The sequence below is a fragment of the Mustela lutreola genome, chromosome 12, assembly GCF_030435805.1.
Source record: "Mustela lutreola isolate mMusLut2 chromosome 12, mMusLut2.pri, whole genome shotgun sequence".
Lineage (NCBI taxonomy): Eukaryota > Metazoa > Chordata > Mammalia > Carnivora > Mustelidae > Mustela > Mustela lutreola.
The window spans coordinates 73423713-73712070 of record NC_081301.1 but is presented as its reverse complement, the minus strand read 5'-3'; the positions used below and the strand labels follow the sequence as shown (position 1 = coordinate 73712070).

Below are 288358 nucleotides of genomic sequence, written 5' to 3'. Positions count from 1 at the left end.
GGGCAATTTTTAATAAATGCTGTGTTCACACCACTGTGGAAGAATTGGATCTAAACAAACAAATAATTGAGCAAGTCCCTTTTCACTGTGTCCCATCCCTTTGCTTTTGTTTCACACCAAGGACCTGGATGACCAGTTCTGATTTCCAAGATGAAGAAGCTCCTGCTTCAGGTTTTTGCACAATCGTGTAAGATTACCATCTTGAGCAGAATCACAAACTCTGTAAAATATTTTCATTCATCTCTTAGGCAGTGTTAGCTAGCATTCATGGCTGATGTGAAAGAAAAAAAGCTTAGCATTACTGCCTACTCCAAAATATCTCTAACTGCAGGTACATGGAGGGACCTGAAATTCCTAGGCTAGGAGTCACCAATTTCAGGTCAATTACAATTCTCCAAAGGAACTCATAGCTAGGGTATATTTAACCTACGAGGAAGATGCCTTAGCAGTTAGAAACACAATTTTCAAGGAATTATTAATTTAATAGAAAGGAAATAGACAACCAAAGAGATTATCATGAATGAAAGGGAGGTAGGTGCTGAGCTTGGCAGAATGCCATGTGCAGGCTCTGTGCAGAACAAGTCACAGTGAGCTTTTAAATTGAGTATAGGGGCGCCTGGGTGGCTCAGTGGGTTAAGGCCTCTGCTTTCGGCTCGGGTCATGATCCCAGGGTCCTGGGATCGAGCCCCACATCGGGCTCTCTGCTTGGCGGGGAGCCTGCTTCCCCTTCTCTCTCTGCCTGCCTCTCTGCCTACTTTCTTTCTCTCTGTCAAATAAATACATAAAAAATATTTTTTAAAAAAATTGAGTATAAACTCACAGTAATAAAATGCAAGGGAATGGAAGACAGACTGCTTCTGTGATTTTTCTCTGTTTCTCTTTCTGGCTGTGATTCCAGCTCATGCATGCTTTGGAAAACAAAACACTTCTAACTGAAGTGCTTCAATTTCCTTTGGCATTGCCCCTGAAACTGACAAGGGGCTGAGGACCCTATGAAGACATACCAGCCCCGGAAAGAGCCATCTTCCCTAGGAATCAGCAGTAATTGTATTAGTCAACAGATGACACCTGGTAGGCCGTCAGCATGTCATGTAATCAGGTATTGCTAACCGTTACAGGAAGATGAAAGGATACAGCAGCCGAGGCATGCGGCCTGAAAGCAACCAGAAAGCTGAATCATACTACATACAGAATCAATCCTTCCGGTCAGTCTTTGGGAGACTCCCTTCTTGCCAAGAAGGGTTTAATTCAATTAGCAGAGAGCTGTGGGGAAAGGTCTGTGCAACCTTGAGCCTGGCTGGATATCCTTAGCTCTAAAGCAAAGTTATTTTGGGAGAATCATCATAATTCACTTGCTTCAGCATCTAAGCCCATTCTGGACATGCTCCCTGAAACAAAAAAAGCTCTGTCCTACATCCTGTGTTTGTTTGTTTGTTTCTTTCTTTCCTTTTTTTTTTTTTTTTTTAAGATTTTATTTATTTATTTGACACAGAGAGAGAGAGAGTGAGAGAGGGAACACAAGCAGCAAGCAGGGGGAGCGAGAGAGGGAGAAGCAGGCTTCCCACTGAGCAGAGAGCCAGATGCAGGGCCTGATCTCAGGACCCTGGGAGCATGACCTGAGTCAAAGGCAGGCACATAATGACTGAGCCACCCAGGCGCCCCCACCGCATAATGACTGAGCCACCCAGGCGCCCCCACCGTGTGTTTCTGAATGTAAGTTTCCATGAACTTTGTTACTTCTCCCTATGCCCATGCCTCTCCTAGTTTCCACTGCCTCTCTACCGAGTACCTTCACTTCATGGGCACAATCTAATTTGTCTTCTGCATCCTTTGTACACACCCCTCTCCCTGAATTGGCTGGATCTGTCTCCCCACCAACAAGTCCCAAGTTACACCCTCCAGTCTTAGCCACAGGGAAGGCATCACCCACCAATACCGTGCATGATGGCTGGATACCCCTCACAGAGCATTGCGCACAAGACCCTGGAAATTTTCCATTTACATATGAAGAAACTGAGACCCAGATAGGTTAAGTAACCTACTCACGGTCACACACCTAAACGGAACAACAGCCCTAATAACTATTATTTATTAAGCATTTACTATGCGCTGAGCAATTTTTATACATTATCTTAGAATCAGAAACCTAGGGTTTGGCTCTGACTTTAGTGCTCTTTCCACTATACCCGATCTATAATTACAGTTAATAAAGAAAGTGCTATATCATGAATCAATGTGGGGGTGCACACCAGCTTTATTCACAATAGTCAATTTACTTGAAACAGCTAAAATACCCATCAACAGGTGAACAGTTAAACAAATGTCGGTCTATCAGTATGAGGGATACACAGCCACTTCTCATCAGGCTCCCTGCTCAGCGGGGGTCTGCTTCTCCCTCTGTCCCTCACCCTGCCCATGCTCTCTTACTCTCACTCAAATAAATAAAAATAAAATATTTTTTAAAAGTTTACTGAGCTGTCCACTAAGAATGGATTCATTTCATTGTGTGTAAATGATATCTTATTGAAGCTGACTTTTTAAAATTTCATTAACATATAACATATCATTTGCTTCAGGAGTACAGGTCTGTGAATCATCAGGCTTACACAATTCACAGCACCCACCATAGCACATACCCTCCCCAATGTTGATAACTCAGCCACCCTATCCCTCCCTCCCGACCCCCCAGCAACCCTTAGTTTTTTTCCTGAGATTAAGAGTCTCTTACAGTTTGTATCCCTCTTGATCTCATCTTGTTTCATTTTTTCCCTCCCTGCCCCTCACAACCACCCACCCTGCCTCTCAAAGTCCTTATATCAGAGAGATCATATGATAATTGTCTTTCTCTGATTGACTTATTTTGCTTAGCATAATAATGCCCTCTAGTTCAATCTACATCATTGCAAATGGCAAGATTTTATTTTTTGATGGTTGCATAGTATTCCATTGTGTGTGTGTGTGTGTGTTTATGTATATTTCACAGCTTCTTTATCCATCCAACTGTTGATGGACATCTAGATTCTTTCCATATTTGGCTATTGTGGACATTGCTGCTATAAACATTCAGGTGCACATGCCTCTTTGGATCACTACGTTTGTATCTTTAGGGTAAATACCCAGTAGTGCAATTGCTGGGTCATAGGGTAGCTCTATTTTCAACTTTTGAGGAACCTCCCTACTGTTTTCCAGAGTGTCTGCATAGCTTGCATTCCCATCAACAGCGCAGGAGGGTTCCCCTTTCTCCACACCCTTGCCAGTATCTGTCATTTCGTGACTTGTTAATTTTAGCCATTCTGACTTGTGTAAGGTGGTAGCTCCCTGGGGTTTTGATTTGTATTTCCCTGATGCTGAGCGATGTTGGCACTTTTTCATGTGCCTGTCTTCCATTTGGATGTTTTCTTTGCAGAAATGTACATTCATGTCTTCTGCCCATTTCTTGATTGGATTATTTGTTGTTTGGATGTTGAGTTTGCTAAGCTCTTTATAGATTTTGGACACTAGCCCTTTATCTGATATGTCTTTTGCAAATATCTTCTCCCATTCTGTCAGTTTTTTGGTTTTGTTGACTATTTTCTTTGCTGTGAAAAAGCTTTTGATCTTGATGAAGTCCCAATAGTTCATTTTTGCCCTTGCTTCCCTTGTCTTTGGTGACGTTTCTAAGAAAAAGTTGCTACGGTTGAGGTCGAAGAGGTTGCTGCCTGTGCTCTTCTCAAGAATTTTGATGAATTCCTGTCTCACATTGGGGTCTTTCATCCATGTAGAGTCTTTTTGTGTGTGTGGTGTGAGGAAATGGTCCAGTTTCATTCTTTTGCACATGGCTGTCCAATTTTCCCAACACCATTTGTTGAAGAGACTGTCTTTTTTCCATTGGACATGCTTTCCTGCTTTGTCAAAGATTAGTTGGCCATAGAGTTGAGGGTCCATTTCTGGACTCTCTATTCTGTTCCATTCATCTATGTGTCTGTTTTTGTGCCAGTACCATACTCTCTTGATGATAACAGCTTTGTAATAGAGCTTGAAGTCTGGAATTGTAATGCCACCAACTTTGGCTTTCTATTTCAACATTCCTCTGGCTGTTGTGGGTCTTTCCTGATTCCACATAAATTTTAGGATTATTTGTTCCATTTCTGTGGGAAAAATTGATGGTATTTTTATCGGATTGCTTTAAGTAACATAGACATTTTCACAATATTTATTTTTCCAATCCATGAGCAGGAACGTTTTTCCATTTCTTGTGTCTTTTTTAATTTCTTTCATGAACTTTTACTTTTCTGAGTATAGACTCTGCCTTTTTGGTTAGGTTTATTCCTAGGTATCCTAGGGTTTTGGTTGCAATCGTAAATGGGATTGACTCCTTAATTTCTCTTTCTTCTGTCTTGTTGTTGGTGTAGAGAAATGCAACTGATTTCTATGCATTGATTTTATATCCTGACACTTTAATGAATTCCTGTATGAGTTCTAGCAGTTTTGGAGAGGAGTCTTTTGGGTTTTCCACATAAAGTATCATGTCATCTGCAAAGAGAGAGTTTGACTTCTTCTTTGCCAATTCGGATGTCTTTAATTTCTTTTTGTTGTCTGATTGCTGAGGCTAGGACTTCTAGTACTATGTTGAATAGTAGTGGTGATAGTGGACAGTGCTGTTGTGTTCCTGAAAGTAGGGGAAAGCTCTCAGTTTTTCCCCATTGAGAATGATAGTCACTGTGGGTTTTTCATAGATGGCTTTGATGATTTTGAAGTATGTACCCTCTATCCTACACTGTGAAGAGTTTTTGTCAAGAAAGATGCTGTATGTTATCAAATGCTTTTTCAGCATCTATCGAAAATGTCATATGGTACTTGTTCTTTCTTTTATCAATGCATTGTATCACATTGATTGATTTGCAGATGTTGAACCAACCTTGCATCCCAGGAATTAATCCCACTTGGTCATGGTGAATAATCCTTTTAATGTAGTGTTGGATCCCATTGGTTAGTATTTTGGTGATAATTTTTGCATCCCTTTTCATCAAGGATATTGGTCTATAATTCTCCTTTTTGATGGGGTCTTTTACTGGTTTGGGGATCAAGGTAATGCTGGCCTCATAAAATGAGTTTGGAAATTTTCCTTCTTGTTCTATTTTTTGGAACAGTTTCAGGAGAATAGTTATTAATTCCTCTTTAAATGTTTGGTAGAATTTGCCTGGGAAGCCATCTGGCCCTGGGCTCTTGTTTTTTGGGAGATTTTTTTTTTTTTTAAGATTTTATTTATTTGTCAGAGAGAGAGAGGGAGAGAGCGAGCACAGGCAGACGGAATGGCAGCAGAGGCAGAGGGAGAAGCAGGCTCCCTGCTGAGCAAGGAGCCCGATGTGGGACTCGATCCCAGGACGCTGGGATCATGACCTGAGCCGAAGGCAGCTGCTTAACCAACTGAGCCACCCAGGCGTCCCTTTTGGGAGATTCTTGATGACCGCCTCAATCTCCTTACTGGCTATGGGTCTGTTCAGGTTTTCTATCTTTTCCTGGTTCAGTTTTGGTAGTTTATATGTCTCTAGGAATGCATCCATTTCTTCCAGATTATCAAATTTGCTGGCATATAGTTGCTCATAATATGTTCTTATAATTATTTGTATTCCTTTGGTGTTGGCTATGATCTCTCCGCTTTCATTCATGATTTTGTCAATTTGGGTCCTTTCTCTTTTCTTTTTGATAAGTCTGGCCAGGGGTTTATCAATCTTATTAATTCTTTCAAAGAACCAGCTCCTAGTTTTGTTGATTTTTTCTACTCTTCTTTTGGTTTCTATTTCATTGATTTCTGCTCTGATCTTTATTATTTCTCTTCTTCTCCTGGGTTTAAGCTTTCTTTGTTGTTCTTTCTCCAGCTGCTTTAGGTGTAGGGTTAGGTTGTGTGCTTGGGACCCTTCTTGTTTCTTGAGAAAGGCTTGTATTGCTATATACTTTCCTCTTAGGACCGCCTCTGCTGTGTCCCAAAGACTTTGAATATTTGTGTTTTCATTTTCCATTGTTTCCAATAATCTTTAAAATTCTTCTTTAATTTCCTGGTTGACCCATTCATTCTTTAGTAGGATGTTTTTCAGCCTCCATGTATTGGAATTCTTTCCAACTTTCCTCTTGTGGTTGAGTTCTAGTTTCAAAGCATTGTGGTCTGAAAATATGCAGGGAATTGATCCTAATGTTTTGGTACTGGTTGGGACCCGATTTATGACCCAGGATGTGATCTATTCTGGAGAATGTTTCGTGTGCACTCGAGAAGAATGTATAGTCCGTTGCTTTGGGATGGAATGTTCTGAATATATCTGTGATGTCTGTCTGGTCCAGTGTGTCATTTAAAGTCTTTATTTCCTTGTTGGTCTTTTGCTTGGATGATCTGTCCATTTCAGTGAGGGGGTGTTAAAGTCCCCTACTATTATTGTATTATTGTCAATGTGTTTCTTTGATTTTTTTATTAATTGGTTTATATAGTTGGCTGCTCCCATGTTAGGGGCATAGATATTTAAAATTGTTAGATCTTCTTGTTGGACAGACAATTTGAGTATGATATAGTGTCCCTTCTCATCTCTTATTATAGCCTTGGCTTAAATTTTGGCTCAAAATTTATCTGTGATGTCTGTCTGGTCCAGTGTGTCATTTAAAGTCTTTATTTCCTTGTTGATCTTTTGCTTGGATGATCTGTCCATTTCAGTGAGGAAGGTGTTAAAGTCCCCTACTATTATTTTATTATTGTTGATGTGTTTCCTTGACTTTGTTATTAATTTTTTTATATAATTGACTGCTCCCATGTTGGGGCATAGATATTTAATTGTTAGATCTTCTTTTTGGACAGACCATTTAAGTATGATTTAGTGTCCTTCCTCATCTCTTATTATAGTCTTTGGCTTAAAACCTAATTTATTTGATATAAGGATTGCCATCCCTGTTTTCTTTTGATGTCCATTAGCATGGTAAATTTGTTTTCCACACCCTCATGTTAAATCTGGAGGTGTTTTGGGGTCTAAAATGAGTTTCTTACAGACAGCATATTGACAGGTATAGTTTTTTTTTTTTTATCCATTCTAATACCTTGTGACTTTTTTAAAAAAATTTTTATTTTTTATAAACATATATTTTTATCCCCAGGGGTACAGGTCTGTGAATCACCAGGTTTATACACTTCACAGCACTCACCAAAGCACATACCCTCCCCAATGTTCATAACCCCACCCCCCTTCTCCCAACCCTCCTCCCCCTAGCAACCCTCTGTTTTGTGAGATTAAGGGTCACTTATGGTTTGTCTCCCTCCCAATCCCATCTTGTTTCATTTATTCTTCTGTATATATATGTGTGTGTGTATGTATGAATAGACTGATTAATAGAACAAAGCCACAGACTTAATTTAGAATGTATTTTGGTCTGTTAGAAGAAACTGTCTCACAAAATTTTAAAGAAAGAAAAATATATATACAAAAATAAGGGTAAAAATGATGAAGGGATGGAATATGAATATAAAGATGAAAATTTTAAAATTCTAAAAAAGGAATTGATAAGAAGTTGGTTGAAAAAATAAGAAAAAAGGAGAGAATGTGATCAGGCTGGAGACTAGAACAAAACCATATGCTAGATTTAGGGTATATTTTGATCTGTTAGAAGATACTGTATCCCAAAATTTTAAGGAAAGAAAAACTTATATGTATATAAAAAATAAGATTAAATACAATGAAGGTATAGAATATGACTATAACAATGAATAAGAAAAAAGATTTTTAAAAAGGTATTGATGAAATAGCTTAAAAAGGTTAAAATAAGAAAGAGGACAAATTTTTAAAAATAGAGTAAGAAAAAAATTAAATTAAAAAATTTTGACTTTGAAAGACTAAAGAATCCTGGGGGGAAAAGCCATGAATCCTATGTGCTGCATTCCCCTATGTCTGGAGTTCCGCAGTTCTCATTGATCAGTGAACTTGGTCTTGGCTTGATGTTCTTGGGGATCTTCTGGGGGAGGGGCCTGTTGCTGTGATTCTTAAATGTCTTTGCCTGATGCAGAATTGCACTGCCCTTGCCAGGGGCCAAGGTAAGCAATCTGCTCAGGTTCACTCTCAGTAGCTTTTGTTCCCTGAACACTTTCCATACAGCTTTGGAGGACAGGAATGAAAATAGTGGCTCCTAATCTCCAGCCCTGTAGGAGCTGAGAGCTTAGGCCCTACTCCTCAGTGTACCCTCAGAGAAAAACAGTCAATTCCTCCTGTCTCCCTGGTCTCTGGCTGCACTCCAAGTTCACCTGGACTGTGACTGATGGTTTCTATCTCTGGTGCAAGGCACCCTTTGGAGTCTTCAAACCCAGTGGATTCCTGCAGCATGCTCCCTCACTGCTCCCTCTGGGGGAGGAAGGTGAGTCTCCGCAGAACTGCCACTTGTGGGGTCCCTGAGCAGTGGCCCGACTGTACCTCAGACCTCAATTTAAGCTAACCCTGAGCTGAGAGCTCACTCCTTGGCTCCATCTCTATAGCTGGCTTCCCTACTCTGATACCTGGGATCTCTACCACACTCAGACACCCCTGGTCCTTTGTGACCCCATGGGTCCTGAGACCACACTGTCCCCGCTAGGGCTCCACCACCTGCTTAGCCTCTGGAGCAACATCCCTCAGTGGAGCAGACTTCTAAAAGTTCCCATTTTGTGCTCTGCTGTCCCACTGCTTGCGGGGAGCTGGCCCCTCCCACCCCGTCTCTCTTCCCGTATATTGCTTTGGATTGACTTCTCTGCATGTCCTACCTTCCAGAAAGGGGTTGATTTTCTGTTCCTAGAATTGTTGCTCTTCCTCTGTTCGATCTCCTGTTGAGTTTGTAGGTGTTCAGAATGGTTTGATAATTATGTAGCTGAACTCTGGGGACATGATGATATTTAGGTCTCCTGCTCTTCTGCCATCTTGCCCTTCCTCCCTAAAGCTGATTTTTTTAAAAAATAAATCATTGGTAAAAGACAAGGGAATGAGTAAAAGAGGAGAAAGTGACTAATAGTCCAGAGTGGCTAAGGAAGATTAGACAAAGGAGGTGAAAAATCTAGCTGGGTTTTGAAGGTTGAATAGGAGGTTACCAAGAGGGAAGAAATTGGAACAGGATAATGGAATGGTATTTTTATGTTTATCTATTGCCTCCACTAGACATAAACAAAGGAACAGGAAGGTGGGGAGCCTGGACTAACAGCATCCTGAGAGGACCTGGCAGCAGTAAAGAGTAATCATCTCTAAATAGAGCTATTGGGAGAAACTCTAATTCAGTATGTGCCCTCGGGTAAGCCACACCAATTCTCTGGGCCTTGGTTCTTTTTTTCCAAAAATTGAAAGGCTGGAAAATAATCAAACTAACAAATAAGGGGCAGAACTAAACCTGGGAGAAGGTAGTATTTCCAAGCATGTATGCTAAGTAATATTAACGTAATGGGGACAGTTTTATGGGTGAGCAGTCATGTTGGTGTCCAGTGTGCACTCTGATTGGTCAATGCCCGGGCAGTAAAAGTTGTTAAAAGTGTGAGGCCCACCCCTGGTTATGGGTCTGCTGGAACCCCAAGGTCTACTACTTTGAGCCACAAACCTCCTGATTCATTTTCTTGGTGTACAGTCTATACACCAATGTCTATGAAAAACACTAGAAAATATAAAAATCCCTTTCAGAATTAACATTCTGTGAATCTGTGAGATAAGCATTTGCATTTTCCAGAGGGAGAGATTCCAAACTCCCGGGATTATGCATGGGAAGCGATGAAAAAGACCAAATTTATTTTCTTTTGGAAATCTCAGAAAGGCAGGAAAGATGTTCATGGCAAAGGTAGAGAATTTGCAGGTAGGTGTAAGAAACTTTGGCCTTTGAAGCCACATTAATGTTTTTCAAAACTGGATAATAATGATAAACATTAGAAGTGCCTCATCAAATTTGGCATAAAAATATGCTCAAGGAAAGGTGAATGAATATGACCTTTACTAAGTGGCCACAGGGTACTAGGATTATACCCATAAACCTATAATTCCGTTGGTAAGTCTTATGCAAGCCATTTATGTATATCTGTTGCCTCCATTAGACTCTGAGGGCTTCTTGAGCAAATACAATTTGTTTTACAGCACTTGGCAAAGTGCTCTGGATATACTTTCCACTCAATGCAAATTTGCTGAGTTTAATTTAATTTAGAGATAACAGTATGGATGGAGCACTTCCTGCTTTAAAAAATTTGCAGTGCATTGGATGTGTGAATAAGGCTAATCAACTTTAATAACTATACACATTACATTTATTAACATGATAAATTATGTTTATTAATATGTAAATTATAAGGATGTTTATTAATGAACTGTACACACAATTCAGTCTTACCTTCATTAAATGCGCTTTCTTGTTTACCTTTCATAGGTCTCCCCTGTGACCTGAAATTGATGTAATTTATTTTTCCTATTTGATGAAAGAGCTCTATTCTCCTTTTCAAAACCCTGGTCTTCTTCTTGCCCTCTCCATAGCTAGCACCTTTGCAGGATTCTGGGCTCAACTGGGTTTTAGGAGGACACCTCCAGGGCAGAGACTAAGATAAGCACTTTGGAAGGGATTCTTGGTAGCAGTAGTGATGGGAGAGAGGAATGAGACAAGAAAGAAGGAAAACCAATCACAGGACCCACAAAGTGGCTGGTTATGACTAGGGGCAACTGAGACTTCCACCCACCCCCATCCCAGGAACCCTCTAATGAACCACATAGATACAGAATTGTCCTCCTAGAAGGATCAGAGGCTGGGACTTTTATCCACCAACTTTTCTCCTTTCTTGTCTAAGGGTTGCTCATGGTGCACACTTCCACTTTGCCCTGTATGTGGAAAACCTTGGTACCCAAAACTACCAAGAAAGAGGCAGAATCAGAAGTGGAGGTCTGTCCATCCAAAAACAGGAGAACTGACCCCTGGAGGTATAGTTAAAGTCAGAAGTGAGTTAAGCCTTACAGAGACTCTGCTAAAGTAGGTAGTCCTTCCATCATCTTGCATAACGATATAGATTATCTTTTATTTACTGATCAAGTTACATTATTGTTGATCTTTGTTCATGAACAGCTAATGTTTGGGGAGAGTCTGAGAAAGTCTCCTTTGTTATTCTCAGTCCAGGGGCTCCACGTGTAGACACCATCGGGTCTAATAATGTCTGGGAGGGCCAGGCAGGTCAATCGCAGCATCACGTTCCCAATCAGCCAATGAGAAATAATGAGAGGTATTCTGGGACTTTCTCCTCCCCAAACTGTTTCCACACCTTTGTGCATCAGGGGCAAGCTTGTTAAAGTGCGCAGCCCACAAACAGAAAGCAAAACCAGAAGCCCTAGACAAAGAGAACTTGGGTTCCGTTACTTAAATTGAGGTCCTAGATAAAACTTCATAGGAAGCAAGCTCTATTTATGGATTTAATTTTTTTAAAGATTTTATTTATTTATTTGACACACACACAGAGAGTGCACAAGTAGGCAGAGAGGCAGGCAGAGAGAGAGAGGAGGAAGCAGGCTCCCCGCCAAGCAGAGAGCCCAATGTGGGGCTCGATCCCAAAACCCTGAGATCATGACCTGAGCTGAAGGCAGAGGCTTTAACCTGCCGAGCCACCTAGGCACCACTGGATTTATTTTTTAAATTACCCTTTTCCCATAAATCACTTTGGGTTTAGATTTTCCATTACTTGCAACTCAAAGGATCTTGTTATATTGCCTTACTAACCCCCCACCCCTACCAGTAGACAGTGTGTCCCATGAGGACAGAGACCTTATCTTTCTCATTCCCATTGTATATGCAGGATATTTGCACAGTGCCCAGCACATAGGTGCTTAATAAATGGTTGTTGACTTAAATCAACTTCACCTTTGAGCAGGGTAAAATACAATAAGGAAGAGAATTCTAATGTTGAAAACAGAATGTAAGAGAAGTGGAGGAAATTAGGGTATTTCCTGGTAGGAAATTAGGCTTAGGTGTCTTAACTGAGGAGGCTTTAATGAATAGACTTTTTAATGAAGGGACTATTGGTCCTTCACACAAGGACCCAGCAAGAGATGTTGGGGCATCTAGAGCCTGCAGCAGTTGGAATCCAGAACTATGCTAGGGCTAAAAGAACAAGGGGAGGAAATCATGTCATCAGAGCTTGGGAAGAGCAGAGCTGGGGAGAAGGAACCATCCTGGGAGAGCTGGAGCTATGGAAGGAAGCTACCAGTGTCAAAACCACATTGCCCCAGGAGGTAGGAAATGGTGGAATTAATACCCTGTCCACTATCTCCTCCACACAACTCTGGCAAAACCCAACCAGAAATCAGTCTATAAGTGAGCCTGGATAACACAATCCCTAGAGGTAGCACCCAGGAACAAGTCAAAGAAAGGCAAGAGAATGGATCATGATTGTTCAAATGGAGAACAACTACCACAAGTACAAAAGATGTTTTTTTTCAAATAGTAAAGAAAATGGCCACAGATATGAGGAAGAAAGTCAAATATGACAGAAACCTTCAAATCAAGAGTCAATGCTGCTGTGGTTCACTTTCATATTTTTCCCCTTGTAGTAGGTATATTTGTCTTCATTTTTTCCAGTTGGACCTAATTATTGGCCTCATTACTATAAATGTTGTCTTTGTGTATAAAAAATATAACTGTTACAGAAATTCTCAAGCATTTATAAAAGGAGACAGAATAATATATCATTATACCAACCAGCTTCAACAGTTAAAAACTCATGGGCAGAGGTATTTGGCTGGCTCAGTCAAAATTGCATGCAACTCTTGGTCTTGGGGTTGTGAGTTCAAGTCCCATATTGGGTGTAGAGATTGCTTAAATAAATAAATAAAATTTTTAAAACCCTCATGGGCAATCTTTCCACCTCTATAATCCCAACCATTACCCATCCCAGATTATTTTAAAGCTAATCCCAGACAACATACACACATATTTCAGTATGTATCACTAAAAACAAAGATTCTTTGAAATGTAAGTACAGTATCATTACTACACAGATTTCACAGTTCCTGATTGCCTCACAAAAATTGTTATGCTTTGTTTTTTTAATCAGGATCCCAATAAGATCTGTCTTAGTTCATTTGGACTGACACAATACCATAGACTGGGTAGCCTAAACAAAAAGCTTGTACTGTTCACAGTGCTGGGGGCTGGGAAGTCCATGGTCAAAGCAGATTCAGTGTCTGTTGAGAATCCACTTCCTGATCATAGACAGCCATCTTCTTCTTATATCCTTACATGGAGGAAAGGGAAAGGATCTCTCTGGTATGTTTTTTATAAGGACACTAATGCCATTGATGAGTGCCCTATCCCCAAGACCTAATTACATCCTAAAAGTCCTATTCTCCAAATACCATCACATTGAGAGTTAAGGTTCAACATATGAATTTTTAGAGGATACATTCAGTTTATTTATTGCAATTGTTCGATATGTCTTAGGTCCCTTAATCTATAGGTTTCTCCTTTTTTTCTTTTTTTTTAAATACTTTGTGACTTTTTGTTAAAGATAAAAACTTTAGTTGTTTCTCACAAGGCTAGATTTTTTGGTTTTGTCCCTAGGGTGTCATTTAACACACTCCTTTGACCTCGACACTGATGCTTCAATTTAGAGTGTTGATCAGATTCAGGTTTGATATTGGGGGGGTGGGGAGAGTAAGATAATTTCCCAGGTGGTGCCATATTCTTCCCTCAGGAAGCCCATGCTGACTAATAGTCTTTGCATGTATGTATGTGTTAGCAATTGAGGATAACTGGCTAGATTGATTAATTTACCAGGAATTGAAAAACGGAGATACTCTACTTCTGTCATTATTCTTCATTTGTTAGCTGGTATACTTCTTCTTCTTCTTCTTTTTTTCTTCAATATTTTATTTATTTATTCGAGAGAGAGAGCGCGCACCAGCAGGGGAAGGGGTAGAGCAAGAGGGAGAAGCAGGCTCCCCGCTGAGCACAAAGCCTAACGCTGGGCTCAACCCCAGGACCCTGGGATCATGACCCAAACTGAAGGCAGATACTTAACCAAATAAGCCATCCAGGCACCCCTAGCTGGTATACTTTTAGAAAGAGAAACTTTCCATCATCAATTATTGGATTACTTTTGTGGTACAGCTAATATAAGAAAGACTAAATAAATGCTTGATTCTTTGTCCTTTACCAGTTTTTAAAATAATGAGTTCATTCCCTGGCATCCTCCAAAGATGACCAATGTTATTTTTTTCTTTAGTGTCATTGTGAGCTCATGGATTTTCAACACACTTGAAGTATTTTAATATCTTGCAGTTATTATCCTTATTAATGTTCAAATGTCTCCATTTTTGGCCAGTGAAAGTCTATGTAAGTTCATTCCAAGCCCTTCCCCTCTTTTTTAACTAAGTGCAGTGTCTCATAATAATAGTGTATATCCTCATGTGTGTTATGAGGCATTTTTTATTGAGGTAAAATAGACCTACAACATTATATTACTTGCAGGTGTACAACATAATGATTTGATATTTTTATATCTTGCAAAATAGTCACCAGGTAAGACTAGTTAATATCCATCACTATACATAATTATAGATATTTTTTCTTGTGGTAAGTTATAAGATTTACTCTCATGGCAACTTTCAAATATACAATACAATATTATTAACTATAGTAAATATACTGCACACTATATCTCCATGACTTATTTATTTTATAGCTAGAAGTTTGTACATTTGACAGCCTTCATCCTTTTTGGCCACCCCCCAACCCTGCCTCTGGCAACCATCAATCTGTTCTCTGCATCTACGAGCTTGTTTTTTGTTGTTGTTGTTTAGATTTCCCACATGAGTGAAATCATATGGTATTTGTCTCCCTCTGACTTATTTCACTTAGCATAATGCCCTGAACATCCATACATGGTTTTGCAAATGGAACACTTTTCTTCTTTTTTCTGGCTGAATGATATTCCATTACATATGTCTCACATCTTCTTTGTTCATTCATCTGTCAATGACACTTAGGTTGTTATCATATTCCAAGTCCCTTTGATACACACTGTTAGTCCTGGTAGCTTTCTTATTATCTTGTATTATAAAGTATCCCAGCCTTATCCTTTACTTTGCTTGCCCCAGACCTGAAATCAGCCATTTCTCCAAAGGTTTCTGGTGCACATTCCAACTCATTTGAAAATACCTAGAAACAATGGCCAACCAGGTGACAATGAGGACCTGTAATGTCCAGATTATGATCTCAAAATAACATTTTATCAGTAGATAATTGTTTCCAGGTCTTTTAAATATTGCCGTGCTTAATATGGTAAATACTAAATTTTGGTAAATTGTAAAAAGGGGCCCAAGCCCCTACTCTTCCTGTATATGACATGTCTCTTTGCACTGTGAATTTGACACTCCTCCCATCAAGAGGTGGAATCTATTTCTCTAACCTTAGAATCTGGGCACAGCTGTGTGATTTGCCTTGGCTAATGGACCACAGTGAAGGCAAAAAAGCAGGGACTTAAAACAGCACGTGTGCAATACGGGCTTACTCACCATAATGCTGGGAACTAGCCTGAGTTGGCTTCCTTGAGGATCAAAAACCACATAGAGAGGCACCCACCATCTAGCCTGTCCTGGCTGAGGCCAAAGATATGTGAATTATTCTAACCTACACAATCCCTCCCCAAACTAGCCATCCCAAACCAGAAAACCCACCCAGCTAATCCACAGAATCATGAGAAATAAAAATGTTTGTTATTTGAAGCCATTATACTCTGGGGTGGTTTGTTAAGCTGTAAAAGCTTACTGATACAAAAATATGTATTTTAAATATCATGGGTTCACATTAATACCTTAAGTTAAATTCCAAATCTACAGAGTTTTTAATGTAAGCCTTGATCTTCTACTGAAATGTCTTTCTCCTGCCTCAAAAATTCAGATTTAAAACAAACTGGACATGATTACACATTTGTTTTATGTCAAACTACAAATATAAAGGTCTTAGAATAAAACAAATACTACCTCTGTCACCGGCTGACTTTTCGGGAAGCCGACACTGAGAAAGAGTTAGGATAGAACATAAGAAAGGTGGGGGCCAAGAGCAGAATTCGGCAAACTCTACCCATGTTTACCATGACCTCCAACAATATGATTCCTGAAAACAGTTGAGGATTAATTTAATTTAATTTAATTGAGAGAGAGAGAGAGAGAGAGGGAGAAGGAGTGGTGGGGAAGAGCACAGGGAGAAAGAGAAGCAGACTTTCCACTGAGTAGGGAGCCCAATGGGGGGCTCGATCCCAGGACTCTGAGAACATGACCTGAGCCAATGGCAGATGCTTAACCAACTGAGTCACCCAGGTGCCAGTCGAGGATTATTTTTACAGTTCTTAGTCTTTTGGGTTATATACCTCTAGGTATATGCAATCAAATTACTATATTTTAGAGACATTTAGACTAACGTTTCTCTCTGTAGTTATGCCATTGACTGGATCTATTTTTAAGTTCATTTGATTATATTTTAATTTTACATCTAATTTTATATTATGATTATGTGAAACATGTACATGGCTCCAAAATCAAATATATGAGCAAAACACATTTGAAGAAATCTCTCTTTCCCCTCTACTCTCTCCCTCCTTATAGGCAACCTACTTTTTAAATGTAACGGTTTGTCCTTCCATTATAAATATATTTTTAAAGATTTGTTTATTTATTAGAGACAGAAAGAAAGAAAGAAGAGGGTAGGGACAGAGGGAGAAAGAAACTTTAGCAGACTCCTTGCCGAGCTTGGAGCCCAACATGGGGATCAATCTCACAACCCTGAGACCATGACTTCAGCTGAAGCCAAGAGTCAGATGCTCAACTGACTGAGCCACCCACGGGCCGCCTTCCATTAATTGTAATCACTTTGTTAAGTAGTTTTAAATAAAATAGATTATTTTTTTGGTAATTAGAGTAATTTGATTAAGCCTTACATTTATCTAGAACATCACAGTTTACAGAAGTCTTCTTTGATCCAGAAAGCTTCAAAGCTCCTCACTTGAGAGGTCTGATTTTAAAGACACACATTCTCCTCTGCTTTAATTTGAAAAGACAAGGGAATCTGTGCTTTTTACATCCAAGTCATCACATGCAGTATGCACTCCAGAGTACAGGAGAGTCTTTCTGAAGAATTAAGGAGGTGCCATAGGTTAACTAATGCTTTCTTCCAATGGTTGGCTCAGTCTCCTCTATTCTAACTTGGTTCCACTCCAACAGCTAAATTAAATGAATAGGAATTTGTAATCCACTTCCACAGCGCAGCACATATGATTTGGAAAACGGTTGCTAGGTACTGTGGAGGATAGAACAAAAGGCACGATCAGTGCTTGAGTTGAAAAGCTAGGCATCAAGCGGATTTCTGAGACCATTTCAACAACCTCCCAGCATTTTTGTCCTTGAAAACAGTCCTACTTCACCTAGAAATTATATTGTCTAGGAAGCGTTACCAAGCATAAGACTTTGAACCTAGAGTTTGGAAATAAGCAGCTTCTGCTTTTCTATTTTTCTTCAGATTTATTGTGGAAAAATTGCCTTCTGGCTTTAGGGTTATACCTATGATTCTCTAAAACCATACCTTTGGTTCTTCAACATTTCCATATACTGTGCTAGCAGTCAGGGAATGCACAGCAGCTCCCCCAACACAGAATGTTCCTGAACAGCGCCTAGAGAAAAACAAGCTAACATGCTGTCAGAAACACTTAATTGTTCCACATAATGGTACTTATTTTCTCTCTGAGGCTTGGAACTAGAATCTCCAGAGCTGATTGAAATAGTTTGGCAAAGGATCTATAAAGTAAATGAACAGACTGATTTTTTTTTTTTTACTCCATATCTTATTTCTAAAAACCTCATATTTATGAAAGAAGGTGAAGAAAATGCAAAATTACTTTAATTTTTTCCAATGTTGTCAATCCTTTAGGAAGTTAAGAGTGCCAAGGTCTGTGATTGTAAAACTTGAGGTCTGTGGATAGGAAGGTATTGTTTTGGTGTTTTTCAACGAGAACATTGCAAAGATACAATTGAAATTATAAAGTCAAATCTCAGGATCTGTAAGCATTCACTTTCTAGCTATAGTTATAAAGGAAATAAGCGATAATACGAATATTACTCTACTATCAAATACCTTTTGCATTTAGTGAATACTATCTAGATTTAGACCAGGGTCGGCAAACTATGGTCAGTGGCTAACTCCAACCCACTGTCTGGATTTAAGATCCTAAAAAAAATCCTATCCTCATATCTATTTAAGGTTTTTCTTAGTTTGCTAATTTCTTTTTCTTTTTCTTTCTTCCTTTCTTCTTTAACAATTAAAAGAGCTTTACTTTCCCGCTAGCTAACTTTGATGCACGAGCTCCAAAGTGAGCTTTAGTTCCTGCCTAAGAATGGTTTTACATTTTGAAATGGTTAAGGGAAAGAAAATCAAAGAAAGAGTATGTTTCTTGGCACATGAAAATTATATATGTAATTTAAATGTCAGCATCCATAAATAAAGTTTCAATGGCATCTTACCATACCCATTCACTTACATATTGTCTAAGTCTGCTTTTGTGCTCCCAAAGCAGAGTTGGTGTAATAGAGACCATGTAGTTCCTAAGGCTTTAGATATTTTCTATCTGCATTTTTATACATAAAGTTTACTGACCAATGTACCAGGCAGACCAGGGGTAAAGGGTACACTGATCACCAATAAGTCATAAAAGACGAGATTCCTTGACCCATGGAACTTACCACCAAGATACTAATTCATTTAAATCTCACAAATCTAGGAGAGGAGGTATAACATTATTATTTCCATGAAGTAGCTGAGACATGTTATTCTGCCCACAAGGCCACTGATGTAGAGAGAGGCTAAGAACTTTGTCAAAGCCCACATGGATCCCTGAAGGATGTGGGCTGTGCAGCTCACTCTAGAATCCACAACCGTCTGCACATCCAAGTGGGCTGGCTATTAAGTTTTATTCCTTACACTGAAAAAAAAAAAAAAAGAAAGAAAGAAAAAGAACTGACTATGAAGACAGTGGAATAATAATGAAGATATTATTCCATTAATGGACTGATTCAAGAATTGTTCTAGACTTACAGAAAATTTGAAGAAATAGTACAGAGTATCAAAATACAGCCCCACCTCTGCATATAATTGCATATAATTTAGTGTGCTAAATTTTTATGATTAATGAGTGATATTGAAATATTATTAACTATAGTCCACACTTTATTCACATTACCTTGCTTTTTCCAGCATGTTCCTGTTTTGTCCCAGGATCCCATCCAGAATATCACATTACATCCTGTTGTCATGTCACCTTAGAGTCCTTTTGGTTGTGACAGTTTCTCAGACTTCCCTCATTTTTGATGATCATTACCATTTGGAGGAGTATTAGTGAAGTGTTCTGTAGAGTCTGCCTCAGTTTAAATTTGCCTGTATTTTTATCATGTAACTAGGATTATGGATTTGAGGGAGGAAAACCATGGAGGTGTCATTTCCATCACATCACCATAATTTTTAACTGTTGATGTTTACTTCCATCACCTGGCTGAAGTAGTATCTATAATGTTTCTCCACTGTAAAGTCATTCTCCCCACCAACCCACCCACACACACCCCTTTCCAGGCTTTGGAGGGAAGTCACTATGCACAGCCCACACTTAAGGGACAAGGAGTCATACTTTCCTCCTTTACAATGGAGTTTCTACATAAAGTGTTTGGAAATCTTCTTTATAGAAGATTTGCCTCTTCTCCTCTGTTTATGGATTTACTTAATCACTTAATTATATTAGTATGGACTTTTATATATTTATTTTAAACTTTGGGTCATAATCCAATACTAATTTAATTATTTTGTTGCTCAAATTTTTCCAACTTTGGCCATTGAGAGCTCTCTCAGTTGACTTCTCTGTCCCTTTAAAAAGCTCCCATAAATTTGTTCTGTTGTTGCTGCTGAAAACCTCCTTACTTTCCGGTTCTACAAAATGTTCCAGACTCATTTTGTATAGCTCCTGTCCCAATCCTAGAATCAGCCATTGCTCCAGGAACCCTGGTTTCTTCTACTGGGTAATGGTATTAGAAATCAACATCTGGGCAATGGATATACTTGTTGTTACTGGGGTGTTCTTTTCTAAGTTGCCAGGGTGAAGAAATGTGTATGTGTATGTTAATCTGTATGTGGTAAGCCAAAAATTCTCTCTCTCTCTCACACACACACACACACACACACACACCCCTGTCAAGTTCCCTACATCAAATCCCTGGAGCCTATGAATGTACATTATCTGGAAAAATTGTCTTTGCAATTGTGACTAAGAATCTTGAGATGAGAAGATAATCTTGGAATATCTGGGTGGACCCCAAGTGCCATCACATGTATCCTTATAAAAGAGACACAAAGAGGAAAGACAGACAAAGAGGAGGAAGCAGAGTGATCACAGAGACAAAGACTGGAGTGATGCAGTCATAAACCAGGGAATGCCTGAAGCCACCAGAATCTGAAAGAAGCAAGGAATGGTCTCTCCCCTAAAGTCTCTAGAGAGGGTACAGCCCTGCTGACACATTGATTTCAGACTCTTGGCTTCCAGAACTGTGAGAGGATAGATTTCACTTGTTTTAGGCAATCCAGTTATGGTAATTTCCTACAGCAGCTGCAGCAAACTAAAACACCCTATATATACACACATAAAAATATTTCTCTATATGATCTTCAGTATTTACATCATGCTAAACCTGAGTTCTTCCTGATGTCTCCAGCTCTAATTGATTACCATAGGGGCCATTCTAGCCTCCTCCCTGATCTGTTGTTTCCTATTTCAACAGTGAGAAGCCTGGCTCCCACATCTGTCATCAATTACTTAACTGCTCAAGCACAATATACATGTATAATATCAGCATTCCTATCCTGCCAAAGGAAACATTGTTATCAACTAGAATATGGGACTGCATGCAGTTCCTTTTGCCCTTGGTCACACAGACTCCATTCGTTGCCAAAGTTATTTAGGTCAGCACCTTTTCCTTGGTGCCTTCCGAGAGTTTGTTTCATTTACTCATAATGCAATTAGATTCTCTCAGCAGAGCTTGGATGCTTTCCTGGTATCCCCTAACCTCCCAAATGGATTTTTAAATGTGTGTACATTACAATTCACTCTTTGTGTTGTAAGGATCTGTACATTTGGACCCATACATGATGTTGTGTGAACACCATTACAATATCATGAGAACAGCTTTGCTTCTCTAAAAGTCCCCACCACCTCCCTGAACTCCTGGCAACCACTGGCCTCCTTACTACGGTTTCTATACTTTTGCCTCTTTCAGAATGTCATATTGTTGGAATCACAGTATGCAGCCTTTTCAGACTAGCTTCTTTGATTTAGCAATAGGCATGCAAGTGTCCTCCATGTTTTGTGGCTTAATAGCTCATTTCTTTTTATTGCTCAGTAGCATTCCATTATATGGATGGGACACAGTTATTTTGTGCTCTCATAAATTTACAACACAGATAGGTAAATACCTACCAGTACAATTGCTGAATTGTTTAACAAGACTATATTTAGTTTGAGAAAGGCAAGGGTATCTATGAATACTATTATTCTAGAAAACAAAAGTATTTCAGTGATATCTTTACTTTTTAAAAAAGATTTTATTTATTTACTTATTTGAGAGAGAGAAAATGTGAACAGGGGGAGGAACAGAGGGAGAGGGAAAAGCAGACTCCACACTGAGTGCAGAGCCTGATGCTGGGTTTGACCTCACCACCCTGAGATCAGGACGTAAACTGAAATCAATAGTCAGATGCCCTAGAGGTGCCTGGGTGGCTCAGTGGGTTAAGCCTCTGCCTTTGGCCCAGGTCATGATCTCAGGATCCTGGGATCGAGCCCCACATTAGGCTCTCTGCTCAGCAGGGCGCCTGCTCCCCCCACTCGCCTGCCTCTGTGCCTACTTGTGACCTCTGTCTCTCTGTGTCAAATAAATAAATAAAATCTTGGGATGCCTGGGTGGCTCAGTTGGTTAAGCAGCTGCCTTCGGCTCAGGTCATGATCCCGGCATTCTGGGATCGAGTGCCACATCAGGCTCTTTGCTCAGCAGGGAGCCTGCCTCTTCCTTTGCCTCTGCCTGCCATTCTGTCTGCCTGTGCTCGCTCTCTCTCCCTCTCTCTCTCTGATAAATAAATAAAATCTTTAAAAAAAATTAAAAAATAAATAAAATCTTTAAAAAAGAGAGAGAGTCAGATGCCCAACCAACAACTGAGCCACCAAAGTGCCCCAGCCTTACCCTTTTAGGCAAGAGAATTCCCTATGTTTTAGCATCTGATTATCTTCTCTATGTCTTTTTATTCTCCATGCCATTTATTACCATTTATTTAAAAACTCTGAATTAGGTAGTTTTTAAAAATAATTTTACTACTGGGGTGCCTGGGTTGCTCAGTCTGTTTAGTGTCCGACTTTTGGTTTCAGCTCAGGTTGTGATCTCAAAGTCATAAGATCAAGCCTCACTTTGGGCTCTGCACTCAGCTCAGAGTCTTCCCTGCACCCCCTAAAGTAAATAGATAAATCTTTAAATAAAAAATCATAATAATTTTACTACCTTCATATGTGTAGAGTTAGGAAACATTTGGCCACATTTGCACTGACTAATAAAGTTCTCATTTATTAATAAAGAAAATGCTTCTCATTAACAGATAAGAATTATATAGTACAATATATGTAGTTGGATTTGAAACTATGAATGCCATTTGTTTATTAAAATATGACTGACGTTCTTTATACTTTATTTGGATTATAAGCTTTCCTCTTCTCTTCCCTACAACCAGTAAGGTAACTTGTGTGCCTATAGTCTGCTTCCATTATTTTCCTTACACATAACTAACGTTAAATATCTCTCTGACCTCCTTGAAGCAGAGACTATACTCATTTCAAAGCTAATTTTTAGCTCAAAGTCTGATATATATTGGCCACTCAGTAAATGTTCATTAGGAGGAGGGATGGATGATCTTGAAGCTAGAAAGAACTTAGGCTGTGAGTTAGACACAGCCAAACAACCATCACCCCAGACCTCGTCTGGACTATCACATATTCTAAATCAGTGGAGTCTGAATTAGTAAGTTAACTATTGAAGATTTGTGCCTCCATACTCAGCACCTTTTACATTTTACTTCCACTCAGTATTTATTGTTTATTATGAACTCAGCAATGTGCAGCCAAACACAGCTTGTACATCTTGTTCCCTAAACCAAGGTCAGTGCTGCATCTGTGGTAATTAACTACCATTAGGTGTCTGGACTCATGAGATCTCATAAAGACCAAGCAAGCCAGAAAATTTCTAGAAAGATGGAGGAAATTTCAAAACACCAGAGAAATGTGAAATTAGTAAAAAGGGAGAGATGTAAAAGGTCGTTAAAGGTCTTGCTGCCAGGGGGCGCCTGGGTGGCTTAGTCATTAAGAATCTGCCTTCAGCTCAGGCCATGATCCCAGGGTCCTGGGAATGAACTCCGCCAGTGGGGAGCCTGCTTCTCCCTTCTCCCACTCCCCCTGTTTGTGTTCCCTCTCTCACTTTCTCCCTCTCTCTGTCAAATAAATAAATAAAAAGTCTTTAACGACAGCAACAAAAAGGTCTTGCAGCCAGGACAAAAGAAATCACAGTACCAGAGGAAAGGTAAGACCAGAGATCAGATGGACACAAGCCTTCATTATGGGTGAAGCTAGCCACAGGGGAGGGCTCAGCCCTCTGAGAGGCAGACTGGTTGGCAACCTAGAGCAGATTAACCTTGACAGTGTACTAAGAAGAAAGGAGAAATATGTATTATTTCAAGATTTCTCAAATTGTAATGTGCACACTAATCACCTGGGAATCATGTTAAACTGCTGATTCTGACTCAGGGAATATTGATGAGATCTGAATTCTGACTCAGCAGATCCAGGGTGCGGGACAAGAGTCTGCATTTCTAGCACACAGTCAGATGATGCTACGCAGCTGGTTCAAGACTACACCTTGACTAGCGAAGCTGGGTTTGACTGAATTTCAGTAGAAATTTATAGGAGCTCTCTGCATTTGGCTGAGTTTATCTGGAAGTGTGTAGATTCAATTTTCTGACATGAGGCAGAAATGAGGAACTGAAATAGAAACGAAGTTTGGTTTTAGGAAAATTAAAATTTACATTTTTATACAATCGATGCTATGAGAAATCTTGGGTCACCACCACTATTATCCTTCAGTGTCCAGTTCAAATACACCCTCCTCCCTGAAGTATTTCCAGATTATTCTTCTGGTTGAAATTATTCTTTAGAACCTATATCTCAGGGGTTATGGGCTGAATATTTATGTCCCCTCAAAAAATCTATATGCTGAAATGTGATGGCTTGGGAGGGGGGCCTCTTGGAGGTAACTTACTTATGAAGGTGGAGCCTTCATGAATGGGATTAGTGCCCTGACAATAAAAGAGCCAGCTCACCCTCTTTTCAGCCATAAAAAGACACAATGAGAATTCAGTTACATGCAACACAGAAGAGGATCCTCACCAGAGCTCGACCATGTTGGGATCCTAATCTGGGGCTTTCAACTTCCAGAACTATAAAGAAATAAATTCCTCTTGTTGAAAAACCACTCAGTTTATGATATTTGTGATAACAACCCAAGCTAAGACATCACTTTGCTGGTAAAACTCATTTTAGCATACATTCCACATACTTCATGCATCACAGTTATTTACTATAAAGACGAAGATGTCATTGTCTCCTCTTTTTTCTCCCACATACAGTGATTCATAGGAAAGTACGTGGCGATTACTTCTTGAATTGAAAATATTAGCTTGGCAATAGAATGAGAATAGTATCTCAAGAATTAAAGACACCGTAAAATCAAGCAGTTAATTAAAAAGCATTTGAGGGTGCCTGGATACCCCAGCTTAACTAGCGTCTGACTCTTGAGTTCAGCTTAGGTCATGATCTCATGGGTCGTGGGATCGAGCCCCACAACAGGCTCCCCCAACAGCTGGGAGTCTCCTTGAGAGACTCCCCTTCTGTCTCTCTCCATGCTCACACTTTCTCTAAAATTATTAACTGAATCTTTTCAAAAAGGATTTGAAGAAACGAAAGCGAGAACAGAGACAGTTGGATGGGAACTTCTCGAAGCAATAAAAGTTGGGAAAATAAGGATAATTTAGGTGAAACCAGCCCAGGGCATTTTAGGTGACTAAGTGTTTAATCTTTAAGACAGCTAAAAGACTTGAACAATGTAATTTTAGATTTACTGAAGATAAAGGGTCGGCAAGGATATGAGTAAAAGGAACACTCATGCACTGTGGTGAGAATGTAAATAGAGGCAGCCACCAGAAAAACAGCATGGAAGGTCCTCAAAAATTTAAAAAAGGAACTACATATTATCCAGCAATTCTACTGGGTATTTATCCAATGAAAATGAAAATATTAACTAAAAAAGATATAAGCAACCCCTTGTTCATTGCAGCTTTATTTGCAATAGTCAGGATACAGAAACAATTCAAGTGTCCGTCAACAAACAAATGGATGAAGAAAATGTGGTATATATATATTTATATATGTGTGTGTGTGTGTGTTTATATATCCTTATAAATAAATGTATATATCCTTATAAATACATATATATACACATATATGTGTGTGTGTATATATATGTATATATATATATATATATATATATATATATGTGCAATAGAATATTATTAGGTTGGGATGCCTGGGTGGTTCAGTTGGCAAAAAGGCCAACTCTTGATTTGGGCTCAGGTAATGATCTCAGGGTCATGAGATCAAGCCCTGTGTTGGGCTCTTGTGCTCAGTGGAAGAGTCTCCTTCTCTCCCTCTCCATCTCCCTCTGCCCTTCCCACCAGTTGTACACTCTTTCTTTCTCAGATAAATAAGTAAGTAAATAAATAAATATTTTTAAAGTAATATTATTTGGACATAAAAGGGAACAAAATCTTGCCATGTGCAACAAAATGGGTGAAACTTGAGGACATTATGCTAAGTGAAATAGAAGAGAAGGACAAATATCATACAATCTCACTTATATGTGGAAACTGGAACAAACCAAAAACCAAAAATCCCAAGGTCATAGATGTAGAGGACAGACTGGTGGTCGCCAATGGTATGGGGTGAAGAGTGAGCAAAATGGATCGAAGGTGTCAAAGGGTACAAACTTTCAGTTATAAAATAAATCAGTCAAGGTATTTTAATGTATAGCATGGCGACTCTAGTTAATAATGCTGTATTCTATATGTGAAAGTTGCTAAGAGGGTAAACCTTAAAAATTCTCAGCACAAGTAAAGAAGTTGTAATGATGTACAATGACAGGTGTTAACTAGACTTATTGTGGTGATTATTTCACAATATATACAAATATAGAATCATGTGTTGTACACCTGAAACAAACAAAATATTATGTCAATTGTACCTCAATAAAATTTTTAAAAAATAAAATCAAATTACATTGTAAAGGCCCCAAAATTAATAATTGTTATCACATGCAAACTTTTAAAAAATATGAGCAAAGTTAGATTATACCTTACAGAAAGTCTTCAAGATTCCTCTTCTTAATGGTAATGATATTTCTAAAAAAACAGATGCAGTAAGGGGAGGCTGGGTGGCTCAGTCAATTAAGTGTCTGCCTTTGGCTCAGGTCATGTTCCTAGGGTCCTGGAATATAGGCTCCCTGCTCAGGGGGAGCCTGCTTCTTTCTGTTTCCCCTGCTCATGCTCTCTCTCACTATCTCTCTCTCAAATAAATGAATCTTTAAAAAAAAAAAAAGATGCTGTAGAATTATTTCATACATGGATATTAGGTTCTAATCTAAAAGACAAAAATCGAGATAGTTAAAATTCCTCCTTAAAATCCCTCAAGACCCAGAAAAAAAATACTATACCTATATTTGTAATCAATTTTCTTTTTTTTCAAGTACCTGAAGCTGAATTCATATCATTTAAATTCATGAGGTATGCTGGACCCCCAATATATAGCACTGGGAACATAGGCATGCTAAAAATATATTTCATTAATATCTACTCATAATTTGTTCTGGTTTTGTTCAATAAGCAAATAGCTGTTACTAGTTTGGTAAGTCAGTCTAGTATATACAACAAAGGAGAAAAGGTCCAGTGGGTTAGAAAAACATCCCTCCATTCCCTGAAATTAAGATCACAGGCATTGGGGTACACAGTAGGAAGTCCTCCAGGGATCTTAGTTAGCAATAAGATTGTACATATACACATGCGCTCACATAGGAGGAGGGAACATAAGCTATGTAAAGATCATAGAAATTCCGGAACCTATTTTGTTGGCCATGAAATCCTGCTGTAATTATCACATTCCTCATAAAAAGATGAAATATGCATTTCATGGTTTATTAGCCTTACCAAAGTCAAGAGCGAAATTCTTTTTTGACCTTAGGATTTCATGGTGTCCACCCGCAAGCTTTTGGAAATGTTACACAGCCTGCATTTGTTACTGAACAGCTGCATCTACTAGACCACAGTCTAGAACCTGGGTAGAGTGACCTGATTTTGAATGTGTAGGAAAACCAGTTTTATTTGGCTTTAGAGAACACGCAGGAGTATGGCTGCCATACTGTGGTTAAACGCATGCCTCTGAGAACCTGAGTCCACTGAAAGAAGGAATGGACGTTTTCACACTACCATGATGTCAGCTCCAACTCTTTGATCATACTCTCGGAGTCTTTCTAAAATATCCCTGATTACTCTCATGACTGGTGGTTTTGTCTTGTTTCTTTTTCCCACAGGTCTCAAAATAGCTATTCATTTTAGTAGTACTTGAAGTCTTTGAGCACTGGAAACATCTGCACATTTTATGTTTTAATTTCTGTCTTTCCATCCCCAAAATTAAAAGTAGAAATGACTTCATTTTTGTTCTATAGTAAATGCTTTATTATAGTTATTAGCTTTGGCATTTCTGAGATAATTCTGAGTCCTTCAGAAACGTACACACCTTTTGGTATTGACTGTTTTCATGTTTAAGAATGTCCAAACCGGGGTGCCTGGGTGGCTCAGTGGGTTAAACCACTGCCTTTGGCTCGGGTCATGATCTCAGGGTCCGGGATCGAGCCCCGCATAGGACTCTCTGCTCAGCGGGGAGCCTGCTTCCTCCTCTCTCTGCCTGCCTATCTGCCTGCTTGTGATCTCCATCTGTAAAATAAATAAATAAAATCTTAAAAAAAAAAAAAAAGAATGTCCAAACCAATTTTTAGAACCTATCACCAATTAATGTGCTAAAGTTATTTGTTCATAACTTATTTATTTTGTGTTAAATTATAAGCAAACTGAGAGGTAGGGTCCTATACTATGCCTTACCAAAAAAAAAAAAAAAAAAAAAAAAAAAAAGCATAGATGTTCTTTTTTTCTTATAAAAAACATACATTCTAGAATATTCTTTGACAATATTTGGGAACCACCCTTATAAAAGTGAGAGCATACGATGCAAAAAACGTAAGTTTTACAATTTTTGGGGAACAACTATTAATATATTACTTGGAAACAAGTATTAATTAATTACTTCTTACCAGTATTACTCTATAAGAAAGATTTAAGTCAGTATCTGAATTTACTCAAGATTTAAAATATCCGAGGGGTGCCTGGTGGCCCAAGTCATGATATTGGGATCCTGGGATCAAGGTTCCCCCTACATCCGGCTCTGCCTCTGGGTTCCCGCTCAGTCTGCTTCTCCCTCTCCCTCTGCCCCTCCCCTGCTCATGCTCTCTCTCTCTGTCTCTCTCAAATAAATAAACAAAATCTATAAGGAAAAAAATATTAGAAATATCTAATAGGTATCCTTATTGATTACGTTTATAAATGCAGACAAAAAATTCAGAAATGTCAATTTTAACATGATCTGCTGAGTAGTATTTTATCAAGTGTAGTGTTAGAGTAGGCTAAACTGCTAGAACAAAGAAACCAAGACGGGCGCCTGAGTGGCTCAGTAGGCTGAACCGTAGATTCTTGACTTGGGCTCAGGTTATGGCCTCAGGCAGGGCTCTGGGATGGTGCCCAGCTTGGGGCTCTGCACTCAGCAGGGAGCCTACTTCAGGATTCTCTCTCTCCCTGTCCCTCTGCCCCACCCCATGCTCACTCTCTTTTTCTCTCTCTCAAATAGATAAATCTAAAAAAAAAGAAAAAAGAAACCAAGAAATGCAATTGTTCAAACACAAAAGAACTAGGCTTCTCACTTGGTCAGTGGGATCCAGCCTCTGTTCTCCAATAGGTGACTCAGAAACCCAGACCCCTCTAGTGGGTTTAGTTGAGGATCTTGTGGCTCTAGTTAAGGATCTCCTTGTCTGCAACCTGAAACAGGGAAAAGGGGACAGAAGGCATACACTTGTCTCTATAATGTCACCTCCGCTTGTGAGCCATCAGCTAAATTCAGTCAGGTAATCACATCTAAATGGCAGGAGAGCTGGGAAATGTATACAGTTTGTGCCTTTGGGAAGCAGAAACGCATTATCTGTGAACAGCTAGCCATTCCTGCCCCGTCAGGTCAGGCAGCCACGTGACTACGTCTACTGGGAAAGCTATCTCCTAGGTTTGCGAGTTGTTGCGGTTAGAATTTAGGCGAGTCTTTCTTTCTGGGAGTTTTGTCTGGAAGAGTCCGTTGCTTCCGGTCTTGGTGACTCGGGGCATCTACCACAGAGAGACCCGTAGACACGGAACTGGAGCTGACCAGATGACCTTTTCTCAGGAACAGGGACTGCTGCCACCTGGAGGATAGACACCAGAGAGAAACCCCGTTGGTGGGAAGCTCTGAGCATCCGTGGGAATACATGCTCTCTCCCTTCTTACAATCTCATCTGCAGGAGGCACATTGGCACGAAGACTTTTTCTTCCTAAACTCTCCCCAAGCATCTCTCTGCTTTTCAGCCTCGGAAAAAATAGATACATTTCATAGAAATACAAAGATGAGTCAAGTCAAACTGTGGGGAAAAGTTCTGAGTGCTAGCAGCATGGATTTGCCCTGGGGTTTTCAAATGTTTGCAGGAAGACCTAGCTCTCTCGCGATCTGATTGGTTAAATTTGTTTTCTTTCTTTCTTTTTTTTTTTTTTTTAGGTGTATAATGGAATAGGAAGAAACAACGTGTGCTATTCAAGAATTCCCAGAGTCAGAGATCTTTAACTGGACAAGGATCCAGCTCTGATGTGCAGCTCTCATATGCTGTCTGGCCATCTATCTCTGCCACATCCACAGTCCAACATTTTTTTTTAATTTTTATTTTTTATAAACATATATTTTTATCCCCAGGGGTACAGGTCTGTGAATCACCAGGTTTACACACTTCACAGCACTCACCAAAGCACATACCCTCCCCAATGTCCATAATCCCACCCCCTTCTCCCAACCTCCCTCCCCCCAGCAACCCTCAGTTTGTTTTGTGAGATTAAGAGTCACTTATGGTTTGTCTCCCTCCCAATCCCATCTTGTTTCATTGATTCTTCTAATGTCACCCTGCTAAGTAAGGTCTCCATCCAAGAGTCGTTCTGCTAGACTAGAGGTAGGGACTCCTGACCTCAAAAGAGGGCCTCCTTCAAGTTATATTTTGATAGGATGCCTCTACTTTGTGAATACATATTTTCCCCCACTTGGATAAAGACTCTTTTGCTCCCAAGCTGCTATGGGGACACCACTTCTGGTAAAGGACATGTGCTTCCCTTGGAAACTATCCTTGAAAAAGAGAGGTGGCCCGCCTCCATAGAGAATTAACAGATAAAATTCCTGAGTCCCAAATTCAATGGCTCTTCTCTTTTGATTGATTTTTAGACACTCTCAAGAACTTATACAGATCTAAAATAAGAAGTGTCAAAGTTTGCCAGGAAAAAAAGAAAGAAAGAAAGAGAGAGAGAAAATAAAATCTTTAATGCTTTATATGAGCTATGCTTCTTGAGAAAATCTTTCCAGGATGGAAGAAATAAAAGTGTGAACGTCATGAAAATGCCAAGCAGTAGAATATATTCTGTAACTTGCACAACTACTTTAAAATAGATTAAAGAGATCAGTCTTTAGGGAGCTAAATATTTTTTTTTTTTTTTAAGATTTCATTTATTTATTTGACAGACAGAGATCACAAGTAGGCAGAGAGGCAGGCAGAGAGAGAGAGGAGGAAGCAGGCTCCCCACAGAGCAGAGAGCCCGATGTGGGGCTCGATCCCAGGACCCTGGGATCATGACCTGAGCCGAAGGCAGAGGCTTTAACCCACTGAGTCACCCAGGCGCCCCAATTTTGTGGTTTTTAGATACTGACTAGGATATTGACATTGATAGAGTCAAGATATAGGACAGCTCCATCACCACGTGGCTCCTTTTAGTCACATCAACTTCCCCCAAGCCCCACTTTGTCCAAGTGACCACTACTCTGTTCTCCCTTTCGATAATTTTGTCATTTCAGGAATGTTACAAAAATGGAGCCATATAGCATGTAACCTTTTTGGATTGGCTTTCTTCATTCAGCACAATTCTCTAGAGGTTCATCTGGGTTAATATATGTATCAATATTTCATTCATTTGTATTGCTGAGTAGTAACCCCTGATATGGAGGTACCATAACTTGCTTAACCATTCACCTGTTGAAGGGTCGCTGGGTTGTGCTTAGTTCAGGGCTATTATGAATAAAACTACTTTAAGTATTCCCATGCAAGTTTATGTGTGAACATAAGTTTTCACTTCTATGGAACAAATGCCCAGGAGTGCAAATGCTAAGTTGTAGGTGAGTTGCATGTTGCATTTTAAGAAACTACCAGTTTCCCAGAGTGGCTGTACCATTTTACATTCCCACTAGTAATGCATGAATGATCCAGTTTTTCTGCATCCTCAACAGCATTTGGTATTGTCACTGTTTTTTATTTTAGCCATTCTCATAGATATGTGGTGATATCTCATTGTGGTTTTAATTTTCATTTCCCCAATAGGTAATGATATTGAATTTCTCTTCAAGTACTTATTTGCCATCTGCATATCTTCTTCAGTATGATGTCTCTTTATACCTTTTTTCCATATTTTATTTGGACTGCTTGCTCTTTTACTGTTGAGTTCTGGGAGTTGTTTTATACTCATATATTTCTTATATGTTATATTATATATTATGAAAATATATTAAAAACACATTAAATGTGTGTCATAAACATAAATATATGTATTTTGTCAGTTATGTGTTTCACAAGTGTTTTCTTCCAATGTACAGCTTGTTTTTCATCTTCTTATCAGACTCTTTCACAGAGCAAAGTTTATAATTTTGGTGAAGGGCAATTTATTGGTTTTTCATTTTTTTGGATCCTGGTTTTAGCATTGTCTAAGAATTCTCAACCTAGCCATTGATCCCAAAGATCTTGTGCCATGCTTTTTTTCTAAAAGCTTTATAATTTTACCTTTCATATTTAAGTCTGTAATCCATTTAAGTTCATTTTTATATAAGGTGTGAGACTGAAGTCAAAGTTCATCTTCTTGCGGATGTGTGTCCAGCTGCTCCAGAACAATTTACCAAAAAAGTTATTGTTCATCCATTAGATTGCTTTTGTACTTTTGTCAAAAATCATTTGAGTATATTTTTGTGGGTCTATTACCAAGTTCTCTGCTCTCTTCCATGGATGTATGTGTCTACCCCTTCCCAATATCACAGTCTTTATTACTGTATCTATACATAAGGTTTAAAACCATGTAGACGGATTCTTCCCATTTTATTCCTCTTTTTCCAAAATCGTTTTAGCTAGTCTACTTCATTTGCCTTTCTATATACGTTTTAGAATAATTTATCTATATCCTCAAACAGTTCTTGCTGGGGTCTTGGTAGAAATCATATTAAACCTATGTATTAGTTTGGATAGAATTAAAACATTTACTATGCTGACTCTTCCAAGCCATGCCCGAAGTATGTGTGTCAATTTGTCTATATCTTCTTTGATTTATTTCATTAGTATTACATCATTTTCAGCATCCAAGTCTTGCACATTTTTGTTAGATTGATACCTAAACATTTCTCCCTTTTTTGAGCATTTGTAAATGATACCACATTTTAAATTTTGGTGTCTACATGTCTACAGCTAGTATATAGAAATACAATTGATTTTTGTATGTTTATCTTGTATCCTATGACCTTGCTCAACTTAACAGTTTTAGTATTTCTGTATATCCTTTAGGATTTTCTTTTTTTTTTTTTAAGGCACAAGACCACTTTTTTTTTTTTTTTTTTTAATCAGAGAGAGAGAGGGAGAGAGAGCGAGCACAGGCAGACAGAATGGCAGGTAGAGGCAGAGGAAGAAGCAGGCTCCCTGCTGAGCAAGGAGCCCCATGTGGGACTCTATCCCAGGACGCTGGGATCATGACCTGAGCCAAAGGCAGCTGCTTAACCAACTGAACCACCCAGGCGTCCCTCCTTTAGGATTTTCTATGTATACAATCATGGAATCTACATATAAGGACTTCATACTGGATAAATCATAACTCTGGACTTAATGTTGACTTGGAGATACAATGTGACCTCTTTTTTTTAGGAATATCTCTGTACTTCTAAAGTATAAATACTTGTCAGATTTCTTTAGCAACACAGAAGAAGATCATTGCAAGCTTGACTCTGCTGGCACATGATTTGAGAATCTATCTTAATTTAGCACAAGAGTGGTAATTTAGACAGACTTTCATTGGAAACCTACATGAATTTTATTCAATAATAAGTCTTATATTTAGATTTTCTACTCTCTTTTAAATACCACTGTAGAAAATAAGCTAAATAATATAAAGCAATTGCTCCAAAGTACTAGTCTGACACTTCTCTTTCCAGATAATCAAATTTTCATTGATCCATGATGAAGGGAGAAAAATAAAAAGATAATGAGCTTTACATAACCCTAATTTATCCAGTTTTGAAGATGATCTTTCATGAGATTATATCCTAACTGATATTTTGGCATTAAAATTTTCTTTCTTTTGTGGAATAATAATGGTGGTTGATGTTAATTTTTATTATTTTGAATGTACTTGAGAAAACCAGAATCTCCAACTTTATGTCTACACTGAAAATTTAAATTAAAATGGAATATTTTAAAGTCTTAGAAATTAAGAAGTCTAAATACCCTATTATCATCATAAGCACACATTACCATTTTATTAATGAAGTCTTAAATGTATCATATATATATTATATAGATAGATCAATAGGCTGCTGTTCTATCAACCAAAATACCTCCAAGTTATAAAAACTAAATAAAAGTACTGATTTTAGTCCTGAGTGAAGAGGCTCAGTGCATCTCCAGGCCAGACATAGAGTTCTTCTGCTGCTTGACTGATAACTCTCAATGGTGATGATCAGAGAAACTGGACAAAATATAGGAAGCATCTACTTAAAGGCATCAGAAAGCTAACAAGGTAAGGAAGAATTGCTAAAATCCAAGAGAAGACAGGGATCTTAGCATCTGAGATTATTTGCCTTTGGGGCGTTTGTCAGCTGAAAGACCGAGTGATGTTTTTTGACAGCTTTGATTTAAGATGGGAACAAAAGTTGGAGTTCAGGGCCCACTAAGGGAAAGTTACTGATAAAGCCCCACTTTGGAACAGTACACTTAAAGGTGGTACTCTAGGCCTAAGAGGAAACCAAGGCATAACAGCCCTCAATCAAACTGCAACCCAGCTCCCAGTTATCTAGGTGGCTCATAAAAACTTCGGTCTCTGAAATTGAAGAATGTAATCCAAGTTGGTAGTACTTACAGACACTTGATCAAAATAAATGCAACTCTTTTTCTGGAGAAAGATAATATCCTAGGACTTGCTCAAATTCAATAACTAGCACATACTTATAGATAACCAGGCACATCACAAGGTAAGACAACATGAATGAAGTCTAGTTAGAAATCATAAGCAGGAAAATTAGATCTATAGAAGTTCTGGATATTGGAACTGACATATAGATATAAACAAATAAATAAATTTTTACATAGAAAATTCAGCAGAGGGGTATCTGTGTGGTTCAGTTGGTTGAGGGTCTGCCTTCAGGTTGGGTCATGATTCCAGGGTCCTGGGATCAAGCCCTGTGTCGGGCTTCCTGCTGAGTGGGAAGTCGGCTTCTCCCTAAACCTCTGCCCCTCTCCCCAACTTATGCACTTGCACTTTCTCCCTCTCTCTCTATCAAATAAATAAATTTAAAAAAAAAAATGAACAGAAAATTGAAAATTACATAGAAATGACATAGAAGATTGTTTTCAAAGGAAGTATCCAGAAATTTTAGAACTGAAAAATTATAGTAACTGAAATTAAGAATTTGGTGAGTAAGGCTTGGTGGTGGGTATTAAGGAGGGCATGTATTGCATGGAACACTGGGTGTGGTGCATAAACAATGAATCTTGGAACCCTAAAAAAATAAAACTAAATTGAAAAAATAAATAAAATAAGTAATGAATGAAGTTATCCATGCAGCATTATGCTTTTGAAAACAAAATCTATTACACCCCCCCAAAAAAAGAATTCAGTGAGTGGGTTTAACATCCAATTTGACACAGATGAAGAGTTAATTACTATAAGATAGGACAGAAGAAAATATCCAAGGTGAAGCACGGAGAGACAAACAGGTAAATATTACAGAAGAGAGGATAAGAACCAGAGGACTTGGTGGAAAAAAATCTAACTTGCATTTCACTGAAGTTCCAGAAGAAAAAGAAAAAGGAAGTAGATCAGAAGAAATATATAGGGATTATAGCTGAGGATTTTCTAAACTAATTGAAGACCTTGCCTTAGTCCAGATCACTTAGAAAACAGAGCCTGAAGCAAATGCTTATTTGTCATAACATTTTCTTAATCCCATAGGAGCAGGAGGTAAAAATGGAGCGAGACAAAGAAAGAGATTATATAAATATAAAGAATGTGTTTTGTCAACCTGGCCATAAACTTGTGCCAAGTTCATCATTTGGTCTTACAAGGACTCTTCATATATATGCAACTGTTATTCCAACAGTTTGGTTAGGAGGAGAAAGAGAGAGAAAATTATCCACCAGTTCTCCTCTTGAATTGGATAGAGTCCCCTGAACTTCAGGATTGTGTATGTGTGAGTGCTAAGTGAGTGCCTTGGTATGTCATACCTCAGCCGCACTGGGAAGCCCCAGGGCAAGAGATGAAAGGACATAGGGAGTGTATGCAGTAAGATGCTGGCAGACTGAGCTCAAGTGTGTCAAGGGACTGGGAACGGTCACCCAGAGGGAAGGGGGGGATAGGACTCAGGACTGTGACCTGAATCTGTGGAAACATTAGCATATGGGTCATAGTGACACACAAAATAACTCTTGTACAGATATCAGCCAACCAGTTTCAGAACCTCTGAGAAAACGAACCAAGATTGGGAAAAGAAAGACTACCTAAGCACACTGGAGTAAAACTGCCAAACCCCGAGAAAAAGAGAAAGTCTTAAATGCAATCAGAAAAAGAAGTCAGATCATCTTAGAAATGAACAACTGAAATGATAGTTTGCTTTTCCACAGCCATAATGGCAGACAGAAGGCTATGAAATGACACCCTCGATTTGCTAAAAGAAAATAACTGCCATACCCAGCAATTATAATCCTGGGTATTTACCCAAAGGATACAAAAATACTAATTCAAAGGGATACATGCACCCCAATGTTTATAGCAGCATTATCAACAATAGCCAAATTATGGAAGCAGACCAAGTGTCCATCAACTGATGAATGGATAAAGAAGATGTGGTATATACGATGGAATATTACTCAGCCATAAAAAATAGTGTAATCATGGGGCGCCTGGGTGGCTCAGTGTGTTAAAGCCTCTGCCTTCAGCTCAGGTCATGATCTCAGGGTCCTAGGATCGAGCCCCACATTGGGCTCTCTGCTCAGTGGGGAGCCTGCTTTCTCCCTCTCTCTCTGCCTGCCTCTCTGCCTACTTGTGATCTCTGTCTGTCAAATAAATAAATAAATAAAATCTTTAAAAAAAATAGTGTAATCATGCCATTTGCAATGACAGGGATGGAGCTAGCATGCATGGCGTTAAGGGAAATAAGTCAGTCAGAGAAAGACAAATACTATGTGATTTCACTCATACGTGGAAGTTAAGAAATGAATGAGCAAAGGGAAAAAGAGAGGCAAACCAAGAAACAGACTGGGGGTATCTGGGTGGCTCAGCTGGTTAAATGTCTGACTCTTGATCATGACTTGGGTCATGATCTCAGTGCTGTGAGATCAAGCCCCGCCTTTGGCTCCATGCTTAGCGTAGAGTTCCCCCTGCCACTCGTGTGTGCTAAATAAATAAATAAGATCTTTTTAAAAAGAAAGAAAGAGGGGCGCCTGGGTGGCTCAGTGGGTTAAAGCCTCTGCCTTCGGCTCAGGTCATGATCCCAGGGTCCTGGGATCGAGCCCCACATCGGGCTCTCTGCTCTGCGGGGAGCCTGCTTCCTCCTCTCTCTCTCTGCCTGCCTCTCTGCCTACTTGTGATCTCTGTCTGTCAAATAAATAAATTTCAAAAAAATATTTAAAAAAAGAAAGAAAGAAAGAATGATACAGACTGTTAATTGTAGAGAACAAACTGATAGTTACCAGGGGAGTGGATGGTGGGGGATGGGGGGAAATCAGTGATGGGGATTAAGGAGGACACTTGTCATCATTAGCACTGGGTGTTGTATGGAAGTGTTGAATCACTCAATTCTACACTGGCAACTAATATTATACTGTATGTTAGCCAACTGAACTTGAAGTAAAAACTTTTAAAAGAAGAAGATTTTAACTGTCGGAGCTACTTGGTAAAATCTATCAATCGTGAAAATGCCCTTTAGAAATGAAATAGAAATGAAGACATTTTCAAGAAAAAAAATTAAGTGAGCGGTCATCACCAGCAAGGCCATAGTATGAATATTAAAGGGTGCACTTCAGGCAAAAAGAAAATGCATCAGTGTAGAAGGTCAGGGATACAGAAGGAATGAGGAATAATAAAAACAATGGTATTTATGTATTTAAAATGTATTTATGATATACAACAAAAATAATAATCTCTTACGCAGTTTAAAATATTTATAGAGTTAAATATAAGACCACAATGGTACATAATTTGAGAGGGAGGTATATGGGTTTCCCCCGTTCCAGAAACCTCCCATTTTACTGGGAATGAGTAAAAGTGCTGTTATTATTAAAATTTGGCCACGTAAAAGGGCGCCTGGGTGGCTCAGTGGGTTAAGCCGCTGCCTTCGGCTCAGGTCATGATCTCGGGGTCCTGGGATTGAGTCCCGCATCAGGCTCTCTGCTCAGCGGGGAGCCTGCTTCCTCCTCTCTCTCTCTCTGTCTGTCTCTCTGCCTACTTGTGATCTCTCTCTGTCAAATAAATAAATAAAATCTTTAAAAAAAATTTGGCCAGGTAAAAATGTTGTAATGCATGTTGTAATCTCTAAGGCAACCCCCAAAAGAGGAGTAAAATATGTAACCTCTCAGTGAATAGAGATTAAAAGTAGAATTAAAAAAAAAAATCAGTCAATTTAAAAGACATCAAAAGGGAGAGAAAAAGGAACAGAGAACAAAGCAAACATAAATCATGTAGTAATCACAAATAGAGAGTGACGTAATCAAATATTTAAATGATTACAGTCAATATAAAGCAATGAAATGCTCCAACTCAAACACTAAAAATGACAGGTTAATTTAAAAATAAACCCCAGGGAACAGAGTTTCGAGTTCCTCTTCTTCAAGTTATCTGTAACGTGAAACTCACTGCATACAGCCATTCAGCTTTGGTTTGAACTTGTAAACAGTAGGCATCTCACCACATCGCTATGTCCCACTCCAAATCATTTTCTTTCTTTCCTTCTTTTTTATTTTTTTTTTAAGATTTTATTTATTTATTTGACAGAGAGAGATCACAAGCAGGCAGAGAGGCAGGCAGAGAGAGAGAGGAGGAAGCAGGCTCCCTGCTGAGCAGAGAGTCCGATGCGGGACTCGATCCCAGGACCCTGAGATCATGACCTGAGCCGAAGGCAGCAGCTTAACCCACTGAGCCACCCAGGCGCCCCTTTCCTTCTTTTTTAAATATTTTATTTATTTATTTATTTGACAGAGAGAGAGAGAAAGAGAACAAGTGCGGGAAGCGTCAGGCAGAGGGGGAGGGAGAAGTAGGCTCCCCACTGAACAGGGAGCTGGATGCAGGGCTCCATCCCAGGATGCTGGGATCATGACCTGAACCAAAGGCAGATGCTTAACCGACTGAGCCACCCAGCTGCCCCAAGGTTATTCTTTTCTTACATTATTAGAGTCCCTTCCTTATTAAGCCAAAAAGTTCATCCTAGGTGTATTTATGGAGTTACAGATAATACGTCTGTTTCTAATTCCAGATGATAGTCCTGCAAAAAAATGAATATGGCTACCTCCTTTTTCCTCTTCCTATTCCAAGTTCTTTTTAGCAGTGTTTTACATGATCTTCACCATCTTTCTATATTATTTATGAAAACAGCATACTTTAGATTTGACTCATTGATCCAGCTTGCCGAATTATTTTTGGATTCTCCCGCAGCTATCCATCATATTGATGCTTTCTTCAATGTTGTATCATTGGGAAATGATCCAAAAACATGCTTTTGTGCTTTCATTTTGTTCACTGAGAAAAATATTGGGAAAAAAAAAAGAAAAATACCGAATAGAGCACAGTGGATCACAGTGTTTCAAAGCAGACACTGGAGAACTTTCTTTGAGTTGACCTAAGTTGACCTGACTGATTGATCAAAGCCAACTTGATCCATTAAACAGCATTCTGAAAACCTGAGCATTTAAACAGTAACGACAAGTATAAATTAATAATAACAATAACTAGTATAAATCAATAGCCAGCTCACATTTGTCCAATTCGTGAACAAAACATGAGAGGCTTTGTTGGAACATCTTGCTGAAATTCAGACACCCTGGGTCTACTTATCAAACTAGACCTAAGAGTCTCGGTGGTAATAGTAGATCTCATTTCCATTTGTTTTTAGGGAGAGAGAGGCAGCTATAAAATACAAACCTACAGATTTAGGTTATTTTAATGCAATAATCAAGCCCCTCCTCTATCTATAAGCACTGAAACTGCTGGGCATTACTTTTCTAAAAAGATGCCACATTGGAATGTACAGGGGCTTTGAGCCCTAGAGAATGCCAAGTACTCCCAAAAGCATGCATAATAAATGGGTAAAACTAGTGATAGTTTTCAGAGAGCTCAGGGGTCATTATAAAAAATGTCAAGTTAGACAAGATTCTCCTAGCCTCCAAAAAGTTAAAAAGAGGTCCATTCGAGGCTCCAAGGGCCCTGGTCTCCGAATCTAGGAGAAGAAGTTGTCTGGAGCATTTGATTTATAGTGATACCCAAACTCTGAGGTCCTTCTTAGTGAATTGGAATCACAGCAATGGACTCCTTTCTTGGGGATCTGTTCTCTGCTGTACACAACAAAAATCCTGACTCAAGCTGGCTTAAACAATAAAGGAATTCATAATTTCACGAAATCCAACTATGAGAAGAATAGCACCCTTCAGAGTTGGTGCATTCCTTAGTAGAAGTCTGTCACTGGTGACCCAAGAATAGTTGGAAGAGAAATAGAATTACTACAATGGATTAGACTACTACTTTTCTGGGGTTACATATATGTGGGTGAATCAGCCAGTGTCCATCACAGGGTTTTTGAATCTTTTTTTTTTTTTTAATTTTTTTTAATTTATTTTTCTATATTCCCTATGCTGTACCTTTCTTTTTAAAGTTTTTATTTATTTATTTATTTATTTATTTATTTATTTATTTATTTGAGAGAGAGAGCACACACGAGTGAGGGCGAGGGGCAGAGGGAAAGGGACAAGTAGGGAGCTCAATGTAGAGCTCAATCCCAGGACCTGAGATCATGACCCGAACCAAAGTCAAATGCTCAACTGACTGAGCCACCCAGGTGCCCCACTGCTACAATTTTCATCCCTGTGACTTACTCATTTTTTAACTGGAAGCCCGTATCTCCCACTCCCCTTCGCCCATTTTGCCCACCTCCATCCCACTGACTTGTGAATGTAGAATTGAACTCCTCGTTCTAAGTCAAAGTTTCCTGACTTTTAAACTATAACAATAAAATTTAAATTAAGGTTGTAAACTGGCTGACCTGAGGACATCCAGCAGGATATTGTTTTATCCACAACTGCATACCAATATACAACCCTACAGAGACTCCCCAACATGAAAATAACACAGTTCTTGAATCCTAACACAGGCCTAAGATAAGCACTAGTGTCACTGGTATGATGTTTGAGAAGAAGCTTTTCTTTTGGAAGCTTGTGGTGGAGAATCTACCCAAGGAGGAGTATACCTAGCCTAATTTTAACAAATGGTAAAGCATAAGCTTTTGATTCTATGTTTCATTATTCATTCAGTAATGGATTTAGTGAGGAGAAGCTGGAACTAATGAATAAACTGAGGAATGAGGTGTTGATTTCATTCATGTCTGTTATCCTCATCTTTGATCATAAATACATAAGAGCTAACTACATAATATGGGCAATAATATTTTCCTTATTTCTTTATTATTGAGATGTTTTTGAAAACGGAAATATTTTTTGATAGTCCAATTTATCATGCATACTAAAATTTACAATGTATGCAAGAAAAAGAAATTATTAGATGAATTACTAAAAATGAAACACTGACTTCACCACACGATGATTTCAACATTCTTAGGCACGTGCATTTGTCTTGGTCATGTGGATTGCTCTTTCAAAGAGAAGAGGATGGAAAGAAAAGAATTTCATTTCTAGAGTAAGATAAGTGTGTAACTTCTGTCAACTAAGAATAAAAATTGCCTTGAATTAAAGCAAAACTTATTCAAGCTGCATATTTTCTGTCTAGTTCTACCTTTGGGTAGCATATAAATTTCTAAGAAGTAGACAGAGAGAGTGCCAGATTTGCATACAAATTTAGATATCCAATGCAGGAAAGCTATCTTAGGAGCTGACACAACATATTTGAATAATGGAAGCCTGAAAAGCTTCAATGCTTGAAAAGACCATGTATCTGATGCTTGCATTGTGTTCTATAGATAATTGCAAGTTAATTTTTTGCATATTAACATTTTAATGCAAATATTTCAATGAAACTTTTAGACTCACTCAGCCTCCTGTGTATTAATGTAACTGACTAACCCTTGCAACTTCATAATTCATTAATTTGTTCAACATATTTCATATGTGCCAACCAACCACAGCTCTAGGCATTAGGGATATAGTTTAATAAGATGAGTACACTCTTTATGATTGAACAGATTACATTCTTGGGGGGAGGGAGGAAATAACTAAGCAGATGAATGAACGAGATAATTTCAAATAGTAATGAGAAAATAGGACAGGATGATTAAGATAGAGAGTGATGTACGAATACAAAATGAGGTGGTCAAAGATGCCTTGACAGAGGTGATCTTTGAACTGAGACAGAAATGATTCCAGGGGGTGCCTTGGTAGCTCAGTGGGTTAAGCCTCTGCCTTCAGCCCAAGTCATGATCTCAGGGTCCTGGATTGAGCCCCACATGGGCTGTCTGCTCAGCAGGGAGCCTGCTTCCCCCCCCCCCACCCCCGCTGTTCTGCCTTCTTGTGATCTCTCTCCCTCTGTCAAATAAATAAAATCTTCAAAAAAGAAGAAAAGAAATGATGCAAGAGAGGCATCCACAGGCACAAAATCTTCTTTTATCCAATATGAACAAGATATAGAAAAGACTACTGCTGCATTCGTACAAAACCTTATTCTTTATTGCTGGTAGGATGAGTTTTTCATTGAAATACTGTCACATTTCTAATAAGTGCTTATAACTGTGAATGTTAATTTGTCAAGCAAAACATGAATGACTTTAGCACCTGCCTCAAGATGCTATAGTCTGTCTAATGTCTGGACTGGGGAGGGGGGTCACTGAGGAACAAAGGAGGAAGTGTAACCTGCTAACTTCTATTTCTAGGTTTACTGGTCATTTTCAATTACAATAGCCTCATGAAATGCTCTCAGTCCAAACGTGAGTGTCTTTGGCTGCTTTCTTATTGTTTGATTTTAAGTTGGGATATAAATTATTTGACAACACAAAAAAGGGGACAGTCCCTTTCACAGGCCTGAAGCACATCTTCTTTAAACATGTCCATGTTCTCACTGTAACTGTGAAATGGTGGAGAAAGTCAAGCACAGAAGTGCACCATGCTGTTGTACAAAATATGCCAGTTGGTAAACTTTCACAAAAACGTGTATACCAAGGGGTGCCTGGATGGCTCAGTTGGTTCAGCATCCAGCTCTTGATTTCAGCTCAGGTCATGATCTCCGGGTTCTGGGACTGAGCCCTGTGACTGGCTCCCTGTTCAGTGGGGAGTCGGCTTGAGATTCTCTCCATTTCCCTCTCCCTCTGCCCCTTCCTCAGCTCATACTCTCTCTCTCAAAAAATAAATAAATATTTAAAAAATATGGATTACCAAGGGGTATTCCTGCCCCTAAGTCTTTCTCTAACATTACCTTAAAACCTTAAAGCAATTGCAGGAAATATGTTTTTATAAATGTTTAAAATAGTTCAAAAAGTATGAAAGGGCTCATTTTGAACACAATGTTATTTATACCACCTCAAAAGATGGGAATTATTCTAAGACGATTGTGTTTTCTGAAAATTCATGACTAACTCCTGTAGTTACAAGACTGTAAAGGGAAGCAAAATTCACATAAAAGAGAGGAGATGCGGGACGCTTTGTGGGTCAGTCCATTAAGGGTCTGCTTTCGTTTGGGTCAAGTCATGATCTCAGGGCCTTGGGATCAAGCCCTGAGTTGGGGTTTGCTTTCCTCTCTCCCTCTGCCCCTCTCCCTGTTGTGGTCTCTCTCAAATAAATAAATGAAATCTAAAAAACAGAGAGAGAGAGGAGATGCCACGTGACCTGACCCTGGGATCATGACCTGAGCTGAAGGCAGAGGCTTAACTCATTGAGCCACCCAGGCGCCCCTCCAAGGAAACCTTCTTAACAAATTCTCTTTTGACCTTTTGCAGCCTCAATTAGTTTTGACACTTACTTAGAAATTTCCACATATTGGATGGAATAAAATCTTTTATACTTTGTAACTAAGCATAGAAGAGTCACAAAGACTTTGAGAGTAGTTCTCAATCTTGGCTGGATGTTGGAGTCATTAGAGAAGACTTTAAAATGTCCTTATGTCCTGGCTAAACCCTTACTACTTAAGTCAGAGTCTCTGGGGATAAGATCCAACCATCAGTAGTTTTTCAAGCTCTCTAGGTGATTCCAATGTGCTATCAAGGCTGAGAACCCCTGCTTCTATAGAAACAATGGCTTTGAAAGAGGAAACAGAATCACCTGAATTGATTCCTGTGATTCAACATAATTTCCAGCTGCTTCCTATTGATCAAGAAATCAAGGATTTATTTGGTTCACCTGGTGCATGCCTTCTAAATGCAGGCAATCTAGCTCCATTCCATGTTGTAGTTGGTACGGAAAGGAGAGATGAGTTGTCTGCAGTCAGTCGTGTTTCTGGAAGTTTCCCAGCGTACGATTTTTGCTTTCTTCCAGTTATTTCTGTTTCCTTCCGTCTGCTGAATTCTGTTGCTGGACTTTCAAGAAGTGCTCCCTGCCACTTGGTTTGAAGAAGCTTTTATGTTGTATCTGAAAAAGAGCTTTGGTTTCATATCAGTTGCCTGCTGTGGCCATCAGTGTGTGCACCCACAATCACAGGTGAGTGACTCCAGCTCCCCTTTGCTTGGCTGACTCTTCAGAATCCCACTATTGGCTATGGCTTCTCACTTCCCCTTTCCTGTGCCAGTCACTGCTGAAAAATTCTTTATGGTCTGTGCTTTTCATGTTTGATCTTTTATAATCTTTTCAATCATGCTATGAAGGGAATACTATCATTATCCCTATGTTAGGAGAACTTTCTCTTCAATAAATTTAAATTTGATGAAACAAAAAATTTTATATCTGTTTGCTCCTACAAGACTAAGAGCCTATTGAAAACAGGTGTGTTCTTTCTTTTCTAAGTAGCTCATGTAGGGTTGTGAACATATGGGGCACTTGTTAAATGCTTGAGGCACAGATTCTGTCCTCTAGTGCGATGCTAGGGTGTGGTTGAAAGACCAATACAAGGTCTTACCTGGGAACTTGCTGGAAATGCAGTCATGGTTCCCACCCCAGACCTATCGGGATTCTGGGGAGACGGACAGGACTCCTCCTTCGGAAAAGCTTCCTTTCCCTGACCCTCACCCCAGGGAGTTCCGATAGAGTCTTGGGTTTGAAAATCTCTGCTTCAGTGACTTTAAGTCTGGTATACTAATGTGAAAATCACTTAAAAACAAATATTCAGAATGGAAACCTGCCAAAAGTCATAGTAATGTTTCCCTGTTAGAATAAAAGAGGTGTGAGTTCACCTCACAACTTTGATTTTTCGTCTTTTGTTTCGTGTTGCTTCATCCCTTCCCTTCTTTGCACTGCTGTGCTGTTCAGAAATTCAGCTAGGACCACCAGGGAGATTCAAATTAAAACCACATTGAGATACCACCTTACACCAGTTAGAATGGCCAAAATTAGCAAGAGAGGATGTGGAGAAGAGGAGGGTGTGTTGGAGGGGATGTGGAGAAAGGGGAACCCTCTTACACTGTGGGTGGGAATGCAAGTTGGTGCAGCCACTTTGGAGAACAGTGTGGAGATTCCTTAAGAAATTAAAAACAGAGCTTCCCTATGACCTTGCAATTGCACTACTGGGTATTTACCCCAAAGATACAGATGTAGTGAAAAGAAGGGTCATCTGTACCCTAATGTTTATAGCAGCAATGGCCATGGTCTAAGGAACTAAGGAAGGAACTAAGATGCCCTTCAACAGACGAATGGATAAGGAAGATGTGGTCCATATGCACTATGGAGTATTATGCCTCCATCAGAAAGGACGAATACCCAACTTTTGTAGCAACATGGACGGGACTGGAAGAGATTATGCTGAGTGAAATAAGTCAAGCAGAGAGAGTCAATTATCATATGGTTTCACTTATTTGTGGAGCATAACAAATAACATGGAGGACATGGGGAGATGGAGAGGAGAAGGGAGTTGAGGGGAAATTGGAAGGGGAGGTGAACCATGAGAGACTATGGACTGAAAAACAACCTGAGGGTTTTGAAGGGGGGAGGGGAGGTTGGGGGAGCCAGGTGGTGGGTATTATGGAGGGCACGTATTGCATGGAGCACTGGGTGTGGTGCAAAAACAATGAATTCTGTTACGCTGAAAAGAAGTGAAAAAAGAAAAAGAAATCCAGCTAGGAGCCAGGTGATGTTCCGCTTGTTTGCGTAAAACACTAAGAGCCTTAGCCCGCAGACGGGGATAGGAAACCATCTTTCCCACCTAATGTGCTGGAAGAGAGAGGAATATTCGTTTGTAGAGGTGTACAGCACTGAGGAAGCAGAGTGTGGTTTCAGTAGTGTGAAACTTCACAAAGATAAACATCGGCCTCACGTGGAAGACTTGTTAAAGCAGATTGCTGGGCTCCACTCCCAGAGTTTTCAATTGTGTAGGTCTAGGGTGGTGTCTGAGAATTTATGTTTGGAACAGGTTCATAGGTGAGCTCAGGCCTCAGCTCTGGGAAGCACACTTTGAGAACTACCAATGATACTCAAAGCTAACAGAGGCAGGAGTTGGGTGGAGGAGTTGGAGAGCGCCTCCTAAAGGAGAAATGCATGAATTTACGGCTACTTAGGGCAATTGCTTTCCTCCCTGGTTTGGGTGTTATTTTGCAACCGGGTTTTATCCCCCCTCCCAGGATAGTGCCCCCACCCTCACCGTCACCTTCTGCCTCCCATAAGCCTATTTCTGGTTCCTGCTTTAGTAAGTAATCAGGCTTCAGCTGACTTTGGCTTGCTCCTAGAAGAATTGAGCTTCTAAGAGGACCGGTTTCATTTGCAGGTGGTAGGAGTTTGAGAAAAGTGAGAGTGCAGAGAGAAGCTCCTATTTCACAAATAGAGCTTACCATGTAGTCAGAGAAGTTCCAGTGACACAGGTGAAGTATGTAGGGAGGAAAAAAACTAATGCAAAACTTAAAGAACCCAAGTGAAGTGTGTGTGTGTGTGTGTGTGTGTGTGTCTATATATAGAATTATCTAGTGGTGAAGATTCTTAAGTGGCCATAATGCTTTTGGTAAAATAGAATATTTGAGACTGCCGTATCTCAGTAATATTAAAGTAAGAATGCTGAGTGAACTTCTCTAGGGCAAGAGAGAGAACTCCTTCGTGTCCTGCCTATGACATTTTCTGCTTTCAATGACCCAAATGCTTGTGACAGAAACAGAATTGGTTGTAGCAGTTCCTGAAGACACTACTATTAAATAATCCAGAAACACATAGATCTGGAAGTCCATAATACAGCAATTTGTGAATTTCTCATTCTTTCCCCTCAATTGCCAAGAAACTATGCTGTAGACAAACCAGACAGCTGTCTCCAAGTCTCCTTACTCCTGCTCCTGGGTGCCTTTTTGTGCTTCCTTCAAGAGCAACAGACAGGCTTAAGGACCAAATGCCACTAGGATGGTTAATTTTATGTGTCAAGTTGGCCACAGGGTGCCCAGACATTAGGTTAAATATTATGCTTGTGTATCCTGTCTTATTTCTGGATAAGATTAACCTTTGAATCCCTAGACTGAATAAAGAAGACTCCCTTCCCAAATGTGGGTGGACCTCATTCTATCACTTGAAAGAACAGAACAAAAAAGGCTGACCCTCCTGCACACAAGGGAAAACTCTTCCTGCCTGACTCTCTTCTAGCTGGAATATGTTTGTTTCACTGCCTTGAGATACTAACTAAAATATTGGTGTGCACGCGCACACACACACACACACACACACACACCATACATCCTATTGGTTCTGTTTTTTAGAGAACCCTGACTTATACAACCATAGATGGTCCCAACCACAACCAAGCCTGGCCATAAGCAACATTTCTTGGGGCACTTAGTGAGGAAGACTGCAAGAAGGTGTTTTGAGCTCCGTGATTTCTGCTAATGAACTGGTCTTGAAACAAAAAGCTGAGCCTTCACTGTATTCATGCTCATCCAGGCTAATCTAATCTCTGCTTTAGGTTAGACCCAGGTTAGATTAGCTAAATTTAAAGTAGAATTCTTGGGTTGGTTCCCCCAACTTGTATTTGACAATTTTCTCCAGGGCAGTGGGTCTCAAGCTTGGCTGCACACAGAATCACCTGGAGAGTTTGTAGAAGTCTTATTACTCTAAAGATACTGTAGAGTAAGTAAAACCATCTCTGATGGGGAGGCTTGGGTTTTCATATTTAAAGCCCTCTGGGTGATTCTAATGTGCAGCTAAGTTTGAACCTCTGAGTCTAGAACATCCTACACTTTGCTAGAAACCAATATTATCTAAATTATGGTTATGAGCCCCAGTGTTCTTTTGATCATAGTATATATACCTACCGGACAAATTGGGTTCAGAAAAACAACACATATTTAACAACTGATTGTTCTTCACGACAGAGTGCTATGTCCTTTTGTAGAATAAAGTTTACAAACCCCTTGATGATACCTCATTAACCTGAACCTAAAAGATGGGTAGTATTACGACCACTTCTAAGATGGTAACACCAAAGATTGGAGGTATTGTAACTTGAAGTTCATGGAGCTAGTAAATGCTGAAGCCAGAATTAGAACTCAGGTGTTGGTGGATACAAATTCAGAGTCCTGTCTACCCACTGACCCACCTATCAATGTAGAAAAATAATCTGTTCCTCTGTGACCTGCCTGAGAAATCTGTTTTCACTTTGCAGTGAGCTCTGGATGCCTACCGGAAGTCACATAATAGATAACATAATTTATGACAATTCTCAGAATTAATGGGTTATTGGCAAGTTAGTAACCTAAAGCTCAATTTAAAGTAACTTAAAATTCTTAAAATAGGCATGTTCAAAATACTCACTGAAATACTACATTCGTAAAACATTCAATTGCTGTTGACTTTTTCTTAAGAGTTTGTCATATATATATATATATATATATATATATATATATATATATATATGGGTTTTATTCATTTTACAGTGGGAGTGCGCATGTGCATGTACAAGCGTGGGGTGGCGGGCGGGGGTTGTGGAGAGGAAGAGGGAGAAGCAGCCTCTCCATTGAGCAGGGAATGTGACCAGGACTGGATCCCAGGATCCTGGGAGCCTGACCTGAGCTGAAGGCAGATGCTTAACTGAGTCACCCAGGCACCCTGTCACATTTTATATTTAAACAGAAATTGTTTTCCCTATCTTGGTAACCTATATTTTCATCCTGCTTCATTCTTGATTATCAGCAGATAGGAAACCTGTCCCCACATATTTGCCATTTTTGTTATCATTAGTCCTTTCTGCTCTTTCCCTCTTATTCTGAGCCTTTGCTGGGAGGGGGAGAGGGTGTCTCACTTCATACTGTGGCTTCAGAGACACAGAAAAAAATTTTCCTACTTCATATTTGACCTACCTAAAAAGCAGATAGTTTTACAGAGAATGAAAAGAAACTTTTCTACTTAGGTATTTAGCTAGCAAGTGGCTGAGTAAGAACTCAAGTCCAGGTTCATGTAGTCAGTCCTAAGGATCATGCCATCACTACCTCCTACCCTTCGAGATGACTCCCAGATCTACCTTTTCAACTCTCCTGACTTTTCTGTGGAGATCCTACTTTCTTAAGGACTTGCCCTAATTCAGCCTGAGGACTTCAACCCACACAGATTAGACAGGCTGTACTAATATGTAATCCCTTGACTTAATTTCTCTGTCAATATTTTGTTTTGTTTCCCCCTATTGCCAGCTGTGATACTAATCTTGGATAAGATACCAGGTGGTGGGCCACATTAGCTTGGTTCCCAGGGGTTGGTAGCTGTTAGCCTAAGACCAAGGCTGATACACACTATAGCATTTTATCCAGGTACTACCTGAAGGGTTTCATGGGACCCTTCTGGAGTTGTTGTCATTATCACAGTAGATAGCTACGCTCTAGTGAGTGACCAGTGTTACATACTTGACCAGACACTAAGGTACCTGTTTTTACCCATTCCATGGTCTTGCTCTGTGGTCTCAGTGGAATCCTAACAGGCCTGACTGGCAGAGAAAACAGGTAATCAGATAGTTCCTTCACTGCTGTTCAAGGTCAGACTTGCCAGTCTCTGGATCATAGATCCAGTTCTGCCTGCATCGATGGCTAGTCATATGGGCCTATCTATGCCAGGCATAGGAGAGAGAAGGGGTACCAGCTAGCTACAACTCTGCTTCATTTTCCCCCTTGTATGAAAACTCAACTCTGACTTCTGGCATTGTATAGATGAACACCTCCCTCTGTCCCCCAACTCTCTGATTCCTTGGCATTCTCTGGAGGTATTAGGACATTTCATCTTCCAGGAAACCATCCTCTCCAGAAAGCTCCGATAACTGTTGTCCCAAGAAGGACTCCAGTGTAAGAAGATCCTCTGGATGACAATGCTGTACTGGGAAGCCTACTATAGTCATGTGTTCTGGAGGTTCACCTGGGGGCACGAAGAAGTGCTTAGCTGTGCAAGTTACCTTTCTTTACCACCTAACCAGTTGAAAATCAACATATGACTGGTTACCTGGAATTTGTGAAATACAGTTGCTAACAGCAACACCTCTGGGCCTTGTGGCTGGCCACAAATTATGCTGCCCTACAGAATTTCTGCTTCAGGGAACTCTGGGTTCTGACCAAGAATGTTTCTAGTCTCTTAACTGGAATCTTAGATCCTCTGAGAGCTTACTTAAATTATGTCGGATTTTTATTTACCATAAACCGTATTCATTTTGAAGGTATACTTCGATGATTGTTAATAAATTTTGAGTTGTGAAACCATTGCCAGAATCCAACATTTTCACCAGCCATGAAAGAATCCTCATGACCACCTGCACTCAGTCTTCATTCCCATCCTGTGACCCCAATTTTTTTTAAAGCAGCTTTATAGAGCAATAAACCACAAATCATATAATTCATCCACTTAAAGTATATACATCCCTGGCTTTTAGTATAATTGCAGTTGTGCAATGAACACCATAATCAATTTTAAAACATTTTAATTACCTCAGAGAAACCCGGTACCTCTTAGCAATCACCGGCAACCCTCCATCTTGCCCAGCTTCAGGCAACCACTAATCTACTTTCTAGCTCTTTCCGGTTTGTCTACTCTGGGTATTCTGCGTGGATGGAATCCTCTGGGCTAATCTTTTCAAGGTCCATCCATCTTGTAGCGCATGTTAGTACCTCATTTTGTGTTCTAATACTCCATTGTATGAATATACTACATTTTATCCATTCTTCAGTTGGAGGGCATGTGGGTGATTTTTTACTCTTTGGCTATTATGAGTAATGCTGCTTTGAGCATTCATGTCTATGTTTTTGTGTAGAAAGAAGTTTTCATTTCTTTTTTTTTTTATTAAGATTTTTTGTTTATTTGACAGACAGAGATCACAAGTAGACAGAGAGGCAGGCAGAGAGAGAGGAGGAAGCAGGCTCCCTGCTGAGCAGAGAGCCCGATGCGGGACTCGATCCCAGGACTCTGGGATCATGACCTGAGCCGAAGGCAGCGGCTTAACCCACTGAGCCACCCGGGCGCCCCGAAGTTTTCATTTCTTTGGATAGGGGCCATTCTAGGAGTAGAAGAGTGTCCGTAAGTTTAGCCTTTGAGGAATTTCCAGACTGTTTCCAAAGCTGCTGTACCATTTTACATTCCTATCAGCAATATAGGAGGGTTCCAGTTTCTCCACATCCTTGCCAACATTTGTTATTATTGGTCTCTTTTATTAGTGTGAAGTGGTACCTCATTTGAATCTCATTTGACTTGCATTTTCCTGATGACTAAAGATGTTGAGTATCTTTTGGTGTGCTAATTGGCCATTTCTGTATCTTACTTGAATCTTTTGTCCATTTTTAAATTTTTGAGTTGTTATAGTTCCTTATATACTCTATATACAAATTCTGTGTCAGATAAAGGACTTAAAAAATCTTTTTTAAAAAAATATTTTATTTATTTATTTGACACACAGAGAGATCACAAGTAGGCAGAGAGGCAGGCAGAGAGAGGGGAAACACACTTTCCACTGAGCAGAGAGCCCGACACGGGGATCGATCCCAAGACCCTGGGGTCATGACCTGAGCTGAAGGCAGAGGCTTTAACCCACTGAGCCACCCAAGTGCCCTCTTCTTCTGTTCTTTGGGTTGTCTTTTTATTTTCTTCAAATCTACTACCACTACCGTGGCACTTTACTTCACTGCTCCTGCTGTGGTTGTCAGCCTATAACTCTCTTCCTTGACATTAGAAGCCAGTTGATAGTCATATCTTTTAGCATACCAGAAACCTAGATTGTTCTCTGTACATACATACACAAAGTATCTTTGGGAATTGAGGTGTAAATTATAGGTTTTATTATCTGAAGAATTTCAAATAACATCACTAAAGCCAGAGATTTTCTTTTCCAAGTAGAGGCAACCCACTCATTTTATATCTTGATAAAATAAATGGGTGAGCACAGCTCATTCTTTCTACCGACAATTGTTTTCTTTAACAAGGAAAAGTAGCATTGCTACAACAGACAAAAGTTTATAAATAAGTTGTATTCTAAAAATTCATTGGTATGGTAGCCCTTCATAATGCCAAACATATTCTGGCACCAACATGATAGTAGTTGTTCACAATTCTGGGATTGAAAGCCATTTGAATTTTTGAAGAAGCTTAATGGTAAGGCTACACTAAGTATATCATAGGCCAACAAAGCCCTTCACTATCTGGCCTGGCCTGGGAATTGAAGTGCTATTCATCATGTTATTTCTATGAGAAAGCATATGTCATATCATTGGGCAGCAGCATCAACAGGACCCTGTCTGTGTAAACCCATTATAGACCCAGAGATCCCTGATCAGCAAGACTGAAGTTAAAGGATTTGGATTATAAAGAACATTTCTCACAAACCCCAGTAGAGATTAGTTTTTCCTAAGGATGGAATAAGAGCTGGAGTTCAGGATTCCATCCAAATACCAGTCTCAAGAAACTGTGAATATTTGAAAAGTATTAACTATAAAAATGACTATCTCTTGGGGTGCCTGAGTGGCTCAGTTGGTTAAGCGTCTGCCTTCGGCTCAGGTCATGATCCCAGGGTCCTGGGATTGAGCCCCATATCTGCCTCCCTGCTCAACTGGGAATCTGTTTCTCCTTGTCCCTCTGCCTGCCACTGCCCCCTTGCTTGTGCATGCTCACTTTCTGTCAAAAAAATAAAATCTTTTTTTAAAAAAATGATCCTGGGCGCCTGGGTGGCTCAGTGGATTAAGCCTCTGCCTTTGGCTCAGGTCATGATCTTAGAGTCCTGGGATTGAATCCCACATTGGGCTCTCTGCTCAGCGGGGAGCCTGCTTTTCTGCCTACCTATGATCTCTGTGTGTGTGTCAAATAAGTAAATAAAATCTTTATTTAAAATATGATCCTTTTGAAAATTATGCAGTTACATGGGCACATGTTTAAAAGGAGCAAAATGTAGGATATGGTATGTTAACACTCTGTCGTACACAGCCCCCCAACAAAGGAAATCAACAACAAATTCTGACAGGGGGGTAAAAAAAACTAGAAGCAAAGAAACTGAAATGCTAATAATAATTGTGTTGGGGTAGAATTCATTTTTCCTGCCTTTCTTTCTTCTGAATAACCTTGGATTTGATTTATTTTTATAATAAAACCAGCATAATTAATCTTCTCAAGTTGTAATTTCTGGAGAACAAGAATCTTGTTGGCTTCTTATTCTGAGATGTTGCCACTGCATAGCACATGGCAAAAAGGGGCACGTAATAAATATTTGTTGAGTTATAGAAGTAATCAGTAAAAGTTTCAGAGCTGAAAAGTAGTGTTGGAAATGAAGAACTTGGTAACAAGATAATTTCTCTTCATATTATTCTCATGTGGAATAGAGAGGCCATCACCACATGAAGACTCAAGGAATCCTACACTTTTCATGGGTCTGTGTTGTGTGGAAAGATTCCATGATGTGAATGTACGCTGTGATTAGCAGAACAAAAAGGGTGTGCAGAAATGAAAGTTCTATACAAAAAACCTATGAAATAGGCATTTTGTGTCTTGCCCCACCTACCTTAATTTCCAAAAGAGCAAATAAGGAAAGAATAGTGTTCCAAAGACCTTCCAGATATCATGGTCAATTTCATTGATCTATGTGTATGTGGAAGGATTGATCTTCTAGCTTAGACTCTTCTAGAATCTTGAAGTTATGCTGCATCAGATTCTTTAGTAGAACTCTAGATTTTTTTTTAATACTCATGTGCTGCCATTACATAATAATGTGAATTCTACATTTCATATGTTGGTATATCTACAGAAACCCTATTTCTTGAATGTCACTAAAGAGAAAAAGGCTAGAGTGATATTAGAAAACTTACTAATCCTAGCTTATACCAGGTGAACATTTTCTTCCCCCATACACTTGCCAGTATATTTTATCTGCATTATTTAAAAATTATTTTGGTAATCATTTGGTAAGAAAGATTGTTAGAGTAGATTTCATTTTGCATTCTTATTGCATTCAGTTTTGAATAAATCTTATTCTTAGTTTTAACTTCACGTTATATATTTTCACTTAATACAACACATGTTATATTCCTTTATCTCAAGCATATTTTAAGAATAACTGGCACAGAAAGATGGAAATATACCATTCTATAAATAACCGTTTTCTCGTGATTTTGTATATTTGAGTTGCCCAGACTTTTTAAACTTTGGCAGAGTTCTCTGAGGACTTCAAATACTTAGGGACTGCGCAGATTAAAGTAGCATTTCATATTTTTGGAAAGGTAAACATGAACATTTATAGCTTTCTAAAAGTCATGTCCGAAGGATAAAGAGAAATTTACAAGATCATGTCTCACACAAGCATATATATTTCGGTTCAGTTTAGCTTAGAATAAAAATCGTTTTATATTTTATTTTGGACTGACCATCATAAGAGGCTTACTATAATCTTTGAGCACCTGAAAGCTGTTCTTTAGGCAACTGAAATGATTTTTTTTTCAGCTACACTGAGTACTTGTAAAGTACAAAAGCTGAAGCATGAGCGCCTCAATAGTTTTATAAACTCATGTCGCTGAAATGGATTTTTGAAGAGATGGAGTATACAATAAAGGTTCTTTTCCTCAAAGATGTTCAAAAATGAGATAAGCAACCATGCATCTGAGTGTGACAAAGTGAAGTATTGAAACTTAACTTTCAGTATAAGATAGTCTTCTAGAAAAATCTAGTCAACTGGTACCAAATAGCCAAAATACCAGAGAAGGGAGGAAAATTTACATTATGTCACTTTACAGTTCACTAGAATGGATTCTCTCAACCTTGTAAGTGATGTAAAATCATTATCTCATGTGTAAGTCTGGAATTTACATGTTTGGAAGATTTGCTTGAGATCCCTTCGCCATACTTCCTGTTAAATATGGAGGACTGGACAAAGGTATTAACTTCGTAAAAGTGAAAAGGCACAAACACAGTCACAAGCACAAAAGGGATGGTTAAAGAAAAAGCCATGTCTTTGAAGATACGAAGCACATGGATGGGGGCACTGACTTGGCTGACCCAAGAAAGTCAGATCATGAGCTAGTAGGAGGGAAGCCAAGAATCCACTTTGTTACACAGAAACTCTGAGAAGACCCAGAAATTGAGCTACTGGTAAGGGAAGGCAAGAAGCCACCCATTTTGTACCACAGAAACACCCAGAAGACCCAGATGCTTCCAGAGATAGAGGCTAGGGTGAAGCTAAAGACAGGGGATTGTGTTTCAGAAGCACCAGGACCTAACATCTCTTCAATTCAATATGGCTCTGCTTCCCTTCAATCCCTGCAGACAATTAAAAGGATAAGGAAGTAAGGGCATGGGGTAGAGAAAGGATCCTGGAAAAGATGGGGCGGGGTGGGTAACTTAGGAAAAAGATTAAATGAAAATATCATAATGGTTGTTGAGATTCTCCTTCCTTTACCTCCTTCCTCCACTCCAAGGGGCTGTTCAGTCAGCAGATCTTTGAAGAAAAATTACTAGATTGCACAGCTCTGGGGAAGCCTTTCCTGCACCATTTATGTGAATGATACCCATGGAGATATACATGAAGACCCTGGATCCAAAGCACCTTTGCAGAGAAATCGGACCAGTCCAAGACACAAGAACCAAAAGATAATGATGTCAGAAATTCACCAACAGAAGGCCCAGCCAGGTCTCCTAATAGTGAAGGCAACCCTTTTCAAGCCCCTACTGGGAGAACAGAACCTTAGATCTGCTCTTGAAGATCCCATGCTTCAATATGAACCTCTAGCCAAGAATCACCAGATTGTGGAAGTCTCTAATATGGAAAGCAGAGACTGAAATACTTAGGAAGAAATCTTAGAAAAAATAATGCATGCAGGAAGAAGAGAATTACCATCAATTGCATCAGATATGAGAAAATAATACATATATGGAAAACAGTGTTCTATCATGGTAAGAAACATTCAGGGAGCAAAATGACCTCTTGGAAATTAAGAAATGTGCTAGCAGAAGGGTGCTTGAGTGCCTTGGTCAGTTAAGCATCTGACTCTTGGTTTTGGCTCAGGTCATGATCTTGGGGTCAGGAGATGGAGTTTCCTATTGGGCTCCTCCCTGGGGAGTATACTGAGAGTCATTCTTCCTCTCCCCTACTCCCCAAATAAATCTTTAAAAAAATGATAACAAAAATGAAAACTTGATAGAAAGTTTGAGATAAAACTGAATATTTATTCAGGTAATTCAGTAAATAAAGTACAAACAAATTTTAAGTACAATTTTTCCATATCCATTTAAATAGAATTTTTAAAAAATTAACCAGTTCCAGAAATCTGACACCTGAAGAATATTTCTAGAAGTTGAGGTCAGAAGGAAAAGGGCAGGATATAATAAAACACAATTTAAGGAAACTCCCTAGAACTGAAAGATATGTGTTTTTACATTCAAAGGGCCCACTTAATGCCTGGAAAAGAAATGAAAGTGAAATAAACTTATGCCTTAGTACATCATCATGAAATTTCAGTGCTTTAGGATCCTATCTGATTGTTAGCCAATAGAGTTAAATACATAATACGTTATATATTTAAACACTCTGGAATAACCTTGGATCAAGGAGGAATTTAAAAGAGATAGAATTGAGGAATCAATGGAAATAGGAATATGTAATAAAACCTACAGGAGGAAATGGTATTATCTCAAATATCCTTAGTATTAAATACAAACAATGGAAAGCGAAGGAATCAAATGCTCATGAAATTAAGAAAGGACTACCAAAATAGCCTGAGAAAGCATTACTAAGAATAAAATAAGACATTAATTAGAAAGAACACAAAAAAGATAAAATTAAAAACTGGTTTTTGGGGGGGCGAAGTGTAAGAAGTTTGACTCCTACTATTTTTTCCAAGCATGATGAGGAAAAAAAATCACCAAGATCAGAAATCACAAAGGAGAAGTAATCACAGATATGAGTGAGAGTTAAAAGACTGCTGAGTGGAAAAATACTTAGGTGTCTGAGTGTTCTACTACAATTTTTATTAAAGTGAAAGATATTCACAGTCAAAGTTAAAAGCAGTAGAATACAAAACAATATGTACAGCGAGAACTCACTTTTAATAGACAAAATAAAACCATATATATGCATGGACAAAATGAATAAACAGTATGAACAAAGGCCATGTCTCATTCAGCCTAGGATTATGAGTGATTTTTATGTTTTGGCTTACATGGCATCTGGAATTTTTTGTTTTATAAGAAATATACTTGGTGGTTATTGGGCAAAAATTTTAATAAACATTTTTTAAAATTTAGGTTACTGACAGTAACTGTTTTTTTTTTTTAAATTAACATATAATGTATTTGTTTCAGGGGTACAGGTCTGTGAATCATCAGTCTTATGCACTTCATAGCACATACCCTCCCCAATGTCCATCACCCAGCCATCCTATCCCTCCCACCTCCCCCCTCTCCAGCAACCCTCAGTTTGCTTCTTGAGATTAAGAATCTCTATGGTTTGTCTCCCTCTCTGGTTTCATCTTGTTTCATTTTTCCCTCCTTTCCCCTGTGATCCTCTCTCTTTTTCTCAAATTCCTCATATCAGTGAAATCATATGACAATTGTCTTTCTCTGATTGACTAGTTTTGCTTAGCATAATACCCTCTAGTTCCATCCATGTCATTGCAAATGGCAAGATTTCATTTTCTGATGGCTGCATAACATCCCATTGTGTTTGTGTGTGTGTGTGTATACACATACAGAATATATATATACACAGATGTCATATATATTCTATACATATATATATATTCTGTATATTTGTATGTGTAGATATGTGTGTATATACATATATGTGTGTATGTGTGTGTGTGTATATATATATATATGACATCTTCTTCCATTCTTCTGTTGATGGACATCTAGGCTCTTTCCATAGTTTAGCTATTGTGGACATTGCTGCTATAAACATGCCGGTGCACATGCCCCTTCAGATTGTTACATTTGCATCTTTAAGGTATGATTGCTGGGTCATAGGGTAGCTCTATTTTCCATTTTTTGAGAAACCTCCATCCTGTTTTCCAGAGTGGCTGCACTAGTTTGCATTCCCACCAACAGTGTAGGAGGGTTTCCCTTTCTCTGCATCCTTGCCAACACCTGCGGTTTCCTGACTTGTTAATTTTAGCCATTCTGACTGGTGTGAGGTGGTATCTCACTGTGGTTTTGATTTGTATTTCCCTGATGCCGAGTGATGTTGAGCACTTTTTCATGTGTCTGTTGGCCATCTGGATGTCTTCTTTGCAGAAATGTCTTGGACAGTAACTGTTTAGTATAACATTTAAGGGAAAACAATTTTAAATTTCCCAATTTGACTTTGCTGGTTCTATGCCCACGTGTGTTATTTTGTAGCAACTTACTTGTTGTGGTGTGTCATGTTATTTAAATGGCTGGGTGTTAGAAGGTGGGGGAGGGACAGTGAAGTATCCCCCAAACTGAGGAGGACCTTTGAGATCGGAAAACGAAGCAGGTGACTCCATTCAGTTTACAGGAGTTCTATTCAGGGTAACTTACTAAGGGGCTTCTTGGGGAGATGGATGATGCTTGGTAAAGGCACAGTTATTCTCCAAGAAGTCCAGACTTTAGTCCACAGATTTTATAGAGGGAGGGGACCCACAGAAGGGCATTATAGTGAGATCAAAGTGTTCACGAGTACTTAACTGACAGCAAACCTTTAATCATTTGGCAGCACCTGTGGATCAAGAAGGGGAAAGACTGTTCTGTCAAACAGAGTCCTAGGAAGCCAAAGCAAGCCTCCCCACATTCCTCGCTTTAGTGGGCATTTCTAAGGAATGTGTATTAATCTCCAAGGGGCCTGGGACGTAATCCTGAGAGAAGGGACAATGAACATGAATAAGATGGAGTGTCAAAGATGGAGTCAGGATGGTCAGCACTCACACGCTGGGACTATGGTAGTACAGCAGAGTAAAGATCATTTTCTTCTTGGATGAGCTAAGGAAAGCCATTAAGGACAAACATTTGGCTCTTAATTTCTTTATTAAAGGAAATTTTTATTATTAAGAAATGAACCATCCAAAAATAGATAATACAATGAACTCTCACATCCATCACCATCTGCCACAATTATCAATGCATCTTATTCTCTCTATTTACCCCCACCCTGTTGATGATTTTGAAACAAACACTAGGTACCATATATTTTTGCTTATAAACGTTTCAGTTAGGATCTCTTAAAAAATAGATTGGTTTTTTCAAAAGATTACTACAATGTCATTATACTACTTAAAAATATTTATTTCTGGATATCAAAAATCCAGGCAGTGTTCAAGTTTGCTTAATAGTTTCAAATTCTTTACAGTGTATTTCATTAGGATCTAAAGTTTATCTAATTCTTAAGGGTTTTTTTCAGTATTTGATTCTTTGAATTTCTCTTCCAATTAATTTCATATTTTGACTGTAATTGATTGATGTCTGCTGTGCTCACTTCCCTTCTGATAGGAGTTTAAGAGTTTTAATTTCTCTGGATCAGACAACTCAAAGGGAATTACATATGTAGTTAATTTTTTTGGTTAATTATTTCAAGAAAATTCACTTGAAAAAGTGTGAAGGAGGGGCGCCTGGGTGGCTCAGTGGGTTAAGCCTCTGCCTTCGGCTCAGGTCATGATCTCAGGGTCCTGGGATCAAGCCCCGCATCGGACTCTCTGCTCAGCAGTGAGCCTGCTTCCCTCTCTCTCTCTATCTCTCGCTTTCTCTGCCTCTCTGCCTACTTGTGATCTTTGTCAAGTAAATAAATAAAATCTTAAAAAAAAAAGTGTGAAGGAACTGCATGAAAATCATTCATAAAAGGGAATTGTGAAAAGATTTTTTACAAAGAAAACAATACTATAATTTGTTATATATGCGTTTTTAAAGGGATAATTGATAGTTGACATCTCTCTTAGATTCAGTTAAACACTCTCTCCTGGTTTTTTTTTCTAGCTTTGGTCTTTATTCTCAGAGCTCTTCGCTAGGTCCCCTTCCTCTACCTTATCTCTGTATGTTCGACTTCCTCGGGACTCAAATTTGAGCCTGCTTCCTTCTTGATGCCATCTTCTTATGGGATCTCAGTAATACCCATGGTACTAAATGACATCTTTGTTGGTAAATTTGACTAGAAAATACCTTCATGTAACAAGTATAAAAAGCAACCAAAAACAAAGTAAAAAGACAAATGCTGCATTGGCTAAACAATTGCAATTTAAATCATAAACAGAGATATAGAGAGCTTCTTAGAAGCAGAAAAGAAAATAACCAGTAATCCTACAGAAAAATAAGTTAGAGATGAGAGCAGACAGATCACAGAAAAAGATGTAAAATTCACTTAAAAAGATAAAAAAAACTCTACCACACTCATGATAAGAGAACGCAGATTAAAACTATACCGAGATACCATTTTTATTATGTAGCAGTCCAGCAAAATTCTCAAAGTTTGACCACATACTGTATTGATGAGGCAACGGGAACATGAGAACTCTAGCACTCGCTGGTGGACATTAAAAAAGGAAAAAAACAAACACAAAAAAACACTCAGTAGAGGGGAATTTGGCAGTGTCAGGATTATATATGTATGTATACCTAGCCCCCAAAACCTGTTTATAGGAATTTAGCCCTAATATACACTCGCAAAACTGAAAAGGCATAGACACAGAGCCATTCCCAGTGGCACTATTTATAATGTCAAACCATGGAAACAACTTAAATGTCCATCAGTAGAGAACTGGTTGAATAAATTATGGTACATTTACTCAGTAAAGTAAGACTATCTTTTTGAACTATCAGTCTAGGACACAGCCATATCAGGAAAAAAGTGATATTCAATATATACACATGTGTTGTTACTTTAACATGGAGTTATGAAAAATGGATGTTTATTTGAAACTGTTCTATATTTAATTTTCTGTTACTTTTTAAAAAATATTTTATTTACTTACTTGAGGGGGGGGAGAGTGTGTGTGTTTGCACACACACACACACGCACACACACAGGGAGAGGGAGAAAGCAGACTCCCCACTGAGCAGGGAGCGGATGCAGGATTCAGTTCCAGGACCCTGAGATCATGACCTCCGCTGAAACCAAAAGTTGGGTGCCTAATCGACTAAGCCACCCAGGTGCCCCTAATTTTGTTACTTAAATGCTGTTATTTAAATGAAACTATAGGACTTGCTAACAGTGGTAATTATTGGTGATTGATAGGAACAACTGATGAAAAATGTGTGAGAAAAATATATTTATAATACTCACACATTATAAACATATGGAGGATAATTATACATTATCCCCTAATGCAGAAGTTTAACTTTTTTATAGCTTTTTATTGGATTACTATGTACTCTTTTTTTTCTTTTTATTGAGGTATAATTGACACACAATGTTAATTTCAGGTGTATAGCAGAGTGATTTGACAAGTCTATATATTATACTCTGTTCACCGCAAGTGTAGCTACCATCTGTCACCCTACAATGTTATTACAGTACCATTGATTGTATTCCCTATGCTATACATTTTATTGCCATGACTTATTCATTCCATAACTGGAAGCCTGTATCTCCCACTGCCCTTCACCTATTTTGCCCATCCCCCCACCTTTTCCTCTCTGGTAATCGTCAGTTTGTTCTCTGTATTTATGGGGTCTGTTTCTGGTTTTGTTGGTTTATTGGTTTGTTTTTTAGGTGCCACATGTAAGTGAAAAACGGCATTTGTCTTTCTGACTTATTTCTCTTAGCATAATACTCTCTAGATCCGTCCATGTTGTTGCAAATGATAAGCTCTCATTCTTGTTTATGCCTTAGTAATATTCCATTGTGTATATGCATATACACACATGTGTGTGTATCCCATCTTCTTTATCCATTCATCTGTGGATGGATACTTGAGTTGCTTTCATATCTTGGTTTTCTGTGTATTAAGATGCATAAATGTAAGACTTTTGAAAAACAATAATTAAATACAATAGAACTGCCTAACTGATATTGCCAATACTTAATTTAAAAAATGCCATTTTCTTGGGACGCCTGGGTGGCTCAGTTGGTTGGACAACTGCCTTTGGCTCCGGTCATGATCCCGAAGTCTCGGGATCGAGTCCCGCATGGGACTCCCAGCTCCACAGGGAGTCTGCTTCTCTCTCTGATCTTCTCCTCACGCAGCTCTCTCTGTCTTTCTCTCAAATAAGTAAATAAAATCTTTTTAAAAAATGCCATTTTCTTTCTGTCATATGGTACAGTGGGATACCTTTACTCTATTTGCTTTTTTGAAAGCATTTCTCTGAACTGTCTGCAGGTTTTCAATTTCTTTTATGTAGCACTGAAACAACACAATCAGACATAAAGTTCACTTTGGTTGCTTTGCTTTTGTCAAACCCATGCTACACTGGTTCCTGGTATTAGTACAAAATGATGACAGCAAGCTGAATTTCCTCTCAACATTAGTGTTTAGGCATGGAATACTTAGGATTTTATGAGTCAAGACTCAGTCTTATAGGAATTCTTTTCCAGGTGCCAAATGCCCATCTCCTCTGTATATGTAGGCATGTTTAGGTAGACCAACTATTTGTCAATGAATTCCTTTGCATTCATTTATTCATCATGTAGCCTATCTGATATCTAAAATACCCATCATTTTTTAACACTATGGAGCATACTGGATGTCATCATAAATTAAATCTCTTTCAAAGAAAATGGTTTTTAATGTGGAGAGGTCATTAGAATTTGTAAAAAATAAAACTGGATATCAGATAAGTTAAAATTTTAGTAAAGAAATTAAGCAAATCCTGTTTCACTTGGTTGCCTTGTTCTAGTGTTTTTTATTTGTATTGTTTTGTTTTTGTTTTCTTGCTATATCTAAGTTTTTGTCACAATCTACACACTATACTGAATAATTCAGACGCAATCAGTTCATCCTTTTCTAAGTTTCTTATGACTTCTGCAAAGCTCATCAAATTCAGTTTTGGAGAAACAATAAAGATTTGTTTTATTTTAATTCTTCCCTACACTTTCATCCTCATTGCATTTAGTGAGAACGTATCATATGCCAACAACCACCCTAAGTGAGGTAGATACAGCTTTGACCAAAATTGGCAAAGTTCCTGCCCTTATAAAACCTATTATTCTGTAAGAAGCATAAAGATGTGTATTTTATTTTTTAAAAAGCAACTATCCCTATAGTTGGCTGGATAGGTTAAGTGTTTCCCTTTTGCTCAGGTCATGATCCCAGAGTCCTGGGACCAACCCTCCCCCTCCACCCCTCAGCAGGCAGTCTGCTTGTCCCTCACCCTCTGCACCCCCCCTCCAGCTCATGCTCTTTTTCTTGGGCACTCTTTCTAATAACTAACTAAATAAGCAACTAGATTGAGGTTTGATTTGCAGGTAATAAAATGCATATAAGTGTATATTTCAATGAAGTTTTACAAATGTATGCACCCATATAATTGCTACCATAATCAAGATACAGAATATTTCTATCATCTCAGATCTTTTATCCCTATTCTAGTTAGTCCTTCCTTGACATGTGTTTTGTCACTATAGATTACATTTTTCTTTTTTAGAGTTTCGTATAAATGGAATCCTATTCTTTTGTGTATACTCTTAATTTCCTTTGCTCAATATAATGTTTTTGGAGATTCATGTTTCTGTGAGTCAAGCGGTTTACCCCCTTTTGTTGGTAATTATTATTACATTGTACAGATATGCTACAAAATGTTTAACCATTCACCAGTTGATGAACATTTAGGTTGTTTCCAGCTTTGGGTTATTGAAATTTTAAAAAATTTCTTTATTTGAGAGAGAGACAGAGCATGAGCATTGAGGCGGGTGCTTAAGAGAAGCAGTTAGTGGGGCTTTGTGCCTGATCTCAGACCCTGCAATCATGACCTAAGCATAAGGCAAATGCTTAACCAACTGAGCCAGCCACGTGTCCCTCCAGTTTTGGATTATTAAAAATGCAGCTATGAAAAGTAATGTACTATTGGACACATTTTCATATTCCTAAGAAAATACCTGGGAGTGGACTTTCAAGTGGTAAATGCATGATTAATTTTCTGGTAAAAGACAAACTGTTAAAGTGATTGTACCGTTTTGCATTCTCATCAGAATCCTATGAGAGGTCCAGTTGCTCCAAGTCCTTGTCAACGTTTGGTGTCGTCTTTTAAATTTTGGCCATTTTAATGGGAATATAGTGATAAAGGTGGCTTTTTACTCCTGTCAGTCTACTTACATAATCCCAATTTAAAATCGATCATTTTTTAAATAAATTTTAAGAAAAACTTAAAAAACATTTACAAGTCTGAAAGAAAATGGCTTGCTTGATTCTGCAGATATTTTGTTTCTATTTTCCCTCAAGAACCCTCCAGGCTCTCTAGAAAAACACAAATCCTGTGTCAGGCAGCACTAGCTCCATGAAGCTCGCAGCTAGGCTCTCCTTGCACGGTCACAACTGCTAAGTTTTATAATTACTTTCCTCTTTTTATTTTTCGCCTCAGCATCACCTTTTGAAGAATTTCCCTGGGAGGCGCGCGGGGCGGGGCAGGCTCTGAGACTCTCTCCGCTGGCTCCACCCTTTACCGGGACCCGCCCCCTACCCGGGACTAGGCTTGAGACCGGAGAAGGAAGGTAGCTTCCGGTCTCGCGATTGGCTCTAATCCCGCGAGAAGAGAAGAGGGCTGCCGTCGGTGGCGGTGGTGAGGGAGGGGGTGTGGCCGGGGCGCGCGAAGTCCCCAGGAGTGAGGGAGAGGGGGGCGGGGTCCCGCGCACCCGGCGTACGCATGCGCGCACGCGGCCAGTCGGGCTGGGCTGAGAGGGGAGGGGGCGGCGGCGGCTGGGGCGGCGTCGTTATTTCCGCGGTCTGGACGGTTCGTGGCGGCGCGGGTGGCTACGGGAGAAGTAGGTAGGGACCGCCGGTGCAGAGGCATTGAGACTCCCTCCCTCCCGTGTCCTAGAGCCGCAGCCCCCCGCGCGTGTTGCGGACCCTGGGGACGCCAGGTCACCCTGCGGCCCCGGCCCTCCCGCCGCGCTTCAGGTAGGAGCTGCAGGCTCCCCCGTGTCCGCTGCCCGCCGAGGCCCCGGCCTTGCCCGGTGTTGCCCGGGCGACCACCCGGTACCGGGCGTGCCCGCCCTCCCGCGCGACGACAGCTCTGTCCTTGCTTCCGCACGGTGTGGGGCCAGGGCCGGGCCAGGCTGACCCGCGTAGGGCGGACGTGGGGCGGGTCCCCGCCTCAGGTGCGCTGCCACCCCTGGCCGGGCGGCTAGGTCCCCTGCCCGGTGCTCCCGCACTCCGTCCCCACTGTGCGAGGCTGTGCGGGGGTCCTGCCGGGCGGGGGAAGAGGTCGGCCCAGAGAGCTGGGGCAAGGTGAGGGACCACCCCGACTTGAATATAGTTGCCTCGTGGGCCCCCGGGCTGCGAGAGGGGACTCTGAAGAGTGCCTTGGTCATTTGTGGCCAGTGTGGAAAGTTGGAAGCTCGAGTTGATTTTGTTTAGATCAGTGGTGGGGTGGCTTCTGATTTTTTTCCTTGGATGGTGGGAAGGCAAACTCTTAAAGCCTTGGTAGGTGCTGGGCTGTTAGTAAATAAGCAACAGTAGTGTTAATATATTAAGATTTAATTGCATTAAGATCCCCCCCCCTCCCGTGTCATCCTCAAACTCAGATGAGGTCTGGTAGTTTAGTAAGACTTCTGTCCAGTACTTGAACTCATGGCTTGCAAATACTCTTGCCCTGAAAGCCACAGTCTCTTTTTACACCAGTGTTAATTTTATAGGCATTATGGTCATGAAAGCTTCTGTAGAAGATGATGATTCGGGATGGGAGCTCAGTATACCAGAAAAGATGGAAAAAAGCAATACAAGCTGGGTGGACATAACCCAAGATTTTGAAGAAGCTTGTCGAGGTAAGTTTGAATTTTTAGACTAGAAATTCAGAATCTGGAAAAAGGTAAAATAAAATCTTGCTATTTGTAGACTAACTCAGTAAATGAAATCAACAGGTAAGTGTGGCGTATCAAGTTTGTTCACCACACTTACTCATTCTCTACCCTCTAATTTTAACTTTCTTTTTTTTTTTTTTTTTAAAGATTTTATTTATTTATTTGACAGAGAGAAATCACAAGTAGACAGAGAGGCAGGTAAAGAGAGAGGAAGGGAAGCAGGCTCCCTGCTGAGCAGAGAGCCCGATGTGGGACTCGATCCCAGGACGCTGAGATCATGACCTGAGCCGAAGGCAGCGGCTTAACCCACTGAGCCACCCAGGCGCCCCTAATTTTAACTTTCATTTAAAGCCAGTCGGTATTCTGGGCGCCTGGGCGGCTCAGTGGCTTGAGCCTCTGCCTTCTGCTTGGATCATGGTCTCAGGGTCCTGGGGTCAAGCCTTTGCTCAGCAGGGAGCTTGCTTCCCCTTTCTCTCTGCCTGTTCCTCTGCCTACTTGTGATCTCTCTCTCTCTCTGTCAAATAAATATATAAAATCTTAAAAAAAAAAAAAGCCAGTCAGTATTTGATAGTGCATGAAATACTAGTGTTGAAGCAGTTGCTTCAATTTTTCTAGCTTTAAGTAACAGAAAGTGCATGGCTATAATTACAAATTGTGGAAATATAAGTTGTATTGACCTAAAGATGGTAGTAGTATTGTATAGTTGAGGTTTTTAAATAATAAAGTCACATTATTCACTGCTCAAGAGGGTCCAGTGACTTCCTGTTGCAGGTAGAATAAAATCTTTATTCCATCCCCATAGCTTGTATGGTCTGGTACCTGCCTACCACTGATTTCATTTTTGTACCACTGTGCCACTAGGTTCATTATGTTAGTCACACCAACCTTTTTATGTCATTAAGCACACCAGGGCAGTTTCCCCTCGGGCCTCTGCATATTTCTCTTTCTGTGTCTTAAACTGCTTTGCCTTTAGGTCTTCACATAGCTGGCTCCTTCCTGGCAGGTTGCAAGGATATCTCAAAACAACTAATCTAATTAGATTTAACTCTGTTCTTTCCAGCTCCACCTCTGTTTTATTTTTATCATAATATTTATCTACTGTCAGAAACTGTCACTTTCAGTTATTTCTTATTTATTGTCGGCCTTACCCAATGGAACATAAGCTCTGTGAGTGCAGATATCTTGTCTGTAACCCTACTACACAGAACGTTGCCTGGTACATAGTAATAGTTTAATAAATGCATAGGCGTAAGTGATTAGAGAAATGAGCGTGTTTGTTGTTGCAGGGGAATGAGCCTTAGGGAGAGACTGGAAAGAGAAAGGAACAAATGATGGAGTGAGAGGGGTGCCTGGGTGGCTTAGTTGGTTAAGCATCTGCCTTCCACTCAGGTCATGATCCTGGGGTCCCAGGATTTAGCCCCACTTCTATGCTGAGCAGAACGCCTGCTTTTTCCGCTCCGTTCTGTGCGCTCCCCCTCCCCCCACTTGTGTTTTCTTGCATGTTGCACAGGGATTCTGCCTTTCCCTCAAATAAATAAAATCTTTAAAAAAAAATGGTAGAATGAGAGCTTGAATTTGAAGAGAGGGTGGGATCAAGAACATGCTAGAGAAATTAACTTGTTGGGGGGCAGGGACACCTGGGTGGCTCAGTCGGTTGAACGTCTTCCTTCAGCCCAGGTCATGATCTCAGAGTCCTGGGATTGAGCCCCACATTGGGCTTCCTGCTCAGTGGAGAGCCTCCTTTTCCCACTGCCTGCTGCTAACCCTGCTTGTGTGCATGCGCGCTCTTTCTCTCTCACTCTCGCTAATCTCGAATAAATACAATCTTAAAAAAATTAATTTAGGGGAAAAGAATGAGGAATTACTGAGACAGGAGGAACTGAGGTTAGGATTGGTGAAGAAACATACACACACACACACACACACGCATGTTTTTAAGATTTTATTTGAGAGAGAATGAGGATGAGTGAGGGCAGAGGCAGAGGGAGAAGCAGACTTCCTGTAGAGTAGGGAGCCTGATGTGAGATTAGATCCCAGGTCCTGAGATCTTGATCTGAGCAGTAGGCAGATGCCTAATGGACTGAGCCACCCAGGTGCCTGAAACAGGTATATTTCTCAGCAGATTGGGAGGAATGCATGCCTCGATGAGTTCTTTTTTTTTTTTTTTTCCACTGAATCAGGTTAAGTCTTTGGTGCTGGTGAGACGGAGTGTTTAGAATAGTGCTCTTGAGAGGAGAAGTAGAGACTTGGAGCAGCTGCAGGTGGAAAGGGAGCCAGCTGAGTATAAGCAAAATGTTAAATCATATGCCTGTCCTTTTATTGTTTTGAAATACATGTCCAGTTAAAGTATGCCTACGTGAAATTGTGGAAAGAACATTAGACTGGAAATTGGGGGACTGCCCATATCTGTCTATCCAAGGAAGAGAGAAAGAAGTGTAAGTTACAGTGTAATTTTTGTTCCCAGAGATTTTTTTTTTTAAGATTTTATTTATTTTTTTGACAGAAACACAGTGAGAGAGGGAACAGAACCAGGGGGAGTGGGAGAGGGAGAAGCAGAGAGCCCGATGCGGGGCTCGATTCCAGGACCCCAGGATCATGACCTGAGCTGAAGGTAGCTGCTTAACAACTGAGCAACCCAGGCGCCCCTGTTCCCAGAGATCTTAAACTGTTCGTGGATTATACCCATCATCTTGCACTGATGTTTAAGTGATCTGTATTAGAGAGCTCTCATTCTAAACCTAAATGGAAAAGGTTTTATGAAGTTCATATGACTTCAGTTGGGCCTTAAGGGAGTGGTCGAATTTTTATGTGAATGTGAGAGAATTGTTCTAGACTGAGATGAACTATTACAGCCAGAGTTCAGTGAGAGTTTGATGTTTGAGGAAGAGTGAATAATTTTGCTTCTTCATGGAGGGAACCTTGAATTGGCATTATGGTTTAATACCTGCTTCAGTGGGGGAGGAGTGGGGGAGGAAGAGGGGACTAGCATGTCATTTTGTTGCCAACCTCAAACCATCCTATTAATTCTCCCATAATTATCTCTTGCATTGTCTAAAGTGGCATGGATATGAGGTATACTTGAAACTAAAAAGTTAATATAGAAGTGATTTTCCTTTACATATAGATACAGGTCTAAAGGCTATTGGCAGCTCTTGAGCTGTGATATTTGTTTTCTCTTCTTGAAATAATCAAATTCATAGCATCAATTTAGTTTAGACTTCTGTTCTAGCAACTTTCCGAGAACTAAATTTAAAACAAATATTGTTATACCCTTTAACTATTACAGTGGTCTTTCCTCTTTAGTAATAGTGTGATGGCATTTGGCTAGACTTTGGTGATTGTTTTTTTGGTACCAGAATGAATGAATGAATAAATAAACAAACAAGCACACAAGCAGGTGTAGCGACGACAGTGTTTTTAATGTACATTTCTGCTTGTTCTTTTAGTGACTCTTCAGAGTCTTCTGGACCAAATTCTAATTTCATCACTTCTTTTATTTCCTGTTAGGCATATGGCACACAGTCCCTTCATGTTTCCTATATCTGACATTAAGACACTTGGTTTCTGTTTTTTTCCCCCTGAAATTATTTTGAATATATGGTGTCATTACTGTATGTACTATATGTGCCTGATACATGACATGTCATTTTTCTAAACAACACCTCTGAGCTTTGCTTCTTTAGGAAACTTTGCCTAATTCAAACCATCTCATTGACTCCTGTAAAAAGCCTTTTATCTTCGTATTGAAACAACATATTTCGTTGTTTAAAGTTAGGTGCTTTCTGAACTATAAACCCACAACTTAGAAATTTTACTTAAACACAAATGATCATAAAATACACATTGCTCTTTCTTCTACCTACCAGATTCCCTTCTTCCACACACTCTGTGGATAACCAACAATCTCTCTTAGGATGATAACATCATTAAGTGTCTAGAACCCAGAGGTAATCCAAGTTTGGCTATCATTATTTCCATTCTTTTTGAGCTTTAGTCTAGAACGACATGTGTCTGTCCTGTTAGCCCATGTCCTTCTGTCTTTGATGGCTTCACTCATTCATTCTTAGTCTGTCTTTCTCACAGGCCCTCTGGTTTAAAGCCTCCTCACCTACCGGTTTCTTCAACTCTTGCCCAGTACTTTTAGGAAACCCCTTTTATTAATTTCTCTTCCCTCTTTTAAAATCCAGGATTTTTAAGCTTCTTGTTTCTTTTCCTTTCTGTATTGTCTTCTCTCATTTAGAACATTTGTAGGTGCCTAATATATACTTGTTTAAAGAATGAATTAATATTTTAAGGCCATATTTCTTCAAATTAGGGAGTATCTGGATCTTGTACTTCAGAGTTTTGAGAACCACTGCATTACATTAAATGCTGTCATTTTGGGTGATTGCCTGAAACCAACATAATTATGAACACGAGACTGGGCTCTGAAATTATAGCAGTACTTGGTTATAATGTTATTACCCATTTGGTAATCTATAATCTTTTAAAAAAAATTATCAAACTGATTGCATAACATTTAATAGCTACCTTAGAAAAAACGTAGATTCTTAATAAAACTTTCATGGACTCCTCTTCCTCTGAATTCATAAACACCAGTTTGAGAATCATTGTTCTAGGAATTTGCTGTTAGCACTTTATTCCAAGAAGAAAAAGATGAGTAGAAATTGCCTTGGTGAAAGATCTGGGCAACCTGTAAAATACTTTTTTTTTTTCCAGTGATTTTGATTTTGGTGATGAAAATTATGTTTTTCTTGTTACATCTTATCAAGAATGTTTTCAATGGAAGAGTGTAGGTGGGCTGGGCAGCACTGGTAATTATGGGTCACTGTAGATCAGCGATTATCTGCCAGGATTGATTTTGCCCTGCAAGGAACATTTCCCAGTGTCTTTTGAAATTTTTGGTTGTCACAGTAGGAGGCGGGCTGCTACTGATGTCTGGTGGTACACACCAAGGATGCTGCACAGGATAGCCCCCACAAAGAAGTAATTATTTTAAAATTAAATTTAAATTATTTTAAAATGTCAGTAGTGCTATGTAGTTCACTCTGTTTAGATTATTTTCAATAATATTCAACTACCATTTAATCTTTCTGACTCTGGATTTTTCAGGAAAGGAACATATGGATGGATGTCTTAACACCTCTAACAACTAGCTTTGACATACAGCAGGCTATGGGAAGAGAATGATACCTTTGATGCACTTTGAGTTCTCTTCTGCATTGTTGAATGCGTCTTATCAGATTTTCTCTTTAGTCAGGCAGGTATTGTGAATTCTCCTTTATGTTGGTCATTTTTGGTAAACAGAAAAGGTGTCTTCAGAAGTCATCACTTTCCCTATTTTGGCTGGTTATTTCACTATCCATAATTCTAGATAGTATGCTTTTACTGCTATTTCTTAATTCCTTGCATTCACAGTTTGGCATCATCTATGGACTTCTATCCATATGGTGCCAACATCTATCCATGTAGTTGGAGCTACATTATGAATATGCAGATATTATCCATGGCTGAGCCAAAGAGTAAAGTTTTTATTACTTTTTCCTTCCTGCACAGTTCTGTGTTACACAAAACTTTTTTTTACCCAAAACCTATGTAGTTATCATTAATTCTACTTTAGTCTCCTTACCCCTTTTCTAAATCTCCTTGAGACATTCACATACCTCAGACAAACTGTCATTTTCATCTCTTTGAAGAAATTTCTCCTCAAGCCTCTTACTTATTGCTCCAGTGTGGACTTCTTGCCTTTGTACATCGTGTAATCCTGAGGTCATCAGGGTCATCAGCCTGGGTTTCTTACTTTATCAAGATTAGACATTTTTGGGGCCATGGATGGCTCAGTCGTTAAGCATTTGCCTTAGGCTCGGGTCATGATCTCAGGGTCCTGGGATTGAGCCCCACCCCCCTCCCCGGTCAGGCTCCCTGCTTGGTGGAGAGCCTCCTTCTCCCTCACCCACTCCCAGGGCTGGTGTTCCCTCTTTCGCTGTGTCTCTCTGTCAAATAAATAAATCTTTAAAAAAAAAAAAAAAAGATTAGACATCTTTATTCTCCTCCTGAGTAGAGAGCATGGGAGATAGTTTTTTGAGGCTCTGAATGTCTGAAAATGTCTTTATTCTGTCCTCCCACTTTATTGATAATATAATATTTCTGGATACCTTTGATAATTTTGAGGGCATGACCCATTGATGCTTTTGCACTGATGTTGCTGTTAGGAAGTTTGATGATATTCTGATAACTTTCATATATAACCTTTTAAGATTTCTGTTTGATCCTATATACACACCTTTCATTGAGGTTTGCCTGGTTGACAGCTCTGAGGTCCTCTCATCTTATCCTTCATTTCTAGGAAACTTTAATTATTCTATTTCCTCATTGGGTTTTTTTGTTATTTTTGTTTTTGTTTTTGTATTCTCTTTAGGGAGTGTCTATTTTTTGGATTCTGAACCTTTGGGAGGTGCTTAGATCATGAGAGTGGAGCCCACATGAATGGGATTAGTCCCTTTTGCTGTTTGAGGTTACTGCAGAAAGATGGCCATCTAGCAAGTGGGCCCTCACCAAATATCTGCTGGTGCCTTGATCTTGGACTTCCCAGATTCTAGAACTGTGAGAAATAAACGTTTATTGTTTATAGGCTGCCCAGGTATTTTGTTGTTGTTGTAGCAACCTGAATGGAATAAGACTCTTCCAAACTTACTGTATTTTTCTTTTCTGCTGTAATGTTCTTTATTTTTAAGATTTCTTTTTTCTTAATATTCTTTCTCCCTTTTTTAAAAAAGTCAAAAGTCCTGTTTTTGTCTCAGGGTTGCACTTTTTTATCTCTCTAAGGATAATAGTTCTTTTAAATGTTTGTTCTTCTACATACTTTCCTCCAACTAGTGTTTTCTTTTTTTAGTTTGTTTCCTTTAGTTTGTATCTTTTGGGCATTACTTCAGATATCTAAGAATTCTTTGTTGCATGTCTAAAGGTGGGAGACCAAAAAGCCAATTGGAAGTTCTGAATTATTGAGTGGGACTTATTGACAGACCATCGCTATCAAGTGATCTGACTTGGCTTTGTTTTTTGTTTGTTTTTTGTTTTTCTTTTTTTTCTGGCTTGGCTTTGTGGTAAAGTACATCTGATATAGAGGGAGACAAACCATAAGAGACTCTTTTTTTTAAAAAATTTATTTAACAGACAGAGATCACAAGTAGGCAGAGAGGCAGGCAGAGAGAGAGGGGGAAGCAGGCTCCCTGCTCAGCAGAGAGCCCGATGTGGGGCTTGAGCCCAGGACCCCAGGACCATGACCTGAGCCGAAGGCAGAGGCTTAACCCACTGAACCACCCAGGCGCCCCCCATAAGAGACTCTCACAAAACAAATTGAGGGTTGCCAGGGGAAGAGGGGAGGGAGAGGGTGGTTTGGTTATGGACATTGGGGAAGGTATGTGCTATGGTGAGTGCTGTGAAGTGTGTAAACCTGCCAATTCACAGACCTGTACCCCTAGGGCTAATAATTCATTATATGTTAATAAAAATTTTTTAAAAATTAAAAAATAAATATGAATAAAATTAAATTTAAAAAAATCTGATATAAGTTATTTAGCTCTTTCTACTTGGAAAGATTGTATTTATAAATTTTGTTGCTATTATAGAAATAGATAAATGAATATTTTTCATATATGAAAAATAAATAAATGCATAAATATAAATAAATGAAATTTCTATCCATATTTCTATAAAAATATTTCTAAAGATTGTACTTAGAAATTGTATTTGGCAAATTTATCTAATCTCTTGCCTTGAAGTTGAAGCTCTGACTTGATTGCCTACCATTTAACAGTTAAGTGGGGAAGAGATCTGGGGTTCTTACATATTCGCTTAATGCTCCCTCTTCCCATACTGTACCTGGCCTTCCAATAACCTTATGTCTCGGAGGTGGTTTTGCCCTCTTCAAAAAAAGTCTTCAGTATGTGGGGTTAGGGAGGGCCAGTTATCCTCTGTAAATAGGACAGGGTTCTGTGTTGTCTGACAGTTTAGTCCTTCATGTTTTAGCCTTCCTTTAGCTGCACTTTTAGTTGTAAGCGGTAAGTCGGGTTGGTTTTTGCTTTCTTCACTCCTGGTTTTAGGATTGTGCTTTCTCGACTTTGCTAAATAACTACTTAATTTGTCTTTTTATTTACAACTTTCCCCAATTTTATTGTACCTGTTTTTCTTCTTTGGAGTGTATACCTTTCTTAAATACACACACACACACACACACACACACACACTCTTCCTCTGGTTGTTTTAATGAGATTTCAGGAGGGAATTAAAAGTAGTTGCAGTTTGCCACCTTTACTGCCTGGTAAACCTCAATTGGTTCGTTTAAATATCACAATTACAATGATACTGATTTCAACTGTATCATTCAACCTATTGATTCAGTAGGGGTTCATAGGGTCCCTAGCTGGGAACTTAACCATCCTTTATAATGTTATGGGTGGAAATCTGTTCAATGATCTATAACTTCAGTTTACACATGATCTGTTCACTTATAAGATGATAAAATTTATTTGCCTTGTCATATAGGGGCGCCTGGGTGGCTCAGTGGGTTAAGCCGCTGCCTTCAGCTCAGGTCATGATCTCAGGGTCCTGGGATCGAACCCCGCATCGGGCTCTCTGCTCAGCAGAGAGCCTGCTTCCTCCTCTCTCTGTGCCTGCCTCTCTGCCTGCTTGTCATCTCTTTCTGTCAAATAAATAAATAAAATCTTTAAAAAAAAAAATTTTCTCTCACAACAAATCTGTTCATGAGTGAGAATATGAATGAGAGTAAGGATATGAATGAGAGTGAGGATAAAAGAAAAAGGCAGTTTATTGTCAAGGTAGTCAAAAAAAACCCTTGAATCATCAGCTTTTCCTTATATTTAATTTTTTCCTTTGCTGTGAGTGTTTTAAATTATGTACTGCTACACCTACTTAAGGCTTTACATAAAAGTAGAAGTAACTATTTTTAATGTATTTTTTTAAATTTTATTTATTTTTAAAGATTTTTATTTATTTATTTGACAGACAGAGATCACAAGCAGGCAGAGAGGCAGGCAGAGAGAGAGAGAGAGAGAGAGAGAGAGGGAGGAGGAATCAGGCTCCCTGTTGGCAGAACGCCCAATGCGGGGCTCGATCCCAGGACCCTGAGATCATGACCTGAGCCGAAGGCAGAGGCTTTAACCCACTGAGCCACCCAGGCGCTCCAGAAGTAACTATTTTTTTTATCACTGTGTTAATTTAGTTCAACAGTTAGGTATATCTGTGATCCCTGGGATCCTCGAGACCATTTTAAAGGTTATGGAAGGTCAAAATAATTTCCATGGTAAAACTATTTCCATATAATACTGAGATGTTAACTTGCTTTTTTGACTCATATTCTCTTTATTAGTACTGTGGAATTTTCCAAGGACTGTAAGATGTGTGATGATTTCATTGCTCTAACTGTTAATGATAAATGTAAAACATTCTTCTCATTAAATTTTTTGAGACTTGCAGCCTAGTTGGATAAGACCCAAACTACTCAGGTCTGTAGTGCTGTAGAATATCATGATTCTGTGTTCATTTGTTGATCATGCAGTGAGAGGGCTTGCACTCTGCTTAGTTGAGTAAATTTTAAAGTTTCCTGCCTACAGTTTACTGTGATCTGATTGCTGTTCTTTTCTTTTTTTCCTTTTAAGATTTAGTTATTTATTTATTTGAGAGAGTGGGAGAGAGCACACACACATGCATGTGTGAGGAGGAGCAGAGGGAGAGGGATAAATGGACTGCACTGAGTGTGAAGCCAAGGTGGGGCTCAGTCCCAGGAATCTGAGATCATGATCTGAGCCAAAATCAAGAATTGGTTGCTTAATTAACTGAGCATCCAGACCTCTCTGATTACTGGTATTTTGAGGGACCTAATGAGAGTCAGCTAGTTCAGCCCTTCATTTTACAGATAGGAGACCAAGGCCCAGAGTGATTGGCTTGTTTTTAGGTCTGTGGAGTGTTTTATGTTTAATGAAGCTATTTGGTACCCAAATCTACCTTAAGTATTTGATAAATTATTACAGCAATTCTCCAAGTTTTTGGTCTCAGGATCCCATTATACTTTTTTTTTTTTTTTAAAGATTTTATTTATTTATTTGACAGAGGTCACAAGTAGGCAGAGAGACAGGCAGAGACAGAGACGGCGGAAGCAGGCCTCCTGCCAAGCAGAGAGCAGTACTTGGGGCTTGATCCCAGGACCATGGGATCATGACCTGAGCCAGTGTCACCCAGAAGCCCCTAGGATCCCATTATACTCTTAAAAATTACACTTTTAAACTCTTAAAAATTGTTTGTGTTAACATATATATAGTTTACTGTATTAAAATTTAAAGCAAAATTTAAAAATAGGAATTCATTTAAAAACAAATATAAATCCATTGCATGTTGTTTTTTAATGAAAATCAATATTTTTCAAAGCAGAATGACTTACAAGAGTGGAGTTTTATATTTTTGAAAATCTCTTTAATGTCAGCATAACAGAGGGTGCCTGAATTCGCTATCTGTGTGTGTGCTTGAAGTATATGAGGTAAATTTGGCCTCACCCAATATGTAGTTGAAAAATGGAGGAACCGTTAAAGATAATTGTGGATCCTCTTCTTTGATATGGCAGTGCAACAAAACTTGACAGGTAGTAGTTTCTTAAAGATTAGTTGTGATGTGGAATCTGAAGACATATGAGTGGACTTTCTTTGTTACATTAAAATCCACTGGTCTGCCTTGAACTTTGAATGGATCTTTTATCCATGTCTGATTTTGGAACATTTGTTGCCATTTGGAAAATAATGGTTCACCGAGTTAAGCAGATCTTCCAAATGCTGATGAAATTACACAATACTGAAAAGCACATTTGTTAATATCACCACCAGTATCATCAGAAAAGTCTTTTTTAAGTATTGGGAATCTATCAGTTTCACAGTGTCAGATATGTCTCTCCAAATTCTAATTTTTGCTTAAAAGCTCAAATTTTATTATTGGTAACACAAATGTCAATTGTTTTTCTTAAAGCAACAAACTAATTTATTTTCAAGAAAATGACATATTCTAATATCTGAATAAGTACATTTTGGCCGTTCAAGTAAAAATGGTGTTCCATAATTGTGCAAGTGCTTCTCCTTAAGACAACGTCTTACATTGGTATGTAGCAAAAGTGTTTGATTGTAACTTTCCATTTTGTCAAATAGAATATTTAAAAGATGTACTCAGAGATAGGGATTTAATCAGATAAGTCAGGGCCACACGAGAAGGAAGTGATTGAGGCACCTAGGGTGTAAAATTTAAGAATTTGCTACCTGAAAATGAGTCACTCTTTAAAATTTCGCATGGGAGGTGCTTCACTTGCTGTACCCTGGTCCCAGTCCTGAGGTTAATAATTTTACTGCTTCATCAAGGACCTCTTAAGTGAAATTTAAAAAAAAAAAAAATGTCTTTTTTAACTACAAGTGCATGGAGGTAAAGAATACACTGTTGAGCTTGGGGCCACTGTGAATTTGTGCTGAAACTAAAGTAGTGTAGCCCCACCCCCCATTTAAAAATTTTTCCTCTTTATGCATTGCTTTTGCATCCTCAGTGCAAACGTCAACACAATGAAAAAGACAACGTTTTAGTATTACTATAAAAGTAATTTTTATTTATTCGAGAGAGAGAGAGAGCGAGTGAGTGGGAGCACACCAGTATGTGCACAATATACTGATACAGAGCAGGGCTGGAGGGGCAGAGGAAGGAGAGAAAGAATCATACGCGTGCTCACCGTGGAGCCCAACACGGAGCTCAGTCTTACAACCCTGAGATCATGACCTAAGCCGAAATCCAGGGTTGGATGCTTAACTGACTGAGCCACCCCTGTGCCCTGATATTTCTATGAAAGTAATTTTAATATTACAGACACCACCTGGGTTCCCAGACCATCTTTGAGAACTGCTGAAAACTAGTGCTTTGCTCGACAAGATTTGACCATCAATACTTAAGCTACTTAAAATGTTGTGGTAGTGGTTCTCACCTTCCCTGCACATTGAAATCACCTGTAGGGCTTTAAAACGACTGCAGAGGCCCCACCCCTAGAATTTAATTGGTTTAGGGTGCTGCTTGGATGCTAGGATTTTCCCGAGTTCTAGAGTTGATACCAGTATGCACCTAAGGTTGGGACTTGTTTTATAGGGTTTGAATACTGTTTTGATTAGCTGTTTACTCATGTTTTCTACATTAAAATAAAATGTAATTTTAAACAACTTTGGTACTGTTCCTGGGACAAATAGAGGTTAGATTTTGATACCAAGTAGTTTAAAAACAACTTGTGAAATAGCAATCAGTTCTGTGAAAAAGTATACTTAGGGGGAAATATACTAGTAATACTTTAAAATGAGGTTGGTAATTCTGATTAGATTGTTTTGGCCCATGGTGGGTTGTTTGCTAATTCTAAAAAGTTCAACTTAAAGAGTTTATTCATTCTGTGGAAGGCATTATATTAGTAATTGAGTACAAATAATCATTTCTTCGAAAATGAAGTTTAGGGGCACCTTAGTGGCTCAGGGGGTTGAGCCTCTGCCTTAGGGCTCAGGTCATGGTCTCAGTGTCCTGAGATTGAGCCCCGCATCAGGCTCTCTCCTCAGCGGGGAGCCTGCTTCCCTCTGTTTGCCTGCCTCTCTGCCTACTTGTGATCTCTCTCTGTCAAATAAATAAAGTCTTTCAAAAAAAAGAAAATTAAGTTTAATGCAAGCTCATTTTCAAACAAAACTTTTTTTCTTAGAATTAAAATTTAAATACTAAGATTGTATTATTCAAAGGATTTTTCTTTTTTTTTTTCTTTTAGAATTAAAATTGGGAGAACTGCTTCATGATAAGCTGTAAGTATTTATGTCATTTGAAATAGTGTAATGTAATATTTCCATGTTTTTTCCTTGTGTGCAGTGGTGTTCCTTGGGACCTGGGTAATATTACATTTCAAAGCTGTAAAAAGAAAATGATTTATGAATATATTTTTAACATTGGTGAGTTATTTTGGGGTATCTGGCCCTGGTTGTGATAAAAATGGTTATAGTTAGTGGAAACTGCCTCATGGTTCTTTCCTTGAGAGTTAGATATATAGGATGTGAAATTTCTTGAAGAAAGCTTACAGGCTGTATGTTATCTGTAATAGGCTGGCTGATAACCAGAGAGATAAGTGAGATAATGGCTGGATGAAAGTAGATCCAGAATCCCTGGAAAGGTGAAAAAGGAGAGGTGCTTGATTCTATTTATACTACCATAGATATATCCTCAGTTCCCATACTGATCTGGCCAGGCTCAATTTCAAGGTTAGAAATATAAAATGTTTAATTAGTGGCCCAGATTGGATATTTAGGAAGCAAGGGTAGACCCTGAAATTTAGTTCTTCTCAGACTCTAGTGTGAATCAAACATCCCACACATTGAAAACACATGTTGCTGGGCCCCACCCCCAGAGATCCTTCTTTAGGTCTGGCGTGGGACCGCTGTAGTTGCATTTCTACCAAGTTCCCTGATGAGGTTGATGCTGTTGATCCAGGGACTAACCACACTAAGAACCATTCTAGGGCATCATTTTGGTGCTGCAGGCAATTCTAGGAAAGATAAAATGAAACCTTATCCCAAGCTAATGCAGAAGAGTGTGGCTCCTGACATGGAACAAGATGTGTAAGAAGATAGCTAGAGGGACCAGGCTGTCTTCATTTCCCACAAGGTATTAGGCTTAGCCCAGAAAACATGATTACCAGCAGCCTCTCCTGACCATCTATCTATTAAAGTTACACTCTTGTGATTCGTATCTTTCTTAGCTGTCTTGTATTTTCTGCCTAGCATACAGTCTTCTAACATGCTGTTATCTTTATTGTTTGTTGTCCGTTTCCTTCCACTGGATGTGAGCTTCCTTAAGGCAGGCAAATTTGTTCACTCACTTATGTATTCTAAGTACCTGGAACCATGCTTAGCACATATTAGGTGCTTGTGGTATTTGTTGGGTGAATGAAATAGCTAACTTAATGCTACTACAGTTTCTGTAGAGGTTTGCTAATTAAGCAGATACCTCACTAGGGTTTTAATTGTGCCATTAAAAACTTAGTTTAGTTGTTCTCTTATAAGTAATAAATGGATACTTTTAAGCTAATTCAGACCTCAGGGATGAAACAAAAACTTCCCATGACACTGCCACCACTCCCCCACATGTCTGTTCCTTGCCTGGAGATAATCACTGTTATCAGATTGTTGCATGTTTTTCTAGACTTACAAAGGAATATATTTACATGAGTAAAAATCTATAAAATATTAGTTAATTGTAAATGCGAATCTGCAGTATGTATTATTTTGAAAATTCCTTCCCAATTCAGTATATCTTGGAGATCTATCTTGGAGATCTTTCCATGTTAGTATATAAGCTCTACCTTGTTCATTTTAACGTTGGTTTGTATTTTATAAAACGGCTATACTGTAATTTATTCTGTGGTATCCCTATTGATGGACATTTAGATTGCGATATTTTTGGTAACATGGGAAAATTCAAGACACTTAATTTCTGCAAGCCTTTTGGTATACATGTACAAAAGATTTTTAGGATGGAAGCCTAGAAATCAAATGACTGGATTTTAATGGGTTGAGTCAGGCTTTTCTAAAGAAAAGTCTGTATCAGTTTACACTCCCACCAATGAAAAAAAAAATAAATATGTTTTTAAAGCTTTCTGAATGGCCAAAGAAATTTATCTTTTTTTTTTTTTTTTTGTATTACCTGATTACATTTAAATTTGAGCAGCTTTGCACTTTATTATTATTAATATGCATTTTTTCTTTTTCATGTTTGCCTCTTTTTTTTTTTTTTTTTTGAGTACTTGCCTTATTTATTTATACCAGGTGGTTGTACTCTATATAATATCCATCCTAGATAATTATGGAGTTCCAGCTATGGCTTATTATTGGCGCATATAAATTTTAAAATATTTACACAGTTGTATATATCAACTCGTTTTATAAATTATTAGAAAGTCTTTTGTTTGCATGTTTTAGGTTTAGAACTTAAATCTGCGTGAAGTTTACCTTTTGAAATTGTGTAAATCAAAGATTTCACTTTTTTCCAGATGGTTAGCCACTTGTCTCAACAGTATTTATTGATTAACCCATTGTTTTTCACTACTTTGAAGTTCTACTTTTATCACATATAATTTTTTCAGCAATGGTGTTTAGGCTGTTTTTTTATTGACCTGTGTGTTCTAGGATGCTTTCAATTATTATATCTTATAGTGTCTTTGATACTTGATGAATCTCTGTTGTTTTTGCTAAAAAAATTCTCTTCCATTTTTGCATATTTTCTCTTCTGGCTTGACAACCTCTTTGAAAAATACCATTTGGGTTTTGATTAGCATATACTAGAGTTGCCTTCAATAATACCATGTTCATATTGTCAGATTATCTTGAAGCATTAAGAGATTTGAGGGATTGCAGGAAAGAGTCTGTTTCCTAAAAGCTGCTGCTTTCTCGTTGCTGCTGCCTTTCTGAGAGAAATGATTTAGTGTACCAAGGTAGATGTCTTTATTTTCCTGGTAATCTAATAGCTTAGACTAAGCAAAATATGAAGTCAGTAGCTTCATCACCTGTCAGACTTTCTTTTAAGCTTCTTTTGTTCCTGTCCCATTTTTTTGAGGCATATCTCAGTTAATGATACACTTCCTAACCAGTCCACAGTGCATCACAGCTGTCTGCTCTTATGGCTAATAACTCATAAATACCAGACACAAATAAGAGGATTCCTGGATTATTTTTCATTATGTTATTGCCAGAACTTGGGTCATTACAGACAGTAATGTGCCAGATTATTACTATCATTTAATATGTAAAGAAAATGTTTGATGATTATTCCAAACACAGCTTTCTAAATATTAAATGGAGAAATATTATTTAAAGGCAAAGTGAAATCCATTATAGATCAGTTGATCTTTTTTCCAAAATTTCTGATGTGCGACCTTTTTGAAAGAAATACAAAAAAATTTTTTGTTTTCTTTTTTCTCCCACAGTGCTTATAAAATAATTTGAATGACAAATACATGGAATAATTTTTATGTTATGTTTCTATTTAGTTGAAATAGAAGTGGTAGCAAATTGGGAAGATTAAATACATAGAATACTATACTATATACTATAACTATAACTATATACTATAGTTAATTTAAAGCACTGTAATAATTTTTATATCATTGTGAGAATCTGGGTAAACTTAACTGGTTCAAGAACAATTTGTGTGGTCATGTTTTTTATTTGCAGATTTGGTCTTTTTGAAGCCATGTCTGCCATTGAAATGATGGATCCCAAGATGGATGCTGGCATGATTGGAAACCAAGTTAATCGAAAAGTTCTCAATTTTGAACAAGCTATCAAGGTAATTACCATTGTGCTTTTGTGTTTTATCATTTGTTATTTCATATGTTAAAACAATGAAAATCAAACTTGGCATATTAAAGTATAATTTTTAAAGGCATTTCAGGTATAAAAATAAAAATTAGTTATAACCTTTATTTATTGATCTCCTTTGAAATCTGTTAAATCTAAAAATTGTTTAGGGTGTTCATTACAAGCTTGCTCTAAATTTGTATGTGTTTATTAATTTTTTTTAAAAGATTTTATTTATTTGTTTCAGAGAGAGAGCACAAGTAGGGAAAGGGGCAGGGGGAGAGGGAGAAGCAGATTCCTCACTGAGCAAGGAACCTGACAGGGGGCTCAGTCCCAGGACCCCAGGGTCGTGACCTGAGCCGAAGGCAGATGCTTAACCCACTGAGCCACCCAGGTGCCCTGTTCTTTAATTTTTGAAAGCATTTCAGTATATATTTAAATACCAGGGTAGTTGATTAAGGGATTAAAATTGGATATTAATATATTAAGCAAAGTGCTTATGGTTGTGAATTTGAAATTAACTCTGTGAGGATTGACTTATAAATTCATTCATCGTTGACAGAGAGTTAGTTTTGCATATTTTATGAGAAAAGAGTTGCTAAACAAAATTTACAAGTAATATAGTTAACTTAAAAACGTTTACTTTTCTTGGGGCATCTGGCTGGCTCAGTTGGTTAAGCATCTGCTTCTTGATTTCCATTCAGGTTATGATCTCAGGGTTATGAGATTGAACCCCACCTTCGTCTCCATGCTCAGTGGGGAGTCTGCTTGAGGTTCTCTCTGCTTCTACCCTGTACCCTGTGCACACCCTGTGTCTCAGTTTTTTATCCGATGATACAGTTCTAGAATTTTTATTTTTAAAATCTTCAATTTTTGGAAGGCAAAATATTATTGGACATAGAAACCATAAATTTATAAAAAAACTTCTGCTCATATGTCCTATTTCTCTTCCTTTTTAGGATGGCACCATTAAAATTAAAGACCTCACCTTGCCTGAATTGATAGGGATAATGGATACTTGTTTTTGCTGTTTGGTAAGAGTTAAAATAACACTTGGTTAAATCTAAAAACTGTGACTTCCCAGAAAGTTCCTCTGGTTGGGGGTTATTAAATTGGAGATGGAAGGCCCGAAAACTTGTGCAGATTCTTGCAGTAATCTAGGTGGGATGTGAAGCTCTCAACTAGTTAGTAGTAGTGAATATGAAAAAGAAAAGTTAAATGAGTGGCTAAGGACTGCTTAGTTCTAAAATTGTGAATTCCTTACATAATGGATTTCTATTGACTTCATTGTGGAATTAATTGCTTTTGAATGGTCTGTAAGGCAGCATTGTAATTTCATTAGTCTTCAAATATATTGCAGACTGTTCTATATAAGAATACTTTCATTAGATAGCTAATCATATTTATGGTATATGATTCTTGAAAAACTAAAGTCAGTGAAAGTGAATTATAATTCTTTTGTTTCCTCTGACCTTCCTTTTAATTATCTTTGAAATGCCATGATTAATACTATATTTATTTGGGTCTGTGGCAGTCAAGCCTGGGTCAGTTTAGACTTTGCAGACTGTGTGTTGTCTTAAACATACACATACTTTTTATCTCTTTATAGATAACATGGTTAGAAGGCCATTCCTTGGCACAGACAGTATTTACGTGCCTTTACATTCACAATCCAGACTTTATAGAAGATCCTGCCATGAAAGCTTTTGCTCTGGGAATCCTGAAAATCTGTGACATTGCACGGGAAAAAGTAAATAAAGCTGCTGTTTTTGAAGAGGTAAGATTTTGTAATATGAGAATTCCTGAAGCTCCTTTGACCACCTTATTTATTGTGATGTATTTAAATGATATGTGATACTTATTTTTATCAACAAATATAGGTAAAAACTGTTTTTAAAAGTGATGGTATGTTGTTTACAAATATATTGGCTGAAGTAATCCAGTTTGAAGAAAGAACATTAATTTCACTCTATATTCTTGCCATTGCTACCATGCATTGAGTATCCATTATGTGCAGATTATTCTGGGTGTTGTGGGAATTCACAAAGAAAATAACAGACATAGCTTCTTTCCTCAAGTCTCTTGTAAGATATTACACAGAAGTGCTGTACTTTCAGTCATTGGATAAGAGGGAGCTAAGGAAAACAGAGTTTTGAGGAATATTTTAGGGCATAAACATACTTCCAGTTTGTACGAAGTACCTTGCCTTGAGGAAGTATTTTGAGTTTTAAACTTGGAAAGATGTTTTTCTCCTTATGAGAAAAATAAGGTTTTAGGTTCTGATAATTTTAAGGGGAAATGTAATAACATTTAAAATTATTGATAAGGGGGCGCCTGGGTGGCTCAGTGGGTTCTGCCTTTGGCTCGGGTCATGATTCCAGGGTCCTGGGATCGAGCCCTGCATCAGGCTCTCTGCTCAGCAGGGAGCCTGCTTCCTCCTCTTTATTTGCCTGCTTCCCTGCCTACTTGTGATCTCTGTCTGTCAAATAAATAAATAAAATCTTTTAAAAAAAATTATTGATAAGTATTTTTAATTCTTCCTTTTGTTGAAACATGTTTCTTTTTAACACTGTTACTAATCCAAAATAAATATCTTAGTCTCCTTCAGTGGTTCAGTCTATAGTATGTATAGTTTTTCTAAATTTATATTAATAATATGAGAATATTATGAGCTAATATGACTTCACATTTGAATATATGGCTTGTGAGTTGTGTATGAAATACTGTCTACTTTTTACACACTCATTGGTTATTTAGCTACTTATTTTAATTGCTATCGGTATCATGGAAAATCTTTTCCACTTGCTTGAAAATTTTAAAAAGATTAGCATTAACAAGTGAGAAGAGATATACATATGAATACTTGCATTCTCACAGTACACCCAAAAGGACGTTAAAAATCCTGATCTTAGGCAGAGAAAGGTTTCATATAGCAAACAGTGCTACAGTAGTTGGTTAGCACCCTTAAAAATTAACTTATCATCATTTTACATCTGCCTTAATCTGTTGAGTTATTGTAGCAGAATACCATAGATGGAGTGGCTTGTAAACAACAGAAGTTTATTTCTTATAGTTCCAGAGACCAAGAAGTCCCAAGATCAAGGCACCAGCAGCTTCAGTGTCTGGTGAGGGCTTGCCTTCTAGTTCAGGATGGTCATCTTTGCACCATGTCCTCACTTGGGAGAAAGTGCAAGGGAACTCCCTTGGTCTCTTTTATAAGATCACTGATCCCATTCATGGGGGCAGACCTAATCACCTTCCAAAGGCGGACCTCCAGATACTATCACATTGGGTGTTAGGACTTAACATATGAATTGTGGAGGGACACAAACACTCAGTCTATGACAACATCAAAATAAATTGAATATAGTTGAAGTATTTTAAGTGTAAAAAAGTTAAGAAGATTGTAGAAAATGAAATGACCTTTAAACACGAGAAAAGGTGCATAACTTAAGAGACATGCAGATTAAAACAGAGATACCATTTTTTACCCATTATTGGCAAAGATGAGCAATTTTGTATAATGTACATATTGATGAAGGTGAGAAACGGGCATTCACATGGGCTATGTGTGTGAGAGATGAATAGTCATTGCCTCGCTCTTTTTAATCTTTAATTTCAAATTAACAAGTTATAGTGAGCACAAAGAACAGCATATATTCCTTACCTTGATTCAGCTCTATTAATCCATTGTCCCATTTACTTTCTCAATTTCTCTCTCATGTATGTTTTTTTCTTGAACCAGCAGAGGGTAAGTTGCATACATTATTACCTTCTCCCCACAAACACTTCTCAGTGTGCATCTCCTAAGAAAAAGGGTACTTAAAATACACAACTGCAGTACAGTTCTCAACCTCAGTGAATCTGTAGTAACAGTCCACTCTCCATATTCTGTTCCTGTTAGGTGACCTACCAATATCCTTTTTAGTGTTTTTTTCCCCCTACGGTTTGGGATCCAGTCTAGGATCATGTCCTGCATTTAGTTGCTTGTCTCTTTAGTATCCTTTAATCTATAACAGTTCCTCAGCCTTTCTTTGTCTCCAGGTCATGGATGTTTTTGGAGAATGTAGGCCTTTCCTAGTTTGTCTTTTTAAGAGTATTCCTCACTGAAGCTTGTGTGTTTTTCCTCGTGGCTAAATTAGATTATGCGGTCCTGCTAGGAGTATGATATAAGTGATATTGTGTCCTCCTTCTGGTGTCACAGGTAAGGCATACACCCACTCAGTGGTGATATTATATTGTTCCAAGATGTTTTCTGATTACTCTATGGTTATTGTTTTCTCCCCTGGTGTGTAGTAAGCCTGCCATAGGGAAACTCTTTAAGATCATACAAATATCCTGCTCATTAAAATCTTTCCCTATATTTAGCATCCATGGATTCTTGGTTGGACTAATCTTCACTGTGATGGCTGCAAAATGATGATTTTCTCACATTAGCATGCCCTCCATGTTTATTAGGGCTCCGGTTTCCACTGTAAGCAAGACTCAGACATTTTTATGGCATTACAAACTCACTTAACTGTTTCAAAGAGCAGTTGGTAATAACGTAAGTTAAAGTGTATGTGACTTAACTCAGCAGATTCACTTTTAGGGATTTATTCTACAAATAGATCTGTGCTGTGTACAAAGACTTATGTACAAGGACATTAATTGTAGTTTTGTTTGTAGTAATGAAAGTCTAGAAACTACCTTAACGTCCAACATAGACTTGTTAAATGAAGCTACCTTCATACAGTGGAGTATTACGCACCCTTTACAAAGAAGGAGGTAGTCTTATGTGTACAAGTAAGATTAGACCTCCAAAATAAAGTAAAATAAGTTAGGTATAGAAATGTATAGGTTTCGGGGCGCCTGGGTGGCTCAGTGGGTTAAGCTGCTGCCTTCGGCTCGGGTCATGATCTCAGGGTCCTGGGATCGAGTCCCGCATCGGGCTCTCTGCTCAGCAGGGAGCCTGCTTCCTCCTCTCTCTCTCTGCTTGCCTCTCTGCCCACTTGTGATCTCTCTCTGTCAGATAAATAAATAAAAGAAATGTATAGGTTTCTTTTTAAAAATGGGGAGTAGCTAAATCTTCATACATAAGATAACTGGAATCTTGAAACTTGGGATAGATTTGTGTGTGCTGTTAGAGTTTTTATTATGTGCCTTGATGAGTTTGTTTTAAAAGGGAATGAAAATAAACTTTTTGTAATGTAAATAATTACAATTGAAATTCTGCATATTCTCTGGATGAAGGACATAACAAATGGGAGAGCTCATAAAGGAAAAGACCAATAGGAAAAAGCTGATAGAAAAATTTTTGGAGAAATCTAGATAACAAAAATTATATGTATTAAGATCTCATTCAAATAAAGCATAACACTGAAGTCCAAGTGAGTAACTGGGCAGTAAAATAAGCAGCTTACTCTTGGAGGAGGGTAATAAATAACAGTAGCATTTAAAACTTTAGTCTCCGTGTCATCCAAGAAATACAGTTAAAATCACTTCTCATCTACCAAATATATTTTTAAGTGAGAATATTCAGTATTGGTAAGAATGCAGTAAGTTATCATTTGGTTTTTATTAGTGGCAGTATGCATTAGCACAGCTGGAACTAATTAATTCATCTTTAGAATTCAGCCTTAAATGTGGATACTTTATGCAAAAACACTTTAATCAGTTTTTAATAGTGAAAGTTGGCATCAACCAAAATGCCACCATTAGGGTTTGCTTGAATTAAATTATGGATAATTTATTACACATAATTTATTATATAGAATGATAGTGAAAACATGCCTAAAATCATGGGAGAGTGGAGGCACCTGAGTGGCTTAATTAAGTGTCTGCCTTTGGCTCACTAATGATCTTAGGTAGGGTCCTGGGATCGAGCCCCAAGAAGGTCTCCTTGCTTATTGGGGAGCCTGTTTCTCCCTCTCTCTCTGTCACTCCTCCATGCTTCTGTGCACGTCTCTCAAGTAAAATCTTCTAAAAAAAAAAATCATGAGAGACTGTATACTTCGGAGGGTTAGGAAAGCAGCACACAGTATAACCAACTATGTGATAATAAAGAAGACTGGAAAGAAATATAAAGTTCTTGGGCTGGAAAAATTGTGCTTTCTTGTTTCTGTAAACTTTTCAGGTTTTTCCTGGTGAGTTTGTCTTGGTCTTATAATTAGAAAAAGAATTGGTTGCCTATTGAATAGTCCTTAAGAGACCTGGTAATGAATAAGTAAGAATGAAGTGTAATAAACAGATCATTTCTTTGAAATGGCTGCTTCTGGAAGTAACCGAAGTTCCTAGGTGCTGGTTTATTTTGCCCTCAAATGTGTCTTTGCTCGATTTTACTCCTGAACTGGAGACATGTGTCTGTCTTAATATAATATCCTGTAGACCTGTACAAAATGGGAACCACTGTTCCCCCATTAAACCACTGGTCGTCTTGCATTCTACATCTTGCAATGGTATCTACAGGGTTATCTAAAGATTTTTATTTATTTATTTGACAGATGGAGATCACAGGTAGGCAGAGAGACAGGCAGAGAGAGAAGAAGGGAAGCAGGCTCCCAGCCAAGCAGACAGCCTGATGCGGGCCTCGATCCCAGGACCCTGGGATCATGACCTGAGCCGAAGGCAGAGGCTTTAACCCACTGAGCCACTCAGGCGCCCCTTCCTTCCTTCCTATCACCTAACAGGAAGAAAGGGAACAGCAGCAGGGGTAATGGGAGAGGGAGAAGCAGGCTCCCTGCTTAGCTCCATCCCAGGACCCTGGGATCATGACCTGAGCCGAAGACACTTAATGACTGAGCCACCCAGGCACCGCTCCATATTTCTGGATAATAGACTTCTATTCTAATTTCTAGATGTAAGCAATTCTATACAGTTAATTTTAACAATATTATACAGTTTTAACAATTTTAACTGGGATATATCAGCACATTTTTAGCATATAACTGACATTCACATATTAACCCCTCTTACTTACCAATAGTAATCAGTGTTGATGTTATAGTGATTGTATAAATACTAATGACAAATGAGCCCTAGTGGTATAAGCATACATTTCTTTTCTCGTACAGACTTTTATTTTTCTTGGAGGTGATAACTGCTTCTTTTTGGTTTGCTTAGTTTTCTGTGTACTTCTCCTTGATTCTTCCCTTCCCATTATTATAAAACACCATCAGATAGTCTATCAGTTTATGTATTTTTTTAAAGATTTATTTATTTATTTATTTTACTGAGAGAGATCACAAGTAGACAGAAAGGCAGGCAGAGAGAGAGAGAGAGGAGGAAGCAGGCTCCCCGCTGAGCAGAGAGCCCGATGCGGGACTCGATCCCAGGACCCTGAGATCATGACCTGAGCCGAAGGCAGCAGTTCAACCCACTGAGCCACCCAGGCGCCCCTATGTATTTTTTTAAATTCTTCTTAGCTCCTTTGTTCTCTAGTGTCAGGCTGGATCAGTTCTCTTCTAGGTGTTACACTGTACAGCTGTGATCCTTGGTTCTATTCTCCTGGGAATTCCATTTCCCTTTCAAAAAATTTTTTTGTTGTCTAGTTATCTGGATTTCATGCCTATTTTCTTAGTTTATTACATTGTGTGGTATAGTATTTCCAGTTCCATGGGGAGAGACAGGGTTGGAATTGCAATTGTTTTTTTGAGAACTTAGATGTCTGAAAATGTCTTTCCTATCCTCACACTTGATTAAAAGTTTCGTTGTAATAGATTCTTAGGTTGGAAAATCATTTTTCTCAGAATTACATAGGCATTACTCCACTGACTCTTATTTTTAGTGTTGCCATCCTGCTCCTTTATATGTGACCCATGTTTTCTCTTTGGAAACTTTTAGGATTTTTCTTTCTAATGATTACACTTTAGATTTGGTCATTACAACCCTTTTCTGATCTCAGTTTGAAGTATCCTATTCTCAGACCACCATCTGTTTATATATTGCCTATGTTCTGATTTCTGCAGTTCACCCCTACTTGGAACTCCAGTTTATTATATCACTTTTTTACTGTCAGTATCCTTTTGACTATCTTTGACCTAAAATCCATCTTCCTTCATGACAGTTACTTCCTTTCCTGTACTTGCAGCTGTCTTACTCTCATGCCTTATTGTACATCAATTCTAGTTGAGTCTAGCCCTCTATCTACCATGTCTTTATACTTACACATCTCAGTGTAACTAGAGAAAAATACATTTACACTGATTGGTCCTACTTTCAGTTCATCACCACTAACTTCAGATTGGCCATGAATGCTTCTTCCTAGGTCATTCTCCCTCTTAGACTTCTAACACTTGTACCATCCTCACTGGAAGCAAACCTACCTTCCTACTGCACTAAATAAGTGGAAGTAATCTCACCTACCTGCACAGGTGCCCTATGTTCTTTGGCCCTTTTATCTGTCTAGATGAATCTTTCATCCAAGGGTGATCTCTTCTGCTTGTGCATTGGATTCCGTACCCTGTCTTATTAAAAAATATTCCTCTAGCAATCCTCTGCTCTGTCCCTTGCATCATGAATATGTCCCTCTACTGGATCATTCCCATCAGCATGTTAACATGGCTTTTCTTCCTCAATCTTAAAAATACTGTTTCCTGGCATAACAGAACTTTAGCTTCTGCCCCCATATTATGCAGTTCTTTTCAGCAATAATTAAAAGGTTTCCATTCTCTCCTAAATCCACTCCAGTCAGGCTTTGAATGGTGTTCCGCCAAAACTTTATTGTCATGGTCATCTTAGACCTTAGTGTTGCTAAACCCATTGGTTAATATTTGGTCTTAAACTTTATTGGTCATCAGATTTTTGACATGGAGTCCATACTTGAAACAGATTATTTTCTTGACTTTTAAGGTGTTCTTTTTCCCTGTTTTCCTGCCCCACTGGTGGTTCTTGTTTGTCATCTCATTCACTATTGTATTTCATTCTCTATTTTATCTCTATTGTCATCTCAATCTCTATTCTTAATCAGTTGGATAGCCAACACTATCCAATGGATATAGAATGCAAGCCATATACATCATTTAAAATGTTCTAGTAGCCTATGACTGAATATTTATATATAATAAATATAAATAATATTTCAATATATAATCTTTTATAAAATATTAATGAGAATTGCCAAAAAATGCAAAGAGCTCAGATGTCCACTGATGGATGAATGGATAAAGAAGATGTGATAGGGGCACCTGGGTGGCTCAGTGGATTAAGCTGCTGCCTTCGGCTCAGGTCATGATCTCAGTGTCCTGGGATCGAGCCCCACATTGGGCTCTCTGCTCAGCGGGGAGCCTGCTTCTCCTTCTCTCTCTGCCTGAATCTCTGCCTACTTGTGATCTCTCTCTCTGTGTCAAATAAATAAATAAAATCTTAAAAAAAAAAAAGATTAAAAATTAACTAAAAAAAAAAAAAGAGGACGTGATACACACACACACACACACACACATACATACATGTGGAATATTACTCAGCCATCTAAAAGAAGGAAATCTTGCCGTTTGCAACGATGTGAATGCAACTGGAGTATATTATGCTGAGAGAAAGACAGAGAAAGACAAATAGCATATTTCACTCATATGTTGAACTTAAACAAAATAGATGAACAAAGGAAGAGGAAAGGAAAAATAAAATAAGATAAAAACAGGCAAACCATAAGAGACTCTTTTTTTTTTTTTTAAGATTTATTCATTTAGAGAGTGCATGCAAGCAGGGGGGAGGGGAAGAGAGAGGGCAAGAAGCAGATGCCACACTGAGCACAGAACCCAATGTGGGGCGTGATCTCAGGATCCCAAGATCGTGACCTGAGCTGAAATCAAGAGTCAGATGCTTAATTCACTGAGCCACTAGGTGCCCCAAGAGATTCTTAACTATAGGCAACAAAGGGTTGCTGGAGAGAAAGTGGGTGGGGGCCTGAGGTATTTGGGTGCCTTAAGTAGGGCACTTAATGTCATGAGCACTGGGTGTTATATGCAACTGATGAATCACTGAACTCTACCCTGAAACTAATAATACACTATATGTTAAGTAACTTGAATTTAAATAAAAATTAATGAGATGTAAAACTATGGGGGTCTTTTTGTAGCAAGTATTCTAAGCATGTTATATATGTTATAGCACATCTCAGTTTGAACTATCCACATTTCAGGTGCTCACTATTTAATTGGCTGTGCGATGGCCAAATGGGTCAGCATAGTTCTAAGCACTGGTGTGGCTCAGGCCCCATCTTTACACCTCTTCTCTGTTTCATTCCCCTGATGAGCTCATGCAGTTCCATAGACTTAAATTCTGTCTCTGCTAGTGAATCCCAAGTTAGTATCTTCAGCTTAAACTTTATAGACTTCCCTAAATCTCAGACTCACATGAGCTACTGCCTATTCTACATTTCCACCTGCCTATCTCAGACTTCACATGCTGGTTTTCCCCTTCCCTCCCAACTTCCTCCTTCTGTAGTCTTCTCAAATCTCAGCAAATGGAGCTCTGTTCTTCTTGTTGGGCAGAACAGAAACTTTGGAGTCATCCTTGATTCTTCTCTTTGTCTCATACCTCACATCTAAACCCTCAGGAAGTCCTGTGGACCAAAGTTTGGCAGTCAACAACTTGCTGGCCTACCCAGCCTGTTGTCTATGTTTTTTATAGCCCTGGTGCTAAGAATGTTTTTTGTGTTTTTAAAATTTTTTTTCAAGTTTTTTATTTAAGATTATTTATTCATTTCAGAGAGAGCACGAGCACAAGGCGGGGGAATGGGGGCAGAGGGAGAGGGAGAAGCACACTCCCCACTGAGCAGGGAGCCTGACCCCGGGATCATGACCTGAGCTAAAGGTAGACACTTAACTGCCTGAGCCACCCAGAAACCCCTGTTTTTTGTGTTATAAATAGTTACATTTAATATATAAGTACCTACATAGTATCTCTATTTTACCTCTTGGCTTGCAAAATGTAAAATATATATATCCTTGACTGATAATCTCTGTTTATTTGTTTAATTAATTTATTTCTTTAATTAGTACCAAGCATTGGCCCAAGTGCTACTGGGTGGATTCTGCACCTGTAATGACAGGATATATAGCTTTGCTGTGCAGGGTGAGGGTGGAGGGACACTGAGGGTGTGCTTCCTGGCTCTTATGCCATCTCTCCTTTTTAGGGAAAAGTCCTACTTATCTTTAGACTTGGATCCCAGTCTCCTGACTTGTCCATACAGACTTCAGTTTTCTTCTTTGCCTTTCTTAACATATTCTTCTGTTATAACTGATGCCTACACACTGGTTTGTGTGAAACAGTACTTCTTGGCACCATTTATCCTGGAATAGTTATTAATAGCATCCCCTTTTACTCGCAGTGGTATGCCAGTTTGAGTAATAATGGTATGGTCCACCCCTTCTGTCGTTTTTTGAACGTGGATGTGATGTTTGGAGGTAGATCCTGCTTCATTTTGTAAACATGTAAATCTAAGAACAGCCTCAGAGCTTAGGATGTTGAAGCAGAAAGATTACTTCTGATATTGTGTTACTTGGCATGATAGAAGTAAGTATGCATCACTTAAGTCACTGTAGTTGGATTTTCCTCGTATTTGCAACCAAACATAGTTTTAATACAAAAATAAGTAAATTATAAAAGTCTGGTTTGCCTGGTGAAGAGTAAACATGTTTATACATTTGGTGTGTATTTCACCAAATATTTTCTGTAATATATATACACACATGTATTTTACTTAACATGGAATTATGTAAACTATTTGCAACTTTTTTCCACAGACAATAGGAAATAGATTTCTTTATATACCAATATGTTGTGGGTAGAGAACTACCTCATTGTTTTTTATTGGCTGCATAGCATCATGTTAAGAGTACAGGTTTTGAGTATTTCTGGCAAGAATTATTAAAGGATGCTAAAACTATTAAACAGAAGTATAACAAGCACAGGATTTGTACCTAGCCTCCAAGTATCTTCCCACAAAATATTAATTAAGGAAAATGATCCATTTACAGTGAAGAAACATGACAGATACCACCTTAGCTAAATGGTCAGACTTACTATCACCAATAACGGGACGGTTCACGTTGTGCTTCCAGACACAGTGCTCCATGAAAGAACAAAACATCACTTCTGTGGTATTCCTGTTAAATACAACAGAAAGTGGATTTAATCTTAGAGAAACATAAGGCAATCCCATATTGAGGGATGTAGTTGTTAAAAAATAATTTCGGCCTGTACTATTCCAAAATGTCAGGACATGGAAGATAAGGACCAAGGAAGTGCTCCACATTAAAGAGACACAAATTCCCAGATTTGATCACTGAACTATGGTTACGTAAGAGAGTGATTTATGGTTTTGGGAAATCACACTGAAGTATTTAGAGGTAAGGTGGCATCACAGTCTATAACTTAGTCTCAAATGTTTAAGTTATAGACTAAGTCTATAACTTAGTCTCAAATGTTTAAGAAAAAGTATAGAGAATGATAATGCAAATGTGGTAAAATATTATCATTTGAAGAATATTGGGAAGAATATGGAACTTCTCTGTACTATTTTTGTATTCTGAAATTTCTTCAAAATAAAAATTTTAAAAACAGCCTCTGGGGATTGATAACGCCTAAGTGTGTGTTCTTTCTCTGTCACTTATATGCTTTGTAGTGTTTGGGAATTTAAGTTTCTGTGCCTCAGTGTCCTCATTTATAAAATATAGTTTGTAATAGTTCCCACCTCAGAGCATTATTTTGAGAGTTAATGAAGTTATTCAAGTAAAATGTTTAGAACAGTGCCTGGCACATAGTACTTAATAATGTTAGCTGTTATTATCATTTGTATTCCATTGTATATTTACAGTAAATTAGTGGACATTTAATTTGCTTGAAGTCTTAATCTGAATCATTGTGGGCATGTTTTACTCTTACTTGTAGCTTTACTGTGTTACTCAGTATCTAGTCTACAGAAGGTACTCAGGTTTGATTGAAAATCTGGTCATTTCAGGAGCACCGGAAATCTTTATGCAAAGTACTTTATCTGTGAAATTAGTTTTTAAAGCAGTGATAAGTTGTAGCCAATATACATTGGTAATTGTTGTTTTAGAAGGGGTTCAAAAAATTTTACTTTATTAGAATATTACATTATTAGTACAGTTAAGATCCGTGGTTTGGTTGGAATCACATTTAGTACTGGTATTGGGTATTCTACTACAGTTATGATTGTAAATGTTTTATTATTCCAGATTTCTTTGTGGGCTACATGTTTTAAATGTTGTGTTTTATAAAATACCCCTGATAACTTTCTGCAGTTATATCTTGGCAGTAGTGTAAAGACATTATAAAATATAATAAAGAACATGGGGCTTTTTCTCTCAGGATGTCTTCATCACCCTAATGGCTGTGATTGTATTTTGCCATTGTAGCCCTGGGTATCTAGCCTATACCAGCCCACATTGTGTGGTCTGAAAGAAAATGGTTCAGAAATGAATAAGTGAGGAGAAAATTTTCCTTACTAGTCTATACCTCCGAATTCTTGATTTCAAAAACAAAACAAAACAAAAACAAAAACCCTTTGATGGCTACCACATACTTTTTGGCTTCCTTACTCTGATTTACCAACTCCAGCGCTCCTCAGTTCCATAGGGACTTCCAGTTCCCAGATGCTTTTCCTTTAGTTTTCTCTGTTACTTCTGTTGTGTCCTCATTTCCATGGTCCACTGGTGAAATCATTCTTTCTCAAACACCCTTAATTCCCTTGCCCCTCTCATCTCATCATAATGTGTCACTTATATGGCAAAACCCCAACCATCTGTCTACTTGCTGCTTGCACCCAAACAGCAGACGGCTGCTAGAGAAAACCCACATCTGTGTGTCTATTCTCACTTTAATTTTAGGACTGCAAATCTCAGATGGGCATTTAGCACTAGAGACAGCCCTATCCTTCTGTGGTAAGCTTTCTTTAACAGCCTCTCAGTGACTTCTCCACATCTTTTACTTCTCAAAACCTCCATTGCCAATGCTCCTCTCTATCAGCTTACATTGTACCTTAATGAAATTTTATATGGAATCAGATGTGGGCCGAAGTACCCTATCTTCTCATAATCACATGTGTTAAACCGTGTTGGTACTCACATCATCTGCCTTCTGTCTTATGACAATGCAAGTACCCTGACAATCTAAGATCAGCCTCTTGTGTTCTAAATTCTCTCCCCTCTTGCCTGCTGCAATCATTAACCCTTCTTTGTATTGCATTATTAGTGTCTCCTTCCCTACTACATTATTCTTTTGGCTCCTTACACTAGTGTCGTTTCTCTGCTATCCTATGCAAAAAACGCCTTGAATTAATATTTATTTTTCTTATCTCTTCTCACTCTCTTATTAGACATTCTTCTGTACAGCTGCACAGAAGCTGGTCTTAACAAGGTCCTTAATAATACCCATCTTGCTAAATCCTTTGTTCTTACCTCTTGCTCTCTAACTACTTGTGTCATTAGACCCAAGTGACCTCTCTTTGAAAGAGTTCCTTTTCCTCATTTTCCTGGTACAGCTGTCTCCTGGTTTTCTTCCTCACTGGTTAGCCCATTTCTTGGGCTTGCTTCTCTAGATAGCTGGGACTACTCTGGGGTCTTCTGTACCTTCTGCTTCAGTGGATGTCCTCTAGTTTTGCACCTTTTAATACCAACTCTGTGCTTATGAAGCCCAAATTTATATCTCTAGTCCTGATTTCTACCCTGGAAGGAACTTTCAGAGTCACAGAAGTACCTTCCTGAAATCTTCACTTGGATAACTAAAGAAATCATAAACTTAACTAAAATTGTACTCCATTTCTGCCCTATCTCAATAAATTGTACCATTATATACCAGTTCCTCAGACCAGACATCTAAAAATGATCCTTGATTGCACAACTTGCCTTATACCCCACATTCACTTCATTGGCACATCATGTTGGTGTTGCTTTTTTTTTTTTTTTTTTTTTTAAATTTTATTTATTTATTTGAGAGAGAGACAGAGAGAGCACATGAGAGGGGAGAAGGTCAGAGGGAGAAGCAGACTCCCCATGGAGCTGGGAGCCCGATGTGGGACTCGATCCCGGGACTCCAGGATCATGACCTGAGCCGAAGGCAGTCGTCCAACCAACTGAGCCACCCAGGCGCCCGTGTTGCTTTTTCAATATATCTTGATTTCAACAACTTCTCATCATTTCCAGTTATAATCTCAATCCAGTTGCTTGCATTATTGGATGGTGTCCAGTAGCTGGTCTCCCTTGGTTTGACTTTGACTTTTGTCCTTGTTAAATCTACAGGGTTTTAAGAATGATCTTTTAATGGTAGCATCTGTTTATATAACTTCTCTGCTTCAGTCCTCCAATGATTGAGATTAAGTTCTTGTTACTGAGGTGACTATTTATAACACAGATCTGTGATATTCTATCGCATAAATGTATTTCCTTAGATGCCTTATGAAAAGCAACGCATAGATAGGACTTAACTGAAGTGTTTTGTCTTCATAGTGTTGTCTTACTTAATTTTTAAAAAATTAGTAACATTTAAAAATTGGAGGATTTTACATTAGATTTTTTTTTGTACTGAATAACACTAGCCTTGCGTTCATTACTCAACAGGATAAGTAGTGGCTGGCTTCCTTTACATGAAGTGTGTGTTTTTCAGCTTGCCATAGTCTGTCTCCTCCACCATTCCCCCAGGTATCTTGTAGTCAACTGATCTACTTAGGAAGATGACAAGGCATGGCTGTGCCATACAGTAGGTCATCATTCACTTGACATATTTTTATTTTTATTTTTTAAATCATTTTACTTTTTATTTTTTAACATGGGGCTTAAATTCAGGAGCTGGAGAGCAAGGGTCGGTCACCCAACATACCAAACCCCGACAAATATTTTTTTAACAGTACTTTGTGCCGAGTATAATTCTAAACCCTGGAGATAAAGCAGTGAATACAACAGAACCTTGATGTCATTGATTTTGCATCCTTGGGAGAGAGGGTCAGTGTGTCAGTAAACACATAATGTCAGGTGTTGTGTGAAGAAGAATGAAGCAGGGAGAGGGCATATAGGTTGGTGAAGGGTGCTGTTTTAGAATGTACAGGGGAAACCTCCATATGAGAAATTGACATCAGAACAGAGGTTAGAATATAGGGAGGGATGAGACTCTGGAAATTTTAGGACGAAACTTTGTGGGGAGGGGTCAGCAAGTACAGAGGTCCTGAGAGGAGAATGTTTTGATGTGTCCGAAGGATGACAAGAATCCTTGCGTAACAGCAGTGCAGTGAATGTGGAGAAGAATGGCAGGTGCAAGGAACTGAGGTGGAAGAGGGAGGCCAGATCTGCATGGTAACGGGTGGTGGGGCTCTCAGTTCATGTGGGGTTTTGGATTTTCCTGTGAGCAGGGAACTCAAGGTTTTAAGTGGGAAGTGATGTGAAATGAGTTACTGTAAAACAACCTCTTTGGCTTCTGGCAGTGAAAAATTGTAGCAGGGACAAGTGTGGAAGGTGGGGTGACCTGTGTGGAAGCAGCTGTGGAAGTGAAGGGGGGTGGTGACTTCACTGGATAGAGATAATTGTGAAAGGTGGGACTTAATGGGTTTTCTGATGATTTGATACAAGGCGGGAGAAAATGAGAGGAGGGTGGGTCACTTGGTTAAGTGTCCAACTCGATTTGGGGTGAGGTCATGATCTCAGGGTTTTAAGATTAAGCCCTGCATCGGGCTTAATCCACACTAGGCATGGAGTCTGCTTGAAATTCTCTTTCCCTTCTCCCCTGCTCACTTGCTTGCTCTCTTAAAAAAAAAAAAAAAAGAAGAAGAAGAAGAAAGAAAAACTAGAGGAATTGAAGTGTAGGTTATCAGCCAGAGTTACTGTGGATGAATGGAGGTGCCATTTAGCAACACTGTAAACACTGGGAGAGTTCCTTTTTAGACATGTAAAACCTGAGAATCCTGTTTGGCATCCGAGTAGGGATAGAGTATAAACTCTACCTAGAGATAAGCTTATAGCTCTGTAATACAATCTGAGATTTTTAAAAGACCCAATCCTGTTAGTCCTATACCACTAACAACAGTTCTTTGAACCCAGAGACGTTGTTTTTTTTTTTTTTTTCCCCTCTGTTCATAACATATAGTTCATGATATGGATTGTGTACTCAGTTATGTTTTTGTTAAGAATCCACAGAAATGTTGCCATAGCTCTGGCTACTGCTGCAAATGCCTATTATTCCAGTATATTAGGCTTCTATGTACATTTTTTAAAAGATTTTATTTGTTTATTTGACAGGTAGAGATCACAAGTGGGCAGAGAAGTAGGCAGAGAGAGAGGGGGAAGCAGGCTCCCTGCTGAGCATAGAGCCCGATGCAGAGCTTGATGCCAGGACCCTGAAATCATTACCTGAGGTGAAGGCAGAGGCTTAACACACTGAGCCCCTTCTGTGCACATTTTTATAAGAATTATAATTCATCAGAAACATTCTTTTAGTAGAGCTGGTAACTTAATTGAATCAGCCAAATGATATTAAATTCAGTTTTTAAAATGAATCTAGTGAACTACTTAATTTGTTAATGACTTTGAGGGTGGGAATCCTTATATTTATGAATAATTTTTTCTTTACATTGAGGCTGAAGTGGAAATATGCTTTTGCTATCTCTTTGAGTAATTCTGTTGGAGAAGGCTTCAGTTTTGTGGCCTAACAGTGTATAAACAAGCTTTTGATAATTTTTGAAGTAAAAGTCTTCTATAAATCTTGCAAACTTATCATCATGTGGTAATTACTGTGTATTTACTGTTCACTTGTGAATACTAGAATACTTTGTAAGTGTGAATTACTACTTTCCGATATTAACATTACCTTATTTTGCATATGAACATACTAAATGCAAGTGTATTTAAATAGTCTAAGGGCAAACAATTAAAGGTGGAGGTAGCATTAGAATATGGTGTTTTAAAGATACACAGTAGGGAAAGTATGGCTGTATGATAGCAATATTTAGACAAGCAGGATGACATTTCATTACTGTGTTCAGACTAGCAAATAGTGATTTTGCAAGAGGAATGTAATGAAAGGTTTTGCTTCTACTCAAGGGCCTAATTATTCCTTTCCCATACAGGAAGATTTTCAATCAATGACTTATGGATTTAAAATGGCTAACAGTGTGACAGACCTTCGAGTTACAGGTAAAACATTTATAAGATGATATACAAGTTTTGTATTTGTATTTGTTTCTTGTTTAAACTCATTGTCTCTCTTTCTAGGCATGCTAAAAGATGTGGAGGATGACATGCAAAGAAGAGTAAAGGTAGATTTCTTTTCTCTTTGCTTTGGTATAGGATTTTCGCATTCCTCTAAATGTCATTAACTTTAGCTAATTACAAACAGCTAGTGTAGGGACGGCCACCAGCTTCCTTTATATATATGCTCTGCCTTTTTTGCAATTAACTTGAAAACAGCTATAGTAGTTATTTCTGGTGAATTAATGTCCCTTTACTGAAAATTTAACCTTGAAGATTTTTCAATATTTTTGCCAATGTTTTAGAATTATAGTATGCTCCTTTAAGAAAAGCAATAATCTAGAATTTTAAGTTCCTCAAAGGTAAGGATGATCTTCTTCAACAGCTGTTACAAAGTCTGCAACACAGTAGAGGACCTCAGTATCCCAGATCTGGTCAAAGACTTCTATGAATGATGTCCTTCAGCCAGATGGCGCTAACAGTTTGGTTCTCACAGAGATTTTTTAAAAAGGGGAAAAGTTCTATTTCTGCCCGTTCTTCTGTGCTTGGATAACACAACATGGTTGTCACAGCAGTTTTATATTATTGCCTTAGCTGATATTTATAATTAAGCAGTGAATTAGGCAATAAAATGCACTCAGTGCCCTAGTTTTAGGTGAGGAAAATACAGCTTAAAAGAGTTAAATAAACTGAGTGTACTGAAGGGCATGCCACTAGGAATGGCAGCGCAGGGCTCGAACCCAGGTCTTCTGCTGTATCTTGTTGTTGTAACTGCCCTACAGTTGTCAGAATAGTCAGTCATATTGTTACTCATATAAGAAGTTTTGCATATTAGTACAGAACAATCAGTATTTACAGTGTGACTTTATGATGTGATTTGTATAAAGGTTACTATTTTTTTCTAACAGGGTTAGTTTTGAGAGCTTCGAGACTTTCAATTAATACATCCTTTTTAAAAAAGAAAGCAGTACCATGTGCCATGTACTTATCTTATTACATTGTTTTGCTTTTGCTGTTTTTAATCCCTTATTCTTCTGTTTGATCCTAATAATTTCTATCAAAATGGACTTTTTATATATAGTATTAATAGGAAAATAAAACTAGATACAACTTTCTTCTTCCAAATATTTTTCTTAAAAATGGATTCCTATGTACTCAAAAAATTGATTTAGCACTTTGTATATTTATAAGCTAATATTTCTACAAGTTTGTGTTTATTTTAATTCACGTTTTTTAAAATTTTAGAGTACTCGAAGTCGACAAGGAGAAGAAAGAGATCCAGAAGTTGAACTAGAAGTAATTGAACTTATTTTCTGGTAGATAATAACAGAGAAGTCTACCTCTTAATGTTGTAGTTTTATGAACTGCGTTATAATTTATGGAAGCCCTTTTTAAGGTATTTCTTTAAAAGTTGGACATTGCAAGGGATTTTATTTCCCTTGTATTTGTTTTGATAGAATAATAATACTTGATTTCAAAGCTCTTCAATATTCCTGTGAGGTAGGAAGAAAAATTATTTTTTACAGATGGTGCATCAAAACATGGCAAAACTCAAGAGCTTGGACAGTATGAAAAGTACTAATCCTTTGTCGAGAGCCTTAATTCTCTGACTCTGCTTAAAGCATCTTTTCATCAATTCTGTTTAAAATGCTAATTAAATTAGTTTTTGAGATGATAGTCTAACTTCTTACTTAAAAGAAAATCCATCCCATTGATATAGGAGCTTTACTTTATATTTCTATTTTGGTAGAACAAGCTTTGTTTTATTTTCTGCAGCTCATTTTCAGGCATTTAAAAGACTGTAAGTGAAGGTGTTTGTAGTATAGTAAGTTATTAACATTAAAATATAGGACTTAAAATACTATATTTTAAAATGAAATTCCTTTGACAGACTTTGCATCTTTTAACTTTTAGTCCTTTCTTATTTTTTAGCACCAACAGTGTTTAGCCGTATTCAGCAGAGTGAAATTCACTCGAGTGTTACTGACAGTGCTTATAGCCTTTACTAAGAAAGAGGTAAGAGCATTTAATCTATTTCAGTGGGCTTTTGGTGGGGGGCAGGATATAGTGTGTTATTGAACTAGTTCTGAGACTTTTCCATTGAAATGCCTCTGATCACACATATACAGCATTCAGCATTTGGTATATTTTATGTGTATTATATTAGAGATATTTAGAGTTATTAGAGATATTTACGTATATTAGAAATACTAGATAATTTCTCAAAAAGTCACATGAATTTACATTCTGCTCCATAACATATCTGTGTCTGTTGTTGATATAGAAAAATATTTTATATTACTTACTAGTGGTATAATAATAGAAACTGAATTTGCTTGTATGTAGTCCTGTTTTGTGGATTAAAAAGGAGAAAGCAAAAATGGGAATTTTAGGTAGACCTCTTCTTTCATTCAGTTCAATAATTAACTGTTGGATTTGTGTAGAACCAAAAAGTCCTAGATGGTAAATATTTTCTCTTCATGTGTATTTGCATTAATTTAAGTCAATTACAGACTAATTTGTGGATAATTAGAAAGTGGTGAGTAGAAATCCAACCTTTTCCATTGATCTAACTTCTAAGTCTCTTTTTTCCTGTTTTTATTTTTATTTTCACATTTATGAATGGCACAGTGCAAATGTTGAAATTTTCAATTGACTGAAACTCAGCTTTTTTTCTTTTTTCTTTTTTTAATCTGTAAGATGAACAGAACAAGCTAGAAATGTTTCCTATTATTTTTTAATGGCTCTTACAAGAATAGAAATGGATTAAAAAAAATTTTCTATCCTAACAGGATCTGAGCATCTTATATTAAGTGAATAGGTTGTGAAAACCGATGTCATTATGATATTTAATTTCATTATTGTTTATAGGATTTTCCTATTTAATGTATATCTTTCAGTGAAAGAATATGTAAGAATGTTTTTGGTGATTTGTTTGCTAGACCAGTGCTGTTGCAGAAGCTCAAAAATTGATGGTTCAAGCAGCAGATCTTCTTTCTGCCATTCATAATTCATTGCATCATGGCATCCAGGCTCAGAATGATACGACAAAAGGAGGTAATTGTTTTACTCCTACTCTTTTTCCTTACCCATCCAGATTATATAGAGTCTCCTTTGTTCTAAATTCATGTGTCGATCCATCTGTTTGGACCTTGGAATGTTTTACTCCATAAACTTATATAGTGTTTATGCTTTCTTTTAAAGATGTTATAGACCAAAAATTGTACTATAAAACTTGACCATTTCCTGTATGTGTCTTACTGTTTAGGCTCTGAATATTTACTGTCAGGTGATCATTCTGTGATGTCATCAGTACATTCTTTTTTAATCACCTCTCTCCTTTACTCCTTTGAGAGATCATCACCTCAATTACACAGTATTCTCTGAATACTGGGGCTATACCCTCTGTGGTCTCCTTGCACTCATACCTCTTATTACAGAATTTTTTAGTACATCATATTGTAGTTGTTTACCTGTTTGTTTTTCCATGACAATATTTTAGGCCAGAAACTGCCTTATTTGTGTATCTCTATGGTGCTTAGCACATTGCTGATGGTAGATCTTATTCATGAAATATTTTTTTTTTAAGATTTTATTTATTTGACAGAGAGAGAGAGAGAGTGATCACAAGTAGGCATAGAGGCTGGCAGAGAGAGAGGAGGAAGCAGGCTCCCTGCTGAGCAGAGAGCCTGATGTGGGGCTTGATCCCAGGACCCTGAGATCATGACCTGAGCTGAAGGCAGAGGCTTAACCCACTGAGCCACCCAGGTGCCCCTCATGAAATATTTCTTAAAACGAAAGGAATAATTTATGTTTGTTGTATAAGTTGTTGAGTTAACATACTATTTTATTTTTCTTTTTAAAGATTTTATTTGAGATAGAGCACAAATTGGGGGAGGGGCAGAGAGAGAGGGAGAAGCAGGCTTTCCACTGATCAGGGCACCTGACGCAGGGCTCTGGGATCATGACCTGAGCCAAAGGCAGACATTTAACCGACTAAGCCACCCAGGCATCCCCTGAGTTAACATTTTAACTCATATGTAACAATTGTGATTCTTAAAACCCATTATAATGAGGTATTTATATTCTCTAAATTGTACACTTTTAATAGATGAATTTTATATTAATTATATCTCAGAGTTGTGATTAAAAGAAGATGGAACAGTGTTTTCAGAATTTGGGTCGGGGGATGGTTTGCAATCTTGAATCCTAGTTTCAAACTGTCATTTAATTGTGAAGAAAGATAATTGTAGGTAAAGTCTCAAAATTAATCTCCCAAAGCTTTTGAAGATATTACCGGTATATATGCTCCGTTAAAACAAGGTACTAAGGGGATTCTGGGGGAAGATGGCAGAGTAGGAGGATCCTAGGCTCACCTCATTTCACAGATAACTTTATAACACCCACATCAGTGTAAATAACCAAGAAAATTACCTGAAGACTGGCAGAACAGACTCTCCACAGCTAAATATAGAGAAGAGACCACATGGAAGAGGGTAGGAAGGTCAGAGACATGGTCAGAAGCTAAACAGACTCTTGGAGCTATCTGCAGGGTTGAGGAACACCAAGGATACAGAGAGGGGAGAGAAGCAGACCCCACATGGAGGCCTGAGGGACCTAGGCAAGAAAGATGAATCCCCATAACATTTGGCTTTAAAAACCAGAGGGGTTTAGCTTATTGCATTCTTAAAATCAGTGGGTCTTAACACCCAGAACTTTAAAAGTCATTAGGTTTAGCGCTGAGCTAGAGGGCAATAGGAAACTGAGTCCCTGTCCTTCAAGAGGCAATATAACAGCCCTGCTCGGATATAGCATAGAAGCAGCAGTTGTAAAATTTATTTGCTGGGGGCGGGGGAATGATTTCTAATCTTGAATTAGAAGCAGAACAAAATTTATTTGCTGGACTCAGAAGTGTGCTGCAAGGGCAGGGATCTGTAGGAGACTTTTCTAAAAACAAAAGAGCTACTAGGTGCCATTTTCCCGGCCTACCCAGCTGGAAACAGACACCTGTGAGAACCAGTGCTGCACACCTCTTCATCTAGCTTACTAACAGCATATCCCAACCCCATGCTCTTCAGACCTGCCCCCTCCAACACAATCACTGCAGGAGTTTTCCCAAAGCCTCTCTATTACCATACCACAGCAGAGTGTCACAAACCATGCTAACTCTGTGTGCCCCTCCTTGTATTCACTTGCAGACCCACCCCTGCTAACACATCCTCAACTGGAATCCATCCAAAGTGGCACTGTAAGCATGGCAGTGTGCAGTCATCCCCCACAAGGATCAGGGCCCCTCAAAGTGACTCTTATCCTGGGGAGAGGGCAAGAAACCACAACCCTGATCCAACTGCAGCCCCATAATGGGTTGGGAGCACACATAGGGTCTGATTACAGGTGCTGCCCACCAAAAAAAATGCTCAAGGGATGACACAGGGAAAGTAGCCTGCAGTATTGTGTGACCATGGCTCTGGCAAATGCCTAGTCTGACCCAGCTCAAGCCCAGGGCGGCACCAGACTGTCCCACAAATAACAAAGGACCAAACTTTGTCCACAGAAGGCAAAGAGAGCCATTGCAGATGACTGCACTAAAGACAAACATGGCTCAATCACAACAGGTAGGGTGCACATAACACACATAGGAGATACCCTAAAGCACCAGGTTCTGTTGAATGGGAGACATTGTACTATAGGTCGCCACAGAGCCTCTTCTTAATGAGGCCACTACTTTTTTAAAGATTTATTATTTATTTTAGGGGATGGACTGGGGAGAGAGAGCCTTTACAGACTCTGCACTGAGGTGGAGCCCACTTAGGGCTCATTCTCACGTCTCTGAGATTACAGCTTGAGATGAAACCGAGAGTTGGATACCCAACTGACTGTGCCCCTCAGGCATCTCTTATAAGGCACAGAAGCTGTAAAATCAGTATATCTTTAGATATTAGTCAAGGATTTCAACAACTAAAAGGATGTAAAGTAGGACACTACATACCTAAAATGGGGAGAGGAGTTAAAAGTTTAGTGCTTTTAGAATGGCTTCAAACTTAAGTAACCATCAAATTAACATGGACTGCTACATATAGAAGTTGTTATATGTAAACCTAATGGTAGCCACAAATCAAAAACCAGTAATAGATATGCAAAAAATAAAGAGAAAGGAATCCAAATATATCAAACTGTTCTAAGAAATAATAGAGGAAAGAAAGCTTCACCAAAGAAAGCCAACAACCGTCAGAGATGAAAGCAAGATAATAGAATTACAAAACGAACCATAAAGCAAGTAACAAAATGGGAGTAAGTACATACCTATCAATAATTACTTTGAATGTAAGTTGACTAAATGGACTGATCAGAAGACATAGGATGGTGGAATGGATTTAAAAAAAAAACAAGATCCAGCTATATGCTGTCTACAAGAGACTCGTTTCAGACCTAAAGGGGCTGAACACATGAAGACTGAAAGTGAAGAGATAGAACAATACTTACCATGCAAATGGAAGTGAAAAGAAAGCCAGTATATAGCGGTACTTAAATGAAACAAAAGCAACTTTTTTAAAAAAATGTTGCAACAAGAGCCAAAGAGGGATACTACATAATCATGTAAGGAACAATCCTACAAGAAGAGACAACGATTGTAAATATTTATGCACCCAGTGGGAGCACCTGAAAACATAAAGCAGCTATTAACAAACACACAGGAAGCGATCGATAGTACTGTAATAATAGGGGACTTTAATACCTCACCTATATCAATGATAGATCATCCAAACAGAAAATCAACAAGAAAACAGTAGTTTTGAATGACACTTTGGATCACATGGATCTAACAGATATATTTGGAACATTCCTAAATAAGCAGAATGTACATCCTTTCCCCCCTTTTTTTTCTTTTTTAAAAGATTTTATTTATTTGAGAGAGAGAGAGAATGAGTAAGCAGGGAGGAGATGGATGGGGAGAGGGAGAAGCAGGCTACTGGATGAGCAGGGAATCTGACATGGGACTGGATCCCAGGACCCTGAGATCATGACCTGAGCCAAAGGTAGATGCTTAGCGTACTGAGCCACTGAGGCGCCCCAGAATGCACATTCTCTTCAAGTGCAATGGAACATTCTCCAGAATAGATCACGTTAGGCCATGAAAAAAATTCAACAAATTCAGAAAGATCAAAGTCACATACCATGCATCTTTTCCAACCACAATGCTATGAAGCTAGAAATCAACCACAAGAAAAAAAATCTGGAAAGAACACAAATACAAAAAGTTAAATAACAGCCTACTAAACAATGACTAGATCAACCAAGAAATCAAAGAGAAATTAAAAAACACGTGTAGAAAAGTGAAAGTGAAAAAAAATAGTCCAGAATCTTTTGGATGCTACAGAAGTGGTTTTTTAAGAGAGAAGTTTATAGCAATATAGCACTACCTCAAGAAGCAAGAAAAATCTCAACCCAACCTTACCCCTACAGGAGTTGGAACAAACAAAACCCCAAAATAGTAGAAGAAAGGAAATAATAAAGATTAAAACAGAAATACATGAAATAGAAACTTTTAAAAAATGATAGATTAAAGAATGCAGGAGCTGGATCTTAGAAATGGTCAACAAAATTGATATACCATTAGCCAGACTCATCAAAAAAGAGAATGGACTCTAGAAATCAGAAATGAAAGAGGAGAAATAACATCACAGAAATAGAAAGGATTATAAGAGAATTATATAAAATTATATGCCAAAATATTGGGACAGTCTAGAAGAACTGGATACATTCTAGAAACATACAAGCTACCAAAACTGAAGCAGGAAGAAATAGAATATTTGAACAGATCAGTTACCAGCAGTGAAACTGAATCAGTAATCAAAAAGTTCCCAACAGGGGCGCCTGGATGGCTCAGTGGGTTAAGCTGCTGCCTTCGGCTCAGGTCATGATCTCAGGGTCCTGGGATCGAGTCCCGCATCGGGCTCTCTGCTCAGCAGGGAGCCTGCTTCCCTCTCTCTCTCTCTCTCTGCCTGCCTCTCCATCTACTTGTGATTTCTCTCTGTCAAATAAATAAATAAAATCTTAAAAAAAAAAAAAGTTCCCAACAAAGAAAAGTCCAGGACCAGACGGCTTCACTGGTGAATTCTATCAAATATTTAAATAAGAATTAATACCTGTCTTTTCAAATTATTCTAAAAAACAAAAGAGGAAGGAAAACTTCTGAACTCATTCTATGAGGTCAGCATTACCCTGATACCAAAACCAGATAAACATACTACAAAAAAAGAGAATTATAGGCCAACATCCCTGATGCAGCATAGATGGAGAAATCCTCAACAAAGTATTAGCAAACTGCATTCAACAATACATCCAAAAAAAAGAAAAAATTCACCATGATTGAATGGAATTTATTCCTGTGCTGAAAGAATGATTCAGGATTCCCAAATCAGTCAGTCTGCTGTATTATATCAATAAGAGAATGGAAAAAAACTATAGGATCATTTTAGTAGATGCAGAAAAAGCATTTGACAAAGTACAACATCCATTCCATTATAGAAACCCTCAAAAAAGTAGGTATAAAGGGAACATATCTCAATATAATGAAGGCCAGGTCTGAAAAATGTGCAGCCAACATACTCAACGGTGAAAAATTAAGAGTTTTCCCTTAAGATCAAGAGCAAAACAATGATGTCCACTCTCATCACTTTTATTCAACATAGTACTTGAAGTCATAGGCACAAGCAATCAGACAGGGAAAAAAAAGATTTATTTCTTCCTTGATAAGGAAAGTATCCTTATCCTTCCTTATCAAGGAAGAAATAAATCTTTCACTACTTGTAGATGACATGATAGTATATGTAGAAAACCCTGAAGACTCCATCAAAAAACTGCTAGAACTGATATATGAATTCAGTAAGGTGAAGGGTACAAAATCAATATACAGAAATCTGTTGCATTTCCATACACTAATAATGAATAGCAGTAAAAGAAATTAAAACTATTCCATTTACAGTTGCACCAAAAATAATACCTAGGGATAAACTTAACCAAGGAGGGGACAGACATATATCCTGAAAACTATATAAAACATTGATAAAAGAAATTGAAGATGACACAAAGTGAAAAGATATTCCATGCTCAGGGGTTAGGAGAACAAATATTAAAATGGAGCCATAATACCCATATCAATCTGTTGATTTAACACAATCCCTATCAAAATACTAACAGCATTTTTCACAGAGCAAGAAAAGAAATCATAAAATTAATTAATTCGGTATTAACTCTTCTTTAAAAATCCTAAAATTTGGTTGGAACCACAGAAGTCCCTGAATAACCAAAGCAGTCTTAAAAAAGAAAAAAATTGGAGGTATCAAAATGCTAGATTTCAAGGTATCCTACAAAGCTATAGCGATCAAAGCAGTATGATACTGACACAAAAATAGACACATAGATTAGTGGGACAAAATGGAGAGCCCAGAAATAAACTCACAATTATGTGGCAAATTAATCCTTGAGCAAGGAAGCAATAATATGCAGTGGGAAAAGTCTCTTCAATAGATGGTGTTGGGAAAAGTGGATAGTTACATATAAAAGAATGATTCTAGACCACTTTGTCACATCATAAACAAAAATAAATTCAGAATGGATTAATGAATTAGCTATGAGACCTGAAACCATAAAAATCCTAGAAGAGAATTCAGGTAGTAATCTCTTTGACATCAACTGTAGCAACATTTTTGTGATTAGGTCCCCTGAGGCAAGGGAAACAAAAGCAAAAATAAACTATTGAAGACTATATCAAAATTAAAAGTTTCTGCACAGGAAGGGAAACAATTATCAAAATAAAAAAGACAACTTAATGGGAGAAGGTATTTGCAAATGATGTATCTGATAAGGAGTTAGTATCCAAAATATATGAAGAACATACCTAGTTCATCTAAAATAATAATCCAATTAAAAATGGGCAGGAAACACGAACAGACATTTCTCCAAAGAAGACATCCGTATGGCCAGCACACACTTGGAAAGATGCTCAGTGTCACTCATCATCAGGGAAATGCAAATCAAAACCCCAGTGAGATGTCACCTCACACCTGTCAGAATGGCTAACATCAAAAACACATGAGACAGCAAGTGTTGGTGAGGATGTGGAGAAAAAGGAACTCTTACACGCTACTTGTTGGAATGCAGACTGCTACAGGCACTGTGGAAAGCAGTGTGGCAGTTCTTCAAAAAAATTAAAGAATAAGAGTTATCTTATGACGTAGTAATTCCACTACTGGGTATTTATCTAAAGAAGAGGAACACTAATTCAAAAAGATATGCATCCCTGTGTTTATTGCGACATTATTTACAGTAGCCAAAGTAGGGAAGCAGCCCGTGCCTATTGATTGATGGAGTGGCTAAAGAAGATGCAGTTTTATACACACACACAGATACACACTGGAATGTTACTTAGCAATAGAAAGGAATGGGCCCTTGCTATTTGCAGTGACATGGATGGATCAAGGGTATAATGCTAAGTGAAGTCAGTTGGTTGGGATAGACAAATACCATATGATTTCACTCAAGTGTGGAATTGCTTTTTAAAGATTTTATTTATTAGGGAGAGCGAGAGAGTGAGTAACAGGAAGAGCAGAGAGAGAGGGACAAGCAGACTCTGTGCTGAGCAGAGATGACATGGGACTTGATCTCACCACTCTGAGATCATGACCTAAGTTGAAATCAGGAGTTGGACACTTAACCAACTGAACCACGCAGATACCCCTCTAATGTGGAGTTTAAAAAGAAATAAAGGAAAAAAGAGGCAAACGAAAATCAGACTTTTTTTAGGTATAAAGAACAAACCTGTGGTTACCAGGTTACCACCTGTGGTGGGGGGAAATGGGTGAAATAGAGGAACGGGTTTAAGAATACATTTGTCATTAGCACTGAGTAATGTATCAAATTGTTGAATCCCTATTGTACATCTGAAACTAATACAGCACTGCATGTTAATTTTACTGGAATAAAAAAAAAAAGAAGCTTAATCAAGAAAAAGGAAAGCAAGGAATTTGGGGAATATGGGAATCCGGCATGAAAGAATAATGAAGAAAATTCCCAAGGTAATTATGCACTGAGGTTACCAGGTAGTAACTCAGCACTGTACTTGAAGGGCAAGCCCAGCTTGGAGAAGGTCACAGGCTTTAGGGAAAAGTCTTGAAGTAGATATAAGACCTGTTGTCACCAATAAAATTAATACGGATTAATACGGTAGCTATTGTGTTTTATGTAGGAAGAGGTTTAGAGGATTGGCAGTGGATTTGGGGTTGAATTGTAAGACAGTGATTAATTTCAGAATAAATCAAGAAATTATTTCCATGTTTGCAAACTTTTCCATGGTCCAGATATGAATATCATTTATGTAATGGTGCACATGCCTGAATATTGATCATAATAAAATTGTGATTTAGCTGTATTAGAGACTAGGGGACAGAAGTGTATATATGCATATGATTTATACATACTTGTAGTATACATACATATCTCTGGCGTCTTGAAGACGTAAATCAGATTTACTCTTAAAGGAGTAAATCAGAGATAATGTGTAAAACTGAAAAAGTTTGAAGTAGCACTGTAAGCTTGTTATTTGTTGACAGGGTGGCAAATTCCAAAAGAAGTAGTTAAGAGGAAATGGAAGAGGTACCTCATTTGGTAATATGGTAGCTTGAACCTCCTGAGGACTGAGCTTGCTACTGAAACAGAAATTTTGCTTCTTCAGTCCGGTTGATTTTCTTTGTCAGTGGGCAGTATACAAGAGAAGTAGGAGCTGACTTTATTTTAAAATCACAACCCATTAGAGAGGCCTATCCTGTGAGGTACCTGTGCCAGAAACTTGAGTTGTTTATTCTTTTTTAAATTGAGATGCAGTTGTTCTATAACATTAGTTCTAGTGGTATATCATCATGATTCCAAAATTTATATTACTCTTTTATTTAAAGGTTTTTTTTTTTTTTTCCCCTTAAATCCATGTGTGAGGGGTTTTTTTTTCCTTAAAAAAATCCAGAAGGTTTGTGGTCTTCTTTAGGTAGTAAAGATGTCTTCACTGCTTTTCCTCTATATAACCAACTGAAAACTATAAAGAACATGAGAAACAGAATCCTCCCAACTTTTAAAAAGAAATAGAAAACCCTATATACAAACGAAAGTAGAATGGCCAAAAAACAGAAGAGCTGCTAAACACAGTAGGAGTTTCCCAGATGACGGAGACATTAAGAATGGATTCTAAGATTTCTTGGCATAAACATAAATGGACCAGCAAAGCACGTTTTTCAAAGTAGTTGGTGTAATCTGAAGGACAAAACCAAGGATTCTTTTGGAATAAGTAAAAGTGGGGTATTCAAGTTGTGTCTGTCAAATAAATAAATAAAATCTTTAAAAAAAAATTAAGCAAAGTGGAAGTGAATAAAAATATTTGAAGTATTAGAAAATAGTAGCCAGAGAGGACTCAGCATACTTAAAATTGGTGTCCCTTATGAGGATAACCAAATAACAGAACAAGAAAGAAAATGATAAACATTTCTAGAAAGAAGCAGATAGAATTAAGTCTACAGGTTTAATTGGAAGGTGAGAATGTGTCCTAGGCAAAAATTGATAAAGAAGTATGTCCTAGTAAAATTACATTAGGTAAAAAGCCACAGTTATGTGTGCAGCCTGACTTCGGAGTCCTTCGCATGAGCATTGAACACAGAAACTAGAACAGTACCTTAAAGTTTTTGGGTAAGGAACTGTGATCTAAGAATTTTCTCTCTTAAGTGATACTTAAGTGGTATCTTAAGTAAGTTGGCAGGTTTTTAAATTTATAAGGACTCTGGACACATTTTTTTCTGTGACTTTCCTGGAGGAAAAAGATTGTAATAATGAATGAAATTCAGCTTACCGAATCATCAATGGAAAAGCTATGGTACAAAGGGTAGGCAGTAAGCATTAAATCCATTTCATTGTAGAACTGCAGTAAAAACAGCTATGGAAATTGATTTTACTAAATATAACTTAAGTGTCATGAACCTTGACAATATAGAAGTAATCATTTACAAATCAGGAGGTAAAGGGGAGAAAGAAGACTTTTCATATCTTTTGTCCCAAGATAGTTTGAGAGTCAACAAATCTATTATTTAAATATATATTTCAATATACAAAGGTAATTGATAATGATGGAGGTAATTTAAATCTGGTGGATAAAGGCAGTGGAAAATCATTAATTTTTATAGGTGAGATTAATAGATACCTGCCCGAAGATAATAGAACCTTAGAGATATTCAGAAACTTAACAGCTATAAAATTAAGAAAACTTCTCAGTTATCAGAAGGAAAATGTACCAAAGTAAACTGTAGTGAAAGAAAATGTCAAAAGCATTTCAGAAGAAAGCATCTATTTCCTGTGCAGTAGGAACAGAAATAAGATCTGCTTCTTGCACTTCTTTCTTTCTGCTCTTAAAAAATTCACTCCTGAAGCCATGAGGACTTGGTCTGAGCGAGCTGGGCCTCAGTACTAGAGCAGCATGTTAGAACATGACCCAGTTTTAGAATGGTGTCCACAAAAGGAGTAGGGGTGGCTTAACACAGTATGTTGCAGCCAGGTGGGTAGAAAGGATGTCATCGTAGCAGGATATTTCTCAGGGCCATCAAAGCCTGTGTGAGCATATGTCTGTGTTAGAATGGTAGTTGAGTGGGGAGAGGATCTGCAAAGAGGTGGGCCTGGAACAAGATTCTGCACGTAAAGTGGCTTGAGGAGGGCATCATCATAAGGGGCTTCCTGGCTAGATTCACTGCTTCTCAGGTGAGGTGAGAAGTGTATCTGCACAGGAGGACAACTGACCTTGGTTCCCTGAGCCTAAGCAATATCAGGAGGGCAACCATCTGGGAGCAAGTTGGTGCTATGTATCAAAAGCCCCAATAGGAGGGGCGCCTGGGTGGCTCAGTGGGTTAAAGCCTCTGCCTTTGGCTCAGGTCATGGTCCCAGGATCCTGGGATCGAGCCCTACATCAGGCTTTCTGCTCAGCAGGGAGCCTGCTTCCCCTCTTCTCTGTCTGCCTCTCTGCCTACTTGTGATCTCTGTCAAATAAATAAATAAAATATTAAAAAAAAAAAAAAGGCCAAATAGGATGAGGAGAGTGTGTCTATGGGAAAGCAGCCTAGGGCAGGGTTTTATAGCCTAAGGCATGTGGGAGCCCAGACAGGGCAAGGAGGGCATGTGAGTGTCACCTGGCCTGTGGTGCTAGAACCCGAGGCAGGTAAAGGTACGTCCCTGTAGTGGTAGCTGTGTGCCTAGCTGTTGGAGACTGTGCAGGGGGAGAAGGGCATCTTGTGTGGAGGTGGCTTGCTGTGGGGTTTCAGAGCCTATGCATATTGAAGAAGCTGTTTCTGTGGAAAGGTGCCCAAGGGCAGGATGTCAGATTAGAAGTGGGGTGTAGTGAGCCATCTGCCTAGGAGGATAGCCGAGCATTGAATATCAGCCTAAGCAGCAAGATGAGGGTGTCAGAATGGAAAGATGGCTCTGTGAAGTGTTGCAGCTGAAGCCGGTCGAGGAAGGTTATCTGTATGTACATGAAGGTGGCCCGGCATGGAGTTTCAAAGCTCAAAAGAGATAAGGAGGCATCTCTGGAGGAGTGGCCTGGCATAATGTATAGGAGCCCAAACAGGGTAGGCATTGTGATGGCTTGGCATATCAGAGCCTAAATAATACAAGAGCCCATGTATGAGAGGAGGTGGATGTCACTGTGAGGAGGTAGTAGTGGGCTGAGTGATAGCCGGAAGCATCAGAGTCCTAATTCTCAGAACCTTATATGTGAGCAGGTAGGGATCTGTTGATGAGATAATCTTGGGTTATCTGGTTGGGCCCTAAGTGCTATTAAGTGTCCTTCTTAAAAGAGAGGCGGAGGGAGATGGAGTGATACACACAAGGGGAGAAGACGATGTGAAGACCAAGGTAGAGATTGGCATGAGCAGGCCAAGGAATTCTAGTGGCCACAGAAACTGGAAGAAGCAATGAACAGACTTTCCCTTAGAGCCTTTGGATGGAGTGCTGCCCTGCAAACACCTTGATTTTAGCCCATGAAAGTGATACTGAACTTACGACTTTCAAAACTGTGAGATAATAAATGTTGTGTGATAATTTGTTACAACAGCTTTAGAAACTAACACAAAGATTGATTACATAGAATGGAATTGATCATATTTAAAAATGTGTTGAGAATTGTGCTCTGCCCCATTTCTCAGAGTTAGGGACTTATGCTAATTTCTAGAAAGGTAGAAAACTATCTTGAGCTCTGTAGTATTGACTTGACATTAAAGGTGTGGGAATAAATTCATAATTTTTAATATATATAGATTGATACAGAAATGTAGATCTAAGTGTGGATATCCATGAATATGTGTGTGTGTGTAGGGAAACACACGTACATATATATCCTTATACATACATACATTTTCTGGCTCTATCATCTAGAGAACCTGGGAGCAGTGACCCTAATAGCAGTGAAAACACCCAACACCCAGATCTTGCTTCCTAAGACCATTGTCCACTAAAATGAACTGGGGGGTGGGAGTTGACCAAGATGATGATATAGGAGGGCTCCCTTCCCATGGACACACTACTAAATAAATGTGCAGCTACACATGGAACATCTCTCTGAACAAGATCTGAAAACAGCTGAGCAAGTACTACACATCAGACAGATGAAAAAATACATTAAAATGGGTAGGAAGGGGGATACCTCGGTGGCTCAGTCAGTTGAGTGCTGACTCTTGGTCTTGGCATGGGTCATGATCTCATGGGTGGTGAGATCAAGCTCTGTGTGGTGCTCTGTGCTTGGTGGGGAGTCTGCTTGAAGATTCCCTCCTTCTGTCCCTCTCCCCTAAGCACATACATGTGCACTCTTTCTTTCTCAAGTAAGTAAATAAATCTGGGAAGGGAAAAAAAAGGTAGTAAATACTGAGACACAGCCTCACCATAAATCCCATTCCTAAAACACCATAATATAGTTGGGAGAGCATTCCCAACTCTCAGCCTCTACCTGAGGAATAAAAGATTTGGCCCTCACATCTAGCACCCCAATTTCTAAGACTTCCTCTGTAGGTACAACCACCTAAAATACCTAGCTTTGAAAGCTAGCAGGTCTTATGTCCATGAGACGCACAAGGCTATAATGAACAGAGAAGCAGTTCTTGATAGGTGTGTGAAATTTATTTGTACTCTTAAAAGTTGGCACCTAAAAAAACTTCTAAAACTGTCTCAAATGAAAAAATAATGGCTAGTGGAAGTGTGATCCACAAAGTTCATCTTCTTCATGATACCACTGTCAAGACTGGGAAAGGTGACATTTTATCTAATGCTCTGAAACCAAATAGTCAAGGAAAATGAAGAAAATAGAGGAATATGTTCTAAACAAAAGACCAAGATAAATATCCAGAAACAGATTTTAAACAGAAATTAGTGATTTGCCTAATTGAGAGTTCAAAATAACAGTCATAAAGACTCTCACCAAAGTTGGGAAGCAGTGCATGACTAAAATAAGAATTACAGCAAGGACAAAGAAAATATATAAAGTACCAAAGAGAAATCACAGATCTGAAGAATACAATTACTGAAATGAAAAATTGAGTAGAGGCATTCCAAACAAACTAAATTAAGTGGAAGAAAAGATCAGCAAACTTGGTAGGTCAGTGGAATTCATCCAAAGAGCAGAAAGAAAAAATTCAAGAAGTAAAGATAGCTTATAGGATTATGGGACACCATAATAAAAGCAGACCAGTTTATACATTATAGGGATTCCAGAAGGAGAAGAGAGCAGAAAGCTTATTCACAGAAATAGCAGCCGAAAACTCCTAAACCTGGGAAAGTAACTTCCAGATCCAGGAAGTCTAGGTAGTACTAAGAAGAAATCCAAGGAGACCCATACCAAGACACATAATGGTTAAATTGTCAAAAGTTAAATATGAGTAACAAATCTTGAAAGCAATAACAAAAAAAGCAACTTGTTATGTTAAAGGGAACCCCCATAAGACTGTCAGTAGATTGTTGAGCAGAGATCTTCCTTACCAAAAGAGATAAAGATTGTATATTTAGAGTGATGAGCAAAAAACCTTCTGACCGAGTGTACTTTACCCATCAAAGTTATCATTCAGAATTGAATGAGAGAGTTTTCTAGATAAGCAAAACCTGGGGGAGTTCATCATCCCCAGACCCACCCTTAAAAGAAATGTTAAAAGGAGTTCTTGAAGATGAAATAAAAGGTTACTAATTAGTATCAGGAAAATGTATGAAAGTTTAATACTGGTAAAAGTAAATACAGTTACATTCAGGATACTCTAATGTTGTAGTGGTGGTGAGTAAATCACTTATAACTCTCGTATGAAGGTTAAAAGACAAATGTATTGGGTGCTTGGGTGGCTCAGTTGGTTAAGCAACTGCCTTCAGCTCAGGTCATGATCCTGGAGTCCCGGGATCGAGTCCCGCATCAGGCTCCCAGCTCCACAGGGAGTCTGCTTCTCCCTCTGACCTTCTTCTCGCTCATATTCTCCCTCACTGTCTCTCAAAAAAAAAAAAAAAGACAAATGTATTAAAAAATATCTGTAACTACAGCAATTTAATGGATACACAATGTTAAAAGATGCAGATTGTGATAACCAGAGCAAAATAAGGGGAGAGGAAGCTTTTGTATGTGTTTGATGTTATTACCTGCTTAAAATAGACTTATAAATGTGTTCTCGTGCAAGCCTTAGGATAACCACAAAACAAAAACCTGTAGTAGAAATGCAAAATGTAAAGAGAAAGGAATTCAAAGCATACTGCTACAGAAAATCGCCAAATACCAATGAAGGAGAGCAAGAGAAGGAAAAAAGGAACACAGAATTAGAAAACAACCAGAACACAGTTAACAAAATAACAAATGGGAAGAGGTGCCTGGGTGGCTTAGTCCATTATGATTTTGGCTCAGTTCATAATCTCAGGGTCATGAACTCAAGCTCTGCATGGGGCTCAAGAAACTCTCCCTCTCCCACTGCCCCTCCCTCTTCTCTTAAAAAAACAAAACAAGACAAAGAAAAACCAAAATAAATGGTAAACCCATACCTATCAGTTATTCTTTAAATGCAAATGGATTAAAATCTCCAATAAAAAATGGATTACAATCCATTAAAGATTTGTCCATTTTATTTATCTTTTCTAAAACCCAATTCTTAATTTCATTCATCTTTCCTATATGGGTGGGAGCAGAGTCTCCATTTCTGCTCTGATCTTTATTTCCTTCCTCTGCTGATTTTGGACTTAGTTTGTTCTCTAATTCCTTGAGGTGTAAAGTTAGGTTCTGTATCTGAGATCTTTTTAATTACTTAATATATGCATCTCAGAAATGCTTTAGCAGTATCCTGTAGGTTTTGGTATGTTGAGTTTCCATTTTCATTTGTTTCCAGTTATTTTTTGATTTCCCTTTGATTTCTTTGACTCATTGGTGGTTTAGTTTCCACATACTTGTAAATTTTCCAGCCTTCCTCCTGTTGATTTTTAGTTCATACTGTTGTGGTTAGAAAAGTTACTTGGCATGATTTTGTTTTTTCTAATTTGCTAAATGATTTGTTTTGTGACCTATTATTTGATCTGTCATGGAGAATGTTCCATGTTCACTTAAGAAGAATGTGTATTCTGCTACTGTTGGTTGGAATGTTCTATATATTTCTTGTTAAGGTCTATTTGGACTGAAGTACAGCTCAAGTACTCAGTTTCTTTATTGATTTTTCTTCTTTTTTTTTTTTTTTGGTCTGGATGATCTATCCATTGTTGAAGGTAGATATTGAAGTCCCCTGCTCTTAATCTGTTATCTGTTTTTCTGTTCAGATCTGTTAATATTTGTTTTATATATTTAGGTGTTCTTCTGTCAGGTGCATAATTGTAATTATTTTCTTGATGAATTAATCCCGTTATTATATATTGACAATCTTTGTTTTTTATTATAGTCTTTCGCTTAAAGTCTGTTTTATGTTAAAATAAGTATAGCTAGCCCTGCTTTCTCTTGGTTTCCATTAAACCTTTCTTCAGCATTGCTTACAATAGTCAGTGTATAGGAACAATCTAAGTGTCTGTTCATAGATGAATAGGTATAGAAAATATGGTGTACATATTTATACACACACACAGTAGAATTCAGCCCAAAAAAGGGGGAGATATTATAATTTGTTCAAAGTGAATAAATCTGGAGGGCATTATACAAAGTCAAATAAGCCAAAGACAAGTGCTGTGTGGTATAACTTATATGTGCAATCCAAGCAAAAACAAACTTGAATTCATAGGAACAGTAAAAAGATGGTTGTGGGAGGCCTGGGGAAATATGAAGAGGTTGGTAAAAGGGTCTAAACTTTCATTTGTAAGGTTTGAACCTTACAGTGTATGAACAGGGTGACTATAGGTTATATATAACAGTGCATTGTGGCTCAGGTGGTTAATGTCTGCCTTCAACTTGCATCATGATCTCAGGGTCCTGTGATCCAGCCCCACACTGGGCTCTCTGCTCAATGGGGAGGCTTCTTCCTTTCCCTCTTTCCTCCTTGTGCTTGTGCTCTCTCTCAAATAAATAAAATCTTTTAAAACAAAAAGAAAAAAAAACCCAAATCCAACTGCATTGTGTATTTGAAATTTGCTAAGAAAATAGAACTTAAATGTTCTCATCAGAGGAAATGAATAGTAAATATGTGGGGTGATAAATGTATTAATTAACTTGATAGGGGGTGTATCCTTTCACAGCTTATACATAAATCAAACTGTCACATTGTATTATCTCAGTAAAGCAGGAAACAAAACAAAATAATAAAAGAAATTAGCATATCTTGGAGGATTGGTGGTTCCACGGTTAGGGTAGGGAAAGAAGATGATGAGCCTGGAGTATTTTACCTGCTAAAAGTGCATAAAGTGTTGAAAGAGTGATAGGGACATGTCAGTTAAGTTGAAGGACAGTACACAAAATTACTACCATCTTATCGTCCCTGATCTTATCCAATAGCCACTGCCTGGCCTCAGTTCCAGGCTGTGAGGGCTCATGTGTGTGCGCCCCTCAGCTACTGCAAGCCCTAGAACCTACAGAAGGCCACTTCTCAACTTACAGAACTTTTCCTGAGTTTAGAAGAATTGTAATTGCTTCTTTCCTACTTTGTATTTTGGCTTAAATTTTATCTTTGAGTTTGAATATTTGGCCTTAGGAAAGAGGCACAGGAGGCACAGGTTCCTGGTCTTTCCAGCTTGGAAGGAGACTAAAAATCAAAATTAAATGCATCTTTTGGTTCTGACATAGATGTGAAGAACATTTTGGAACAGTTTGCGAAACTTGAATGAATTCTAAGGATTACATGATGATAACTGGTCCATGCTATTTTACTAATTCTGGTTAGTGTATTGTGAATATATAAGAGTATATATTTGTAAGAATAACACAGCATATTCGAGGGTTATTCAGTATTGACTGTACTCGCAACTTTGAGAGTGTTTCAAAGAAAACACTCAGAGCTTGGGTGGCTCAGTGGGTTAAAGCCTCTGCCTTTGGCGTAGTTCATGACCTCAGGGTCCTGGGACTGAGCCTGGCATCAGGCCCTCTGCTCAGCAGGAAGCCTGCTTCCCCTTCTCTTTCTCTGCCTGTCTCTCTGCCTACTTGTGATTTCTCTCTGTCAAATAAGTAAATAAAATCTTTAAAAAAAAAAAAACAGTTGAAAAAAGATCAGCATGTATAATATTTTGGTGTTTTTGTTAAAGAAAGGAATATATGTGAATGGACAGATAATGGTATATCCATATAATGAAATACTTCTTAATAATAGGAATGAAGTACTGATATACTCAACATAGTGGATAAATCTTGGAAACATGCTAAAAGAAGCCAGATATAAAAGTGCTCAAATCACATGATTCTCTTTGTACAAAAGTAGGAAAGACTAGTTAACCATAGAGTTGAGGGTCCATTTCTGGGCTCTCTATTCTGTTCCATTGATCTGTGTATCTATTTTTGTGCCAGTACCATACAGTCTTGATAATTACAGCTTTGAATAGAGCTTGAAGTCTGGAATTGTGATGCTGCCAACTTTGGTTTTCTTTTTCACTATTCCTCTGGCTATTCAGGGTCTTTTCTGGTTCCATATAAATTTTAGGATTAGTTGTTCCATTTCTTTGGAAAAAATTGATGGTATTTTGATGGGGATTGCATTAAATATGTAGATTGCTTTAGGTAGCATGAACATTTTCACAATATTTGTTCTTCCAATTCATGAGCATGGAATGTTTTTCCATTTCTTTGTGTCTTTTTCAATTTCTTTCATGAACTTTATAGTTTTCTGAGTACATATTCTTTGCCTCTTTGGTTAGATTTATTCCTAGGTTTCTTATGGAATACTAAGCAGCCATCAAAAAAAAAAAAAAAAAGAAATCTTGCCATTTGCAATGACATGGATGGAAATAGAGGGTATTACACTAAGCGAAATAAGTCAATCAGCGAAAGACAATTATCATATGATCTCACTGATACGTAGAATTTGAGAAACGAGAGAGGATCATAGGGGAAGGGAGGGGAAAAATGAAACAAGATGAAACCAGACAGGGAGACAAGCCATGAGATTCTTAATCTCAGGAAACAAACTGAGGGTTGCTGGAGGGGAGTAGGGGAGGGATGAGGTGGCTGGGTGATGGACATTGGGGAGACTATGTGCTATGAGGAGTGCTATGAATTGTTTAAGACTGATGATTCACAGACATGTACCCCTGAAACAAATACTACATTATATGTTAATTTTTTAAAAAGTAGGAAAGACTAATCTTTATTGAGAGAAGGAGTTCCATAATTTTGGGGCATGGGAGGGAGTAATTGCCTGGGAGTAGGCACTGGGAATATTTTGGGGAGATGGAAATGTTGTATACACATGGATTGGTAGTGAATTCATGGTTATATATATTTTTCAAAATAGTGAATTGTAGGTAAATAGTTAAATTCAATTGTATGTACATTATATCTCAGTAAAGTTTTTTTTTTTAATCGATATGTATATGAATACCCACACATTAAAGAAACTTATGGTTAGTTCTCAAGAGATTAACACACGTGGACAGGAGACTTGCTTTTCATTGTATACCCTTTTGTTTCATTTGAAACTTTTTTTTATCATTTGCATGTATACCTATTCAGAAATACACACCAAAAAATTCAAAATATGTAGACATGCACATAATATTGCACAGTAAGTTATTCTGATCAGTGATTATGATAGAATATTCATTGAGGCCATGCCTTTTGAATTGAACACTTTTGGTTTAATGCCTTTTTGTAGGTATTTTTATTGTGAAATATACATGACATAAAATTTGCTGTTTTAACCATTTTTAAGTGTGTAGTTCAGTGGCATCAAGTACACTATCCTGTAACTATCAATATTATTCATAGAACCTTTAATTTTCCTGTAATTATCACAGGAATCCTGTAACTATCACATTATCCTGTAACTGTCAGTATTATTCATCTCCAGAACCTTTCATTTTCCCAAATTGAAACTCCATACTGATTAAACAGTAACTCCTTCCCGATTTCCCCTTAATCCCCAGTAACCAATGACGTACTTTTTGCTTCTGAATTGGGCTATGCCTTTTTTCTCTGTCTTATTTCACATACCATAATTTAAACATTTTTATTTTATTTTACTTTTTTAAATATTTCATTTATTTATTTGATAGAGAGCTCAAGTAGGGGGAGCAGCAGGCAGAGGGAGAGGGGAAACAGACTCCCTGCTGAGCAGAGAGCCCAACTCAGGGCTCCATCCCAGGACCTTGGGATCATGTCCCGAGCCGAAGGCAGCCACTTAACAGACAGACACCCAGGCGCCCCTGTTAAACATTTTATAAAAGGAAATAATGTAGCCAAGAAGTGTGGAATCACTAACAAATCCTTAGCAGCTTCTGCATTGGTTTCCAGAATTCCTTCTAACTTCAGAGCATCCCAAACTTGTTATTTCAATAAATATAACTGTAAATTGCCTATGTAACCTTGGGGAGAGATGTTGTATGAAAATAATATGTCCTCTTTATCTCTTGATAGATTTTTGGATCTTTAATTTTGGCATCTAATCAATTTTAATAACTTAGTTTGCTAAGTTAAATCAAAGTACATTGTTACTGTAAATCTTATATCCAAGAGCCTTGTACTATTTTGTAGGACTTTCCTGTTGTTAATAATGTTAAATATAAATAATGTTAAAAATAAACCAGTTGTCTAACAAGAATTTTAGTAACCAAAACACTCAACCTGTTTGCTATATAAAATGTTTTAGAGAATAATAATTATCATTTATATTTATTTTTATGTGTTTTTTTAAAAGATTTTATTTGAGAGCGAGCACAAGCAGGGTGAAGAGCAGAAGGAGAAGCAGACTCCCCACTGAGCACAGAGCCCAATGTGGTACTTCATCCCAGGACTCTGGGATCATGACCTGAGCTGAGGGCAGAATCTTAATCAACTGAGCCACCCAGGCACCCCAATTGTTTTATTTTTAAAAGAATGCTAGTGGGAGGGGGATATCCTCTTATTTGACATTCTTGTACTAAGAAGTATATTTGAAGTATTTTAACTCGAAAACCAAGATAATACCTCTACAGACTTGGAACATGGGAAGAAAGTCTAGAAGTTAATCTTGTTTGAGCTGTGTGTCCAATTCAGGAAAACTCAATTAAGCACAGCCCACACTGGGTAGAAAATAATGGGAATTCTCAACTTTTTCAGACTCATTTCATAAGGGCTCTTAAGGTTATTTTAACAGCAGACAGTGTGTAGTAAATTGTGTGGTAGAGAAGATAACATGAAGTATAGGGGAAAAAACCATTAGAGCAGTTTATTCCCAGAGGGATCTGGGTGTGATAAAACTTCTTATAAGGTTTCATACTTTATGTTGCCATGAAACCATGCAAACTCCTGCCTTGCTTTTAGCCCCTTTCCTGCTCAATTACTCTGTATTCTGAGCAACTTCTTCAATCTCTCTTATCTCAGCTCTTCCCTCATCTCTGCTCAGAAGGGTTATGATGTCTTGTTCAGAACAGTTACAGAGTTCTTATGTATGAGATTCAGCAACAGCTGAGACTTAAAAATAGTTACTAGGAATAACTTTAACCATTAACGAGGATTAGGTTCAGAGAAATGCTGGGAGGGGGTTGCAATTTAAGTATATTTGGGGAATGGAGAGAAGCATACAGATACCTTCTAACTTTATGCCTAGGGACTTTGTCCCCATTCTATTTATATGCATATATTTTTACTTCCTGAGTTTGGAGAAATTATGATTTGGAAAATTGGAGCTCTTTATGAAAGAAAAGGAATCATATTCTCTATCCTCTAGGCCATTGATAATGCCTGGAATACTTTTTCCTGACCCAATATATTACAAACTTCTTATCATTTGAGTCTTTCCTTACATTTCACTTGTCTTTCACCTAATTTTTCCATAGTTTAGATGTTCTTGTTACATCCTGAGGTTATCCACACTGAATTAAAGTTGCTTATTGTATTTGTCTAGACTGGTGTTTCTCAGCTGGGGACTCCCAGGGACATTTGGCAATGTCTAGACTCATTTTTGGTTTTCACAATTAAGGGGATGCTGCTGGCATCTAGTGGGTAGAGGTCAGGGATGCTGCTATAAACCCCTGTGGTCTGCAGGACAGCTGAATTAGTTGCAGAAGGTAATACTGTTTTATGTTGCACCTTTTAAAAAGATTTATTCTTTTATTTCACAGAGAGCCTGTGAGAGTGGGGGGGAGGGGTGGAGGCAGAAGGAGAGAGAATCTCAGTGGATTCCATGCTGAGTTCATGACCAGAGTCGAAATCCAGTCGGAGCTTAACCTTTTGTGTTGCATTTTTAAATTTGTATAAAAATATAATGTAGATGGGGCACATGGGTGGCTCAGATGGTTAAGCATCTGCCTTAGGCTCAGTTTGTGATCTTCTGGTCCTGGGATTGAGCCCCCAGCTCAGCGGGGAGTCTGCTTCTCCCTCTTCCTCTGCCTCTTCCAGTGCTTGTGCACTCATGAGCTTTCTCTCTCTCAAATGAATAAATAAAATCTTTTTTAAAATGTAATGTAGAATATATTGTATTTTATATGCACTTCCCATTAATATATACTTCTTTTCATGGTAATACAGATTTTCATGGGTGGCCATATCTCCTACTTGTGGTTTGAAGCCTTAAAATATGTGTATTAAGAATAAGAGAATATTTCTGGGTAATACTTTTAAATGAAAATTAGAATGCTTTCAGGGAAAATAAGGATAATGTACTATGTAAGTACTTAGGTTCTGTGCATTTATCATTAAAGGCCAAAATGTATTTATGTTGGTATGGTACAGTGTCCTCTCTACTACATTTACCTTAAATGCAGTGTTATAAATCAGAAATTAAAACTTTTATTATACTGGTAACAGTCTTTCATTTTATTTTGAATATATCATTCACAAAACATGTATCCAATGCTTGTAATGAGCCGGGCATTTAGGTGTTTGGGACACCTGAGGGAAGAATGACGTAATCCCACATGGACAGTGTAGCCGTGAATATACATAATACCTGGGGGAGGGCCAAGCATGAGAGGGAACCCAAGCTGTAGCAGGTCTCAGGCTAAGAATAAGATGTAGACTTTATAGGCAGAAAGAATAGTCAGTGTAGTCTACGGCCATACCACCCTGAACGCGCCCGATCTCGTCTGATCTCGGAAGCTAAGCAGGGTCGGGCCTGGTTAGTACCTGGATGGGAGAAAGAATAGTCAGTGTATAAGTATAAAGAGGCATAAGAGAACATGATATTTTTTTTAAGTCTGTGCTTGCTTATAGCTTATGGTGCTTAGAGAATAAGATGACTTTCAGAAAAAAGTAAAAACTGACTCCTCATATGGATGTAAAAATGAGCATGTGTTAAGGATTTTGTTAAACTCATTTAGTGAAATAACTAGACATAAGAAGTTTTAAAACATTCAGATTTAGGGGTACCTGGGTGGCTCAGTCAGTTAAGTATCTGCCTTTGGCTCAGGTCATGATCCCACGGTCCTGGGATTGAGCTCTGCATTGGGCTCTCTGGTCACTGGGGAGCCTGCTTCTTGCTCTGCCCCCCCCTCACTTGTGCATTCTCTTTCAAATAAATAAAATCTTTTTTTTTTCCCCAAGATTTTATTTATTTGACAGACAGAGGTCACAGGTAGGCAGAGAGGGGGTGGGGAAGCAGGCTCCTGGCTGAGCAGAGAGCCTGATGCAGGGCTTGATCCTGAGATCATGACCCAAGCTGAAGGCAGAGACTTTAACCCACTGAGCCACCCAGGTACCCCTCAAATAAGTAAAATCTTGAAAAAATTTTAAATGTATATGGAGCATTGGAATGTTGAAATAAATGGAGGCAAAACTCTTCTGTAGAGTTGGGTGGAAGTCAGGTGAATCTCTGCCAGGACAGAATTTGCATGTCTTCTATCAGTTATCTACTATTGTAGGTTTTTTCAAATAGCCACCTTGAATCAATCTGAGAGTATATTATATAGTTTTCCATCGGAATACAGATTTTTTTTTTTTTTTTCCTAAAAGAGTGGCAGGAAATTCACAGTACCTTCTGGTGCCCTACCAAAGACTTTGTATTTTATGTAATAGAGAGCCGATGGAATTTTTCGATTAAGGAAGGAAATCGAGGTTGTCATTTAGATAAAACAGTTGAGGTGGCAGTGTACAGGATTAATTAATGAAGGAGTATTCAGTGTAGGGAAATGAGTTAGGCTTTTGCAGTGGCAGTAAGAGTGAAGGGGGAGGGGGACAGTCAGTGGATGTTAGGATATAGGAATACTTAGCATTGATTACAGTGGACAAGAAGGTTTCTGGTGTGAGCAATTATAAAAGCAGTGGATCATTTTATTGAGAAAGGGAATATCAAAAGAAGCAGTGTTTGGGGCAACATAATGGTAGTTTTTGGATATGTTCCTTATGAGATGATATGGGGTACCAAGGTAGAAATGTCCATTATGCAGTTAGAAATCTGGTTTGGAGCTCAGAAGAAAGGTGGTGGGCTAATGATTTTAGCCTGGAAAACATTAGTTAAATTGGAGTTTTTATATGAATAAATAACTTCATCCAGGGAGCACTTAAGTATGGAGAAGAGGAAGAAAGCCAGGAACCTTAGGGGACATCTTTATTTGCTTGTTCTTTAGGAATAATTACTTATATCATAGGAGTATTGTTATAATTTTATTAAATATCAGTCTTTTAATTCTTAATAATGACACCTGCTTAATTTGGGGGGGCTCGGGAGGTGGACAGGGAGAGGATCTTAAGCAGGCCCTTGCCTAGTGTGGAGCCCGAGGCAGGGCTCAGTCTCACGACCCTAAGACCATGACCTGAGCTGAAATCAAGAATCGAACACTTAACAGATTAAGCTGCAGAGGGTCCTAGCCTCCCATACTTAGCTTGATTTTATCTTTCATTAACATCTGAAGCTGTTCTATTTATTCTTGATTTATAGCCTGTTTGTAGTACCGCAAGAGAATCTGATTCCCAAATTCTTAATCACTTCTCATTTCTTATACTTCCTCATTTTAGATTTCAGGTTGAGAGAAACTTAGGTGGGGCCTTGCACTAGTGTGAAAAGTGAGGTCACAGTGGGCAGAGAATGGAAAAGAGGAAGTCACCCTTAGGTCTCTTGTAAAAGGTTATTTATATTTTAAAGCACTCTGAATTTCTATAATTAATGTCAGTATGAAATGTATTCTAGACTCGGAGGGGGTAGGGTGTTGGGCGGGCACTGTTCTGTTTTGCATTATTAGGTAACTGAATTTGAGTTGATGCTACTGTTCAGTAATTGAAGGGAAGACAGCTTCAATTTGTGTTCCCATTTTACACCCCCACAATCTTATGGTTAATACAGCATTGCTTTCCTTTTTTTTTTTTTTTAAGGGACTCTATTAACCCTGTTTTATCCCATTCTTGGCTAATGGGTAATTGGGAGGTAGCAACCCCTTTCTGTCACTACTTCCAGTTCCATGTAGTAGGAAGTACTATTTTTTGGGTTATTAAATCTGCTTATCTCCTTCAAAAATATATAGAGATGTTTGTAAATTATAAAATTTGTTTAGAGAATATTGTGACGAATTTGGAGATGCTTTTTGAAATTGGCCTTTCTCTTTTTATATTTACTAGTATTTGAGGTTTAAGATTCAGCAAAACATTGAAAATCTTAACTTTTTTTCCTTTTTAGATCATCCAATTATGATGGGTTTTGAGCCCCTTGTTAACCAGAGGCTACTTCCACCTACCTTCCCTCGATATGCAAAAATAATTAAAAGGGAAGAAATGGTCAACTATTTTGCAAGATTAATAGATAGAATAAAAACTGTTTGTGAGGTGGTCAATTTAACAAATTTACATTGTATCCTGGTAAGTACAAATGTCTGTTCTGGAATATGGTTTTGATTGAACAACAGAATAGTTTATCACTTTTTAGAGGCTGTCCCAAGGGTAAATAAAATTGCTTACTTGTTTTCCTTGATAGCTGGAGAATTAAGGGGTGTGTGTGTGTGTGTGTGTCTGTATGTTGTATGTGTATTTGTTTCTGTTTATAAGGATTATATACTATCCATTTTGGAGATTAAGAAACTAAAGTTTAGATAATTCCTCCAAGTTTTAAGAATGAGGATTTAAACCCTGGATTCTGTCTTCAAAACTTCTTATATGTAAATGTGTGTGTGCATATACACATAGATATGAGTATGCATAAATACATACATGTATATTTTTATACAAAAAATTAGATCATGGTATTTGTAGCCTGCTTTTGTCACTAATCTCTTTATCATGAACATCTTTCTTTTCATGTAACAAATACACATTTTTCTACATTATTTAAATAGCTACATAGTATTCCATTGTAAGCATATATCACAGTTTTTTCCAGTCCATTCGTATTGAATTGTATTTAGGTCATTTTCAGTGTTTTACTAAAATGAGAATTTCTGTAGGAACCTTCAAATCATCTGCTTCCTTCTTCCTTAAGATAAATTCCTAAACCTTGATGAAGTTGCTGGGTCAAAGAGTATGTACATTTTTACATATTTTGGATTAATCTTCTGTATGGGTTAAAATGTAGAAAAGCAATGTTTACATACGGTTAGGAAGGTAGAAAATATGCAAAATAACAGTCATTATTTAGACGTAAGTACACTATTATACGTAACTCTGTGTAGACTACATAATTCCCAGCTCATGTCATTTTCTCTGTGAGGTCTTCCTTGTTGGTTCCAGGCTGCTTCTGTACCTGGATTCCTTGAAGTGATGAATTACCTTGCTTACATTCCTAGAATTTGAGTAGCAGTCTCTGGGGTATAGTTGATGGTCAACAAAGATTTGGCTTTTGTTTATGCTCTTTCTTGTAATAACTTTATTTTCCCTTCTAATTCTTTGTCATTAATGCCCAGCTTAAGTCTTCATTCCTTAGTGAAACTTTCACTGATTGTGTGTTTGTTACCTCTTTTCTATTTGCTTTCGTTTTAGTAGTTTTGTCCATATTCTGTCTCAAGAATCATAGAATCTTAAAGGTAGAAAAGATCATAGACATAATTTTGCAATTTGCAGTTCATTGTATAGCTAAACAAAGTAAAGTATAGAGGACTTGTAACCAAATTAAATGATTGATGAGTGGCATATCTAGAATTAGAATAGAGACTTTTTTTCATCTGCTTTTCTGATTCTTAATTGTTACATGAATATTTGTGTTGAGATTAAATGTAAGATTTTAGAAGGTGATCAGTGTGAATTGGAAAAAGAAAAAATAGTGCAACAGTTGGAATTTAATATTCTGGCAGAGGGTTGTGGATTGCCTTGTCAGGAAGATGAATGCTGAATGACATACCATAGTAGTGAGGAGCTGGGGGAGCCAGGCCTGGACCGCCAGCACTGGATGTGAAGAGGGCATAGAAAGAGAAGAGTCTGGATACGTGGAACACTTGGGACAAGAGTCAGTGGTGGTAGTAGGGGAATGTGGCTAAGGCCAAGAATTGAGAAGATTAAAGTTAGAGAAAAGAGTCTGGTGGATCTGCATAAGAAACCCGTACCTATTACGGTAAAGTACCAGATTATAAGATGTGCTTACAAGTCCTCTATACTTTACTTAGTACATACAAGACAAATCATCTTTGGAAAATTGGGAATGGACATGAGCACACGTGCTGAAAAAGAAGTAATGTGAAAAATGCATACCTTTACTAGTAATTGAGGAAATGTGCTTTATAGCAACTTGATTGGAAGAATACAAAAAATTATATTTAATGTTGGTGGACGGCAGTAGTTGCTCTCTTATGGTTGTGTGGCTATTGCTCTCAAAAGTCTTAAAAATGTGTACATCCTGACCTAGCAACTTCCCTTCTAGAGATTTAGCCTAAGAAAATCATCTAAGATATATGCAAAGATGAACTAAAGAGGTATTTGGCTCGTCATCATTTGTAATCTTGAAAAACTAGGAACAGTTTAAATACTCACTAGTGATTTTACCCATCCTATAGTATGTGTAGAATATATGCCATACTGACATTAAATAGCATGGCCGTAGGGGAAGGGAGGGAAATCTGAAGCGGGAGAAATCATAGAGGGAGATGAACCATGAGAGACTATGGACCCCGGGAAACAAACTGAGGGTTTCAGAAGGGGGTGGGCGTGTATAACTGGATAATGGGTATTAAGGAGGGCACATGTTGTGGTGAGCACTGGGTGTTGTACACAACTAATGAGTCATTGAACACTGCATCAAAAACTAATGATGTAATACACAGTGGCTAACTGACAATAAAAAAAAAGCATGTTATAGGAAAATACTGACATAGGGAAATGTTATCTTTCAAAATAGATTATCCATTTTATACATTGTCATACACAGAAGTGATCATCAGAGACAGGTAAAATCAGTTTAACAAAGATTGGAATAAGAAATACCAAAATGTCAGTTATGATTCTTTATAATTTATGCTCTCCATATTTCTGCATTTTCACATTCAAGTTTTATGCAAGATCAATATGGGTGGGGTAGTTAAGTATCTGAATTAACAGTTTGCAGCCATGTGTGCTGCACTGTAGAGAAAACATGGAGGAAGGGGCCAGAGTAAACACAGGGAGATAAATTATCAAACCGTCATTACAGTCCAAGGGAGAAAGGATGGTAACTTCAGTTTTGTGTTTTGATACACACTCTGCTGTTCACCAAAATGCAGAAATTCCCAAAGACCTTCAGTCAGCTTACGCTCTTAATGAAGCTGAATTTAAGTGCCTTTAAGATACTTATGCAGAGATATTGAATAGATAGATATTAACTCTGTGGGTAGAGTTTAGAAGTCAATGCTAGATATATAATTTTGGAACTATTACAGGTAGTAATTAAAGCACTGGTATGATGAAGATTGTGAGGGAAAAAGTTTATGGCTTGAGAAAAGAAAATAGTCTGGAACTATACTTTGAACCTCCTGCACAGACCGAGAAGTGGCAACAAAGGAAGAAACTTGTGAAAGTCATTTAAAAGGTTTTATTTTATCAGACAGAAGTCCTGTCAGATGCTGAGAGGTCAGATGAAAGAAGTGAATTAGGTCCACGACAAATGTCAACTGGATTTGGTGTCAGAGGACAGTAGTGACTAGAGTGAAAAACGGGGCTAGTGTGTGTTGATGAGGAGGGGCCATTGAGTAAGTAGAGATGGTTAAGTCAGCTCTTTAAGAAAGTTTAGCTGAGAAGGCAGCAGTTGAGAGAGAACTATGGAGCATGTGACAATTTCTTTTTAGAGATGGGGGGAAATTGACTGCTTAAATATAAATGGGGAGGATCTGGAAGAGAGGGAGAAGTTAAATATCTAGGACAGACAAGGATGGATTCTTGACATTGTGTAATGTTCCTGAAAAGACAGGAGGGAATGGAGTCTGTAGTACAAATGGAGGGCTTTCATTGTTAAAGTGGGCAAGGAAAGGATCTGAGTACAAATGTGAGTTCAGTTTGATAACGTTTAGAGGCCGAAGTGGAGGGATTTCCTGTTGATAAATGACTTAGTTTTCTTTGTAATGTTAAATGGGAGGACATCTATAGTAGAGAATATTTACTTTGAGAAGTGTGAGGAAGGTATAAAAGTTAATTGTGAAAAAAGTGAATTAACTAGAGAAACTTGGTAGGTTTTGGCAATACACTCATTTAAATTGAGGATCATGAGTCTGGAAAACACACAAAAAATAGGAAAATTATAAATAACTACTGTCCTATAATATACAGAAGCTAACATTGTAGTGTATTTTCTTATCTTTTTTCTTTTATCTATGTATAAACCCATATGTACTTTTTCTAAGCATATCTTTTGGATGTCAAAAGAATCAAGAAGTCAGTTATATAAATCCAGTTGGCCTGGTTACTTGGTATTTATTTTTGTGAAGTAGGAAGTAAACCTCTGCCGTTAGTTAGTAGATTATTATTAATGCTGTTAATTTTCATGGTGTGCAAATTCATTTGGATCCACACAATTCTACTGGTCAGTAAAGGAAAAAAAAAGTCTCCAAAATCACTCATTGTCCCACTGATACAATTAAGACAGTTCCAATAGACATGATCCTTAGCTCTCTGTCATTTTTTAACTCTGGTAGTATAGATATCGCTTCTCAGCCTTTTGGCTGAGAGCAAGTGTAACTCTGGTAGTATATAATTTGCAGAAGGTACTGGTAAAAATTACGTGCTATATACAAACATTTCCAGCTTTTATTTAATCTATTAATGACATTTTTTCTCTGTGTATCAGGATTTTTTCTGTGAATTTAGTGAACAATCACCTTGTGTTCTTTCAAGATCTCTATTGCAAGTAAGTTCTATTTTGTATTGCAGTACTTCTTTAAACATCAAATTTTATATGTGTTGACATTGCTTTATTGATTGCTAGAACAAAAGTAGCTGCTCTTAAAGGATATCAGCAGTTAGTGTTATATTTTTGTGTTAGAAGTATTGGAATATTAGACATTCATTAAGATCATATTCTGGGCTGTAAAACAAACCTTAATAATGTAAAAACAATTGAAATCATATGAAGTATGCTCTCTAAATATTTTGGAATTAAACTAGTAATCAGTAACAAAGATATTTGGAAATTTTCAGAAATTAACACACTTCTAAACAAAACTCAGGATCCAAGAGGAGGTCTTGAGGATAATTAGAAAATATTTTGAACTGAATGAAATTGAAAATAAAACCTACAGAACCTGTGGGATATAATCGAAGCAGTGCTTAGAGGGAAAATTTATGAGATTCAATCTTTATATGAGAAAAAGAAGAAAGTGGTTGCCAGAGGGATTGAAGGTGGGGGTGGAGAGTGAAATAGGTGAAGGGGCTTAAGTTAAACTTTCAGTTATAAAATAAATAAGTCACAGGAGTGAAAATTACAGCATGTGGAATATAGTCAATAATATTGTAGTAAGTTTGGTGACAGATGGTAACTACACTTACCATGGTGAGCATTTCACAGCGTATGGAATTGTTGAATCATTTTGTTGTACATATAATATAATATAAGACTGATATGTTAACTATACTTCAGTTAAAATTTTTTTAAAAGAAAGGTCTGAATAATTTAAGGTTTTACTTTAAAAAAAAAAAAAAAGCAGATGAAACTCAAAGCAAGCAGAAGAAAGGAAATACTGAAGATAAAAGCAGAAATCAGTAAAGTAGGAAACAGTAACAGTGAAGAAAATTGATGTAACCAAAAACTTCGTTCTTTTGAAAAGATCAATGAAGGGGTGCCTGACTGGCTCAGTTGGAAGACTGTGTGACTCTTGATCTCAGAGTTGTGAGTTTGAGCCCCACGTTGGGTGTAGAGATTACTTAAATAAACAATACTTTAAAAAAATTAACCGCGCCTTATAAAAAAAGAAGAGATCGGTAACATTGAAGAACCTCTAACCAGACAAAAGAAGAAAAGAAGATACAGATGAATAGTATCAGGAATGAAAAAGTATTACTACAGATCCCAAAAGGGTCTATAAAAGGTTATATGGGAAATATTATAAAGAACTCATGTCCATAAATTCAGAAACAGAGATGAAATGCATCAGTTTCTTGAAGGACATTACCAAAACTCACAACAAAAGAGATAACGAATGATCCTGTATCTGTTAAAGCAATTGAATTCATAATTTAAAAACCTTCCAAAAAGAAAATTCCAGGTTAATTCTGTACAGTCTGTTCCAGAAAATAGAAGAACCAACAGTACTCATCGTATAAAGCCAGCAATATCTCAGTAGCAAAACCAAAGACATTAAAAGCATGGAAAATTATAGACATATTATGAGCATAGACAGAACAACCTTAAAGTATTATCATATCAAATTCGACATTATAAAAAGATAATACATCATGACCTCAAGTTGTTTTTTTTCCAAAAATGAAATCCTGGGGGCGCCTGGGTGGCTCAGTGGGTTAAAGCCTCTGCCTTCGGCTCAGGTCATGATCCCAGGGTCCTGGGATCGAGCCCTGCATCGGGCTCTCTGCTCAACAGGGAGCCTGCTTCTCCCTCTCTCTCTGCCTGCCTCTCTGCCTACTTGTAATCTGTGTCTGTCAAATAAATAAATAAATAAAATCTTATTTAAAAAAAAAAGAAATCCTGGTTCAGTATTCAAAAATCAGTCAGTGTAATCCACCATACAATCTAAAGTCTCAGTAGATTCAGGAAAAGCATTTGACATAATTCAACCTCCAGTCATGATAAAAATTCTCAGCAAAACTAGGAATAGAAAAGAACTTCCTTCACCTGATAAAGGGAATGTACAAAAATATCTGCAGCTAACATCATACTTCATGATGGAAGATTAAATCCTTTCTTAAGATTGGGAGTAAAACGAGGATATCTGCTTTCTCACTCCACTGTTTCAACATAGGTCCACAATTTAAGTGGGTTTGACTTAAGATTTATAAACTTTATGATGGTGTGAAAGGGATGTGCATTCAGTAGAAACCATACTTTATTATTTTGCTTTTTGATCTTTTCAGTTGCAGTGTAATACTCTCTCGTGATGCTAGGCATGACCAGTGAGTCATAGCTCCCACTCAGCCACAGGATCATAAGGGCAAACAACTGATTTAACTGTTCTGTTTTTCACTTTTAGTATAGCATTCAATAAATTACAAGAGATATTAAGCACTTTATTATCAAATAAGCTTTGTGTTAGTGATTTTGCCCCACAGTAGGCTAATGTTCTGAACATGTTTAAGTAGGCTAGGCTAAGCTGTGATGTTCAGTCTGCTAGATGCATGAAATGCATTGCAATGTAAGAGTATTTTCAACTTACAGTGGGCGTATTGGGACATAAGCCAATCATCATAAGTTGAGGGAGAGCTGTACTGGAAACTTTAGCCAGTGAAAAAAGGCAGGAAAAAGAGATAAAAGGCATAGTTGAAAAGGGAAAAGATAAGCTTTTACAGACAACATTACTTTCTATATAGAATGTCAGGGAATCTACAAAGAAGTTCCTAGGCCAGATGGATGAGTTTAAGAAGAACAAAGGGTATGAGGTCAATATCCAAAAGCAATTGTATTTATATGTATTTGCAGTGAGCAATGGGAAGTAAAAAATTTAAAAACAGTACTATTTGTAATAACGCAAAAAATGAAACACTTAGGTATAAATCTAACGCCTGTTTATAGGACCTATATGCTAAAAAACTACAAAGTACTGGTGAAAGAAATCAAAGACCTAAATGAATGGAGAAATATACCTTGTTTGTGGATTGGAAGAATTAATATTTCTAAGATGTTAATTCTCCCCAGAATTTACCTACAGATTCAGAGCATTGTCAACAAGCTGATTCTAAAATTTATATGGAAAGACAAAAGAATTAGAATAGCCAGAACAGTTGTGCAAAAAAGCAGACGTAGGGAGCTGTCTGACTGCAGGACAGGTATGGTATTGGCAAAGTGGATCAGTAGAACCAGAGAGAATCTAGAAAAGTCCTATTCTTTAATTAGGCCTTTATTATATAGTACTATATACTGTTACATAGTATTTTATAGTCCTTTTTATATAGTATGTAGTACTATATAGTACATGGTCATATACATGGTCAGCTGATCAGTTATTAATATGGTCAGTTATTTTTGACAAAATACAAAAGCAAATCAGTGGAGAAATGGTAGTCTTTTCAACAGTGGTACAGGAAGAATGGGACAGACATATGCAAAAAAACTGACTCAGAATGCTTCATAAATCTAAAAGGTAAAACTATAAAACTTATAAGAAAGGATAGGAGAAAATCTTTGTAACTTTAAAAGATGGAGTTCATAGGTATGGCATCAGAAACAATTTGTAAAAAATGACCAATTTAGAACTTTATTTCTGTGAAGACATTGTTACAGAAATGAAAAGAGATTCTGCAGAATGGAGAAAATATGTGCAAATCCATGTGTGGCAGAGGACTTGTATCATACAAAGAACTTTATAAACACAATAGTAAGAACAGACTACCGCTTAGTTTTTAAAATGAGCAACAAATTTAAATACTAAAGTATGAAAACATACTGAACATAACTGGTGTTAGGGATATGCAAATTAAAACCACAGTGAAATACCATTCTCCACCTTTTATAATATCTTCTTCAAAAAAAAAAAAAAAAAAAACCTACAATAGCAAGTCCAGGTGAGGATGCATTTACTGATAGGAATGTGAAGTGCTGTGGCAACTTATAAAACAGTTTGTCAGATTCTTATAAAATTAAATATACAAATCCTACTCCTGCTTAATATTTGCCTACGAAAAGTGAAGTACTGTGTTCTCCTGAAATCTTGTCTGCAAATGTTTATAGCTGTTTTGTTCACGATCACTCAAAACTGGAAACAACCCACATGTGTTAGGAAATCAAGGAAGGGATAGTATAGCAAGTTATAAAATACACTGTAGTCATTAAGGGGAGAAGCTTAAATGCAAATTATTATTAAATAATGTATTCTTTAATCATGAAATCTATTTTTCCAGTTTCAGAAAGTGTGTATGTATTCCAAAACTTTCATTAGAGACAGATTATCAACTAATATTGATAATCATTTGCTCTTTCATATTATATGAAGCCCTCTTTTTTACATACTAGCTTATTTGGCATACTCAGACTAGTCAGTTCACTTTGACTCGTTTACTGTCACTACCCTAGACATGGGAAATACATGTTCCTGCACATTTTTTTATTTTCCTTCATCAGAATACATCTTAATAGGGATTAATAAGTAATACCCATTGTTGAAATAGTGATTTATTGATTGATTGATTTCCACAAGGTTTTTATACTTTAATCTCTTTTTTAATCTGCAGTATTTATAAGAAATGTGTTCATGTCATAGTAATGATGATTATATGTACAATGTATTAAAATTTGATAGCATTGCTAATATATAACATTTGTTTTAAGACCACTTTCTTGGTGGATAACAAAAAGGTCTTTGGAACCCATCTCATGCAAGACATGGTGAAGGATGCACTCCGGTCTTTTGTCAGTCCTCCGGTGCTCTCCCCAAAGTAAGTACCCTAAGACTTTTTATAGTGAATGTATTTCTTAAAAGCCCCAATTCTCTGTGCTTCTTTATAGCCAAGGCATAAAAACTATTGTAATCAAATCTTCATGTAAAAAAAAACCCCCAAACTCGATCATATTAAAATTACTTGATTTCTGCTGCATATTATTTAGATTTAAACTGAGGTTTTTGTGAGGTTGACATTAGGCCCCATATGAGAAGAAAACCTTACAAAGAATTATCAAATTCAGTAAGTTGCATTGATTCTTACTGTGTGCAAAGCACTGTGTCAGGGAAGCACTTTGGGAATAATTATTAAAAAAACAAGGTAAGGTCTCTTCTCAGTGATCTGAGTCTAGATAAACATAGAAAATACAAATAATTGATCCATAAATTAACATTAGAGCAGTGGCTCTACCAGAAACATGTTGCCATAAGAAGCTGGAAAAGATTTCATCCAACAAGAAATCATTACTTGTGTTGGCATTTTGGAAAATGAATAGAGCTTTTCCAAAGGAGACGGAAGAAATGTGCTATTATTTCTCAGCAAAAAAAGCAGCTTGCCTGAAGACATGGGCATATGAATTATATATTTTAAGAACAGTTAGTGGTTCAGCATTCAATTTGTTGAGTAAATCATGCCACGTCTCACAAAAAACTTTTTCCACTCTTAACTTGGGTTTCCCAGAAGCAAATCCTGAGACAGTGCATATAACCTTAGAAAGTATTCCAAGGAAAAACCAGCAGGGGTGTGGGCAAGTGGGACATAAAAAGGAAGAAAACCACACAGAGGTATACTTCATGGAAAGTAACTCTGGTTGAGTCTGTTGGGGAACTGTGGAGACAGTGTGGGTTGCAGCTCACAGTTGTCCTTGCCTGGGGCAAAACAAAGGGAGCCTGAGAACTTCCCCACACAGGAATCAGTTAAGGACCGTCTCTGGGAGGAGGTAAATTCCCAGGCATTCAGTAAATTTTTTTTTAATCAAGCGGTTATATTCCCTGTTTCAGTCACAATAAAAGCCAAAGTCCTTATGATTGAGCCTGGGAGGTCCCATATACTCTGGTCTAGACTCCTGTTCTGATGCCTCTCCGGCTTCTTCAACTCTTACCCTTCTCTCCTCATCTCCTTTGCTTCAGCCACTTTGCCCTCCTTGTTTTTCTGGAAACTTATAGGTTGGCTCTCACCCTGCAGCCTTTACACAGAGTCTGGGGTAGAGGGCATTTTACAGGATTGCCCAGGACTGACTCCTCACCATCTTCAAGTCTGTTTAAATTCACCTCAGTAAGGACTGCTTTGATTAGACTATTTAAAAAGTGCATCCTCGGGGCGCCTGGGTGGCTCAGTGGCTTGGAGCCTCTGCCTTCGGCTCAGGTTATAAACCCAGGGTCCTGGGATCAAGCCCTGCATCAAGCTCTCTTCTCACAGGGAGCCTGCTTCCCCTTCTCTCTCTGCCTGCCTCTCTGCCTACCTGTGATGTCTGTCAAATAAATAAACAAAATCTTAAAAAAAAAAAAAATCCTCCATGCTGCCTCACCCATCACTGCCTTTCTCTCTCCTATAACAACTTTCCTTACATACTGTATAATTTACTTACTTGCTATGTGAAGAAGTCTATATGTACCATACAGTTCTTCACTATGTTTATTTCTTTATTTCTTGTTTTTTTTCCCCACTATGTTTATTTCTTATTTCCCTGTCTCCTCCCTCCCACTCCCATTAGAATATAAACTCCACAAGGTCAGGGCAGGTGGTTTTGGCTCTTTGTTCATTAATGTATCACAGGCGCTAGAACAGTGTCTACAGTATGAATAGTCAGCACATGATAAATCTTTGTTGAATGAGTGAATAAATAAGCAAATGGGAGTTGGATGATTAAGACAGTTTGGGGTTAGACTTGAGAGTTGTGAATGGGTTGGTAAAATGTGGTCTTTATTTTAGGGTCAGCGAGGAAGTGCTCAGGTTTTTAGGAGGGAATTGGCATAGTATAGTATGTATTTTTTCATGGGAAACTGATAATGGGGCAAAGTGGTGAGGTAGGCTAATTCAGTACTACAAGCAAGAAATGATGAAGGATTAAACTCTGAGAATATAAAGGAGAGGACAGATTGGAAGAACATTTCAGAGGTAGAATTAATAGGACGTGACAACTGACTCACAGGGGAAGAAAAGGAATAAGAAGGTAATGAAGTTGCTTTAAAAATAAAAAATTAAAAAAAAAAAAGACATGTCTAGTGGCATTCTTTTTCAGAATTATCTTGGCTCTTCCCTGGTTAACCCTTTATTGGATGTGTGGTTTGTAAATATTATCTCCTGTAGGTTGCCTTTTTGTTTTGTTGATTGTTTGCTGAACAGGAGATTTTCCCTCTGATGTAATCCCACTGTTTATTTTTGCTTTTGTTGTCTTTGCTTTTGGTGCAAAACCAAAAAATCACTACCAGCATCAATGTGAAGGAGCTTATCCCTTGTGCTTTCTTCTAATACACAGTTTCAGGTCTTACATAGAAAAGTATTTTTATGCTCTTTAATCCATTTGAGTCGATTTTTGTGCATGGTGTAAGATAAGTATCCAGTGTTTTTCTTTTATGTATGGCTGTCCAGAATTCCCAATATTTTTTATTGAAGAGACTGTCTTTTCCCCATTGTGTATTCTTGACTTGTTTGTCAAAAATTAAATGACCATATACAATTGCTTTTTCCCCCTTGGCTTTCTGTTCTGTTTTATTGATCTGTGTGTCTGTTTTTATGCCAGTATCATTCTGTTTTGATAGCTGTAGCTTTTTTAGTATAGTTTGAAATCAGGGATTTTGATACCTCTAGTTTTTTATTCTTTGGGTATTCAGGGTGTTTTGTAGTTCTATATAAATTTTAGGATTGTTTTCTCTGTATCTGTGAAACATGCTATTTGAATTTCAATGATGATTGCATTGACTCTAGAGATCACTTTGGGTAATATGGACATTTTGACAATATTCTTCCAACCAAGAAGCACAGAATAGCTTTCCATTTATTTCTGTCTTCAGTTTCATTAATCAATATCTTACAGTTTTTAATGTGTATATCTTTCACCTCCTTGGTTAAATTTACTCCTAAGTATTTTATTCTTTTTGGTGCTATTATAAATGGTGTTGTTTTCTTAATTTCTCTGACAGTTTATTATTATGTATAGAAATACAACAGATTTTCATATATTGATTTTGTATATTGATTTTCATATATTGTTTTTTGCAACTTTACTAAATTTATGAGTTCTAACAGTTTTTTGATGGAAATCTTTAGGTCTTTATTTTTTTTTTCAATTAAAAAAATTTTTTTTTAATCTTTAGGTCTTTCTACATATAATATGTCATCTGCAAATGGAGACAAAAGTTATTTTGAAATTTATAATTAAATATATTAAAGATTCAGATGTATAAACTGACAACTACCTATACTGCCATCCATTTTAAGCAACATTTTTACTTGGTTTTTATAAATTTCCCTTTTGGAGGATTGATAAAACTTGACAAATACTTAAATGTATATTTATGTGAATTAATATATTTTATCAGTTCCCTTTTGTAATAAATACAGTAAGTTGGTACCTGGTATTACCAGGAACCTTGTTGGGTTCTAGGGGAAAGAAAAACATATCTCCCAACAGGAAGCTTATAGTCTAGTGGGAAAGACCGAACAGTAGACAAATACATAATGTGAGGTAATGTAAGTGCTTTGTAGAAAGATAAAGGGATTGATGGATGTCTTAGGCATGATAGTTGTGGAAGACCTATTGCTGGTGATACATGAGAGTGAACTGGAAGGGAGTGAGCCATGCAGAATCAGGGGTGGGGCTTCCTGACAGTCAGCAACATCTGTAAGGTCCCAGAGTAGGGCTGAGTTTGAGTATCAAGGAGCAGCTAATTTAATGAATTAAGTTATTAGAGATAACCTCTAAATGAGCAATTCTCAAGTATTTTTGTCTTGAAACACCTCTACATTCTTAAAAGTAATAGTAAAGGCCAAAATAGCTTTTGTTTATGTAGGTCATATATATTGCTACCTACTGTTTTAGAAATTAAAAGAATACTTTAGAAATTAAGAAAAGTACTTGTTTTTTAAAAATAAGAGACACATTACATTAATATGAACAACATCTTTATGGAAAATAATTTTAAGAAAAATTTTTGATGAAAGTGACAGTTTTACATCTTTGCAAACCTCTTTTCTGTCTCTCTTAATAGAAGATAGCTGGATTATTTTGACCTTATGCTTTCAGTCTGTTGTAATATTGCATGCCACGTATTCTGGAAACTGCCGCTATACACTTACGAGAGAATGAGTACAAAAAGAAAATAGCATCTTAATACTGTGAGAATAGTTTTGACCTTGTATTCCCCTGGAAAGCATTCCCAGGTCACCATCCCCAGCAGAGGAACCTGGGCCACATTTTGCAAACTACTCCGTGCAATTTCACTTCCTCCCTCATCCCATCCCTTCCTCGCACTCTGGTGATAGAGGTGACTACGGCACTACAGTTTGTGTCTCACTCTATGAATGCTTGTACATTCGTAAGTATATTACATATATACGTACATTATGAATGCTTGTGTCTGGAAATGATACAAGATACTTGTATCCAGATACTTGTATCTAGAAGTGATACCTGGAAATGCTTGTATCTGGAAATGATACATCCATTTATTTTATATATTTTAAGACTTCACATAAATATCACACTGTATACATCCTTTTGCAACATGATTTTTTTCCTTCAACATTAGGGTTTTGAAATCATACAGTTTGATCCATGCAGACTTACTTTACTCATTAAAATCCACCTTTTGAACACATTGGGTTTGTTTTGTTGTTTCTCTACAATTGGACATTTAAGTTGTTTCTAATTTATTGATGTTGAAAACAGAGCTGGGGGCACCTGGATGGCTCAGTTGATTGTGTACCTAACTCTTGATTTTGGCTCAGGTTGTGATCTCACGGTCCTGGGATTGAGCCCCATATCTGACTCCCTGCTCAGCGGAGGGCCTGCTTCTCCCTCTGCTTGTGCACTCTCGCTCGCTCTCTCTGTGCGCTCTCACTCTCTCTCTCTCAAATAAATAAAATCTTTCAGAAAACAAAAACTGAAATTAATTGCTGATCATAGAATATGTACATCTTCAACTTTGCTAGTTTTGCTGAATTGCTTTCTGAAATAATTAAACCAGTTTGTATGCCAGAAGACAGTATTTATGAATTCTAGTTTTCCCATAATTTGTTTGGACGTCGTCATTATCAGACTTAAGAATTTTTGACAATTTGATGTATGTGAAATATTGTCTATGTCTAATTTGCCTTTTTTCCTTTTCTGTTTAATAATCTTCCTTTAGCACTTTTGCTATTAGCCATTTAGGTTTAATTTTAGTTCAACCTACATTGTCTGAGGATTCCATATTTGCAAATCTTGCTTACTCGCTAAAATATATTTGTAACCCTCAGTGGGTATTTGTTCCATTCTTGCTGAATTTGCCGATATGTGCAGAAGAGCAAAAAAATCTGAGTCATCCAGTGTTGAACAAGGCAACTCTGTAAATAGCTCCATTAGATGCCATGTTCTTCACATTTCTGTCCCTTTTTTGGTGATTTCATAGTTTCAGATGGCCTCCATGTGTAATTATGTGTTGTCTAGTATTCTTAGCACAAGAAGGCTATAGCTTGCCTTCCAGAGAGAGTATGTGTGTTAAAGATAAGCTTAACTCAGGCCTGACTTTGCTAATGATTCAGCAATGGACATTACATAAGGCATCTTTAAAGTTCTTTAGTGATCAGTTGATGAAAATAGTGTCACCAGAGGCTGGCAGGAACCTAACCCTGAATTTTACCCTAGCCGCAGTGGTTCTGTGTTGTCTAATTCAGTGTCCACCGCAACTGTAAAGAACAGAACTATCATGAGTACCAAGAATTGACTGTAAATATAACAAAGTTCATTGCATGATCTGTAAATGTTATTCCACTCATTTTTTAAAAGATTTTATTTAAGAGAGGGAGAGAAGGAGAATGTGGGGATGGGCAAAGAAGAGGGAAAGAATTTCAAGCAGACATCTGACTGAGCATGGAGCCTGATGTGGGGCTTGATCCCACAACCCTGAGATCATGACCTGAGCCAAAACCAAGAGTGGGACCCTTAGCTGACTGGAATAACCCCTGTTATTCCACTGTCTTAAAATTCCACTGTTACAGATAAGACAGGTGATCCTGAAAAAAAAAATAAACGTGATCCTTATCGGATTCTTTTTTTTTCCCCTTCACAAATGATTTGACACTTTCTTTTGGAAGATTGTAAAGTTTCTTTTCTTTTTTTCTTTTTATTTTTTGAGTTTAAGGGATTTACTGGAATGTACATCTGTCATTTTCAGCTAATCCTGTCAGAAACTCAGTCATTAAAGCCTCAGGTCTTCCAATCAGTAATTATCCTTTATTATTTTTTATGTAATTATTGCTTCACCTTCATCTGTTTTTTTCTTAGAGCTCCTCATATATTAAGTCCTCTAGATCTCTTCTCCACATTCTCCATATTTATCTCTTTTATTTATATTTATGTATATTTCTCTCTTTTGTTATTTTTGCCATGATGTGAGAAAGTTCTTCCTCTTGACCTTCAAGGTTTTGGTGAGTGTCTTTCTTCTATTGAATTTTTAAATTTGAAAATCCTAATTTTTGGATCCAGAAAATCTTTTTTTAAGATTTTATTTATTTATTTGACAGAGATCACAAGTAGGCAGAGAGGCAGGCAGAGAGAGAAGGGGAAGCAGGTTCCCTGCTGAGCAGAGAGCCCGATGCAGGCGGGCCTCAATCCCAGGACCCTGAGATCATCACCTGAGCCTAAGGCAGAGGCTTTAACCCACTGAGCCACCCAGGCGCCCCCAGAAAATCTTTTTTTAAGAGCTTTATCTTAATCACCTTTTCTCTTGCCACCACCTCTTCCAGGCATTCTGCTTTTTCTTTTCACTTGGCTGCTGCATGTACTATCATTTTCCATTGCATGATTATGACTCTGTTTATCTCTGATGCTCTGGTCAGATTATACAGTTATGGCAAACACTGAGGAGTAGTATGTTGTCTGCTCCTGTCCATGCACCAGGGGAGTCTTTGCTTTTCCCCATCTTCTTAGGTGCAAAGGACTACTGACCTCCCACTTCAGGGAGGTCAAAACAAAAAAAACAATCTTCCCATCTATTCAGCCCCTGTATTTCCTCTAGGGCTAGGCAGGTAGCAGATCCTCCCAGACTCTACTCAGGCGGGCTTTAGTCAAGAAGTGATGCTATTAACTGAGATAAGGAACACCACAAGGAAACCACTGCATGAGGAGAGAAGTTGAGGTACCAGAAATTTATAGGTGATGATTTTGGCCAGTGGTTGGAAATGTGGATACATCTTGAAATAATTAGGATTCTGTATGGTATTTTCTTTGTAATTACTATTATGAGCACAGTCCCAGGAGAATGTCAGTTATAGAAAAATAAATAGCATTGCAGTAGGGTTATAAAAAAAGTGGCACTTTGGAATTTTTCTTCTCTTGTTAATTTCATCTTGTTGGATTCAACTCTGTCCGAAGATAGAGCTGAAAGAATTGGAAACAGTGTACATTTATGTGAATAACATAGTGATAGTGAAATATTTCCTAATCTAATGCTAGTTTTTATTTTTTTTCTAATGCTAGTTTTTAATTTAGTAATGTATTTGATTCAATTTTCTCTTTTTCCCACCTTCTTCGTTGGCAGCACCTATAGTAGTCACTGCTGCTTTTTATAGGCCAAACAGTTTGATTTTTTTTTTTTTTTTTTTTTTTTTTTTTTTTTTAAGATTTTATTTATTTATCGGGGAGGGGGGGAGGGAGAGAGCGAGCACAGGCAAACAGAATGGCAGGCAGAGGGAGAAGCAGGCTCCCTGCTGAGCAAGAAGCCTGATGTGGGACTCAATCCCAGGACGCTGGGATCATGACCTGAGCTGAAGGCAGCTGCTTAACCAACTGAGCCACCCAGGCGTCCCCAAACAGTTTGATTTTAATGAGTATTATCTTACAGGTGCTGCCTGTATAATAATCACCAGGCTAAGGACTGTATTGACTCCTTTGTTACTCACTGTGTTCGGGTAAGAGCTACAATTTTGGACCATTATGATGGATACTTTAAAAACTGTGGGGTGTAATTCCTTCAGTAGCATTAATTTTTGTTATTTTTTTATCTGACATTTCTTACTTGTTTTCACTGAATAAATAAATAATTTCTTTCTCCTCTTATACTCAAGTAGATAGCTCTCTAACCTGAAGTCTTCCTGGCAGGTTGTTAGATACTGAGGCACTTTTGATGTCTTCACTATAACCCCCAGGGACCACAGGATAAGTTGTACACATTTTTTTGTAAATGGGTACAAAAACTACTTATTTTTGACCTTTTAAACAAGGAATGTTTGTAGAAGTCCCAGATACCTTCTCTTTGTAGTACTTTAATGAATAGAATTACAGTAAAATTAAAATTATTGATACAGATCAGATCACAAGTTTATTTCAAATCTCAGGGAATTAGAAAAAAATACAAATCTTGTAGTGGATTAAATTAATCATAAATCATTTTTATTTAATTGCAGTCAGTTTTGGGTACCTAATTCCAGTTATTAAAATACATATATACATACATATAACAAGGCAGCATGAGATGGTAAAAGAACTAAAAGGCCAGATTTCATTTTTATTAATATTTTACCATTATCATACAGGTCACTTTACTTTTCTATACACTTCCCAGTCTTTAAAAAGTGAGGTGTTAATACTGCCCCTATACTTCTTAGAGGCTAGTTATTGGTCAAGTGAGATAATATCTGTCAAACTGTACAAATTTAAAATTATACCTTCTAATTCATGTTTCTTAAATCAGAGCATCCTACCATTCATGTGTATTGTTTGATTAATGAAATATTATATTTTATTATGTAGAATAGGAATAGAAGTTTCTAGAGAACAATTGACCCTTGAAAACATGGATTTGAACTGTACAGGTACACTCATACACAGATTTTCTTCGATATAGTAACAGTACTATAAATGCATTTTGTTTTTCTTAGGATCTTCTTAATAACATTTTCTTTTTTCTAGCTTACTTTATTGAAAGAATATAATATATAATACATACACAAAATAGGAGTTAACTGACTGTGTATATGTTCTCAGTAAGGCTTCCAGTCAACAGCAGGCTATTCGTAGTTAAGTTTTTGGAGAGTCAAAGGTTTTACATGGATTTTTGACTGTATGGGGTATAAGTGCCCCTAACATCTGTGTTATTCAGGGTTCAACTGTATTAGCCCTTATTCAAGCCTTATAATTGTTCTGGTGTCTTTAAAGCAGCACAGAACTGTCACCCTTGAATGTTCTTATAGCAGGAAATAAACAGAAAAGAAATTATTCTCTTAAAATCTAAAGGTCAAAGTAAGATATTTTTGCCATATGAAAACAAGTTTCATTAACAGCTACTTTCTTCTGGCTGTTGATAAATTCTCATGTTGAGTTTCCTTAAAAAGAAATGCCTGTAAGAAATATGCCTGTGTAAGAAATAATGCACAGTCCTGATTCTTAAATCCACAGTATTTTTCCCCCCTTAAACTCCATTTTGAAAATTTGGAATGTTAATTTTCTTTAGTGCCAAGTAGTTTTACGTTGCCAGTTAACAAACTGTATGTGTCTTACAGCCCTTCTGTAGTCTTATTCAGATCCATGGACATAATAGGGCTCGACAGAGAGATAAGCTTGGTCATATTCTTGAGGAATTTGCTACCTTGCAAGATGAGGTAAGAGCCCACAAGTTGTCCTCCCTTCCAGAATTAAGATATTCAAGTACCTTGATCAGATTTTTAAAAAATAATTCTTTGGGATGATATTTTGACTGTTTAATTTTTCAATGTGATGATTTTATTTTTAACTTCAGTGTAACAGTTTCATGTATCAAAGAAAGAGTTTACAAAAAGAGAAAATAATCCAAACTGAGAAACACCTTAAATTATTTCTTGGATAATCAGAATAAATTATAAAATATATGTAGAACTATGGTTTTACAACAGGTTCACATTCTAATAAAATGTTTAACTTATAAGCAGCAATATTAATTGGTAACATAACTTAAGACCTGAAGTCAGTATTTTGTATGTTTGTCCTTATAAAGTGTCTTTTTAGTTTAAGGAGTATTTAAACAAACATTATCCACTGTGAAATGAGAAATTTAAATCTAACTAAAAATGTTTTGAAAGTGCAAGTTCTTTATGTGACAAGTTTTACATTTTCTGCCTAAATGCTATTTTAGCTGGTTTGTTTTTGTTTTGTTTTTTTAATTCTCTCATTACCTTGAAAAGAAAGTCAATGTTACAACCTTTTATTCTGATAGGCAGAGAAGGTTGATGCAGCCCTTCACACTATGCTGTTGAAACAGGAACCCCAAAGGCAACATTTGGCCTGTTTAGGTACCTGGGTCCTTTATCATAACCTTCGAATTATGATCCAGTATCTTCTGAGTGGCTTTGAATTGGAGCTCTACAGCATGCACGAGTACTACTACATATATTGGTAAGAGATCAGCATGAGTTAAAATTGGCAGTGGGTAGAGTAGATAAGATCTGAGAGAGCATCTGTAGAACAGAAGAAGATTTCAGGGTACTTTTTCATTTAATGTATTTTAACTTTAGTTGTGGGATAATTGGAAAATGTTTACTAAAAATTAGAGCCAGATCATGCTGAACATCTATCTTTAAGTGCTGTAACAGCATACAAATACATTTTTTTTTCAGCTATTGAATATTTATTTAAAAGCTAGTAAAAGTGGCTCCAAAGTAAATGGATTAATTGAAGAGCTTTCATCTGTTTGTAGAGAGAAAAATGAACATATATTTAGTCCTGACTTTAGTGATGCTGGGTGCTAGCTCTAGAATGTACTTAACTGAATTAAAGTTCAAAATCTGAACCAGATCTTTCCTCTGAGAAGAAACTGTGGCTAAGATTATCATTGGGAGCATAACTGTTGCAAACTGCTGTCCTGGGGATTTATCTCAGGAGCTTGGAAGGAGCTGCTAAGGGATCACCCTCCTCAGCCAGTAGTTCTTCACTTTCATTTGAGGATGAGAAACCTAGTAAGAGGATGCTTGGAAGTACTGTAGGCGTGGGAAAGCTGCCACGGGAAAAAAAAAATAAGAGCCAATTGATCTTTTGCTTAGTCTGGCCAAGGATGGTGGTAATTTATTAAATAATAACCAGTGTTGCTCATGACAAACAGCTAAGTTTAGTGTATAAGACCTTAACATGGTTCATCTTTTTTTTTTTTTTTAAGATTTTATTTATTTATGTGACAGACAGGGACCACAAGCAGGCAGAGAGGCAGGCAGAGAGAGAGAGAGGAGGAAGCAGGCTCCCCGCTGAGCAGAGAGCCCGAAGCGGGACTCAATCCCAGGTTTGCGGCAGCTAATGGGAAGCTTTTTTGCCCTTAATTCCTCAAAATAAAATTTTTAGATGCTTTTTGGCACAAAGAATTGGGCTCTTAATTCGGCAAATGAATGATAACCACATAAACACTCCATTAGAAATGTATCTGCATATTTGAGCAATTCATTTCTTTTTTTAATGAAAGAAATTTTAGTTTTTGCCTATAAATACACTTGTGGTCTATTTTCATGTTAGTTTTAACTGCTTTTCAATTTCAAAATTATAGATTGGGCTCCAGCATTTTCACAAGATAAGCTTGTTGTTGTTATTGTTCATGAATATAAGCATTCCTAAGGCATGTGGGTGCTTAAAAATGAATAGTAGAAAACTCTGATTCTTAAACTTTACGGTGCATATGGGGACTTGTTAGGCTTGGTCCTTTGAGATCCTCGTTCAGTAGATCTGGGATAGGAACCAGTCGTTTGCATTTCTAACTAGTTCTGGTGATATTGCTGCTGATCCAGAGATCACAATTGAGAACCACTGGTCTAAAATATCTGTACTCTGTACTCTCTTTAGATATAACTGTATTAATTTTGATAATGCCTTTACTAAAAGCTCACTGAGATATCTGATATTTGATAAGAAAAGCCTGACTGGTGCCAACTCTATCCTTCACTCATCAGTCCTTGTATTCGTATTTGGAAGGTAGATGACAGCATTAATTCCCCATAGAAGTCCTCTCACTGAGTTAAGATATAGACCCTCAGATTTTATAGTGTTGTGGGAGGAGGATCATTTGTACCCTATAAAAGGATACTCTAAATGCTTTTCTTAAATTCATTGTCAGAAATTATTTTCTCTTCATGTGAACTATTTGTTTTTGTTTTGTTTTGTTTTATGAAATAAAACTGTAATTCCAAGTTTACCCTCATTGCCAGGAAGCACAGTGCTCAGTTTGGCTTTAAAATACAGCACCTAATCCATTCCAGGCATTTTGCAGGGGTTTTTTGGTTTTTGTTTTTTACCAGTACGGTTTTGATTTATAGACTGTGGGGCCTTTGTTTGGTTACAACAAAAAGGAACTATGTTTATCCTTAGGTGTATCTTTTTTTTTTTTAATTATTTTTTAATTTTTTAATTTTTTATAAACATATAATGTATTTTTATCCCCAGGGGTACAGGTCTGTGAATCGCCAGGTTTACACACTTCACAGCACTCACCAGAGCACATACCCTGCCCAATGTCCATAACCCTACCCCCCTCTCCCAAACCCTCTCCCCCCAGCAACCCTCAGTTTGTTTTGTGAGATTAAGAGTTACTTACGGTTTGTCTCCCTCCCAATCCCATCTTGTTTCATTCGTTCTTCTCCTACCCCCTTAACCTCCATGTTGCATCTCCGCTTCCTTATATCAGGGAGATCATATGACAGCTGTCTTTCTCCGACTGACTTATTTCACTAAGCATGATACCCTCTAGTTCCATCCACGTCGTCGCAAATGGCAAGATTTCATTTCTTTTGATGGCTGCATAGTATTCCATTGTGTATATATACCACATCTTCTTTATCCATTCATCTGTTGATGGATATCTAGGTTCTTTCCATAGTTTGGCTATTGTAGACATTGCTGCTCTAAGCACTCGGATGCACGTGCCCCTTCAGATCACTATGTTTGTATCTTTAGGGTAAATACCCAGTAATACAATTGCTGGGTCATAGGGTAATTCTATTTTCAACATTTTGAGGAACCTCCATGTTGTTTTCCAGAATGGGTGCACCAGCTTGCATTCCCATCAACAGTGTAGGAGGGTTCCCCTTTCTCCGCATCCTCGCCAGCATCTGTCATTTCCTGACTTGTTAATTTTAGCCATTCTGACTGGTGTGTGGTGATATCTCATTGTGGTTTTGATTTGTATGTCCCTGATGCCGAGTGATATGGAGCACTTTTTCATGTGTCTGTTGGCCGTCTGGATGTCTTCTTTGCAGAAATGTCTGTTCATGTCTTCTGCCCATTCTTGATTGGATGTTCTTTGGGTGTTGAGTTTGCTAAGTTCTTTATAGATTTTGCACACTAGCTCTTTATCTAATATGTCATTTGCAAATATCTTCTCCCATTCTGTCATTTGTCTTTTGGTTTTGTTAACTGTTTCCTTTGCTGTGCAAAAGCTTTTGATCTTGATGAAATCCCAATACTTCATTTTTGTCCTTGCTTCCCTTACCTTTGGCGATGTTTCTAGGAAGATGTTGCTGTGGCTGAGGTCAAAGAGGTTGCTGCCTGTGTTCTCCTCAAGGATTTTGATGGATTCCTTTCTCACATTGAGGTCCTTTATCCATTTTGAGTCTATTTTCTTGTGTGGTATAAGGAAATGGTCCAATTTCATTTTTCTGCATGTGGCTAATTTTCCCAACACCATTTATTGAAGAGGCTGTCTTTTTTCCATTGGATAGTCTTTCCTGCTTTGTCAAAGATTAGTTGACCATAGAGTTGAAGGTCTATTTCTGGGCTCTCTATTCTGTTCCATTGATCTATTTGTCTGTTTTTGTGCCAGGACCATGCTGTCTTGATGATGACAGCTTTGTAATAGAGCTTAAAGTCCGGAATTGTGATGCCACCAAGTTTGGCTTTCTTTTTCAATATCCCTTTGGCTATTCGAGGTCCTTTCTGGTTCCATATAAATTTTAGGGTTATTTGTTCCATTTCTTTGAAAAAAATGGATGGTATTTTGATAGGAATTGCATTAAATATGTAGATTGCTTAGGTAGCATAGACATTTTCACAATATTTGTTCTTCCAATCCAGAAGCATGGAACATTTTTCCATTTCTTTGTGTCTTCCTCAATTTCTTTCATGAATACTTTATAGTTTTCTGAGTATAGATTCTTTGCCTCTTGAGTTAGGTTTATTCCTAGGTATCTTACGGTTTGGGGTGCAATTGTAAATGGGATTGACTCTTTAATTTCTCTTTCTTCTGTCTTGTTGTTGGTGTAGAGAAATGCAGCTGATTTCTGTGCATTGATTTTCTATCCCGACACTTTAATGAATTCCTGTACAAGTTCTAGCAGTTTTGGAGTGGAGTCTTTTGGGTTTTCCACATATAGTATCATATCATCTGCAAAGAGTGATAGTTTGACTTCTTCTTTGCCGATTTGGATGCCTTTAATTTCCTTTTGTTGTCTGATTGCTGAGGCTAGGACTTCTAGTACTGTGTTGAATAGCAGTGGTGATAATGGACATCCCTGCCGTGTTCCTGACCTTAGCGGAAAAGCTTTCAGTTTTTCTCCATTGAGAATGATAATTTGCGGTGGGTTTTTCATAGATGGCTTGGATAATATTGAGGTATGTGCCCTCTATCCCTACACTTTGATGAGTTTTGATGAGGAAGGGATGCTGTACTTTGTCAAATGCTTTTTCAGCGTCTATTGAGAGTATCATATGGTTCTTGTTGTTTCTTTTATTAATGTATTGTATCACATTGATTGATATGCGGATGTTGAACCAACCTTGCACCCTGGAATAAATCCCACTTGGTCGTGGTGAATAATCCTTTTAATGTACTGTTGAATCCTATTGGCTAGTATTTTGTTGAGTATTTTCGCATCTGTGTTCATCAAGGATATCGGTCTATAGCTCTCTTTTTTGGTGGGATCCTTGTCTGGTTTTGGGATCAAGGTGATGCTGGCCTCATAAAATGAGTTTGGAAGTTTTCCTTCCATTTCTATTTTTTGGAACAGTTTCAGAATAGGAATTAGTTCTTCTTTAAACGTTTGGTAGAATTCCCCCGGGAAGCCATCTGGCCCTGGGCTTTTGTTTGGAGATTTTTGATGACTGTTCCAGTCTCCTTACTGGTTATGGGTCTGTTCCGGTTTTCTATTTCTTCCTGGTTCAGTTGTGGTAGTTTATATGTCTCTAGAAATTCATCCATTTCTTCCGGATTGTCCAATTGTTTGCATAGAGTTGCTTACAATTATCTGTATTTCTTTGGTGTTAGTTGTGATCTCTTCTCTTTCATTCATGATTTTATTTATTTGAGTCCTTTCTCTTTTCTTTTTGAGAAGTCTGGCTAGGGGTTTATCAATCTTATTAATTCTTTCAAAGAACCAGCTCCTAGTTTCATTGATTTGTTCTGTTGGGGGGTTTTTTGTTTTTATTTCATTGATTTCTGCTCTGATCTTTATTATTTCTCTTCTCCTGCTGGGTTTAGGGTTTCTTTCTTGTTCTTTCTCCAACTCCTTTAGGTGTAGGGTTAGGTTGTGTACTTGAGACCTTTCTTGTTTCTTGAGAAAGGCTTGTACCACTATATATTTTTCTCCCAGGACTGCCTTTGCTGTGTCCCACAGATTTTGAACCGTTGTGTTTTCATTATCATTTGTTTCCATGAATCTTTTCAATTCTTCTTTAATTTCCTGGTTGACCCATTCATTCTTTAGAAAGATGCTGTTTAGTCTCCATGTATTTGGGTTCTTTTCAAACTTCCTTTTGTGGTTGAGTTCTAGCTTTAGAGCATTGTGGTCTGAAAATATGCAGGGAATGATCCCAATCTTTTGATACCGGTTGAGTCCTGATTTAGGACCGAGGATGTGATCTATTCTGGAGAATGTTCCATGTGCACTAGAGAAGAATGTGTATTCTGTTGCTTTGGGATGAAATGTTCTGAATATATCTGTGATGTCCATCTGGTCCAGTGTGTCATTTAAGGCCTTTATTTCCTTATTGATCTTTTGCTTGGATGATTTGTCCATTTCAATGAGGGGAGTGTTAAAGTCCCCTACTATAATTGAATTATTGTTGATGTGTTTCTTTGATTTTGTTATTAATTGTTTTATATAGCTGGCTGCTCCCACGTTGGGGCACAGATATTTAAAATTGTTAGATCTTCTTGTTAGACAGATCCTTTGAGTATGATATAGTGTCCTTCCTCATCTATTATAGTCTTTGGCTTAAAATCTAATTGATCTGATATAAGGATTGCCACCCCTGCTTTCTTCTGATGTCCATTAGCATGGTAAATTGTTTTCTGCCCCCTCACTTTAAATCTGGAGGTGTCTTCGTGTCTGAAATGAGTTTCTTGTAGGCAATATATAGATGGGTCTTGTTTTTTTATCCATTCTGATACCCTGTGTCTTTTGATTGGGGCATTTAGCCCATTAACATTCAGGGTAACTATTGAGAGATATGAATTTAGTGCCATTGTATTGCCTGTAAGGTGACTGTTACTGTATATTGTCTTTGCTCCTTTCTGATCTACTACTTTTAGGCTTTCTCTTTGCTTTTAGAGGACCCCTTTCAATATTTCCTGTAGAGCTGGTTTAGTGTTTGCAAATTCTTTCAGTTTTTGTTTGTTCTGGAAGCTTTTTATCTCTCCTTCTATTTTGAGTGATAGCCTAGCTGGATATAGTATTCTTGGCTGCATGTTTTTCTTGTTTAGTGCTCTGAATATATCATGCCAGTTCTTTCTGACCTGCCAGGTCTCTGTGGATAAGTCTGCTGCCAATCTAATATTTTTACCATTGTATGTTACAGACTTCTTTTCCGGGGCTGCTTTCAGGATTTTCTCTTTGTCACTAAGACTTGTAAATTTTACTACTAGGTGACGGGTGTGGACCTATTCTTGTTGATTTTGAGGGGGGTTCTCTGTGCATCCTGGATTTTGATGCTTGTTCCCTTTGCCAGGTTAGGGAAATTATCTCCAATAATTTTCTCCAATATACCTTCTGCTCCCCTCTTTCTTCTTCTTTTGGAATCCCAATTATTCTAATGTTGTTTCGTCTTATGGTGTCACTTATCCTTTGAATTCTCCCCTCGTGGTTCAGTAGCTGTTTGTTTATCCCTCTTTTGCTCAGCTTCTTTATTCTCTGTCATTTGGTCTTCTATATCGCTAATTCTTTCTTCTGCCTCATTTATCCTAGCAGTGAGAGCCTCCATTTTTTATTGCACCTCATTAATAGCTTTTTTGATTTCAACTTGGTTAGATTTTAGTTCTTTTATTTCTCCAGAAAGGGCTTTTATATCTCTCGAGAGGGTTTCTCTAATATCTTCCATGCCTTTTTCGAGCCTGGCTAGAACCTTGAGAATCATCATTCTGAACTCTTGATCTGACATCTTACCAATGTCTGTATTGATTAGATCCCTAGCCTTCGGTACTGCCTCTTGTTCTTTTTTTTGTGGTGAATTTTTCCGCCTTGTCATTTTGTCCATATAAGACTATATGAAGGAGCAAGTAAAATACTAAAAGGGTGGCAAAGACCCCATGAAAATACACTTTAACCAAATCAGAAGAGACCCCAAATCATGGGGGGGAGAAAGCGGATAAAAAGATGTTCAGAAAAAGAAACAATTAAAAAAAGAAAACGAATAAAGAAAAAATATAAAAAAGAAAATATATATGATTAGATAAACTAGTTTAAAAACGTTAAAAGAGAAAAGGGTAAAAGTTTAAAAAAAAATTAGCAGAAGAAGAAAAAAAAATTGAAAAAAATTAAATTAACTGCAAGACTAATAAATCATGGGGAGAAAGCCATGAGTTCCGTGCTTTGCTTTCTCCTCCTCTGGAATTCTGCTGCTCTCCTTGGTATTGAACCTACACTCCTTTGTAGGTGTACTTGGTCCTGGCTGGATTTCTTGTTGATCTTCTGGGAGAGGGGCCTGGTGTAGTGATTCTCAGGTGCCTTTGCCCCAGGCGGAATTGCACCACCCTTACCAGCACCGCCCTTACCAGGGGCCGGGCTGAGTAATCCCCTCAGCTTTGCTTTCAGGAGCTTTTGTTCCCTGAGCGGAGGACAGGAATACAAATGGCGGCCTTCTGGTCTCCGGCCTGGAGGAGCGAGAGCCTGGGGCCCCACGCCTCGGTACGCCCTCAGAGAATAGTGCCCAATAACTCCCTTCTCCCTGGCCTCTGGCCGCGCTCCGAGCTCTCTGAGCCTGCTACCGGTTCAAGGCAACCCTGAGCTGAGAGCTCACTCCTCGGCTCTGTCTCTGTAGCCGGCTTCCCCGTTCTAATACCTGCAAGCTCTGTGACACTCAGCCACCCCCGATCCTTCTGTGACCCTGGGGTACCTGAGGCCACGCTGACCCCGCGTGAGCTTCACCCCGGTTTAGCCTCTGGAGCGATGTCCCTCAGCGGAACAGACTTTTAAAAGTCCCGATTTTATGCTCTGTTGCTCCGCCGCTTGCCAGGAGCCTGCCCCTTCCCCCCCGGGGTCTATCTTCCCGTCGCTTTGGATTCACGTCTCCGCCGGTCCTACCTTTCAGAAAGTGGTTGATTTTCTGTTTCTAGAATTGCGGTGGTTCTTCTCTTCAATCTCCCGTTGGATTTGCAGGTGTTTGCAATGTTTAGATAAGCTATCTAGCTGATCTCCTGCTACCTGATGTAGCCTCAGCCTGCTACTTCTCCGCCATCTTGACTCCTCTCCCTCCTCAGATGTATCTTTTAACTAGTTATTGTTTTACTTTCAATTTTCTTTCTTTCTTTTTTTCTTTTCGTGTTTTTTTTTTTGTTTTGTTTTGTTTTGTTTTGGTGGTAGGGTGCATGTTTTAATATTTTAAACTGCCTTACAACTTTCTGGAGAATTTTAGAGATAGGCATTATATGCTCATCCTTGATAATAATAAACTTCCTAATAAATCTTTGATTTTTAGCTTAATGTAGTAGTGTTTCTTAATTTCATATAGATTATAGTATAAACTGTATATATTCATATTCTAGATTTGAACTTATTTTTCTGGGCATTAGAGAACCTAATGTTGGTTAAGCTTTTGAAAAGTTAGTATCGGTGGAATAATCTGTTTCATGTTTAATTTATTGAATAAACTCAGGTAAATTATAAGTCTGAATGTTCTTAGTTTTTAGAATGCTTTGGTATAGTGCCTATAATTTTACATTTTTTTCCTCTGTATTTGCTTTCTCTTGCAGTTAATGTGAAAATAAATATTTTGTTAATAGGCTGAGGTGAAGTGTGTCCTGATATAATAAAAAAAATTGTATAATGAGCATTCATTTGATGAATTTATATATAAATGTATATTTTTATATATGTCATATATATACTTATATATATGTTTAACATATATAAATATAATTATCAGGAAGTCTTTTGAAAGGTTGTAAAGTGTGTATCATTGTAGGAAATTAAGCATATTTTCAGCATTGTCCAGCAATATAAGGCTACAAGAAAGGAAAAGTTAATCATTTGTAATGCTAATTTCTTATAAAATCTAATCTGGCAATTATCTAGTTGGATAATTGGGTTTTTCTTTTTTACTTTTAAAGCAGTATTAAAAATCTCTTTATTAATACTAGTACTTGTAGTGATAAAGCTATCTCATTTAGACTCCTCCATTAACTAACATTTGATACCCTTGAAGGTATCTCTCAGAATTCCTTTATGCATGGTTGATGTCGACATTAAGTCGTGCTGATGGCTCTCAGATGGCAGAGGAAAGGATCATGGAAGAGCAGCAGAAAGGCCGGAGCAGTAAAAAAACAAAAAAAAAGAAGAAAGGTACCATGGATTATTTTTAAATTTAAGAAGTAACTAACATTGGAGTACACTTTAATTTCTACAAACAGTTGGAGAACTGCCTATGCCTTGCTATAAGTGAATTAGTCCTTATATCTCTGTTCTTGCCCATCTTCTCTTCAGAAAGTATAAGGTAGAGAGTGAATCCCAGTGTTAGTGACCCAAGCCTCTTTGGTGCTTTCCCTTGCTTTTCTTTTACTTCTTTGCTATTTTATGTGTTAGAAGACCTTAGGACAAGAAGTAGCCACATGGAATGTGTAAGCAGGATGAGTCAAGGAACAAGGCAGCAGGAGACCCTTGATCTTTTGACAGAAGGCTGACCAGTTGGAGGGCAGTCGATCTGGAGCTGTGCTGTTATAGTGGCACAGAAAGATAATCACAGAGGGCCTTGGTGCAACACCCAAAGCCCAGGAGAAGGAAGAAATGTTTCAGAGACACTGCTCTCTTGATCACTAGTAGAAGGGTACAGATATTGCTACAAATGCTACAAAATATTACTGTGTATTTCATTAGGATTTCAACAGTTTGGATGGGTTTTTCAATAACTGTAATGAGTGGGTTTTCTGTTTCAGAAATTAAGTCCGCATGGTGAATTCAAAAGTTAAAATAATTTCATATTAGAATTTTATGGTATTATTTAGGGAACATAGCTTTTTAAAAAGCCTTTCAGTTATATTTTAATTTTTATAGATTTGGGCCATAAACTAAAACTTAACCTATAGGAACAAACTTTGAATTTTTAATTTTAGTATACAAGGTGGAAGATTTTTTTTTAAATTAGATTTTCTTCTGCGGTAATGCAAGAGGAGGGGGAAAACTGTGGATAATTTTCTTTTTAATTATAGTTCGCCCCTTGAGCCGAGAAATTACAATGAGCCAGGCATATCAGAACATGTGTGCTGGGATGTTTAAAGTAAGTTGTCACAAATGAAGTTGTCTTTGCTTTTTAACTACATTGCTGTTACATAGTTTAATTAAAATGGACTCTTTTCTCTGATTCTTTCCAGATTCTAATTTCACCTTTGTGTTTACTATCTGCTTAAAGTTTACCTTTTTTCCAAGTCTAGTTTTCATTAATTTGCTTAACAAGTATTTGTAGACAAGTACTAATTTAACACACTTGCCATGTGTCACATATCTTCTACTGAATACATTTAAGAACGCCAACTGTAATCAGATGTGATCCTTGTCTCAGGTGTCTAGGTAATGACAGGTCAGGTGATATGTGTGACATAAGTAATAAGAGAAGGCAGAGTTTCTGATTCATGATCAGAAAAGGTTTCTTGGAAGAGATGGGGTTTGTATTTCTTTAGGAGCATATTAGGAAGAGAGTAGGCTCCACAATGAATGGCTTAAGCAAACATTTTCAGGAGTTAGCAAGTACTCTTTTTTTTTTTTTTAAGATTATTTATTTGACAGATCACAAGTAGGCAGAGAGGCGGGAAGGGGGGTGAAGCAGACTCCCTGCTGAGCAGACAGCCAGATGCAGGGCTCGATCCCAGGACTCTGGGATCATGACTCGAGCCGAAGGCAGAGGCTTTAACCCACTTAGCCACCCAGGCTCCCCACAGGAGCTAACTCTTAAGTTGTACTTGGCAATTCAGGAAATTGAGGCAGCTTATATTCAAATATATCAAACAGAACATGGACTTCTGTTTGAGAAATAGGACCTATGCTTTTCTTATTATAATAGGACTTTTTTTCCTAAGAAACTTTTACTTGAAGGTTTCAAAGCAACTATAAAAGCATGTGTCATAGCAGAATAATGTGCATATGTTACAATTTCACTGGGAAAATTCGTAATGGGTTAAACACTGGAACTTGAAAAATTTTTATGTAAATATGGCATATAACATAAAAATGAATACTGAAGCCAGTTTTTCTCTTCCTATTCCTGATATCTGAACCTTAAAATTGTTTTAACTCTGTGTAAATAGCTGTTTCTTGTTTTCTACTCTGCATTAATGAGGAATTCACTTTTTCAAATTGATAGACACTTTTATTTTCTTTTTCCTTAGACCATGGTAGCATTTGACATGGATGGCAAAGTACGAAAACCCAAGTTTGAGCTTGATAGTGAACAAGTTCGATACGAGCACAGATTTGCTCCATTCAACAGCGTAATGACGCCACCGCCAGTGCACTATCTGCAGTTCAAGGTGACTCTGCTCACTAAAGCAATTGTAAAGGAAGTAGTCTTAGACCGGCTTAGAGATACGCTGTTTGTACCTAGCCGTTTCTTTAAAATAATCAAATCAGACTATTACTGGACCAGTGACAAGGTGATAAAAGAATTTTAATTCCTGTGAAAATTATTTGGCTCTTTTTGGATGCACTCATTCCATTAAGAGTTATTTTAAGTATGGGGATCAGATGAGGTAATTGGGAATTAAATATTATGTAGGGAAAAATAGGGACATGTGTCTAGTGTTTGGTTTAGTGTCAATATATGAAACATGAGTCAGGGTAGAATTTTTAATTATAAAAGCTGTTTTAGAGTTTTTCATATTAAACATGTTTTGAATAATACAGTATTCCACCTCCCCTTTTTAGGAAATGTCTGACCTCAATAAATACAGCCCTCCTCCTCAGTCTCCAGAACTGTATGTGGCAGCTAGTAAGCACTTTCAGCAGGCAAAAATGATCCTGGAAAATATCCCAAACCCAGACCATGAGGTAAGCAGTCACAGTAATTCTGGAGGAAAAGCTTGGCAGGAAATACGTATCTTACTACTGGATGATAAATGAACCTTACCATGTGAATAGTGAAGCCTTTCATGTTTCTGGCATGGATTTTAAGTGGCTTTGCTAGCCTAACCTTGTAAGACTTAAAATTAGCTCATGAAAGCAAGTAGCTCCTTTGTGTAAATTTAGAGATCAGTGCACAGAAATTAAGACAGAGTATGTAGGAGGACAAGAAATGGGATTCAGAGTGATCCACAGTTTAGAAATGATGACATTTAAATTTTTTTATTTTAATGTATAGTTTATGATACTAAAATCTAATTATATAAATCTTAAAAAATATGAAAAATGCTCTGGTCAGTTATCACAGGAAGTAAAAACCTATTCCACTTGACCATTTAAAATAGAGCCTACTGTTCAAAGACTTTGTTTTGACATACTATCCCACAGACCTTGGAACTTGCAGAATCCGAAGTTGCAGCCACTGGTTGCTTTCACAGTTTGCTGTGCCTGATAATACTGACATGCATGCATTCCGCACACGAGAATGCCTTGCGTATAACACTCAGACTGCTAGGGGAGTATATCTTGGTACAACCTCCATGAAAGGGAAGTTCATAGCAGTTACCTGTTAAAAAAAGCACAGATGGTTAGGCCAAGCAGTTCTGCTGCTTGGGGTTTATCTAACACATGTGCCTGTGTGGGCAGTGAGGGAAGCAAGTAGCTAATACACAAGAGTCCTCATTGCAGCAGGATTCTCAGAGCAAAGAAGTGAGGAAACTTCACTGCCCCTCAACAGAGACTGTCAAATGAGTGATGATACATCATACCAGACTGCGGAGTCTTGAAAAGGACACAGAAGGTGGTTACATACCGTAATGGAATGTTCTTGAAAGAGCGAAGCACTGAACGGTGTATAGTATGTTGCCGTTTCAATCGAAAGGGGCCCAGGGATTGTGTGTGTGTGCACATGTATCTCCAGAAGGAGATGTGAGAATTATGTGAGAGTTGATAACAATGTTGGTTTCTTGGGAGGGGAACCTTGGGAAACAGGGATAGGAGAGAGATGACTTTTATGTTCTGTGTAATCATGTAATAAAATACAAGGGGGAATGTAAAAATTAGAGGAAGGTACCTATAATAGACGGCATAAGTCCTTCAGTGAACTTAATTCGTTTATTCAGCAAATACTTGTTGACGGTCTACTGTGTCCGCAGCCCTGTGGTGAAAACTAGACAAATCTCTGCCCTCTTAAGGGCAGAGGTTGTAGACAGTTATATTGTGTACTAGAAGATCATAAGACTATGAAGAAAAATCAAGCTGGGAATGGAGATCGTGAATACTGTAAGGAGGCGGCGGTGGCGGATTAGGCTTTTTTAAGGCAGCTGGTGAGCAAATCTCTGAAGAAGGTGAAAAAGCAGGTCCCATGGCCACTGCGGATGGAGCCGAATGGGCAGAGGGATCTGCACATGTAAAGGAAGGCCCGGAGGGTACGGACTGGTGTGGCCGGAGTGGGATGAACGAGGCGTGCTCACTTTGGAGGTTTTAGACCAGATTGGATTTTTGTTCTGAAGGTTCACTCTGGCCCCTGTGCTGAAAGTAGCTGGTGGTAGGGGCAAAGAGCCAGTGGGGGCCACAGCAGTCGCCTGTGAGAGAGGACGTGGTCGGTGGAGGGATCCAAAGCAAGTTGGACTGATGGCGGGTGAGGGAGAGAGGAGTTAGGGAGGACTTCGGGATTTTGGCCTCAGCCTCTGGGTGGGGGGAACCAGTGGAAGAGGCTGCAAGTGGATGCGGAGCTGGTGGGCTGAGGAGTTAGGAGCTCAGGTTGGGATGTGCCTGTTGGAGGCCCGGATGCAGCTGTCATGTGGACGGGCGGATGTGTTAGTTGGGGCTGAGGAGAAGCTGTTCCAGACTTGTGGTGAGATGTGTTTCTGGAGAGAGGTCCGTCAGCAACCAGGAGCAGGGGGAGCTTCTTTCTTCAGGTTGCACATCACTCCCTCTCCGGAGGAATGCAGCCTTCCAGTCAGTCCTCTGCTGTTTGTCTGTTCAGGTGAAACCTTCCAGGCAAGTGTAGTCAGGAGTGACAGGAAACACAGGACACCTCCTACTCACTGGCGTGGTTCTGAGCTCGGAGTGTGTATTGGGTCACTTAGTAATCCTCCCAGCAGGTCTGTGCGGTGGTGGCGAGTCTGTCCCCATGCTTATAGATGCAGAAACTGGGAAACAGAGAGGCTAGAGAACTTGCCAGGGGTTTGCTAGCTAGTACCTGATGTCCAAGCACTCCAGCTGTGGAGTCTGGGCCACATGGGCTCCGCTGCTGCCTTTGCGGCCGGATGCTCTTCAGGCTTGCTGAGAGCAGACCCGGGGTCCCACGGCTGGCCCACGCAGAGTGCTCTGTGGTCATGGAAAAGTGTGTCTGTTCGTTTTAAGTTGCCTTAGTAAAATATCAACATTTACCTTGTGCAAAGTACCTATATTATAAAGACATTTTGACTCTGAATTTTAGGTTTTGATAGCTTAATGTTGCTCATTGTTTAGGTCAATAGAATTTTAAAGGTTGCCAAACCCAACTTTGTGGTCATGAAGTTATTGGCAGGAGGACACAAAAAGGAATCTAAGGTAAGTGCACTGTGGGGAAAGTAAATGGGCATTAAATTATTGTAGAACTTTAAAAAAAAAAAAAAAATCATCCCTTTAAAAGAGGTTCCGTGGCAGAAAAATAACTAGAGCTTCCCCTTTTATTTTGAAACTTACAGATTTTATTGATTTAAAATTTCTAAAGTCTGCCCTTCCATTCCCCTCCGTTGCATAAATTACTATGAGTAAAACAGAAAAACAGAAAATGTGAGAAAACAAACTTATTATGGGAGAGGTATTTAAAAAGTCCTCTGCCTGTGGAAAAGTTAATGCTTCAGTAATCAAAGGCTTTGTTCAGTGGCTCAAGAGATGGCAAATTCTGTCAACTTTACTTGCTGATGCTGTCAACGTGTGTGCTGCCGAGCATTGGCGAACCGCATGTACCTTGTGTCTGACGACTCCCATTGCGTCTTGCTATCGGCCTTCCTCAGCCTCGGCCTTGCTTTACTAGAGGCGGTTTCGTTGCTGTACTGTATTGTCCATGACCCAGGAACTGAACGGTGTGCTCACTCACCCCCCCTTTCCTGTGATTTAAGTCCGTTTGCCTTTGTTAGCTAGTCGACTTTGATAAACCCAGAAATAAGCTCATTTTTTTCCCTCCAGATTTGTAAATACATTTCTTTCTTTTCTGCCTTTCTTTACAGGTTCCTCCTGAATTTGATTTCTCTGCTCACAAATACTTTCCTGTTGTAAAACTTGTTTGAGAGACATTGAAAAGGGGACATCAAGGGGCAGAATCTACTTTCAGATTCTAAGGGGATTGATCCATCCGTCAGTCTCAGCACATAACGTGAAGTGAAATGGATTTCTTGGATAACAGCCTATTATAAGAGATACTTTTAATTTGACAGCCTTATACGACGTGAATGAAAACTGCTGTTTTAAAGTGGTTATGTTCCATGGATGAAACTGGTCTTACCGAATGCAGTGATGAACGTTATATGGTTTTATTACAGATTTAATCATAAATCATTTTTTATGAATGAGTGAAAATAGTGTTTGTAAAGGTTAATAAATTTCTTGACAAAAAATGCACTACTGGAAATGAAAAACAACAGCACTTTGATGCATGTTAAGAACTGAAGGTTTTTACTCTTGAGTAGTTCAAACAGATTATTCAAAAGTTTCAAAACAAGGGATTGATCAAACACTTGAACGGGGTTTTGGCAAAATACACTTAAAAGGGAATGGGCGGGGGGAACCTCTAAACTGTCTAGGGAGACTAAGTTACATGGGGATTGTGATTTTGTGTGTGATGTCTTAAACTCTATACCTATAAGAATATAGACGTTTTTTTAAAAACATCCTTTAATTGTTCATATTGGCACTTTGAAAACATTCTGCTTAATGTTTGCTGGTGACATTATTCGAGAGGTGGGCATGTGTAGATTGTTAATTTTTAGGGTTGGGTTTCAGTGTAGCATACTTCTTGTTCACTAATTTTCAGTGTAACCCATGCAAGGTTTTCAAGTGGGGATCTTTCCATTATCTGCTGGCTTCCACCTGTACCTTTTAAGTGCCCAGTGCTAGAGGCCCTACCTCCTTTCCTGCTCAGTCCTCTTCCTGGCTCATGCTGCCAGGGATTTTTATTCTGTATTAGATGGCTAAAGCCTTGGTTTGTAAGACTTGTTATATGAAGCTTATGCATAAATTTAAAGGAGATATTTCAAGTCCTTTAACTTCCCCAGAGGTATGTTTCACAGGCACACCAGTAAGGATGGAAGCATTTTACTTGAGCTTGTTCAGAAGTGCATGGGATGAGACCAACTTTGAGTAATCCTTCAATCTATACATTATTGGAATTTTATAAGCCAGTTTTTAGGGACACTGGCTCAGTACACTTTAAGTATTGCTCTGTGCTGAGAAATAGTACATAAACATTTAAATACACAATAAAGCTACTTCCCCAACTTTGATACTAATGAACATTTTCAGAATCTAACAATGTAAAAAAGAAAAAAACAGCCTACAATTCATGGAATCTTTTTTAATTTTTTGTAAAATTCAGAGTCAAGTATTAGAAGTTGTTGAGAATTCTATAAACTATAGTTATTTATAATAATCTCTTAGTGGGAGTAGACCACGCCCTTGGGCCTTAAAGGCTCCTGAATTCACACTTGTCTTGTACCACTCCAGGTTCTGCTGAGAATAGATAACCAGCCACTACCCATTAAAACAATCATGCCAGTTACTGATCTAGTTATTTCATGACCGCACACTGACTTAACACATATTGGTTTATTTCTCAAATTCCATCACACGAAAGTACATTAAGTATTTGCAGCGCTGTCATTACTCAAGAAGTCTGAGTATTGTGCAGGGAATCTGCAGTCCCATCTGCAGAAGAAAAGATGAGTCCTCCCATTCCTGTCTACATACCATTTGAGAATATAGAGAAAGTGTAAATTACAGAGCTCACACCTATTAAAAATTGGAATAGGTGCTGATTAAAAAGACCAAAGTAGGGGTTTTTACGTATTTATATTACACAGGTTTTTGTTTTGCTTTTTAAAAAAACAAAAACAAAACAGCCACGTCACCTCTAAATTGTTGCCTCAAAACAAGTGCCTGTGTGATGTGAAGGTAAGCCAGTGGTAAGAAAGCATGACTGGAGAGATCGCTCACAGTACACACCTCCTGAACGAAGGGCCTTTGATGCCTCTATACATGAAGATGGAAACAGCATGGTTATTTTTTACTTATATTGATGACCCATCTTAGTCCACAAGGTTTAAGGCAGACCACCACTCTTGATCCATGATTGGCAAGCTGATTCTTCAGGGATCCAGTAGGGCAGTAAAGAAAACAAAGCAGCTGAACAGTCAGTCTTGTTTCTTAGAACTCTGCACACTAATTAAAATGAAATGAATAGACGCTTTATTGAAAAAGCAAGAGAGACTATTAAGCGTAAGGCTAAGACACAAAGGGAATCTTACAAACACCCTTCTTTAGTTGCCTTTTCTGGGTAGAAAAGTTTAATCTTAGTAATTAAGTAAACAGATAACCTATAGGGTAGCATTCACATTGGAGATCTTAACCTGAATGCAAACCAGGTCCTGCCTTCAGTGCCAGCCAGGGGCACCGGAGTCCAGACCAGGTGAGGGGCCTGGCATGTGGCTCATCAGCTGTCCAGCCTGCGGCACAGCCCTGTAACTTATCTGGACCCCCGTTTCCTCTCCAAAGTTAACTGGTTATCCCAGGTGGTCTGAGGCTCCTGCATCTCAAGTCCGGTGACGTGTATTTAATAAGCATCACCACCTTCTTACCCTCAAGACCTCAGCATCCTGTGTATGACTCTGCCAGTCATTTTTAAGTGGCAAGAGCCTATTTACTGGAAATACTGAGAAGCAACTCAATCTGAATTACGATTAGTCCTTTTCAAATTAACATTAACTTTTGATTTTTAAATCACTTTTGATAAGTCATTTGCCACAAGCCAAATTTATGAACTGTGGCAAAAACAACTGTTGCATTTCTCTTGCCTTTCTAAATTCTCCCCCTGTGTAACACTGTATATGCTCTTAACATCAGCTTCCTCTTTTTTCCCTACGATGGTGCAGTAGGCAGTCTGTCCACAGCAAACATGCCCCTGTAGTGCTGTGCTGCCCCCCCCCCCACCTTGCTCTGCCACAGGCCCCAGGGTCATCTCTGCTTTGGCCCTGTTCTGTCTGAAGTCTGATCCACTCATGGCTCTTGGTAATACAGACTTAATACAGAAGATTTTGCTTTGTCCACACATTATTAAGCAAAGTAAAAATAGATCACAAATGTTCAAATGACAAGTCAAGCATTTTTGTATGTTAATGACAGGTTATACAAATAGGGTTTTTTTTTAAATTCTCACATAAAATGCCTTTGTATATAGACTTGTTTAAAACTGTTGCTAGTGATGTTTGTTTAACAGTTTTGTGCTCCAGGCCTCTGACTGTCTGAACCAGAAGTGAGCACATGAGAGCATAAGCCAGTAATCATTCGGCACTGACGTGGGAGAACAGAAGTACCAGGCTGGTACGGGCCACTCGGCACAGCATGTGAAGAAGGACACCAGAGGGACCAGAGAAGAATTCTTAGGTGTGGCGGGTCTCTTGGTGTCAGAAGACAGTCTCCTCCTACAGGCTTTGATTTTTTTTTTTTTTTTTAAGTTACATTCCAGAATCTCTGAAGCACCACTGTCCCCATACTTGGAGAACTTGGGTTCTGTTTTTGATGTTGATTTGCTCATACCTATTAGCTGACAAATTTTGACACCTTAGTATAAACACCTTGAAAATACCCCCCAAAACCATCTCTAACACAATCATTTTCCTACATAAAGTACATATTAAAACTCCACAATAATCATCTTTAGATGTATATTTTACTTAGGACATTTCACAGTATTCATCCCCTCATAAATATTTTGTAGTGATCTCTCTTCAATCCTGAGGTATAGGATTCCAGTTGATTCAGAGTGTTTGGTTCTTCTTTTCACGCTGATCAAGTAAATTTATCATGTCTCCTTTCTGATTTTCAGCATTAAGAACTAAAAAAGAAAAATAAATAAAAACCATAACCTAACATTAAATATTTAGGGAAACCAGCCAGGCAGTTTCTGTTTGACCTGAGTATATAGGAACTGCTTCATCAGGAGGACAGTATCTCCCACAGCAACATAATGGGGAACTGCATTGCTAATCAAGGACAAGATAGTGAAGAGACTACATGTATAGCCAACATGGTGTCATGAAATAAAGCTGTAACACCTAAAAACGTCCTACTTAATAAAATAATGCCCCATGTACTCATAAAATTTGTGACACAACCACAACTCTTCCGTGCTCCATGCATCCCTGTTGGTGTCCCTCCCAACAGGAAGCACAAGGCCCTCAGAGCTCCCTGCAGCTTCAGTCAGCACTTGCGTCTCTGAAGCTTCTGCTTTCCAGAGCTGAAGTCTTTATGTGGCTCCCATCATCCTTACTCTATCCTTTGACACACACAGGACATACAAAGACCTCACAAAACCTAAAACCACCATGCTGATTTACAACTAAAACACATTAAATGGTTAATGATTTCGTTAAATGCCTTAATACTGTCTTTTAAAGTTCTCTAATAAAGTTGGAACGAATGCCTTTTTCTCACTTCCTGGAGCAAGCAGGATCGCAAACTGTTTCAATGATAGAATCTTAAAATGATGGTGACGACAATCCTTGAAACTTAAAGCTTACAGAGAATTTTTCTTTGCCCATATCCTTCGTTTGAAGCCTCATACCAGGTGAAATATGATCCTGGGACCCCTGTATGTAGGGGGTGAAAATCCCAGAGCTCTACTGCAAAGCCAAACATTTAGGGACACTAGACTGATTTGAAAGGATAATAAAACAGAGATTAGTACCGTAACCACACCAGGTAGTCAAGGACTGAGGTACACAAATGAGTGGAATCGATGACAGGAACAGAAAAAGACTGTATTTGTTTAAAATTCTGACTTGCTAATATGTTTGTTTTGCGTTAAAAAAAAATCACCTAAACAGTCTAAGAAAAATCAAGTTAGAACCTATTTCTAAAAACCTCAAATAACTCTGCCAACTGTAATAAATGCTGGATGAAATATGAAAAGATACTTTAAAGAACACACTTTTTTTTTTTTTAAAGAGAGAGCAAGAGCAGGAGGGAGAGGGAGAAGCAGGTCTCCTGCTGAGCAGGGAGTATGACGTGGGGCTCGATCCCAGGACCCTGGGATCACAACCTGAGCAGAAGGCAGACACTTAACTGAGCCACCCATGCGCCCCGAGAACACACTGTTGAATCAAATCCAGGTTGAGAGACTCTACCAAATAACTGGCCAGAACACTTCAAAAACTATCAACGTCCTAAGATAAAAACAGATGGTTTTGAGTTAAAGGACCCTAGGGAGGTGTGACACTATGGTATATAATTCTGGATTATTATATCTTGGACCAGAAAAGGAATATTAAGTTGGACAATTCACTGAATTTGCATAATAGCATTGTATCGATATTCATGTCTTCATTTCAATAATGGGACTGTGGTTATGTGAAATGTTAATATTTGAGGAACCTGGGCGAAAGGTATATGGAAGGGGCGCCTGGGTGGCTCAGTGGGTTAAGCCTCTGCCTTCAGCTCAGATCATGATCTCAGGGTCCTGGGATCGAGCCCCACATTGGGCTCTCTGCTCAGCAGGAAGCCTGCTTCCTCATCTCTCTGTCTGCCTCTCTACTTGTGATTTCTGTCTGTCAAATAAATAAATAAATAAAATCTTTAAAAAACAAATAGTTTAAAAAATAAAAGAGAGGTATATGGAAATTCTGTTTTAAATTAAAATCAATTATTTTCAAACTGCAAAGTTAAAAATTTCAAAGACATTAAACTACACCATCTATAATGGCAATTGAAGAAGGATTCTGTGAGGCCAAATGTGAAGTGGAAGTTCCAACCCCTGAAAGGTAATAAACATTAAAGCTAGCTCTACCCTGAGGACTTCTAAAGCCTGAAGCTCCTCTCTTCACAGCGTGCAAAGATGCAGAGGGACAAAAACTAAAGACGAAGGTTCCAGTCTGGATGGTAAGTCCAGAAGGGTACTTCTAAATAAAGCTGAATCTCAACTCCCAAAGGCTCACGTCCTTGGATTAAGATAAAGGTAATGGAGCATAAGTCTGCCATGAAGATGGCACAGCCAGAAAGACGGCCAGAAACTCCAGTGGTTAGACTGAGGAGGAGGACTTCTTAATTATGAGATGACCGTGCAAGTGTACAGTTTGAACTCACATTTCCTCTGTGATTCAAAAAAATACCTTGAGAATCTACGTTATTAAAAAAGTGGTGATTTTGTCGTGCCCTTTTTGAGACTGCTAGAGGCAAATGACCTCTAGTGCAGTGCCAGTGTAACCCCAGAGGCTTCCTACTGATAACTGTTCCCAGGAAACCAGTAGCTCACGGTTAAAAAGCACAAAACCCCAGAAAAGAAGGTTTCCTAAGGACAATCTGATAAATACCCACAAGGTTTTTCAGATACTGCAACTGGAAGATAAAAACATTTATAAACATGGGCAAAGAATAAGAAAGTTTAGATATGAGAAAATTAGAAACAAAGCATGAATTAACAGATAAGGCATAGCTGAAGGCAAAAACTGGTGATCTCAAAGCTATGTCTGAGGAAATTTTGAATGTAGTAGATCAGGGAAGCAGAAATGGGTATTATGAAAAAAACAGGGTAAGAGACGTGTAGAATGGTAAGACCTAACATTTCTGATCTGAGTTCAAGCAGGAATCAAAATGGGAAGAAGCATTATTCAAAGAGATCTTGACCAAACTCTTCCAGAAGTAGACTTGTCAGATACTTTTAAAAAGGGTGGGGGGGTGGGGGGGACTGTTCTCCTTAGAACAGTGTGGTATAGTGTGAGTCAGCAGGGAAACCAATGGAACAGAAAGTCTGAAATGTGCATACAGAAGTTTATTTGGTAAAGGTGGCACCTCAAGTAAGTAGCCTTGAGCTGGTGTTGCCCTTAGGAAAAAGAAAAATGGAGCCAACCTTGTGCCACATTACCTGAATACATTTGGAATTAATCATGAATTTGAGATCTAAATGTAAAATATAAAAACAGATGATGGTCCTGGAAAAATGGTGGCAACTGTGCCATAGTTTTTGTATTTCAGGGTCCCTACATAAAGCGACTACACTGAAAAACTCAAAAAGTCAGACATTTTCAAGAGTAGATGACAAGGAAGCCTATAGACCCCAAAATACAAGTGGAGACAAAAACAATGGACGGGGTACCTGGCTGGCTCAGTGGGTTAAAGCCTCTGCCTTTGGCTCAGGTCATGATCTCAGGGTCCTGGGATCGAGCCCCACATCGGGCTCTCTGCTCAGCAGGGAGCCTGCTTCCTCCTCTCTCTTTGCCTGCCTCTCTGCCTACTTGTGATCTCTGTCTGTCAAATAAATAAATCTTTAAAAAAAAAAACAAAAAACAAAACAAAAAAAAACAATGGACAGTGCTTGTAGGCTAGCAGAGTCTAGAAAGAAAACAGGAGCCCTGGAGCACCCGATGGGCCTGAGAATAGAACAGGAGAACCCCAAGCAGCCGAAAGACACCAGAAAGCACCTGGGAGAAAGCAGGAGACTTTTTGCTACTCCCGCAGCAGATGACCACAAAGTCGCTGTGGTAAGGACTGAAGGGCCAGGGGAGGCTGAGCCCCATGAACTTCTGACACTCATTTGCCAGGACTCCTTTCTGGGGCTCCCCAGGTAGAGCCCCATGGGGGGAGGGGGAACGGCTGGGTGTGGAAAACAGCTATGGCTGAGCAGGACAGGGAGAAGAGACAGAGGACCTGAAGGTTCAGATTAAAGTGGGGGAAGGTACTAGTGGCCAAAGAAGATAGGACAACTTGAATTTCAAAAAGGATTATAAATACAATTGAACAAAACCCATCAAACAGCTTTAAATTCAATGAATTTGTATTTTCACCTTCAAAGGATGACCGGGAAATAATTCATTATTTTGAAAATGGGTAAATAAAAACAAGCACTTTCATCCTATGTTATATGACTAAAACCACTGACTTGCCTGTTCATAAAAATATTCCAATTAACTACTGGAATAGAAAAAGCTGAATTAGAATACCATGAATGAATTAATGAAAGCACTGAATACCAACTGCTAGTTCTGTCAGGAAAAGAAAGGCGCTCCTTGCCTTCTGATGAAAGAACATGCCATCGCCTCCCACTTTACCAAGGGCTTGTGCCCAATCTGAACCAAGCCTGTGGATACCAGCTGCCAATATGCGGGAAACAGGAAAGAACATACTAAACAGCACTGTGAAGGTACTATCAGCACTATACAGACTATGGAAAACTCCAGGGCAAATGGAGGAAAGGAGTGGAGGGGGAACCTGTAGACTATGATTTTAAGAGCTAGCAATTTTAAGAAGATGGGCAAAATTAAACTCCAGGGATGCCCACTTGAGTGTTCAGCCCACAGAAATGCAAGAAAATACCTACTAGAAAGGTCAGGATAGGGGGCTATTATGGGGAGAAATGGGGCTTCTGGAGGGCTGGTCAAGTTCTAGTCTTTGAGGAGGGTGGGGATGGAATCCTAAAAACATTGTTTTTAGGGGTACTGGGTGGCTCAATCATTAAGCATCTGCCTTCAGTTTGGGTCATGCTCCCAGCGCCCTGGGATCGAGCCCCACTTCGGGCTCCCTCCTGCTCAGCTAGGAACCTGCTTCTCCCTCTGCCTGCCACTCCCACTGTGTGTGTGCTCTGTCAAATAAATATATTTTTTTAAAAAAAGACATTTGTGTGGTTTTCTGAATTTGTGTTTTACTTTTTAATAGAACTAAAAGAAAAATTTGAAAGCATACTTAAACACACAAATGAATTCTTCTAACACTAGATGGAAAAACTTACTATGACTCAATATTCGGAGGCAATAAAAGAAAAGAAACATTTTGAAACATTCACATGGTGAAAACACCATACATAAAACCAAAACAGACTGGGAAGAAGTATTTGCAACTTGCACCACAGATAAAGGGCAATCTCCCTCGAATATAAAGAACTCTTAACCAGGAAAGGAAACACTAAGAATTTGGTAAAATGAATTTTATAAAAAGGAACCATGAAACCACATGATACTACGAGAGGGTATGTGGCAGGGTGATGGCATTAGAGAAGCCACCATCAGACAGGGGTTTTCAATGGATGCTAAAGCCACACCGTTTCAAAGCATCCCCCTCTAGATGACTTCTCAATTACTAAGGGAAAATGGCCCTTTGCAATGGACGAGACCGGCGGGCAATACCTTGACCAAGCCGTCAACCTGCCATGACCTGCCTCCTGGCGGGGAGCTAGAGGAGCACCCTGCAGCTGCAAAACTGTCCAACCGGAATCCAATAACAAGTATATGGACAAATCCAGAAGCTGATACATCCCACTGGCCAGGGCTCTTCAAAATTCCAAATAATAATGCAAAATGCCACTCTACAAAGCTGCTTGGAAGTACTGTGCAGATGTAAGGGCTTTTGGATTACTGATACAGTGTGAGGAGAGGTGACCGAGCCACCTGTTGGAAAATCCTTAGGTGTCATGAAGACAAATCCTCCAGCCAAAACCTGAGGGCTTGATCCCCCCCCACACACACAGACCTTCTGGAAGGTCTTCATCTTGGATTTCTCAATCCTCCCCTTCCTTCCACTGCCCCATGTTCAAAGGCTTCTGAACTGGATGCATTACTAATTTTTTTTTAAGATTTTATTTATTTATTTGACAGACAGAGATCATAAGTAGGCAGAGAAGCAGGCAAAGAGAGAAGAAGGGAAGCAGACTCCCCCGCCAAGCAGAAAGCCTGATGCAGGGCTCGATCCCAGGACCCTGGGATCATGACCTGAGGCGAAGGCAGAGGCTTTAACCCACTGAGCCACCCAGGCGCCCCTGGATGCATTACTTATAACGTAAGTGCTGGGATTCAGTGTTTAGTCACCGCCAAAGAGAACGAAGGACCACAATGTGAAACGCGAGGCAAGCCCACCGCCTCGGCAGGCCTCTTACCGTTCAGGTTTCTGTTGTTCCCTGCTAGGGCTGCCTGCTTATCGGTTTCTGATTCTGCCTCATTTTCATCCATGTTGTAGTCGTCCTCTCCCCCCAGCTTTTGCTCGTGTCTTCCTGAAAAATGAGCACAGGCACAGCCAACACAACCCACATGACTCTCTCGATGCCGCAGGAACTCCAGAGCCCAGTCACAGCTTATCAGGTCTCTCGGCGACCTCTCAGAGAATGGTGGCGCTTGTGTGCCCGCTGCCAGTATGAAGAGCTGGTGCGAGTCCTCCGCTTCCGTACGCCCCCACTTCAACTCTGAGTCCCTATACACCCAGACCCTCAACACAGGGCTGTATTCTGGGCTGGAACTCGGAAAACTAGCTAATTAACCCCAAATCCCAGGGTTGTTTTTGTTTTTGCTTTTTTAAGCGGCCATCAACTCAAGGTTAAAGGAAGGTGCCCCGCTGTTGCTGGAAGCAGGTTTCTAGTTAGTGACGGCACCTCCTGAGAAGGGCCCCTGGCTCCAAGGAAGGAAATGGGAGTGGCTGCTGGGTGCCGAAGGCTTTTCCATCATCCCTACAGAATTAGACCTTTCATCACCGCAGTCAGCCCTGCAGAGGACCTCCACCAGGCTAGTTGATCAGGACCAAAGGCGTTCAAGAGGCATATTCATATATTTACATACACGTATAGGTAAGTAAGCACAATCTTTGAAACGCGTGTCTGGGAGACCTGGTTCTAGTTACATCTCCTGCACTCACAGCCTGAAGTGGAAGCAAAGGCCACGCCTTTGGGCCCTGCGGCTTTACTCTACAGATGTGATGGCAACTGCGGCCCCAGGATGATGCGTCTCCCGCAGGCTCTCAAACCAGTCTCCTCATGCTACCCTCTGTGGCCAGTCTGAAACCTGAGTGCCACTGGGTCAGCCACTCGAGCTTCCTCTTCTTTTTAATTCTTTAACTGAAACCTTGTGAAAACAGTCTTCAGAAAGAGAAACTCGAGCACAAATGAGATCTGGAATCGGTAATTTCCACAAATAAGCACATTCTCCCGTTCTTGTTAGTGACCTGTCCCAGGGTACAGGTATTGTCCATAAGTGTTCCTGGCTCGGCTGGAACAGCTTTTAGGGACATAAATACATCCCAGAATATTGTGTTGATCTCAGTTTTCCCACACTTTATCTTTAAAAGATACACACTGTATCTTTGAAAAAAAAAAAAGAAGAAGAAGAAGAAGAAGTGCACCAAACCAGATGGGATTCATGGGTCACTTTGCTGCCAGGCTCAAATATGCCCGAAACCCCATCTACCCAGTCACCGCCCCCACCGCCCCCCCCCCGTCACGCCCCCCCCCCCCAATTCCAGGCACTGGTGGTGACAACACGTGCGGATGCGGACCCAGGCGGGCCCGGGCCCGTGTTCCAGAGCGGGGGCCGCGTTCACTGGCGCCGAGCGCCCGCCTCACCGCCTCCCTCCGGAGACCGCCCGCAGCCCCCGCCGAGCCGCCGGGTTACTCAGGACACCTCCACCTGCCGCGAGCCGGCGCTCTTCCTCCCGCCTCCCGCCTGCTCGCCAGCAAACAAGAACCACCAAATCGCCGACGGGGCCCTTCGCAGGGGCCCTGCCCGCGTCCGATCGAGAGCAGAGGAGCGGAGTCCGCTGTCGACCCACAGAGCGGCGCACCCACCTTCCTCGGCCGCGTCCTGCTCCTCCTCCTCCTGCCCATCAGGGATGACCAGCTGCTCCCGCTCGAGGTCCTCCGCGTCCCGATTCTCCTGGCCGGCCAGCCTGGCCGCCGGCGCCCGTGCGGTCTGGCCCACCGCGCCAGCTCCCCCCGGGCCTCTGCCAGCCGCGGCTGCGTCCGCCTCCACAGCCTGCTCGCGGCCCGGCTCCGGCGGCAGCCCCAGGCTGTCCCTCGGAAGCTCCTCCTCACTGGCCACCTGGATCTCGTTGGTTTCCTCTGTGCAGGGAACAGTTAGCTGTGACCTCACCAGCATTTAGTTGAATTAAAATGAAAACAGAAACCCTCCCACCACTCAATTCCCAGGGCCTTCCCAAGGGCTGTGGGCCGGGAGCAACTGGGTGACTGGTTCTGTGGCGCGCAAAGACTGCGGCTTCTCCACACCTGCAGCTCAACTTCAGAACTGACGAGAGAAGCGGTTTAGGAAGAAAATCTGGACAAGTTATTTGATTTCAGTGACAACCTGCGAGCCAAAGTTATCGGACCATCATATGTATCTGAGACAAGGCCCCCTGTTCCCACGCGGCTGCCCAGCCTCAGGCATCTCCCCGTAATCCCGCAGTCCCAATGATGTCCCCGGGGAAGCACAGCCTGGACCGTCACCAAGAACAAGGCACTCGGTCTACAGGGATGACAGTAAGACAAGGAAAAGCCTGGCGGCCCCAATTCCAAACACCCGGAGAGACCTTCACCTGCCTCCAGCAGCCCAAACCCAGCTCACTGGCTGCCTCCCACAGGGACACTTTGCCGTGAGGCCATCTGCAAAGATGCCGGACTGCCACTATGTCTATCTTAGGGCTTAAATGTGCAATTACCAGGCTTCACTTACCTCTCTCACCTTGTCTCTTCAAATCCAAAGCCACCTCAGAACTGGGGGCTGGTGTCTGGGGCTCGCCGTTGCTGGGCACGATTCCTTTCACCGGCAGCACCTCTGCCTGGGGCAGGTCTGCGTCCTGCGGCCTGGGCTGAAGCTCGCTGGGGGCTCGGAGCTAAAACAGGAGCGCACGACAAACGGGGGCTCCGTGACTTTAAACCTCACAACAACCCCATGCAAGGCAATGGACATCCTTCTGACAAAACACTCAAACCCCGAGAAAGGCCTGATCTAACCTAGTTGTGCCACATACTACCTCGCATAAATGCAAAAGGTCAAAGGTTAAGATCTCCCAGAAAGTACTTTCAGGAACAGATTAACAAGCAGGTTTCTAGCAGTCTGAGCAACAAGGACAAGGATGACCTGAACGCTATAAACAAACCAGACCAGGCTGACTTCCGCAGAACACTGGCCTGACGAGAGCAAAACACATTCTTCAAGGGCACATGGAACATTCCCCAGGCCAGAGGCTAGGCCATGAAACAAGCCTCAACAAATCTGAAATGACTGGAGAACATACTCTGTATGATGATAATCACGATGGACTGAAATTATCAATGACAATAAAATTTGAGAAACTCACAAACATGTGGGAATTAGGCAACATGTTCCTAAATTAAACCAATGGGTCAAAGGAATCACTAGGCATAAAAAGAGTATCTTGAAAAAAATTAAAACAAATACATGACATACCAAACTTATGGGAGGCTGTTAAAGCAGTGCTTAGGGGGAAATGTGCAGGTCTATATCAAGCAGATGGTAAATCAGTAACCTAATCTTCCACCGTAAGACACTGGAAAAAGAAGAGCAAACAGAACCTAACGCAAAGAAGGAAATAAGAAAGGTTGGAGCAGGAATTCATGAAAAACAGAACAGAAAAACAGAGAACATGAATGAAATCAAAGTTAGTTCTTCAAAAAGTTGAACAAAATTGACAAACTTTTAGCTGGATTAACCAAAAAAAAGAGAGAAAACTCAAATTACTAAAATAAAAAATAAAATGGGACAACACTACTAACCTTACACAAATAAAAATATTAAAAAGGAACACCACAAATAACTATGTCAGCTTTGAAGACTTAGAGGACAGTAACCAAGTTCTGAGAACAATACAAACTACCAAAACTGACTCAAGAAACAGAAAATGTGAGGGCGCCTGAGTGGCTCAGTCGGTTGCGTCTGACTCTTGGTTTCAGCTCAGGTCATGATCTCATGGGCCGTGAGATCGAGCCCCACATTCTCTCCCACTGACCCTCCACCCCGTCCCTCTCTCTCAAATTTCTTTAAAAATAGAAAATGTGTAAAGACTTGTTACATAATAAGAGAATGAATTAGTAATTTAAAAACTTCCCCCAAAGAAAAGCCCAAGCCCAGATGACTTCACAAGTGAACCTCATCAAGCATTTACAGACCAGTCAATACCAGATCTTCAAAAACTCTTCCCCCAAAAAAACCAAAAACAAACAAACAAACAAAAACCACCAAAAACAAAACAAAACAAAACAAAACAAAAAACCACCCAAACCCTGAAAGGAATATGCCCCAACTCATTCTATGAGTCCAATATTAATAGATACCAAAACCAAAAACACTACAAGAAAACCAGTATCTCTTAGGAATATAAACACTAAAATCCTTATCAAAATACTAGCAAACCAAATCCAGCAACATATAAAAAGATTATATACCATGACCAGGAGGGATAAACAACCATGAACACAAGATGAAACATTTAAAAATCTGTGTAACAGTGTATCAGTAGCATAACAGACAAAAAAACCCACATGATCATCTCAATAAACTGAGAAAAAGAATTTGACAAAATCCAACGCCTCCCGATAAAAACACTCAACAATTAAGATGAAAAGGGAAGGGGTGCCTGGGTGGTTCAGTGGATTAAGTGTCCAACTTTCGGTTTGGGCTCCAGGCTCCGGTCATGATCCCAGGGTCCGGAGGTGGGAATTCCGCCTCAGGCTCTGAGCTCAGAGGGGAGTCTGCTAGGGATTCTGTCTCTCCCTCTCCCTCCTACCTCTCTCCTGTGCGCTCTAAAATAAATCTTTAAAACAAGAAACAGAAGGAGACTTCCTCCGCTTGATAAAGTCTATCCATGAAAACACACAGCTAACATCAAGCATAACGGTAAAAACGGATGTTTTCCCTCCACGATCAAGAACAAGGATATCTGTTTTTCCACTTCTGTTAACACTGAATGGAGGTTCCAGCCAGTGCAATTAGGAAACAAAGGCATCCAGAGTGGGAAGGAAAAATGTAAAACTGCCTCTGCTTTGATGACATAATACTGTATATAGAAAATTCAAAGAAATCAGATACCAAAAAATACTATTAGAATAAAGTTGAGCAAGGTTGCAATATACCAGATCAAAATAAACAAATGAATTCTATTTCTACAGAACTAGCAATGAATATGAAAATAAAACAATTCCATTTGTAATAGCATAAAAAATAAATTGAACAAAGAAGTACAAGACTTCTGTAAACTATAACACATTGTTTGAGAGATTTTTAAAGGACTTAAATGAGTGGAAGGACGTCCCACATTCATAGAACAGTAGACTTAATGTTGCTAAGATGGCAATACTTTCCAAACTGATCAACAGACTCAATATAATTTCAGTCAAAATCTCACCTGGCTTTGTTGAAGAAACTGACAAGCAGATCCTAAAACTCATATGGAAATTCAGCTGGCACAGAATAACCAAAATAGTCCTTTAAAAGAACAACATTGGGGGTACCTGGGAGGCTCAGTCAGCGAAGCACCTGCCTTCTGCTCACGCAGTGATCTTGGAGTCCCTGGATCGAGCCCCACATCAGGCTCCCTGCTCAGTGCAGAGCCTGCGTCTCCCTCTCCCTCTGCTCCTACTCCCACTTGTGCTCTCACTCAAATTAAATAAATCGATAAATTAATTAAATTAAATTAAATACAATGTTGGAGGGGTGCATGGGTGGCACAGAGTTGGCTCCGTGCTCGGTGGGGTGTCTGATGGAGATTCTCTCTCTCTACTCTTCCCACTGTCCCTTCCCTAAGAGAAATAAATATTTTTAAGAAATTAAAATTTAAAAAAGGAGGCACCTGGGTGGCTCAGTCAGTTAAGTGTCTGCCTTCGGGTCAGATCACTATCTCAGGGTCCTAGGAACAAGCCCAGCTCTCAGCTCAGTGGAGAGCCTGCTCTTCCCTCTCCCTCCGCTGCTCCCCCATTTTTGTTCATAAAATCTTTAAACATTGGAGGAGTCATACCCCCTGAATTCAAAGCTTACTACAAAGCCACAGTAATCAAGGCTGCACTTATGGTACCAAAATAAGTGACAAACAGACCAATGGAATAGAACTGAGAATCTGCAATAAACCCTCATAGTTACAGTAAACTGATTTTTGACAAGGGTCTCATGACAGTTCCATGGAAAAAATAAGTTTTGTGGGTTTTTTCCCCCCAAAAAGTGCCAAGAGACAACTGGATATCCATAAGCAAAACAGTGAAGTTGGACCCCTACTTCACACCAGATACAAAAAATTAACTCAAAATGGGCCTTAGGACTAAATCTAAGAGGTAAAAATTATAAAACTCTTAATATTTTCAAGACGTTGGATTAGGCAAAGCGGTTTAAATTACAACACCAAAGGAACACACAACAGAATAAATAAACTGGACTTCATCAAAATTTAAAACTTTCATATTCCAATGAACACCATGAAGAAAGTAAAAAAAGAAAACCTCACAGAATCGGAAAAAATACTTGCAAATCATAGCTAATATTTTCATATATATGAATATATAAAGAATTCCAACTCAATTATAAAATAACTCAATTTAAAAATGGGCAAAGTGTACAGACATTTCTCCAAAAAGATACAAATGGCCAATAAAGCAGAAGAAAAGATGCTCAATGTTAGTTATCATGGAAATGCAAACCCAAACCACACTGACCCAGGGCCCCACACCCACGAGCATGGCTACAATGATAAAGACAGGTAAGAGCTGGCCAGGATGTGGAGAAACGAGACCCCTCAAACTGCTGGTCAAAATATAAAAGAGTGTGATTGGTTTTTGAAAACGGTCTGGCAGTTTGTCATGAAACATCGAGTTACCATATGACTCGGCAACTCCACTCCTAGGTATACACCTAAGGGAAATGAAAACTTACCTCCATACAAAAATGTCTACACACATGTTCATAGCAGCATTATTCATAATCTGCCTAAAACTAGAAATAACCTGAATTCCTATCAACTGACAAATGAATCAACAAAACGTGGCCTCTGCACACAATACTGTCCAGCACAAACAGGAGTGAAGCAGTCACACATGTGAACCCACGGGCGAACCTGGAAAGCTGTACACTAAGTGAAATGATCCAGACACACACAGTCACACGGCTATGATTCTACCGACAGGAGATGTCCAGCTACACAAATCGATGGAGAAAGAAAGCAGATTAATTGGTTCTCTAGGACTGAGTGAGGAGAGCAAACGGTTATGGGGTTTATTTGGGGGAACAAGAATGTTCTAAAATGGACTGTGATGATGGCTGCACAATTTTGTGAATAAACAAAAAACCAACGAATTGTAACTATATGTGGGTGAATGGAATGGTCTGTGAAGTGTCTCTCAATAACGCTGCTGTATCTACAGCCAACAAACATGCAGGTTTCCCAAAGGCCTCGAGCAGCCACGTCATGGGCCGAGAGGCACGTGCCCGGCCACCAGGGGCGCTCAGCAGCCACAACCCTGCCCCGCTGGTGCAGGGACCACAGTACTGAAGCCTCTCCCAGGGGGGCTGCAGACTTCCGCTGAAGCAACCCCGGTAACGCTCTGAGCCAAAGGACAGAGCCCGGATGCCCTTCAGAGTGTCACGTCCTGGGAATAGCTGGCGTGTCTCAGGGAACCAAACCCACAGTGGAGAGCAGAGATAAGTGCCAATCCGTCTGCAGACAAGGGAACAGGATGCCTGAGGAGAGGTGAGGAACGCCTTCTGGAATCCTGGGCAGAAAAACTCCCCGAATTACCTGCTGGTTTTGGTCCTTTTTCTCACTCGGGTCTCTGGAAGCAGCGGCCTCCTTCCCCTTCCTCGTGACTTCTTCTATCCGCTCCTCACACTGCTCCTTCGCCTCCTTCATCTGACTGATGCACTGGCTCCTCCGGGGGGAGAAAGCAAAGGGAAAGACAAAGATTTAGGGATGGGTCTACACCGCAAGTCTCCCCTGCCATGCACGTGCAATCCACCGCATCAGACACGGCTCCTCTTCCTCCTGGGTCCCGCTCTCCACCTCGAGAGGGCACATAAGGCATGTGGTTTCAGTACTAAATGGCAAGAAAACTGGAGTTGGCTGAAACTACAAATTTGTCACACTGTTCTAAAACAGGTGAACTTCATTGGTTAGGAAAAAATAATTCTTACGGACACCTGGGTGGCTCAGTCGGTTAAGCGTCTGCCTTCGGCTCAGGTCATGATCCCAGAGTCCTGGGATCGAGCCCCATGTCAGGCTCCCTGCTCAGCGTGGAGTCTGCTTCTCCTTCTCCCTCTGTGCTCGCATGCACGCTCTCTCTCTCTCTCCCTCCCTCTCAAATAAAATATTTTAAGAAGTTTTTAAAATACAAACTGTGGTATAATCAGAGATAGCTATATGGTCTTTTCCCCTCTGAGCTAGGTCTCTGAGCTATTAGCACAAAGCTCCTAAAGCCCTTGGAATTTCCTGACTTATAGGAGGGTCTTCTGTCAGTCAAATGAGCCCCCTGGATCACACCCGAGTTTGTGATAATGTGCCAGCTCACAGAGCCTGACAATGGGGGCGGTCGGCCAGGGGGATCACCCCCATGATTAATAGGCCTGGAACTTTCAGCCCCACCACCTCCCTCCAGGGAACAGGGAAAGTAGAGCTGGAGTTCAATTATGTGGCCGACGATTTAATCAATTGTGCCTATGTAGTAAAACCTCAGGAAAAATCTCTGGGTGAAAGGCTTGACAAGCTTCTCAGTCGGTGAACACCACGTACTAGAAAGGTGGCACCCCAACGCCACCAGGAAAGGAGCTATTTCTCCTACAATGGCCTTAAAACCAAGACTCCACCATGTGTTCCTGAGATACAGCCCTTCTAATGAGCCTCTCGTCGTGAGCACAGCCCTGGGCAGAGTTCTGTCAGCCATCCTAGAGAAAAACCAGCCCTGAGGGGTTCGGGAAGCACTGAACTTGTAGCTAGGAGACAGAGTATAGGTGCCTCGGGGACACGCAGACCTTGTGGGTGTCATGTGAAGAGGGAAGAGTCTTGTGGGACTAAAGCCTGTGTGGTTTGTGCTAACACTAGACAGTGTCAAAATCCAGCTGGACTTCCACTTCCGGGAAGATGTATTTAAAACAAACAGAAGAGGATTGAATTGGTAGGAGAGAAGGCAGACTGGCCAGGGCTTTGGGTCTATAGAACACCCCAGTGGTGACACCGGAGAGCGCGTGGGAAGAAGCCTGTGTTTCGGCCCCCACTGATGGGAATGTGTCCTCTCCCCTTGGGGTGGTAGCCAAGCAAGTCAGCGATGAGTCAGGGCTTCTCCCAACAACCAGAGGTTTCAACTGAAAACCACCATCACCCCAAGCACCAAGAAGATCTCAAATGAGTGAAGAGAGACCACCAACAGATTCCAACGCTGACATGACAGAGAAGTTACAATGATCTGACAAACATTTCCAAACAGGCACCAGAGAAATGTTTCGGTGAGCAATTCGAAGATGCTTGAAACAAATGAAAGACTAAATGTCTCAGCAAAGAAACAGAAGATGTAAGGAAGAACCACATGGAAATTTCCAAACTGAAAAATGCAATAACCAAAATTAAAGAACTTAAGGAATGAGTGCAAGTAGCAGAATGGAGGCAAGAATCCATGAACTGTGAGAGAGAACAACAGACATGACCCAATCATAGTAACAGAAAACAGACTGGGGAGAAAAAGAAAAAGAAAACAATCCCACTGGGAGATCTGCACAACTATGACAGAGATCTAACATCCCCGTCCTGCGTTCCAGAAAGGAGGAGACTTTCCCAGTGGGGCCCACTTAACTAGTCACTTGTACAACCATGCCCAAAATACTACTCCTCTTAGCTCATCTCCAGGACCACAGGATACCTCTGCCTCACCCAGACCACTCTGAGCTCCTCATGTCCTCTTTCTCTTCTAGAACAAGTCGTAGCTACCCTTCTCTACTCCCCACTAGGTAGGATTCCATTCTAAGTGACCTTCCCTAAGAAGTCTGTTTTTGGGTAATAGAGAAGAATTCACGAAAATAACCGTGTAAGAACAGTATCTGAAGGCACTTTCAGAAAGTCGGTAAGTTGGCTGATCAGGTTTGGCTGGGAGAAACAGGAAGGGCAAATGATACCAATCTGCTCCTTCCATAAACTGAAGTCTCATGTAGGTAGCCCAGCACCAGGATGGCCGTTCTGAATCATCAGGGATACAGCACGATCCTAGCACGGGTTCATGATCCTAGCATGGGTTTCCAGCCTCATGATCCAAGATGGCTACAGTGGCCCAGCCATCTTGCACGAGTCCCAAGCAACAGGAAGGAATGAGGGGAGAGGTAAACAAGATGGGATCTGGTGGACCATCCTCAATTTCAGAAGACTTCCTACAGTCCTGTGCTTCCACTTCCTTCCCGCACTGGCCAGAACTTGGTCACCAGGCCATACTTCACTGCAAGGAGGGTTTGGAAATGCAGGAATTACATTGTGGGAGAAAATCATGGATCCGGAGAAGCCATGGCCAGTCTTTGCCACAGGCAGTTTTAAAAATATTTTGAGCCACAAAATATTAGTAATTGCAAACTCTCCCAAGTTGAGAAGATATCCAAAATAGACTGTTCTGTTAGCTTAGATTAGAATGGAAAACACCAATCTTACAAGACAGAATTTAGGCTTGGTTTAGTATGCATACAGCTGGGAACCTATAGAAATAGTCATCAATGTCTGTATACAACACAGGTTAGTACACGCAGAGCTCTTTACCCTGCAGCCGATGGGGCCTAGAAACAACCACACCTCAGCAGCAACAAACACACCTAGTATCCAGATCTTGGATTCTTTTTTTTCTTAAGGTTTTATTTATTTATTTATTTTAAAGAGAGAGAGAGAGAGAGCATGAGATCAGGGAGAGTCAGAAGGAGCAGCAGACTCCCTGCTGAACAAGGACCCTGATGCGGGACTTGATCCTGGGACTCCAGGATCATGACCTGAGCCAAAGGCAGTCGCCCAACCAACTGAGCCACCCAGGTGCCCAGAACTTGGTTTCTTAATACCACTCTCCAATTTAGAGAGAGAGAGAGAGAGAAATGGTTGATTGAGGGGGCATCCAACTGGGTCCCTCCCAGTACAGAGGGAGAGATAACAGAGTAACTTTATGATGAAGAAACCAGATAAACACTACCTCAGTAAGGGAATCAAGATTATCATCAACAGGGACAAGCCATATGGATAGTATGGACCCTTGATACCAAGTAATGAAAGTGGTACTTGACCTCTGTGGCCTTCCTCCTAGAAATGTGTTGCCCCAGTTTAACCATGAAAAAAACACCAGATAAATCCCAACTGCAACAAACTATAAGAAAACATACTGACCAGCACTCCTTAAAACTAACAAGATCATAAAAAAGTAAGTCTGAGAAACGCTCACAGCCAAGAGGACTCTAAGAAAACGTGAACACACTGACTGTGGGAACGGACGGACCGTGGGAACGGACGGACTGTCCGGGAAGAGAAAAAGTACATTAGGGGGAAACCGAGGAAACACAGACAAAGTATGAACTTTAGTTAAGGATGGATCCACACTGGTCCATTAACTGAGCCAAATAAACCCCATCAGTGGAAAGCGTTAACAACACGGAAACCGGGTCTGCAGTACACAGGAGCTCTTGTAATACTTCTGCAAACCTGAAACTGCTCCAAAATTTAAGCTTCATTTTAAAAAAATAAAAATAAAAAAAAGAACAGAACTGAAGGATGCCCAGGCAGTATCAGAAAATTGTTACTGGAGCCCATCACCTGGCTCAGGCTGAGCCCCCTTTTAGCTAAGATATTCTGAGGCATCACTGGAGCTTTCAGCCTAGAGTTTAAGAGCATCCTGTGTGTCAGGGTTGTAGAGTAATTGAGAGAATTACCCATTTGTAGAAATAAGGAAGTTGGGAAGTGACCTGAATGTGGGCCGCTGACCAGGGTCAGAGAGAGAGAGATAAGGCTGAAAGCAGAAGCTAGACCTGAGGTTTCCTGGCTCTATGCCATGCTCTTTCTAGGGCCCAAGCTGCCTCTTCTGGGTCACGGGCCCTTCAGAGCCAGCTGTACGCACACTCAGCCCACAGCTCTTATAATGTGACCTACGGTGCAAAGGAGTCCGTGGGTCCCCAAGAACCACATGCAGAGAAGGGCATCAGGGGTTGCAGACAGAGCAGAAGACAGACTTCCAGACTTTGGACAGCTTACAGATCAAAAGAAGACTTGCTGAAAAATTCACTTAAATAAAACTGTCACAAACAGGCAACTCGCAGGTGATAGACTAGTACGCAGTAGTTCAAACGCACAGAACAAGAACAGAGACCGTCTAAATCCCGAACATACTAAACATGCCAGTTCACTGTTAGCTGACAGCATCCCAGACACTCGGGACCAGCCAACGAACAGGGGCACAGCCATTCCTGAACCTTCAGAAACCTACAAATGGGAAATACGTACTGTTTTCACCTGCTCTCAGCCCTGCCAAAACCAAGGACAAAGATCCTTGCTCTCCCAGCCTTGCGGGTGGAGGCCAGCTTCCCCCATTCCAGCTCCACAGCGGTAAGGGAACAGCCTCAGAATGAAGCTCAAACACCGGGACGCAGGCCGTGGGGATGGTGACAGTGTGACGTCCCGAAGGCCTCAGGTGAGTTTCCGCTTCCATGCACGTGCCAACCGTTCAGCCACCAACTAGAGCGAAAATGCAGACACGCGGGACCTGCCGCCAGGGTGATCATGGCTGGTGCGATGGATGCGCGGGTCGTACGCCACACAGGAGTCTACGCAGGCGGGGGGCCTGATCGTCTAGGACGCAATCTCAGGGCAGTGCTGGGTCTCGTCCAGTAATGGCTCTGGCAAACTATTTCCTCGTGGCATGGAAATGAGAAGACAAGCAGTTCACATGAGAAGCCAACCCTACGTGCTCTGGGGAGGAAGCCTGCAAGGCAGTGTGTGACCAAGACCGACAAGAACGTGACCGCTTAGTGACATCTGCCACAGGGAGCGAGGAGTGGGGACGCCGATTCGGAAGAATGAACACTAACTTGTGCATCAGGAAGGCGGCCTCACTGTCCTGTCCGCTCTTCCAGTCCCAGCATTGCCGGTAGAAAAGGTTCAGGCCCGAAAGGGTGTTTCCAGAGCGGCTGTGCAGGTGACCTTCCGCTGTCCCACCAACAGAATGCACAACTTCGCAGATATTGCTAACAAGAGATCTGCACCCTTCATCAGGTCAAAAAAGGTCTCTAACCCAAAGACAGCTTCCAACACTCTATGAACATCATCCCCAGGAAACACACCATATCTGGGATAACATTTTGGGCACGACCACTGCAATACGGACGTCAGCCAAAAAGCATTTCAAATTAGCCATCAACCTCCTAAGAGAAAAAGGGTGAGTCCAGCAGGCCTGGCCACCTTCCCTGTCTGCTCCGACATGGGGAGCAGAGCCACCCTCCCGTCGCTGGGCCTGGCTGCTGCTGATTTCCAGTGAGGTCGGCTCCTTCTGAGTCAACATACATCAAGTGAGGGCATTAACGGCTTATCCTATTTCAAAGAATGGAAGGGAAGTGCGTTTGAATGTTTCTTCTAAGGATGAATAATACAAAGACTGGGCCGTCTTCACTTCTGTCTGAGTGCTAGTGATCGTTGATGACTGGCCCAGCTCAGGGGTCCTCAACTGAAGACCACCGTGTTCAAAGCCAGGGAAAACCCCGTTATGAGGTCTGCCCTGTGCACTGCAGAATGGTGACTGCAGGTCTCCGGACACTGCCAAAGGTCTCCTGGGAGCAAAATCGCTGACCAAAATTGAGAACCTCTGGCCTGGCTGAAGAAGGTTCCATATGCATATTTTCTAATTACGTTACCCTTCTACTGACGTTAGTGCATGTCCTCTGCATGCTTATATATTTAGGGCTTCCTGGCTTTAGTAGTATTTTGTTTTAAAGTGATCAGGATGCTACCACAGTGAGTGGACAATCTTTTGGAAGGACCTGAGAATCCCAGTGAGGGCAGTGCGGTGAGGAAACTTATTCAGAGGGCAACTTGGCAATTTATGACACTGAATCTACAGATGAGTCCTTTTTAGAAGGAAATAATTCAAAATAATTATCTTTTTTAAAAGGTATACACATTGCTATCAGGCTAGTCAGAATAATCAAAAACTTAGAATTAACCAAAATACCCAAACACGGACATCATGAGGTAAATTCTGTGCCTCCATAATACTAACCAGCCATTTTTAGTGATGCCACATTTTGGAGCAAGTAAGGACTTCTATTTATAAATAACACAAGCAAGTGGAAAACAATGATTTAAAACTGTTACCAGTGACTGCAATCATATGAAAAATCTATATGACCTTGGACACAAACTAGGGAGAAGTCAGCCCACAGGAAAGAGGACGGGGCTCATAGGTGGCTGTTTGCCTCCGAATCCCAGACCCCCCTGTGCCTGAGTTACGCTGCTCTTCTTGGGGAAAACAATACAGAGACTAGGGCTTACTCTCCACTCCCTACAACTGGTTTTTACTATCTTACTATAGGGTTTAGCTAACCTTTTGGAAATTTATTGTTTTGTTTTGGTCATAAAAATCCTCCCAAAGGTAAACGTGTAGGGTTTTTGTACACAACTGAAGTTCTCATCCGCTTCAAACAGACGGGCCTGACGGTCGGCTGGGGTGGGGCGGCCGCGAGAGGAGCACGGTCGCGAGTCACGTACACCTGAATGCGCTGAAGGCCAGATCCTAAATGTTCTCACCACACAGGCACAACAATCATGTTTAATGAGCTTGATCTGGGACATTTCACAACGTCAAGGCATATCAAAACTCCATGCTTTATACCTTAAATACAGACAATGATTATCTGTCAATCATACTTCAATAAAGCTGAAAAATAAAAGTGCTCCCTTCTGGCTGCAGAAATTTAAAGAGACACTAGGAGTCTCACAGAAACAGAATGTCCACATGCCGACGCCCAGAGATAAATCCCGGATCTGATGCCAAAGACACCTTTCAGTCTAGGAGTGGACGAAGGGCGCATCTGAGCACTTCCCGAAGACATTTTTAAAGGCTTTCCGTTACTGACAGCACACCTGCCCTGTAAAACTTCTGGGAACTTTACAAGTATGTCGACAGGCCATTTCCTGCTCTGGACGCTGCCCTCCAGCGTATTCTGAATCAGGAGCCGCCTGCTGGTCCTCTTCCAGAGCTTTCTGAAGCTCAGCTCACACTTACATGAGGAAGGGCGCGGGGCCTCCTGCAGAACTCGGACGTGCAGTGCACACCCACCCCCTCACACCCACGGCTCAGAACACGAAGCTCCCCCACCCCCTGGGGGCCACACTTACAGGTCGTAGGAGAACTTCCGCTCCAGGTTGGTCTGGTTCCTCTGGAACTGGAGCACGTCCTGCTGCAGCCGGCCATAGTTCTTCTGCAGGGCCTTTAACTGGTCTGAGGCCAGAGGACCACCCAGGAGCCGGTAGGTCACCAGCGTGGCCGTCACACAACAGCAGATGTGTCACAACACAGTGGACAAGGACGCGCAGGAGAGTACAGAAGGGAGGAGAGAGGGAAGAGAACGTTCCAGAACTGTGGAGGAGCCTTGGAAATCCACAACCCAACCGGAATCTTACCCTCTCTCTAATCGCTTTTGACCTTTAAAATGCATTAGGAGGTTCTGTTCAGCTATTTCCTAGACATCCTAAACCCTGAGCTGTCCCATAAGGTGACCCATGCCACTGTGTCCCCTGGTCCCCAGAAGACTTCCTCTTCAGCCTGTGAAACGTGGATTTCAACATCTGCTCAGGTAAGCAGCCGCTCAGGGCAGAACCCCATCCTTGGGCCCAGGCTGCCGGCCGGCTGCCCCCCTGCTTACCTCCTGTCACTCACCACCACCAGCCATTCCCCAGGCCTGTGCTCATTTAATCCCCACCCCCCAGCTGGGAAGCAGCATGCTTTCCTTGAGGAGACTCATCAGCCCTGCTGCCCTGACCTCTTGGCTCCTAAAAGTCTTGCAGAAAACAGCAGCCGCTGACCAAGGGCCAGGGGAGAAAGAAGAGCTGCCACAGAGGGGACAGCAAAGTGGCCAGAAGGCTGCAACCAAGGCCTGGGACACAGCCCTAGACACACACCCACATCCCCGGGGTCTGTCCCCATGACTCTAAACCTACAGGGCTTCCTGGGGGAAAATGAAACGAAAGTGAAGGATTCAGTGAAATGCCAAAGACACAGTAACAAGCCTCCATCTCATGAGCAGTTCTAGGAGATGCTCCAAGACTTAAAACTGGAGGGCTGTAAAATTGCTCAGAGAGGCTGGAGGCTGAGGCAGGGGACTGACCTCAACGGGTTGGCGGGCACTTCCTGCAGGACAGGGTCTGGTCATGGCTGCGGAGATCTAGGGGATGGGGCATTTGTCCAAACACAGAGCTCTGCACTAGAAAGGGTACACTTTACTGGGTGTAAATTACACCTCAATAAACTGCATATTTAAAAAAAAAATTCCCATAATCAAATCAAGTATGGGGCAAGGGACTACTACTCAGCAACAGAAGGAATAACCTACTGACATCCATGACGTGGATCATTCTCAAAAGGCCAGACGAGAAAGGGGAGCGCTGCAAAGCCCCCAGCAGTCCAGGGACCCACATAACTTTGTAAAACCCTGAATGTCCCCTACTCATATTCTTAGAACCCACTGTGGGACGAGAACCCTAGACCAGCATGGTCCAACAGAACTACAAGGCAAGCCACGTGGGTAATCTTTCTAGCAACCATATATTTTTTTTAAGATTTTATTTATTTATTTGACAGAGATCATAGGTAGGCAGAGAGACAGGCAGAGAGAGAGGAGGAAGCAGGCTCCCCGTAGAGCAGAGAGCCTGATGCGGGGCTCGATCCCAGGACCCGGGGCATGACCTGAGCCGAAGGCAGAGGCTTTTAACCCTCTGAGCCACCCAGGCGCCCCATAGCAACCACATTTTTAAGAACCAAACCAGATGCATTATCACTTTTAATAACATATTTGACTGAACTCGACAGCTATGCAACATTATCTTGCCAACAAGTAGTGAATACAAAAAAACTACGAATGAGATATTTTATGTTCTCTCTTTCATACTACGTTTCTGAAATCTGGTGTGTACCAGTTAGAGCACATCTCAATCCAGACATTAAATCTGCACTGGGAATGCTTCATCTGAATTTAGGTTTTACCACATGCACAGTTAAAAAGTATACTAACATATTAAGCTGTAAATACTTAGTTCTCCCAATAACAGAGTCGACTCAGAGTTCCAGTCTTTAACTTAAATCACTGAAAATCACACAAAAATTTAAAATCCAGTTCCATCCCACTAGCCACACTTCAGGGTTCACTGGCCACAGGGCTCATGGCCACCACTCTGGACAGTGCAGCTCTAAAGAGACCTACCTGCCCAGAGGCTGAAGTGAGGCTCGGGGCAGGGGTGGGCATAGGAGCTTCTTACCCACGGTAAAGGTCGGCCCCATGGGACCCAGCTCTCCTTTCCCCAGGCCCCAGGACCACCCAGGGCCTGCCGAGCTGCCCAGTCACAGCCAGTGGGGGAGCCAACCAGAGAGGGGTTCACCCCAGGACTGCCCTTGCTACCGCTGCTTCCTAGGGCCCAACGGAAACCAGACCCGGCTACCAAACTCAATCAGGGCAGCAAAGAAATGGAATTAAATTGGTCTGGATAACTGTTAGTTTTCATAAAAGAAATCTGAATTCAGGGTTACCCATTTAAAAGAAATCCTAAAATCCTATATACACCACACATACTATATTTGTGTGTGTGTGTACAGATGTATATATCTATATATAGATAGATACACATACAGATCACCTATCATTCATATACATATGTGATCTGTTCTGGTATACTTCCTAACCTACCAAAAAGTGAGCATCTGAATTCTGTACCTAATACCTTATAATGTGTTCATCAACATTTTTAAAAGGAAAAAGCTGTTTAAGAAACTGTTTGACAAAAAGAATCCAGTAAAAACTAGTCATTTACTCATGATCCCACCCATCATTAGATTAGAATAAAAGCCACTAGAAAAGGATGAGAGGAAAGGCGGGCTTTTCCTAAAAGGCCCAACATCTGGTATAAAGGAGGGGAATGGAACTCACCTTGCAGGGTTCTGATGAGCTTCTCTCCTGTGGTGATATTATGCACTAAAACCGCCTGCAAAAGAGAAACACAGAATGAAATGCGCCCCAACCTAACAGCTTAGAAGAGCCTGGATAAGATGTTCTCATTGGGAAAAGGGAGCAGCGATGCTCGTCCCCCACCAGATGTTGGGAGGGACGGGCAGAGCTCTCCTGCTGAGCTCCCCCGATGGGATGCTGCTGCACCCACACGGCGGCGCTGGAAAAGGAGCTTCCCTGGTGAGAGGTCTGCCGTCCCAACAAGAACTTGTAACCCTAGAGGGCTAAACGGAGCCTCTGGCTGTTTGGCCCTGAGATGCATTTCCTCCATGGAAGCTGCAGCAGCAACTCGGGACCTCTTGGGGGGTGGGGGTGGAGGTTGCGGGGGGGGCAATCCCGTCCTGAGCCACAGGTGTGACTACACCCTGAGGAGGGAACAGAGAAGAGGAAGAGCTTCTTACAGCTGGGGTGGGGGACAGAGAGTGGGGACACGGGCTCACACGAAGTGACAGCAAGCTGGGGAGGCCAAAAACAGAGGAGGAAGGACAACACAGGACTCAGGGAACTGAGAAAACAGAAGGGAAGGTGAGGAAAGGGCGTGTGGTGTGTGCGTCAGGAGCAGCCTGTGAGCCCGTGGCCACGGTCACCAGGTGCCCTTCTGAGCTCTGCAGTCCGCTCGCTCACTGCTCTCCCCAGGCTCTGAGGCGAGCAGCATATTAGCCCATTTTAGAGGGCAGGAAACTGAGGCACAGACTGCTTAAGAGACTTTCTTCACAGCCAACAGGCAAAGCCAAGCACCGGCAGGCCCGATCCAGAAAGCAAGCTGGTGCTTGTTACGTGCCGAATTAGGACACTAGGCTAGCGGGCTGCACCCTGTGCCAAAGCCAACAGAAGCCTGAAAGAGAGGTGACCGGAATCTTCCATATGAGAGCGCACACACGGGTGCGGCTCTGTACACACAGGGAAATGTCATGAGCAACAAAGCCTGCAAAACACACACCCAGGCCACGCGGCCCACAGCTTGGGGACACGTTTCCTGTGCAACGGAGGACAATGTCAACCGTGCCACCTCCCACGTCTGTGCCTCCGGCTTCCTCCCGGACCTCTGTCCAGCCCTGACCCTTCCCTTGGCCCGGACAGAGGGAAGGCCCAACGCAACGTGGCCAAACAAATTGTGTTTATTTGGGGAGATCAGAGGACTCGGAACATTTCCTGGCACACCAGGAAGGAAGTCACAGCGATGGTATCCTATCGCTGGGAGAGATTATCAAGAGGGGCGTCTGCAGATACCCTTGTGGGCGGGGGAGAGAGGAGAGCCCTGGGACGGGGACCACGCAGCAGCGAGTCCGACAGCCCCCGCAGGGAGGCTTGCTGCACTCCGGGGAGCTTGCTGCACTCTGGGAGGCGTGCCCAAGTTCAGCACACACACAAAAGACCACAGGATCCAGCAGCTCCCGCTGAGCCGCAAGAACTCAGAGCAGAATCTTGAAGAGATGTGTGCGCTGGAATGTTCACAGCAGCACTACTCAGGACAGCCCCAAGTGAGGAGCCACCATCCTCTCGGCCAGTGACCGGAGGAAGGAAACACAGCAGCTACAGTCAGTGGGTATCATGCAGCCTTTCAGGAAAACGTCTGCCATGTGCTGGTCCACGCGTGAACCTCAAGCACACTCTGCAGAGCCAAGTAAGCCAGTCATGGCAGGATGGATACGCTCTGATTCCACTCCTGTGTATATTCATATAAGTATACATATTCCACATAAATATATATATTCCACATAAATCTATATAAATACGTGTGTGTGTGTGTGTGTGTGTGTGTGTGCATACTTTTTTTTTAAGAGCACACACAAGCAGGGGCAGCAGGGTGAGGGGGAGGAGCAGATGGAGAGAAACTCAAGCTCCACGTCCAGGATGGAGCCCGACACAGGGCTCGATCTCATGACCCGAGTCATAACCAGGAGCTGGATGCTTAGCCAACTGAGCTACCCAGTTGCCCCCAGGACACTCTCAATTGTTCCTTCTCCACTCACTCCCCTTGGCCCAACTCCAAAAAACCCACACTGGAGTCTGTACCTGAGGGTCGAGGAAGCATCTGAGGAAATGCCTGTCTCCCATGCGACTCTTATCTTCCAAAGAAAAGATATTTTCGTTGTCTTCCCGCACCTACTTACTTATGCATGGAAAAGTACAGTCTGCACTGAAGTAAATGAGAAAAGGATGATAAAATGCCATCAGCATGTTTTATATGCAGTTTTATATTGACTTAAAATCTTGTTAAATCATGTTCAGGAAACAATGGAAATGTTTCTAGCTTTTTGGAGATTCAGTAAAAAAACAATCTGCACTAAACAATATTATTTTTAAATGAAATATATATTCTCCTCTAAACAACCCCCTATTTCTCACATTTTGGTGAGAGTGACTCTGGGAGAAGCTGCACTTCCCAGCGTGTGTGGAGCGTCCCCGGGGACACTCAGCAGCACTAACGACACCAGAACATAACTGGAAACTGAACTCAGAGGACCTCAGGATCCATCATCCACGTACAAATGTGTGATAACTGTCTGAGTGCATTTGATCAAACTATTTCTGCATTCGATTGCTAGAAAAAGCAGCTCAAGATTTTTCAAAGCAGTAGTTCAACAATAAATTCTACCTCTCTAAAAGCTCCATAAAATGTAAATGACTAACTTTTTAAAATCCTAACTTTTGGAAAGCTTGCTGCAAGGGTGACACAGATCACGTGATAGAGGAGAAAAGATCCCCACCATGGCTCTGTTTCACTCATTGAAATAATCTGCTTTGAAGGCCAGAGGCCCCCTTCCCAGAAGCCGGACTCACATGCCCCTCAGACTACCTAAGCCTTGTCCCCTGTGCCTGGAGAAGGTCTATGTAACGACACTGCTGTTAGTGCCTCAAGGAGAAGATCTCAAAGTGGTGACAGGTGAATGACACGGAGAATGAAGGAAGAATATGCCACATTCCTTCGTCTTCCCCATCCCCCTCACCAATTTCGGAATCTCCCAGAGCAGCGCTATCCAAGAGAAAAGGGAAGGTCAGTCCCGTATGGAAGCCTGACGATTTCTAGTAGTCACATTAAAGTGGAAAGAAACAGATTGGGTGAAGGATTGGAACAGACATTTCCCCAAAGATGATAAACAAATGGCCAAAAAGCACCAGAGAGATGCCCACCATCCCCAGAAACAGGAATCCAAATGAGAAGACACCACGTCACACACACTGATGTGGCTGCAAGTTAAAAATAAACAAAAGGCAAAAAGGAAAGTAAGGGTGGGCAAGGATGTGGAGAAAGTGCAGAGAAACTGAACCCTCAGATGCAGCTGAGGAGAATGGGAAATGGCACGGCTTCTGCGGAAAGAGCCTCGGCAGTTTCCCCCCAAATTAAACAGCTGTGACATGACGCTTACTCCTCTTCCCAGGTTTATTCCCAAGAGAATCACAAATATACATCCATCCAACACCTGTCCCCAGACATTCAAAGAATTATTCAGAACTGCCAAAAGGTGGAAACAACCCAAACATCCATCAAGTGAAGACTGGATAAACGTGGGGCAGTCAGAGTGGAATATTATGCAGCCATAAAACGGAACCAAGGCCTGACATGTGCTGTGAGCCCTGAAAACACTATGCTGAGGGCAAGAAGCCAGATACAAAAGCCACAAAAGGTACAATTCTGCAGAGAGGAAATGCCCAGAGCTGGCAAATCTGGAGACAGAATGTAAATTAGTGGGGGGCAAGGGTGGGGAGAAAGGGGAGGTGGGGAGCACCTGCTTAATGGCGCAGGATTTCTCGTGGTGCAGATGAAAATGTTCTGGAATGAGACGGCACTGACGGCTGCACTGCCTCATGGCACCCCATAGCCACAGAACAACACACGGTCATGTCTGGGTTACGTGAATTCTGTCCCGAGTAACAAAAAGAAACAGGTGAAATTCAATGCTGTATTTAATCTGGCAGAACCGAGTTATCATTTCAGAATGTAATCAACATCAAATAGTATTAATGAGATTGTTTGCCCACACGAAGCCTTTGAAATCTAGCCTATTTCTGCATTTTTTTTAAAGATTTTATTTATTTATTTGACAAAGAGAAATCATAAGTAGACGGAGAGGCAGGCAGAGAGAGAGAGGGAAGCAGGCTCCCCGCCGAGCAGAGAGCCTGATGCGGGACTCGATCCCAGGACCCTGAGATCATGACCTGAGCCGAAGGCAGCCCAGGCGCCCCTATTTTTGCATTTTGACAGCGCATCTCAAATGGGATATTTTCAGGGCTCACGGAGGGACAGCACAGACCTTGAGAAAAGAGAAGGGAGAGCAGCGGGAGAGTCCAGTGGCAAAGGGGTGCCCATTAGTTCTTTCTTTATGTTGTCCTGCTAAGATTGCACACACTCACACCACCACAATAAGCCCTGCCACCCCAAACCCTTATCCGACAGCCCCTGGGGGCCAAAGACTGGGGGAGGCAGGCTGCCGGGAAACAAGGCTGTCCTCCAGCCAAGGGGCCACAGGAAGAATTCCAGAACTCAGCAAACCTGCCTGGCGTGGGCATCAGGTGTCCAGCATGAGCCTCAGCCTGAAGGCACAAAGGTGGGCCATCCCCGCAGCTGCCCCTCCCTCGCCAGACAAGCCCTCTACAGAAGGCAGAGGGAGCGGTGTGCGGGGAAAGAAGACACCCAGTTCCCACGACAGCAGAGAGGGGCTGAGTCCCAGCCCTCAGAGGTGGTCCTCAGAGAGGCTAGGCCTATGTGCTGAGTTATAGACCGACTCTGGGGACCCAGAGACCCAGGACACCAGAAAGTATAGGAACTTGCAGCTTGGGTGATTCAAAGTCAGCAAATGGCCGGGCACAGGAATGAGTGTGTGTTCATGCATGAGGAGAAGAGGGACAGATAGAGACAGAATATCCATGCAAGAATGCCAGTGTGGGGGCGCCTGGGTGGCTCAGTGGGTTGAGCCGCTGCCTTCGGCTCAGGTCATGATCTCAGGGTCCTGGGATCGAGTCCCGCATCGGGCTCTCTGCTCAGCAGGGAGCCTGCTTCCCTCTCTCTCTCTCTCTCTGCCTGCCTCTCCATCTACTTGTGATTTCTCTCTGTCAAATAAATAAATAAATAAAAACTTTTTTTAAAAAATTAAAAAAAAAAGAATGTCAGTGTGTGGGGCGCCTGGGAGGCTCAGTGGGTTAAATGTCCACCTTCAGCTCAGGTCAAGATCTCAGGGTCCTAGAATCGAGCCCCTAGTCTGCTTCTCCCTCTCCCACTGACCCTCCCCGTGCTTGTGCACATACATGCTTTCACGCTCTCTCAAATAAAACTAAAATATTTTAAAAAACAAAAAGAAAAAAAGAGGGGTGCCTGGGTGGCTCAGTCATTAAGTGTCTGCTTTCAGCTCAGGTCCCAGTGCCCTGGGATCGAGCCCCGAATCAGGTTCCCTGCTCTGCGGGAAGCCTGCTTCTCCCTCTCCCTCTGCTTGTGCTCCCTCTCTGTGTCTTTCTCTGTCAAATAAAAAAATAAAATTAAAAAAAAAAAAAAAAAAGAATGTTAGCATGTGGAATACGTTCTGCTGCACGAGATAAAACCAACACTAAAGGACAAACACCACACGATCCCACTTACATGAGAAATGTAGGGTAGTCTGATTCGGAGACAGGAGGAAAAACTGAAGTTGCCAGGACTTGGGGGGTGAGGGAATGGGGTGTTTGTGTTTAATGGGCCCAGAGCCTCAGGGGAGAAGATGGGAAAGTTCTGGAGGCGGACGGAGTGACAGGTGCACAGCAACGGGGTGTAATTCATGCCACCGCACTGTGCATTTCAACATGGTTAAAATGGTCATTTTTACATTGTGCAGATTTTACCACCATAAAACAAAAGCCCCACAAAGAGCAGGAGCTGGGTGGGTCAGTGAAGGAGTGTGTGAGGATATGGATGCCAGGGGGCAGGAGTGGGCTGCGAGCTCCGGGCTCAGAGTCAGCAGGGGGAGCAGGACGGGTCAGAGGGGGCCGCAGGCCCACAGACAGGGGCTCTCTGGCGGGCAGGAGGGCGGGTGTGGGCTGTGGCCACAACACAATGGACTCAAGCCACAAAGCAGTAAGAGAAGCTCATGGGGGATTAAGCAAAGCTCTATGTGAAGCTGAGGAAAAAGAACCCCATCCCAAAAGCACCCAGTTCGGCATGGGGCCCACCTGCTCTTCGTGCCCAGAGTGGCTCCTGCCGGGAGGCCGTCAGGAGGAAGGAACAACGTGCCCGTGGCCGGCTGGGAAACCTGCATGCGCAAGGGGCTGAGGGGCCCAGGGCTAACCCTGGGACTCCCTGGGACTCCCTGGGCAGGTCACAGTGCCCACAGCTCTGCAGGGAAGGGGCACACTACTGGAGAAAGGGAATGAGGAAGCGGGACGGGGGACAGAAGGAAAGAGGGAGGGAGATGGGGGGCGGGAGGGGAACCAACTGAGGAGACTGCCCCCAACTCCACAGCTTCCTTCAGTCAGGGCCTCCCACGGGCCTTCAGTAATCTGGGTCAGAGAGAAGTCCCAGGAGGCCCTGAACAGAACATGCAGGGGGAACCCCAGAAGGTTCCTTGCTGGCTCTCCAGCAGTTGACTAAGGCAGAACGTGGGGCCTCCTTCTCCATCCACACACCCTAGATCTTTCTATCACACACTGCCGGCTGCCAGAGACCTTGGGTGCCCCGCCCCGGAGCAGCTCAACTTCAGGTCACACTCCTCACAGCACCGCACCCTCAGCTCTTCCCAGTCTCCCCTCCGGACACGGCCCAGGTTCCCAGGGAGGACAGCACCGCTGTGAAGTGTTGCTCAGGTAGAAGAGCACACCGCACAGGCTTGGGGAGGGGTCTGGACATCTCTGTGTTCAAAGGGAGAAAGTCCCTCACAGCAGCAGAGACAGTGGCAGCGACTCGGAACACTCTGGAACCAACGGAGGAACTGCCCTCCTCCCTGCGGGGCTAGTGCGAGGGGCTGTGGAGGCTGACTTCACTTGGGGGGTGGGGGCAGGAGCCCTAGGCTGAACCTTGTCTGTGAGCATTAGTTCTTCTGTTTCTAATTGGGGATCTGAACGATGTCCCCACCTGCACCTGTGGGAAAGGCCTCAACTCTGCAAAGTCTGACTCTCTGCAGACGGTTGTGGCAGGGGGCGGGGGAGGGGGATACACAGGTTACGCCTATGGGGTTACAGGGGCCCACTCATTGTTCTTGAATGCAAATAATCCCAGAATCCCACTGGTGGAGCCACAGAGGAAATAAATGAAAAGGTAGGTCCAGGGGTGCCTGGGTCTAGTGGGTTAAGCCTCTGCCTTCAGCTCAGGTCATGGTCTCAGGGTCCTGGGATCGAGCCCCACATTGGGCTCAGCAGGGATTCCGCTTCCCCCCCTCCCCCGCCCCGCTCTCTGCCCGCCTCTCGGCCTACTTGTGCTCACTCTCTCTGTCAAATAAATAAATAAATCTTTAAAAAAAAGAAAGGTAGGTTAAACGTTCCTCATTTATTTCACATCAAACACTCATCCTGCAACAAGGGGTTAAGAAGTTCAGAGACAGGGACGCCTGAGTGGCTCAGTTAAGCGTCTGCCTTTGGCTCAGATCATGATCCCAGGGTCCTGCGAGCGAGTCCTGCATGTGGCTCCCTGCTCAGCAAAAGCCTGCTTCTCCCTCTCCTACTCCCCTTGCATGTGTTCCCACTCTTGCTGTGTCTCTCTCTCGGTCATATAAATAAATAAAATCTTAAAAAAAAAAAAAATTGTTCAGAGATGAACAGAGAGGGTCAAGGGGTTCTGAGTCCCCAGATGAGACAAAAGCTGGCCACAGGACCACCTCCCACAGCTCCTACAGAAGGAGGCACTGACCTGTTCCTTCTAGGGGGGAGTCCCCCATACGAGATCCAAGAGCTGAGAGCAGGCATGTCCACGGGGATGGCCTCTCCCCCCATGGACACAGGACAGCAAACGCATCTGCTCAACCCCCAATCCTCTGGGCAACTTCAGCAATCCCATGCAGCAAGACCGCATCTTCGGGGCACCCCTTCTGTGAGGAATTAACCCCAGTCCCTTTCCCGTAGAGGTGGGGGACAGAGGGGATGGAGGCTCGAAGCTCAGTGAAGAGACAGTGCGGAAAAGGGAGTCTGAGGTTCTCCTTAAGAGTCCTCACATGGGAGGTGAATGACTCGATCACAAACCTGTCTGAAGGCCACGTCTAACCAGCAAACTGGAGAATTTACAATCGAACAGACCCCTTCATTTCCAGGGCACAGATTTCAAAGGGACTCCCCTCCCACGTGCTCGCATCTGCCCCTGCGCAGCTCTCTCCACAGCTCACCTGCCCTTGGCCTGGGGACGCCTCCTCCGGCTCCTCAGACCATTTTCCAGACTCTGTCCCTGTGGGGCTTAAATTCCGATTAGATGCAGTCTCGCAACACTGAAAGGCGGAGCAGTTAGGACGTCGAGTTACAAGTCAGGGCCAGAGGTAAGGTGCTGTGCTCTGGGCTAAGGCTGCAGCGGCCTCCTGAACCGCCATCCCAGAGCCGCCCCAGATGAGGTGCTCTTCCAAACCCTTCCCACCTCTTCCTGTACCTACTTCCCTGCACTCAGCACCCTGGAATGATGTCTGTCCACAAGTGGCCCTGACAGACCCACCAACCTGTTTCTCCCCTGCCATGCAATGGGCATAGCCCGAACACCTGAGCAGCTCAGACATGGGGTACAGCCCCAACACCCGCACAGCCCAGACACCCACCCAGCCCGGACTCCCACACAGCTCATAGCTCAGACACCTGCACAGCCCAGACTCCTGCACAGCCCAGACACCCAGCACATCCCGGACATCAGCACATCACAGACACTCAGCACAGTCTGGACACCTGCATAGCTTGGACACCCACACAGCTCATAGCTGGGACCTCATAGCCCAGGCTCCCACACAGCCCGGACACCCGCACAGCCCGGACACCCGCACAGCTCATAGCTCAGACACCCACACAGCCCAGACTCCTGCACAGCCCGGACATCCGCACAGCTCAAAGCTTGGACACGGGCACAGCCCAGACAGCCACCCAGCCTGGACACTGGCACATCTTGGACAACCGGCAAAGCCAGGACACCCACAAAGCCCGCTGCATCCCTGGCCCTGCCCAGCACCCTGCAGAATAAATACTGAATGGACAGAAGTAAGAGATGGAAAATCAGTGCAGATGAAAAACAGAAAAACACTTCTAGAACCCTTTGGTCTTCAGTAAAACACAGTGATAAAAGGTAGTAAAAATAAAAGAAACTTTGTATCTGCATAACTCTGCTCTGGTCACCCTGAGAAAACTACCTCCTCAGAAATAAGTCACCACCTTCTCAGGTGCACAGGAGAAGCCGCCACAGAGAGAAGCAGCCAGGACCCTTCGAATGCTGTAGAAGTCCTACAAGACACACATGCTCGCAGCCTGCACCCAGCCCCGCGGGCCCCTCCCGGCCAGTCACCCCAGCGGGTCTGCACCTTGGCACAGAGCTAACCACACTGGCCTGCCAGCCAGGATGGTCCAGGAGCTGGGGAGAGCTCTCTGGAAACTCTCAGGTAGGAGAAACGACCACAGTCCTTAACGTTAGTCACTTCCTCTTTAGAAAGTCAGTCTTGGAACCAAATGCAGCTAGAGTCGTGGGGAGCAGCCCAGCCCTGAGTTCAAATCCCGCATGAGAACCCAGGAGCCAACCCAGATGGGCCCACACGACCTGCTCACCCACCCCTGACAGCACCGAAGCCCAGGCAAGGCAAGGTGCTTTCAGACCACACACGCCCCTCGGGCCCACTTGCCAGGGAGGCAGGAAGCTCACTGCTGCACAGGCACACTGGCGGTGACAAAGGGGACACAGGCTGCTCCTCCCTCCGCCTCCCCCCTCGATAAGCTTTTCTCTTTCTGGACAGGAAACCCTTAATGTGTCACCGCCATGCCCTCCCGCTTTGCAGGCTGGCCCTCCCGCTTCCCCCACCCCCCACTATAAACGAAATGTTTCTCAAACTTGTTCCTTCACACTACTGCAGCATTAATTTACAGATTTAACACCTAAGTGAAAAGTTCAAAGGTCTAGGTGGAAAAACTGCAAGAAACGAGCCAGGGAGAAGGTCACAAACACAGCTAAGGAAAAGGACACAATTTCAGACACTAACTCTGGAGACCAAAAAAGCGAGCACAGTAGCAGGAAGCTGGGCATTCCCTGGGGGAGGGGCCGCGGAGTCCTTGGGGTCACTCAGGCTCCTCCACTGGGCATTTCAGAGATGAAGGGGAATCTGCCCCTGACAGGCCTTTAGGACCACCTCCTGGCTGTTGGCAGCACCTAGTGGGGGTCTGAGGGGCACTGGAGATCTTGGGAAGTCTTCAGACCCGAAATCATCATCAGCCTTCTGACAACAAAATAAAAGACTGGATTAACACACCCAGTGCCAGCTTTAGGAGAGAACTTTACAAGTGGATCTCCACTAGCTTTTGGCAAAAACTAAAATCTGAGAATCTGTTTTTATTTATGCCCTTTAAAATCTTATTTGATACGTAAACACATATTTAGTGTTAAAAAAAAAAAAAAAAAGTGAGGGACCCCTGGGTGGTTCAGTCGGTTAAGGGTCTGCCTTTGGCTCGGGTCATGATCTCATGGTCTTGGGATCAAGTCCCACACTGGGCTCTCTGCTAGGGAGCCTGCTTCTGCCTCTGCCTGCTGCAAATCGTGCTCTCTCTCAAAAAAAAAAAAAAAAAAAAAAGTATTTCACGGGAAATGTGGTGGCTTAAAAACATGACTCCAGGGGCGCCTGGGTGGCTCAGTGGGTTGAGCCTCTTCCTTAGGCTTGGGTCATGATCTCAGGGTCCTGGGATAGAGTCCCACATCGGGCTCCCGGCTCAGCAGGGAGTCTGTTTCCTCCTCTCTCTCTGCCTGCCTCTCTGCATACTTGTGATCTCTGTCAAATACATAAATAAAATCTTTAAAAACAAAAACAAACAAACAAACAAACAAAAACCCCACATGATTCCAAGCGCTCAGGCGCCAGAGCCCGGTTCCCACCCTTTCCAAACTGGGCTGGCCTTAGTGGCCTATGAATGCTGAAGAAGTGACCCTGCTGACTTCTGAAGCAGTCAGTAAAAAGCCTCATGGGTTGGACCATGTACCCCCAAAATTCATGTCAACGCAGAACCGAAGAATCCCCTTATTTAGAGACAGAGTCTAGGCGGATAGAAAGAAGGTAAAATGGAGTCATGAGAGCAGGGTCAGACTCAGCAGGACTAAAGGGAAGAGGTGAAAGTACAGAGACAGGGCGGCGGACAGCCAGGGGAGGACGGAGGCAGGGGCTGGAGGGACACATCTACGACCAAAGGCTGGAGGCAGACACCGCGGACCAGAACCGGTGAAGGAAGGATCCTCCCCTAAAGCCTTCAAGGGAGCACAGCCCTGCTGACACCTTGGTTTTGAACTTCTATCCTCCAGAACCTAGAAAGAATACACTTCTGTTGTTTTAAGCCACCTGGTTTATGGGACCTTGTTACATGGCCGCTCTGGAAAATGAATATACAAGGGGACAGCTTCCCGCAGGCTCTCTCCTTCCCTCCCCATCAGGACAGCGCCCTAGGAGCCTGGCCTCCAAGCTTCAAGGAGGCCTAGCAGCCACTCAAAAGCCACACAGAAGTGTTGTGGCCTTGACCCCACCATGGTCTCAGGTCACCAACAACAGACACATAAGTGAGGGAAGTTTCAGGCGATTCTGAGCCTTTTGGTCACCCAGAGAGTGAACCGTGGAACAGAGACAAGTTTCCCCTGAGCCCTCCCAACTGCAGATGTATATTAACAAAATAAATGCCAACATGGCTTTAAACCCCTATGTTCCGGGGTCATTTGTGATACAAAAATAGATAAGCAGAACACCACACACACTGTTCTCCTGAATGACATGTGTCTCTTCAGACTCAAAACAGTCACCTGTGCCAATTAGGGATCAAGGTAGACTACGAATGCAAATGCTATGAAATGCTACAAAAGCAAACACTCATGAAGAATGTTCTTGCTGGGGCACCTGGGTGGCTCAGTGGGTTAAGCCTCTGCCTTCGACTCAGGTCATGATCTCAGGGTCCCGGATCGAGTCCCGCATCAGGCTCTGCGCAGCAGGGAGTCTGCTTCCCCTTCTCTGCCTACTTGTGATCTCTCTGTCAAATAAATAAAATCTTAAAAAAATATTCTTGCTGGAAATGGTTACCTCCATGCCCATAAATTGAGAGTTTCTGGGCTTTTTAATGATGTGCAAATACCAGATGTGTTCGAACGTATTTCTCATTTCAAGAACCTCCTTTATGTTCCACCATCTTCATAGCACACCTACGTTTATAGAAGCTTGAGTATAACAATCATTTATAAAAAGATGTAATCTGCACGTTTTAAAAAGGGCATGAGGGGTTCTCAGTGGCTAATCTCAGAGTGATGAAATTACATGGGATTTTAACTTCTTTGTATTTTTAGAACAGTAACAGTATTTCGATAATTTATAAGACAACTTTTTTGAAAGTTACTTAAGGCTACCTTACACAGTCACTTCTGCTGCTTTCAAAAAACTGAAACCCCCCGTCATCTACAGCTCAGGAAGCGACCACACCTGTGCTCCCACCGAGTTCTACAAGTTCTAGAAGTATGCATGAACCTGTCTGCCGACATTCATGCAAATCTTCACCATATCTCCTTCTGCAGCACACCGGGAGGCAGGGAAGAAGGGAGACCGAAGGGGCATCTGGGAGCCTCAGTCCATTAAGTATCTGCCTTTGGCTCAGGTCAGGATCCCAGCATCCTCACCAGGGAGCCTGCTTCTCCCTCCCCCTGCTCGTGTGCTTGCTCACTCTCTCTTTAAAAAAAAAAGGGGGGGGGGATGAAAACAAAAATGTCCATCTTCAAGATTCAGCTGAAGTCTCTTCTGAAGTGTTTATGATAAAAAACGCAGAGGCTTTGGGGGCACCTGTGTGGTTCAGTTGTCAAGCATCTGCCTTTGGCTCAGGTCATGGTCCCAGGATCCTGGGATCAAGTCCCGTGTTGGGTTTCCTGCTCAGTGGGAGCCTGCTTTCTCCCTCTCCTACTACCCCACTCACTGTGAGTGTTTCCCCCGCTCACTGTGTCTCTCTCTGTTAAATAAATAAATAAAATCTTTAAAAGAAGAAAATCAGAGGCTTTGGTTAAGATTAAAAAAAAAAAAGCAGTAGATTTGATTCTTATTATCGAGACAGAATCTGATGGTCAATGCTCTGGCCACTGGACATCTGCAGAAGTTAAGAAATATAAACTATAACCACTAGAATTCAAAATAGTAGGGGGTGAAACCGGTGACGGTGGTTAAGGAGGGCACTTGTCATGAAGAGCATGAGGTGTTTTGTGGAAGTGTTGAAACACTATATTGTACACCGGAAACTAACATAACACTATGTTAACTACACTGGAATTACAATTTAAAAAGAAATTTATCATGGTGGCGATGTTTGGGCAGGAAGGAAAGGAAGGGGTAGAGGAGAACACAGAGGATCTCAACTTGATAATGGTTTTGTTTTACATAATTTCTGGGGGAGGGACACACAGGTATCAGCTTATTATCCCTCTGACTTCTCTTCATGCCCTGTTCCTTCCTACAAACTCTGCTCCCGGGCTCATTCCAGCACCACAGCGAGGCTGCTGGAGCTCACCTGGTGTCTCACACTTGCCCACCCGTTCCAGGTGAACTCGAAGGGGCGCCTGAGAGGCTGGTCTCAGGATGGAGGACCCAAAGACACACCCACATCCCAAGGCTGAGGGAGCTGGCAATCTTGGGGAAAAAAAGTGAGCAGGAAGTTTGCAACTTGGCCCATCTTCTAAAAACTGTCAAGGATTCTAGTAATGCAGGTAAAGATATCAGAAATACCTTAGAAAAATCAGTATCCACATCCGTTACTTTGTAACCACACTGCCAGATTATTTTTAAAGAATTCTCTAACTTCATCATAATGCCCTCCATTTTAAAGTCATTTCATTGAGAAAGAGTAAAAAAAAAAAAAAACAACAACAAAAATGAAAACCCTGATATGGCAATTTTATTTTTAAGAGTGCAATACTGCAAAACACCCAGTAGCTCCCCCATGGGTCTCCAGATGAACCCCCCCACACCTCCGCTTCTCTGGGATCTGAGCATTTGGAGAAAACCGTGCACCCACACGTGTGTGTACCATCTTTCAGAAAAATTCAGTATTCTCCCAGGCCCAACACCTGTAGAGTCAGACCCAGCGTATTTTTAAAATCTGTGTGTGTTTGCACAAGCTCCCGGGTGACCGTGATGTGCTGCCTGGCAAGGCCGGTTTTCTCTGAAATAAACAACCAAGTTCTTAAGCGCCAACAGGATAAGCTGAACGGAGAACTCCGCACCACTGATCACTGCCTAGCAACAGAGGCTTTCACAGGGAGCACAGCTACCCCACTACACGGTGACCTCGTCATCCATGGCCCAATTCAGAATCAAAGAGCGAAAAGGGAAAGACAGCCTAGAAGCAAAGGAAACCCGGACTTGGCCCGTGGCTCTCCCACAGAACAGGACACTCAGCCTTTCCACCAGAGTTCAACCTCTATCATTCAAACCCGTGCTGTTCAAGATTTGGCCACTTATATGTATTTAAAACTGAGTAAAATTCACAATTCAGTTCCTCGGACCCACCAGCTACATTGTGGGTGTTCAATAGCCATACGTAGCCAGGACACCGCACAGCAGAGCACAAACGGGACACTTCCCTCCTCATGGGGAATTCTACCACACAGTGCTGGCCCGAAGCATTCCATTCACAACCCCATCATCCGTGGTGGGTTTGGCCTTCGGGCTTCTGTCCACACCCCCATGTGATGGCTACAACACCCACCAGGGCAACAGTGCCCACCCAAGGTGGGGTAAGGTTCCAGGAGGTCAGAAATATCTAGGCATGTGACATGTGACGTTTTGCAAATCGCCCCCACCCAGAGATGCTGACCCCCACCCAATCCTCCCATGGCTGAGAAGCTCTATTCCACCACCAGATGATTCTTCAACATTCTGAAAAAGAGCCTCATTCCAATTCACACACGTGCTGACCTCCTAAGTGGGGGAAAAAAAGAAAAAAAAAAAAAGAGAGAGAGAGAGAGAAGGTACTGGTATGGCGGACCAGCCCTACTTCTCCGGAACTGCCTGGCTATAGAGAATCTGGTATTTTAATGCCTGAGAATTTAGAAATGGGGCCAAAAGAGAAGGAGCTGGACTACCGTGTTCTTTTGAAGCATGGAGATAAATATAGGATCCCATCACCTAACTTCAACAACTATGGACTCAGGCCAGCCTGGTACCCTGTGGCCCTGTGTTATTTAGGGATGGAGAATTCTGGAGGACCACCCTCCCCCCACCATGGCCCTATATCTGCACAGAGCAGAGGGAGGCCCCCCTGTGTGGGCTCTCAGGGGTCTAGGCCTCCACCTGGGGGAAGGCTTACAAACTCTGAGCTGAAGCACCAGTCTCATGAGGCTGCCGAGACAAATCCAGGACACCATCCCTGGGGAAAGCTTAGTCCGGGGTCTGGTTAGAATCAGCAACACTGGTTCTAATGGCCACCCCAGCATCTTTTCATCCTTTCCTAAAAGTAGGGCAATTTTGTTCCATGATATCAATTTGGAAGTTTTAAAAAAAAAGTCCACCTTCCCCCCACCCCAAAAATAGTGTTATCACTTCTGATGTTGTGGTTTACGACCATCTCTATCTTGATCCACTGCTGTTACTACAATTACTGGGACTAGTTGTAATAACACCAGCTCCCAGTTTTTGAGCTGCTGGTCCACGTCAAGCATTGTGTCAAGCCCTGTGTAAATATTATCTCACCAAATCCTCACAGTGTGGCTGTGAGGGGAATTCTGTTGCTCTCCTCACTGGAGAGCTAAGAAAACGGACCCAGAGAATTTAAGTGACTTGCCTAAAATCATAGAGCTGAGGAAAACAGGATTTGAACCCAGGTCTGCCTGAATGGACAGCCTATGCATTTTACCACCACATCAAGCTACAGCTAAACTCCTCCTGGAGCTAAGGGACTAGCCCCCACCCTCAAATTAGAAGAACTTTCTATCACATATTTTAAAAGTTAAAAACGTTCTTCCCCAGTGGCTCTCTGTCCCGCTTTCAAATACATATTTCACCCTCTTGACTGGGACTTCCGAATTTTCAATATGTAAGCTGCTTACTGCAAATACAACAGCCTTTCCCACCCCATTCCCAAGCAGTTTGGAGTGGAGGGGGTGGGAGAGCTAAGCCCCCTTTCAGAAAGAAGCCATAAAGCTGAAGCATTAAGAACCAAGGTGAAACAGTCACCTCATTTCTGGCTGGAAGATGTTCCCACTCGTCTCTTTATCTACAGAGAAAGATGTTCAGAAAATAGCTCCTCTATCATATTTCAAAGAATTCCAAGTTTGTGCTGTTATCTCCACGTCAGATTGTACTCAAATGGACCAGCATCTCTATCTTGAGGACCCGCCGGTGGGATGATGCTCCACCGGCTGCATTACCAGGAATTCTCTCGGACAAACGCTTCTGTGCCCAGCGCGCTCTGCAGGCTCTGCCCACCCAATACGGAAGCCCGGTTGTTTGCAGCCCATTTCACAGGGGTCTGGAGCCAAAGTAGTGCAAACGCCACCAAAGCCGAATGCCCATGAGCTGAAATTCACCTGCAGCTGCTTTTCCTTCTCCCCACCCAAAATATGCGCCCGCACTTTCATGCAACACACTGAAATCCCGGAAGCTTGGAGGAGAACGAATGAGAGATTATCACTCCCCAAGTTTGGGATTTCGCAGGGCAGTGGAATTTCGGAAGCATCTGGTAGACTGACGGGAGTTACGAAAACAGATGCGAGCGATAAGCCAACACCTCACACAGCCACACAGCCATACTATCTTCTATCGCTACCATTTCAAAAAGGAAAAATTTTTAAGTAAAAACCAAAAAAAAGCCAGAAGCTCAGATAAAAGACAATGCTTCCTCAGAAAGAGAGTAGAACTTCCAGGCACGGACACATGGATGTACGGGGTGTGGTGGCAGCAGACAGTTCAGGAAACGCGCTCCTCACGTTCCTCCCTCCCGGAGGACGGGACAGCTTCTAGCCCACAGCTGGGCCGGGAGGAAGCACTCAACCAGCCCACACCAGCCCCTCCCAGCCACCCCTGGCCCAGCAGGGGAGCCCATCTCAGCCCAGGCCCTCCCTCCCACACTGCCCAGTAACCAGGCAGCAGGCAGCGGCCAGACACGGTCTCTGCATGTCCTACAGCCCAGACTAAAATCCTGCCAACTTTGCTCCTGGAGAATAAACTCTACTTTCTCCCAGAAACAAGCTTGAAAGGGATCTGTCTGTGCACACACTGGGAGCCACGTCTACGTCCTACTGCAGTCGGTTCCGGGGGACTGAAGGAGTATAAATAGTGTCATCCGCAACTAGGGGACATTAAGAAGCACTTCACTATAAAATGGGAACCATCTTCAGAGAAGAACACATGTGTGAACACGGTACAGTAGCCCGCCAATGAAGAGAGCATTTCTCTAAATCAAAACCATGCGAGCGATCACCTTCCACGCGTCAGAATGGCTAAGATCAAAGAGACGAGAACTAAAGGTGCTGCTGAGGATGTGGACAGACGGGAGCCTCGTGCGCAGCAGGTGGGAAGGCGTGCGGGTGCAGCCGCGATGGAAAGTGGGATGCAGCTTCCTCAAACAAGTAAAAGTGGAACGACCGTATGATCCAGCAATCCCACTTCTGGGCATCTACCTGAACAGAAACACTACTCTGAATGGATACATGTACCCCACGTGCCCTGCAGCATTATTCACAACAGCCAAGGGAGGGGGGCAGCCCAAGTGTCCATCGACAGATGAACGGATAAAGTACATACACACACACACACACACAAACACACAAGAATACTACGCAGTCACAAAAAAGCAGGAAGTCTTGCCATTTGTGACAACACAGATGGACTTGGAGGACATTACACTAAGTGAAATAAATCTGAGAAGGGCAAACACGCTGTAGGATTTCACATACATGTGGAAAGGCCCACGGATGGAGAACAATCCAGGGGTGGCCGGAGGGGAAGGGCTGGGGGTCAGGTAACGCAGGGGAAGGGGATGAAGAGGGACCAACGTGCAGGCCTAAAGACAGGGAGACAGGGATGCACAGAACAACGCAGGGAACCGCTGACACGTGACCCGCTCCCCCTCATCACATGAACACCATCCCCACCGCTCCCCCTCCCAGCCGAAGAACTCAGCGGTGTCCCAACTGGCATCTGGAACAGAACTAAGGGGGATCTAAGGGGGGTCTTGCCTTTTCGTCCTGGTAGATCTTGTTGACGCTCTCCAGCTGCGAGTCGTGGCTGGACTGGATCCGGTCGAGCTGCTCCCGCTGCTTTTCCAGCTCCCCCTGGAACTCGTTCTTCTTCAGCTCCACCGCGCCTCTCTCCGCAGCGGCCCTGCGGACCCGGCCCTCCAGCTCCAGGATCCGGGTCTAGAAGGACAGCACAGAACACGAGGGGAAACCCCAAGCTGTCCCTGGAGACCTGGCCACTGGAAGGAGCTCCCTCTGAGAAGCCGGCTCTGGGGCCCAGAGCCAGCAGTAAGCCCTTTGCTGGAGGTGTGCTCCGGGGCCCCGTGGGCAGTGCTGCCGGGCCCTCCTGGGTCCCCTCCCCAGCCCCCCACTCCCCAGCTCCCATTCCACTCCTTCCTCACCAGGCAGCAGCCTGGGGCCAGACACGTTCACTGCATGTCCTGCAAAGCCCAGATGGAATTTCTGCCAACTCTGCTCCTGGAGAATAAATTCTTCCCCACAAAAATGTGCCTGAAGGGGTTCTATTAAGAGCAATCTTGGAAATCAACTGTACAGAAGCTATAATTTTTCCCAGAGAAACCATATTACAAATAGAGGAAGTCACTTCTCTGGGCTTCTTGGGCACCCCAGCTTATCTCCCAGGAAATCCCAAAAAGTCCCTCCCGGAGACTCTGAGGCCTGAAGGAGGGAAATCCATGAAGTGCCTCGTACTTCCCCAGGTGCTCAAATATTTCGTTCCGTTGCCCTCCCGCTGACAGAGCACTCAACCCTTGGCAGACAAAACCTCCCAGAACAGATTCAGTTCTCTAACTCAGGACCCCAAGCCCGCGCCTGCCCGGAGACCAGCTCCCACGGAAGCTCCCAGGAAAACGTGGCTGCCTGGGGCCTGCTGGGACAGGGCAGGGTTTCAGGGCTGAGAGCCCCAGCTCTGGGGGAGAGGAAAGGCTGGGCTGGAATCCCTGCTCCTGGGGTACTGCCCCCATCTGTGTCAGGATCTGCGTGCCTGGGAAGGGGGGAGATGAAGTCCCAAGCTCACAGAGTTTGTTTTGTGTCCTAGAGCAGAGCGTGTATATAACGCCCGGTTAAAGAAAAATCACTCAGACACTTGTGAACACGGGAAGGAAAACTTCCTTCAAGGCTCCTGCAACAGGGGTCTGTTCAGGAAGGAAGAGAACCGGTTCCATTCTGAGGCAGCTAAGGGTTTGCAGCCAACAGCAGAGTGAGGAGCCATTTGGGGGGAAAGTGTTAAGAGGGGATCTCAAGGGCAGGGAGATTTCTTGCTCGAGGCAGGCAAAGGGCTCAGACATCAGCAAGAGGGAGGAGGTGCCTGATCAGATACTGGGGGGTAGAGAGGACTCAGCCAGAAAGAATTCTTTGCTAAGTGGGCTGGGCAGGCTAAAGGCGAGATGGCAGGATGGCGGGGGAAGCCAAGACGGAGGCCTAGAGAAGAGGGGTCAGAGATGCCGGACTGAAGTCTGGTCAAGGAGAGTGCCTGTCCCAGCTCAGCCCTGTCTGACCCACAATACACAACCATAAATGGGAAAGCTAAAATTACCGTCCTTGAGTGAGGACTTGAACTACTGGCACCTGTAGAAACACACTTCCCATACCCGTTACCCAAATATACTTCCAACACCACTCTGAGATCTGGTGTGGACTGGAGGACCCAACGGCCGTCGGGGTGACGAAGCAAGCGGCCTTCCCAGAACCAGCCCAAGGGGATCCATGAAAAACCCTTCACTCCCAGGCCAAGCAGAGAGGGGGACGTTCTGGGAGCCATCCTAAGTCACAGAGAGGTTCTCTCCTACCCAAGTGCAGAGTGGATGTGGAGAGTCTGGCCTGGGTGGGGTGGGGGATGTGGGGAGCCCCAACCTCGAGACACATAGTGCACAAGTCGCTGAGCGGGATGCCTTAGGGAGCGGTGGACACCAGGGCCCTGGGACTCCACCACCCAGCCACCTTAAACATGGGGAGACGCTCATGCTCCCAGACGAGCCAGGCACCTGGAGATCGACGCTTCGGGAGCTGGCGATCCAGTAGTTGAAGCCCAGGACAATGATGCAGGCCACCAGGGCAGCCAGCACGAGGGGCGGCGACTTCATGCTCCGGCGCCCGTTTCCCAGTCCCATCATCTCAAAGGCTGGGGCGAATCTGACAAACAAAACAAGCAAAGAAGCCTTTGTGCTCGCAGTGCCGCCCTGGGAGCAGATCGTGTCCATCCCCATCGCCAGCAGGAGGTGTCTGTGCCTCCAAATGTGAACCTGCGGGAAAGAGAAGACCACCAGCAGGCCGGCCCCCTAGGACAGGCTGCTAGGAGGGAGCACGGCCCTGGGAATCACTGCCTGCAGGGAATGTCTCCTGCACATCAGTTTCCTCTTCTGTAAAATGGTGTTAAGTGCTTTCCCCACCCTCCCCACCCCTTTCTCCCTGCTGCCTCCAGGACAGGTTAAGAAGGAATCAACTCTGTGAACAGCAACAGCAAATGTTAAATGCTTCCACATCACTTTAGGGGGAAAAAAACCCATTTCTCACTGCTCCCCAAAGAGGCCTTTTTTATTTAAGTCCTAACAAGGGAGGGCTTTTCACCTTGTAGAGAATTACGAAGGACACCCAAATAAAGGTTTGTTGTGCAAAGCCAGAAAGCACCCCGGAGGAGTGTGGATGCTCACTGAGGAAGTCACAGTCAGCGTGGACCCCCCACTCACACACACATGCAGGGTGCTGCCGGCAGGCGGGCGGTGCCAGCCCAGGTTTCCTCTGAACGCTTGCTGCTCTCCCAGTACAGGCCATCCGCGTTAGCTAGAGAGCTGCAGAGAGCATTACCTCTGCAGAGAAAGCCAGACACGGCTTACAAAAGGGAGGGGACCAAGTTTGTTCATGGACTTCAACCCAAGACCAGGTCTGCCTGGATACCAGCCCCAGAACCAAGCACAAGGAAAGCCGACCTTCCCACGAGGCGGGTAAAACAGGCCTTATCAGAGGAACGGTGGCAGGCACCACAAAGGGCATCTCTGTGAATAGGGCCTCTTTTATGCCAGGTGTGGCCCACAGTGCAGGAAAGACCTCCCAGGGACTCAACCTCCAGGTTAAAGTTCATTCAAGCGGGAACAGAGCAGAGTCCACAGGACCAGTTTTCCCCCTCAGGTGTTCCTGGTTAGGCGAGTCCCTGGGAGACCGCTTCCATAATAATCAGGTAGTAGTGTGGATGTCTAAATGGGGTAAATGAGCGCTGCCTGGAATCACCTGAAATAAAGGACCATCAGAATTCCGAAGCACAGAACTACCTCAGCTTCCCTCGCCAGCCGCTGGTCTTTCAGGGTGAGAGAGGAGAAAAAACTAAAAATCCATTATCAGTGGAAATCAGCAAGCCCCATACATATGAAAGGAGAGTAATGCTCAGAAATACTAAACTTCTAGAAAATTCTGTATATCTGCGGATACATGTCCTGTCTCCACTGCCTTATATCTGATTCTGATCACAAAACAGTCTTTTTCACTCTTTTCATACTTCAAAAAATATATATAAAACTACAAACACAACTGGGGAGAAAAGCTGCACAGTAAAGTGTGAAATTTAAAGTCTCCCTAATGGCGGCATCCTCCTATTCCAGTGGCTCTCGACCCTCCCAGGACGCCAGCATCACCTGCGACGGGGGCGTGGGCCCTACTCCTCCACTTCCAATTCAAGGGCTGTAGAAAAAGGCCAGGTGTTGGCCCTTCTAATATGCAGCAAGTCTTCTAGATGTTTCTTGATGCTTATACAAGCATCAACATACATGTTTTTAAATCGAAACAAGAGCATTCACACTGTCTTGTAAATGTCAGGAGTCACTTAATCATACTTCTTATCACACTTTTCCTCGTGGCAAATTATAGCTTGCTCTTTTCTCTCCAAAGTCCTGGAGGGGGCTCCACTGTGTGCCAGCATTTATTTAACCAGTCTCCTACAGAGGGCAATTCGGCTTATTTCCAACCACACTGCCAAGAACACCCTTGACATCCACACCTGTGTTTGCAAACTTCTATCCAGGTGTGCGAGCCCTTACACACAACTCTGAAACCCCAATGCTCTAGAAGCATTTTGGACAACTAAACAAGGGAACGGTGAGTGAAGGACATATAGGAACCTTCTGCACTATGTTTGCAACTTGTTCATAAATCCAAACCTAAACTAAATCCAAATCTAAACTAAAAAATTGATAGATCTTACTCAATTGGCTTTCAAAGCACTTCCAATAATTTACCCTCTCACTACTAGTATGAGAACTGTTTTCTCACACAGTAAAACCAAAATAAAACTTTTTAATGTTTGGCAATCCCATCAGTAATGATATTTTAAAATAAATCTCTTGGTGGACACAGCTGGCTCAGTCCATATAGCATCTAACTCTTGATCCTGGGATGGTGAGTTTGAGCCCCATGTGGGGCATAGAGCCTACTTTAAAAAAAAAAAAAAATTCTTTAGTTATGAACATAAATGAGCACCTTTTCATTTACTGGCCATTTGTTCATTTGGTGAAATGCCTTTTTATATTCTCTGCCTATTTTTAACCTTGGGTGTTCATCTTGTTGATTTGTAAGAGCTCTTTGTATGTTAAAGATAAATAAATCTTTGGTCTTTCATGGCAATGGTCTTTCATGGCAATAGCTTTTATTCTCAATTTTTCGTTTGATCTTTGAAATTTTTTGCCCATGGTTTTTGGTTATCAGTGGTGTTTTTAAGACACTCTAATCTTGCCAATCTTTATTTTACTGTTTCTGGATTTTGTTTGTACTCAGGAAGACATTTCCACTCTAACTTTAGAAATACAAATTTGCCCATCTCTCCTCTCAACACACCTATGGTCTCATATATTTAAATCTTTCATCCACTTAGAATTCCCTTTTAATGTTAAGAATAAAAAATACCAAAAAAATCATGAAGTTTTGGTTTTATGTGTGTGCATGTGTGTAATGGCTAGCCAGTTCTGTCAGCACTCCTTATGGAAAAATCTATTTTTACCTTTGAAAGCCTATCTTTGTCTATACTTAATTCCCTAGCAATATACTTCTAGAGGAGGGGTCCTTTTATGACCTTTTATTTTATTCCAGCAGATATAAGTCAATGGATCGGTATACTACAAATCTGAAAAGAGTAAAAACTCAATTCTCACTTCAGAGAAGTATTCAGATGATCATTCAAAATGCTCCTTTCTTGAGCCAGCCAATGAAAATGTAGTGGACAGTTATGATAAGACAGGCGCCATGCTGACACCGAGCAGCTCAGGGAAGTGTTAAGAGAACAAACTCTGGGACCTACTGGCCAGTGTCGGACCCTAGTTCCACCTCTTAGGGACCACAAGACCTATCTGAGCATCACTGTCCTCCTCCTAAGGATACCTGAGAATTAAATGAGTTAAGATATAAAAAGTGCTTAGAACTACAACTGGCAAGTAGTAATTGCTCAATAAATTTCAACTTATTCTTCTTATTATTATTATTAGAGATGGAAAGATGAATAAGAAATCATTTCTAGATCTAGTGTTTTCCCCATTTTATGAAGAAAAGGTGATGAATGTCACTCTTCTACCAGCCTTTCTACTTTATGGGAACCAGGCTTGTGCTTAGTCCTATGGATGCCACTCTCTGTGCAGCAGCGGTAACTCCCACCCTCTGGGGCTGTCTCCCTGCCATGGCAATGGGACATCCCAGATAGGACCACAGTATGACAAAAAGGGGTTCCAGGAAGCCAAACACGATTCTGGTCTCCAAAGCCCCTCACTATGGCCCAGCCCTTGGCTGGCCAGGAAGGTATGCAGCCGCCCAGAGGGCACAGTTAGGGGAGCTCGAGGCTCCCAATGGACACAGGGCTGGCCAGCTAAGGCGAGCAGGAGGAAGAGAGACCAGCACCGAACCTCTGGGTGGCAAGGTACTGCAGCACTGACTTCCAGGACTGTAGAAACTCCTGCAACTGAAAACAAAAGGCCAGACACAGGTAGGAAATGAAGACTAGGGCAGTAACTCAGAGCCAGAGCTTACAGGTTCAGATACATGAAGGCTCTCCTGCCCCCACCTTAGTTCTGTGGACCTAGGCAAGAAGGCAGGAGACATACTGCATCGGGTGTACTAATAATCATTATAACTGAGGCTCCAGAATGTGTTTTGTCTCATATTTGATTGTCAGTATCTGACATACCGAAAAATGATTAACTCTAATCAGCTAAACTCTGTGAAAGCCCAGGTTTCCCTGGAGAAAAAGGAAGTGGATGTTTCTGCATTAAAAGTGTCTTGGTAAACTGGAAATGTGAAGAAACTGCTCAGTCCTTCCTACTGGCTTAATTCAAAAAAATCCAACCTGGGGAGCCTGGGTGGCTCAGTGGGTTAAGCCTCTGCCTTCGGCTCAGGTCAAGATCTCAGGGTCCTGGGATCGAGTCCCATATCAGGCTCTCTGCTCAGCAGGGAGCATGCTTCCTCCTCTCTCTCTCTCTCTCTGCTTGCCTCTCTGCCTGCTTGTGATCTCTCTCTCTGGGTCAAAAAAATAAAAGAAAATAATTCAATCTACTGGCTAAAATTATTATTTGCATGTTAGACAAAAATTTTTTTGGAAAAGAAACGAAACCTCTAATTACTTTAAAAAAAAGAAAAGAAAAGAAAAAGCACCTGAAAATGAGCAACCTGTCAAATATACTGGCCCCTTGAACCTGCTGGTTAAATACTTTTATTTTTTCTCATTTCCTTATTTCTATGTAGGTTTTGTTTGTTTGTTTGTTTTAAGAGAGCCAGAAGAGAGCACTCAAACTGGGGCAGGATAGGCAGAGGGAAAGAGAAAATCTTTTTTTTTTTTTTTTTAAAGATTTCATTTATTTATTTGAGAGACAGCATAAGTAGGAGGTAGGGCAGAGGGAGAAGCAGACTCCCCACTAAGCAGGGAGCATTGACACCTGGGATCATGACCCGAGCAGAAGGCTGCGGCTTCATGGACCGAGCCACCAAGGCGCCCTGGAGAGACAGAATTTTAACCAGATTCTACACTCGGTGCAGAACCTGATGTGGGGCTCAATCTCGTGACCCTGAGACCATGACCTGAGCTGAAATCAAGAGCACAACCAATGGAGCCAACCGGGTGCCCCAATAATTTATTTTTAAGTAATTTCTACACACAGCGTGGGGCTCGAACTTACAACCCTAAGATCAAGAGTCACATGCTCTACGGCCTGGTAGGTCTTTAGTCACACAAGCAAATACTGTACATGAGAGCAATCGAATCAGAGCAGCGTGTTATAACAACGTGACCCCTGCAGAAACAATACAGCTGCTCTAGCCGAAGAGTTGCACCTTCCTTCCTTCTCTGAGGAAACGGCCTCACCTGGACCTTGGAGAGTCTGAGCAGGAAGTCCACAAGCCCCTCAGCAGCGAGCAAACAGGCCTGAGAACGCCCTGTTCCGCACAGGTGAAGGATTCGGTCACCAACATTTTTCTGAGGGTTTAAAAATACTCTGCCATGCCCCAAGAATGTCCCCACGCCAGGGGTCAGCATACCAGGCCCACAGGCCCTCAGAGGCCTGTTCTGTAAACACAGCCACAGCTGTTTTCTGGCTACGCAGAAGAGCTGATCCAAAGCTACTCGTGGGGTTATTATTCGGACTCTGCGGGTCAAAATACTAATTATCTGGTCCCTTAGAGAAGTTTATCAACTCCTGCTCTAAACCATGAGGGTTGAATGACCAGGTCCACAGCATTCTCCTTCAATTGCTCTAAAAGCTTACAAGGAAGTGCAGAAAATCTCTCACTACCCTAATCCCCAATTATAAATATCATGTTTCCCCAACTCTGGAGTCTGATAGTTTATAAATGAAAAAACTTCAACAACATGGTGATCGCTCTTAATAACACTGTACTGTGTATCTCAAAGTTGCGAAAAAGAGTACATCTTACAAGTTCTCACAGTAAGGAAAAAATGTTGTAACTGTGGTGACAGAGGTTAACTAGATTTATTGTTCTCAACATTTTGCAACACACGCCAATCCTGAATCGTTACGTTGTAACCTAAGACTAGCATATGTCCGTTTTTTGAAGAAAAAACTTTTAAAGTTCATGTGCATGACAGGGTCCCTGAGTGGCTCAGTCAGTTTGGCCTCTGCCTTCGGATCAGGTCATGATCCCGGGGTCCCAGGATTGAGTCCCACACTGGGATTCGTGCTCAGCAGGGAGTCTGCTTGTCCTTCTCCCTCTGCCCCTCCCCCACCCCTCCACCCCTACTCAGGCTTGCTCTCTCCCTAACCCACTCTCCCCTTCCCCGACCTTTCAAATAAATAGTTTTTAAAAATTCATGTGCGCGTTTAGTATTATGCAGTGGAAATACCAAAGTGCGAGATGGATAAGTGAAAATGAATGAGAGGAACCAAATTCTTTTTTTTTTTTTTAAAGATTTTATTTATCTGACAGAGAAAGCGCGCACAAGTAGGCAGAGCGTCAGGCAGAGGGAGAGAGACAAACAGGCTCTCCACTGAGCAGGGAGCCTAACGTGGGGCTCGATCCCAGGACCCCGGAATCATGACCTGAGCCGAAGGCAGCCACTTAACCGACCGAGCCACCCAGGCGCCCCAAGAGTAACCAAATTTTATCCTGTTTTTTCCAACACTTGAAATTTTCTGAAGAAAGGCCACCTCCCATGTGGATGCCAAGACTACATCTTGGCAGGAACTCCCGAATTTTTCTCCAGTTCAAGAGTTGCCCAACTGCAGCCCAAAGGCAGAATCCTGCCAGCCACCTGTTTCTGTACACTGCCCATAAGCCTAGTTCTCAGTTTGTTTTGTTTTTAAAGATTTTATTTATTTATTTGACAGAGAGAGATACAGCAAGAGAGGGAACAGAAGCTGGGAGAGTGGGAGAGGGAGAAGCAGGCTTCCCGCTGAGAGCAGGGAGCCCGAAAAGGGGCTCCATCCCAACACCCTGGGATCATGACCTGAGTCAAAGGCAGACATTTAACAACTGAGCCACCCGGGCACCCCAAGTTTTCAGTTTTTAAGGGTTGAAAAAAAAAATCGAAAGAATAGTTCATATGTGAGCAGCACATGAAGTTAAAATTTGGACGTCCATAAATTAAGTTTTATTAGGACAGGACGACTCTTCATTTACACCTTGTCTGCGGCTGTCAGACTGTAAGAACTGAGTCCGCCAGCAGGGCACAGCCTCCCGGAGGGCAAAGATGCTCCATAAGGTGAGGGAAGAAAATCCTAGAGTTAACATTAATTTGTATCCAAAAGTGTGAGAGCAACTACATTTCCGTAATTTAACTATCAGATAAAAATAACTTGCAAGTACATACATATACTAATTATATTAATTATTTTATGCTACATTACATTTTGCTAATTCTATTATACACCATAAAATAAATACTAACAGTGGTCATGAGAGTAGAAACTGACTCTGCATTTTAAGTCTCTCTGTTGAAGGTCAACAAGTCACCACCCTCTGAGGGGCCTGAGGAACTCCTCTGACTCGGTTCGGCACTGAGCACAGTGCGGTGGGCGGAAAAATTCTAACTACACTAAACCTTACAGAGACTACGAAGCTTTACCATTCTTATAAAAGGCACGAACTGAATTTCCTCTGATAAATGTAAGCATGGGCAAACACAAACCCCCCGCTGGAAAGGCACAGGTTTCTCACGCAGTTCCACGTTAGCCACGTCACAAAGTAAAACCTATGGTGATACAATCAAATCTGACAAGAAACAGGCCAAAAACACTTAAAATTCAAGGAGTATATGAAAGAGGGGTCTACCCCCACTGTCACTAATCCAGCCCTGAGGGTATCCTGGGCCTTGAGATACGAGACCTTAACAACAGGACATGCACCTAATTGATAAATTTGCAACATACAGGCCAGGGCTAACCATTTGTTTAATTGAGATGACTGATATGTAACACTGAATTAATTTTAAGTTTTTGCTTTTTATTTCTTATTATTTATTTTTAAGATTATTTATTTATTTGACAGAGAGACATCACAAGTAGGCAGAGAGGCAGGCAGAGAGAGAGAGAGGAGGAAGCAGGCTCCCTGCTGAGCAGAGAGCCCGATGCGGGACTTGATCCCAGGACCCTGAGATCATGACCTGAGCCGAAGGCAGCGGCTTAACCCACTGAGCCATTTGACAGAGAGATGGTGAGAGAGGAAACACAAGCAGGAGTGTGAGGAGAAGCAGGCTCCCTGCTGAGCAGAAAGCCTGATAAGGGGCTGATCCCAGGACCCCAGGATCAGGATCGTGACTTGAGCCTAAGGCAGATGCTTAATGACTGAGCCACCCAGGCACCCCAAGTTTTTCTTTTTTCAAGTAATGATAAAGATCAAAAAACTTTGGAAACCACAGCAAACTACCGTCTGTATCAACATGATCAGATTATATAGTACTCTTACATATCTTTTCCTCCTGTCAGGCATTAATTAATCTTTAAAATATTAGCTAGGAGAAGTTCTATTAAAGTTCTTATAAAAATAAGAGCAAAATATTATCACAATCAGAGAAGGCATGATCTTTTTTTTTTTTTTTCTGGAAGTGTAGGAAATTACTGTGTGAAACAAAGTAGACTCCCTGGGAACCTGGTAAGCATTTCTGAAACTTCAAGCCAAGTTTTCTCATGTAATGTCATCAGTAACTGGAAAAGTCTAGAAAAGAAAATGACCACAATCTAAGAATGTTTTTTGCTAGAGGAAGCGGGAAGCAGGCAAATGAAAATACCACTCACACTTTTCAAAGGTGAGACAAAACATATCAAGACCATTCTTCCTACTTTTGTGGGCACGCACACACACGCACGCACACGCACATACACACACAAAACCAAACCGAAACAAAAAACTAAGACTTTGTTTTAGCTTTTTTTTTTTAAACAACAACCAAAAAAGAAGTGTTTCTTTTTTCATTATCCCAGTGAGGGATGTTACTTCTCACCTTAGGTCGTTAAAAAGGTAATGAAACAATACAACCACATTAAAGCCAGGGAATGGGGCCTCCCATCCCTAATCTGGGCCTCCTGCCCTCCCTTTCCTGGGGCTGGCCTTCTCTGGAGGCCAGACCACCTTCAAGCTCCCCTTCACTAAGGTACCAGCCAGGGGCTGTGCTTCCCCAGGCTCTGCCCTTTCTACCCTTTGCGCTTCAGATGCAGAAAGCCTGTCTGCACACTCACAGGATTTTCAATAAGGTCAGCAGTTTCCTCCCTGTTGGGGGGAAGGTGGCCACACAAACCCCTAGACCAGGCACCGTCAACCATCCCCCCTTCTGTTTCCGCCCCACCCCTCAAAAAATAGCATAAATACAAAATATTTTCATCCCCCATCAATAACTGGGCCCATGGCCAGCAATTAGAAAGGAGACGGCATCCTTTGCTCCAGCAGCAATGTCATCCATATCTATTACCATTACCACCACCACCACCACCACCCCCGCCCCCACACTTCCAACTACTCCTTCCTCTCATTCTCGGTCCTTCATTTTTGAACAAAACTGATGGGGGAGAAAATGTGATAACCTCTCCACAGGAGAACAAAATACATTTGGAAGAGCTGATAGTTTTCTTTAAACATCTTCAGAATTCAATGTATTTTTGACCACCGATACCTTAAAAATTGAGTTCTGGTCCAGGGACAGAAATCTTACTAAATTCCTGCTTTCTATTCACAAATAAAATTATTCTTCCCGTGCATGAGCTTACCTTAATCTTCTATAACACAAGCAGGAGAGGCCAGAATGCCCTAGGAGACCCACAAAAACCAGTCAGCCTAGAGACTCCACTGCTCCCCGGTCTCACGCTCCAAAAATTTCAGAAACACTAAAACTGCCCAAATTTGAGTCAATCTGATGGCTGTAAGCCAAACAGAGTCACTCGAAAGCTGTTAAATATTTCATCAGACTGTGGGACATCTTAATAATCCTGTCCCTAGGAATGTCCCTCAACATTTACGGAATTTCGAGCTTGGGGCCTTGGAGACCCCAAACCAGACAAAGAAAATCTCAGACCCACAAAAGCCACACAAGTTTGGTTAGGCAAATTTGGAAAACGGAGATTTGAAAGTGACCAGCAACATCACCGCATTCCAAATACAACGGTACTTAAATTCCGCTAAAAAGAACATCCATCAAAGTAGGTATTTTCTTACTTTACCTAAAAAAGAAAAAATCATTTTAAACATCAAACACGGTGTGAACCAGAAACGGTATATAAAGTCAGGAGACTTTTTACAGCAGAGCAGAAGTTCTATGGATGCCCCCACACAGTCATGGGTGGGAAACACACGAAGGACGGAACCTGGAGCATCCCCGCGACCGGCTCCGGATGCTGCGGCGGCTCGCGACCCAGGGACCCGGCGCCCAGCTCGCGGTCACCTGCCGGGACGCGACCGCTGCCAACGTGGGCGCCCGAGCGCCAGGACGCGGAGGTGAGGGCGCGCGGCGGCCACGCGCTCTCCCCCGGCGCCCGTCACGCCCGCGGGACCAGCACTAGTGCGACTTCGGGCTGCACGCTTCCGACTTCGGATGCCGACGCGCGTGACACAGCGGAGAACAAAAAAGAAAGGCCCCGCACGCCCCAGGCCGGCCTCCGCCGGGGCAGAGAGCCCTCGCACAGCCCCTCGCGGCGGCCGGGGGCCTGGGGGCGGCGGCGGCAGCCCCGGCGCGAAAGCTCCGGCCCCGCGCGGGTTCCGGTGACCCGGCTGCGGCCAGGGCGCGAGCCCCGGGCCGGGAAGAACGGGGAGAGGGAAGGCGGCCAGGGCGGCCCGGGAGCCGCGCACTCACCTCCTGCCGCGGCTCCGGCGGCCCCTCAGCGCTGCCCGCCCGGCTCCAGGAACGCCCGCTGCTCTCCCGCCGCCGCCGGACTCGCGCCCTCGCCCGCTCCGCGCCGTGCGCCCCGCGCCGCCGCGTCTCCGGCCTCCGCAGCGGCGAGTCCCCGCCCCCGGACCGCGCCGGCGGCGTGGGGAGGAGGCGGTGCCGCGAGCGCGGGGCGGCGAGGCCGGGGGCGCGCCCGGACGCCGGCCCCACGGTGCGCGCGCCCCAGCCCGGACGCCGGTGTCGCGCCCCCTCCGCGACCGCCGTCCCCACCCCCGCCCCACGCGGCTCCGAAGCCTAAGGACGTTCAAGGATGGGAAGCGGCGGCGCGGAGCGAAGGGACCTGGAGGACCGACCTCTCACCTCACCCCCAACCCGGCCGAGGGAATTTTCTGGAATGTAGGGCCGACTCTATCCAGCGCCACCCACCTCGCCACACTCGCGTCTCCTTCAGTGGTCCCGGCCCAAACCACCCAGAGGAAAAGGGGCCAAGGAATAGCAGGAGTTTAGGAGGTCTAGCCCCACAGATTTGTCTTTTATCTTCCACCAATCTGTCCCAGTTCCTGGTCTCCCCAAGACTGTTATCCCTCAAGCTTTAATTTTTCGGCCTGTGGCCCTCCGGACTCCTTGTGGGTAAGATGAAGATTCTCGGACGCGGCGCGAGTGTGATCTAGTACTCTCTGAGGACGAAGCCCAGGAGTCTGAATTTTAAACAGCGCTCAGAGCGCACGTTTGCTCCTGAAGCCCCGCTAGGCCACGCCTCCCTGAGAGGATGCCAGGAAACAAATGATCTGCTGGATACCCATTCTAGAAAATTCTAAAACACTGGTTCTTAACCCTGACAGAACTGGCCAGATGTTAAAAAATTATATATATATATATGCTTTTAGAGTATTTGGATGCCAGGGTCCCACCTCCAGAGTACTGAGTACAAACATGGGTAGTTTTGTTTGCTATAAAGCTTGCCAGATAATTATATGGTCAGCACTAAGAATAAATTCCAGGTTTATCGCTTTTCGAGCCCACCTAGCTCTGACTTCTGGAGAAGGAACCTCTTCCTGTCACCATTCCCAGATCTCTCTCTCTCTCTCACACACACACACACACAGAACACACAAAACAACTGCAGCAACAAACAACACAAGTAAATACACAAACTCTTAAGGGAATGCTCGCAGCCAAAATGGTTTTCAACCAGAACAAAGACTCACCTTGAAAAGACCAACAAGATTCCTTACTACCACTTGAGCATAGTCTCAAATTCAGAAAAAGGATCCTTTATGAACCAAAAACCTCCTAACTGAATTTAAGTAATAGAGTAATAGTCTATAGCCCAAAATGATATTTTTGTGATCTGATGTTAGACAATTGTCCTGCTGGACGGAGACTGCAAAAGCCAGGGGGTGCATTGGACATCCGCCTTGTCTTTTCGGATGAGTTGTATCACTCCTTTCTAATCTTCTACTAACTGTAAGTGACTACAATCAGGATTTTTGGATAGGTACAGTAAATTGCTCCTTCTGGCTTCCCTAGTTTTGGTCTGCCTTCTTAGGCTGGTGGGCCATAACTTGCACCACATTTGCCTCTAAGCAAGATTCCATCGTGTGACTAAGCTAGTGACTTTTTCCCCAGTTTTATTAAAAATAATTGACCTACCTCTCTGTGTAAGTTTAAAGTGTCCAGCATGATGGTTTGATTTATAGATATCATAAAATGATTACCACAGTAGGTTCAGCTAACTATAGGACAATTGTGTTGTTTTTGTTTTCCATTTTCTTTTCAGTGTTCCAAAACTAATTGTTTATGCATCACATGCAGTGCTCCATGCAATCCGTGCCTTCCTTAATACCCACCACCAGGCTCACCCAACCCCCCAGCCCCTCCCTTCCAAAACCTTCAGTTTGTTTCTCAGAGTCCACAGCCTCTCTTGGTTCATCTCCCCCCTCCCAATGTCCTCCCCATCTCCCAATGTCCTCTGTGTTATTCCTTATGCTCCACAAGTAAGTGAAACCATATGATAATTGACTCTCTCTGCTTGACTTATGTCAGTCAACATAATCCCCTCCAGTCCCATCCATGTTGATACAGAAGTTGGGTATTCATCCTTTCTGATGGAGGCACAATACTCCATTGTATATATGGACTATAGTACAATTGTTTAAAAAGAAGAAAAAAAGGAAGAAAAAATTTCTTGTGATGAGAACTCTTATGATTTACTCTGCTAACCACTTTCTATAAATCATACAGCCGTGGTAGCACTAGGCATCACGTTGTACGTCACAACCCTTGGTACCTATTTATCTTATAACTGCAAATTTGTACCTTTTGACACTTCTCCGATTCCCCCCTCCTCATCCAACCATCTCTGGTGACCACAAATCTGATCTTCTTTCCCTAAGATTTCTTTTTTTTAAGACTCCATATATAAGTGAAATCATACAGTACTTGTCTTTGTCTGATTTATTTCACTTAGCATAATGCCCTCAAGGCCTATCTGTGTTGTCATAAATGGTAGGATTTTCTTTTTATGGCTGAAGAATATTCCACTGTGTGTGTGTGTATGCGTAAATATGCACACATACCACATGACTATTCATACATCCATTGATGGACACTTAAAGTTGTTTCCATGTCTTGGCTATTATAATGTTGCTGTGTATTTGGGGGTGTATATATCTTTTCGAGTTAATGTTTTTGTTTCTTTTGAATAAATACCCAGGAGTGGAATTAAAAAATTAAAAAAATTTTTTTTAATTTTTGAGGCTCTTCCATACTGTTTACCATAGTTAAACCTGTGATTCTTTTTTTTTCCTTTTCAAGTAGGCTCCACACCCATCACTTCTCGGCCTTTTGTCTAAGGTCAAGTAGGCTCCACACCCAGACTGCAGTGGGGCTTGAACTCATGACCCTGAGGTCAAGACCCGAGTCTTGACCTGAGTATCAAGAGTTGGATGCTTAACCGACTGAACCACCCAGGAGCCCCTAGCCCTTAATTCTTTTTTTTTTTTAATTTAAATTCATTTAACAAACATAAAGTACATAGTTTCAAATGTAGTGTTCAATAATTTATCCATTGCATATAACACCCAGTGCTCATCACATCACTTTCCCTCCTAATGCCCATCACCCAGTGACCCCGTCCCCCACCCCCTTCCCCTCCATCATCCCTCAGATGAGAGTCTCATAGTTTTTCTCCCTCTCTGATGACTTCCCATTCAGTTTTTCCTCCCTTCCCCTATGATCCTCTGCGCTGTTTCTTATTTTCCGCATATGAGTGAAGCCATATGATAATTGTCTTTCTCTGATTGACTTATTTCACTCAGCATAACAGCCCCCCTCGTTCCATCCACGTTGATGTAAATGTCAAGTATTCATCCTTTTCTGATGGCTGAGTAATATTCCATTATATATATGAACCATATCTTCTTTATCCATTCATCTGTTGGTGGACACCTTGGCTCTTTCCACAGTTTGGCTATTGTGGGCATTGCTGCTATGAACATTGGGGTGCAGGTGCCCCTTTGGATCACTACATTTGTATCTTTGGAGTAAATATACCTAGCAGTGCAATTTCCCATCCCATGATTCTTAAACATTTATGGAACAAGCCCACATGTCTAGATGTTAGGGCAGTTGTTTGAATCAATACATCTTTGCTGAGGGGGAAGGGGTCCTTTTCAAGTTTCATGAGACTCCTTATGATGAAATTTGGCATTTAAAAAAAAAGACTTATTTATTTATTTTAGAAAAAGAGTGCTTGGGCTGGGGGGAGAAGCAGAGAGAGAGAGAGAGAATCTCAAGCAGACACCCTGCTGAGCACAGAGCCCAATGCGGGGCTCCATCCTAAGACTCTGAGATCATGACCTGAGCTGACACCAATAGTCAGTGACTCAACTGACTGAGCCACCCAGGCACCCTGAAATTTGGCATTGAAAAGAAGCGGGTATACATATAGGATTTGCATTCTATAAAGTTCTCTTTGATTTCTTCAAGGCCTCTCACCCAAAATATTTAATCAATCGCCAGCCCTAAAAATTCGGCTGGGCAGATTCTGATTCACTGACATGCGAGGGGCTGTGGTGGCCGGTTGGAGTGGGCACCTGTGTTTTGTCTGTTCGACATCCTTTCCCATCACTTCTCGGCCTTTTGTCTAAGGTCAAGTGTAGCATCCTTTCCCTCACTTGCTAGTAACACACTGTTTTCATACAGGAATCTCCTCCCATCTCCAAGGGATACAGCCTTGGTAGATTGTCAGTCAAAGCAATGTTCTCTCCAGCTCAAGGGATGGGCCTTATAGAAGTTTCCTGTTTGCTGCTCTAACAAATTATTCAACTTAAACCAACACAAATTTAGTATCTTAAAGCTCTGTAGGTCAAAACTTTCACCAAGGCGTCAGCAGGGCTGCATTCCTCTCTGGAGACTCTAGAGAAATCCCTTTCTTGCCTTTTCCAGCTGCTAAATTCTCCCTGCTTTCCTGGGTTTGTGACCCCCTCCCTCCACCTTCAAAACTAGCAATTTTATAGTTAGTAACGTCTTTCTAATCCTGCTTCCACAGTCACATCTGTCAGATCCAGTTAGAAAGTTTTCCTCACTTCTTAGAATCCTTGTGGTTGATTATACTGGTCTCACCCAAATAATGCAAGGTAATCTTTCCACCTCAAGGCCCTTAACTTAATCACATCTGTAAAGATCCCTTTTGTAAGGTCACATTAACAGACTCCTAGGATGAACACATGGACATCTTTGTTGGGGTGGGGCATTATTCTGCCTACCAGAGACGCCTAAACTTAGCCAGTCCATTGCACTCTGTTCCTGGAATGAACAAAGTGATGATTTGAGGACTGAAAAATATTGAAATGGGATGCCTGGGTGGCTCAGTGGGCTAAAGCCTCTGCCTTCAGCTCCGGTCATGATCCCAGGGAGGGATCGAGCCCCGCATAGGGCTCTCTGCTCCACAGGGAGCCTGCTTCCCTTCCTCTCTCTGCCTGCCTCTCTGCCTACTTGTGATCTCTGTCTGTCAAATAAATAAATAAAATCTTAAAAAATATATCGAAATGCACTTATCTCAATGATAGCACCCATCTTTCTCAGCATATAATTCTGTAGGGTGGATTCTGTGCATTCCCAAAGCCCAACTCTTTTATCTACCCCTTAATTCTTAGGCTTTGCCAGTAGCCTAGAATTTGCTGGAACTAAACGTAACAGTAGAACATCAGTGCAATATCAATTAGAGCTCTTGGTTGCAAACAACAGGAACAGCCTCCATCAATCGTAAGGAAAAGGGGAATTAACTGGATAAAGGCCAGGGTGTCACAGAATCAATGGTGAGAATCAGTGAAATCATATTGATTGTTTTTCAATCAACTTGGAAAACGCGGATGCTGCAGAAAGCTAGGGAGCAGAAGTCACTGCAAAAGTGACACAGCAGAAAGCGTGTGTAGTCTGCATGTCGCATTCCTCTATCTTTAAGAAATAGGACTCCCAACTGACCTCATGTCCTTGTAACACTTGCTCAAGATACATAGAGCCCAGAGGGGGCTTCTAGTCGGAGGAATTGATTCTGAGCCTATCCGCCCAGGCTAACAGGGACAACTCATCTGGTTTCTGCTGCGGGCTGGGGCTACTAATTCTCATCAAGGCTACACCAAGGCTACACGCCAATCTCCCCAAGGAAGGAGACTGAGATGCCTATAAAAAGAGATAGAATGCTGGCAGGCAAAAAAACTAGCAAATGTCCCCCACAAATATCCAAAGAAATTCAAAGGGCAAGGAGGAGGGGAAATCATATCTATTTAGGGAAATCAGGAGAGACTATATAGAAAGTGGATATAGAACAGGGGCTATCCTATAGAAATGGAATAAGGCACATATATAATTTATTATTTTTATTTTTTTTTAACTTATGTAATGTCTATACCAAATGTGGGGTTCGAACTCATGATCCCAAGATCAAGAGTTGCATGCCCTTCTAACTGAACTAATCAGGCACCCCATAACATTTATAATTTTAAATTTTCTAGTAGCTGCATTAAAAAAATAAGAAAAAAAAACAAGTGAAAATAATTTAACAACACCTTATATAACCCACTATATCCAATGTATTATCATTTACATGTATTATCAATTACATGTATTATCAATTATCAATTTACATGTATTATCAATTATTACAATGTATTATCATTTACATGTATTATCAATTACATAGACATGTAATTCATAAAACGTTGATGAGACATTTTACAGATAGTTAAGTATTTAATGGAAAAATTTACACTGCTCCAGTTTTTTTTTTTAAATTTAAATTAAATTAAAAATCCATTTCTTGGGGCGCCTGGTGGCTCAGCCAGTTAAGTAGCTGACTCTTGGTTTCCACTCAGGTCATGATCTCAGGGTCATGAGATCGAGGTTTACACAGAGCTTATGCTCAGCATGGAGTCTCCTTGAGATTCTCTCCCTCTGTCCCTTCCCCCATTCATGCTTGCTCTGTCTGTGTCTCTCTTTAAAATAAAATCTTTAAAAAAATTTCAGTTCTTCCTTGGCACCAGCCACATTTCAGGTGCTCAAAAGCCACACGTGGTTAATGGCTACCATATTGGAGAGCCCAGATCTAGAAGGATGGTGTATCAGTGTGGGTCCAATCAGGAGAGAGAAAACACAGTAATTTGAAGAGGGGATGTTTAATATTTTTTAAAAAAATCATAATTGAAGCAGGGTATTGGACTAACGAGGGTTTGGCTGGTAAGATGCAAAGAGAACTCTAAACAATGTAGGAATGGTGGATATATGAGGCAGCCAATACACCCTTAGGGCTGAGATAGATCATCCAAGTATCCAAGTAAGAGCTCTCCATCTACCCACCTACCCAAGAAGAAGGAGACCAAGATCTCACTGGAGAGAGCATAGCTATGGTTCTGAAATGGCTGAGAAATTTCTACTGGCTGTGGTCCCAGTAGAAGTTGGTGAAAATCTGTCCTCCAGAACTTTCCAGAAATCACCTTCTGCTCTTGGTTGCCCCTGGCTGCCCTTCACTGCAGAACCTCGACACCAAGGAAGCCATGTGTGCTGTGGGAACCATAAGCATGGATATTTTTATAAAGACAGAAACAGGGGCGCCTGGGTGGCTCAGTGGGTTAAAGCCTCTGCCTTCGGCTCAGGTCATGATCTCAGGGTCCTGGGATCGAGTCCCACATCGGGCTCTCTGCTCAGCAGGGAGCCTGCTTCCTCCTCTCTCTCTACCTGCCTCTCTGCCTACTTCTGATCTCTCTCTGTCAAATAGATAAATAAAATCTTTAAAATAAAATAAAATAAAGACAGAAACATGAAGGAGAACTACTTCAGCATGATGACAGGAAAAAACATGACACAGAACAAGGGGATTAGTCGGGACTGGGGAACCACTGTAGGTGGGAGGGTAAGATAGAAGCGCAGCCCTGTTGCCCAGGGTTCAGGAGGAAACCTCAGACTAAACAAAATTCCATACAGCATCATATTCTTCCCCAAATACCAGTCAGGTCACATCACCCCTCTCTCCAAAAACTGTTAGTGTTTTTTTCTTGCCAATTCAGAATCATAGCTGTCTCTCTGTCCAGGTTTCCTCAAATCATGTCAGGCCACTACTCTGTGCTTCCCAGAGTCTGGCTTTGCTCTGCTATTCTGCCTGAAATCTCCCCTTTCCCTCCCCTTTCTTGCAATTCAGCTCAAAAGCCCCAGTCATCAAAGCCAACCCTAGCACCCACCACATTCTGCCCCACAAAGTAAAGACTGTAAAGTTCCCAAAGGAATGGGAAGCTCAGTATCCTCCCCAACACTTGCACGGATACATAACTCAGACTGGACTGGAGCTCCTGTGGGGGGCACAGTGGAGACGCTTTCCAAATACTAAATAGTTGTAATCAATGGAAGGGAACAGAATAGATGGTCCTCATCACAGACATCTTGCTACACTCGCTTTTCAGAATGCCTTTTTCCCTTATTCAGTTACCGGCACCACTGTGTTTTCAAGTCACCCCTCACTGACTTTCCGATCCTCAATGTCTGAAGTGAGCTGAAGAGTGACCCCAAAAAGGTATTTCCAGGGGGTGCCTGGGTGGCTCAGTGGGTTAAAGCCTCTGCTTTCGGCTCAGGTCATGATCCCAGGGTCCTGGGATCGAGCCCCGCGTCGGGCTCTCTGCTCAGCAGGAAGCCTGTTTCCTCCTCTCTCTCTGCCTGCCTCTCTGCCTACTTGTGATCTCTGTCTGTCAAATAAATAAATAAAATATTTAAAAAAAAAAAAAAAAAAAAAAGGTATTTCCAGGTCCTAATCCCTGAACCTGCCCTCATAGGGCAAAAATGTGATTAAACTAAAGATCTTGAGGCACTTGTCCTGGATGACCCAGGTGGGCGAAACACAATCCTAAGTGTCCTTGTGAGGGAAAAGCAGAGAGGGTTGTAGACAGAGAGGGAAAGAAGCCCTGTGATCACAGAAGCAGAGCCTGGAGTGACAGGGTCACAAGTCAAGGAAGGCCTAGAGGAAGGCCGGGAGTCACCAGAAGCTGGAAGGGGTAGGAAATAGTTTGTCTCCTAGAGCCTTTGGAGTGAGCCCAGCCCTAGTCCCACTCCCACAGGAGAATAGAACTGCTGCTGCTGTAACTGCCCAGCTTTGGCGATCTGTCCTGGTAGCCGCAGGAGACTAATACAATCCTGGAGTCTACAGTGACTGGGTCACAGATAGTCACGTGACCCACTGCATGCAGTGAGACTCCCGAGGACATATTCTCTTCAGCCACTGGGAAATAGAAGCTCTTTTTTTCCCACTAAGACAGCCCGTCCTGGGACAATATAACCCTAGAGCTGCTTAAGATCACAAAGTGGATACACTGGCCTGATAGGCTGAGAAAGACGGGCAAACACCAATGTTGATGGTGTCATTTGATCTTCTGGATCCAGCTGTATCTGAAACCAGATTTATCCCGGATTTTCAGTGATACTGGCCAATGACTTGACCATTTTACTCAAGCCAGCTGGCACTGGATTTCTGTCACAAGCAGCCCAGCAGATTCGGACTCAGTACTTTTGTTATTGGTATAGGGTTGTCAGTCACATGTGAGCTTCAGGTAAACAATAAAGAAGTTTTTCAGTGTAAGTATGTTTCAAATATTGCATGGGTCAGATAATTTTTAAAAATTGTTATTTATCTGAAATTCAAATTTAACTGGGAATCCTGGTATTTTGGGTTCTGTCTTTTGCTAAGACAATCTTATGTCGGAAAAAGTTTTTTATTGATCACTTGAAACCTTTGAAAAGCCAGGTTATAGTACAAAGCATGGTAAGAATAATCCTTCTAAAGTAGATGTTTCTAATTTTAGACATTCCGATAACAATCTTCAATGTCCTATATTAACTGGGGTTTTAAAAGTGTGTGGTTATGTCCTCCTGGTGTTGTGAACATAATGTGTTCTGAGGTTGAGAAGGAAATAATTCAAGGCCTCCCACCAGTGAGCGAAGCAGTAAAAAAAGAAAGGTGCCTTTGTGTGTTATGAGACCCACAACTGCCTTTAACACTGATGCCCTTACTGAACTTCATTCACAGTTGTCTCTGGTTGTGGAACATACTCATTAGGGAACAGTCCAGCAACAAAGGATTGGGAAGGAACCAGTTGGAGAGGCAGGGAAGAGAGCTGTGAGATGCCTGTCAGCTTCCTTGAGCAGAGGGAGAGAAAGGGCCAAGCTGAGGGTCTCCTGAATCTGGGGGCCGAGCTGACGACATGAGGTTCTGTATATACACCGTCATACCGAGCCCAGGTCATGTGTCTCTGTTTTGTGCTAAGAGGAAGTTGTTCTAGAAGAGGTAGTCTATCTGCTTTACAGACATTTGCATCTCTTTTGTTCTCAAAATATGTCCCCTCAGCCTCCTCAGAAAAGGCTTCTAAAAGAGGTTAGTGCTTTGACCTCAACACTCAGGACTGTAGAATGACTGATTCACAGTTTAACTTGGCAGCAATATTAAGAATACTTGAATACTTAGAAACTTCAGTTCCCTGGCTCATGACTTTTCCACTAGAGCTGATTTTCCAATGATGTTGGAAAAAAGAGGCTCTTTCTTGAAAACACAGTTTGAAATGTCAATTGCATTTCAGTAACTTTGGTCCTTTGTTTTGATGTGTATTCTCTTTTTTCATACAAGGGTGTATTAAGTGCTGTGGGTTAGGGCACACGCATCTGGCTCCCTCTCCTAGTTTATGTTCCCACTGACTTATTATCTTGCCAAGTCTGGCAAGCTCCCCACACCCAACAAGATCTTCCAACAACCCCAGGGACAAACCTCTGTGTCCACCTAGAGTGACACAGTGACGTCACACCCCTGTGGGTAGTGGATGGGTCATACCTGGTGTTAGTCCTGAGAATAGACTTTAGGAAAAGTTTTCAATTAACAATTAATTGCGCCTCGGATAAACCTCATTGGCCACGATACTGCCACTGCGCAAAGCTATGGACTTTAGAAAAAAAAAAAAGATTTCATTTTTTATTTTTAAAGATTTATTTATTTGAGAGAGAGAAAATATGCATGGTCTCATGTGCCGGGGGAGGGGAGTGCAGAGGGAGAGAATCTCAACCAGACTTCCCCCCTGAGAGTGCACAGCCCCATGGGGGCTCGATCTCACAACCCTCAGATCATAACCTGAGCCAAAATCAAGAGTTGGACACCACTCAACCAACTGAACCACCCAGCACCCCACAAGATTTTTTTTTTTTTAATAATATCTACACCCAGTGTGGGGCTTGAACTCACAAACCTGAGATCAGGAGTTGTGTGCTCTACCGGCTCAGCCCACCAGGTGGCTGGAGAGAGAATTGAAGCGAGCCGGCAAGAGGGTCAGGCTCCTGAGTCTGGAGCAGCGATTCTCAGCTGAGGCTATGGTGATCCCAGGGAGCACTTGGAAATGTAAATTGAAATTATTTGACATGTAGCATGGTATAGTTAAAGGTGTACAACACATTAATTCTTTCACATATTGTAACATGATAGCCATTGTAGTAATAATCAGCACCTTTACCAGGTTATGTGATTATCACTTTTTAGTGGTTGAAATAATTCAGTTCTAGTCTCTTGGTAAATTTGAGAAATATAATGCAAGATTGCTGTCTAGAAGAGACTTCCTCTCTTGAAGAATGACTCACAGGGGTGGGGGAGCGGTCTACTCTTGACCTTTATTTAAGTATCCTGCAAAACAGGGGCACCTGGGTGGCTCAGTCATTGGGAGTCTGCCTTTGGCTCAGGTCCTGATCCCAGGGTCCTGGGATGGAGTTCCCGAGTTGGACTCCCTGCTCAGTGGGGAGCCTGCTTCTCCCTTTCCCACTTGCCTGCTTGGTTCCTTCTCTGGCTGTCTCTCTGTCAAATAAATAAAACCTTTAAAAAAATTTTAAGTATCCCGCAAAACAAAACATGCTTGCACCCCCAATTCCAATAGTGGTGCCTAGGCCACTCTGCAATTGACAAGCACTGGTCTCAACAAAGAAATCTAAAGATCCAGGGGAAGTACAAGGATATTCACCAGGCAGAAGGCCTGGAAAGATCTTTTTCCTTGTAGGCTGCTCCCACTCTATGGGACATGAACTTCAAACCCGAGAGGGAGCTTTGCTTTGCATATAATTTTAAGATGAGGGTCAGCTGCCATTGATTAAACAAAAACAAACAAACAAACAAAAACCCCTAAATGATAGTGACTTAGCCTCACAAAGTTCTGATCTCTCACAAAGTAAGCCTTCGAGTAGACAGTCGGGCGGAAGGGGCATGTCAGCAGAGACTCAGCCTCCACTGGTCCCAGATGTGACCCCAGTTCATAGGGCCCAAGATGGGTGTTTCTGCTGCAGCTGTCCCTTCCACACTCCACCCAGATGACCTGAGGAAAAGAAAGCTTACTCCCTCGCTTTAAGGACACCTCTCTTAGAAGTTGCATATGACATTCCCGATTACATTCCTTGGCCAGAACTTAGGCGCCTGTCTACCCCCAGCTGTCAGGTAGCCGGGAAGCAGAGGCTCATACTCTGGTTTGCTATGTGTCCAGCTTAAAACTGTGAGTCCTGTTCCTAAAAAAGACAGGAAGAGAACTCTTTAGTGACAGCTAGCAGTCCTTGCCCTTCCTGGGAGGACAGATTACCAACATCAATGACAAGTGAAGCCCTAGTATTTTGCTCAAGCTGGGTTTCAGTGGTCCAAGCCTGATTCAGTAGGGGAAGAGGAAGCACTGACCGAGGCCTGCAGAGAGTTTTAGCCCCCATGTCAGAGAATCCTAACATTGGGACTTTAGGGATCATCAAGTCCAACATCTTCTTTTTAAATGTTTTTGATTCTTAGCTAACATATTCTTAGCTAACATAGGTTTTTTCTTTTTTAAAAAATTATTTTTATTATTATAAAATGTATTATTTGCCCCAGGGGTACAGGTCTGTGAATCATCAGGCTTACACAATTCACAGCACTTACCATAGCACATACCCTACCCAATGTCCATCACCCAGCCACTCTATCCCTAACCCCCTCTCCCTAGCAACCCTCAAATTGTATTGTGAGATTAAGAGTCTCTTATGGTTTGTCTTAACGTATTTTTTTTTCCTGTTTCCAGCATTTATTTATTTATTTATTTGTCTCCTGTCTACCCTGCCATCCCTGATCTTTGACTGTCAAATTTTTGGTTCTCGGACTGCAAGTTTTTAAGTAGACATACTTAAAAGTGACTGATGACCCCAAAGAGTTTTTGATCATGTGGGTTTCACAATCAATATTTTAGAGATTAAAATTGAGAAATCTTTTTTTTTTTAAGATTTTATTTATTTATTTGACAGAGAGCGATCAAAAGTAGGCAGAGAGGCAGGCAGAGAGAGAGAGAGAGGGAAGCAGGCTCCCCGCTGAGCAGAGAGCCCTACTCGGGACTTGATCCCAGGATCCTGAGATCACGACCTGAGCCAAAGGCAGAGGCTTAACCCACTGAGCCACCCAGGTGCCCTAAAATTGAGAAATCTTAAAAACATTACAGTACTCACAGTGCCCATGATTTTGTAACCAATAGAACATGCAAATATTTTCATAACACATATTTGCATCAAATAACATGTGTATACATCAACACTTTGAAATCAAGGTGCTTGATCTGATTAATGTATTAACCAACTACACATATTACACATATATTACACATTTGTTTTTTAAAATATTGACAACTGTATTTCAGTATGATTGGTTTCTTTATTTTTCTTCATTTAAAAGTTTTATTCTGAAAAGTCCCTAGGCTCTTGATCTAGGCACTCTGTGTTCATGGCCTAAGGCACAGGAAAATCAGAAAAAAAAACAAAAAAGTTTCAGTTGCTCTTTGAATTTCCAAAGCCCCAGTGTGAGGGAGAAATGGAGAGTAGATTTAACTCAGAGGTCATTAGCCTCTTCCTGACACCCAGGAGGCCTCTGGGGGTATTTTCCAGGCCTCCAGCTACCTGCTCTCCATCTGAGTGAGTGCTGTACTGGGTCACAGACCTGTCTTGACCCAGTTTTCTTCTCGGAGAGATGGGTGAGGGTCACATTCCTCTGCAGCCAGAAGCCCCCATGCATTGCCCAGAGGGACTGTGCTTTCGTCAGGAACCCAGCTAAGCTCAGTCCCAAACAACCCACTTCTGCCTCTTTCCATAGCCCATTGTGGGCCTCATGAGATATAAAGTGGACCTAGGCCCCTAGAGGGGTGGTGCGTTGGGGAAAAAGAGGCCCCCACCTCGATATTGGATCACTCCTATGTCTGGTGGGATCAGACAGAACCATCTGGAGATTTTTCTGTGGATCAGGTTAGAGAAAAACTCACTCCTATCACACACAGGGCAGGGGAGGAGGTCTGGAGGTAATGCAGTCCTTTGTCCAGGAAGTACTATTTCCTTATTTTAATGTCTCTGAGCTGGGAAACACAGAGTTGTTCCCTCTGCGGGCTCGGAGTGGCTGTGGCCCCAGAACCCGTGTGTGGGCACCCACGCTCCCCTCCCCCATTCTCTGGGGCTGATTTCAGCACCAAGCTCCTATTGCTATGGTAATGAGCCAGGGAAGCTTTTCGAGCTGGCCAGGAAGAGAGGACACTTCATAAAAGAAAGGGCAAATCAGGGCCACAGTGTGAAATCTGGAAAGAATCAGAGAAGAGAGGAGTGAAAATTTGAATTAAGGATGGAGGAGATACAGCAGCGAAGCCCGCTTAAACCCATGGGGGAAGGACCGGGGTGGGCCGGTGGCAGAGGGGCAGAGGTCATCTGGAGGCTTGGGTGTAACTTGTCCTGCCCCCAGTGGCCTCCAGGCAACAAGCTAACTGTCCCAGATGCCTGACGCTTACCAGCAGCACTTTGTGCTTACAAGTCCTTCTCCCTCACACAGATGTGCATTCTTAAGCAAACCCTCCGGAGACAGAAATATATGTATCAAGGCACTAAAACACTTGATCATTTAAAATACATATTTTTTTTTCTTTTCATGTACCAGAATAGAGCACCCTTCACACATGGAGGGATCAGCTGGAAAGGGGACAGAAGGAAGCACATACAGCAAAGAAGGGAAAGGAGAGAAAGATGGAGGGGTTTGCCGCAGGGGGGCTTTGGAATTGCCTAAGATTCCCAGGACTAGAGTTAAAGAAAAATCATTCAGAGCGTGGACAACACCAAACGCTGCTGACGACGGGGAGCCGTGAGAACTCCCATTCATTGCTTCTGGGAATGCAGCCTCCTCCGCTCGCTCTGGAAGATAGCTGAGCAGTTTCTGACAAAACGAAATACACCCTTCCCATACGATCCAGCCGTCGTGCGCCTTGGTATTTGCTCAGACACTGGAAACCCAGCTTCACGCAAAAACTTGCACATGGATGTTTCTAGAAACTATGTTCATAACTGCCCAAACTCGGAACTTGCAACCAAGATGTCCTTCAGTGGCTGAACGGGTAAATAAACCTTGGTCCCCCCCAGACAATGGGATTTTATTCAGGACTAAAAAGCAATGAGCTACCGAGCCATGAAAAGACGTGGGGGAACTTTAAATGCATACTTGCTTAGTAACTGAAAGATGCCAGTCTGAAAAGGCTGCATACTGTCTGATTCCAACTATATGACATTCTGGAAAAGGCCAGGCTATGGGTAAGGTGGTTTAAAAATACCAGTGGTTGCCCGGCGTTAGGGTGGGAGCCGGATGAATGTTGGATCACAGAGGACTTCTAGGGCAGTAGAAGTACTCTGTAACAAACGATCGAGTTCATTACACATTTCTACCAAAGCTGTACAATACGCAACAGCTAAAGCGAACCTTAGGGTACACTGTGGGCTTTTGGTGGTGTATCAGTGTATGCTTGTCAGTTTTAGGAAACGTGTCACACTGATGAGGGATACTAAAGGGGTGGGGGAGGCTTTGCATGTGCAAGGATAGGGGGTGGAGGAAGTGTATGGGAAATCTCTGTACCTTCTTTTCAATTTTGCTGTTCTGAAAAAACAATAATAGTGGCTCATAACATATTTGTAACGTAAAGCCTGTTTCGTTACTTGTAAGCACCTTTCCAAAAATGGTTGTGGCCATGCAGAATGAAATAGACACACTCCTTCACGGTACCCTGAAACACGGAGCCCAGCTGGCCGGCTCAGTCTGTGCAGCATGTGACGCTTGATCGTGGGTGTGAGGTCAAGCCCCACGCTGGCTGTAGAAATTACTTAAAAAATTAGGGGCACCTGGGTGTCTCAGTGGGTTAAGCCTCTGCCTTCAGCCCTGGTCATGATCCCAGGGTCCTGGGATCGAGCCCCCACATCGGGCCTTCTGCTCAGCAGGGAGCCTGCTACCCCACCTTCCCACCCCACCTGCCTGCCTCTCTGCCTACTTGTGATCTCTGTCAAATAAATAAACAAAATCTTAAAAAAAAATTAAAATCTTAAAAACAAAAATTAAAAAACAAAACAAAACCAGCAAAACAGCTAAGTTCAAAAAGAACGCAGACCTCGAAGCCTGATTAAATACTAACACAGACATCCATGACAAAAGCCAGCCATCACCAGAGGTCACCATCTATCATACACCGTGTCGAATTCTCACTCTCTGAAAGGACTCCCTGAAATATATGAAATAAACACAACTTCTGTTCTCATTTCACAGGTGAGTCTTGAGGCTTGGAAGTTAAGTGACTTGCTCCAGTCAGAGCAAGTGCGGGTAGAGGCGGTGGGAGCTGGAAACCTGCTGGTGGGTCAGGCTACAGAAGCCCAAGCAGGAGCCATTTTGCTCTACTGGACGCAGTTCCTGTTCTGAAGGTGCTCCAAGTTCAGGGACCCCCATGGGAGCCTTTCTGACCAAGGCTTCCTGGTGGTCCGAAGACCTGATTCAAGTGAGGCTCTGCTTTCTAACACAAGGCTGGACCCACTTGGCAGCCTGGTGTTCTTTTCAAAATATGCCAAAAGGTGGGGTCTTCCAGAAGGAGAGAGAATGATCTGCCAAAAGCAGTTTTCTGTCAGGTGTTTTTCTCTGTCAATGCTGAACAACCATTTTTAAAAAGAACTACTGAAGGAAGAGGTTTTCTCCCTGTTTCTAAACAGACACTGCCTGGTGGGGCTGAGGATGGTCCTGGAGCAGCCATGGAGCCAGAATGGGCCTGGCCGGGTTTTCGCTCCTGGTCCTTGTGCCACGCTGTGGCCCTGGGGCTTCAGGGTCTCAGGGGCACTGAGCCACCTCTCAGACTCCCAGTGCCCTGACTGCCAGAGGCCTTGGCTGTGGCCGCTAGCAAGGTCTTAAGAGTCACAGAGCCCTCTGGGTTATTTCCAGTTCCTGCCTTGGTTTTAAATGGCTATTTCTTTTCTTTTTTCTTTCTTTCTTCTTCTTTTTTTAATGTTTTATTCATTTTTTTGACAGAGAAAGAGATTACAAGTAGGCAGAGAGGCAGGCAGAGAGAGAGAGAAGGAGGAGGCAGGCTCCCTGCTGAGCAGAGAGCCCGATGCGAAACTCGATCCCAGGACCCTGAGATCATGACCTGAGCCAAAGGCAGAGGCTTAACCCACTGAGCCACCCAGGTGCCCCTGAATGGCTATTTCTGGGCTGGTATTTGTGAGATGTGGGCACTGGCTCTGTCTGGATGCACATCCCGTTGGGATCCCTTGGTGCCCACAGGCAGGTTTGTACTTGTGCCCTCATCGGCCTGCACTGTGTCTCAGCAAGCATTCACCGAGTGCCTACTGTGAGCTCAGTCACCAAACAAGGGGCAGAGCGTCAGAGTAAGAACTAAGATACCAGATCCCCGTTCTAGGGTCCCCCCGACTCACTTACACAACAGTGGTGTAACAGACACACAGCTTACATTGTTAAGCACGCTCAGAGAGCGAGGAAGCTCTGAGCCGCTCCTACACACCTTGCCCTGCTCATCAGTTCCATCTGCCTGGGCCTGCGTTCTGTCCTTTCAATGAACTGGTGATCTAGTAACAAGTTTCTCTGAGTTCTGTTTTCTGTAGCAGATTATTTGAACCTGAGGAGGAGGGGGTGGGGATCTCCAATCTGTAGCCTATAACTCGGACACACAGGTGACCTCTCTGCCCAGCCACTGGCTGACCACCGAGTTAATAGCACAGGAATCTAGTGACCACACACAGCAAAGAACACAGCATTTACAAAGTTAGTTCAGAAAAGGCACTAAGCCAACAGTTACAACTGCCATGAGCAGCAATCATGAGGCCTGGCATGGGGAAAGTCTGATATTCAGGATGCTTCCATTATAATGTTCATCATCACAGCCTGGACTTGTCACTGGAGCCATGTCTCCTGGCTGGGGTCAAGTAGCTCCTACACGTTCTACCTCCCTCTTGTTGGCTTCCCAAGCCGTGCACATCCTTGTACTGCTTCCCAGCAGAGGTTTAACCAAGGCCAGGAAGATGGGATGGGTTTTCCTGACTCCCCCTACTCCCCTCACCCAGTGCTGCAGGAGAGGAAAAAGTTTTCCTCAACCTCTTAAGGTCCTTGTCTGGGTCTGGAAATTAACAGACAGAAGAACAGGGGGAAAGCAGGCAAAGTGTATTGATTTTTGCTGTGGGAGCCTCACAAGACCATGGAGACCAACAGAAGCAACAAGAGCAGACAGCTCTCCTACCTTTTAGACAAAGGAGCAATAAACGTGAATTGACAGACACAGGGCTTTGGGCTAGGGCTGGTAAACCTTAAAGAACTAGGAAGATAAGGGTTAATTTAACCAGGTTTGTTCATACGGCCTTGGTGGCCCTAAATTCTTTGACTCTCATGATGCGAATGTCCTCTCCATGGTCCAGGGAGAGAAAATTCTACACAGGAGTATTCTGACCTACTTCAGAGAAGAAGGGCTGACGGCTGGGGGTCAGAGGGACCTTCCTGCTTCTGCTCTATAAGAAAGTTCTTTCAGCTTCTATATTTAATTCGCCAAGGTGTCGTATTTGGGGTAGCATGTCCTGACATTCACTGGCCTGGTGCTGTACTCCGTCTCCTCCTAGTATCCAGGACATTGAATGCGCTGCTGTGGAGACCTCCCCGCCCTGGGGCAGCCCCTTGTCCAGGGACGCACCTGCTTTAAGGGGAGGGCTGCCTACACTTCCCATGCAGGTGCCCTGCAGCTAAGTGCTGGGCCCCTCCTCACGAAGGATGCGTGAGAGAATGCAGACTTCATTTCCTGCAAATGTCTGCCCAGTGGTGGGATCATACAGGAGATCTATTTTTAGTGTTTTGGGGAAGCTCATACATTTCCCAGAGTGGCTGTATCACTTAAATTTTTACATATAAATGAGAAATTTTTCAAGAACCTCTCCAGCACAGAACATGAGGAGAACATTTTCAAGACCTTAGACGGGCACCAATTTCCCAGAATGCAAAGTATACGAACCATAGGAACAAACCAGTAACTTAGAAACGACTGAAATGAAGGACTGGTTCTGCTTCTTCCATTTCTGGTGAGTGCGCTGGTCTATGGCTCCAGCTGCCCCTGAATGGCTACTGTTTCCCGAAATCCTTGAGGATGTGGCTGAGGTTTCCTGACCTGTGCACAGATCAAGTTGATGCCCTCTGTCAGTGGTCTCCCAGGCGTGTCCCCCACCCCCTGCTCCCCAGGAGAGCCATCACACTGAGGGTTTAGGGGGACAGGAGGTGCCCCCAGGTAAAATCTCTAGAGATTCTCACTGTCTCTACCTGACCTCAGTAGATCCTGTGCCTCTGGTGTCTTACCGGAACCCTGATCTGGCTGCTTTCCGACCGCTTGTCCTGTGGTACCCTCACTTTCTGGGAGGGGGACTGGTTGTCATCCTCAGTGTGTCCTGCTGCCACGCCTGAATCGCCTTTCGAAGACCTGTCATCTGGGCCCTCTGAGGACCCAAGGTGGTGGGTCTGTGGAGAGATTCTGAGCAGAACTGGTGGGAGGGAGGTCTGCAAAGCAGAGACATGTTTCCAGAAAGCTGTCTGGGGTCCTCAGCATCCTATCATTTTTGAATCAAAGCCCTGAGATCTTTAAAATGTCAACAATGTGACTGCGTGGGCCAGAAAATCAAATGTCTCTCCTCCTGTGGGCTCACTGTGCCATGTCCTCCCTCAGGCGCCCTGGGCAGGAGTCCTTGCTTGGGAACCATCCTCAGCTCAGGCCCCACACTCTGAAACTGGGAGCAGGTCATCTGGACCTTTTAGACTCTTGCTTTTGTGCCTATGACACCAGCAGAGGCCAGCCTCACACACTCATCAGAGGACAGCCAGGGCAGGAAGAGGGAGGCCACTGCAAGGGGAGAGGCAAAGTGACCCCAGAGGGAGCACACAGGCCTGCACACAGCATGGGGCTCGCAGGGCCCAGTGCGGGATGTGGGTGCCAGCCACGGGGTATGGGGGTATGGGGTTGGGTGGGGGGTCCTGGCGAGGGTGGCCCTGATCGGGGGAGGCCCCTGAAGAGTCCCAGAAGAGTCAGGAGACAAGGAAGACGACAGGCCAGAGCTTCCCAAGGAGGCTGATGGAAGAGTCAGAGGATCACAGAAGCCCTTGGGAAAACTCGGGGGCCCTGCAGTTGTTGGCTGAAATGCTGTCATTTGGTCAGGAAAGTTGCGTCACAAGCCCCCAGTCGACACTGGCTGATTTACCCTTGGTTGGTTCCAGGAATCAGGGCGGACACGCCCTCAGAACTCCCGCCGCATGAGGTTGAGGATATGCTTACTTTTCGTCATCACTTTTCAGGACTAGATTTTCTAGAGGATGTGCTAAGCACGGGTTTCTCCATTTTTCTCGTTGTGCAACTGGCCTCTGGTTTCAGGAGCAGATTCCTGGGGCTCATCACCATGGCGAGCCCTGAGGACTGCCCCCGTCACCTCCCACAGTGACGTGAGTGTCATGTGGGCAGGGACCATGTGGGCTGGGGCGTGCTCTAGGATGAAGCACCAGTGCTCACTACACAGCAGGGGGTTGGGGGGAGGTGGTGGAAGGGAATGAGGGAGGGAGGGGTGTGGGGGAAAGGGGAAGGCAGGGATGAACGAGGAAGTGGATAAAGGAGGTAGGGAGAGAGGGCGTGAAACCACAGAAGCCGGGTCTGTACATCAGAAGCCATCACTTGGGATGAGGTCTGAGGGCATCACATCCAGGCTGTGGCTGGTGGCTCGGGGCACGTCCGACCGTCCTCCTGGTGCTGACCTTCCTTCTCCTTGAAGCTGCTGTCATCCAGGATCCTCTCCACTTCCTCTTCAAACAATTCTGAATGTGCCCAGGAGCAGGGTGACAGGAGGGGGTGGGGGGGGGCTTCCCAGATCCTGTGCCCCGGGCCACAGTAGCCACAGGGCATTCTAGCACGAGGACTAGCCCCGTGGATCACCCATCTCCCCCGGCATTAGCCTTGTTCCATTCCCGGCTCTCTCCACCACTGCTGTGCTGAACACTCCTCAAAACACGTCTGTGAAAGCCCAGGCCAGCATTTCCCCGGGTGAGTCTGAGGATGAGCCCTGCTTGGTGACATGTGCACCTGCGGGCTGGGGGGGTGCTGCTCACTGTTTGTCCAGACATGGGTGCCCGTCACCCTTCTCTCCAGGGGACCTGCAGAGGATCTCCACCACCTCCTCACCTTGCCCCCAGGGTTCTCGGTACAGGCTCAGGCTCTCCCTGCAGAGGGTCATGCTCTGCCTGCCCTGGTGGCAGCTTTCCCTGTACAAGTCACCTGCTGGCTTGGGGTCTCCTGTGGGAGTCGCTCTCCAGAGCTGTGGAGGCAGGAGTGGGGTGCTCCGGGAGTGCTCTGGCTCCTGTCCCTGCACCTGGGTCCTCCAAACCTGGGAAGGCGGCTGTCGGAGGTGGCTCTGGCTGGTCCGACGGGTTCACAGCTGTGAGTGGAGAAAAGCTCACCCACATGCCTGCCTCTCCATGGGCCTTTGCAGACACAGAACCCAGCCTTTTTAAAGACTTATTTGAACTTATGTTTCCCCAGGGCCTGTAAGGCATCTGCTACATTGTTTTCAAAGTCCCTCAAAATTCAGTAGATGATGGGGGTTAAAGGAGAAGGACAGGAGAGGAAAATTGCGTTTTTAAATATTTTTCGAAAGACCCTCTCTAGGTCTTTCAAAAAACATTTAAATAGAGAGGCTGATTATTCTGAAATCTTAAAGTAATTTTACACAGAACCAGAGAGTCACCCCCAAGCAAATGATTAAAAAGAATAGGCAACCAGGGTGCCTGGCTTAGTCAGAAGAACTTATGACTCTTGATCTCAGGGTTGTGAGTTCGAACCCCATGATGGGTGCAGAGTTTACTTAAATAAGTAAATAGGGGCGCCTGGGTGGCTCAGTGGGTTAAAGCCTCTGCCTTCGGCTCAGGTCATGATCTCAGGGTCCTGGGATCGAGTTCCCCATCAGGTTCTCTGCTCAGCAGGGAGCCTGCTTCCCCACCCCCACCCCCGCCTGCCTCTCTGTCTGCCTCTCTGCATACTTGTGATCTCTGTCTGTCAAATACATAAATAAAATCTTAAAAAAAAATTAAAAAGTGCCAACCAAGTCAGTCCCAGTTAATTAATCATAGTTTCCAACATACCACCACAGAGCAGGCTATGAGCCCACGGAGAAGTAGGCTGTTTCTCTCAGCCCAGCCCTGCGTCCTGTCTTCCTGCTTCCCTCTCAAGGACCAAATTCTACTCCCTACAGCTCTGTGGGGACACAAAAGCCCCTGCCCTCTAGGAGGGGCAGGTCTCACTGTCCGCATTGCACAGAAGAGGAAACAGGTTCGGGCGGCTTAAGGACATACAGCCAGTGAGCCGCATGGCCGTCTTTTGACCTACCCACCGCTGCCCTTTGCAGACTCAAGTCTAAATGACTGTTCCTGGCTTCCACTGGACATTCTCACCAATGAGGTTCCAACATCGACTGGTGTCCAAGCGAAGTAGGGTTGCTTATCTCTTAGGAGGAGACCTGTTGAGCTGTATTTGCATGAAGTGGTTCAAGAGATGGAGGAATTTGGATAGATGCAAGAAAGCATTTCTCTGGAAAGAGATTAAAAGCATCTGGCTTAATTTCAATGGTAGCTGCTGCTGCTGCTTCTTTTTTCTTCTTCTTTTCCTTTTTTTTTTTTTTAAAGTAATTTCTACACCCAACATGGGGCTCAAACTCACTATTCTGAGATCAAGAGTCACATGCTCTACCAAGCGAGACAGCCAGGTGCCCCCAAGGCATCTGCTTCTTAGTCCCTTATCCCTTTAGCTAAAGGATTGAGGTCTTGACCGTGGGATTTTAGGGCAGACCTTAAGTGGACAGGCAGCCCCAGCGTCTTGGCCTTGAATCCACTCCACAGCACCTGAATCTGGTGAGCCTACCCCCCAGCAGAACACCAAATACAGAGTCTGTCACCCTGATCAAGCTAGTGTCCCACCCAGTGTTGAGGAATATTGATTCCGGGAGTAGAGCGGCGCCCAGAGTCTGGGTTTTCAATGACGATCCTAAGTCATTTCTCTATACTTTGAGATGCTGCCTTGAGAATGAGGGAAATGAAAGGTGACCCAATACTGATCAGGCTTCTGCCTGATCTGCCTGAGTCTTCCAGCTCAGGCCAGATCAAGGGTGCGCGTTGGCTTCCTAGGACTGCCATTACAAATTGCCATGAAATGCGCAGCTTAAACAGAAATGTATTTTCAGTTCTGGAGGCTAGAAGTCTGAATTCAAGGTACAGGCAGGGCCATGCTCCCCTCGGAAGGCTCCAGGGAGGATTTTTCCTTGCCCCTTGCAGCTTCCGGTTCATACTGGCAAGCTTGGCACCACCCCAGTATCTGCCTCCATATCTGCATGGCCTCCTTCCCTGTGTAGATCCCTGTGTCCTCTCTTCTATAAGGACACCAGCGGTTAGATTCAGGGCCCACACTAATCTGGCATAGACCTCACTGATGTCTTAATTATCTCTGCAGAGACCCTATTTCCCAATAAGGTTGCATATATAAGTGCTGAGGGTTGGGACTTGAACACATCTTTTTGGTGAACATTATTCAACCTCTTACAGAGTACTGTACCTTACTACGCAAAGTATGAGCCGCAGACCAGCAGCGTTGGTCTCACTTAGGAGCTTGACAGAAACCCTGGGGTATGAACGGATTAGGAATTGCAATCTGCATTTCGACAAGACCCCCTGGTGATTCGTTCATTCGCACACTGTGTTACAGGTCTGAATAGTTCTGAATCCAAAAGGGCACATGTTCTTTTCACAGTAACCCTGGGAAATAAGGGTTTAATTTCCGTGGAATTCCCAGCTGAATTCCAGTATCCTGTTGGGGTCAAGTCTTCAATCCCACAGCAATACATTCTTTCAAGGATTTGTGCCGGTAGTTGGTTTCACAGGTGCCAGGTGATGTGGGAAACAAAGGCATAAGAAAAATTATTACATTTCCTTACTGCCTATAGCCCACTGGCAAGTTCTTGAAACAGGCAGAGTGACATCCCTCTAGGGACTCAACTGCCTTGATGTTGACACTTTGTTAAACCCAAAAGGCAATCCTAGTCCAAACCCCACTCTACCCCAGGATCCTGTAAGCCTACTTTAACATGTAAAAATTCCTTTGGAAATTTCCTTTAACTCTAATACCGCCCCGCCCCCGCCAAGATACAAGATAGGTGTTGGCAATCACTCCCCAAGCATCTGACCCACTGATATACATCTGAAGGGTCTCATGACTGAGTTTCCACTTCACAGTAATAAAAGATCTTTCCTCAAAATAGCTGGTCCCCTCAGGATCCTAGGAACTTTGCTTCCAAAACCCGTGGAAGGCTTACACTATCCCTAACCCCTCCCAACTTGGAGTATATAACGGGCCACTCTTCATGACCCCGGTGGGGTTCCTTCTGCCCACTGGTTTTGTCCCCATGCTTTCATAAAACCACCTTTTTGCACTGAAGAGGTCTCAAGAATTCTTCCTTGGCCGCTGGCTTCGAACCCTCATGTCTTTCCTATATCACCAGGGACTGGTTATTGTCTCCTGCTATCTGGTCCCTTCTTTGCAGTAGCAGGAACTTTGAGTTTCCGTGGGGCATGAGACCACCCTGAATCCATTCTCCGTTTCCCCACCCGCCCCGGTAGGACAGTCCACCTGTTGAGGCTAAGCTCTGGCCTCTGGGACGGAAGGGGAAGTGCCGCATGGAACTCCGAAAACCAACCTGGATGCTTCAGAGCTAAAATAGATCCTTTGGGATGAAGAACAATAGCTTTATTGCTTTGCCCACTGGAGGCTGCAGCAGGCTCTAGGATTCAAAAATCTGCAAACCCTCCTGGAGGAGGAGGCTGGGGGGCCGGGGGTGGAGGAGGTAGTTATAGAGAAATTCAGGATCTAGCTGGTTCCCACAGGACCTCTGTACTTGCCGCTAGCCTCATTCTCCTGTCCTTAAGTTGGTGCTGGGTTCCGGAAACAAAAGGCTAAGAAGGGAAAAGGGGAACTTTGAGGAAGAGAGGAAAACAGTTACTTTAAAAAGGGATCTTTCTGGGGTGTCCGCCTGGCTCAGTCAGTTAAGCATCTGCTTTCTGCTCAGGTTATGATTCCAGGGTCCTGGGATGGAGTTCTGCATCTGGCTCCCTGCTGAGTGGAGAGTCTACTTCTCCCACTCCCTCTGCCTCTCCCCCTGCTTGTGCTCTGGTGTTTTTTTTTTCTTTTTTTCCCTCTCAAATAAATAAATAAAATCTTAAGAAAAAAATAAAATTGAGCTTCACTGAAACATTAATACAGCTATTTTGATTTTTGTTCAATTTTCTTTTTAAGTGGTTTTCCTGGGGCATGTCCCTACAAGGAGGAGTGTGAACTTTCTTTCCTCCATCCAGCACCAAAGCCCCCTGGGGTGCTGAGTCTTCCTGTGCTCAGTGGATGCACACTAACTTAGTCTCAATTAAAAAAAAAGGAAATAGAAGCTTTGTCTTTTTTTTTTTTTGGATTTCAGAGTTGTTTTTTTTTTAATTTTTTAATTTTTTTTAACATACAATGTATTACTAGCCCCAGGGGTACAGGTCTGTGAATCACCAGGTTTACACACTTCACAGCACTCACCATAGCACATACCCTCCCCAATGTCCATAACCCAACCACCTTCTGCCTTCCCCACAACAGCCCCACCTTTGTCTTTTGTTTAAGTATTTAAAAATAAGTGATGGTCTGTCACATGTTCTCTTGATCTTGGGTATTAGAGTTCAAGACCCAGGTAGGGTATATAGCCTATTAAAAAAACAAAAACAAAAACAAAAACTAAAACAAAGCCAAAATATATTGCAGTTCCTAATTCGCTCTACTTTAGTATGCATATGGACCAAAAAATCCACATTGTTTTACGTAGTCATTACTCAAAGACCTAATCAAATTAACAGTAATTTCCCTAATATCATCTATACTGTCTTTCGGATTTCTCCAACTGGGGATTTGTCTTGACCTATATTTGCACAAGGAGCCTGCTGTTTTCCTCTCAAGCTGTTTATTTGAGGTGGTTGACTGGGGACTGCCCCTCCCCCACACTCCTCTGTTTCATTGACCAGAGCCCTGGCCCCAGGGCCTGGAGGAGCCTGTCAGCTGTGCATGTTCAATTTTGGATCAATTTCTGATCTTGGTGTTATCACTGGCCAAGTTACCTTTTGACCAAGAGCCAAACTGAGCTGTTCAGCTCTTCCAAGACTTTGCCTCCAGTGGGTAGCTCCGCCCCAGATTCTGCTTTAAGCCAAGATAGGGAAACAGGAAATGGATTTACTCTCTGGCCTGAAAGGACAACCACCCAAAAAAGAGCAGACACACTTTCTCAAGTGCACCCAGAGCATTTACCAAAACAGACCATATCCCGCGCCATGAAACAAGTCTCAATGAACTTAAAAAGAGTCAAGTCATACACACTATGTTCTCAGACCACAAAGGAATCACATTAGAAATCTGTAACAGATTTGTTAGCTAGTACACTTCTTTTTTTCACAAGATTTTATTTATTTATTGGAGAGAAAGAGAGAAAGAGCACCAGGAGGGGAAGAGGTAGAGCAAGAAGGAGAAGCAGGCTTCCGCTGAGCAAGGAGCCCACCGGTGGGCTCGATCCCAGGAGTCTGGGATCATGACCTGAGCCAAAGGCAGATAAGACGCTTAACAACTGAGCCACCCAGGTGCCCCTAAGACACTTTTAAACAATCCAGCTAAACAAGAAATCAAACAGAAAATTAGAAGGTATTTTGAAACAAATAAAAGTGAAAATGTGTCGGAATTTGTGAGAGGCTCCAAAGGGGATAATTTGTAGTACTAAAGGCCTATATTAAAAAACAGGAGGGTCTCAAAAGAAGAAAGCTCTCAAGGGTGGCGGAGTAGTTCAGTCAGTTAAGTGTCTGCCTCAGGTCATGATCCCCTGGGTGCTAGGATCAAGCCCCAACTGAGCTTCTGTTGGGCTCCCTGCTCAGCGGGGAGACGGCTTCTCGCTCTCCTTCTGCCCCTTCCCCACTTGTGTTCTCGCTATCTCTGTCTCTCTCAAAAAAATAAATAAAATCTTTTTTAAAAAAGAGAACAAAGAAAGCTCTCAGGCTCCACCTTTAGAAACTTGGAAAAAAGAGAGCAATTTAAACCTAAAGGAAGCAGAAGAAATAAATATCAAAGGGGAAATCAATGATACAAAAACAAAATGCAAACAAAATCTTGATCGTTGAGAAGACCAACAAAACTGATAAACCTTGGGGCGCCTGGGTGGCTCAGTGGGTTGGGCCGCTCCCTTCGGCTCAGGTCGTGATCTCAGAGTCCTGGGATTGAGTCCCGCATCGGGCTCTCTGCTCGGCAGAGAGCCTGCTTCCCTCTCCCTCTCTCTCTCTCTCTGGCTGCCTCTCTGTCTACTTGTGATTTCTCTCTGTCAGATTAATAAATAAAATCTTTAAAAAAAAAAAAAAACCTGATAAACCTTTAGCCAGATTGATTAAGAGAAAAAGAGAAGATACAAATTATTAATATCAAGAATGAGGGAGGGGTACCTGGGTGACTCAGTTGGTTAAGTGTCCAACTCTTCCTTTCTTTTCTTTCTTCCTTTTTAAAATTTTTTTTGTTTAACTCTTGGTTTCAGCCCCCTGCATTGGGCTCCATGCTCAGCAGGGAGTCTGCTTGAAGATTCTCCCTCTCTCTCTCTCCTTCTGCTCCTCTCCCTACTTACGCATGCTCCCTCTTTCTCTTTCTCTCTCTAAAATAAACAAATAAATAAATCTTTTTAAAAAAAAATGAGGGTAGTGATGGTTATATATACTGAAAAGATAATAAGAGAATATTATATAAACAACTTATTTCCAATAAACTCAACCATTAAATGACATGGACAGATCTTTTAATGACATAAACCACCCTTGCACATCAAAGAAAAACTATAAGTAGCCCTGTATTTATTAAAGAAATTGAATTAGTAATTTTAAACCATTCCTTAAAGAAACCTTCAAGCTTCTAGGGTCTGAATTGTTGGGTCTCCCAACGTTGGGTCCCCCAATAATGGGTCCGTGATTAAAGGACCGAGACTGATACAAAGCAAAGGTCAAGCAAAGCTTTATTTCACACCAAGCATCGAGAATCAAACTGACCGTTCGGGGCTGTGCCTCTTACAGAGAGGGCAACCCCTCCCTGCCTCACAGACTAACTTTTATAGAGCAAAGGCCATGTGGTTGGGCCTGGCCACACACAGGTGGCCAATGAGATTGTAACACACAGGGAAGCTGTACAGTCATGCTAGGCCCCACACGGGTGGCCAATTGAATTACAATTCACCCCATAGTAGCTATTTGAACTAGCCTATCACCTTAGTCAGAATTGGCGCCCAAAAGACACCCAAAAGGTGGGGCCCACACTCCTTGGTAGCTAGGGAGACAGTATGCATGCTTTACTGATTGGATGTCTCCACCTGACCTGACCCACCCTTGTATTTGGGCTTTGTTACCTGGGACTGGTTTCCCGGACCTGCTTTTAAGTAAGTTCCCCTGGTGGGGGGGGGGGGGGCAGGGTCAATTTAGGTTTTACTGCATAAACAACAAAATGGCTGTTCAACCGGGGTGGCGCCGCTCTGGCTGAATAGGCCCTTACAGAATATATCACTCCAAAACTCATTTTGAAATGTAACCCCTCCCCCAAGTGATGGTATTAGGACATGGGACTTTTGGAAGGTGATTATGTCAGGAGTTAAGTGTCCTCATGGATGGGATTTGTGTCTTTATAGAAATGGCCCTTGAAAGTTCCTTTCTCCCTTCCACTTCTGCAATCCGGAAGAGCAGTCTAACCAGAACCCAGCCATGGAAGCTTCCTGACCTCAGACTTCCAGCCTCCAAAACTGTGGGAAATAAAGTTGTAAACAAGCCACCCCCAATCTATATTATTTTGTTACAGCAGCCTGAATGCACTAAGACAAAAGGCCCAGGGATTTTACAGGTGAATTTGAAAAAGCATTTAAGGAAGGAGAAAAAACATTTAAGGAAGAAGAAATAACAATTCTATACAAGGGCACCTGGGTGGTACAGTTGGTTAAGCAACTGTCTTCAGCTTAGGTCATGATCCCAGAGTCCTGGGATGGAGTCCCATCAGGCTCCCAGCTCTGCGGGGAGTCTGCTTCTCCCTTTGACCTCCTGTCTCATGTTTTCTCTTTCTCTCTCTCAAACAAATGAATATAATCTTTAAAAAAAAAATTCTACACAAATTCTCCCCAAAATATTGAATAAGAGGCATCCCCAACTCATTTTAAAAAGCATGTGTTATCCTCATACTGACATTAGTCAAAACTATCACAAGAAAATCTCTACACACCAATATCCATCATGATTGTGGATGCAAGAATTATTTTATTTTATTTTATTTTACTTTATTTACTTGAGACAGAGTGAGAGAGCAGACTGAGAGAGAGACAGTGGGTGGGGGTTTTCAGAGGGAGAGGGAGAAGCAGACTCCCCACTGAGCAGGGAGCCCAAGAAACACAGGGCTCCATCCCAGGAACCGGAGATTGTGACCTGAGCCAAAGGCAGATGCTTAACCGACTGAACCACCCAGGTGACCCTGAATACAAAAATTCTAACATAATTTTAGCAAACTGAATCCAACAATATATGAAAGAGATAATACAACATGACCGAAGGGGTTTAGCCCAGGAATGCAGAGTTGGTTTAACATTTGAAAATCAATTATTGTAATTTGCTATATTAACTCAAAGACCAAAAGCAAACAAACCAATCATATGCTGATCTCCATAGATGGAGAAAAAGTATTTGACACAATCTGACATTTATTCCTGATTAAAAGCTTTCTGCAACCAATAATCATAAAAAGGGACATCATCAATTTGATAAAGGGCAGCTACAAAAAAACCCTGTGTCTGACATCATGGTGAAAGACTAAATACTTTCTCCCTCATATGGGGAACAAGACAGGAATGTTTTTCTCTCACCACTTTTATTTAAGACTGTACTGGGGTACAACTGGTCCCCCAAAATAAATAAAAGGTATAAGAGACTGGAAAAGAACAAGTAAACTATATTTTTTTGCACCTATGAGCATCTATCAGATCATTTTACTAGAAAATCTGAGGGACTCACAAAAAAAAAAAAAAAAAAAAAAAAACGAATAAGACAACAACAAAACTGACAGGACCAAGAATTTGGCAATTTCTTCGAAGGTTAAACATACACCTACCGTGTGATCCAGCCATTCCACTCCTACATATTTATTTACTTATTTTTTTAATGTTTTTTAATTTAAGTAATCTCTACACACACTGTGGGGCTCAAACTCATGACCCTGAGACCAAGAGTCACATGCTTCTCCAACTGAGCTAGCCAGGCGCCCCTCTACTCTTAGACACTTAATCAAAAGAAAAGGAAATACTCATCCATTCAAAGACTTGTACACACATGTTCATAACAACTTCATTTGTAATACCCAAAATGGGAAAACTCCTCCCATCAGTGGGTAAATGGATTTTAAAAATGTGATATAGGGGCATCTGGGTGGCTCAGTGGGTTGAGCCTCTGCCCTCGGCTCGGGTCATGATTTCGAGGGCCCAAGATCAAGTCCCACATCGGGCTCTCTGCTCGGCAGGGAGCCTGCTTCCTCCTCTCTCTCTCTCTCTGCCTGCCTCTCTGCCTACTTGTGATTTCTCTCTCTTTGTCAAATAAAATCTTTTTTAAAATGTTAAAAATGTGATATATATACAGAATATTATTCAACAATAAAAAGGAATGAACTATTGACACACACAATATGGATGAATTTCAAAATAATTCTGAGCAGGGAAGCTAGACAAAAAAAGAATATTGAATGATTTCATATATATAAAATTCTAGAAAAGGCAAACTTATCTATTTTTTTTTAAAGATTTTATTTATTTGACAGAAATCACAAGTAGGCAGAGAGGCAGGCAGAGAGAGAAGAGGAAGCAGAGAGCTGAGCCCAATGTGGGGCTCGACCTCAGGACCCTGGGACCATGACCCAAGCCGAAGGCAGAGGCTTTAACCCACTGAGCCACTCAGGCGCCCCGGAAAAGGCAAACTAATCTAAACAGGCAGAAAGCACAGGAGTGGTTGCCTAGGATGGGAAGTGGGTGGGGCGGTCAGGACAGGGGCTTTCCTTGGAGTCCAAGGATACTTCTGAAGGGGTTGGATATATTCTCTACCTTGATCAGGAGATCATTTCGTTGATATATACTGTCAACGAGAAACAAAGCCAGACACTAGTTAAAGGCCACAGGACTTTTATTAGTGCGATTGCAATGGGGGAAGGACCTCAGTATCACCTAAGCTCAGCTCCCCAGAAGCAAAAGGCAGGAGGCCTTTTAGTCAGTGGGGTGAGCTAAAGGAGAGCACTGAAGGACGTTCAGGGTGTGATGGAGACCACCCCTGTCTGCTAACTGGTGCTTATCCAAGTTGGGCTCCTTGCCTCCCACAGAGACTGGGAGATGGAGGGCCACATCCTTTCTGGTGGTCACATTTCAAAGGAAACCCTCCCACATTCGTAAAAAAGACATTCTTGAGTTGTAAAAAACATATATAGATTTCAAAAGGACAGGAGAAAGGATTTACAATTGCAAGTTTTCGAAAGTAAATGCTCTAAGGAAAGGGAGGTCAGGGGCTTATCAGGTCTTGGCTGGAACAAACAGTAAATTCTTTTGACAGCCTGAGCTTCCCCCCACAGGGGCTCAGTCATTCCAGGGACATGCCTTGGGCTGCTGTGCTCTGCTAGGGTCTCAGCATGGAGAGGAGGAGCACAGATTGCGTGGAGTATTTCGTGCTGAGACTTTCACAGTTCTCAATACATATGTCAAAGATCAGCTTAAACACTTTAAATTTATATAGTTTATTATTTATCAATGAATCTGTTTTATCCTCAATAAAGCTGCTTTTGAAAAGAAAAGGAAGGAAGACATGGGTCCCTGGCTCACTCAGTTTGTAAAGCATATGACTCGATCTCAGGGTCATTAGTTCAAGACCCATGTTGGGCATAGAGATTACTTTAAAAAAAGAAAAAGAAAAAATCTTTAAAAAAAAAGGAAGATTAAAAAAAAGATCTTGTTGACTGCAACCTCATATGGAGGAAGGAACCAGAAATCCGGCCTTTCTCTTGATTAAGTTTCTTGACTTTGGGACTGGATGTGATCAAGAAAAACATTGAATGCCTTTCTCAGGGCAAACTTTCCTAATTGTCTCAGACATAACCTACTGTCTTTGGAAAGTCCAAGAGCCCCAGGATCCAAACCTTTTTTTTTTTTTTTTAAAGATTTTTTTATTTATTGATTTGACAGAGAGAAATCACAAGCAGGCAGAGAGGCAGGCAGAGAGAGAGAGGAGGAAGCAGGCTCCCTGCTGAGCAGAGAGCCCGACGCGGGACTCAATCCCAGGACCCTGAGATCATGACCTGAGCTGAAGGCAGCGGCTTAACCCACTGAGCCACCCAGGCGCCCCAAACGCTTTTTTTTTTAATTGATCTGATGGACAATTTGATTTCTCTTTCTTTTTTGTCCACCAAATGGAAGGTATGAAATACTTCCTAATAATTTTCCTCCCAACTGGAAAATTAGCATAAACTGTACTTTAAGAAGTGGCATATATATTATTAAATTTCGTTTTTTAAATAGGTAATACATTCACAATTCACGTGTTGAATATGGATACAATGAAAAGTGCCCCCTCCTCTTCCTCCAACCAGCTTCCAGCCTAAAAGTGGATAGTCCCTGTCATTAATTTCTTTAACCCACTGAGCCACCCAGGCACCCCACTGTCATTAGTTTCTTGCATATCCTTCCAGTTTTCTATGTAGACGCCCTCTATTCTGTTCATTGAGCTCTTGTCTACCATTAGGCCAATACCATGGTGTTTTAAATGGCGTAGCTTTACTATGGTTCTTGAAATCAAGTAGTGTAAGCTCTGCAACTTTGTTCTTTTCCAGACTTGTTTTGGCTCTTCTAAGTCTTTGCATTTTCATTTGAATTTTAGAATCAGCTTTTCCACAAAAAAGCATGCTAAGATCTGGGTGGGGATTGCATTGAATTCACACCCACACCCACACCCACACCATGTTGCTTCTCTTTACGTATAGTTATCTTAGAGGTTATTTTACTTTTTAAAATATTTTATTTATTTATTTTAGAAAGTGCATGGGGGTTCAGAGGGGCAGAGGAAGAGGAAGAGAGAGAATCCTGAAGCAGTCGCTGTGCGAAGCGCAGAGCCTAACTTGATCCCATGACCCTGAGATCATGACCTGAGCCAAAATCAAGAGCCACCCAGGTGCCTCAGAATTTATTTTAAATTAAATTCAAAAGCTATCAAAAGCTAATGTATTCATACTAGAACAAATTCAACATGTCGTGAAAAGTAAGTACCACCCGCCCCCCCATCTCTTTCTCAGAGATTCTGTCCTTAAAGGGAAATCTGTGTTGCCAGTCTCTTGCAAATGCTTCTGGGTTTCTTCTCTGCATATTCACGTCCTCTTCGCCCACCTTCCCGTCTCCATCCAGGGAAACGCATCACAGGTACACACTGTTCCATTCCTTACTTTGGTCAGTGTCCATGGGTCCTGAGATCATTCCCTCTCCACACATACGGAGCCTTGCTCCTTTTGATGGCTGTGTAGCCCTGTCCTCCTGCTTTAAAGCCACGCATTTAAATGATTCGCTCTGCACTGACTCAGCTCTGAAGTTGGGGATCACCCTGACTCACCCCTGCGGCCCTGCTCTCCGCTGGTTTTATCCACTTCTGTTCCACCTCATCTGATTTGTCATTGGTGAGTCCAAGAGATTTATGGAGTTTATTGAGGATAAGGACTGTCGTCTCCAAGGTTGCACCTCCCACCGCAAAGTAGGGCTCTGCTCTGCAGAAAGCAGATACAAAGGGAGCACAGCACAGCGTTGGCATCGAGCCAGCTTCAACTTTGCAGAATGAGCCGGAGCAGCTCCCCAGGAATAAGCAGACCCGCAATAAGAGAGAAGGTGGCAGCTTTGGGTAAATCTCTCCACGCTTGAAAGGCTGCTCTAAGGTCGGTGATAACACCCCTCAGTATTCGGGTTCACTGGCAGAGTGTTTGTCTTCTGGAATTTTCTCACCAATCCCTTTAGAAAGGGTTTGTGCAGCCGCCCGTGGGCAAGAAGCCAGTCATGGTTTATTCGTGGTCGTTTTCACAATGGAGCCATGTTTGGGCTGGGGGTGGGGAGGGAGAAACAGGCTTGTGTCAAGCATTTTCTAGAGTAGAGCTCAGTCGACATCTACAAAGAAGGGGAGGGCCCTTCTTCCTCAGAGCCCCCTCTTTGGCCCTGAGCGTCTTTGCAAGAAGCCAGCTGGGTCCCCTGACACAGGCAGTATTTCTTTGGGCAGAGCAAAGGGACAGCTGTTCATTCACGAAGAACGCTAGCTATCTCCATGTGGCCACGACTGGCCTGATTGCGCAGGGATCCTGGAGTGGCCCTTGGCCTCCTGGTCTGGCTGTCACCATGCCCGTGGCCCCTCAGTAGGACCTGGGTCAGCCCCTTGCTGCAGTCGGGACCCTAAAGCTACTTCAACCTCTAAGTGAGGCAGGGTGACTGTCCAAGTCTCTTCTGCAATCATTTTGAAATCAATGCTGTGCGTGTCTATAGATCTAGCTGGGAGCAGAGCGCTGTGTCTGCTCTGGGACTCGCTTTTCCGGTGGTAAGATGTATGTGTTGTCTAGCTTTTATGTTTGTTTTGTTACCCACTGAGTAGCTGTCACAAGAACAGGGACCACTTTCTTAGTACAGAGTCTTGTTTTATTTGATATCTCCAGGCACAGGGCCGCTTTGGAGAGAAGTGCTCTGAGAATTAGGAATTACACGCAGCCTTTGCCCTTCACACAAAACGGACATATTTGCACACCGGTAATCAGTATGTACATAAGGTTTAGCAAAATGCCAGAGCACCTGGCCGGCTCATTCCGTTAAGTGTCTGACTCTGGATTTTGGCTCAGGTCATGACCTCAGGGTTGGCAGATCGAGCCCTGCCTCAGGCTCCCTACTCAGTGGGGAGTCTGCTTCTCCCTCTGCCCCCCTCACTCAAGCTCATTCTCTCTCTCTCAAATAAATAAAATCATAAAAAAATAACTAAACCCATAAAGCACTGTATACTTTGTAATGTGCTTTAATAGACTATGAGCGTCTTTTGCATTTATTCTCTCGTCTGAATCGATGGCCACTGGGAGGAGTACAAGATTATTAAATAGGGAAATGAGGTCTGGGGTCCAGGTCACAAGGCTAGTCACAATTCCAGTGTAGCTAATATGCACAGGTGCTTACTATGTGCTCGGCATTGTTCTAAGGGCTTTGTATATGTGTGAACTCATTCAGTCCTAGCAAGCCCCTTGACCTTGTTTTCTGCAACCAGACAGTCGGAGGGGAAGTTGCCCAACTGCTAAGTGACTGGATCACAATGTGAACTCGTGAGCGCAGACCTGTCCTGGCGCCCCTCCCTCCTGAGAGTCATCACCCGTGCAGTGCTTTGCCGTCCTGGTCCACCATGAGCTCGGGGGTGTCAGGCCTGCATCTGCCTGCTTCACCATTTCTAGAGCACACGGCAGGTGTTTCAAAGTCTGGGAATACAGGCAAACATGCACAATGTTCCCCAGGTCATCTTCAATTTGTAAGGCAGGAATGATGAGTCATGTGTCCAGACGTCACCGACACCCTCAAGGCCCTCAGTGGGTGAATGCCACCTGATGGGGGACGAAGTCGGGGCCTTTTGATCCTAACTTCCTGCAACACCACCCTGTCCAGATAGGGGAAGTCTGTTCCCCGCCATGGTTCTCTTCCCAGGAACGCAGAGTTCGTGAGGGTCGAGAGCGGATAATGTAATTAGCGGATCATCCAAGAAGGGGAAGTCATCCACTCCTCCCCTGGCCTGACCGCAGGAGTCCCAGCCCCGTCCCCAGGGACTGCCGCTAAGGATCCTGGGTGAGCGCGAGTCCGTGTGAGTCCCTCGGTTGGTGCCAGCCACATGCTGCTCCATGTCCCTCACTTCTAGCCGTGTCTGGGCCACTTTAAGGTCTACGTGGTGGCAGCGTAGACTTCGGGTTGTGTGCCTTTTGTTTCCTATTACTGCTGTAACCAAGCAGTACGAATTTAGTGGCTTAAAACCAAATACATTTATTTGCTTACAGGCTGTAGGTTTCAGAAGTCTGATGTGAGTTTCACCTCAGGTGTCAGCAGGGTCGTACCTCTTCGGAAAGCTCTTTAGGAAATCTGGTCCTTTGCCTCTTCCAGCTTCTAGCGTTCACCCCCCTCCCCATATTCCTTGGCTCATGGCCCCTCTGTCTTCAAAGCCAGCAGTGTTGGTGTCTCTGGTCCGGCTCCTGCAGTCACAGCTCCCTCTGACAATAGCCAGGAAAGTCTCTGCTTTTAAGGATTCAAAGGGTGACACGGGGCACAGCCAGATAAGCCAGGATAATCTCCTTGTCTCAGGATCCTTCAGGACATCTGTGAAGTCCTACTCGCCATGTCAGGTGACATTCCCAGGTTTCGAGGAGATTAGGACATGACCATGTTTGGGAGAGGGGGGCACTGTTGTGCCAACCCCATGCTGATGTCCCTCTGCCCTCCTTCAGCACTAACAGAACTTCTGGTTTCTCTCTGAATCCACGAGCACCGAAAATACAAGCTACGTTTCCCAGCCTCCCTACATAAGTGTGCTCTGGTCAGTAAGATGAGGAGAAGCGTCACATGGAACTTGATGAGGTGTCTTGGGGGCAAGGGGCGGCTTTCTTCCCCTCCTTCCCCCTACCTGAAAGCTGGCATGTAAGCGTGGTGGCCAGCAGTTGGGCAGTCACTTCAAGTTGGTAGAGCAACAGAGTAAGAGAACCGCAGGTTCCTGCTGGTCCTGGCACCCCCTCCCGGTCCTGAACAAGCTATCTTTGGATTTGTTTGACTTGAGAGAGAAAACTATTTCGATCTTGCTTGAACCTTCAGATTTCTATCACTTGCCAGTGACTTTAATCCTTATTTATCCTGTGAGATCACGTCATCCCAAAGTATGGGCATAGGCCTGGTTCCTCTTTTTTCCACAAGGCACCAAGTATACAAGATTGTCGGTCATACCAAGTCCAGTCACAAACTAAAAATAGAAAAACAAAACTCCATGCTTGATAGCCCGTATCTCAGCTCCGGAAAGCCACTGGACACGTCCCATCACAGGGGTCAGTCTTCTCCCCACTTCCTGCTGCTGCCATGCTGGGTAGGCTTCTTCTCTTCTTCCAAGGAAGCCCCCTTCTTTCTCCTACCTCCAAGGCCACCCTCCAAATAACTTAACGTTCTGATAACTTCTGCAGAGCCATACTCTGCCCCTAGCAAGGACTGCCTTTAAAAAGCTATACCAAGGGCACCTGGGTGGCTCAGTCAGCTAAATGCTCTATTCAATCTCAGCTCAGATCTGGATCTCAGGGTTGTTAGTTTAAGCCCTGTGCGGGGTTCCACACTGGGGGTGGAGCCTACTTAAATAAAGGGGGCAGTCCCTCGGTGGCTCAATTGCTTAAATGTCAGCCTCTTGAGTTGGGGCAAGGTCGTGGGATGGAGCCCAGGATGGGCTTGCTTGGGGTTCTCTCCCTCCCTTCATCACTTGCTCTCTTTCTGTCTCTCTCCAAAAAAAGCAGTATCAATTACATTAAATGGTTAATGTCTCAATCTGAAGCATCTGCTTTTGGGTAGGAACTTTGATTATTTACATTGGCATTAAAAAAAAGGAGGATCATGAATGTGATCTATCCATGAATGGATGGAAATTTTCCCCTCAAAATAAATGCCAGCCTCCATCAATCTGTGCCTACACATAGTAGTATGTTACAATTTCTAGCCTCAAAAATATGGATGTCCACTGTAAGCATGCTTCTACAGCCACCAGGGACAGCGGGGGCTCTCCAAAAAGAAAAGGGCACCTGGGTGGCTCAGTTGATTAAACCACTGCCTTCCGCTCAGGTCATGATCCTGGAGTCCCAGGATCGCATCCCGCATCCGGGTCCCAGCTCTGCGGGGAGTCTGCTTCTCTCTCTGAACTTCCACCCTCTCATGCTCTCTCTCTCTCTCTAATAAACAAAGAAAATCTTAAAAACAAAAAACAAAAAAAACAAAGAAACAATCAAACAAAGATAAGGAGAAAGCTCAACAACCCAAGAGAAATAAAATCACGAGACAACAAGAAGACTTTTGTGTTTGAATGCAGAGGAAAGCTACCAAGACCAATAACTGGTGAAACCCATCATAGTAAGATGGGGAGGCTCGTGAGCAAGAATCAAGAAGAGCACTGCGGAAGGAGTGCTCTGGCAAAACGGACTGCGATCTCAGACAGGGACAAACTGCAATGGCGACAAGTGCTTCCCGCCCGTAGCAGGGAGGGCTTGAGCAGAAAACCTCTCCCTCTCTCCCTCAGCTGGGTGGAGGAGAAGAGGGGGTTGAGGAAGAGGCAACACCCAGCAGCTGTGATAAAGGCACCGGTGCTGCTCCTGCGGAAGCCTCTAGGGCGTCTTTTCAAAAGCTCTCACTGTCGGTGCCCGCAAGACGTCTGTCCAGATGGCCATGTGGTCCCCGCACGTGGCTTCAGAGGCAGGGAGACCGTCACTGGCTAGCGTTGTGACTGAGGCAGAAATGGCAAGCAGAGGTCCTGGGGACATTTGTCTCAAAGGTGCATGCCATCTGTGCTGTAATGAACCACAATCAAGGGTCTTATCACTTTAACTTCTAGCTTTATTAAATACCACAGCAGAGCACATCTGGCCGCACACAGCAGGAGATAAATGAACACCTCCATCTGTAGTGACAAAGCTGGGGTTCGAATTCAGGATTTTAAGCCCAAAGCTGATCACGATCATATTTGTGTTTGTTTTGTTCAGTTGCTGGCATTTTAGTGTTTCTTCTTCTTCTTTTTTAAACAAATGTTTGATAAAATAAGGTTTCTTAAGAAGCTGATCGGTTGTATATAAAAAGATTTTTGGTTTAGTTGTTTTTTTCCAGGCTCTGAGTTTGTGCATTAACTTTATCTGCTTTTTTCTTTTTAAAGACTTTATTTATTAGAAAGAGAGAGAAAATGAGCAGAGGGGCAGAGGAAGAGGGACAAACAGACTCCTTTCTGAAGGGGGAGACCATTGCCGGGCTTGATTGCAGGACCCTGTGGCATCATAACCTGATGCATAACAGACTGAGACACCCAGGTGCCCTCACGTTAGTCCCTTTTAGTTCAATGGTGAATTCACCTGATGCTTATTATAAAAGGTTCAATCAGGGGTGCCTGGGTGGTTCAGTGGGTTAAATGTCTGCCTTTGGCTCAGGTCACGATCCCAGGGTCCTTGAATCGAGCCCCGCCGCCTAGGGCTCCCTGCTCAGCCGGGAGCCTGGCTCTCCCCTTGCCTGCTGCTTCCCTGCTTGGGCTTTCCCTCTCTCTTTCTGTTAATAAGTAAGATCTTAAAAAATAAAAAATAAATAAAAGTTTCAATCAGTACTGTGGTCTGCAGGTTGAAATTCTAGTTGTCTTGTCCACTCCCCCAAATGCCAGTTCTCAGAGGTCATCACCACTATCTCTGGATTTGGACCCTTCCAGATATTCTCTATGCATTTTTCTATGTGTGCAATTAGCATGACAGGTTTAAATTTGAAGTTTGTTATTTTGAGCTTTTTAATTTTTTATTTCACAAAACCCCAAAACAACAAAATGTAAATATTACCTATTATAGCAAAACTTAAAACAAATATAAAAAGATATACTTCATACTATGCAGCCATCAAAAGAAATGAAATCTTGCCATTTGCAATGATGTGGATGGAACCAGAGGGTATCATGCTTAGTGAAATAAGTCAATCAGAGAAAGACAATTATGTGATCTCTCTTATACCAGGTATTTGAGAGGCAGGGGCAGGGGCTTGTGGGGGGTAGGGAAGGAAAAAATGAAACAAGATGGGATTGGGAGGGAGACAAACCATAAGAGACTCAATCACAAAACAAACTGAGGGTTGCTGGGGGGTAGGAGGGTAGGGGTAGGGTGGCTGCGTGATGGACATTGGGGAGGGTGAGTGCTGTGACGTGTGCAAGCCTGATGATCCACAGACCTGTATCCCTGAAACAAATAATACATTATATATATATATATATATATATATATATATATATATATATATATATATATAGATTTTATGTATTTATTTCACAGATAGATCACAAGTAGGCAGAGAGGCAGGCAGAGAGAGAGGGGAAGAAAGCTCCCTGCCGAGCAGAGAGCCCGATGTGGGGCTCGATCTCAGGACCCTGAGATCATGATCTGGGCTGAAGGCGGAAGCTTAATCTACTGAGCCACCCAGGCGCCCCAATATATTATATGTTAATAAAAATAATTTTTTAAAAAAGTCAGTCTTTGAGCTCATAAAAAAAAAAGATATACTTCATAGTTCCATTTTTCCAAAGTAACATCTTCCCCAAGGTAGCCATTATTTACATTTTGTTAATTTTATTCCTAAATTTTACCCACATGTACAATGTCATTTCTTTTTTTAAAATAAAGAATTTTTAAAAATATAATTTTTACAACCAATGTGAGACTCAAACTCACAGCCCTAAGATCAAGAGTTGCATGCCCTACAGAATGAATGAGCCAGACACCCCTACATTGTCCTTTCTGTACCTATTTCAATATCATCTGATCATAATTGTTTATATTGATAAAATATAATTATGTTATGCATTTTGATTTGCAACTTGCATTTTGCAACTTAATCCATCCTGGGCATTTTCTCAGGTTGGTTATTCTAGAGTGAATTTGAAAAACTATTTTTTTTTAAAGATTTTATTTATTTATTTGACAGACAGAGATTACAAGTAGACAGAGAGGCAGGCAGAGAGAGGGGAAGGGAAGCAGGCTCCCTGCTGAGCAGAGAGCCGACGTGGGGCTTGTTCCCAGGACTCTGGGATCATGACCTGAGCCGAAGGCAAAGGTTTTAACCCACTGAGCCACCCAGGCGCCCCTGAAAAACTATTTTAAAGCAAGTCCATGATAGCATGTCATTTTGCTCCTACGTACTTCAATATGTAGTTCTAGAATATAAGAACATTTTTCTATTAAAAGCACAATGTCATTATCACTTCTAACAAAAGAAATGATGAATCCTTGGTTTCAGATAGTATGTATTCTAGGGGTGCCTGGCTGGCTCAGTTGGTGGAACATGTGACTCGATCTTGGGGTTGTGAGTTTGAGCCCCAAGTTGGATGTAGAGATGACTTTAAAAAAATCTTTAAAAAGGGTACCTGGGTGGCTCACTTGGTTAAGACTCTGCCTTCAGCTCAGGTCATGATCCCAGGGTCCTGGGATTGAGTCCTGTGTTGGGTTCCCTGTTTGGAAGGGAGTCTGCTTCTCCCTCTACCCCCAACCCTTGCTTGTGCTCTCTGTCTCACACAGTCTCTCTCAAATGAATATATAAACTATTTCTAAAAAATTTTTTTAAAACTCAGATAATAACTATTCTATAGTCAAAATTTTCTGATTGCATTAAAAAAATCAGGGATGTATAAAAATCTATCTTTATAATAAGTTTGCCTGAGTCAAGATCCAAGTAAGTTCCAAGTGTTCTATTTGGTTTTATATCTACAGCACCTACACCTCCTTATTTTACGCATGCTTTGTCTTATAGAATGTCTTGTAATTTATCTGCTTGTTTTCTCATGGTGTTATTTAACTTTTATTCCGCTCTTTTATTTTCTCTCAACTGATACTTATATTTAAAATCTCAATTAGATTCAGGCTCAACATTTTCGGTAAGAATTGTTTCCTAGGTTGTGCTGCACATTTTATATTAATTCTATCTGGGACACACAATGTCTAGTTAGTCCACTTCTAGTGATACTGAGATTGGGTATCAGGTTTGAAGACATAAACCCTGTGTTCTCCTCAGACTCTTAAGTCTTAGGTTACCCTCTGGTTTCCCATACGTTCAACAGTTGTTGAAAGTCTTGGCTGAGAGAGAAAATGCTGTTTGTTTGTTTGTTTGTTTCTTTTAAAGTAGTCTCCAGGGACACCTGAGTGGCTCAGGTCATGATCCTAGGGTCCTGGGATTGAGTCCCATATTGGGCTCCTTGCTCAGTGGGGAGCCTGCTTCTCTCTCTGCCTCTGCCTGCCTGTGCATGCTCTCTCTCTCTGACAAATAAAGAAATAAAATCTTAAAAAAAATAATAAAGTAGTCTCCAGGCAGGGTTTCAACTCATGATCCTGGTCAAGACCTGAGCTGAGATCAAGAGTCAGATGCTTAACTGACTAAGCCACCCAGACACCTCATAAAATGTCTTTCTAAAGTTCAAAAACCATCCGTTGACACATAGCAAGAGCCAAAATTTGTTTGATTCAGAGCACTGAGTTTGACTGTAACCACTGAAAGGGTACAGAGAGGATTCATGGGAAAGCTGTTCTCACAAGAATGGGGAGGCCTTTTAGATGAGAGAAGGGGGCAGTAGGTTGTGTGTCTGTGTGTTGGGGTGTAAGTGGGAGAAAACTGGGTGAGGTTAAATAGGCGGGGAGTAGAAAAATCAAATAGGTTTGTGGAAATCTGAAACATTTTTGGCTACTCCTTCCCCAGCTAGAGCCTAAAGAAGATCCAAACTTGGTATTCTAGATAATACCATATTCAACATGGTGCAGGAGTGATAGGTGATTTTTACTGAAGTAGAATTGAGAGACCACTCAGTTTTCAGGGTCTGTTTGTGACTAGAGGAGATCCTGTCCTAGAGGTCAAATTAAGTCATCTTTTGTCAATGGGAGTCCGTCAAGTTGACTAGTGGTCTTTTGTTATGACTCCAGTAGCTTTGATAACTTCCTTGATTTCTACTATGATAAGGAATCCAGGCTTATCCTATACATTTCCAGTCTCAAACCTGGAATAAGTGATTTCCCCAAGGAGCTCTGGTTCCTTTTAATGGTTAAATGGTTTGAAGAATAGTTTACCTGCTAGAGGTGCTCACTGAAACTGGGATTGCCAGGGTTGTTGTTGTTGTTGTTGTTGTTGTTGTTTTCAAAGCTTTTCCAGTGGAAAGACATAGAAAAATGTGGTTTACTTTCTTTTATAAAAAGTATATTGGGATGCCTGGGTGGCTCAGTCAGTTAAGCATCTGCCTTCAGCTCAGGTCATGATCCCAGGGTCCTAGGATCAAGCCCCAAATTGGCCTTCCTACTCAGTGGTGAGCCTGCTCCCTCTCCCTCAGCCATTCACTCTGCTTGTGCTCTCTGGCTCTCTCTCTCTCTGTCAAATAAATAAAATTAAAAAAAAAAAAAAGAGCATATCACATTTTCAACTGATATTTCCAATTCAAATTTAAGACAAAAGAGCTTTACTTAACCTCTTCTATTTTACAGCTGTTCCCTTTCCTTCCACCCTGAGAATCACTGTTCTTAATAATGGACACACAGAGATAGTAACTATATCCATGCACCCGAATTTGGAAATGACCCAAAGACTGACAGAACAGACCTTCCACAGCTATTTGTAGGTGTTCAGAATTGGAGGAGAAATAAAGAGTTTCCCAGACTAACAAAAGATGTAAAATGTGAGAACATACATGGGAAACATGGAGAAGGGAATAAAAGAGAAAGAAATAGAAAGCAAAAGAGAAAGTTTTTTTCTTCTTGTTTTCTTGGCTTTTTTAAAAGAATGTGTTTGGACTTAAATGATCATCAAATTAATATCAACAGCTATTTACTAAGGATGTTTTATATGTACCTCATAGTAAATACAAATCCCCAACCTATGACAGAGAAACAAAAAATAAAGAGAATGAAAGCCAAACATAACACTGTGGAAACTCATCCATCACAAAGAAAGAGAGCAAGAGAAGAAGAGAGGGATAGAAGAACTACAGAAAGATCCAGAAGATAAATAACAAATGGCAATGAGTACATATCTATCAATAATTACTTCAGTTATAAGTGGCCTAAATTTTCCAATCAAAAGACACAGGAATGAATAAAGAAGAGTTCAAAGTAATAGTCATAGATAAATTCACAGGTTTTAAGAAAAGAGTAGATGAATTCAGTGACAACTTAACAAAGAGAAAATTTTTAAAAAGAACCAATCAGAGCTAAAGAATATAATATGTGAAATAAGGAATAAGCTAGAGGGAATCAGGAGCAGTCTAAAGGATACAGAAGAACAGATCAGCCATCTGGAAGCAGGGTAATGGAACGTAACCAAGCTGAATAGCAAAAAGAAAAAAGAATTAAAAAGACAGAGAGAGAGAATAGGTTAATCGAATTCTACAACATCAACATCATCAAGCATAATAATAATCACATTACAGGGATCCCAGAAGGAGAAGAAAGGTGCAAAAAACTTATTTGAAGAAATAATAGCAGAAAACTTCCCTGATCTTGGGAAGGAAATAGACATGCAGGTCCAGGAAGCACAGATAGTCCCTAATAAGATCAACCCAAGGAGATCCATAATAATTAAAATGGCAAACTGATGCTAAAAAGAAAATATTAAAGCAGCAAGAGAAGAGAAAACAGTTACATACAGGGAAAACCCAATAAGGCTTCCAGCTTATTTTTTAGCAGAAACATTGCAGGCAAGAAAAACTTGGCATGATATATTCAAATTGTTGAAAAGAAAAAACCTACAGGCAAGAATACTCTACTCAGCAATGCTATCATTCAGAATTGAAGGAGAGATAAAGAGTTTCCAAGACAAACAAAAATTAAGAAGTTCACCGTGGAAGCGCCTGGGTGGCTCAGCTGGTTGAGCAGCTGCCTTCAGCTCATGTTGTGATCCTAGGGTCCTGGGATTGAGCCTAGCGTCAGGTTCCCTGCTCCTTAGGGAGCCTGCTTCTCCCTCTCCCTCTGCCTGCTGCTTCCCCTGCTTGTGCTCTCTCTCTCGTCAAATAAACTAATTAATTAAAAAAAAAAAAGAGTTTGTTATGACTAAACTGTTATGACTAAACTGGCCTTACAAGAAATGTTAAAGGAGACTCTTTAAATAGAAAGAAGAGACCATAACTAGAAGTAAGAAAATGATGACAGGAAAAAAATTTTACAAGTAAAAGCAAACATGTAATAAAGGTAATAAATTACTCACTTATAAAGTCAGTGTGGATGTTAAGACACAAAAATAATAAAATCAATTATATCTATAAAAATTAGAGGATACACAACATTTTAAAAATGTGAAATATGGCATCATGTATATAAATATGGAGTGGGAAGGTAAAAATGTAGTGTTTTTAGAATGTGTTCAAATTTAAGTGACCATCAACTTAATAGAAACTGCTATACACATAGAATGTTATATTTAACTCAAAGGTAACCACAGATCAAAACCCTATAATAGATACACAGAAAATAAAGAGACATTTAAGTACAACATTAAAGAAGGCCATCAAACCACAAGGGACAAGAGCAAGAGAAGAAGAAAGGAACAGAGAAGAACTACAAAAACAACCAGAAAATAATTAACAAATGACAATAAGCATATACCTATCAATAAATATTTTAGGGGTGCCTGGGTGGCTCAGTTGCTTAAGCGACTGCCTTCAGCTCAGGTCATGATCCCAGAGACCCGGGATCAAGTCCTGCATCGGGCTCCCGGCTCCTTGGGGAGTCTGCTTCTCCCTCTGATCTTCTCCCCTCTCATGCTCTCTCTCTCTCTCTCTCAAATAAATAAATAAAATCTTAAACAAAATAATTATTTTAAATGTAAATTATCTAAATGCTCCAATCAAAAGACATAGGATGACTAAGACTAGACCCGTATATATGCTGCCTACAAGAGACTCAATTCAGACCTAAAGACACATAAGACTGAAACAGTCGAAGGGATGCCAAAAGATATTCATGCAAAAGGAAGGTGAAGAAAAAGAGCCAGGGTAGTAATACTTAGATCAGACAAAATAGGCTTTAAAACATAGACTACAGCAAGAGACAAAGAAGGACCCTACAGTACATAATGATAAAGGAATAAATCCAACAAGATTGTATAGCTATTGTGAATGTCAACACACCCAACACAGGAGTATCTAAATAAGTAAAACAAATATTAACAGACATAAAAAGAGAAACAGATAGCAATACAATAATAAAAGGGACTTTAATATTCCACTTACAGAAACAGATTATCCAGAAAGAAAGTCAATAAGGAAACAGTGCCTTTGAGCAACAACACATTTGAGCACAGGAACCTGAGATACAGAAACATTCCATCCCCAAACAGCAGACTACACACGCTTTTCAAGTGCACGTGAAACATTCTCCAGGACAGAACAGGTATCAGTGAATTTTTTTTAAAGATTTTATTTATTTATTTGACAGAGAGAGGCAGCGAGAGAGGGAACACAAAGAGGGGGATTATGGGAGGAGAAGCAGGCTCCCCACTGAGCAGGGAGCCCGATGTGGGGCTCGATCCCAGGACCCCAGGATCATGACCTGAGCCAAAGGCAAACACCCAACAACTGAACCACCCAGGTGCCCCAACAAGTCTCAGTGAATTTTTTAAAGGTTGAAATCATATCAGGTTGAAATCATATCAAGTATCTATTTTCACCACAATATGAAACTAAACCAATTACAAGAAAAATGCCTGGAAAAAAAAGCCCACAAATTCGTGGAGGCTAAACAACATGCTACCTAGCAACCAATGGATCAATGGAGAAATCAAGGAGGAAATTAAAAAATACACAGAAACAAATGATAATGAAACACAATAGTCCTAAATCTTTGGGATGCAGCAAAAGCAGTTCTAACTGAGAAGTTTATAGCAATACCTAAGAAATAATAAAAAGAGTCTTAAATGAACAATCTAACCTTACATCTGAAGTAAGTAGAAGAACAAACAAAACCCAAAGTTAGTAGAACAAAGGAAATAATAAAGATTAGAGCAGAAATAAGTGAAATGAAAACAGAAAAAAAAAAAAAAACCTCATAAGACCAAAGAAAGTAAGATCTGTTTTTTTTAAGATAAACAAAATTGGTAAACTTTTAACCAAACTCCTCAAGAAAAAAGAGAGAAGACCTAAATAAATAAAATCAGAAATGACAATAGAGAAATAACAAAGGACACCACAGAAATACAAAGAATTCGAGGAGAATGCCATGAAAAGCTACCTACCAACAAACTGGACAATCTAGAAGAAATGGATAATTTCCTAGGAACATACAATCTTCCAAAACAGAATCAGGGAGAAATAGAAAATTTGAACAGACCGATTACTAGTAATGGTTACTGATTACTAGTAATTAGTAATTAAAAAAAAAAAACTCCCAAGAAACAAAAGTCTAAGAGAAGATCAGAGAGTTAATTCCTATTCTTATCAAACTATTCCAAACAACAGAAGAGGAGGGAAAACTTTTGAATTCATTGTACATACTAACATTGTACATACTAACATACTACAAGGTTAGTATTACTGTGATACCAAAACCAGACAAAGATATCACAATGAACAGAAAACTACAGGCCAACATCCCTGATGCATATAGATGCAGAAATCCCCAACAAAATACTAGCAAACCACATTTAGCAATACGTTAAGGGATCATTCACCATGACCAAGTGGGATTTATCCCCAGGATGTAAGGGTAGCTCAATATTCACAAATTAGGGTGCCTGGGTGACTCAATGGTTTAATCCTCTGCCTTGGGCTCAGGTCGTGATCTCAGGGTCCTGGGATTGAGCCCCGCATTGAGCGCTCTGCTCAGCAGGGAGCCCGCTTCCTCCTCTCTCTCTCTCTGCCTGAGTCTCTGTTTACTTGTGATCTCTGTCTGACAAATAAATAAATAAAATCTTAAAAAAATTCACAAATCAATCAATGATCAATCAATCATTACATTAACAAGAGGAAGGATAAAAACAATATTATCACCTCAATAGATACAGAAAAAGTATTTGACAAAATGCGCCATCTGTTCATGATAAAAACTCTCAACAAAGTAGGTTTAGAGGGAATATACTTCTACATAATAAAGGCCATATATGAAAAGCCCACTGTTAACAGCATACTCAATCAGTACAAAATGAGAACTTTTCCTCTAAGATCAAGAAGAAGACAAGAGAGGAGGAGTCAAGATGGCGGAGAAGTAGCAGGCTGAGACTACTTAAGCTAGCCGGAGATCAGCTAGATAGCTTATCTAAAGATTGCAAACACCTGAAAATCCATCGGCAGATCGAAGAGAAGAAGAACAGCAATTCTGGAAACAGAAAAACAACCACTTTCCGAAAGGTAGGACCAATGGAGAAGTGAATCCAAAGCGACGGGAAGATAGACCCCGGGGGGAGGGGCCGGCTCCCGGCAAGCGGCGGAGCAACGGCGCACAAAATCAGGACTTTTAAAAGTCTGTTCCACTGAGGGACATCGCTCCAGAGGCTACCTGGGGCGAAGACCACGCGGGGTCAGCGTGGCCTTAGGTCCCGCAGGGTCACAGAAGGATCGGAGGTGTCTGAGTGTCGCAGAGCTTGCAGGAATTGGAACGGGAAAGCCGGCTACAGAGACAGAGCCGACAGTAAGCTCTCAGCTCCAAGCTCACCTTGGCCGGAGGTCAGGCAGACGGGAATGACTGGGCGCTGTTCTCTGAGGGCGCACTGAGGAGTGTGACCCTGGGCTCTTGGCTCCTCCAGGCCGGAGACCAGGAGGCCGCCATTTGTATTCCCCGTCCTCCAGAACTCTACGGAAAGCACTCAGGGAACAAAAGCTCCTGAAAGCAAACCCAAGCGGATTACTCACCCCGGCCCCGGGTAAGGGCTGTGTAATTCTGCCTGGGGCAAAGACACTTGAGAATCACTACAACAGGCCCCTCCCCCAGAAGATCAACAAGATCCAGCCGAGACCAAGTTCACCTACCAAGGAGTGCGGTTTCAATACCAAGGAGAGCAGCAGAATTCCAGAGGAGGAGAAAGCCAAGCATGGAACTCATGGATTTTTCCCTGTGATTTTTTTTTTTTAGTCTTGCAGTTAATTTAATTTTTTTCTTTTTCATATTTTATTTTTCTCGCCTTCGGGTAAATTTTTTTTTTAACTGTTACCTTTTTCTTTTTTAACGATTTTTTACTAGTTTATCTAATATATATATTTTTTCTTTTTTATATTTTTCTTAGGTGTTTTCTTTTTTTTAAATTCTTCTCTCTTTTTTTTTTTCTTTCTTCCTTTTTGAACCTCTTTTTATCCCCTTTCTACCCCCTCACGATTTGGGATCTCTTCTAATTTGGTTAAAGCATATTTTCCTGGGGTTGTTGCCACCCCTTTAGTATTTTACTTGCCCCTTCATATACTCTTATCTGGACAAAATGACAAGACGGAAAAACTCAACACAAAAAAAAGAACAAGAGGCAGTACCGAAGGCTAGGGATCTAATCAATACAGACATTGGTAATATGTCAGCTCTAGAGTTCAGAATGACAATTCTCAAGGTTCTAGCCGGGCTCGAAAAAGGCATGGAAGATATTAGAGAAACCCTCTCGAGAGATATAAAAGCCCTTTCTGGAGAAATAAAAGAACTAAAATCTAACCAAGTTGAAATCAAAAAAGCTATTAATGAGGTGCAATAAAAAATGGAGGCTCTCACTGCTAGGATAAATGAGGCAGAAGAAAGAATTAGTGATATAGAAGACCAAATGACAGAGAATAAAGAAGCTGAGGAAAAGAGGGACAAACAGCTACTGGACCACGAGGGGAGAATTCGAGAGATAAATGACACCATAAGACGAAACAACATTAGAATAATTGGGATTCCAGAAGAAGAAGAAAGAGAGAGGGGAGCAGAAGGTATACTGGAGAGAATTATTGGGGAGAATTTCCCCAATATGGTAAAGGGAACGAGCATCAAAATTCAGGAGGTTCAGAGAACGCCCCTCAAAATCAATAAGAATAGGCCCACACCCTGTCACCTAATAGTAAAATTTACAAGTCTCAGTGACAAAGAGAAAATCCTGAAAGCAGCCCGGGAAAAGAAGTCTGTAACATACAATGGTAAAAATATTAGATTGGCAGCTGACTTATCCACAGAGACCTGGCAGGCCAGAAAGAGCTGGCATGATATTTTCAGAGCACTAAACGAGAAAAACATGCAGCCAAGAATACTATATCCAGCTAGGCTATCATTGAAAATAGAAGGAGAGATTAAAAGCTTCCAGGACAAACAAAAACTGAAAGAATTTGCAAACACCAAACCAGCCCTACAGGAAATCTTGAAAGGGGTCCTCTAAGCAAAGAGAGAGCCTACAAGTGGTAGATCAGAAAGGAACAGAGACCATATACAGTAACAGTCACCTTACAGGCAATACAATGGCACTAAATTCATATCTCTCAATAGTTACCCTGAATGTTAAGGGGATAAATGCCCCTGTCAAAAGACACAGGGTATCAGAATGGATAAAAAAAACAAAACCCATCTATATGTTGCCTCCAAGAAACTCATTTTAAGCCCGAAGACACCTCCAGATTTAAAGTGAGGGGGTGGAAAAGAATTTACCATGTTAATGGGCATCAGAAGAAAGCAGGAGTGGCAATCCTTATATCAGATCAATTAGATTTTAAGCCAAAGACTATAATAAGAGATGAGGAAGGACACTATATCATACTCAAAGGGTCTGTCCAACAAGAAGATTTAACAATTTTAAATATCTATGCCCCCAACATGGGAGCAGCCAACTATATAAAGCAATTAATAACAAAATCAAAGAAACACATCAACAATAATACAATAATAGTAGGGGACTTTAACACTCCCCTCACTGAAACGGACAGATCATCCAAGCAAAAGATCAGCAAGGAAATAAAGGCCTTAAATGACACACTGGACCAGATGGACATCACAGATATATTCAGAACATTTCATCCCAAAGCAACAGAATACACATTCTTCTCTAGTGCACATGGAACATTCTCCAGAATAGATCACATCCTCGGTCCTAAATCAGGACTCAACCGGTATCAAAAGATTGGGATCATTCCCTGCATATTTTTAGACCACAATGCTCTAAAGCTAGAACTCAACCACAAAAGGAAGTTTGAAAAGAACCCAAATACATGGAGACTAAACAGCATCCTTCTAAAGAATGAATGGGTCAACCGGGAAATTAAAGAAGAATTGAAAAAAATCATGGAAACAAATGATAATGAAAATACAATGGTTCAAAATCTGTGGGACACAACAAAGGCAGTCCTGAGAGGAAAATATATAGCGGTACAAGCCTTTCTCAAGAAACAAGAAAGGTCTCAGGTACACAACCTAACCCTACACCTAAAGGAGCTAGAGAAAGAACAAGAAAGAAACCCTAAGCCCAGCAGGAGAAGAGAAATCATAAAGATCAGAGCAGAAATCAATGAAATAGAAACCAAAAAAACAATAGAACAAATCAACGAAACTAGGAGCTGGTTCTTTGAAAGAATTAATAAAATTGATAAACCCCTGGCCCGACTTATCAAAAAGAAAAGAGAAAGGACCCAAATAAATAAAATCATGAATGAAAGAGGAGAGATCACAACTAACACCAAGGAAATACAAACTATTATAAGAACATACTATGAGCAACTCTACGGCAATAAATTTGACAATCTGGAAGAAATGGATGCATTCCTAGAAACATATAAACTACCACAACTGAACCATGAAGAAATAGAAAGCCTGAACAGACCCATAATCAATAAGGAGATTGAAACAGTCATTAAAAATCTCCAAACAAACAAAAGCCCAGGGCCAGACGGCTTCCTGGGGGAATTCTACCAAACATTTAAAGAAGAACTAATTCCTATTCTCCTGAAACTGTTCCAAAAAATAGAAATGGAAGGAAAACTTCCAAACTCATTTTATGAGGCCAGCATCACCTTGATCCCAAAACCAGACAAGGATCCCACCAAAAAAGAGAGCTATAGACCAATATCCTTGATGAACACAGATGCGAAAATACTCAACAAAATACTAGCCAATAGGATTCAACAGTACATCAAAAGGATTATTCACCACGACCAAGTGGGATTTATTCCAGGGCTGCAAGGTTGGTTCAACATCTGCAAATCAGTCAATGTGATACAACACATCAATAAAAGAAAGAACAAGAACCATATGATACTCTCAATGGATGCTGAAAAAGCATTTGACAAAGTACAGCATCCCTTCCTGATCAAAACTCTTCAAAGTGTAGGGATAGAGGGCACATACCTCAATATCATCAAAGCCATCTATGAAAAACCCACCGCAAATATCATTCTCAATGGAGAAAAACTGAAAGCTTTTCCGCTAAGGTCAGGAACACGGCAGGGATGTCCATTATCACCACTGCTATTCAACATAGTACTAGAGGTCCTAGCCTCAGCAATCAGACAACAAAAGGAAATTAAAGGCATCCAAATCAGCAAAGAAGAAGTCAAATTATCAATCTTTGCAGATGATATGATACTATATGTGGAAAACCCAAAAGACTCCACTCCAAAACTGCTAGAACTTATACAGGAATTCAGTAAAGTGTCAGGATATAAAATCAATGCAAAGAAATCAGTTGCATTTCTCTACACCAACAGCAAGACAGAAGAAAGAGAAATTAAGGAGTCCATCCCATTTACAATTGCACCCAAAACCATAAGATACCTAGGAATAAACCTAACCAAAGAGACACAGAACCTATACTCAGAAAACTATAAAGTACTCATGAAAGAAATTGAGGAAGACACAAAGAAATGGAAAAATGTTCCATGCTCCTGGATTGGAAGAATAAATATTGTGAAAATGTCTATGCTACCTAAAGCAATCTACACATTTAATGCAATTCCTATCAAAGTACCATCCATCTTTTTCAAAGAAATGGAACAAATAATTCTAAAATTTATATGGAACCAGAAAAGACCTCGAATAGCCAAAGGGATATTGAAAAAGAAAGCCAACGTTGGTGGCATCACAATTCCGGACTTCAAGCTCTATTACAAAGCTGTCATCATCAAGACAGCATGGTACTGGCACAAAAACAGATACATAGATCAATGGAACAGAATAGAGAGCCCAGAAATAGACCCTCAACTCTATGGTCAACTAATCTTCAACAAAGCAGGAAAGAATGTCCAATGGAAAAAAGACAGCCTCTTCAATAAATGGTGCTGGGAAAATTGGACAGCCACATGCAGAAAAATGAAATTGGACCATTTCCTTACACCACACACAAAAATAGACTCAAAATGGATGAAGGACCTCAATGTGAGAAAGGAATCCATCAAAATCCTTGAGGAGAACACAGGCAGCAACCTCTTCGACCTCAGCCGCAGCAACATCTTCCTAGGAACAACGCCAAAGGCAAGGGAAGCAAGGGCAAAAATGAACTATTGGGATTTCATCAAGATCAAAAGCTTTTGCACAGCTAAGGAAACAGTTAACAAAATCAAAAGACAACTGACAGAATGGGAGAAGATATTTGCAAACGACATATCAGATAAAGGACTAGTGTCCAGAATCTATAAAGAACTTAGCAAACTCAACACCCAAAGAACAAATAATCCAATCAAGAAATGGGCAGAGGACATGAACAGACATTTCTGCAAAGAAGACATCCAGATGGTCAACAGACACATGAAAAAGTGCTCCATATCACTCGGCATCAGGGAAATACAAATCAAAACCACAATGAGATATCACCTCACACCAGTCAGAATGGCTAAAATCAACAAGTCAGGAAATGACAGATGCTGGCGAGGATGCGGAGAAAGGGGAACCCTCCTACACTGTTGGTGGGAATGCAAGCTGGTGCAGCCACTCTGGAAAACAGCATGGAGGTTCCTCAAAATGTTGAAAATAGAACTGCCCTATGACCCAGCAATTGCACTATTGGGTATTTACCCTAAAGATACAAACGTAGTGATCCAAAGGGGCACGTGCACCCGAATGTTTCTAGCAGCAATGTCCACAATAGCCAAACTATGGAAAGAACCTAGATGTCCATCAACAGATGAATGGATCAAGAAGATGTGGTATATATACACAATGGAATACTATGCAGCCATCAAAATAAATGAAATCTTGCCATTTGCGACAACATGGATGGAACTAGAGCGTATCATGCTTAGCGAAATAAGTCAAGCAGAGAAAGACAACTATCATATGATCTCCCTGATATGAGGAAGTGGTGATGCAACATGGGGGCTTAAGTGGGTATGAGAAGAATAAATGAAACAAGATGGGATTGGGAGGGAAACAAACCATAAGTGACTCTTAATCTCACAAAACAAACTGAGGGTTGCTGGGGGGAGGGGGTTTGGGAGAAGGGGGTGGGATTATGGACATTGGGGAGGGTATGTGCTTTGGTGAGTGCTGTGAAGTGTGTAAACCTGGTGATTCACAGACCTGTACCCCTGGGGATAAAAATATATGTTTATAAAAAAAAATTTAAAAAATTAAGTTCAAAAAAAAAAATAAAGTAATAATTAAAAAAAAAAAAAGAAGAAGAAGACAAGAATGTCCACTCTCGCCATTTTTATTCAACATAGTACCACATATGCTAGTTGCAACAACCAGACAAAAAATTAATAATAATAAAAGTAAAACATCCAAACCGGTAAAGGAGAAGTAAAACTACCAATGTTTGTAGATGACAGGACACTGTACACAGAGAAACCTAAGGAATCTGCTTAAAAGCTATTAGATCTAGGAAATGAGTTCAGTAAATTTGCCAGATACAGCAACTTATTCTATTTCCATATTAATAACAAAGTAGCAGAAAAAGAAACTAAGAAACCAATCTCACTTCAATTTCACCAAAAAGAATATATTTATCATAAATAATACATTTATATAAATGATATTTATATAAAATATTTATATAAATAAATAATATATTTATTATAAATTTAGCCAAGGAGGTAAAAGACAAGTACTCTGAAAACTGTAAAACACTGATGAAAGCGACTGAAGATAACACAAACAAATGAGAAGATGTACTCAAGGATTGCAAGGGTTAGTATCGTTAAAATGTCACACTACCCAAAACAGTCTATAGATGCCATACAATCCCTATCAAAATACCAATAGCTGGGGCGCCTGGGTGGCTCAGTGGGTTGGGCCGCTGCCTTCGGCTCGGGTCATGATCTCAGGGTCCTGGGATCGAGTCCCGCATTGGGCTCTCTGCTCAGCGGGGAGCCTGCTTCGTCCTCTCTCTCTCTCTGCCTGCCTCCCTGCCTACTTGTAATCGCTGTCTGTCAAATAAAATAAATAAAATCTTTAAAGAAAAAAATACCAATAGAACTAAAACAAAAAACCCTAAAATTGCATGGAACCACAAAAGACCTACAAGAGTCAAAGTAATCTTGAGAAAGGGCAAAGCTGGTGGAATCAGAATCCCAGATTTCAAGATGAACTATGAAGACAGTGTGGTACTGGTACAACAATAGACAAATATGTCACGAACAGGACAGAGAGGCTGGAAATAAACCCACACTTCTATGGTTAATTAATCTCCAACAAAGGAATCAAGAATGTATAATGGGGAAAAGACAGTCCTTTCAATAAATGATGTGGGAAAACTAGACCGCCATCTGCCGAAGAATGAAACTGGACCACGTTCTTACACCATACACAAAAATAAAATGAAGATAGATTAAAGACTTAAATGTGAGACCTGAAAGTATAAACCTTGTAAAACAAAACATGCACAGTGATTTCCTAGATATTCGCCATTGCAACATATTTATAAATATGTCCCCTCAGTCAAGGAGAACAAAAGCAAAAACAAACAATTAACACTAAACCAAAATAAAAATCTTTTGCACACCGTAGGATACCATCAACAAAATGAAAAGGCAACTTACTGAATGGGAGAAAATATTTGCAAATGATATATTTAATAAAGGGTTAATATCTAAAATATATAAAGAACTTATGTAACTCAACACCAAAAAAAAAAAAAAAAACCTGCTTAAAAACAGGCAGAGTGTCTGAACAGAATTTTTCCAAGAAGACATACAAATGGCCAAGAGACACATGAAAAAATGCTCAACATAATTAATCATCGGGGAAAAGCAAATCAAAATGGTTATGAGAACTAACGTCACATCTGGTTATAACCACAGAATTGTTATTATAAAAAAGACAAGAAATAACAATGTCAGTGAAGATGTGGAGAAAAAGGAATTCTCCTGCACCCTTGGTAGGACTATAAGTTGGTGCAACCTCTGTGGAAAACAGTATGGAGGTTCCTCAAAAAATTAAAAAGGAAATACCATATCGTCCAGCAATTCCACCATTGGCTATTTACCCAAAGAAAACAAAAACACTAATTTGAAAAGACATATGCATTCCTGCTTATTGCAACATTATTTACAATAGTCAAAATCTGGGCCCCTGTGTGGCTCAGGTCATGATCCCAGGGTGCTGGGATCAAGTTCCACATTGTGGGCGGGGGGGGGGGGTCCTCACTCAGCAGGGAGTCTGAGTCCCTTCTCCCTCTGCCCTCCCCTATGCTCATCCCCCCTACTCAAATAAACAGAATCTTTAAAAAAACAGCCAAGATATGGAAGCAACCTGAATGTCCATCAGTAGATCAATGGAGAAAGGAGACGTGGTACAAATACACAGTGGAATATTACTTAGCCACAAACAAGAATGAACTCTTGCCATTTGTGAAATACAAATAGACCTAGAGGTTGTTAGGCTAAGTGAAATAATTCAGACAGAAAAAGAAAATGACCATATGATTTCACTTATATGTGGAATCTAAAATACACAACAAATGAATAAACAAAAGAGAAACAGGCTCATAAATACAGAGAGCAAACTGGTGGTTGTCAGAGGGGAGGAAGAGGTAGCGGTAGATAAAATAGGGAAAGGGGGTTAAGAGGTACAAACTTCCAGTTATAATATAAATAAACCTCAGGGATGAAAAGTACAGCATAGGGAATATAGTCAATAATATTGTTATAACATTGTACGATGACAGATGGTGACTGCAATTATCCCAGTGAGCACTGAGAAATGGATAGAACTGTTGAATCACTGTGTTGTACATTTGAAGCCAATACAACACTGTATGTCAACTATTCTTTAATAATAATAAAAAAAAGTGGTAACAACCCAAGTATCCCTCAGCTGATGGATGGATAAACAAAACATAGCACACACAGACAATGGAATATTCTTCAGCCTAAAAAGGAAGGAAGTTGTGTCACATGTTACAATACAATACAGATGAAACCTGCGGACACTATGCTAAGTGAAATGAGCTACCAGAAGACAAATTGTGTCTGATTTTACTTATATGAGGTATTAGAGTAAGCAAATTCATAGAGACAGACAGTAGAATGGTGGTTGTCGGGGCTGGGAGGGTGCTGTTGTTCAATGGATACAGATCTTCCATTTCGCAAGATGGAAATGTTGTAGAGATTGATTGTAGAACAATGTGAACTTGGGGCGCCTGGGTGGCTCAGTGGGTTGAGCCACTGCCTTCGGCTCAGGTCATGATCTCAGTGTCCTGGGATCGAGTCCCACATCGGGCTCTCTGCTCAGCAGGGAGACTGCTTCCCTCTCTTTCTCTCTGCCTGCCTCTCTGCCTACTTGTGATCTCTCTCTCTCTCTGCCAAATAAATAAATAAATCTTTAAAAAAAAAAAAGAACAATGTGAACTTATTTAGCACTTACTGGACTGTACACTTAGAAAGGGTTATGACGGGGAGGATCCTGGGTCGCTCAGTCAGGTAAGCCTCTGCCTTCAGTTCAGGTCATGATCTCGGGGTCCAGAGATTAAGCCCCGCACCAGGCTCTCAGCTCAGTGGGGTGCCTGCTTCTCCTTCTCCCCCTGCTTGTGCTCTCTCTCAGATAAATAAATAGAATCTTAAAAAAGAGAAATAGTTAAGATGGTAAGTTTTATATTATGCATTTTTTACCATAATAAAAAATAATTGGAAAAGAAAAGATAAAAAAGTTTTCTCACACAAGGAGCCTGTAGAGCCCAGATCTCCCAAACACAGGCTTGCTCCTCCTTAGCCCCCTTGCTTATCCCCCTTATTTTGTCGAAGGAGACCCGGGGGAGCCCTGGGCGTCTGCCACAGCACTTCCATCACAAGTAACCATCATTCATGGTCGAACATGAAATGAGCCCAGAGATTTCCTTTCCTCAAGATATGTTATTTGAAGGTATGTACGATTCCTTTCTTCATCGTTCTTTACACCAGATTTAACAAAGCCCCAAAGTGTGGTCCCCAGAACCAACTACATCAGTGAATAATTGGAAATGCAGCTCAAAGTCCCATGGTTCCACCAGCCCTTCCTGTGACTCTGATGGAGACACTAACTTTTGCGACGCTCTGCCCTATGTGTTGATGTTTAGGATGTGCTTTTTTCTTTTTTTTTTTTAAGATTTTTTATTTGTTTATTTGACAGACAGAGATCACCAGTAGACAGAGAGAGAGAGAGAGAGAAGAGGAAGCAAGCTCCTTGCTGAGCAGAGAGTCTGATGTGGGACTCAATTCCCAGGACCCTGGGATCATGACCTGGACTTAAGGCAGAGGCTTACTCCACTGAGCCATCCAGGTGCCCCTAGGATGTGCCTTTTTAAAAAATAATCTCTACACCCGACATGGAGCTCGAAGCCACAACCCCAAGATCAGGAGTCCCATGCTCCCCGACTGAGCCAGCCAGGTGCCCCAGGATGTGCATTTTTACAGATAGTAACCCATCCATTTCTTCACCCCAATTAAGAAATAGAGTATCACGTGTTGCCTGCCACCATTTTTACCATGAAATGTGTCATCATTTACTCAGAATCAGGATGAGTGTCTCTGCTCTCTTTCCAAACTACAAGCTCGTCAAAAATCTCTCATGTACACTTGCAGAGTGCCTCCGCAGATGACAAACCACTTCATCATAAATCCAGGCCAGGAAGCACCTCAGGACAGTTTTGCAGAAAGCCTCTCCTTCCTGAAAGTTGATTTCTCTATACTGTGCTCACTGCTGTCCCTCTCTGCTGGCGAGAGTCATTCATACAGAGAGAGAGAGCAGATAGTACAAAGATTGTTAAAGCTGGTTCCCCTCCTGTCTTTGCAAACGGTCCTGTAGACTAGGGGTCAAGAAAAGGGAAGGCATTCACACCCTGTGATTAGTACTTGCCTTCTAAAACTCCATCACACTTAGAAACAAAGACAAGGACTTATGCTCATAAGAGCAATGAAAACGAGAGACCATCTGAATACCCCATTCTGGGAATAACTACACATGTTATCCATAAACGGCCACACACACAACAGAATGCTATGAAGTCAGAAAATGATGTTTACAAAGTTCTAGTGAAGTGGTGAAATGTTTACAATACCAAAAAAGCGGAATATGAGATCGTGTATACAGTGTGATCACAACACTTTTTTTTTTAAAGGACCAAAGAAACACACTATGTCTAAATGTTAATTGTGGTCAAATTTTTTTTTTTTTTTTTTTTTGGAGAGAGAAGGAGGATTTCCTGGTGTGTGTGTTTTGTTTGTTTGTGTTTTAACTTTCCATATTCCTCTGGAAAAACCGGTTTAACTTGCATCCTCCAGAGGAACATGTACGTAGAAATCCTTTCTCTTTGTATCTGTTGATTCACAAAATATTCTGGATCCATCATCCAAAGTTTTGTGACTCTATGGTCACTAGCCTAATTTACGTGGGGGACACCAATCATGTTGTGTGTCTGCCCAGCAACAGGACGCAGGTGAGGGGCAGTGCCCTGGGGCAGCTCTGTGCAGGCCAGTGGAGTCCTGAGCGGGACATCCCATGCTGGCCCTCCCAGGAGTCCCTGAGCTGCACAATACTCAGTGATGGGTTTCTTTTCTGCTTCTCTCAGCTGGCGCAGCTCCAGCTCACAGCCAAGAATGCTGACTGACAAGATCTACTATTCCAAACCACCTGCCTTTCAGGACAGACTATGATGTTCCCATGACACACGGGTACTACGGTGACAAACTGTGTGTGTGTGTGTGTGACAGTCTGCCTGCTCCCATGACCTCAGCAGGTACCAGGCCAGCAGATGTAGCCTGAATTTCAACTGCCAGGGGCCTTGTCTGTTCTGCTCCCTTCAGGCCTTTCTTTGGGGCAGGCTGGAAGTGTCAGGGATTTCATGCCCCCAAGGTGCAACCCTCAAACCTGTCTGTCATGACTGACAGACATGGGTGAAAAAAATACCCCTCTGAGGGGTATTTTATATATATCAAATATTTTTATATAAAAATTATATATGTTTTATATAAAAAATATCCTCTCTGAGGCTCTGGTCTCCTCTCTCTCACAGATTTCTCACTGATGTGCCTTTTATTGGCTTTCTGGCCCCAGTCAGGTTCCCACTCTCAATAGGGTTGCCTGGAATCTTCTCCCATTGAACTGTTCCCACTCAGATCCTTACCTTAGGGATTGCTTCCAGAGATGCCCAAATCTTCACAGACTTATGAATTTCCTGGTTGCTTCCCCTATGCCAATTTGAACCTGTCCTTAGGATTCCCCTTGGAGTTTTGGTGATGTCCATGAAGTACTATTAACCAATGAATCATGCGATACACTTAAATTAACCCAATGTTTTCAACACCCAAGTGATCATTTTTATAGCTGGAAATAGTATTTCTCAACTCCTGAACACTTAACCATTTTCTTTCTCTCACCAGAAGACGGGGAATAGTATAAATGGTGTTCTTTAGGCCGGGGGTTATAAACTCAAACACCAGGATCAGGCAGCTGACCTTTGAATGTAGAGGGACACGTGGACAGTAACAGGGAAGAGGGCTCTGGAAGCCTGAGCAGCATTCAGACACAAATTTTAGAGAACAGTCTGTTGGCTAAGTGAGATAACAGAGTTTGGCCTGTGGGCCACCAGATTTCCATCCCTAGATTTAGAGCTTTTGTACACAGCTTTTCTTCCTGTTTGTTGTCTCCCCAAGGGCCATGTCGAAGAATTGTCTCATATCGTGGCCCTGAGAACATAGTGCCCAACAAGGATGGAGAATGCTTCTAGGACTGCACTTTTTTTTTTTTTTTTTGGTGACAGATAGAGATCACAAGTAGGCAGAGAGGCAGGCAGAAAGAGAGGAAGAAGCAGGCTTCCCACTGAGCAGAGAGCCCTATGCAGGGCTCGATTCCAGGACCCTGAGGATCATGACCTGAGCCGAAGGCCACTGAGCCATCCAGGCACCCCCCCTTTTTTTTAAGATTTTATTTATTTATTCGTTGGAGAGAGAGGGAGAGAGCAAAAGCAAGGGGAGTGGCACACAGAAGGAGAAGCAGGCTCCCCTCAGGACTCCATCCCAGGACTGTGGGATCATGACCTGAGCTGAAGGCAGCCATTTAGCTGACTCCTCCCAGGCGCCCCGATGACTGCATTTTATGAATGCACTTAACCAATCTGATTCACTCTGAGAGTCAAAACATTGTGCTGAGTGTGCACACTGTCCTTCTAATGAATAACTCACGCAACCCTACATACACACAGTGTTGCTGAGGAGAAAGCCAAAACCATTTTGGTTTGCCCAGAACTGAGAAGGTTTGGGGAAAATGAGACTTTTGGTGTTAAAACCAGAAAAGCTTCAGGTAGTCCAGGATGAGTTGGTCACCCTAGATGTGGGCTACCTGTCCTGCCCCAGACCTCCACTCTAGCTACAGCTGGTTGGAAAATAGCAGGTATCTGACCAAAAAGAAGTCAGCCCCTAGAGTGGGCTGAGCCAATAAGATTTTCGCTTTCTACAACTGGAGAGAAACGGAATTAGAGAATAATGGACCTTTCCACTGAAGGGTCAGGCAGATTCAGGTCCAGGCGGTCCCATGGTATGTGACATGTGAAATCATGAAGAGGCAGAGAGACAGAGAGAGCTCATCTTAAGGGAAAAAAAAAAAAGTGGGAACTTTTAGCTGATTTTCTACAAGAGTATCAAGACAATTCAGTGGGAAAGAATAGTTTTTTCAACAAATAGTACTGAGACAACTGCACCTTCAATGGAAAAGAATGAAGTTGGATCCCTACCCTACACCATACACACAGAATTACATAAAAGAGCGAAAACTGTCAGACACAAGAAAACAGGAATAAGTCTTCATGGCCTTGGAATAGGTAATGGTTTCTTAGATATGACACCAAAAGAAAACAATAAGTGAAAAAATAGACTGGACTTCCTAAAAATTTGAAAAAATCTTCTTGTGTTTCAAAGCATACCACCAAGAAAATTTAAAAAACTATGGAACAGAAGAAGATATTTACAAATCATACACATATGATAATGGACTTGTCTCTAGGATACATAAAGAAATTTTACAACTCAAAAATGGTCAAATAACATAATAAAAAATGGACAAAAGATCTGAATAGATATTTCCCCAAGGAACATGTACACATAGCTAACAAACACAAGAAAAGATGACCAAAATCTCTAATTTCTAGGGAAATGCAAATCAAAGCTACAATGGGACGGATAGCTAAAATAAAAGGGATAGACAATAAGTATTAACAAGGATATGGACCAAGAAACACCCTCATACACTGTTGGTGAGAATGTCACATGGTGCAGCCACTTCGGAAAAGTCTAGAAATCTCTCAAAAAATTAAACATGGAGTTACCATATGATCCTGCAACACATCCTAGGTATGTATACAAGAGAGATTGGGACATATTCACACAGAAACTTGTACACAAATGTTCATAGCAGCCTTATTCGTCATAGCCAAAAAGTGGAAACAAGTCAAATGTCCATCTGATGAATGGATCAACAAAATATGGCATATCCACACAAGGCAATATTCTTCAGCCACAAAAAGAAATATGCTACAACATGGATGAACCTTGAAAACATTCTAAGTGAGGGACACCTGGCTGGCTCAGTGGCTAGAACATGTGACTCTTGATCTCAGCATTGTGAGTTTGAGTCCTATGTTGGGCACTTAAAAAAAATGAAGTGTTTGGGGCACCTGGGTGGCTCAGTGGGTTAAAGCTTCTGCCTTCGGTTCAGGTCATCATCTCAGGGTCCTGGGATCGAGCCCTGCATCAGGCTCTCTGCTCAGCAGGGAGCCTGTTTCCTCTTCTCTCTCTCTCCCTGCCTCTCTGCCTACTTGTGATCTCTGTCAAATAAATAAATAAAATCTTTTTTTAAAAATGAAATTAAAAAAAAAAAAAAAAAAGAAAGAAAACATGCTAAGTGAAATAACCCAGTCATAAGAAAAACCACATCATGTAGGCTTTCATTTAAATGAAGCAACCAGAATAGGCAAATCTAGAGAGACATTCAGAAAGTAGATTCGCAACTGCCAGGGGCTAAGAGGTTGAGGAGTGATGAGGAGTCATTAATCATGGGTATCGGTTATATCTGGAGTGATGAGATGTTCTAAAAGCAGACAGCAGTCATGGCTTCATTATTCTGTCAACATACTAAAAACAAATGTCGCTTTTAAAATGATTCTATACTATGTGAATCAAATGTAGTAAAGCTGTCATTTAAAAAAGTCAGCTTTGGGGGTGCCTGGGTGGCTCAGTCGTTAAGTGTCTGGCTTTGGCTCATGTCTTGATCCCAGGGTCCTAGGATCAAGTCCGGCATCAGGCTCCCTGCTCGGCCGGAAGCCTGCTTCTCCCTCTCCCACTCCCTCTGCCTGTGTTCCCTCTCTAGCGATGTCTCTGTCAAATAAATAAAATCTTTAAAAATATAAAATAAAAAATTTTTTAAAAAAGGAAATAAATGGTCACATTGTCCTTTTGAACAGGCTGTATTCGTGTGTGGCCAGTCCTGTCAGGTCCCTCCCCTCAGATGTCCAAGGGACTGGTGAGGAAATTTTTCCATAAATCCTCTCAGTGTCTGAGGTAGTTCAGATGGGTTTCTGTCATTTACTCCCAAACGATCCCTATTAACACGTTGATTCTGCCTTGATTCTAGACCACCTGGGCTCATGTGAGAAGTGTCACTCCTAGGACCCAGGTCAAGGCTATGGGCCAGGCTTTGGCTTGATAAAGAAGCAGCCAAGTGCATGCATCTTCCCAGACCTGGAGTGGGCTTGTGAATACTGTAAACATATTCACACAGGAGAGACGAGACGGAGTCCAAACAGATATTCTCAAAACTTTTCTGAAAATTAATAGTTTTCAAAAAAATTTTTTTTAAGATTTATTTATTTGAGAGAGAGAGAGAGAGAGAGATTGAGAGAGCAAGCGCACACAGTGCGGGGAGGGGCACAGGGAAGGGGAGAGAGAATCTCCAGCAGACTCCCCACTGAGCACAGAGCCCAACTTGGGGCTCAATCTCAGGACCCTAAGATCACGACCTGAGCTGAAATCAAGAGTCAGATGCTTAACCGACTGAGCCACCCAGACGTCCCAATAGCTTTCCAAAAAACAAAACAAAACAAAACAAAACAAAACAAAAAAACAACCACAAATGCTCACTTGAGGACTTCCTTGCATTTACTAGGTAAAAGACAAATTGGTACTACAGATGCCTGATCAGGTTTGCCTTGAAACCATGACGTCCTCTGCCTTTGGTAAGAGGTCTATGATTATTTAGATGAACATTTGTCTGACTTCCTGCTGTGCTGCAAGACTCACTTGAATATGAATATGCAATTTTGTTGCATGTGGTTTTTTTCTGGAAGAAAGCTTTATTTGAAGATGTACTACGTGCCTTGGGAGAAGATTCTGAAAAACTAATTTAAAGTGTTTGGCTTGGAGAAGTAACCTTCACCATTTGTAAAACATACACTGAAAAAAAAAAATTCCCCATTTCCTCAAGACCCTTTTGTGTGAGCTCATTTAGTTTAGCATGTTTTGTGTTTGGGAGAAAAGTGGTTTGATACCAAAGACAAATCATTTTGCACATTATGCCTGGACTGTGGGAGACAAATCCTGGTTTTTGAAAGCTAATTATATATACGC

At 41.3% G+C, this 288358-nt stretch overlaps 2 protein-coding genes and 1 pseudogene across 8 annotated transcripts; 1 reads left to right on the top strand and 2 right to left on the bottom strand.

The window, feature by feature from the left end:
* Positions 1 to 65309: 65309 nt before the first annotated feature.
* Positions 65310 to 165175, top strand: NAA35 (N-alpha-acetyltransferase 35, NatC auxiliary subunit). 4 transcript variants are annotated; one of them, XM_059142468.1, is made up of 23 exons: positions 65310 to 65443; positions 66313 to 66441; positions 79310 to 79343; positions 82761 to 82875; positions 83846 to 83920; positions 84496 to 84663; positions 100939 to 101005; positions 101084 to 101127; positions 102305 to 102355; positions 102992 to 103075; positions 104002 to 104116; positions 129301 to 129479; positions 133858 to 133917; positions 138502 to 138608; positions 146657 to 146723; positions 148314 to 148412; positions 149003 to 149181; positions 158395 to 158531; positions 159395 to 159462; positions 160568 to 160708; positions 161103 to 161225; positions 163773 to 163853; positions 164516 to 165175. In XM_059142468.1, the coding sequence occupies exons 2-23, from the start codon at positions 66318 to 66320 to the stop codon at positions 164573 to 164575; spliced, it is 2178 nt and encodes a 725-aa protein (XP_058998451.1). In that variant the 5' UTR covers positions 65310 to 65443; positions 66313 to 66317; the 3' UTR covers positions 164576 to 165175. The 4 variants fall into 4 exon arrangements, with proteins under 4 accessions (XP_058998451.1, XP_058998449.1, XP_058998450.1 ...); XM_059142466.1 differs by having other exon boundaries at positions 65322 to 65439; XM_059142469.1 differs by having other exon boundaries at positions 65358 to 65575.
* Positions 165176 to 166094: 919 nt separating this feature from the next.
* GOLM1 (golgi membrane protein 1) lies at positions 166095 to 224239 on the bottom strand. Of its 4 annotated transcripts, none has more exons than XM_059142473.1 (10): positions 224050 to 224239; positions 212819 to 212966; positions 210816 to 210995; positions 192431 to 192485; positions 189630 to 189732; positions 182043 to 182172; positions 176975 to 177134; positions 176092 to 176364; positions 174418 to 174531; positions 166095 to 168393 (listed from the first exon to the last, which is right to left on the bottom strand). In XM_059142473.1, exons 2-10 carry the CDS (start codon positions 212945 to 212947, stop codon positions 168317 to 168319), a joined length of 1221 nt encoding a protein of 406 aa, XP_058998456.1. In that variant the 5' UTR covers positions 212948 to 212966; positions 224050 to 224239; the 3' UTR covers positions 166095 to 168316. The 4 variants fall into 4 exon arrangements, with proteins under 4 accessions (XP_058998456.1, XP_058998455.1, XP_058998454.1 ...); XM_059142472.1 differs by lacking the exon at positions 224050 to 224239 and adding an exon at positions 223591 to 223735; XM_059142471.1 differs by lacking the exon at positions 224050 to 224239 and adding an exon at positions 213521 to 213544 and having other exon boundaries at positions 176984 to 177134.
* A 9648-nt stretch (positions 224240 to 233887) lies between these two features.
* On the bottom strand, positions 233888 to 234090 carry LOC131813423 (U4 spliceosomal RNA; annotated as a pseudogene).
* Positions 234091 to 288358: the final 54268 nt, after the last annotated feature.

Bases quoted from the DNA above. Each gene is read 5' to 3' on its own strand.
- NAA35 (XM_059142466.1), top strand. From the start codon at position 65,322: ATGCGCGCACGCGGCCAGTCGGGCTGGGCTGAGAGGGGAGGGGGCGGC. The intron at 138,609-146,656 runs GTAAGTACCCTA...ATTATCTTACAG, and splicing joins CCTCCGGTGCTCTCCCCAAA to GTGCTGCCTGTATAATAATC. The intron at 160,709-161,102 runs GTGACTCTGCTC...TCCCCTTTTTAG, and splicing joins TGCACTATCTGCAGTTCAAG to GAAATGTCTGACCTCAATAA.
- GOLM1 (XM_059142470.1), bottom strand. The intron at 182,173-189,629 runs GTAAGTGTGGCC...CTCCCCCCGGAG, and splicing joins CGGAAGTTCTCCTACGACCT to GAGCCAGTGCATCAGTCAGA. The intron at 176,365-176,974 runs GTAAGTGAAGCC...TTCCCTGCACAG, and splicing joins GAAGAGACAAGGTGAGAGAG to AGGAAACCAACGAGATCCAG.